This window comes from Dermochelys coriacea, chromosome 10 (assembly GCF_009764565.3).
Source record: "Dermochelys coriacea isolate rDerCor1 chromosome 10, rDerCor1.pri.v4, whole genome shotgun sequence".
Lineage (NCBI taxonomy): Eukaryota > Metazoa > Chordata > Testudines > Dermochelyidae > Dermochelys > Dermochelys coriacea.
Window position 1 is genome coordinate 46,166,082 of NC_050077.1, and position 218,767 is coordinate 46,384,848.

Genomic DNA, 218,767 nt, shown 5'->3' on the forward strand with positions numbered 1-218,767 from the left:
TCAAAGGCACACTGGTTTGGATTAAAACTTAAAATAAGTTTATTAACTACGAAAAGATAGATTTTAAATTATGGCCAACAGGTCAAAACAGATTACCTGATAAATAAACAAAACCACAAACTGAGCTTAACATACTAGATAGGTAGGATATGAATTAGCAAATTCTCACCCTGAGTGATAAACAGGCTGGCAGATTCTTAAGGCACAAGCTGCCTTTGCTTTGCAGCTTGGGTTTCACAGGTTTTCAGACACAGGCAAGCAATCCCTTTAGCCTGGATCCAGTACTTCCCCCAGTTCAGTCTTTGTTCCTCAAGTGTTTCCAAGTGTGTTGTTGAAAGGAGAGTGATGTACCATCATGATGTCACTGTCCCCCGGCCCTTTTATATCTTCTTCCCACTTGCTGGAAAGTTCGTTTGCTGTGACCTGGGTCAAACAGTTCCCATTATGTAGTGCTATTTCTGAGAGGTTTCTATTGTACACAGTCCTTGGGGTAATCCTTGTGCTTGTGTGCATGTCCTCAATAAGCCATTAACGTTGTTTGGCCTTTTTACTGTTGTACCTGAAAGGCTGCTTGTGGGTGTTTTCAATCTTACAACGTGTTTCAGTAACACACACACAGCCAAAATTCATAACTTCATGTACGACAGTAGTACATACAATCCAATGAGATATTAATGTGTAGCAGATCAAGACTTCTAGAATGATACCTCATAAGGCATGCTTTGTACAAAACATATCCTAATTACATGACAGTGGTGAATATTGGGGTTCCAGGGTGTCATAGAGGCATCAGCAAGCTGGTCTCCCAGAAAACAGACATTAGTCACAGTGTGCTGCAGGAACTGGAGACTGGCCTTGCTTTGCTTATTCCTGGCAGTGTTCTGGAAGTTGGGCTGTCAATACAAGTCACGGAGTCCAGTTCCTAGCTGCTATTCATTTAAATGGCAAGAACCTGAGCCAAGCAAAAAAATAAATCCAAAGCAAATTCCAGGGGAGGCAAAGGGGGTTGCCCTGGCAGGACCAGGCCTTGGAATGTTATTCTATGTGTGTTGTTCACAAAGACATCATCACTCATCAGCCCTCATAAAAATTTGTGTCAGACACAAAAATAACAGGAAAATTCCAATTCTTCTTCCCTTTTCTAGGTGAAGAAGCAGAGCAGATGGCAGTGGAGGAAGAATGGGCCAGTGGTGAAGGCACCAGCAGAGGAGTGAGGGTTCAGTGCCTGGCACTGCACAGATCCTGCCCTAGCTCTCCCCTGGGACCTTGGGCAAGTCTCTGTGGCTCAGGCTGTAAAGCTGGGATACAGCCCTCACTCACAGGGGTGTCGGGAGGAAAGAGGCATTCCAGACTGTGAGGTGCTCAGTGCGCCGGATACATATCTTACTCCAGTTTTCAAAGCAACCCAAGGGAGTTAAGTACCCCAAACCCTTTGAATTTGGACCCCTGACTCAGGCTCCATGAAAAGTCCACCCTGAAATAGGATTTCCCTGACATTGGGTCTGCACACACGCATGCTCTCTCTGAAGCATAATCCACGCACCCACAAGGCTGTGAAGTTATGAACCAGGAGTAATGGGTCAGGTCAGGGGGGTGGCCAGGGCTGGGGAAAGGGTCCCAGGGCCAGCCACACACAAACACCATCCCTCCCCCTTAGGGGACCAGAGTTAACCCCTGAAACAAGCCCTACACTTTACAACAGCACAAGACTTTTATCAAACCCAGGCACAGCCAGGAGCAGACCCACGCCGGGAACTCTAGCTGGGGTTACACAGACTCCCCTCCCATTCCACACCTGGCTAGACACACAGACTCTGTGCCCCATGCCAGTGCAATCCCCTCCCCGCTGTGGTCCGGACCCACCTCTCCCTGCACTCTGCTCTGGTGCTGGCATGTGGGGGGAGCTCAGGCTGGTGGGGCAAGTATGTGGCCTCACCTCCTGCCAGCTCCAGGCTGAGCATTTCTAACAGTCCCCTTTTGCCAGCAGCTGGCTCTCACTCCTGCTCCTTCCCTTGTTTCTTCTCTTCCCATCTCCCTGGGCTGGGCTTTTCCCACACCACTTATTCACTCAAACCCTCCCAAAGTTAATGAGGGGTGTGTGACTGGCACCCCTCCCCAGGCAATCAGGTTTGTGCACAATAGTCACAAGCTCCATAAATTGAGCTCTCTCCCCAGCTCCATAAATTGAGCTCTCTCCCCAGCTCCATAAACTGGATGCAATGGAACAAAGCAACCTCAGAGATCTCTGGGAGCCTGCAATCCTCTTGTATTAGTGCATCTTTACATACCCTATTGGACAAAGCACAGGACAATGTAGTTCAGGGAATCCGGTCTTGGCCGGTTATTGTGTGCGCACGGATGGGGGACACAGACTTGCCCTGTGTGATTGCACTGAGTCTATGACAAGGCTATGTTTTAAATAATCCTTTCATTGTAATTCTCCATATATATCTGTTGCTATCGAGGAGCAGAGGGGCAGATCCTCCCCTGGCATAAATTAGCATTGACTTTAGTGAAGTTACAACAGTCTACACAAGCTGGGGGACTGGCCTCGCGCCTGGTTGTGGCTCACGTACCATGTTTGCAGTCACAAAGCTCTTTAAGCAAAGAGCATGTCACCTATTCACGGTTCAGGTCCTGCAGAGCCTCTCTTTCATCACAGCAGCCTGCATTGTTTTGGTCAGTTATGGATTAATAGAACACTTATAGATCATTTCATGTACGTCTCTGGAAAGAAACAAATGAAAGAAATCGGCTCCAAACATTTCACAGGTAATAAAATCACCGAGTCAGTTCAGCTATCATGGAAAGAGGCAAGCAGTCAAGTTAGGGAAGGGTGGGACACTTGCATGATGATGCTGAACTGCCCAAGCAGAGTCCCATGCTCTGTCCGCTGGCCCTTTATCCACTCAATTATCTTGAGGCCTGTGCTTGACTTCAATGGAATGAAATGGAAGCATGTGTTTAAGTGCCGTCCTGAACAGGAATGGACTTAAACAAATACTTAATTGCTTTCCACAATGCCCTTGATTTTGCATTAATTCCAGTAGGGTACTATAACATGGTGCTCTTTAGCCTGAATAAAGATGGCAAAATCAGCTGCCATGCACGTGCCAGGAATCTCCATATGGCTGCCTGGCCCTCCTCCGATTTCACCCCTGGAGATCTAAGGCGGGTGATGCTTTGGGTCAGACAGAGCCTATCTTACGCAGGGCGAATTGAATCTGCGCCATAGTGAAGCTAGCTGAAAGGCCGAGTGCCTCTGGAGGGCCATGGGCGAGATGCCTGCCATATTTCGTATCGCAGCCTGCATCAGGCTTCAGCTGTGCCTGAACAGTGCCAGCTCAGAAGCCCAGCCCTTTTCCCAGAAGGGAGCTCTCTGAGAAATGGATGACGAGGCCGTCCTTCGGCTGCAGCCCAAGCTAATAGCAATGGCAGGTCAGGCACTAGCCCCAGGTGATTTCTGCCTCTGGCAACGAGTGAGCTGCATTGTCCAGGAGGAGACAGTGTGCAGGGTGTGCCATAGGGTGATGCAGGCGCTCCGTCTGCAGCACAGCTGGTCTGACAATTCCAATGAAATTAGCTTCTCCTGTTTGTGAATTGCACTGGCTGATTGTACCAGTTTATTCACTGGCCAACAGCTGTTCAATTTGAGCAAACGTGGGTGGTTCCCCCAATCCGTACTGCCAGCGTGGGCTGGGGATTGGCCACCGAACTGGGATTTAGGAGACCTGGGTTCTGGGCCTGCTGGGTGATCCTGGGTGGATCAAGCATTCTCTTTTACTCCCATTCTCTGCCTCTTCCATTTCTCTTATTAGCTCTTCAGGGCAGAGGCTGTCTGTCCGTGTGTCTGTACAGTGCACAGCACAGTGGGCTCTGGATCTCCGCTAGTGCAATATACATGATAATAATAATTAGCCATTTCTTAGCCAAGAAATAGGCCAGGTCACCTAAGTCACATGATATTGTTTCCGCTCCCTTACTGGATGACTTCGCCATCATAAAATACATCAGTGTCCATCCAGCATGGATTGCTAGCTGTGAGCTCCCTGCCCGCATGAGCCTTACAGATGTCCCAGCCTCCTCAGCAGTAATTAGCAGCTAGGAAAACCACTTGGTTTCCCCCGCACAATCACCAGTCTCTGCAAAGTAGTGTGGGGCACCCCTGGGAAGCCCATGAGCCAGCTCAGCACAGGAACAGGACTGTTGCCTGCCCTGCTGCTCTAGTCTGGGGACAGCTTGGCTTTTATCCCATACGGGGGCTGTGACACAGAGCTGCCCAGTACAGATGCCACTCTAGGGGGGAGTGCTACAGCTACACAGAGGCCAAATCATTGCAATATCACTGTAGAGAGAGGGGCAGCTAATCCTGAGTCTCCTAAAGGAAAAGTGGAGGCCACATTGCTTAAGTCACGTCCAGCTGAAGTGGACAAAGTGCTGACAGACTGTCTCGGGATGACCCCCAGGGTGCTGACCTTGGAGGGGATGGCCAAGGGGATCCACATAGATCTTTCCCAACCGCACAGTCTGGGCTCCTCTGAAGCATGCAGGGTTTCCAGTGGTCCAGAAAAAGTGTGTGTGTGTGTGTGGGGAGGGTCTCTCGGCACCTGGAAGCAGCTGCTTTGGTAAGACAGTGCTTTAGGCAGGCCCCGTAGTCTCCCAGCTCAGTTTCAACACAACATTTTTTGCCAGGTACGTGAGCCTTTGCAACCCCCTTCTGCTTGGAGCATTGGCTCTGGGTCAGGAGGGGGATTTATTCTCCCAGTGGTGCACACAGCCAGGAGAGGTGGGACCATGGTGAGCTGGCCTCGGTGTTTGCCAGTGGGGCGGGTGGAGGAGGTTTGGCATGCTGCGCTTGCTGCCTTGTAAAGCTTTAAGCCATGACTCACTGGGAACGGGTGCTTCTTTTGGTAGCGCCTGGGAAGTGGCAAAGGGAAAACAAAGGCATCAGTAAATCTAGAGTGAAACGAGAGACAAGAAGTTTAATCTTCACGGCTCGGAAAGCTCCTAGCTGGGCTTAACTATTACATGCCATTGCAGTGCGCAAGCGAGTAAGAGGTTAATAAAACTGATTAGGGCTGGAACATTGCAGACAGATGCTGGGCATGTTTCCCTCACACAGCACTGTCCTTCAGCTGCCCCAGCTATACCAGTCCTGTGCTCCCCCCACAATTCTGCCAGTGCCCATCCTTCCTGGCCTTCCGCACCCACACCAGGACCTGTCACCAACCGAGGCACTCCCAGCGGTGGAGGCTGTAACCGTTCAGTAGGAAACTGCACCTCTAACCCCCTAGTGGCCACCTGGAGGATGACCACTCCGGTCTCAGGCCTCTAGCCATCACCCTTCGCAGGGTGGTGTCCCGTGAGATTTAGGCTGCAGTTCGCTGCAATCCCCTTAGCAAGTCTGAGTTTCGCTCAGAACCTGCCTCCCTGTTCTCTCTGGGGCAATGGCAGGGTTAACCAGTGACCGGCCACCTTCACAGAGCAAAGTGGTATTTATTCAGAACAAAATCATTTCAGAGAAAACGGATCTTAAAACCAATAAACAGCTTCTATGCAGGTCTAGTTTACCATCTTCCATGAGAAGACCTGGCAAGGTTCAGAGCACATTGGAGCCTCGCAGGGCTGATCCCTCTGGTCCCAGCCTGATGATACTAAACTGCTCAAGATAGTTAAGACCAAAGCAGACTGTGGAGAACTTCAAAAAGATCTCACAAAACTAAGTGATTCGGCAACAAAATGGCAAATGAACTTTAATGTGGATAAATGTAAAGTAATGCACATTGGAAAAAATAACCCCAACTATACATACAATATGATGGGGGCTAATTTAGCTACAACTAATCAGGAGAAAGATCTTGGAGTCATCATGGATAGTTCTCTGAAGACGTCCACACAGTGTACAGTGGCAGTCAAAAAAGCAAACGGGATGTTAGGAATCATTAAAAAAGGGATAGAGAATAAGACAGAGAATATCTTATTGCCCTTATATAAATCCATGGTATGCCCACATCTTGAATATTGAGTACAGATATGGTCCCCTCATCTCAAAAATGATATACTGGCATTAGAAAAGGTTCAGAAAACAGCAACTAAAATGATTAGGGGTTTGGAACGGGTTTCATACGAGGAGAGATTAAAGAGGCTAGGACTTTTCAGTTTGGAAAAGAGGAGACTAAGGGGGGATATGATAGAGGTATCTAAAATCATGAGTGGTGTGGAGAAAGTGAATAAGGAAAAGTGATTTACTTGTTCCCATAATATAAGAACTAGGGGCCACCAAATGAAATTAATGGGTAGCAGGTTTAAAACAAATAAAAGGAAGTTCTTCTTCACTCAGCGCACTGTCGACCTGTGGAACTCCTTGCCTGAGGAGGTTGTGAAGGCTAGGACTATAACAGGGTTTAAAAGAGAACTGGATAAATTCATGGAGCTTAAGTCCATGAATGGCTATTAGCCAGAATGGGTAAGGAATGGTGTCCCTAGCCTCTGTTTGTCAGAGGGTGGAGATGGATGGCAGAAGAGAGATCACTAGATCATTACCTGTTAGGTTCACTCCTTCTGGGGCACCTGGCATTGGCCACTGTCGATAGACAGGATACTGGGCTGGATGGACCTTTGGTCTGACTCAGTATGGCCATTCTTATGTTCTTATGTCAGTTTTTGTTTGGATCCCTATGCTAGGTTGGTCACTTTTTCCAGTTCTCTGTCTGCCTGGCCTCTTTAACCAGGTCAAACCAGTCTATGCTATTTACCCAGGGAATGAGGCTTCTCTAGCTTACTTACTGGCCTAGGGGTTTGCTTTAATAATTTCTAGGTGACAGTCTCTACGTAAAAGAATAAATGGACACAAATTAGACATCAAGAATTATAACATTCAAAAACCAGTTGGAGAACACTTCAATCTCTTTGGTCATTCGATTACAGACATAAAAGTTGCAATTCTTCAACAAAAAAACTTCAAAAACAGACTCCAACAAGAGACTGCTGAATTGGAATTAATTTGCAAACTGGATACAATTAACTTAGGCTTGAATAGAGACTGGGAGTGGATGGGTTATTACACAAAGTAAAACTATTTCCCCATGTTTATTTCCCCCCCCCACACACACACACACTGTTCTCAGACGTTCTTGTCAACTGCTGGAAGTGGCCCACCTTGATTATCACTACAAAAGGTCCCCCCACACCCTGCTCTCCTGCTGGTAATAGCTCACCTTAAGTGATCACTCTCCTTACAGTGTGTATGGTAGCACCCATTGTTTCATGTTCTCTATGTATATAAATCTCCCCACTGTATTTTCCACTGAATGCATCCGATGAAGTGAGCTGTAGCTCACGAAAGCTTATGTTCAAATAAATTTGTTAGTCTTTAAGGTGCCACAAGTACTCTTTTTCTTTTTGCGAATACAGACTAACATGGCTGCTACTTTGAAACCAGGTGACTATAGTTTCTGCAGGAAACCCTATAACTCCCCCATGGAGCCAGAACAGTCCCCAGCCCATACAGACACACATGATGCTTATAGAGCGGATACAGTGATCTTTGAATATTATGTGTCTGTCATATTTATCACAAAGACAAATTAGTGTGAATGCCACTGTTGTTAGATGTTCAGGTCATATATATCTAATCTGACCTCCCGTATCACACAGTGCTGCCCCATTGCCTGGCTTTAACAGCTTCTGAAATTCCTCACAATCCCTTCTAGACTTGACTCACTTCAATAATTTTGGTGCCTCTGCAGATTTTCCTGTATTTCACCCCCTTTCCCAAACCATTAATAAATATATTAATCAAATATATTAATCCTTGTATGGTCTGTTGGGAAACCCAGCTATTCGCCTCCTTCCATGTTGACAATTGGCCATGTTTTCCTGCTCATTGTTTTCTACCGCTCAATGAGTTTGTAATGCATGATGGAATGGGTTCCTGAAAACCTGTGAGCAGACTGAAAGTTTGCCTATATTTTCAAAGCATTCAAAGGTCTAGGCTGTGTGTCTGTCACTAACGCAAGCAGATGCTGTGAAAATTCACCCAGCTGGACCACAGGTGCCACAGAGTCATAGATTCCCAGGCCAGATGGGACCATTTTGATCATCTAGTCTGATCTCCTGCATAACACAGGCCAGAGACCTGCCTCCAAATAATCCCAAGAGCAGAGCTTTTAGAAAAACAGCCAACCTTGATTAAAAATTTTCAGTGATGGCGAAACCATCATGATCCTTGGTAAATTGTTCCAACAGTTAATTGATTTCACTATTAAAAATGCACGCCTTATTTCCAGTCTGAATTGGCCAGTACGATGCGATGCAAATAAGAAAACTTGTCGTTTTTGGCCTTGTTGTGTTATGGACAGTTGTTTCTGCTGGGGATTAACGGAGAAACTCACAGAACTTGCTCCTGTTCCCATTGAAGTCAATGGGAATTTTGTGACTGACTTTACTAGGAACAGGGTTGGGCCCACAGTAGAGAAAGGCTGGATTATGACAGCTGCAGATAGCAGCATCCCTGTTATTATCTTGATGACATAAAGTACTCTTGCTTTCTCTGGTTGCAGGAGAGAAAGCTCTGAGTCATCCTCATAAACCAGCTGTCATTTGGCACAGATTCTGCCCCAGCCCTCCTGTATGGGAACTGGAATTCAAATGTATGTATACAACTCCAGGTGAGAAACGCTTGCCACAGGTGTTACAACAGAACAAACCCCACCTTTCGCTAACACTGAGCTTGAGTCCCCAGCCAGTGTCCTTGCCGCACCGGAGGGGTGGGGGGGAGGTGCCCAGGGCAGGTAGAGGGTCCAGGGCTCCCCACTCTAGCTGGGCTCCCTGGGCGGCAATTACTATTGCCCAGCTCCGGCTTCTGGCCCGGCCAGGAGCGGGGTCTTGGGTGTGGGACGGGGAGAGAGGAAGAGCAGGGGGCGGGGCCTTATGGCGAGTGGGAGAGCTAAGGTGCAGGCCAGCCCCTCTCACCAGGAAGAGGTTGGCACCTCCCCGAGCCTCAGGCAAGCACGGAGCAGTGCCGCAGGGAATCCAGGACAACTCTGCATTTTGGGACTGTCCCACCCAATTAGGGACGGGTGGTCACCCGAGTGCTGGGCCCCAGTGGGATCTAGCAAAGGACCTGATGATGCTGCGCAGCTGTGAGACTCCATCCCCGCCCTGCTGGGAGAGCAGGACATGAAATGCTTAATGGCCTCTCTGCTACCTCTCTGTATCTCTTACCTTCCTTTCTCCTCCCCCAGCCCTTCCCTTCCCCCTCCAGTGCTGCAGGCAGGGGGGGGGAATGCTGCCACATCCCATTGTGTCTAGTGGGGCTGGGAGAGGCAAACACACAAGGGAAGCCACAGTCCTGGTGAGCTGCTGCCGGTCCTTAGCCCCAGGGCTTGGTTGAGCCAGGAGGGGCAGAGCAGAGCAACAGCAGCTCTCATCCACACCACCACCCCCTGCCGCCCCAACAGCGGAGTGGAGCAGGGCTGGTGGCCAGAGCCTGCCCCCTCCCTCCGTCTCCCATGCTGCAGCTGTAGCACTGTACATAGGCAAGGAGGGCAGGACAGGCCTTGGCCAGTCCTTGTCTGAAACATTCCCACTCCCTTTGGTGGATGGGGGATGTGGGGGGAGGGGAGCTGCAGATGCTCCCTGGAGCTGGGCTGGGCTCTGCCTTTCTAAGCTTCAGAGGAAGCTCGTGGGGTTTCACAGCACCCCAGGCTCATAGCCCCCAGAGTGCCTGGTAACCTGCAAGGCCTCAAGTGCCACCCGCACAGCTGGATTTCATTGCCAAGGAGCAGCCGCCGAATGTGTCTTGCATCCAGCTGTTCTGCCTCTGTCCCTGCTCTTTACTGCTCGGTGCCTCCTGTGTCCTGGCACTGAACCCACAGAAAGGCCCCGTATGCCCCTGTCTCCTGCTTCTGACCTGTGGCATCTTTCGCCGTTCAGTACATCTGCAAGTGGCACTTCCAGAAGGTGCTGAACTTTGGGCAGCCCCCCTTAGCGCCCTGCTTCAGCTCGCTGTCTAGAGGTGCAACCCCAGGTCAGTGCCAGCCGGCCCTGTGCCAACCAGCAGGGGAGAGGCTGCTTTGAGACAAACACTCCGACCCAGCCACGCAGCAGCACGACAGCAAAGGTGACACACATGTACTACCGGCTGGCAGGCCATGCTCCCACACCTGCTGGAGGTCACATACACAGCTGGCTGGCGTGACACATGTATGGCTGACTACTAGATCTTGCACACACATGAATGAGAGTCATGTGGTTAATTATCCATATGAGCTGCAACTGCCGTCTTCTGCAAGCACTCAGACACTCTGCTAACAAATGCCATATGAACCCAGACAGCTAGTAACACTAAGGGTACGTCTACAGTATGAAATTATTCTATTCGAATTTTCAGAAGCTATTTTATATATTCGGTCTTCTGTGTCCCCACTAAAGCATGTGAATTCGACAGATTGCATCCACAGTACCAAGGCTAGCATTGAATGTTGGAGCGGTGCACTGTGGGTAGCTATCCCACAATTCCCGCAGTCCCTGCCACTCATTGGAATTCTGGGTTAAGCTCCCAGTGCATGATGGGGCAAAAACATTCTCGCAGGTGTTTCTGGGTGTGTGTCATCAGAAAGCTAAGGCAGACAATCGTTTTGTGCCTTTTTGGCATGCAGACACCATACTGCTTTCAGCAGATGGTGCACCGCTGCTCTCCTGCTACTATGAATCCACCTCTCCAACTCAACTCTGCTCGGCCATCGTGAACCGAGCAGCACAGCTTCCGCCGCCAACTCTGCTCTCCTGCTATTGCCATGCTCTGAGCTTCTCCATGTTGTCTGTCCTGGGCTCCCACCTCTGTGAAAGCCACAGAAGACAACCATTTTCAGCCGTTGTTCAGCTACCATGAACCAAACAGCACAGCTTCCACTGTCGCTCTGCTCTCCTACGTTTCACGCCCTTTTTCCAGGATTACCTGTGCAGGTGCCATAGCCATGGAGCCCGATCAGATCTCCGTTGCAATTTTGACCATTGTAAATACTTCACGCATTATCCAGCAGTAATGTGCAGTACCTGAAAAACCGGGCGAGGAAGCGACGACCGTGCGATTACTATACTGATGAGGACATGGACGCAGACAGCATGGCATGTGGCGACTGGGAGATCATGGTGCTGTTGGGCCAGCTTCATGCTGTGGAATGCCAATTCTGGACCCGGGAAACAAGCACAGACCGGTGGGACCGCATAGTGTTGCAGGTATGGGAAGATTCCCAGTGGCTGAGAAACTTTCGTATGCGAAACTTTCATGGAACTTTGTGACTTGCTGTCCTCTGCCCTGAAGCGCAAAGACACCAAAATGAGAGCAGACCTCACAGTTCAGAAGCGAGTTGCCATAGCCCTGTGGAAGCTTGCAATGGCTGACAGCTACCGGTCAGTCAGGAATCAATTTGGAGTGGGGAAATCTATTGTGGGGGCTGCTGTGCTGCAAGTAGCCAAAGCAATCATTGACGAGCTGCTATCAAGGGTAGTGACTTTGGGAAATGTGCAGACCATTGTGGATGGCTTTAATGCGCTGGGGTTCCCTAACTGCGGCGGGGTGATAGACGGAACGCATATCCCTCTCTTGGCCCCAGAACACTGGGGCGGCCAGTACATAATCCGCAAGGGGTACTTTTCCATGGTGCTGCAAGCACTGGTGGATCACAAGGGATGTTTCACCAACATCAGCGTGGGATGGCTGGGAAAAGTACATGATGCTTGCATCTTCAGGAACTCTGGACTATTTGAATAGCTGCAGGAAGCAACTTACTTCCCAGACCAGAAAATTATTGTTGGGGATGTTGAAATGCCTATAGTTATCCTCGGGGACCCAGGCTACACTTTAATGCCATGGCTTATAAAGCCAAACACAGGCACCCTGGACAGTAGTAAGGAGCAGTTCAACTACAGGCTGAGCAAGTGCAGAATGGTGGTAGAATGTACATTTGGACATTTGAAAGTGCGCTGGTGCAGTTTACTGACTTGGTTAGATCTCAGCACAACCAATATTCCAATTGTAATTGCTGCTTGTTGTGTGCTCCACAATATCTGTCAGAGTAAGGGGGAGACATTTATGGTGGGGTGGGAGGTTGAGGCAACTCACCTGGCAGCCAGTTTTGCACAGCCAGACCACAAGGTGATTAAAAGAGCGCAGCAGGGTGTGCTGCACATCAGAAAAGCTTTGAAAGCCAGTTTCATGACTAGCCAGGGTATGGTGTGAGAGTTGTGTTTGTTTCTCTTAAAGTTACCCGCCCCTATATATATATATATATATATATATATATATATTAAAGGAAATAAAGTCACAATTGTTTAAAACCCATTCTTTATTATTTGTTGCACAAAACTTTGAGAGAAATCAGTAGCTAGGGGAGGTTAGGGGGGTGGAGTTAGGGGGGTGGAGGAGGAGGAGGGAAGGACAAGTCCAGAAACCAAATCAAAATTTAGGATATGCCAGCTTTCTGCTGCTTGTGCAATCCTCTGGGGTTGACTGTGTGGGTCCCCGTAGCCTCCCCCCCGTGTTCTTGGGCATCTGGGTGAAGAGGCTATGGAAGTTGAGGAGGAGGGAGGTTATTCAGAGGCTGCAGTGGCAGTCTGTGGTCTTGCTGCCTTTCCCGCATTAGTTCAGGCATACAGTGGAGCATGTCAGTTTGCTCCCCCATGAGCTTGACCATACCATCCTGCCTGCTCTCATCACGCACGTCCCTCCTCTCTTCATATTTATGTAATGCTTTACGTGACTCAGCAATTGTTTTCCTGCATGCATTCAACTGGCCCTATCAGTGCGGGAGGACTGCATGAGCTTGGCAAACAATGTCGTCCCGAGTTCATTTTTTTCCGCCTTCAAATCTGGACCAGCCTCTGGGACGGAGTAGATAGGGGTCGCATTGAAACATTTGCACCTGCTGCAGGAGGAGAAAAGGGGAGGGTAGTATTTTAAAAGATACATTTTAGAGAACAAAGGGGACACTGCTTCTCAGTGAAGCAGGCAATTCATAGTACACAGCACATGTTCTTTCTGTACAAGGTCTCATTTTGCCTCTTATACTGAAATGCCTGCCACTTGGCTGTGAGTAAGCCATCACATGCGGCCAGGCAACAGAATTCAGCTTGCAGGCAGCCTGTGGGCTCTCTGGGATGATCGCTTCACACAACACCCTCCCTCACCCCCCACACACACACCGTGGGGCTCCGATGAGGCTCTGAGCAGGGATGAGCCCTTTAAACTAAATGCAAACAGCCCAGCGCAGCTGGGTTTCTCCCCACCACGTGGCTCTGATCAAGCTCTCACTCACCAGAAGTGCCTTCACCAGGGACATGGCCCGGGAGCATGCTTTGGGAGTAGGGGGAGGCTACTGGCTCCACCATTAAGAATAGTTCCTGGCTGGGGGGAAAACAGATCCCCACTTGCCATCTGTGCACTGTCCTCATCCTCCTCCTCTTCGTCCTCCAAAAACTCATCCTCCTCGCTCCATGCTACTCCCCCCTTGCAGGTGTCCACGGACAGTGGTGGGGTAGTGGTGTCGTCATCCCCCATAATTGCATGCAGCTCACAGTAGAAGCGGCATGTATGGGTTGTGACCCAGAGTGCCCGTTTGCCTCCCTGGCTTTTTGGTATGCCTGCCTGAACTCCTTGATTTTTGTGTGACACTGTTCTGTGTCCCTGGAGTAGCCTCTTTCTGTCATGGCCCTGGAAACTTTAGCATACATTTTTCCATTCCTTTTTTTGGAACGTAGTTCTGCCATAACAGATTCGTCTCCCCAACGTGCAATGAGATCCAGTACCTCCCATTCGGACCATGCTGGAGCTCATCTGTGAATCAGGGACTGTGTGGCCGCCTGGGATGGTGGACTCTGCATGGTCGCCTGGGATGGTGGACTGTGCTGATAGTGACCAAACAGGAAATTCAAAAGTTCCCGGGTCTTTTACTGCCTATCTGGCTAGTGCATCAGAGTTCAGAGTGTTGTCCAGAGCGGTCACAAGGGAGCATTCTTGGGTAGCTCCCGGAGGCCAATATTGTCAAATTGCATCTACAGTACCTGTAACCCGGAACTGCGATCTCGATCTTAGCGCTACTCCACTTGCCGAGGTGGAGTACAGAAATGGGAGTAAAGAGCCCTTTAAATTGAAAAAACTGGTTTGGTCGTGTGGATGGAACCAGTTTTATTTCAAGGTAACTCGGCTAATTCTGAAATAACTGCGTCCTGTAGACCAGGCCTTAGGGCTTATGGGAGGGAGGACCATGATGCAACACTGGGCAGGCCGGCACTCTTCCCACGTGTGAGCGCACACGCACAGGTGCTAAAGGAGAGCCTGCTCCTCAGCAGCCAGGGCTCATTTCACATCCCTTGACTTGCCATAAGAGCAGGACAGTCACGCCAGCTTGGAGATGCCCCTGAAGCTGGTCTGTCCTCTCTGGCATGTCAACTGATCCCTGGCCATCATCTCATCCCAGAAGCTTCTCCATCTCCATCTTCCTCTGTGGAAGATGCCAGAGTTGGTTCACTCTCTGCTGTGACCCAGTGACCCCAGCCGCTCCCCTCTAGCAAACAGAGCTACCAAAACCCTCTGGGTCTTAGGAAACAGCAGGAAACAATTCACATTGCAGGGACACGAGAGATCAGAGACTTGATTTTTCTTCCCTTTGGATTCCCCAATCCTCGAAAGTCTTGCAGAAGAGAGAAGAAGAGACGAGCAAGGACAAATCGCATCTGCCTTTCCCCTCTTCCCAAGGTGCGGGAGATTGGCGTATTCAGCTGCACTGCCCCCCCAGTGGGAATGATCAAGAGCATGGCACAAACCTGTCCGTGGATCAACAAACAGGACTAGGCCCATTTCTCCCACCACCTCGCAGGACATTAAGAGAGAAGGCAAAAGGACCCAGATATGAGGCCAGTCTGTCCATCTGCATCTCCCACATTGATGCGCAGGGTAGCACAGGCCCTGGGGTGCCCTACCTGTGCAGGGCTGATTAGCTGCAGGGCAGTGAAGCTACCTCCATCAGAGTGTGGGAGAAGTGCCCAGCTACCACCAGGATAAGTACCACAGCCAGCCAGTGGGTGAACATATAAGCTGCTTCCTGCAGCAAAGGGGGAGGATGGGGCCAAGCAGATGGGCCAGCGTTGTGCAGAGCCATTCTGTCTGCAGGGCACTTTGCCAGGAGCCAGAGGTTCTGTGCAGCAGCATCTCCGCAAATATTTGTGCTTAGTTTTATGAGAACAAAGAGTATTTTCCTGCTGCTTAAAACTGGGTGTTTTGCTGCCCAAGTCTGCTTCCTCTGCAGACACAGGCCACTTCCCACTGGGCGAGCTAACAGAACTCCCCTGTCCAGGTAGCAAAGGGCCAGGCCAGCCCAATGGGTGCTTGTTAGTGAGTGCTCCTGCCAGCCCCTCGTTTCCACCTGTAAAACTTACTGTCACCAGCGCCAGGTGTCCAGCAGTCCTGAGTCAGGCCCCAAACACAGGAGCTTGGCTTAACAAGCAGCTTTTAAAAGGTCAATAACCATTGGGCTCTTTGAATTCTGGGTGGTGAGCCTTTAAGCTACAGCTGAGACACGTGTTCCAGCTTTTCTCTGCACCCGCAAGGACTGGAAATGTACCACTTTGTAACACACGCTGAGCTGGCCATGAGGTCACTGGGTGGCAGGAGCTGCGGAATTTAGAAAAACCACCATCGCGAGACACGCTACAATTACTAGTGTTGAGACCCTGGACCATGCAGAGCCCCAGCTGTGAGCTGAAGGGCTGTGAGCCGTGGGACTCTTCCCAGACTTGCCTGGGCCCCAGCTCCTCCCAGGACAGTGGAAAAGGGAACAACGGAAACCCCAGTATAAGGCTGCAAGCTGAGGTCAGCACCTTTGGGTACATTGCATAGAGGTGAGTTTTGTTTATCTTGAATGTTCTGCACACCCCTTTCTTTTACCTAGTGCCCCCCCGGACATCTCAGCTGTCCGGACTCATTTCAGCAAGAGGCCTGGGAGCTGGGAGCTGTAAGGGAGTGTTTGTATTCCAGCAGCACATGGCTGTACTTACCTTTAAACTATGTGAGGCTGGGGTGCCCTGGGGATGGTATTCAGCCGGGGGCAGAATGGGGCTATGGAGGCAGATCTCGCCAACCTCATGCAAGGTGCTGCACGTGGGGAGGAACAGTCTGAACACACACGCTACTGGACTCCGAGTCCCTGACTGTGCTCACAATTACCGCGGGCAGGTCAGGGAGGCCTCCTGCCCAGCAAATAATTGCACTCCTAGGACCAGATCCAGGCTTCCAGGATCCTAGTCCCCTAGAGGGCAGAGGGATCTGTAGCTCCACTCAGTCCCTGAATGGCCAGACAAACCCAGAACTGCCCTCACACCGCACTGATCACTTGCCCGTTGTGTTTCCAGCTTGAACTCTGATGTGACCTTTGCCCCTTGCCCCAGGGCTGTTCTGTTGCAGGGTTCACCCCAATTGAAGTGGGAATTGATGCCCTGAGGCATTTCCTTTTCAGGGTCATCCGGGGGGCTGGGCACTCGCTTTGTATCACAGCCTTGTGGCTTCCCCAGGGTTTCAAATCCAGTTTCTGTAGCTGCTGCCACCTGCTGGTTGTTTGTTGCCTGCAAGGAGGTACAGCTCATTGAGTCAGCACCCGTGTGTCATGTATCACCCCAAGAACGCAATCCTGGAGTGGCTGTGTTATGCTGACACCAAGGGCAGGTTGGCAACAGTCATGTAAACTGGCCACCTCCATACCTGGGTCCCTGACCACCAGGCTGTGATGTGGCAGGTGTATAAAGGAGCACTGAAGGCAAGAACAATTTTTGACAACCTAATGGAAGGAAAACCCTGCACAGAGCAGAACCCTGCTGCAGGGGCAGGCAACCAGGGCAGCCAAATCTTTGCATTTGAGGCACCAAATCCTTGGGGGGGGTTGCATAAGAATTGTGCCTGTCTTTTTTTTTTGCGCTTGGACTTTTTGGGTGCGGGGGTAGAGACAGCAAAACTAGCAGCCCTGGGCCTACTCTGCTAACATCCCAGCATGAGGACATTTCCCCACCCCTTCCTAGCCCACCCACCGAGTTGCAGGACACCCCCAAGCTCCTCTGCTGGATGGAAGGTGACTCCAGAAACTATAGCACCTGGGCAGCTAGGGAAGGGTCTTCTGCTCAACTGCAGGTCTTCCTGCTCTTTTCTCTCAACCCAAAGTCATAGGTTGGGGAACGGACATTTGAGGCAGAAGAAGGTACTGGGGGAGGCAACAGATGGGGCAGCTCTTGGGATTGGTCTGGCCAGGGATCAAAGGGAGCTGGCAGGGCAGATGGGAACAGTTTATACAATAAGTGCCCAGAAAGAGGAGAACTGGCCATGGCAAAGTGGGGGGAGTTTGTATAACATTGTATAACATGGCTACCAAGATGAGTCGTGCACTCGTCACTGTTGTGTGCAGGTCATGTTGTGTGCAGGGAGTGCCCCCCTCCGGCCCATTAATGTTGGTGTTCATTGTCCTGGAGCAGTGGGAAAGTTTCAGAAGACTGGAAGAAAGCGAACATTGTGCCAGTTTTTAAAAAGAGTAAAGGGAATGACCCTGTTTATAGGCCTATCAGCCTGATGTCTACCCTGGGCAAGATAATGAAGGGACTCGATTAATAAAGAATTAAAGGAGGGTGATGTAATTAGTGCAAATGAAGATGGGTTTATGGAAAATAGATCTTGTCAAATTAACTTGATATCTTTTTATGAAGATATTGCAACTTTGGTTGATAAAGGGAATAATGTTGACATAAGATATTTAGACTTCTGTAAGTCATTTGACTTGGTACCAAACAACATTTTGACTGAAAAACTAGAACAAAATAAAATTAACAGGATACACATTAAATGGATTAAAAACTGGCTAACTGATAGGTCTCTAAATGTAACTGTAAACAGGGAATGGTCATCAAACAGGTGTGTTTCCAGTAAGGTCTCTGCAGGGATTGGGTTTTTGGCCCTTCACTACTTAACATTTTTATCAATGATCTGGAATAAAACAAACTCATCACTGATAACGTTTACAGGTGACATAAAAATTGGGGGAGCAGTAAATAAGGAAGAAGACAGGTCAGTAATTCAGAGCGATCTGGATTACTTGATAAACTGGGCAGAAATAAACAATATGCATTTTAATATGGCTAAATGTAAATGTTTACATCTAGAAACAAAGAATGTAGGCTATCCCTGCAGGATGGGGAGCTCTATCCAAGGAAGCAGGGATTCTGAAAAAAATGTCAGGGTTGTGGTGGATAATCCGCTGAACATGAGCTCCCAGTGTGATGCCGTGGTCAAAAGAGCCAATGTGCTCCTGAGATGCATAAACAGGGGAAGCTCGAGTAGCAGTAGAGAAATTATTTTACCTCTGTGTTTTGCACTGGTGCCACTGCTGCTGGGAATCCGGTGTCCAGTTCTAGTGCCCACGATTCTACATTGATAAATTGAAGAGGGTTCAGAGAACAGCCACGAGAATGATTAGAGGATTGGAAAACCTGCTTTCTAGTGATAGACTCAAGGAGCTCAATCTATTTATCTTAACAAAGAGAAGTTTAGGAGGTGACTCGATCACAATCTGTATGAACCTACGCAGGGCCGGCCCACAAAATTTTGGCACCTCAGGCGGGGAACTCAAATGACACCCCCATGCCCCCTCGCTTGGGCCAAAACTTTGAAAGATCTCAATTCTGCCTTCTTCCCGTTCTACTCCTTTCATGGTACTGCTCTGCTACCTACCCCAATAAAGGAGAACTAACAACATAAAATGCCTTGTTCAGAAACTTTAAGTAATACTTAACTTTCAAACTCCTGAGCAGCAAATGTAACTTTTCTTGTCTGCATAGTAAACACTGGCATTTTTATCTGTTTCAATAATCAAAGTGGTGCTTTCCATGCCTTCTTGGTTGCAAAGATTTGAACTGCTTCCTGAAGGTCCATAGTCTGGGCCAGCTCATGCTCTATTGAGATGGTTGCAAGGCTGACCAGCCTCTCCTGTGTCATTGTGGAGCGTAGATGTGTTTTTATTATCTTCAGCTTGGAGAAGCTGCGTTCTCCACTGGCAACTGTTGTTACAGGAAGCGTTAGAAGTATGCGCAGAGCAACAAAAGCATATGGAAAGAGGGTGGTCATCGTATTTGTGCACATATATTCCAGAACAGCCTTTGGAGTTGTTCCTGCTGAAATGCATCTTGAAAGGGCTTTCAGTTCATCACCTAAATCACTCGCATCAATGTCGCGCATGTCATCATGTGTCAACACTGTCTCTAGTGCCCTGCGTGTCTGGTGTAGGTCTTCTTCAGGTATAGTGAGGAGTTCTGGAATATCATACAACATCCCAAATATACTGCTGTGTTCTTTGAGCTGCATGAAACGTTCTTCAACTGACTGTATTGCACAATCTAGCACCTGGTTAAAGAATGCAACTTTGAATTGTTGTTTGGGGTCATTTATGGGATTATCCCGTGCCTCATAATCAAAATAAGTCTTCTTCTTTGGTGACTCTTATATTCTTGAATGGGTGGGAAAATAGCTTCAGCGTGAAGTTCCTCTGCCAACTTCTCTGAACTCTTCAGAACGTTATGAAATCCCTCATCTGACCGGTAAGACTGTACGTATGACTTTGCTTTGTCCAGTTGTTCCATTGCTCTAAATATATCAAGGTCAACACCTTGGAGTCTCTTGCTTACAACATTTATTTCAAACAGTATGTCATGCCACAACACTAAGCCACACAGAAATTTGAAGTTATGTACGTTTCTGGTGATTCCATTTCCCTCTGCCACTGTTCTTCCACAAACAGTTCCTGTCATAGCATTTTCCTCCATAATGGCAACTATGGCATCATCTTTCTTCCCAATTCGGTGTTTGATAGGTTTTATCACCTCCATTTGACTTTCCCATTGTGTGGCACTCAGTGGTTTCAGTGTCAGAGAGGATGTTCCCAGATGTTGCTTCAAAATCTGCCATTGATGAGTTGATGCAGAGAAAAATACACAGATACTTTTCATAGTAGAAGCCGTGTTAGTCTGTATTCGCAAAAAGAAAAGGAGTACTTGTGGCACCTTAGAGACTAACAAATTTATTAGAGCATAAGCTTTCGTGAGCTACAACTCACTTCATCGGATGCATCTGATGAAGTGAGCTGTAGCTCACGAAAGCTTATGCTCTAATAAATTTGTTAGTCTCTAAGGTGCCGCAAGTACTCCTTTTCTTTTTACAGATACTTTGAATTACATTAAAAAATTCAGCAGCCTCACTAGAAGCTGATGCTGCATCACTGACCACCAAGTTCAATGAATGAGAACTGCATGGGACAAAAAAAGCTTGAGAGTTTAACTCTCAGATCTGTGTCTGCACTCCTCTGTTCTTTTCTCTCATGTTGGCACCATTATCATAGCCCGGACTTCTCATGTCAGCTGTCGCAATTCCCGTATCTTCCAGCTTTTTAAGCAGCACAATTGTCATACCAGCTCCTGTATTATCATCAATGTCAATAAATTCTAGAAAATGCTCTCGGACAGTCACCATTGCAGGGACATTTTTACTAGGTTCTGTTGTTGTTACAAAATGCACTATTAAAGTCATTTGTTCTGTATGGCTGATGTCAGGGGTGCAGTCCAGAATAACAGAGTAATATCTTGCTGACTTCAGATCTGCCACAATCTTCTGTTTGACTTTTGTTGCCAGTAACTGTATGATCTCATTTTGAATTGTTTTTCCAAGGTAGTGGTATGTGTACATTTCTTGGGTGGTGACTCTTCTTAGATGCTCCTGGAATACAAACTCAGCCATCAGCTCCACAATTTTAAGGATGTTTCCATTGTTTGGCACATACAGCTGATCTAAAGTGCCACTCAGTGCTGGGTTTTGGGTAGCAAGCATTCTCACAACGGCAACGAGCGTTTTCAGAACATTTTGCCAGTAAAGAGACTCTGATGCAATCTTCTCTTGATGCTGATCATCTATTATGGCCTTTAACTTTAGTTTCATCTCAAGCTCTTTCCACCTATGGAATGCTCTCTGGTGATTTGCTGCCTTCTCATAGCATGCCAGATTTCTAGCCAGATTCTTCCAGTCCTTTGTTCCTGTAGAACCCAATGTGGCTGGAACATTAGACTGGAAGAGTTTGCAACAAAAACAGTATGCAGCATTCTGGGGTTTTGAGTACATAAGCCATGGCCTCTCCACTTTGTCACCATTGGGGATTTCACATCAGTAATGTGTTGGATGGAAACTTCTATTTTGGGGAACATGAAGTTTTTCTCTTGCTGTGGCCCATGCAGTACAAGGAAGTCCCTCAGGCTACTGCTCAAGTCCACAGTCCCGGATCATCTAGACTTAAGGAACTAAACTCAGCAGCTGCTGTTTCTTGCACCTCCACCGCACTCTTCTCTGATCTACACTTTTCTTCAGGAATGTGCATGGTTACATCCATTTGAGATGGAGATATGGATGCTGCAGTAGCTGCCAGGTCGCCTGCACTCTGACTAACTGGAAGATCAGGCATCTCCTCACTACTCACATCCTCACAGGGGCCGGAAGGCTCACCGTGAACATTTGTGTCTATGTCAAGAGAGCTCCTTCCTGCTTAGATAGAAAAGCTTCCTTTGCTTTCTTTCTTTTTCTGAATGCTGCCCCAGAGGGGTGTTTTCTTCTTTCACTCATGACTGCTGTTCTGTGCCAGCCATAGTGGCTCTCAACACTCAGCTGAAGGGGACAAATAAGCAGGCTGGTAGCAGGCCTGAGTAAGGGAAGATATCAGTGTCTTAAGGGCCCAGGGATCAGGGGCCTGGGGGTGGGATATCTTAGGAGCGGGATTCTTGGGGGTGGGTTGCTCAGAGAAGGGATCATGGGCTCCCTGAGGAATGATTTCTGGGAGGGGGATGCCTGGGGTGGCTGTGCCAGGGAGGTGGGATACATGCCACATGCCTCAGCCCCAAACACACAACTCCTGGGGAACCCCATCCCCATATATCCTCACAGCTCTTCGCTCCTCTGGGGCACAGCCTTCACCACAGCCTGCAGCAAACACACCCGTGCCTGCTCCATCCCCTCAGCCACATTCACTGAGCCCCTCACTCCCACCCTCTGCGGCAGCCTCCCTGCAACATTCAGTAAGACTCTCTCAGCCCTCACACATTCAGCTGCAACCCCCGCCCCCCTTCTGCATGCCGCCCTGCCCTTCAGTCGCACTGTGCATAGCAGACTCAGGCTCCCAAGAAACAAATCACCCTCCTCCTTAAACGCTGGCCTGTGTTGACTGCAAAGAAAGGGCTCGCACATGCTGTGCAAAGAGTTGGTTTTATTCACAAGGGCTCTTTGTCCTCAGCAGTAATGCAGAAAACACAAGGAAAATATACAGTCAGGGCTTTGGTGCTTTCTTCATACAGATGGTCAATATTCACAATATTACAGTAATACTAAATCATAAGGGTGATGTAGCTCCACAGAACCATAATTCAAACATTTCCCGGTGTTTACTACAAACCAGCCAGGCCTTCCTGATGCTGGACTCGGTAGTCTATGTACATGGCACCTTCGTCCCTTCTTCAGTTTGAAAGGTATTTCTCCAGCGCCTTCATTACCAATCCCGTCTCCTGAAATGAGAGCAACAGTATGGGTCCCCACGCTACAGCTGCCAGGTATAACTCACCCAGGGCTATGGGCAGCATGAGTCCCCGGCAGTCCCTTAAACCCTCTACAGGGGCAGCTGTACAGATGCCCCTGCGCCCCATGGAGGGTTCCTGTGCCAGCATATCCCAATCCCAGGCAGCAAAAGAGCGGTGAGGGGCTGGTTGGGATGTGCCAGGAAAGAAGAGTTTTCACAGATCCATTGGCCCCAACTCACAAATAGGGCAGTGTGACTGTGGCCAGCATTGCCACCCATAGGCTAGAGATGCAGGGGGGGCTGCTCTGCAGATCCAGGCTGGGGGATGGATTCCAGCTCCCCAGCCCACCCAGATGTCACTGTGACTTGGGCTCCCACGTTAGGAGTGACTTTCACACTGATAGAATATCCTGCCATGACGTGATGGCAGACACCTGGGTCAGATTTCAGGGACAGCTGGCATAGGAAAAACCTAGAGCTAGGATTGGCCAGGCACAGATTGCCCAGTAACTGACAGGGAGGCCAATCACATCACACGGGGACTGGGGACACAGTGAAAACAAACCCAGAGGGAGTTTTTACAATGGTACAGATGTACTTACAGCATTTTGCAAAGCTTGCTGCCTGCCTGCATCCCTGGCTCTCCACCACCGAGCCAGCAATGCCTCCCTGCTGGTCATGAATAGCCAGGACCTACCCAGACCTTTGCAGTGTCTCTATTACCATTGCTCAGAATACTTCACCTGCAAGGACAGTCTAACATGCCCGTCGGATACAAGCCCATTATTTCAACACAGCTTTATGGGAACACAGGAACTGCCAGCTCAGATCGGTCATGGGACCCTGCTAGCCCAGCATCCTGATGGACCAGCACCTTCTTAGGAAGGTGCCAGCCCATGGGGTAAGCAAATGTGGGACGATCTGCCCCAGAGACTGCTTCCCTTGAGTCCCCTGGAGTTGGAGGTACCTCAAGCCCTGAAGCAAGTGGATCCCTGCCAAGATGGTTGGGCCCAGGATCTCTCCTGCACTGAGATCCACCCAGCATAGGAGAGAAAAAAAGGCCAACAGGAAGCTGGTTACAGTTCATCGTACATCTGCACCAGTCCTGACAGACTGGAGCAGCCTAGGAGCTGCTCTAACTTACGTCACCTGGCCGTGGGTCCAAGGGGCTGTCTGCCAGCTACAGCATACTGGAGTGTGCCAGCACTCCCCTCCTCCTGACACACCCCCTATACAGGCAGGGAGCAGTTGTAGGAGCTGGATACAGCAGATTTGCTTCAGCTGAGAGCTCCCCCCATGCTGAGGCTGGTCAGATATGGTTGCCTCACAGGCTCTTTATGCCACCAAAGCAATATGAAGGGATTGGAATGCAGCACAGAACCAGGCCCTTGTTTTTTTATGTTCAATCCTTACTGTTGTAATTCAGGATATTTTCATTATCCACAGAAATGCTCAGGCCTTTTGTGAATCCTGCTACTCTCTTGGCCTCAGTGGCATCTTGTGGACTGTGTGAAAAAAGGATTAATTAGTTTTAAGTTTGCTGCCTTTCAATTTCACTGAATGAGCCCTGGTTCTTCTATAATGAGGCAGGGTGGATAGCAGTGTGTGATCTCCCTACCAGTCATTTGCTGTTAGCCCCTCTTCCTTGTCCCCTCTCAAGTAAACAGTCCCAATCCTTCCCCTCTCTTGTAGTATGCAAGTTTTTCCATGCCCCTACCATTTATCTATGCATCATTACCACTGTGTATAAGCAGTTCGAAGCCTTCCCTCGAGTGGGTGCCATTTGTGTGACATTGGCAAGGAAGTCCCAACACGGGCATTATAGCATGGAGACTCATTTTGCTGTGTGCCGCGGCTCCCTTACTAGTTGGAGGCAGAACGACATTGCCTGTGAGGTCTTTGCATTTCAGGGTGCATACAGGGCCACCACACTCACGCACCCTTATGCCCTGTTACACAAAGTTTTGTGTATGGCATTTCCATAGTTATACGGACAAGATTATGTTCACTACTGACATTCTCCTGCCCTTGGTCACTTACACCCCTACAGTGAGTGTGATTATCCTGTCTCCAGGAGAAATGTCATCAGGCTGATACTTGGGGGGGAGGAGAGTCAGTTTCATCCTTAAAGGCGACAAGACTCAGGCCGCTCCTTATCTCCCATGGCAGAGTTCCAGAGCCTAGGCACTTCCACCAAGGATGCCATATGCATGGCCCTGCAGAGGCTCCTCTTGGTGCTGTCAGCCAAAGAATCCCTGCAATGCATAGGAATTGGGGAGTATCCCTTTACATAGGGTGTGAGCCCGCCAGTGGTCCTCACTGTGGTGTACGGTTCAAAGGCCACCAGCACCCTGCCAGAGCAGCAGTGGGTGCACAGACCTAGGCCTGGCACATTACACACAGTGAGTAACACCATTATTTGGATCCCACTGGGCCCAGGTGGTTCCTGCACATGACAGTAGCTGTGTGAAGTACAAAAGACCAATCAACAGGCAACGAATTGTGCTCCTGTTGAGGGAACTTTTAGTGCCTGAGGTGGGCTGTCCATGGCCAGTCACGGTGTGGCAAGCTTTATGTAATGTGCCAGGCCTCGGTCTGCATACCCTCTGCTGCTCTAGTAACAGTGTGTGGACAAGCCCTTGGTTCCCATTGCATGGGGGGAGAGGCAATGAGAAATGGGATGCTCCCTACAACCACCTACAGAACAAACTCCCATCCCCCATTCAGAGGAGGAACGGGGGGGGGCGCATGCAAAGGGAGGCATTGAGACTGGGGGGAGGGGAAGCCAGCTGGGAAGTTTAAGTAGAATCCCTCGGTATCACATTGCAACAACAGGGGGCAGCAGGGACAGTTGGCCACATCCAAGGGAAGTGCCGGGATGATGCGGTAACTATTTGCCAGCAAGAGGCAAAGTGCCGAAAGGGGTAGATATTAGAGGCGCGTGAACCCCTCACATGAGCTCCATGAGCCCTGCCTCATGTCACTTGCCAGCGCTGGCAGGCTTGGGGAGGGCAGTAGGAAGGGGAGAACCAGCTCAGCCAGAGGGGGGCCAGGGAAGGAGAGGGCACAGGCCATTCCCAGGTTGTGCAAGAAGCCTGGGCAAGGCCAGGAGCTGACTGAGGGTAGGCTTGGCAGCAGTGTGCATGTGACTGGTTACCAGGCACCATGGGGTGGAGGTTAAGGCAGCCCTGGTAGCTGGGGTTCACCTGAAAGGAAGAGGCTGAAAGCTGCGCCCAGTGGAGCCAAAGAGTCTCTTGCTTTTTGACTTGGGGACTCTGCCACGGCCCTCCTCCCCCCCAGAAGGGGTTGAACGCTCGCAGGGCCTGGGCCAGAGGCTGAGCCCCAGTCATAACCCTTAGGAGCACTGAGGCAGATCTAATGCAGTGCTGTGCCATGCCATGAGGAAGCATACAGGGCTGGCACCTCCACCCCAGGGAGCTAAACAGAGACTAGGCAAGAGTTAAAGAGCTCACTGACCCTTGGGAGGAATTGTGCACTGAATAAGTGCCTGTGCAAACAAAGGCAAAAGAACTGGGAAGGCCAAAATAGGCTGCAGAGAACGCCCTCCAGAAAGCCTGTAAATCCAGAGCCAGCCCTGACATACTGAGCGGAGCAGGAGCTCAACAGTTACAGGAACTGGGAATTGATGGGCTACTCGCCCCAGCTGTTCACACTGTGCCAGCTGCACCTATTGGAACCCATTGGTCTGAACCAAGAGGGTGAGGCGGTGAGAGCCTGCCCTTGATCAGACGCACAGCCCTACTCCATGCTAAATATTCCCCCCTGTAAGCAGGGCGAGCAGCCCTGACTCTCCACTGAGCATTGGCAGTTTGTTCACCTCACTGGAGCACATGCTCAGACTTGCAGCAGGCAGATTGGATCATTGCTGCGATAGTCATGGAGCGGAGCAGTCAGCGTGGCTCAGCCAGCTCCCTCCTGCTGGCAGTCTCCTACATGCACCTGCTGAGTTTGCATCTGGACCCGTTTTATCCATTCAGACCAAGTGCAGCTGCTGGGATCATCTTCCTTCCCCATGGCCACGATCACCTCACACCCCTCATCAAGTCCCACCCCGGTTCCCCACCTGTTACTGCACCAGATCTTAACAGAGCTCCACATGACTCTCCCCTGCCTGCTGATCCTCTCCTGCCATGGTCAGATCTTCCCCACGCCCTCCAGCCACAGCCTCCACTGCCTGGTTGCAGTCCCCCACTCTCTTTCCCCCAGCGATAGCAGCCCCCAGTCTCGTGCTCCACGTGGCAATCACAGGGCATAAAGAAAGCCTCCTCCCTTACCCTGAAGTTTTGCTGCCGCTGCTCCCCCATCTCCAGAACTTGGTCTCATCAGTCCATGCTCAAGTTCTGGGCCCTGCAGCATGCAGCCATCCACCTGGACAGTGCTGGGCACAGAACCACTGCAGGATGAAATCTGGGAGCTGCTTACTTTGGGCTCTGGCTCTCAGCTGGCACATCCCCCACTCTCTCACCACAGATACCTCAGCCTGCCCTTGGAAGTCTCTAGCAGAAACCTCTTCTTCAAGCATTCATGCCGGCCTCCAAGTTCAGAAAAGGTCTAGGAAAAGTTACTTGTGCCAAAGGGCTACATGGGAGCTACACAGGGGAATCCCCCAGATTATGGGAGCTGGGCCTTTTCACCCACAATTCCCATAGGCAAATTCCAAAGTATCCTAGAAGGCACTGCTCCCAGGAGCTGTGCTGGGCTGCATGGGATAGGTGCCCAGTGGCCTGTGCACACAATAGCTGGTGTGTGCTGACACCAAGGCTCTCCACCAGCTCATTTGCCACTGGTTCAATTCTCTAGTCCCGACAAGGCCAGAGACCGTTCCTGTGCTCGACAGCTCCAGCAGAATGTGTGTCAGTGCGAGCAGGTCACCCAGGTTCAAAGAGTTCCTAGCACTGATCCACAGCTGCAAGCAGTACCCACGATTCTACACTGGCCACGTCTCCATCTTCCCCAGCCAGCCCTGGCCTCTTCCCAAGAGAACAGCCTCACCTCTCCAGGAGCCCTGAGGGAACTCTGCTGTACCCCAGGAAACGCAGCCATGTTCTAGCTCCAAGGCAAGGGGCCCACTGGAGACAACCCCCTACCACAGGCAGCTCTACAGATGGGCGGGGGTGAGGCTGAAGGGGTAAGTGCTGTGAAAGGGAGTTAGTCTGTTACACAAAAGGAAATGAGCGTGGGAGGAAGAGCAGGTGGTTGATTTAGGGCAGGCCTATCTTAGGAGAAAAGGGGTACTTTTAACACGCATTAGCTTGTCATGGTAAACCCTATGTTGAGCCCCTCCCCGTGGTTGACCCCACCTGGCTCATGAGTTAAAATAAGTGTCCCATTTACACTAAGGTTTTAACACATTACTGGATGCATGCTAAAAACATCTCTTTTCTCCCAGTGAAGGCAAGAAGTTTGCAGGCACAAGAAACCCCAACCCTTGTGCCCCTATGGAAGGGCCAGTTACAGCTGCAGTCCCTGTGCTCTTGGAAGTACAAGGATTGCACCCTAGTTTTGTCCCCTGGGGCATACAGCATCCAAAGGGTAGGCGATGGTGAAGCCCCTTTGTACTGACTCCCGATGGCCAGGGCAGCATGCACAAGGGCATTAAAGGAGGGCTTGAGCCTCTCTGCATTGCCATGTATTTGGGCCAGGGCCAATCAGGCAGTTTGACCATTAGCAGGATCCAGCACATTGTGAAGAGTGGCTAGCAATTGGTTCAGGTGAGACTATTTCTCAGAGGGACGGACTCAGAGCAACCCAGCAGACCTACCAGCACAAATCAGTAATTAGCAGCTGGTAGTTTGCATCCCTCTTCAGTAAAGAGACAGGACTTTGTTCAGTCTTTGAGCTCCTCATCAAAAGCAACAAGCAGGAGTAAGATGCTACTTAAATGGGGTTAATTAGTCTCTGAATGCATTTGGTTGTGCCACACAACGCAGAGCTTCAGTGCAGATAATTTGCCTTAGAATGACCATAGGATTCCCTTTGCTTCCTGCCATGAGAATGTAACCTAATTCTGAGAGAATAAAACTGGGTAAGTCTTTTTCCTGTTTTTAATTGGCCAGGCTGTGTGCCTGCACTGCATTCCTGAGTCCAGTAAATCATTTGCTGGCCTGACTAGTCTTACTTTGGCCTACCAGATTTTTTGTCCCTTTTAAATAATTGTTTGGGTTATTTTCACCCACTGTAGTGCAGTGATGGACCCAGAGAAGGAAAGGCAGGTTTCAGAAAGGACCTATTGCAGGTGACAGCTCAGGACTGGGAGCTGGGCAGGGGCAGCAGAACTAGGGGGCTAGTGCTCCCACACTGGAAATACTGAGGGGGGCTGACGCATGTTTCCACCCCCAATGTTTTCTGTCCCAAAATATCTCCTGGAGGCAAGAGGACCTGGAGGAGTGGCTAGAGCAGTGGCTGCAGTGCTTGGCATCGGCCCAGTCACAGGGGAGTAGCTGGAACCAGCTCACTTCTCCCCATCTTCCTTCACTTGGCTGGCTATAGTGGCCAAAGTGGCTGGGGCTGGCACGCAAAGGGGGAGACTCAGGACACGCCCCCAGCTAGCCGGGAGAGCCACTCATGTGACTTGCCATCAGCCAGCTTAGCCCCATCCCACCTTCCAGTCATTGCAGGTCCCAGCAGAGACACCCGGCCCAGGAGAGGGGCTGGAGCATGTGTGCCAGCTGCTGAGGAGCTGTGGGGGGAGCACTGGGCACTAGCCATCAAGGAACTACCAGGATACCTGTTCCGAGCCTGGAACCAACTTCCCCCTCCCAGGCTGGGTCTCAGTAGCTCCTCTCACTCTGTCCCAGCCATTCACAGTACATTCTGTCCCCTGGGGCTGGCCAGACAGTTGCCACAAACACAGGCCATTCGGTGTGGAACTGTATGGAGCCCGCAGAGAGACCAGATCTCTCTCCTACAGCTCTGCCCGCCTGGCATGTCAGTCACTGCTAATGGAACAGCCAGCCTCTGCGTGAACTCTCACTGCCAGCCACCAACCACCCCAAGAAGTTAAGGTTAAAAACCAGGCCAGCATTACAGCCCCCGGACAGCCGGCATTCAGGACAAACTTCCCAGATTTCCAAGAGGCTGCCATGGGAGATGCATAGGTAGGGCAGCAAACCATGGAAGCTCTGCCCCGGAGTGACGCCAGGCAGTAGCTGTGCCATCACGATTGAGATGCATCAGCGGCTGTGGGCCCAGATTAGATCAAACTGGTGTTTAAAACCAAATTCAGATGTTTTCATTCATTCGGCGTCACTGCAGGGCATTCATGGTGTCCAAAGAATGAGTTCTGGCCGGGGGGGACAACTTGCTTTGTCCTTTGTATGTGACTGAGTGCATGAATCCCTGCTTGAAGTGCGTAACTCAGCTTCGCCAGCTGTCAGGTGTGACCAGTGCCTCCGTAACATAGGCTGCATTCCCTGCTGTGCTCTGCTGATGCTCACCAACCAGCTAAGCTGGGTGTACGGGTATTTTATGTCACTGGAGCAGCACAATGCAATGGAGCAGGCAGCTGATTCTGAGCCATCTGTTATCATGCCTTCCTACTGCCCTGATTTTGTCGCTCCTTGCTGAATCCCCCCCCCCCCCCAATTTACTTACTTTACCCAGCCTGCATGCAGGATTCCCAGCACCAGAGATGTTGGAGGGACCTTGCCACTCGTGTGTGTGTGGGGGATGCCTCTGTGCTATCACTCCAGAGGATACTGAAAGGATCAGCCCTGCAGTGGCAAGGGCTAAGTGACTACAGCCTTTTCCCTTCTAAGAGCTTCTCCATGAGCAGCGGGGACAGAGATCCTGGGCATCTGCCCACGGGCTGTGGAGAGCGAAGAAGCTACAGCTCCAGTGTTTATCCTAGCCACGCTCTGTGCTGGGCTGAGTTCTTCCACTGGCGCTCCGCAGGGTCAGTGCCCCACAGGGGTTTGGTGGCAGAGTCACGAGGGATTGGAGCAGGAGCTCAGCTTCTGGTATTAGCATTGCCAAGCCAGAGTTAACACTGCTTCAGCTTTTACTCTAACTGAGCCCTCCCAAGCTGCAGGGGGTCTCTGCCCAAGGCAGCTTGGCTCCAATGGAGATGGCAGGGTCAATAGAGGCATAGCCTCCCTTGGGAAACAGGAGTTTCCTTCCCTCTGGATCTCTGGGGTTAGCCTCCTATGTGGGCTCCTTAGCCCAGATGTGAGGGAAACTGTTCCAGCCCAGCCTTGGGGGGGCTCCGTGGCCCCTCCTCTGGCTGCCCCAGGGGGAGAGGATGATTTGCCCCTGTGCTGCTCCTGGCTGTACTCTCCTGCAGCCTCTCACTCAGAGGTCTCTCTCTCCACCACATTGCTCAGCAGTCACCTGGTTGTGAAGATCAGATCTTCCGTGGTTCTCATCTATTAGTCTCTCTTGCAAGAGGATTTTCAGGAGCTCTCTGGTAAGCAGCTCTTTCATGTCCTTCAAGACAGCTCGGAGAGTTGGGCTGAAAGCCATTGGGATGGAGTTTGCTGCAGCATCTCCCGGAGACTCCAGAAGCGGGGAGGCCCCAATGCTCTTCTTCCCCATGAAGTGACCTGAAATGACATTGGGCATGTGTATTACAACAGGGAATGGGTAAGATGGTTGCGGGGGTGGGGAAGATTTCAAGCTCTGGCAGAGGGACTGGATGCAAAAGTTACATAGCTCCCTAATGCCAAGCAGCCTTTGAAATCGGCAATGTAGTAGTGGCTGCTGTGGCAAAGGAATTTTTCAGAAGCAAGATACTGTACCACAAACCAACCTCTAGCTGAAGGAGGCAGAACTGAGGGGGAGCTAGCAAAAGAACATGACAATGACCACATGCTTTGTTCCTCTTGAAATCCTAGAAACTCTGGTTGACTTGACTATCCAGAGTTATCAGAGTAAGTAGCAGAAATAACCACAAGTTTTGCTTTCAAGACCAATAACTATCAGGGGTTTGAAGGGAGCTTTTCCTAGGGGCCAGAGATCCATCACTGCCTGCTGTGTGGTTCTTATGCCTTCCATGGAACCAACTGTTGCTGGCCCCATCAAAGGCTGGAGACCAGGCTAGAGGGCCCCCTATCTGAGCCAGGGTGGTGATTCCCAGAGCCCTAAAAACATCTTGGCAGCTCACCTTTAATAACCGCCCAACTAACAACCTACGAGCTAGCTTAACTGTTCAGAGAAAAGCAGCCAAGACAACATTTCATGCAGGCTCTAACAAAAAGACAGCAGCATTAGGGGGCTGATAAATCAGCTGGGATGTAGCATAGGCATTTGTAGAAGTCTTCAGCACTGACACCAGTTTCACACTCTCAGCTCTGCAGATAATGCTGGGCACCTTTTATAGCAAGGATGAGCAAACTTTGTGGCCCAAGGGCTACATCTGTGTATAGAAATTGTATTGCGGGCCATGAATGCTCACAAAATTGGGTGTAGGGGTGTGGGGGGTTGAGGGCTCTGGCTGGGGGTGCAGGCTCTGGCATGGAGCCAGAAATGAGTTCAGGGTGCAGGAGGGGGCTACAGGCTGGGGTAGCAGGGGAGGGTGTGCGGGGGGGGTGCGGGCTCCACCTGGGGTTGCGGGCTCTAGGAGCGTGCTCTGGGCTGGGATCAAGGGGGTTGGAGAGCAGGAGGGGGATTGGGGCTGGGGCAGGGGGTTGGGGCACAGGGGGTGGCTCAGGGGTGCAGACTCTGGGCAGCGCTTACCTCAAGCATCTCCCAGAAGCAGCGACATGTCCCCACTCCAGCTCCTATGCGGAGGCGTAGCCAGATGGCTCTGCTGCGTGCCACCCCTGCAGCTCCCATTGGTCACGGTTCCTGGCAGCACATGCAACAGAGCCCCAGGTTGCCCCAGTGTGTAGAAGATGGAGTGGGGGGGAGGGCATGCTGTTGCTTCCAGGAGCTGTGCAGAGTAGCCCCCCCAACCCTGCTCCCTGGCTAGAGCGAGGCCAGACCCCAGTCCCCAACGGGAACTTGAGGGCCTGATTAAAATGACTGGTGGGCTGGATGCAGCCCATGGGCCACAATTTGCCCACCCTGTTTTATAGCCATCAGTGCTAACTACCTGATTTGCATGCACAATCAGTAGTTAGAAATTTAAGGGCTATAAGTTGCATGGACAGTGCACTTGCAAAATCATAGCCCATTTTCCCAGTCAGGTTCACCCTGAACTGTAACCGGACCCAGTGCACAGTGTGACTAGGAGAGCAATGGGTCACCAGTCCCCAGGTGTTCTGTAGCATATGCTTGGAGTCAGGCTCTCCAAGCAGCAGACCCTTCAGGATCTAGCCCTCAATGAGTTCCCATAAACACTCACAGACCTGGTCTACACCTAAAATTTCGGTTGGCCTTGCTCAGGGCTGTGAAAAATGTCACGCCCTCTGCAACGTGGCCAACAGAAGAATTCTTCCCTTCACCCAGGTTCTGAGGGGATGAATTAACGGTCGCTGTAGGAAGTGGCAGCACTCCAGTGGCATAGCTGCAGTAGCACTTGCAGTGGAGATGTACCCTCAGAGTCAGACGAGTGACAAAGGGGGCTGAACTTGGGCTGCCAGAAATAAATCCTGCAATGACCCTGGCACAATGGCTGTAAGTTGCAAACTACAGATGATAAACACAACCCACAACAAATCTCAGCCCAGCCCTGGGGCAGCTCAGTACAGGGATATGAAGGTCAGATTTTGTGCCAGGGTATCTGCTCCAGGCCTCTCCCAGAGGCAGCCATGCACTGGCCTACAGACTCCCTGGCCAGCACTTGTAGTCTCATTCAGACTCATCCACATGGACCCCCACTTGCAAGCTGCCCCTGGGATCCACCACCATGGCTACCACTAGCCCCCCCCGCCAGTGACAGGCTGCTTCCCAGCCTGGCTCTCAGCCCTTCGGACCCAGCTCTTAAGCTGCCCAGCCTTTTGATTCAAGACTGGGTGGTTTTCCGAGATCTGCTCTAGGGATTATTGTAGGGCAGGTCTCTGGCCTGTGCTGTGCAGGAGGTCAGGCAAAATAATCAGAACGGTCCCTTCTGGCCTTGGAATCTGATCACCAGAGGGCTAGTGCCTCTCAGCCCGGTGCCTCTCCAGCCCAGCTTCTGCTGGAAGGGAGGAGGAGTTTGCAGATTTCCAGGCCGGGATAAGTCAGTGGAGTGTCTCATTGGCACCGTCCACTCTGCTGCTTCCCCACAGGTTCTGCCCATATCAGACCCACATGTCCGCCCTGGGGGTTGGTCATAACTTGATAGGAAGGGCAGTTCCTGCCTAGCAGATTCATCACCCTAGTGGATAACAAGCATTTCATAAACCCCTCATACTTCAGGGCACAAACAGCACAGGGGTACGGGCAGATCATTAATGCTCAGCACTGGGGCCCTCTTCATTCTGAACGGCCCCACAAATGGGAGCTTGAATAGCCAGTGCATGCTGTGTCAGTGGTTAATGCCATGGGGGCTTCTGGCAGCAGATTCTGATTACACGACATATGGTTGTTTGCTGGGCTTCCCTGAACCACCGGAGGGATCAGGGCCTGGTCTTTAACAGGGAGACAAAGCTGCTGAGACATCTCCCAGGGGGCTTGAAAACCTGGGCATGGAGCACGAGTAGGGAAAAGCGCGACAGTTCTCATTTGGGGAGGGCTTCTGCAGGCTGCACAGAGCCTTTCCGGCTCCCTGGCTTCAGACAGGCAAGGAGGAAAAGGGGCAGCATAAAGGCCCTTCACACCTCCCTTGGCAAGAGACCGGCTGAGGGGAAGCAGCCCCGGGGCGCAGACTGAGGGATCAGACCACACTTGGGTCTGGGTTCATAAAGGAATTTGTTCCTTTTCTGGAAGCCTCTGCTCTGGGCATTGAGTGATCTGTCCCTCTCCCTCTGCCGGCTGGGAAAGGAGCCCTCTGGTGGCAGAGCAGCAGCAGCACAGAGGACACATTCTGGATCCATTGCTGCCTGGCTAGCGGATTATCTCCTGCTACCAACCCACCCCCAACTAGCGGGGTCCCTGGCACACAGTGCCCAGGGTTACAGCAGCTGCATCCTTAACTAGGATGAGCATTGCCCTGGGATGGAGCCGGCATTGCCATTCTGAGATAGGGACGTCGTCTGGGGGTTTGCTCCGCAGCAAGCCATACCGAGGGGGTTACTGGAGGGCAACTCCAGTAACTAGTAGAGCTGATTTTCCAGGGGCTCCCTTAGTTCTCTCCTAGCCAAACAGATTAAGTGACTCTCTCAGCACTGTCCTCCACCCCCATTCTCGGCTTCTCGTCTGCGGGAAGCTTCACAGCAGCTTTCTCCCACACACCCACCTTTTCGCTTGCTCACTCCCCTTCAGAGAGCACTATTCAGACAAGTTTCACAGTGGTACCAAAGGTGCCAGACTAGATTTTGAACATGCAGATGAGTAGCTGAGAAATAGATTTGGTCTCCTCTGTCTCAGAACAGTGCAAATCTGGAAGGTATTTCAGCTTTCTCTCTGCTTTGCCTTAAAATAATGGGCAGGCGCTCTGCTTTTCATTTTACTATACCAATATTTTATTACATGCAATTAGTTGTAGCCGTGTCAGTCCCAGGATATTAGAGAGACAAGGTGCAGGAGGTAATATCTTTTATTGGACCAACTTCAGTTGGTGAGAGAAACAAGCTTCCAAGCCATGCAGAGCTCTTCCTTGGGTCTGGGAAAGGTATGCTCAGATATCCTGGGATGAACACAGCTACAACACTGGTATCTTTCCCAGACCCAAAGAAGAGCTCTCTGTAGCACAATAGCTTGTCTCTCTCACCAACAGAAGTTGGTCCAATAAAAGATATTACACACACACACCTGGTCTCTCTAATACCTGATTGCATCTGACGTTCTGAAACCCTCTGTCTAATCTCCCAGTATTTGGCTCAGTGTAGACCTTGGTGCCTCCACAGTACAGTACTACTCACCATGAGGCAGAATCTGCCTGAGGAATTTGCTGCCTGTGTCTGGGATTGTGGGTACCATCTCCCTGCTATAGGGATTTGGAGCAATCCACCTTGCCACGCACCCACAAAAGGGACAATCAGCTAACAGTAGCTAGGTAATATTGTCCAGGCACCAGAATCATTGGTTAATCAAGGACAGTTCTGCTGATCATCCATCTATATTCCCACCTCCCCCCCCCCAGGATTATGTTTCGGACATTTCATTGGTTGAATGTGTTGTCATTCCACTGGGAGCAGGTTTGTGGATGGAGTTCTGTGGAGGTGGTCTCTCCCATTTAGGGGGTGTCTATACTGCAAAAATGGTACATTGGTAACTCTGGTTAAAACAGCAGGGAAAACGCAAACTTGGCTTTTAATTTGGGTTAGCAGCACAAGTGAAACTCTAAAAGAGTATTTACATTGCATCTGGGAGCGAGTCCCCCAGTTCAAGCAGACAGACTCCTGCTAGTGGGGCTCCAGCTAGTGTACTAAAAATAGCAGTGTGGATACGGTGGCTCTGACAGCTGCTCATGCTAGCCCCCAAGCTTGGACCAGGGGATCAGGTGGGCTTGAGAGCCCAAGCTGCCACCCAGAGACCCAAAGTCCACACCTCTTTTTGCAGGATAGACAAACCCTCAGGTCAGTCGAGCGCCATAACATGCTCATGTATCTGAATTAAGATTAATAGCACAGCCGTTATTTTTCCAGTTTGCCCCAGGACTTTCACAAGTTATTACTCCCGAGACCATGACTGGCCAGCATTTTCAGCACTACGTGTGTGATAACGCAGTGTGCACCAGTGCTCTGGAGCTGCCAGCACAGCGTGTTGGGGCAGCCCATGCTGGGCAATGGAAGGGCGTAGGCATTGTACGGTGACTGACAGACGGCAGCTGCCCACTTCTCCTCCTGACTTGTGCCCTCCTCTTGCTCTCCAGCCCAGCTCCAGAAATCTCAGGAGCCTTCTCTCAATCCTGCCTTTCACCTATCTCCACCCCCACATCACACAGAAGAGGATGTGAAGGAGAGGCTACTTCTGACCTGCACAAAATACACTCCTAATGGCTGGGTCTCTTATTTTTGGATCTATTTTTTTTTTGGGGGGGGGGGGGTTAATGGTGTAGATGATTTCAGGAGAGGGCTAACCCTATGCTTTTAAAATGTGCATCTGTTTTGAGGAGCTGAGAGTGTTTAAAATGTGTATCTATTGCAGTAGGTACAAGGGCCCCTGGCTAAGCCCTTTCTCATGTTCCTTCCCCCCCCCTCCTGCTCGCTTGCTTTAGGTTTCTTCTGGCTGTTAATTTCGGCAGGTAAATGCGCCAATTCCTGGCAGCCCTCCCTGGCACCAGGGTCCCCGACAGGCTGCCGGGAGTAGTTTGACAGAACCTCATTGGGTCTTGGCCCCTTTGCCCTTTGAGCTCTCCAGGCCGGAGAGCCCTTGGCCCAGAAGCAGGGGTTCCTTTGCCGGGGAGGCACTGCCGTGAATGAACCTCAGCTAGGACCCCGCCAGCCCATCCAAAGCAAAGCGCGCCCCCATCACCCAGCCGAAGGGCCGGCGTAGACACGGGGGGAACGGAGGTCTGCTCACCTGCTGCTCGAGTTTGCCTCCGAGGGGTGCCAGCTCTCAGCCCCCACAACCAAGTCCCTCGCACTGCTCCTGCCAGCGGCACTCCGGAGAGTCTGGGAAGCGGCGCTGGCGGCTGGGCGTGCGCCCCACCTTGGCGCGTTAGCCAGGCAGCCCAGCTGCCCCACGACAAGATGCTTTGCCCAGCCGCGCTCTCCGGAGACAGGAATTGAGCCCTGCCCCGCCGGCCGGCCCTCCTCGCGGCAGCTCTCAGCCGCTCTTCCCACCCAGCCCAGCCTTGTTCCCGGGCAGCTCCAGTCCCCTGGCCCGCCCAGCTCTGGGGCTGGAGCCATGGGGGTCCCCCGCTGCTCACCTGCCCCCGCCCCAGGCTCTCCCTCATTGCCTGTCCGGCCACACCGGCGGGGGGTTCCCCGCAGACAAACTCGCCCCGGCCCGCTGGCTCTGGGGGTCCGCCGACACCCTCCATCCCCCCGGCCCGGCTCCCCTCTCCCCCGGGCTCGGACTAGGGGCGGCTTCGCCCGCTGGCCGGCCTGCCGCCGGGAGGGAAGCGGGGCCGTCTGCCGCCGGGATGCTCCGCCAGACCCCGCCGGGATCCGGGAAAGCCCCTTCGATCGCCCAAGCCGCGGGCGGCTCCCCAGGGGCGCTCCGCCGGGCGGCGCCGGGGCTGGGCAGCGGACGGTACCTGTGGCCCAGAGGTTGCCGCGGGGGTTGACTTTGATCCTGGCCGCTCGGCCCCCCGGCTCGGCGGGGGCGGCCGAGAGGAAGGAGAGGAGCAGCAGGCAGCCCAGGAGCCGGCTGGCGGGCAGCGCGCCCATGGCTCCCCGCCGGGCTCCGGGGGACGCTTCGCCTGGGGCCGGGGGAAGCGGCGGCGACTCTTGGTCCGGGCTGGTCGCCTCTGGCTTCCCGGGCTGCTCCATTTAAAGCCTCCCACCGCGGGGCGGAGACTGGCCGGGAGCAGTCACAGCCCTCGCCTTGCGCACGGCGGCGGCGGCGGCGAGGGGCGCCCAACCCCACCCGGGCCCCGGCCACGCCTAGGGCCGGGAGCGGGGCTGGCGGGGGTGACTCAACGCCCAGCTGCGTGCCCCGGCCCGGAGGTTCCCGCCACGTGCTCCGGGCCAGGGAACCTGCGCCCAGGCAGTGGTGCTGGAACAACGTGTAGGGTCGGGTGCTGGGAGCTGTTGAACCAAACTGTAAACCCTGTAGCTGATGGAAATGGAAACCACTTCAAGCCAGGGGCTGCGGCTGCACCCCCAGTACCCATAGTTCCAGCACCTATGGGCCCAGGGCACCTTCTGTGCAGCGCCCCAAACAGGACACACAGGGAAGTCGGGGTGCAGATCCTGCCACCCATGGCAGCGGCATGGCCAGGCCCTCCAAGCAGTAGGCTTCACTCCCACACAAAGTGCAGGCCGGGTGTTATCAAGCACAAACAGGCTCACCAAAAAGAGCCCCCCAGGGTCTGCCCCAAAGCCCCCTGCAGTCAGTGGAAAGTGGCCCACCATGGGCAGAGGTGCTTCAGAGATCTGGGCTGGAATGGCATCCTGCTCCCCCAGTGCCCTGCAACCCCTCACTGACAAACTGGGCAACCAGCTGGAGGAACAGACAGCTCAGGGGGCAGCAGAGCCAGGGAGCTGTCCATAGATCCTCTGGAGGTGCAAAAGCACAACTGGAAAATGTTTATGAGTCCTTTACATGTCAACCCACTCCCTCCCCCCCCATTTCCGGCTCTCACCCTGCCAGCATAGCCAGGTTGCTTCCTTCTCTCTTCAGGGAGTCAGGGGATCATGGTCAGGGCCCACCCATTTCCCCGGGAACTTGAATAAGAGGGTCTCCAAAGCATGAGCCTTGGCACCCAGCAGGACAGGCTCTCAGCGAGTTTTCCCAGTGAATTGCCACCTATGTTGGGTGACTTTGATGAGGAAGGAGCAGCTCCTCCTGTGTTGTGAAATGCTCTGAGCTCAGATGCGTAGAGGCTGAGGAGCGCCCCCCCCATTACACAAGGTACTGTCCCCTATTCTTAACCATCACCCCCTCCAGTTCTGGGCAACCCTCTGGAACCATTCCCCCATCGTCAACCCTGGTAAGCAGGTGGGATTGGTGCAGCAGAGATTGGGGACAGGCAGTATTCTCCAACTAGTAAACCAGATGGTAGCTTTAGAAGACTGCACAGAGCTGGTGGTGGGACAGGCAGTAGATGTTGAGGAACCTTTCAAAGGCCTGAGATGGGGCTTGCTTTACTTTACCCAGATTACATTTAGACTTGTCCCTAGATTCTGTTCCCGTGCAGAGGGCCTCAGCTTTGGTATATGCAAATGACATTTCATCAGTACCATTTGCCTTAGGCCAGGAGACTTGGCAGGGCTCAGCTATGTCCCCTATTGAGTCAATGGATGGCTCTGGGCTGCTGGCGTCAGCAGTATCCTGATATCTCTGGGATCAGAGTGGGTGACTGCTACCCACAGGCTATCCCTGGGCCCTCCTGGTCAAGATGGGAAGCCTAGAAGGGCACTACCGTTCTCAGCTGCAGCAGGAGGACACAGGACTCTGGCCAGCAGGTAGGAGGTTGATGCAGAGAGGTCACACAGGGACCTTGTTACCATTTTTGCACCTGGACCAGGCTGGACAGCCCCTAGGTGCTGCACTGGATTTAATCTTCTAGCCATCGTGCCAAGGGAATGTGCAGCTTTCGGTTTCCAGCACCCCTTCTAGTGTGTGACTGACTAGAGGAACCCACTGCGGGCTACAGCCTGGGGAGCCTGGCGCTTGGAGCGCTACAGCGCTTGCCTCCAGGACCATGATGCACCCAGCATTATCCCAGGCACCCAGGGACAGAAGTCCCGCAGCACTTGCGGGGACACCCATGGAGGGGAGCTACAGTACTGGGCCCCCCTTATGATAAAGATGCACTGTGACCCTTCAAGGAGCTATTCAGGAAATAGATTCTAGAATGACACCACACCTGGCAGTGGCTTCAGTGCGGGCTTTGTGCCCTGACTCGGCCTGGCAGGAGTTACATCTCTGACATGTCTCAGCCTCAGCTGTACTCCCTTCTCCGGTCTGACACAGCAGCCAGACTAGAATTAGTGATGAAATACAGAAACGAGATCTACAATCCACATTGCCGGAGGGCAGTGGGTTGGCTCAGCCTAGCTCTCTGGTTTATCCCCCTCCTGTCATCTCCTGTCCCATCTAGTCTAACAGGACCACATCCATACTGCCCCAATTAGAGGGTCTGATGAATGGGGGGAGTCAGATACCAGCCTCCTGGGGCTCTCTCCTTCAATCACCATGCGAAGGACTGGTCCCCGATTGTGACATTATCTGATTAAAATACGACCATATAGATCATTGTTGCAACCACTGTTATATATTTGCAACAAATCTTGTTCAAAGGTTGTCAAGTGAGGAGTCTTTAAAAAGGTTATGATTTGCTGATTATGACATGCATACAGATAGCATAATATCAGTTTTGTATTTGAAATTATGAGTATTGACTCTCTACCTGTATTTCAAATGTTTGCTCCTGGGGGAACTAACAAGGTAGTTAGCCAGCACATCTCGGAGGGACTATTCAAATTGAGTGGCCCATCAAAAGGACACTTAACTCACAATGGACCCTGGGAGATGCCCATCTACGCTGAGTGGACTGTCATGTAAACATGCTCTCTGGAGCATAGGTAATGGCTTCCTGCAATGACTAGGCAAAATGCATGAACATATGACTTGCCCACGTGACTCCAAACTCCATCTTGTTGCTGTAATTTTCCTCAGTAAGAACAATGGGTTTCCCTCCACATGGCAGAGGATATAAAAGGCCCTAGAAACTCCTCCATTTTGCCTCTATACTGCTCCAGCCTTTGGAATGTGGACTTATACTAATGGGAGCATTTTAACCAATGGACTGAGGACCTTCCAATGATTTGGAAGCAGTCAGAGACTTGACTTAAGCCAGCAGTTTATTCCATCACTGCTACAAGCCTGAACCAAGAACTTTGCCATTACTGTATGTAATTGATTCCATTTAACCAATTTTAACTCACCTTTCTTTCTCTCTTTTTATGAATAAACCTTTAGATACTAAAGGATTGTCATGAGCATGATTTTTGGGTAAGATCTAAGTTATATGTTGACCTGGGTGTGTGGCTGGTCCTTTGAGCTCAAAAGAACCTTTTATTTGATGAGACTGGTTATAAAGAACCACTCACCTTTAAAGCCAGTGTTTTCGGTGGTAATACAAGAACTGGGGAAACTGCCTTTATGACTTCTTGTTAGCCACTGTGGTGAAACAGAAGTTTACTTTCGTTGCTGGTTTAGTGTATCCTATGGGGGATTAGCCATGTCTCGGGGTGTATCTGCCCTATTTCTCAGCAGTTTGTCCTTATTTTGGCATTCTCAGTTGTGACCCACGGAGGCACGGTTACACCGATGAAGCAATTGAACCTACAGTGATGGAAAGTTCCTACTGCATCAAAGGTGGAGGATAAGCGCGGTAACCTCAGTGACTGGAAGCTCTGCCAAGCAGGGCTGACAAAAGACAGTCGATTCTACCCCTGGGAAAATGACTGGACTTTATCCATGGATTTTATAACTGACACTAGCTTCTCCCTCTTGCTCTGCAACATGGGCATGCAGGGTAATTCCTCCCTGTTTGCACTGAAAAGGCATGTTTTCTGTTTCTTCTTGCTATATTTCTCTCTGTCTCTCTCTCCACCCCCTCATCACGGCATTGCTTTCTTCACCCTTCTGCTGTTCCCCAACCTCCCCTTCACCCTGTTCTGCTCTATTGTTGTATTGGTGAGATCCCTCCCAGTTAATCATTGCAGAGTTACAGCGCCAGTACTAAGCTCTCACCAGGTTCATCTAGACCGGATGGCTACTTTGCAGAGTGCCAGGAAGGGTAACAAAGAGAAGAGAAGGAGAAGAGGAGCCTTTTGCTAGTGATGTTCATTGCGACAGCCGAGCAGAGCTGTCTGTTTAAGAGGCAATTTCTCACAGTGTTCTAGAATGCACATGCATAGATAGATTGCTGTGTCACATCAGGGCAAGCATAAAGTTAGCGATGCAAAGTTGGAATCATCTGGTCATGGGGGTCCTGAGATTCAGCCCCCCTCATTCTAAAATTTGTTAGCTTGTATAATGGTTTATTACCTGCTGCTAAGGAAAAAAAAATATATATAGGCAGGGACTGCCTGAAATTGACATCACACTGGGCTTCCTCCAAGCTCCTGAATGCCAGCAAGAGCCAGCTGCACAATGCAAGATTTTACAAGTTGTTACAATTTCTTTCTGTTTCTGTAAAGTGGTGCCCCAGACCGATGCAACCCAGAAATCTAGTGCGCAATCAGGCTAGAAACAGAACTTGTCAGTTACAAGACCTTTTTTCAGTGAACTTAACTTCACAAGCACATTCAGATGGGCTTTAAAGTTGGCATGCCTGTTGCAGACCTGCATACAGTTTGGGGAGCACATTTGAGGCTTTGGGATGAGGGGCTTCCCCAACAGACAGCCCCCCAAAAATGGCCCAATTTTACTTTTCAAAGTGTTCCAAAATGCATGCATGTAAGGAGGTTGCCCTGAAATTGCTGTGTCGGATAAGGGTCAGAGGTAGACAATAAAAAGTCTAAGATAAAGTCCCCGCTCCCTCCAAATGACCCGCTTTGAATTGTCTAAGGGCTTGTCTACATGGCAGCTTAGCACAGGGCAAGGCAGAGTGCCAATCTACAGTGCACTAACCTGCCAAGTACTGTCCGGCCGTGCGGACCCTGCGAGTGCACACTAAAATTTCATAGTGTGCTCTGATATAGTGCTGTCAATTTTAGTGCATGGTAGCAGGGTCCACACAGTGAGTTAGTTCGTGGCAGGCTAGTGCGCAGCTGGAAATGCAGAAGAGAAGAGGGAAGCCCAATATGGGGAGGGAGACAGGATCTGGCAGGGGAAGGAAAGAGAGTGTGAACATTATTACATCGTATAGAGGGGAAAGCAGAAAGAGGGAGGAGTGAAAAAGGAAGGTGAAAAGAATGGACACTGGGGAGCAGAGTTGGTGGAAATAAGTGAACAGAACATACAATGAAGATGGCAATTAAATAATCACTACAACTGGGCAATTAATAACTAAGCAACATGATCAAAGATTAATTCCTATCACAGTAACCTATCAATATCAGTCAGCCTGACATACTGCAATCACTAGCTAGTACAGTTATTAAGCCATGTTGCTGCTGCTGGATAAACAGGATTAAAGTGTAGATGCCCCTTGGGGCAGGCGCTGTCAGCATGTTCAGGGCTGGCTGGGGAGATGGGGCACCCTGTGCCAAGTATGGCCCTGTGGTATCCAGAGGTGCTATGGAGTTGAGACTGGGTCCAGCTGTCATGCTGGGGGCAGGAGCACAACCAGGGAAGCAGCCACATTGTTGATCAGTGGTGGGATTGGTGCCCAACTCTGGCGTGTCCATGGGGATGGGGTCCTTGGTTCCCATCTGGAGGTATGGCCAGGAATGACTCGGGTTCCCTGGGGCAGAGGGGGATCTCAGGAGGGTTATGGAAGGAGGATTGTCACAGGAAGGCTGGAAATGAGAGTGGAGCAAGGATTAGGGCTGTCAAGGGGTTGTTTGTGGGGCAGGGTGGGACTGGTGGATGGGATGGGCCTTGATCTGGATGCTGCTAGCAGTAGAGGTAGGTGGATGGGCAGGATGGTGGCCAGATCCTTTCCCCTCTCTACACAGCCTGGCCATGGTTGCTGTGCCCCATCAGCAGCCCTACGGCCCCACACTGGGCCAGAATCCAGGCAGCTCCACTGAGTGGGGATTCCTTGCTGCTGGCTGAGGGAGCGTCAAGGGGTTCTCCTCACCATTGGGGCACTTCCTTGTGGCTGCATCTGCGGGAACAGCGCCACCCAATCTGGTGCCCCTGACCATCTCCTGTTCACTCTGCTGCCCCTCTCACACCCAGGAATTACAGTGCTCCCTCTTCGTGGCCTGGCCCTCCACCCAGGTCACCATGTAGTTTCCTCCTTCCAGGGTGCCAACATCACTCCATAGGAACTGGCTCAGGCACTCTTCCAATTCACTGCCCAGACTGTGCCACTTCTCCAGTAGCTGGTAGGTGAACCCGAGCCTGCCCACTACTCCAGGTTCCCCCTAAGGGACTCTCAAATCAGCAGCCAAGGTCTGTACTGTTCCAAACCTTACTGGCATTTCCCTGAGCCTTTTCCTACTCCACCCTATCAGGCTTCTGCTCCACCAGCCTTCTGAGTAAAGCCTTCCTGCAGGACGTGGATCCCAGGGCTTCTATTCCCCGACCTGGGTCACCTCCTTCCTTTCCCTCTATAAGCCCACAGAGTGACTGCAGTCCCCCGTCTGCATCTGCTCTTGCTCTCTCTCCCTACACCTATCCCAGCCCTGCCTGCTCAGCTGGGCCCCATCTGCAGTCAGAGGTTGTCTATCTGGTTCGTTAGCCCCAGCTGAGCCACATTAAGCCTTTCCGGGCTAGTCTGGGGTGAACACCCCGTCACAGGGAGGGACAATGTGCTGGGATGTCCCTGAGGGTTCAGGCGGCCAAGGTCAGGTTGTGGCGCCATGAGGAAAAGTGTTGTCTCCACTCCGCATTTCCTGTTTTGTCGGTGGTGGGGTTTTGGACTGAAGCTTTCCTGTGCCAACCAGGAAACCACGTTTTGTGTGTGTAAATCAAAACCAGTGGCCAGATACTGGGGAGGAAGTTGCGGAGGGTATATAAAGGGATAGATGTGCAAACTCTGGCTTCAGCCCCGGATTAAGTGATACCAATTACAGGCAGGGCAAAGAAAGCCAGAGTCCATCATTCACAGGGCCAATTACTGTAGGCACCAAAGTGTGACAAAGTTTTAAGTTTCAGAGTAGCAGCCGTGTTAGTCTGTATCTGCAAAAAGAATAGGAGTACCACAAGTACTCCTATTCTTTTTAAAGATTTAAGTGCTGCTCTCAGAGAAGCTGAATGCCTCTGAGAGATTACCTGGGCGGGAAAACAAGCACCCCCCCGGAAGATGCTGTCACATTGATGGGGGCAGGGAGCAGCCAGACCACCCATGGAATTTTAAACAGGGGGAATGGGTTTATCCTCACTCCAATTTAACTGCACACAAGGCGTGAAAAACACAGCAGACTCTGACAGGGATGGAAAAGGTGGTCTCCTCCCTCCTACCTAGGAGGCTTTTGTCAAGAAGGCACTTTTCTGTTTTCACACAGTGGCAGTGGGCAGCCCAGCTGTACGGGCTGCCACCTAGGGTGACCATATGTCCTCTTTTGGCCGGAACAGTCCCTTTTTTAAGCCCTGTCCTGGTCGTCCCGACTTTGTTAGCAAAAGAGACAAATGCCCATTTTTGCCCTCACCCACTGATCATCATGGAGGAACTTTTGGGGAGGGGGGAGCCAAGTGACTATGCAGGTGGCAGGGCTCAGGCTGTCTGGCGCAGTGGCATAGGACTTAGATGGTCAGCCCCAGCCCCAGCCCCAGCCCCAGCCCGCGCAGGGCTTGGGCAGTCAACCCCAGGTGGTGCGGAGCTCAGACGGTAGGAGAACACATTAACCTCTCTGGCCACTCAGTAACAAATTTAAAGGTGGCAATTTTGCAACAGAAAAGCTTCAAAAACAGACTCCAATGAGAAACTGCTGAGCTTGAATTAACATGCAAACTAGATACTATTAACTTGGGTTTGAATAGAGACTGGGTCATTACACATATTGAATCTATTTCCCCATGTTAAGTATCCTCACACCTTCTTGTCAACTGTCTAAATGGGCCATCTTTATTATCACTACAAAAGTTTTTTTCTCCTGCTGATAATAGAACATCTTAATTAATTAGCCTCTTACTCCACCTTTTCATATTCTCTGAATGTATATTGTGACAAAGCTCTGTCCTTGTCTCCATGGGTCCCGCGTTTCCTGGTGGATTTCACTAGCCTCAGAGGCTCATTGTGACCCTCCACGTAACCCTTTCTCTAGAAAGAAGGGTCACAGTCTACTGAGCCATTTTCATCATAAGCCAGCGAGGGAGGTGAGGAGAAATTATCCTTCCTTGCACAGTCTCTGTTGTCTCTCAGTCTCAGTGATTAAACAGGGGGCAAAGGTGGGAGGGTGAGCCCGGGCTCACCCTCTACTCCGGGCTCCAGCCCAGGGAGCCTAATAGTATCAGCTATGGTAGCTGACCTTTTAGAAACATGACGTGCAATTCCCTGGGCTACTTCCCGCACAGCAGCCCTCACTTCCTCAAGCTCCACTTCACCCTTACCTCAGGGCCTCCTTCCTTGTGACTGATATGGTGTGTACTACTCAGCCTCTCCAACAGCACAACTTCTTCCCACAGCTCCTGACATGCACTCCCACCTGACTGACTGGGAGGCTTTTAACTAGTTTCAGCCAGCCCCTGATTGGCTTCAGGTGTCCCAATCAACCTAGCCTTCTCCCTGCCTTCTGGAAAGTTAATTGGCCCCCAGGTGTCTTAGTTGACCTAGAGCAGTTTCCATTTCACTGATCCTGGTACCAGGGATTTGTTTAGCCTGGAGCGAATCCCTCTCTCTCTACCCCACTGCTCTCCCATAGCCTTCTAGCTTGGAGGGAGATGGGAAGCTGCTACTCCTGCTGCTACTAGGCCCTAAGCTCTCCCTGCTGCTCCAGCTGCTCCCCTGGCTGAGCCAGACACCCCCCGTTCTCTGCTACCTGGTTGCTGGACCCCCCACACTTGGGTGCTGCAACTGCAGCCCCGGGGGGGGGCTGCTAGCCCACTCCCCAGAGAGGAGGAGTGAGGGACCCCAGCCACTGCTGTTGTGGATACCACCACCACCACCACCTGAGAGGGGTCCATTCTGCCTGCCTAGACCACCACCTGGAGTTCCTGGAGCTGCTGCTGCTGCAGAGGCCGCTGCCTGGAGCTGCTGAAGCCCGGGGAGGAGAAGAAGAGGATCATCTGCCAGTGGGGCAGCACCTAGAGACTTTGCAGACCACCGTGGAGGGGGCCTAAGACTGAGTAATTTTCAAACTGTGCTCTTGTGGTGGGGGTCTTGACTGTGTTTCCAGGGACACAGGGGGTGTGGCGTGGAGCTGCCCCCCAATCCACCTGTGTGTCCCCCCCAACCCCCACTACTACTACCACCACCCTGCCCCCTCCACCACCCCCACTGGTTGTATACCATCTGCCTCAGCTCCTGCCTCTGGACTCAGCTGCTTGCTTGGCTTGCCACGCCCTATTTCCACCCTTTGGGCCAGAAGCAGCAGCCAGCTAAAAAAGACTTGTGCAAGTGCACATGGGCACATGTGCCCCCCCGGACTGCCTACCCCCCAGCTTTGCCCTTTACTACCTGCCCCATTTGCCACTTGCTTTGCCTCCTCTTTTGCTCCAGCCCCCCTTACTAGCTTCAGTTTGTTTGCCTGCCCCGCCCATTTCCTTCTGCAGCCTTTGTTTGTTTGCCCCGCCCCAGCCTCTGAAGCTAGCCCCTTGGTTTCCGTTCTACCCCCAGACCGCTTAGCCCCTCGCTCCGTGTGCCCATGCCCCCTCCCATGCGCTTGTGCAATTCACCATTTTAGTTGCAACCCTCTTCACTGCACTCTCAATGTTGTATCCCCCCCTCCCCTAGTGCACCAAGAGGAGCCGGAATTCCACCTTGTGTCGGTGACTGACCCCAACCCCTGACTGCCCCCCGTCCAGCCCACCCCTTTTGGCGCCTTCCTCCCCTGCCTGCAGCCTAGCGGGGAGGAGTGGTCGACCTGCTTCCCCTCTCCCCTCCTCCTTTTTGGTGTCCCCCCTTTCCTCCTTGCTCATGATGGCAGGAGATGAGACGGGTGAGACCTCTCCAGTAGCCCGAGCTCCCCCTCCCCCGCCTGCCCCTCTGTCACCCCCCCAAGCTTCTACCTCCGCTGCCAAACCATCTGCCACCGCCCCCGCTGGGGCACCAGCAGCGACGGGCATCAGGGTGACCTCCACTGCTGCCACGTCTATCACCCCCTCAGATTTGGGGGGATTCCCCCCAGCTGGCGGGAAGGGCCAGGGGAAGAAGAAGGGGAAGGGCCCCGCTAAAAAGACCAGGCCCTCCACGGCAGGGGCTGTCCCCGATGCCCCGGCCCCATCTCCAGCTGGGGCGCCCCTCCCCGCTGTTCCCTCCAGCCCACCGCCTCCGCTACCATCTATAGCGGCCGGGGCCCCTTTCCCACCATGACCAGGAAGCACGGCGTCCGTTGCCTCCTGGTGCCCGCCTCACCCCACGTGGAGACCTATGTGCGGGCGTTGGCGAGGGTGGTGGGGCCCACGGCCATTGTGGCAGCCTCCAAAATGTATGGCAAGGTAGTCTTCTTCCTAGCATCGGAGGCCGCCGCCCAGGAGGCGGTGGAGAAGGGCCTGGCCGTGGGGGGCGTGTTCGTCCCCTTAGAGCCGCTAGAGGACCTGGGCGTCCGCCTGGTTCTGACCTCCGTCCCTCCCTTTCTGCCCAATGCCGCCCTGTTACCCACCCTTTCTACCTTGGGAAAGCCCATCTCTGTCATCAGCCCTCTCCCGTTGGGCTGCAAAGACCCCACCCTCCGTCACGTCCTCTCGTTCCGCCGGCAAGTGCAGCTTCAACTGCTGCCGGCGGCGCGCGACGGAGAGGCACTCGAGGGGTCCTTCCTAGTCCCCTACCAGGGGGCCCGTTACAGGGTGCATTATTTCACCGGGGAGTCCCGGTGCTACCTCTGCCGGGCGATGGGGCACGTCCGGAGGGACTGCCCCCTGGCCCGGGAAGAAGGACCATCCAGGATCCCCGAGCCCCGGCAGGGCACCGGCCCCGTCATCGCCGACGCCCCTGGCTGCCCGGCACCTGAAACCGCCCCTCCTCCTTCACAATCCACCATTGCTCCCGCTCAGGCCCAAGGGGCAACTCCCCCACTATGCTCAGACGAGCGGGAGAACCCCGCCCCCGCTGTTTGCAATCTGGCGGGGCCTGTGGAGGAGGGTGCGGCAGGGACACCACCAAGCATGGGAGAGGGCCCGCCCCAAGGGGAATCTTCCCTCCCTTGTGCTGCCCCACCGTTACCCCCTCGAGTCCCTGAGCCATCGCCTCTGCCCCCTGACACAACCCCTAATAGCCAGCCCCTGGATGATGCCATGGAGGGCTGGGCCCTAGTCCAGGGGAAGCGGGGCAAGCGGAAGGCTCGAGCTCCGCTCCTCCCATCAGACGCGGAGGCTCCCCGGAAGACCAGGAAGGGGGGCACCGATGCCGAGCCTTCCGCTCTACCCACGGGTGTGTTCCATCCACCAGAGCCGGCTGGGGAAGACGTGGCAGCACTGGAAGGCAGTATCTCCCCTCCACGGGAGTCCCTCCCCTCCAAGACCCCCGAGGCACCATCTGAAACCCCAGTGTGCCCCGAAGTAACCGTCGCGTCAGGTGCCGGCGGGGAGAATCCCGGGGTAGCGGAAAACAATTTCCCCTCTATATAGGAGGAGATCGAGGCCCTGGGTCTGACCCCGGTCACCCAGGGGGAGGACGATCCTATGCCAGCGGGCCTCGATCTGGGCGACTTCTTTCCAGCCCCCCTTTCCCCATACTCCCTCCCCGTAACCGTTGCTTCTGCTCCCACCTCCGAGGAGCCCCTGGACTCCTCCATCAACCCGGCTGCAGAGGGCACCCCGCTGAGAGCCACCGAGCCAGTTGAGGCGACGGCCAGTGCCACGCGGCTGGAACCTGAGCCACCAGGGGCATCCCTCGCTGGTGAGGAGCATTCGACCTCCTTTCCGGGAGAGGACCCTACAGAAGAAAGTCCACCTCCTGATGCCGTGGCTGCCAAATCCACCAGACAGCTTGCGCCCGGCATCGGTGAGAGCCCTCTCCCGACCCAGAATCTCACCTCTACCCCTGCCCCTGCCCTTCTCCCGCCCACCTCCCGAGATATTATTGCCACCCCTGGGACAGTCTCCTTCCCCTTTCCAACAGATGACTCCCAGGGAATGGCCTTTGTGTTTGCCCGTCCCGACCCACCAGGGGCTGCTATCCTCCCTCCGCCGCCCCCTATCGCCCCAGCATTCAGGTCAACCCATCAAGAGCCCCGTCGGGGGTCCGCACCCTGTCTGCCCGTCTCGCTGGGCCAGGGGGCTGTACCAAGGGCCCCATCGGGAAGCAACCAGACCATAACCCCAGCCCCCCATGCGCTGCGAGAGGAGTTGCGGGAGTTCCTAGAAGACGTCCGTGGCTCCCGCAACGAAGTCCAGCTTGCCCTCCAGCGTTGGGGGGACTTTAATCAAATCCTCCGGGCCGCAAGGGCCCTCATGGGGGAGGGGAAAAGGACCGGGAGACAGGGCGCCGCGGCCTACCAGCGGGTCCGCCACTTCCGTGACTCCTTACTCACCTACGGGGTGGTTCACGGACTGCTACGCGGCCCGCCGGGAGCCACGAGCATCCCTGCCGGCGAGGATCCCCCCCAGCCCTCCTCATGGCACCCTTTACCATCGCAACATTGAACACCCGTGGCTGTAAGATGGGTCTCCGCAGGTCCCAGGTGCTCTCCTTCCTTCGAGAGGGAGGTACTCTGTGGTTTTCCTGCAGGAGACCCATACGGATCCGACCGCCGAAGACAGCTGGCGGCTGGATTGGGGGGACAGGGTCTTCTTTAGCCACCTCACAGTTCATACGGGTGGAGTGGCGACCCTGTTCTCCCCCGACCTACGGCCCGAGGTGCTGGGGGTCGCCGAGGCTGTGCCGGGTCGCCTGCTGCACCTCCGGGTCCAAATGGAGGGGCTCGTAGTCAACCTCGTCAACATCTACGCCCCAGCAGCGAGCCCGGAGCGGCTGCAATTCTATCAGCAGGCATCCGCCTTCCTCGGCACCTTGGATCCTCAGGAGTGCCTGGTCCTGGGAGGGGACTTTAACATCACCCTTGAGGAACGGGACCGCTCGGGAACCGAGCAGAGCCCGGCCGCCGTGGCCGTCCTCCAGGAGATAGTTGAACACCACTCCCTGGTGGACGTCTGGCGCGACCACCACCCGGATGACACTTCCACGTTCACCTTTGTCCGGGTGGAGGCCCATCGGTCGCGCCACTCCCGGTTGGACCGCATTTATTTATCACGCTTTCATCTTACACGAGCCCACTCCTCCAGCATCCGGCCGGCCCCATTTTCTGACCATCACATAGCCACCGTGACAGCCTCCCTTTGCGCGGAGAGGCCGGGGCCGGCCTATTGGCATTTTAACAACAGCTTGCTGGAGGATGCGGGCTTCGTGGCGTCCTTCCGGGAGTTCTGGCTGGCCTGGCGAGGGCAGCGGCGTGCCTTTCCCTCGGCACGGCGGTGGTGGGACGTAGGGAAGGTGCGCGCCCGGCTCTTCTGCCGTGACTACACCCAGGGCACCAGTCGACGGAGGGATGCAGCGATAGAGCAGTTGGAACGGGAGGTCTTAGAGCTGGAGAGGCGTCTGGCCGCCAGCCCCGAGGATCCACCCCTCTGCGGAGCGTGCCGGGAGAAGCGGGAGGAGCTCCGGAGCCTCGAGGACCATCGGGCCCGGGGTGCCTTTGTTCGATCCCGCATCCGTCTCCTTCGGGAGATGGATTGCGGCTCCCGCTTCTTCTACGCCCTGGAAAAAAAGAGAGGGGCTAAGAAACATTTCATCTGCCTACTGACAGAAGATGGCACCCCCCTCACGGATCCGGTGGAGATGTGCGAGAGGGCGAGAGCCTTCTACGCAAGCCTTTTCTCCCCGGAGCCGACCGATCCTAACGCTTGCAGAGTGCTGTGGGAGGAGCTCCCGACGGTCAGCGTGGGCGACCGAGACCGGCTAGAGCTGCCTCTCACTCTGGCCGAATTCTCGGAAGCCCTCCGTCGCATGCCCACCAATAAATCTCCGGGCATGGACGGGCTGACCGTGGAGTTCTACCGCGTGTTCTGGGACGTCCTGGGCCCAGACCTAGTCACCGTCTGGGCCGAGTCTTTGCAGAGCAGGGTCCTCCCTCTTTCGTGCAGGCGAGCCGTGCTCGCCTTATTGCTGAAGAAGGGGGACCTCCGCGATTTACGAAATTGGCGTCCCGTCTCGCTCCTCAGCACGGACTACAAAATCGTGGCAAAAGCCATCTCCCTGAGGCTAGGGTCCGTGCTGGCGGACGTGGTCCACCCAGACCAGACCTACACCGTCCCGGGCCGCAGCATCTTCGACAACCTCTATCTGGTCCGGGACCTATTGGAACTTGGGTGTAGGGATGGTCTGTCGTTCGCCCTCCTGTCCTTAGATCAGGAGAAGGCGTTCGACAGGATGGATCACGGGTATCTCCTGAGCACTCTGCAGGCGTTTGGCTTCGGACCCAGGTTTGTGAACTTTCTCCGGGTGCTGTACGCTTCCGCAGAGTGTCTGGTAAGGCTCAACTGGACCCTGACCGAACCGGTCAATTTCGGGCGAGGAGTACGGCAGGGGTGCCCCCTCTCAGGCCAGCTGTACGCTCTGGCGATCGAGCCCTTCCTCTGTCTCCTCCGAAGGAGGTTGACAGGGTTGGTGCTGAGGGAGCCGGAGCTGAGGCTGGTCTGTCGGCGTATGCTGATGACGTGCTCCTCATGGTCCAGGACCCGGGCGACTTGGTGCGAGTGGAGGCTTGCCAGGCCATCTATTCAGCAGCCTCCTCTGCGCGGTCAACTGGGTCAAGAGCTCTGGTTTGGTGGTAGGGGACTGGCGGCAGGCGAGTCCCCGCCCACCCGCGCTTCAAGCCATCCGGTGGAGCACGGGTCCGCTGCTCTATCTGGGCGTTTACCTTTCTGCCACGCATCCCTCTCCGCCGGAGAACTGGCAGAATTTAGAGGGCGGGGTGATAGAGCGGCTCCGGAAATGGACAGGACTACTCCGGTGCCTCTCCCTTCGAGGGAGAGCGTTAGTGCTTAATCAACTAGTCCTGTCCATGCTTTGGTACCGGCTCAACACCCTGGTCCCGGCCCCGGCTTTCCTGACCAACCTGCGGACATCGATTCTGGAGTTCTTTTGGTCAGGACTGCACTGGGTCCCTGCAGGGGTTCTCCATCTACCTGTGGAGGAGGGAGGGCAGGGCCTCAAATGTCTGCTTACTCAGGTCCATGTCTTCCGCCTCCAGACCCTGCAGAGGCTCCTTTATGGTGCAGGTAGTCCGGCGTGGAGCATACTGGCGCACGCCTTCCTGCGCCGCTTCCGAGGGCTCCGATACGACCGGCAGCTCCTTTATCTCCATCCGAGAGGTCTTCCGCGAGACCTCTCCGGGCTGCCGGTCTTCTACCAGGACCTCCTCCGGACCTGGAAACTCTTTACAACGAGCAGGTCCGTGGCGGCCACCGAGGGAACAGATCTCCTCGCGGAGCCCCTGCTACACAACCCCCAGCTCCGTTTGCAGGTGGCGGAGTCCCGCTCGGTGCGCCAGAGGTTGGTCCTGGCAGAGGTCACAAGAGTCGGAGACCTCCTGGACTATGACCGGGGAGATTGGCTGGATCCCCTAACCTTCGCTCAGCGCATGGGGCTTTCCAGACCTTGTACACCCCGAGGCATACTTCAGGAGGTGAAGGCCGCTTTGCCGCCCGCTGCTCGGGTTTATCTCGACCGGGTCCTGCACGAGGGCACGCCCCGCCCACCCACTACCCCAGGCCCGCCGGACCTTTTAATTGGACCCCTGCCCCGTGGACCCAACCGATCCCTTCACCCCTTCACAAACCGCGCCAAGAAAACATCTCTACACGCTCGTGCTCCACACCCTTCACGCCCGTACCCTCGTGTCCCGCCCCGATACAAAATGGCGGGACCTCCTGCCACCTTTGGAGGGTGAGGAGCCCCGGTGGGCCAGCCTATATTCCATCTTAGTCCCAAAGCCCGCCGGGGATATCAGTTGGCGTCTCCTCCACGGAGCCGTGAGCACGGGCGTGTACTTGGCGCGGTTCACCACAATCCCAGACACTTGCCCCTTTTGCGGCGTGAGGGATACCCTGGCACATGTCTACCTGGAGTGTGCCAGGCTGCAGCCCCTATTCCGGCTCCTCACCAATATCTTATTACGTTTTTGGTTGCACTTCTCCCCTCACCTTCTCATTTATGCACTCCCTATCCGTGGCCCCACAAAGTCACGGGATCTCCTGGTCAACCTCCTCCTGGCCCTAGCTAAAATGGCCATCTACAAAACCAGAGTGAGGATGTTGGCCGATGGAGTCTCCTGTGACTGTAGGGCCTATTTCCGATCCTCGGTCCGTTCACGTATCCGGGCAGAGTTCCTCTGGGCGGCATCCTCTGACTCCCTTGACGCCTTTGAGGAGCAGTGGGCGCTGTCCGGGGTTCTCTGCTCGGTGTCCCCGTCCGGTTCCCTTCTTTTGACCCTTTGACCGCACTCCTGTCCCTGTTATTTTATTAGTTGTCCCCCGAAATTTTTTTGGGCATCTAGGTCCTGTGGATCCCCCTTTTAGGCTGGGGGGGATCCTTTAGCTGTGGACGGGCCTCGCCCGCCCACTTCCCGGATCCCAATAAGACCTGGTTGCTGGACCCCCCACACTTGGGTGCTGCAACTGCAGCCCCGGGGGGGGGGCTGCTAGCCCACTCCCCAGAGAGGAGGAGTGAGGGACCCCAGCCACTGCTGTTGTGGATACCACCACCACCACCACCTGAGAGGGGTCCATTCTGCCTGCCTGGACCACCACCTGGAGTTTCTGGAGCTGCTGCTGCTGCAGAGGCCGCTGCCTGGAGCTGCTGAAGCCCAGGGAGGAGAAGAAGAGGATCATCTGCCAGTGGGGCAGCACCTAGAGACTTTGCAGACCACCGTGGAGGGGGCCTAAGACTGAGTAATTTTCAAACTGTGCTCTTGTGGTGTGGGTCTTGACTGTGTTTCCAGGGACACAGGGGGTGTGGCGTGGAGCTGCCCCCCAATCCATCTGTGTGTCCCCGCCAACCCCCACCACTACTACCACCAACACTGCCCCCTCCACCACCCCCACTGGCTGTATACCAGCTGCCTCAGCTCCTGCCTCTGGACTCAGCTGCTTGCTTGGCTTGCCACGCCCTATTTCCACCCTTTGGGCCAGAAGCAGCAGCCAGCTAAAAAAGACTTGTGCAAGTGCACATGGGCACATGTGCCCCCCCGGACTGCCTACCCCCCAGCTTTGCCCTTTACTACCTGCCCCATTTGCCACTTGCTTTGCCTCCTCTTTTGCTCCAGCCCCCCTTACTAGCTTCAGTTTGTTTGCCTGCCCCGCCCATTTCCTTCTGCAGCCTTTGTTTGTTTGCCCCGCCCCAGCCTCTGAAGCTAGCCCCTTGGTTTCCCTGTTCTACCCCCAGACCGCTTAGCCCCTCGCTCCGTGTTCCCATGCCCCCTCCCAGGCGCTTGTGCAATTCCCCATTTTAGTTGCAACCCTCTTCACTGCACCCTCAATGTTGTTGAATCCCCCCTCCCTTAGTGCACCAAGAGGAGCCGGAATTTCCACCTTGTGTCGGTGACTGACCCCTAACCCCTGATTGCCCCCCGTCCAGCCCACCCCTTTTGGCGCCCTCCTCCCCTGCCTGCACCCTAGCGGGGAGGAGTGGTCGACCTGCTTCCCCTCTCCCCTCCTCCTTTTGGTGTCCCCCTTTCCTCCTTGTTCATGATGGCAGGGGATGAGACGGGTGAGACCCCACCAGCAGCCTGAGCCCCCCTTCCCCCGCCTACCCCTCCATCACCCCCCCCAAGCTTCTACCTCCGCTGCCAAACCATCTGCCACCGCCCCCGCTGGGGCACCAGCAGCGACGGGCACCGGGGTGACCTCCACTGCTGCCACGTCTATCACCCCCTCAGATTTGGGGGGAGTCCCCCCAGCCGGCGGGAAGGGCCAGGGGAAGAAGAAGGGGAAGGGACCCGCTAAAAAGACCAGGCCCTCCATGGCAGGGGATGCACCCAATGCCCCGGCCCCATCTCCAGCTGGGGCACCCCTCCCCGCTGTTCCCTCCACCAGCTCTGCAGGTGTCCCTCCCCCGGCCCCCAGAGCATACGCCCAGGTGGCGGCAGCCCCCCCGCCTGCCGCTACATCATTTCTCCAGCCCACCGCCTCTGCTACCATCTATAGCGGCCGGGGCCCCTTTCCCACCATGACCAGGAAGCACGGCGTCCGTTGCCTCCTGGTGCCCGCCTCACCTCACGTGGAGACCTATGTGTGGGCATTGGCGAGGGTGGTGGGGCCCACGGCCATTGTGGCAGCCTCCAAAATGTATGGCAAGGTCGTCTTCCTAGCATCGGAGGCCGCCGCCCAGGAGGCGGTGGAGAAGGGCCTGGCCGTGGGGGGCGTGTTCGTCCCTTTAGAGCCGCTAGAGGACCTGGGCGTCCGCCTGGTTCTGACCTCCGTCCCTCCCTTTCTGCCCAATGCCGCCCTGTTACCCACCCTTTCTACCTTGGGAAAGCCCATCTCTGTCATCAGCCCTCTCCCGTTGGGCTGCAAAGACCCCACCCTCCGTCACGTCCTCTCGTTCCGCCGGCAAGCGCAGCTTCAACTGCCGCCGGTGGCGCGCGACGGAGAGGCGCTGGAGGGGTCCTTCCTAGTCCCCTACCAGGGGGCCGGTTACAGGGTGCATTATTCCACGGGGGAGGCCCGGTGCTACCTCTGCCGGGCGATGGGGCACGTCCGGAGGGACTGCCCCCTGGCCCAGGAAGGAGGGGCACCCAGGACCCCCGAGCCCCGGCAGGGCACCGGCCCCATCATCGCCGACGCCCCTGGCTGCCCGGCGCCCAAATCCACCCCTCCTCCTTCCCAGTCCACCATTGCTCCCGCTCGGGCCCAAGGGGCACCTCCCCCACTATGCCCAGACAAGCGGGAGAACCCCGCCCCCACTGTTTGCAATCTGGGGAGGCCTGTGGAGGAGGGTGCGGCAGGGACACCGCCAAGCATGGGAGAGGGCCCGCCCCAAGGGGAATCTTCCCTCCCTTGTGCTGCCCCACCGTTACCCCCTCGAGTCCCTGAGCCATCGCCTCTGCCCCCTGACACAACCCCTACTAGCCAGCCCCCGGATGATGCCATGGAGGGCTGGGCCCTAGTCCAGGGGAAGCGGGGCAAGCGGAAGGCTCGAGCTCCGCTCCTCCCATCTGACGCGGAGGCCCCCCGGAAGACCAGGAAGGGGGGCACCGATGCCGAGCCTTCCGCTCTACCCACGGGTGTGTTCCACCCACCAGAGCCGGCTGGGGAAGACGTGGCAGCACTGGAAGGCAGTATCTCCCCTCCACGGGAGTCCCTCCCCTCCAAGACCCCCGAGGCACCATCTGAAACCCCAGTGTGCCCCGAAGTAACCGTCGCGTCAGGTGCCGGCGGGGAGAATCCCGGGGTAGCGGAAAACAATTTCCCCTCTATATATGAGGAGATCGAGGCCCTGGGTCTGACCCCGGTCACCCAGGGGGAGGACGATCCTATGCCAGCGGGCCTCGATCTGGGCGACTTCATTCCAACCCCCCTTTCCCCATACTCCCTCCCCGTAACCGTTGCTTCTGCTCCCACCTCCGAGGAGCCCCTGGACTCCTCCATCAACCCGGCTGCAGAGGGCACCCCGCTGAGAGCCGCTGAGCCAGTTGAGGCAACGGCCAGTACCACGCGGCTGGAACCTGAGCTATCAGGGGCATCCCTCGCTGGTGAGGAGCATTCGACCTCCTTTCCGGGAGAGGACCCTACAGAAGAAAGTCCACCTCCTGATGCCGTGGCTGCCAAATCCACCAGCGAGCTTGCGCCCGGCATCAGTGAGAGCCCTCTCCCGACCCAGACTCTCACCTCTACCCCTGCCCCTGCCCTTATCCCGCCCACCTCCCGAGATATTATTGCCACCCCTGGGACTGTCTCCTTCCCCTTTCCAACAGATGAGTCCCAGGGAATGGCCTTTGTGTTTGCCCGTCCCGACCCACCAGGGGCTGCTATCCTCCCTCCGCCGCCCCCTATCGCCCCAGCATTCAGGTCAACCCATCAGGAGCCCCGTCGGGGGTCCGCACCCTGTCTGCCCATCTCGCTGGGCCCAGCTGGAGATGGGGCCGGGGCATTGGGGGCAGCCCCTGCCATGGAGGGCCTGGTCTTTTTAGCGGGGCCCTTCCCCTTCTTCTTCCCCTGGCCCTTCCCGCCGGCTGGGGGGACTCCCCCCAAATCTGAGGGGGTGATAGACGTGGCAGCAGTGGAGGTCATCCCGGTGCCCGTCGCTGCTGGTGCCCCAGCGGGGGTGATGGCAGTTGGTTTGGCAGCGGAGGTAGAAGCTTGGGGGGATGACAGAGGGGCAGACGGGTGAGGGGGAGCTCGGGCTACTGGAGGGGTCTCACCCGTCTCATCCCACATGTGCCCCCCCCAGACTGCCTACCCCCCAGCTTTGCCCTTTACTGCCTGCCCCATTTGCCACTTGCTTTGCCTCCTCTTTTGCTCCAGCCCCCCTTACTAGCTTCAGTTTATTTGCCTGCCCCGCCCATTTCCTTTTGCAGGCTTTGTTTGCCCCGCCCCAGCCTCTGAAGCTAGCCCCTTGGTTTCCCTGTTCTACCTCCAGACCGCTTAGCCCCTCGCTCCGTGTGCCCATGCCCCCTCCCATGCGCTTGTGCAATTCCCCATTTTAGTTGCAACCCTCTTCACTGCACCCTCAATGTTGTTGAATCACCCCCCCCTCCCCGTAGTGCACCAAGAGGAGCCGGAATTTCCACCTTGTGTCGGTGACTGACCCCTAACCCCTGATTGCCCCCCGTCCAACCCACCCCTTTTGGCGCCCTCCTCCCCTGCCTGCAGCCTAGCGGGGAGGAGTGGTCGACCTGCTTCCCCTCTTCCCTCCTCCTTTTGGTGTCCCTCCTTTCCTCCTTGCTCATGATGGCGGGGGATGAGACGGGTGGGACCCCTCCAGCAGCCCGAGCTCCCCCTCCCACTCCTCCGTCACCCCCCCAAGCTTCTACCTCCGCTGCCGAACCATCTGCCACCACCACCTGAGAGGGGTCCTTTCTGCCTGCCTGGACCACCACCTGGTTTGACCCTTTGACCGCACTCCTGTCCCTGTTATTTCATTAGTTGTCCCCCGGAATTTTTTGGGTATCTAGATCCTATGGATCCCCCTTTTAGGCTGGGGGGGATCCTTTAGCAGTGGACGGGCTTCGCCCGCCCACTTCCCGTTCCCAATAAGACTACTTTTCTATAGCCATCTGGCCTTGCCCCCTCACAATATATGTATCTTCTTACTATATGTTCCATTCTATGCATCCGATGAAGTGGACTGTAGCCCATGAAAGCTTATGCTCAAATAAATTTATTAGTCTCTAAGGTGCCACAAGTACTCCTGTTCTTATTGCAGATAAAGACTAACGGCTGCTAATCTGAAACCTGAAATGAGTCCCACAAGGTGTACCATTTTTGCTTTGGGAAATATAGTCACCCTACACCCATCACAGTTTGAGCTAGGGGGAAGGGAATGGGACACTTAGAGCAAAGCTTGGAAAAGGCTGGCCCTGCTGTGAAGCCATTGGAAAAGGGCAGGACTACTGCCGTGGGCCAGTACCTCACTGGGCAAGAAGTGAGCTGATATGGACTCTCAATTGTTTCCATAATAAATCTTGGAATTCCAGGGAGATTCCCGAAGGCTGCTAAGGTGGTGCCAATATTCAAACGGAGCAAGCAGGATGACGTGGGTAACTATTGGCTGGAAGCCTGATATCAGTCCTAGGCTAAATTGTGGAAAGGTGAGATTCAGTTAATACAGAATCAAAGGATAGGAATATAATTCATCCCAGTCAACCTGATTTCACAAGCCCCTCAGTCCACCTAGCGCAGAGGTGAAGTCACTGCACTGTCCTGGATGCCATCAACTACCTCTGAGATTAATCTGATTGGAGAGTGGGGTGGTGGTGGGTGTGCTTCCTGGAGAGCCACTGTTCTGGATCCCCTCTGTGACCAGATCAGGATGGTCCCAGAGCCCCATTACATGCCCTAGATGTGCTCAGCATTAGATCCTTTAATGCTCTGCCAGGCCTGCTGAGCAGTTTCAATAAGGTCTGTTACACACAGTGCCACCTAGTGGCTGAACAGTATAATACAGTTTAGCATTGGGTTATTTCCATAGGCTGGAGAGACATTGTTAAGTGACCTGTAGCTCACGAAAGCTTATGCTCTAATAAATTTGTTAGTCTCTAAGGTGCCACAAGTACTCCTTTTCTTATTGTTGGGACTGAGAGCCTTGACCTGCTGGTTTGTTTTGAGGTCGCTCAGTTCCCTGTACACAAATAGATACACTGGGAATTTGTGTTTCTTTTCACTGGTTTCCTTTTCCCCATATAAAAAGCTGTCTGGGGCTCCATGTTCCCAACGACTTGGAGGGCAGGTGAGTGCGAAAAACTACCTGCAAGAGAAACTTGGGATGTTTTATTTTAATTTACCGGAGCCAGAGCTAGGAGTCTGCCTCTGGGGTGGGCTGATTTATTTCAATAAGGACCTCTCCACACATTAAATCTGGCCTTTGTTGCTGGCTGTGGCACCTCGCAGAAGGATTACGGTGATAACGGCTTAGATCTCTCCCAGCCAGTCAGTTCTGTGCAATGTGTGTTCAGGGGAAGGTGTCTGTGGGATGCCCCAGCAGACATCAAAGGACCTAGAGAAATAACTTATATCAATTTTCTTTGATGTTTGCAACAGGACCAGGCTTTATTTCTCAAACTCAGCCAGCTTTTCCCCATGTAACCAGCCCATTTGCACTACAGCAAAGGGACCTCAGGGCTTCATTCTTGGGAGACTGCTCCTCTCAACTGAGCTGCAAGACAGGGTTTTTAGGATCATCTTCCTAAGAGTGTCTCCTGTCCACAGGAGAAAGTCGCACAAGACCCCAAGTAGAAACAAAACGATGTGGGTGGGTTGGGGAACAGATTGCCATAAATTACCCCACGTTTTGAGTTTATTGCCCTGGAAATGTCAGAGGTTTGGGAGATAAAAATACTCCCTTGTTTATGGCACTAAAGGTCTGAGCCATTTCACTTTCTCTGAGCTCAGTATTATCAATGTGCATGAAAGGAGAAAGGCCTTTCACCAGGCAGCCTGCTAGGTCCTCTCCAAATCTGCACTACTCTGCACAGCAAATGCAAAAGCCTTAACTACAGCCACCTTCCAGAGAAAGACACGACAGCTGACAATCTCCCTGAAGAAGTCTGTGGGTGCCTAGCACTTCTCTTTCCTGTTGCAGTCACATACCTCCGGGGTGGGTTAAAATCCCCCACCAGGACCCTGCACTCTTGAGAATCAGAGGGGCTCAGAAAGATAGATACCTGTTGATAGAACTGCTCCAGTGCAGATGTTGACAACATTGAGGATCAACCCCTCCACAAACCCAGAGGTGCAGCAGATGGCTGGACACATCTGGAGAGAACAGTCACCATCCCACCCAAAAACTGCACTGTGGCTGAAGTGCACCTGTTCTCCCACTCCAGCTGCCATCTGACTTACTTGGCCACATTGGAGTGAGTCTCCTGCAGCAAGATAACAGCATAAGCCCTCGCCCAAGGGTAGGAGAATACCTGGCACCTGCAGAGACTCACCCTACAGCCCCTGGTGGTTCAGCAATGCAATGGAAGTTGGCTTCACTGGGGGGATTAAGGATCCTTGTGGCCAGAGCAGCACTGTCTGCACACGTGGCACCACACAGCAACCCATGCTCGATCCCAGTGGTGCTTAGGGAATTGTGGAAGCTTCAGGCCTGCTAGTAGGCCTTGCTGGTGCCCTGGGCATAACTAACAGTGCAAACCAAAGGCAGTGAACCCAAGTAGACCTGGCCTTCACAGAACAGCAACTCACTAGGTATTAGCTAGCACCAAGTAAGCACACTCCTGACCGGAGAGGATAGTACAGAAACACCCAGAGTTCTCAAATAACGGCATGAACACATTCGTAGGAGATTGTACAGGGACACACCGAGCCCTCGTAAGGTAAGGAGGGAAGGACAGGATAATGGATGAAGATGTTTTGTTCCAACTAGCAGGCACAAGGTCCAGGGTAATAACGAAAAGCATATGGAGTGTAATACGAAGCGATTATATCAGTGTGTAAAGGAGAAGTTATAGGAAGGGTCAAAGCATATGGAGTGTAATATGAAGCGTGTTTGTATCATTGTGTAAAAAGAAAAATTACAGGAGGGGCACCTTTGTATCGGCTGAGGGGACAGGACCATGGTGTCCTGAGCCTTCACCTAGTCACGTGCATACATATGTTGGTGTCCATGTGACCTGTTGGACAAGGTGCGTGCTTTGCTGATGTTGCCACCGAACTGAGCCTGTGGTCTCTGTTTAGGAACAACCTCTAATCAGCTGAATCAGCAAGCTGTGCTCTCTGCTAGTGCAGCAAACACTTTAGCTCCAAAACCAGCAGCATGCAGCAGCCTTGAGAATGCTCTGCAGCACTCATAATGCTGGTGACCCTCATTGTGGATTTGGTAAGTGGTGAGCTGCCCACTCTTAGGGTCACAGCCTTAGATGGCAGAAAGCTCCAAGGTAGGTGTGACACCTGGCCAGAAAGGGTTAAGCATCCTGCAGGATAAATGACCCAAATTCAACCTCTAGGGACATATTGGTAGATGATGTTTGTGTTTTTGTGTGTTTACATATTAATTGTTAAAGGTTGACAGTGTAATCAAACAGTTCCTCTCTATGCTGCATTCTCTTAATTCAGAGATCAAAAGGAGATCTTAACATTTAAATGAACTGTAAATATGACATCTCTATATTGATTTCTCTTTGAAGTATACAGCAGATCAACTGCAAATGGTGGAAAACAGGCAATTGCCTTATGTTAATCCATGTAGCTAATTAACGGTGATGCTTAGGAAATAGGTCTACTTCAAAGTCTTGATGATGGCCTATTGTTCGCCTAAGGACTCCATGCTGTCAAGAGAAGGCCTGGAACTGTATAAAGGTCTCTTGGGTCCTGATCCTTTTAATCTCAAATCTGCTTAAGCTTTATCAGGGAATGCATTAAGTTGCAAGATGGAGATCTCCAGTTCCATCTGGCTCACCCTGCGTATGAAACTTTGGACTGAAAATATGGCCTAATTCTAAGAACTCTTTGCAACTTGAAAGCTCACCATCTCTACTATGAAACTGACCTCAGAACTGTCTGTCTGTATAATGATCTTTTAACCCAGGGGCGGCAAACTTTTTGGCCTGAGGGTCGCATCGGGTTTTGGAAATTGTATGGAGGGCCGGTTAGAGGAAGGGGTCAGGTCTGCTCGGCCCCCACCTCCTATCCAATACCCCCTGTTCCCTGATGGCCCCCCGGGACCCCTGCCCCATCCACACACACACCCACTCCCCTGATCGCCCCCAGACTCCTGCCCCAACTGCACCCCATCGCCCCATCCAGCCCCTCCTCTCATTCCTGACTGCCTCCCCGGGACCCCTGCCCTATCCAATCACCCCTGGATGGAGAGATACAAGCCCAGAGCTCTCTGGAGTAATGTTAGGCGATGTGTTTTGTTTATGGAACTGCAATAAATTTGTTAGTCTCTAAAGGTGCCACAAGTACTCCTTTTCTTTTTGCGAATACAGACTAACACGGCTGCTACTCTGAAACCTGTGCTGAATTGGGAAGTGTTTGCCTTGAACCACTCATGCAATTTGTCTTGTAATCAGGCCACGAAACAGCTAAGAAGAAACTGCTCTCTGACTTCTGGCTGCCTGTAACTGTGCATAGCCAGAAGCGTTCAGAAGAACAAGAACTCTGTCCTCAGACTACACTTGGGAAACAGGCTTTCAGCACTAGAGTAGTTTATAAACAAATCCCACTCCTGTTTCATCGACAATCTTCAGCTCTCCTAACCTGCACTGAGCCCCTGGATCTCTCGGATTCCCTGAAGCGAGCGCCGGCATTGCACAGAAAGGAGAGTTCAGCCAGTATTTCATCATTTGCAGATTTTATTTCAATACAAAAGCATGGACCCAGTAAGCACAGCAGCACAAACACCCTATGGAACATAGGAGCATTAGCACCCTAGCCAGGCCCAAGGCCCTGAATGCTGACTTCTGTGGCAGGCCATTGGATGCTGTGGCACTTAATCCAGCAAACTGGAAATTCGGTGGCACCTTCAATGATATTTTAAAAATTGAAACGTTTAGCAAATCAACTATTAAAATCAATAAATGCATTCAGTACTGTCCCTCTTGTTTTGGTATTAAATTTCATTTATGTTCCCCCCACATTTTCAATCTACACAGATCCTTGTCCTGAGCCCCCATAACTGTACTGCAAGAGTTCTCAGGGAAATGCTGGAGGTTTTGGTAACTGGGTGGGGGCATGTGATAAATGAACGGGGTGGAGGCGGGGAGCTCCCTTTTATGGACACCCAGGCAGCCAGTTAGCTATAAAATCCCTGTTAGTAGCTGTTCTCTACTTGCTTTACCTGTAAAGAGTTAAAAAGTCCATAGGTAAAAGGAAGGGAGTGGAAAACTGACCAAAAGAGCCAATGGGAAGGCCAGAACTTTTAAAAATTGGGAAAAACCCTTTCCCTTTGTCTGTCTGTTGTTGTCCGGAGCGAGATGCAGAGCAGTAACAGGGCTGAACTATGCTGTAGGAAGCTTTAAGCCAGGTATGAAAAACCATCAGATCATACCTAGAGACTGCTTATCTGAAACCCCAGATATGTAAGTAGATCAGGGAATGTTTAAGACGACGCAATTAGGTTTATCTTTCTTTTTTTTCCCTTATTGGCTTGTGGACTCCTCTGTGCTAACCCCTAAATGCTTTTGTTTTGCTTGTAACCATTAAGCAGGACTTCAAGAAAACCATTCTTGATGCTTAATTATTATATTTGCTCTTTTTAAATCTAGCAATAGCCTAAGTTCCAGACGTATTTTCTTTCTTTTTGTTTTTAACAACATTAACCTTTTTTAGAACAAGATAGGACACAAAAAACCCAAAGAGGTTTGTGTATATATTGTTTAATTAGCTGGTGGCAACAGCTGATTTCCTTGGTTGTTCTTTCTCAGCTTTTCCTTGGGGGGCAGTGAAAGGGCTTAAGGGTACCCCACAGGGAGAAATTCTCAAGTGCACTTTCCTGGGTCCAAAGGGGTTTTTTCTGCAGTTGAGTGGTGGCAGCATCTACCCATCCAAGGTCAGAGAGAAGCTGTAACCTTGGGAGCTTATTACAAGCCTGGAGTGGCCAGTATTAATTTTTAGAATTCTTGCAGGCCCCCACCTTCTGCACTCAAAGTGCCAGAGTGGGGAAATCAGCCTTGACAGGGCTGTTGGGGTTTTTTGGTACCTTGGAGATGTGGGATAAGTATATTTGCTGTGTTTTTCTGCTGCAATCAGCAGCAGTGAAATAACTAACCATTTATCTATCTTCGTGTTTCACAAATGACCTTTGCTCCTATGAATGAAGCAGGCCACACCTCTGAGGTACTGTTTCCTGAGGCTGCAGAGAGCCTGAAGACACCACCACATCTTTTCCACTCAGTTCATGTTTTCAAGGTTTTCTTTGCAGGCAGATGACTAGGAACCCAGGGCTAGATCCTCAGCACAGAAAAGGGGGGGCCATCAGGGTTCTGCCTATACCCCCCTCATTCTCAAACTGGTGCTGCTTCAGCCCTGGAGTAATTTACAGCAGCCTAGAGGAGTTTCTCATTTATGGCTCCTGGCTATATTCTTTTAGTGACCTTAAACCAGTAGAGAACTAGCGGAGCAAAGCTGTGCTTCGTTTCACCCCACTTCACCTTAGTTCCAACACACCCTTCTAATCAATTACACTCCTCCTCAGTTCAGGTTTCGCTCTCTCTTGCGGCTGGATGTGGTGCCCAGTATCCCATGTGGCCACACTACAGCAAGACAGAGGGTGCCACTTACTTCCCCACTGTGCCATGTTCTGTCTTTGTGTAAGCAGCTCGTAACAGCACAACCCTCATCTCCCTCAGCAATTGTGTCCCACTCTCTCCTTTCCAGGGAGGGTCTATGGTTGGGATTATTTTCCCACACATGCACTTGTTGAAATTTACCATCTTATTTTGTTATTCTCCTCTAGTGGGACCCCATTGGCTATTTGCACCATCTGCACTGGTGCTCATTGAGGCCTCCCCTGCCTCCACTTGTGCAACAATTGCAGCTGAACCAGTGCTAGTTTGTAGTTGGCTTCACTTGGAATGCAGCCGTGTTCAGCTGTCCCTGTTGCTGACACCTGCTGGCAGTAATCGGTAATGGCTGCAATGTAGACAAGCCAATAGCTGGCGCATAGGCCACCCTCTAAGTAACAGACAAAGAGGCAATTGCTCCTCTCTGCCAACCGGTTTCCTCAAAACTCTTCTTGACGTCCAGTATTACAGCCCACTGCTACCACAGGAGCCCTTGCCACAACCTTCACTTGAGTCTTGTCACTGAGCTAATGCTGGTCACAAGTGCCGCTGCATGCAGAGCTCTGACGCTGGTGCGAAGGTGCGAGGACTCAATAGAGCACCACGTCATTAGCACTTTCACAACATTTTAATGAAGGCACGAGGTGTTGATGAACAAAATTTAAAAGAACTCTCCTTAACCTGGGACCAGCTGAAGGATTAAGAGTTCATGCTTAGAACAGCTTGGCCTGCAGGCAGCCTGGCGCAAACTTCAAACCCATGGGGGAGGAGACTCGCTGGATAGGCCAAGGGAGAAGCATTCAGCCCTCAGGGGTCCTCCGGTCTGGCTCCAAGGCCTTTGGCCTGTATTTTCTGTACAACAGTGCTGATGATGCATCAGAAGTTGCTTTCTGTTGCCAGCATTCTTTCTGCTTGTGCTGAATCCTGCTTTCCCATTTCTGTCTCTCGCACTTGGAAGAAGCCACTTGTCAGGACTCCATTCCCAGGAGCTCCAACAGCTGGAGTTGAGGGCAAGAAGTTTTGTACAAAGGGACCTGGGCTACAAAGTTCCGCTATGGAGCCAGAAATCTCATATAAAGGCATCTCTCCCTGTCTGGAGAGTGCCAGAGATCTGGTATCTGCCCTGTTCTCCCTGGTGTCTCAAAGTTACTGTGTTTCATCCTATCTGGAGAACAGAACCTGCAAGATATCACATTGGCCCCCTTTGACTTGAGGTGTGGTGTCCAGGACCAGTGGCTGAACTCTGAGGTAAAACATCAGGAAGGTAGAGTGAGTTCTGGGGGACCCAACTGCTCCTTAGGGAGCTCACCAGAGAGCTGATGAGCTCTGTAAAGTTTGCCACAGTGCTGACCTCACCCACATCCTCCAACTCACCCACTGGAGGGTTTGGTCCCATACAGCTCCAGGTAATGGCTCCACATATGTTGCACCTGGAGGAGAGCCTGTCCAGGTAGAGCCCCAAAGAGTTCGGTTTTAGTACTCAAGGCATGTTCAGGAAGCCAGTTAAGTCCAAAGTTCATCACTTTTGCTCTTTTCATGTGCTAAAGTTGTGATTTTACTCTATGGGGTTTGTACTCATGACACCATAGTGCCGAGCTTAATGATACTTGTCTAACTGTTGGTGCCAGTAACCTTCATGAAGAATGGGGAACGAGGGCCTGGTACATGTGTCTAATCAGGAACTGGTGAAGTTGACTTTCTGTGGGCTTTTCCGGATCAAAGGGAGGGCTGCTAAGGAGATTTGAAAGGCATGGATTTCTAGGGACACAGAGAAAACTGCAGAGAGATGGGGAAACTGTTTATATCAGGCAGCTTGTGATTTGTGAGCAAGCTATGGGCAGACTTATTTGCAGCAGTATGAGGAACTCACACATCATAGCATGAGGGGGTGGTGCTGCTAAACTCTCAGTAACTGCCTAGAGACAGGTGTGAGCCCTGCCTCACTAACTAGCAGAAACAGAATTCTCACATGAGTTGGATCAAACATCCTGGTAGGGGTGAACTGCAAACCTGACTCACCCAGTGCAGATAGCAGGACACAACAGGTAAATGCACAACCTACACCACGCTCTCAGGCAGCCCCCTGGGCTAAACCTGTACAAGGAGAATCACTGCTCTGATGGGGACCAGCACAGAAAAACAAACAAACAAACAGTTACGGCAGGAAGGGATAGGTGGTGTCCCCTTCCCTCTGCCCCTAGGTTAGCACTACCCTCCACTACCTAGCACTCGTAAAGAGGTACTGGGCTGCTACCACCATCTTTGAGAGGAGCTATAAACCAGGGCTAGAGCACTTGTGATCCCTGCAGATCCCACAGCACATTTCACAACTGTAGGGAAATTTACTTCTGCAGCCTGGACAAACCCCAGCCTGAGAAACTGCATCCTACCCACCCCTCAGTTACAACTGGGTATTTCCTATCTATATCTATAAAATGATGGGGTCTAAATTAGCTGTTACCACTCAAGAAAGAGATCTTGGAGTCACTGTGGACAGTTCTCTGAAAACATCCACTCAGTGTGCAGCGACAGTCAAAAAAGTGAACAGAATGTTGGGAATCATAGGACAGGAATAGATAATAAAAAAGAAAAGATCATATTGCCTCTACATAAATCCATAGTATGTCCACATATTGAATATTGCATGCAGATTTGGTGACCCCATCTCAAGAAAGATATATTGGCATTGGAAAAGGTTCAGAAAAGGGCAACAAAAATGATGAGGGGTATGGAACGGTTGCCATATGAGGAGAGATTAAGAAGACTGGGACTTTTCAGCTTGGAAAAAAGATGACCAAGGGGGGATATGATAGAGGTCTTTTAAATCATGACTGGTGTGGAGAAAGTAAATAAGGAAGTGTTATTTACTCCTTCTCATAACACAAGAACTAGGGGGTCACCAAATGAAATTAATAGGCAGCAGGTTTAAAAAAACAAAAGGAAGTATTTTTTTACATAACTAACAGTCAGTCTGTGGAGCTCTTTGCCAAAGGATGTTGTGAAGGCCAATATTATAACAGGGTTCAAAAAAAGAACTAGATAAATTCATGGAGGATAGAGCTAGGATAGGCAGGGATGGTGTTCCTAGCCTCTGTTTGCCAGAAGCTGGGAGTGGACGACAGGGGATGGATCACTGGATGATTACCTGTTCTGTTCATTCCCTCAGGGGTACCTGGCATTTGCCACAGTCGGAAGACAGGATACTGGGCTAGATGGATCTTTGGTCTGACCCAGTGTGGCCGCTCTTATTTTCTTATCCAAGTTCCTCTGAGTAGCATTACTGTGCACTGCTGAGCAGCCACCGTGGTCCTCCACGGTGGTGGTTCCATTGCAGCGGGGGATGAAGCAGCCCCTACCCACAGTCCAAGACACACACATTATTTCAATAGGATTTTAAGATATCCAAAGATATGAACGGTTTATCCCATCAAAAGAAAGTTAAAGTGACAGCTAATATTTTACTGCAACATATAAACAAAGGACAGTTTAATTCCTAAGACATTCTTTAAGAACATGTACAACACCAAATTCCTGGGCCTTTCCAATGAGGCCTTGGAAGAATTTGCATCCAGCCGTTTTTAAAACAAGAACATGGCAGGGATCGTTTTAGATGATACGCAAAATCTTTTATTCGTGTTTTGAAAAAATGACCGTCACACCTCAATGGGTCACCATCCACACCGTCAAACTACAAACTGGAGGGGGTTACTCGCAGCCAGAAGCAGCACCGACCTAGAGAACATTTGTGTAGGCACTTCAGAAATGAAGCTCAGCTTCAAAATACAAAACACAACATTTGGCTTAGACTTTTAATATAAAAACTCACCGATGTACAAAAAGGCTAAAATGTGACAAGCCATTGGAAATATTGTGGTTAACTTTCTTCCTTACACAGTAAAAAAAACAAACCCAAACTGCTAAGAAGCATTGAAAGGTACATTTTCCTTTCTCACCACACATCAGGCCATTCTCTACTCAAAACTCTTGGTTACAAAAAGCATGGCATCTTCACTAGGAACTTCAGTGCAACCGGACTACTCTCGATGGACCAGCACAAATAAGCCCAGTAAAAAGAGGACGGCATACTGAAAAACAAAGCAGCAGGATCACGACTCAGAATGTGCGTTCAGCTCTACAGACTAACAGTAACAATAAACATGCTTAGAAGAGCAGTCACTAAGTACAGTTTAGCTTGTGTATGTAGAAGCTTCCTCAGCAAACAACAAGAAAATCATTTCCTAGTGTAACGTGACAAAAATATATATGCCATACCTTAAATTTGGGGTAATTGTTCATTAAAATAGTCACAATTCCAATGTAGGGGACAAATCTACAAGAGAGAAAAAAAAAAATCACTTATTTCAGATAGTTTCCACTGAAGATTTCACAGGCTAGGTTGTGCCCTGAAATACGCACAAAGAAATTGCCAGACTGGAAGACAGGAGCGCTCCATCCAGCACAGGATACTTTCTTATGAACAGTTGCTTCAGTGGAAGATGCAAAGCCTCCCTTAGGGAAAGCTTCCTCCTTAACCCTCTTTAGATAAGAGGCTGGGTTAAGCTCTGAAGCAGTCAGGTTTCCTCCCTTCCTAAGTTCTTGTTTTTTGTTTTAAATCCCTGGTATTATAACTTGGGGTATTTCTTGTTGTCCATAAATCTCCAACATTTTTTGAATCCTGTGAGCTCCTGGCCTCAGTGATATGTTGGGGCAATCAGTTTCTCCAGCTAATTATGCATTGCTAAAAAAGAATTTTTCTTCAGTTTCAAGTTTGCAGCCTCTCAGTTTCACTGCATGTCCCTGTGTTCTTGTATCATGAGACAGGAAGACAGAATTCCTGTTCTACTTTCTCTACAGCATTCATCATTTTGTATAACTATCATGCCCCTTCTTATTCTCTTATGCTAAGGTAAGCAACCACAATCTTTGCAGTCTCTTCATATGGGAGTTTTTCCAAGCTTCTAACCATTCTGATTGCTTTCTGAAGCCCCTCTATTTCCACTATCCCCATTGTGATAGAAATCAGTGGTCTACATTCTATGTCATTAGAACAGAGGTTCTCAAACTACATTGCACTGCGACCCCCTTCTGACAACAAAAATTACTACATGACCCCAGGAAGGGGGACTGAAGCCTGAGCTTGCTTGAGTCCCGCAGCCCCAGGAGGGACGGCCAGAATCTAAGCCTGAGCCCTACTGCCCTGGGCAGGGGGGCCAAAGCCGAAGCCCAGGGGCTTCAGCCCCAGTTGGGGGCCTGTAACCTGTGTCCTGCCACCCAGGGCTGAAGCCCTTGGGCTTTGGCTTCAGCATGGGGTTTGGGCCCCAGCAAGTGCTAGTGACCCCATTAAAAAGGAGTCCCGACCCACTTTGGAGTCCCAACCCACAGTTTGAGAACTGCTGCATTAGAAGATCTTCATTGTTATTCCCAATCCCCATATGTTTGCTTCTCTGACTGCTGCTGTCCATTGAGCAGAGATCTTCACTGAACTGCCCGCAATGATGCACAGGACTTTTCTCTTAGCAGCTGGCTATTTTAGAACCCAACAGGGTATAGGAGTAATTCAAATTATTCCTCGTTATGCACATTACTTGGCATTTGTCAACAATGAATTTCATCTGCTCCAGTGTAGCCCATTCACCTCATTTGGTTGGGTCCTTCTGAAGCCCGAGCTTTGACCAACCTAAATAATTGTATAATCCTGCAAATTCCCACTTCGCTGCATACATACAGGCAAATCTGTACCTAAAGCAACAAAAACGTATGTGCGGTGCACACCAAGTCAGTTATATCAGAAACAACCCAGGCCACTTGCACTGTAAGCTGAGTGATGTGGTTATCAGTACCCTGTTCACAATAAAAGTACTCCTCGAGATACAAAGGCAAGCACTACTTGTGGAAGGCATATGGAGTGCAACGTCACACCCTCCTCCTGAATTTACTGCCAGAGACTTGGACACTATCCATGGCGGAGGCAGTACATTTAAAATCCCTGTTTGTCTCTGGTCACGCCCCCTTTTATAGCTTTGCAACTTGATGTCATTCAGAAGTGTCCTAGCAAGATTTGGGGTTCCTGGTCCCCAGGAGCCTGAAAACATGTTGGGGCGTAGGATTGCTAACAGAATGCAGATAGCAGTATCTGTTAAAGTGTAGGTGTCTTGGCATTTAGCCACCAAAGCCATGAGGCAGTGTGCCTCAGTTTCCCCTTCTACACAGCAGCGTAGGCCTGTTAAGCTTTTGCTGCTGTGCCAAGCTTCCAGCCCGTTTACAGATATAAGCTGAAAAGCAACATGCTTGTGGGACTGCCTTGTCACCACCCCTAGCACGTACAGAAGTTTTTCCCAAAAATTAGGTATATCACACATCTTTGAAGGGTTTACCATTAGTATTAACTCCTTTGTCCTGACCCATAGGTGGAGTAACAAAAGATACAAGATAACCAGCCAGTTTATGGCAGACAGAGTCTGTTCACCCAGTCTGGTTTGTTCAGTGTCTACTGCATTTTTCAATTCCTTTGTGTACCATAGTAAGCGTTCAGATACAGATTTTCCTGTCTCTTTGGAGAAGGCTCTTAATTCAGGTATGTGTTTGGGGTTTTGGCAAGGAAAGAGTGCACTGCAACCATGCCTGCCCTCGGCCCCTCCCTTTGGAATCTCTTTGTGTCAGGTCCCATCTGCTTGTGAAGCTTCCCAAATGCAACTTCCTCCTGCCTTGAAGAGACAATGTTATGTCTTGCAAGCATAGCAGGAACAGCATCCTTCAATGGGGTGCTTTGGATTGGTAAGATCCCCTCAGTCACCCCACTCTCTGTTCCCAAAAGGTCAACTGGGTGGACTCTCCCGTCCAGGAGTTCTGACCGTCAGTCTTCCCTTAAAACCTGATCCACAGGTGAGGGGTTTGGCATTTTAGATGCAGATCCTTCACCCTCCTCCTGGGGAAATGCCTTCCTAGAAAAGATAGGGAGACCCACCTCACCCCATCTGGACTTCCCTTTCTGGGCTTCCCTCTGAGGCAGACACTCCTGTGTCCCCCAAAAGGGAAGGTGACCCTGATCCAGCTGTGGGCTCACAGCTACCAGCTATGACAGACCCTTCCACCGGCCAGCAAAATCCGCCCCCTTTCACTCAGGTTGAGCTTACTTCCAGCTACATTCCCCTCCCTGAGGGAGATGATCACAGGACAGGCGCTGGCTCTACCCACCCCCTCCCGCAGGGTCCTGCCTGGGGCTATAGGAACTGGCCTCAACCATCCCTGCCCCCAGTGGCCCATTTTCCACTGCTACTGGGGAATTAAAGAGAGACTCTCCTATTTTCCCAGCAGTACGTGACTTCACCCTCCCCTCTGGGGCTTTCAGCACAGGATTCCTTCTTGCTGCTAACAAACCCTGGGACTGATTCTGCCACATCAAAAAAATCATTCCCTAGTAGAAACAGTGCAAAATTGTGTGCCACCGCTGCAACAGTTAGTTCAGCCTGCAAATCACCAGTTTCCATGTGTACCTTAGCTAAAGGTGCAAGGACCTTATAACCTCCCACCAATTCTAATTCTGCCATTTTTCCTGGTAACAAATCCTTCTCCTGGATCAGGTCCCTCCTGACCACAGAAATCTCTGCACCAGTATCCCTCCAACCTTGCAGCACTGTGCCATTAAGCTTAACAGCATGCATATGCTCACTGCTTGGTTGTGTAGAAGCAACCTTTACAAATCCTGTGTGGTAAGAGGCAGTAGCCTGGGATACCCCTGTGCTCCGAGAAGCAGCAGCTTCATGTGTTATCTGGTGCCTGTTTCCACTCAGCCAAGGACACTTATTCCTCAGGTGCTCAGTGGACTTACAATGACAGCACCTTTTGGGCTCCTCTGCTTGTACAGGAGACTTGGGACGAGTAATAAAGGAATGGGGAGGTGAACGCCCAGCCTCCTTTTTCCCAGGGGTAAAATGGTGATTCTGCTTTCCACTAACCCTCTACCCTTCTGCCAGTGGTTTATGTTTAATTGCAGCTTGTGATTGCTCATAAGAGTCTGCAAATCCAGCTAATTTCCCCCACTGCATTCATCTTTTTGTCCCACAAATACTGTTTTACATCATCACTGCATATATTCAGGAACTGTTCTTGAGTAACCAAATCACACATTTCTTCAAAGCTTGTAATGCCTTTTCCCCTCATCCATTTGTCTAACAAATCTCTCATTTCACCTACATAGGCCACATTGCTTAATCCAGATCCCCTCTTAAAACTCCTGAATTTTACCTTGTAGGTTTCAGATGTAATCTGAAATTGTTTCAAAACCAATTGCTTAAATTTACCACAGTTTGAAGCATCAGCAATAGGCATCTTATTGAATATGTCCAGAACTCTCCCAATCAATTTTGCAATCAAAGTAGTCAGTTTTTGATCCTCAGGAATCGCATGGAGAGTGCACAGTCTCTCAAATGTGATGAAATATTCAGCAATATCACTGGATTCCTAATATTCCAGGCATAACCGTTCCCATTTGTGGATTTTTGGGGAAATGGAGCTAACAGCCGAAGGGTTTTGTCTCTTCCACGCCATAACAGCCAGTTCATGCTTCTGGGTTTCAATTTGGGCATGTCTCTGGGCCTTAATTTCTGTCTTTTAACTCCCCCAGGGCTAGCTGCCTCTCTCTTTCCTTCTCCTCCTGAGCTTGCTGCCTCTCTTTCTTTTAAAAAAGCCTTTTTAGTATTTAGCATCAACAAGTCGTTAAGCTATTTTGATCTTCAACTCCAGTCAAAAGATAGTTTTTCTACTCCTCTGAAAATTTTCATCCAAGTACTACTGACATTAACTTGAAAGTGATTTTTTTTTTTTAAACATTAAGCTTGTGCCTTTACTTGATTCTTTATAGTGGGTAAAAGAATCCTGAAAGCTTTCTATTGTAATTATCAAAAATATTCAGTTTATGGATCCCTAGTTTTTCTGGGAATGCCTTTGGGCTCTCAGGGATGTTTCTTGAACTCTTGTACCTTAACTGAAAGAAGCATTGAACCTTTAGCAGAGATGCCTTTCTCCCAACTGTTCATTAAGCAGTAGAGTTAAACAGACGTTAACTTTAAGCAGTCTGACTAAAAAATCCCCGTCATCTTCAGTTGCTGTTAGCATTTGTGCCAAAACTGCACTAGGTCCCAAGTCACCAGGCAGGCAAGACTTGAATTTTGAATGTAAAAAGCCTTTCCAGCCTTCTTTATCCATTATAAAGCAGTGAAAGCGTATACTCCCACTGCAGATCAGCTTTAATCGAGTTCCAGAAGGGGCTACATCACAGCTCATCCACCTCCAAAGACAGGAAATGAGCAGAAACCTGGAGGACAGTTCACACATGGCTACCTTTGGTCAAGGAAAGCCAAGAAGTGAACTTGCCTTTGTTACTCAATTCCACACATTACCTGCTGACACGCCACTTTAATCAGAAACTCCAACAGGGAAGAGCTCAACAAAAGAAAGCATTTTCCAGTTCACACTGGAGACGAGCACTGTTCAGAGCACACCCTCCTCTGCTGGATAGCTTTACTTACCCTCTCGCTCGCCCCACCACATCTTTCTTCTCCAGCCAGTGCTGCCCTTGTTTGTACAGCCCTCTGTCATCAACAGAATTATTGTCTCCCTTTGTCAAAAATTTGATGTCTCCATTTTGCCTTACAAAGAAAAGAGACCACAGGTCACAGATGAGCCACTAACGGATATTCTAAGTAAGCACAACAACTGCAGGGACTAAGATATACAAACATTTCAAACACACAGGTTTGTCAGAGGTCCCAGCCAAGTGGAGCCCTCCCCCTTCAAAGCCTTTTTGGAAGGGCAAATTAAATATTTAGAAATACTTAAAAAACACAAGAGAGCGCGCGCGCTCCTGGCCCCACTAATTCCAAAACATTGATGTTCTTTCCTAGGAGTTTCTGGATGGCACTGATGGGATGTGTGATTGCTTCTCTCTTGGTAATTCTCTCTCCTGCTTCTGATCCTTTTTGCCTCCCTTTCCACCTGCAATGTCTCCCGATACTTCCTTCCACCTTTCTAGAGCTCTCAAGTGATACATATTTCCAAGTGGCAGTCCACAAAATGGTGCTACCAACTGGGCTTCGGCACATTCCAGTCACTTGTGAACGGTCCCTTGAAAGCATGTGCCAACTGGAGCTGCTCTTATAGCTTGGTTCAGCATGTCATGAGCTTCCCAATCTGCAGGCCTACTGTCAAACCAATCACCTGCAGGAAAGGACGTGGAAGTTCTTCATTGTGTGCACTCCCTCTACTGCACTCGAACCTACGGGTGCTCTGACACTGTCTGGAGCCAATAAGAAGAAAATCCAAGAGGAATGCATAGCCAGCTGCATTAGAGTAGCAGCAGGAGTGTCCTTAAAGTGTCTCAGGTACGGACGGCCTTATCATAGGTACAGTACATGAAGCCTGCTCAGACAGCTTATTGTTGCAATTCAGCAACAAGTGAGAATGTCAAAATAGGAGGGTACAGTGCAGGTCTGCTACTCTCAAGAAGGATCATGCAACAGTGGCTTCTTCTTGTAGTGCAGATCTGAACCCTGAAGATACTAGCTATCAGAATAAGCAGGTGACCTGAGTGCCAAACATAAGTTGCCACTGCTTCTCATCCTTATTAGCCCTGCAGAGTCACCAAGCTCTGGGAGGGGGACAGAACTGTTAAGTAAATTCTGACAACAGAATCTTTACCTCTGGAGGTAGAGAATGAATCCAGTTTAGTTCTTAATCCAGAAGGACTTTGTAGCGCTGATGGGTAGAACACACTTTCCTTTATAAACAAAGGAGATTTGATCTGGAGTCAGAGAAAAATACGAATCTGCGCATTTTTGGTTTTCAATAGGTTATAGAGACTCATACTGACAGCCCATTACTACACAACTGAAATTGTAAATCAGGAAGCTACTGGGTAGAGAACAGCTGAGCGTTTTGGTATCTAGGGAGAAACAGGAGGCAGCTTAAGTCTAGGGTAAATACTCAAACTTGCTGCTGATGATGGCAGAAATGTCAAAAATAAATGGTTATCTTTACATTTCAGAGTTAACACCCACTGAAATGAATGTGGCAGGTCAGACCTCAGACCTGTGGCTTCAGGCTCTCTGCTTCACACTGCTCATGGCTTTAAAGGTTATCTTTACAAACATGAGGACTAGATTTTATTACTAAATGTAACCTGAAATTCTGGGAAAGACGGTGGATTCCACAGAATGCAAAGCACAAGGCCTTGCCTATAGTCCATTCATCCATGGCCATCTCAGCACTCAGCAACAGCTGAACAGATTCATATCATTCTTTAAAAAAAAGCTTAGCTCTGAGATAAAGCCAAGGATGGGAAGTTTGGGAAGAAAGAGGAAAGTTTAATAAAGAATCCACATCTCAGCCTCAACGTTCACTCTCTGTGACACCTGAACTGGTTGCACGCAGGAAGGAGACTGGATGACCTTACAGGTTTTTTCCTCTTCTAGCAACTATCCGTCAAGGCAGTGCAAAAATCTAGTAGTATGTATTAACAAAAGGAAAAAGAATGAGAAGGACCTCTTATGTGGGTAAATTTCACAGATTAATCTTAAAATACTGTACATGCAATGTGACATTGGAACCACCAAGACCTCCATATTTCCCATTTTATTTTTAAATTCAGGATGTCCAAGTGCAGTTCTAGTCTGAGAAGAGACTAAATATCACAATGGGTTTCCTTTATTGATCAAGATGTGTGTGTGTGTGTGTGTGTGTGTGTGTGTGTGTGTGTGTGTGTGTGTGTGTGTGTGTGTGTGTGTGTGTGTGTGTGTGTGTGTGTGTGTGTGTGTGTGTGTGTGTGTGTGTGTGTAGACAGACAGAAAAAAGAGACTGATTCTATTAACTAGCAGATCTGGAACTCACCCTGAGAGGAGAGTTAAGCGGGGCTGCCCAAGGAGAGCAGCTGGCTGAAACTGAAGTCTGGTAAGACAGATCATGCTGGTGGGGAGGGAAGCACTTTTTAGAACTCATCACGACTAACATCACCCCCACCATTGAAGCATCCTACCCTCCAGATGTTGAGGGTTTGGGGTTATTCTACAGCTCACTGTTTCTAGGTACCAACATAGCTGTAGTTACTAGAACTGCATCGAGGCTGAAGGTGGAAAGCCACGCTATCTATCAAAGCGATTTGGCTGTGGTAATCCTCGCACATGTGACCTCTACACTCCATTACTACAATTCATTGTGTCTAGGAATGACTCCATCAGTACTGATAAAACTCCAGGTTATTTGGAATGTAGCAACACCACCTACTGGGAGCCCATCACCTCTAGACATCACTCTCTGCCTTGGCTCTCCATGAAATATAGGATCCAATTAAGAGTCTCAAATTTAGTCTCAAATCCCTCCATGGGACTGGCCCAAATTACCTGAGGAACTGCCCCCATGTGTGATCACCACCACATGCCACTGGAAACATGGAAGAGGGAGTCTCATGAACACAGGATGGAGTTTTCTTGGAAGCTGGCCCAGAACTGCAGAACTTGCTCAAGGAACAAATCAGAATGACCATCTCACCCACTTCAGAACAAAATGCAAGACTCACTCTGGCTCAAGGTTTACAGAGAAGGAATGATACAGTCCAGATAACCAGGCCTTCCTAAGGTAGATATACCCTGTCCCAGAATGAGAACTGGCATATTAAAAACCAACATGTTTTAAATTAACACACTACATATATCTAAAGGATCGCAAAACTTTAAATATATAGAAGTCACTTCACTTCACTCACCATTGAAATGCAATCACCTCTGGGGCAGAACAGAGCAGCTATATAACAGAGAATATGAACAATACCCAGCAGTATGGGATAGGAAATGAACAGTACTGTATTCCAGTAACGTTGCAGAGGAAGTTAAGGGAGGCAGAATTGCCCATAGTTGGTCAGGACTCCAGGATTAGCCCCCAACTTGTGAAAAATGGTAAGAGATCTTGAGCACAAGTTATCAGGATCTGACAGTAATTCACCTGGTTGAAGACCCTTCCAGCAGCACACTATTTCCTGGCACTCTGGTAGGACACTGGGTCAGTGTTGAGGTAAGAGCCTCCACAGCTCTTCTTGCAGAACCCAGGCTTTCCTTGATGTCTCCCATCCACTTACCAATCAGACTATTTTTTGAGATAAGCACAGCCTAAGGTGACATGACTATAGACATTTGTTATACAATTACCCCAGACGCTATACATACTTTTCATGAATTTTCAAGACTCGATGAACTATTGGAATTTCCCTGCCTTCTATCCTAAAGACCACAATTTCTCCCACCCTGATGGGATCTTCAATTCGGTTGGTTAAGAACAGGAGATCTCCTCTGTAAAAAGCAGGTTCCATGCTGCCACTGGAAGACAAGGAAAATAGAAGTTATGAAACAAGGACATTTGAAAAACTAGAATCAGTGTTTGAAATCTATATGGTTTCAAGTAAACCCCAGAAAATCCTCCCTTAGGAAAAAGCCCCTGAGGAAAACAATCTAAATATTGAAATCACTGAGATGCTTTGATATAAACAAAGTAATCTCATAGTTGTAAGACAATCAAGACAAATATATACAGAGGATAACTAAATTACATTCCCTCTCCTCCACTTGGTCCTCCTTTCTTTCTATTCTCTTGAGACTTTCTCCCTTCCTTTCCCTACAAAACATACAGCTTCAACCCAAAAAGTTAATATGAATCATTACAAATGTACACACGCCATGTTAAGGTCATATTTAAATAATTTTGGAAAAAAGGGAATGTTAATGATAAAAGATATGATCAATATACAATATGTTACTTAACAGTTAATCTGATATGAAGATATGCACCTATATATCAAGACAATGTAACTGTAGTATCTTATTGCTCATCACCCAAAGTATCCATAAAGTCTACCCCCTCACTCCCCCGTCAAAACTAAGAGTCCCTGAGGAAAGCATTTGAAGCCAAGACACTTCAGTTTCACCCACACTCTGCTTTGATTTCCCACAACTGCACTGCCACTGGTGCAGCTCTACTAAAGATAAAGCACTGGTAGCCATCAGCGTTACCACCACCATGCCAACCAGGCAAGGCTCTCTGGTATTCAGACTTACTCTTAGTGGCAAAGAGACTAGCGGTCACCAGCAACTTGTTTCCCCCCACTGCTAGAACTGCACCAGGACTACTGCAATGGTGGGAAATTTTAGGCCATGTCTATGCTACAGACTTTGGTTAATGCAAGTTTTGTCTGCATACAGTAGCTGAAATCAGCATATTGCTTTGGTGTGAGCATACTTGGCTGCTTCCATTGGCGCTAGGCATATTCATGCAGAGTACTTATGCAAAGTGTAGTGCACCACAAGTATGCATCCAGTGTGCCATCTGCTGCAATGCCTTTTGGGGGATTTTTGCAATGTGTTGTAGGATAGTAATGACTCACCCAAGGATCTGCAGGAGCTAGGGGTCAAGTTTTCAGCATGCAACTTTCTCCATCCCATAATGTCATCCATATCCCACAATTTTCCCACCTTTTTAAAAAATCCCACTCTGACAGAAGCACAGAGCCCGCAGAGCTCTGCTCTGTTCTCCCAAAAGTTGCAAACACAAGACGTGTGATTCTCCTGTATCTGCAGACCCACAGAAAGTACAGCAATAAGGGTGGACATGAGGATTTCTTTGAGAACAGTTTGCTGAGCGACATTGCAAAGAATAGTTCAAGGTTGTTGGTGACATTCATGGAGCAGCTGCAGATGGTGGAGAGCAACTTTTGGGCCCCCAAAATGAGCACTGACTGGTGGGATCACATCTTAATGCAGCTTTAGGACAATGAGCATTGGCTGCAGAACTTTTAGGTATGCAAGGCCATATTCCTGGATCCGTGTGCCGAGCTCATCCCAGAGCTCCAGTGCACGGACAACAGAATGAGAGCTGCATTGACAATAGAGAAGCAAGTGGCAATCATGCCCTGAAAGTTTGCAATGTTGGATTGCTACTGGTCAGTGGAAAATCATTTTGGAATTGGGAAATCCAGTGGGGGCTGTTGTGATGCAAGTGTGCAGGGCTATTAATAGTCTCCTGCTATGCAGGACTGTGACTCTCAGCACTGTGAAGGACATAGTGGATGGATCTGCAGCAATGGGATTCCTGAACTGCACGGGGGTGGCAGACAGCATGCACATCCCTATTCTGGTACCAGCTCGCCTTGCCCCCGAGTACATCAACAGAAAGGGCTACTTTTCGATGATTATGCAAGCGCTGGTGGATCATCAGGGATGCTTCACAGATATCAATTTTGGCTGGTCAGAGAAGGTGAATGATTCCTCCCATCTTGACGAAAACAGGACTTTTGCAAAAACTGCAACCAAGGGCATTCTTGCTTGACCGTTGGATTACCATTTGGCACTACTGAAATGCCAACAGTGATTCTGAGGAACCCAGTCTCCACTGGCTCATGAAGCTGTACACTATGCATGTGGACAGTATCAAGGAAAGATTCAACTACCATCTCAGCAGATGCAGAATGGCAACTGAAGGGGCGCTGGTGTTGTTTACTCAACAGATTGGGATATTTTTCTCATAGAAAACCCATCATTATAGCTGCCCGTTGTGTACAGTATCTGTGGGGCAAAGGGAGAAAAAAAAAGCTTCCATCATAGTGGAGAGCAGGCTGTCTGCTGACTTTGAAGAGCCCAACAACATGGAGCTATGCGATTGAGGGAGGCTTTGAAAATTCACTTTAGTGGTCAGTTACAGCAGTGTTTTGTGTGGAAGCGTTCTCTGGGCCTGGATCTTTGGGTGCTGCAAAGAATTGCATAGTGCTTGCTGTACTTTTATAACTATGATTGTTCATTTTACTGAAGCTATGAGTTCTGTGGTGCTAGGTTTGCATTTACAAGTATTGTTTGCTTTGACTACCACTATGCATTCTGCATTTGTGAACTAAGATAATTTCGTTCTCCAAAAACAAAACTTTGAATGGGAATAAATAGTGCAGAAAATCAATGTGCAAAAACTCCCCACAGGCAATGTTATACAGATTTTTAACATAACTTAATGGGGTGAAAATTTAAAATTAAAAACTAAGTAAACACACGTCCACTTGAGGGCACAAATGTAGTTCATTATGGGCCCACATACACCAGCTGTTGTTCTTGCAGGTCAGTATGTGAGGCTGTGGTCTTCCCTGTTGTCTCCCAGGGTGGAGTGGTAGGCACAGGCAGTGGTAGGCATGTGTCCTCATGATACTATGGGTATGTTGGAGGGTGTAGGGAGCAGCAATCATGAAGTTCTCTAAGGACTGCAAAGGATGGAGTGTCCAGGAGTTATGGACCAGCAGTCTTTGCATTTGCTACCTGAGAAGACCCATAATGTCCTGGAGTATTTTCCCACTCCTTGTCTTGCTGGGACTCTTGGGCCTTCCTACTGTCCCCTGTCCTTTTCCATGCTGTCCTTCATATTGGCCCTCCAAGCCTTTTGTTCCTCGTCTAATGCAACACTGGCTTGTAGGACTTCATTGGACATGTCCTCCATAGTCCTCTTCTTTCACCTCGTCCCCGGGGTCAGGCATTCTGTGGGTGTAGAGGGCACATCCTTCAAGGCTACCATGACAGAAGCTACTGATAAAAACCACAGATGTGACATTGGATTTACAGGCACATCCATTATTCACATAAGCCCTTAAGAAATGCTTATTAACACTTCAGCTTTGGATCGCCTTGGTACAGCACAACTTTCTGGCCCCAGCCACAGTAGATATTATCACCAGGTATGGGGAGAAGAATCTTCTGTTGCATGAAGATACAAAAGTTCATTCCCTATTCCATCAGTATGAGTATAGGGCAAGGGTTCTCAAACTTCATTGCACTGCGACCCCCTTCTGACAACAAAAATTACTACACTGATCCCAGGACGGGGGACTGAAGCCTGAGCCTGACCAAGCCCCGCTGCCCTGGGTGGGGAAAAGTCAAAGCCACCGCCCCAGGCAGGGAGCCAAAGCCCAAGGTCTTCAGGCCCAGGTGTTTGTGTGTGTGTGTGTGGGGGGGGGGGGCTGGTAACCTGAGCCCCACCACCCATGGTGGAAGCCTTTGGGCTTTGGCCCCAGGCAGGGGGCTTCGGCTTCAGCCCCAGGCCCCAACAAGTCTGACACCAGCCCTGGCAACCCCATTAAAATGGGGTCCCAACCCACAGTTTGAGAACTGCTGGCATAGGGCAATGGTACTAAACACTGGCACTATTTTCCACAGGCAGTGGTAATTTTAGCTGATCTCACCCAAGGCTCACAAAGGCACAGAGAACACAGCTGCTAATGACATCCTAAAACTACACTGGCCTATATTCTGCTAGCCTGTTTACTACAAAGGTACCAGCCAACCTCATCGAAGAGCAACTTGGGAAAGTATCCTACCTTGGAGGAAGAAATAAAGCAGCCATTCCTAGAAATCTTTGGGAGAAGACTGCAGAGTATCTCCATGAAAGTTTCATTGAAATCTTTCCAGAGGACAAAAGGGACATCCCTATGCACATAAAGCATGCTGCATGGCCCACCCACCATCTAACTCACCGGGGAATAAGAAACAGATGACAACACTATCTCCTCTTGTATGAAAAGTTGTTCCTTTTGTCTGTCTTCTTAACTTGGGGATGGGCCAGGCACCGTCCTTACATTTAAACACTGCAAGGAAAGGTATGCACACTTATCCGAGTTCCCTTTCCCTTCATCAGGCTCATCCACACTTGCCAGGAGGGACTGTGGCGGAGTCTCAAGCAGTTCCTGGTTTGCAGCATGGCCAGAGTCCTGGCTGTGCGTCGTCCTCCTCCTCACTTTGCACAGTTGTGGTTGGTCTCAGACTTCTCCAATATATCCGCAATGGCATGCGGGGTGCTGGTGGGGTCTCTGCCAGGTATGGCATGCAGTTTTTGAAGAAGCAGCAGATCTACCGCACAACACCTGGTTCATTGGTATCCCTGGCAAAATTCCTTAACTTTCACACAGCACTGCTGCTGATTCCAGTCGTACCTTTTGTCTGCATTCCCCATGCAAGCTGCCTGTAGATGTCCATAGCTGTGCTTGCACAGCCTCTTCTTCCCACAAAGGCCCGTGAGATCCAATACTTCCCCTCCACTCCAGGCAGGAGCACATCTAGTACTTCTCTGTGTGCATGAAGCAGACATGGTTAGTTGGGCACCTGCACACAAGGGTGAGCTGCTAGGTGTGCTTGCCAAGGTAGGCAATCAGGAAAAGGGATTTCAAAAATACACAGGGGGTTTTACGGAGGAGATGATTCTGGTCTCTGTTAGCCCTGCCCAGTGGAGTTTAAAATTATGACCAGAGCAGTCACTGTCACAGGGAATGGGGCATTGTGGGACAGCTGCTGGAGGACTGTTAGGGTTAACACAGGTCATGCAGCATCTACACTTGCACAGTGTTGACCTCAGAGGTGGCTTTACTGCGTGAGTAAACAGTGTGCTTACGTCGACCAGAAAATTTGCATAGTAGATACATGCACAAATAGGTCAATGCAAGGTAACTTACGTCAACCTAACTTTGTAGCGCAGACCAGGCCTTAAGGTCAGTTTAGACACATCCTTTTTGAATACAGATTATGCTCAAAATAGAAGGGCTCTCAAGTTCCCAGACAGACTGTGCTAGAGATCGGTTCTTGTGATTCAGCATGTCTCCTCAAACAATCTCATTGCAAGCACTCCTACTCAAATTTTTTCTTGTAAATGGCAGAACATTACAGCATCCCTAACCTTTCTGATTGCAAATAAAATTACTATAAAAGGAAACGAACTTCAAGCACAGCATGTATTCCCATCGTGTTTGGAGATACTAGGCAAAGTTTGCTTGTCAGAAGATAACAATTTCACTGAAAAGGGAAAGTGAGTTTATGGCCTCCCATCTTACTTAACGGGAAGTGGGTGAAGTGCCTCTCATCAGCACTCTGAGGAATCAGCAGTAAGAGATAGAAGTTTCACTAGTTTGTTTTCAAAAGTGACGTGATGATATACGCTGACAAGCTGCATAGCCAATGTCCCCAGAGACCTGGACCTGTGAAATCAGTACATGTACATTCTGGGGAAGCCAGTACCTGCAATGGGTACAGTAGAACCTCAGTTACGAACCCCTCAGGAATGGAGGTTGTTCACAACTCTGAAATGTTCGTAACTCTGGTTACGTCATGGTTGTTCTTTCAGAAATTTACAACTGAATATTGACTTAATACAGCAGAAAAATGTTGCTTTTAACCATCTTCATTCAAATGAAACAAGTACAGAAACAATTTCTTTACCTTGTCAAATCTTTTTTAAACTCCCCCTCCTTTTTTTTTTTTTAAAGTAGTTTACGTTTAACACAGTACTGTGCTGTGTTTGTTTGTTTTGTCTCTGCTGCCATCTGATTGCGTACTTCCCATTTCAAATGAGGTGTGTGGTTGACTGGTCAGTTCACAACTCTGGTGTTTGTAACTCTGAGGTTCTATTTTATAGCCACTGCCCAGGCATTTCAGCAACAGGAAGCTATTTCAAGTTACAACTTGCCGACACCAGCCCCACTCATTTCCTATTGCATTTCTTAGCTCACACAGAGTCAAGATGCTATGTGAAAGAATTTCCCGTGGAGTCATATGCATAGTGTTCCGCAAGATCTACTGAAGTGGGAAGGACAACTTGCCTAGTAGTCTCACAGCTCATCAGATGGCCAGAAAATAGATCTCTGGGCATGGAACAGAGTGGTCAGCACACTCCTAGCCTTGTTACAAGAAAGCAGCACAACACATTTAATCGCAAGCCAAGACACTAAACAATTCTGTTCACATTTGTTATACTCAAAGCAATCATAAATTTCCCTGCTGAGTGTCTCCATCTGTTGCATTCACTTCCTCATGATATAAATTTAACTGCTATTAAAAGCTCATCATGTACTTTAAATATACATGTAGCAGCAAGATGGAAAACAATGAAGACAGGGGAAAATAATGCATTTATATTTTCTGTTGTATTCCACAATTTAGTTTCAGTTCAAGTTACTATCCTTTTGAGAAGATAATCTTTACAAGATAAATAGATGCACCGCTGTAATGGTAACCCAATCTTGCTGAGAATCAATAGACCCCCCCCCCTTCCCCTCTACTTTACCTATGACCTCCCTCCTTCATCACTTCTTCCAGACATCTTCATGATCACTTCTATGCTACCCCTTAGGCCTGGAATGTCTGCACTGAACCCATCCATAAGGCCACTACACTCTCTTCCTTCCGTGGCCCACAAAGTCACAAGACCTCCTTGTCATCCACCAGATCAGACTAAAGAAGCTCAACTGTGGTTGTGGGTGGGTGATCTGCAACTCTGGGGCCTGCATCCACTGGCTTCTTGGACTCCTCTGAGGAGTAGTGGGCTGGAAGAACAAGAACTAGACTAAAAGGAAGTCTGGCTAAAAAAAATGTACAGGAGATACTGAACATTCAAACAATATATGAATGAATACTTCTCAGCCAAGCCATCTTTAAGCCAGTGTTGCTGAAATTCTATAAAGACAATCATTTGTGTTCCTTCCCTGAACGGAAACATTCAGCCTCCCCTCCTCTCAAAGCCAGATCCACGTCATGCCCCATTAGCCGCACTTCATGAGAAGTCTGAAAGTCAAACGATTTTTACCTGAGTACCACTACAATGGGACTTTCACTTCCTGTAACCACCATTAGTCCCTTCCAGATCATTAAAGCTGAGGAGACAATCATCCCAAAGTTCAGCACCTGATAATACAGCTGCAATAAGAAAAAGACACTAGGTTAAGGGAGCACAGACATGGACATGTAATAACCTTATAGGGGGTGACATTGTGGAGAACGAGGAAAACAGATTTCCAACAAATGAGCGACTATGAGGCACTGCCTTTGTAAGTGGGCTAGGTCTGAAGCAGCGGCAGATTTACTGTGAAACAGTATGCGCCCTGGCTCGGGTCTCCTGGGCCGGGCACTTGGGCAGCCTGCTCTATGGGGGGAACTGGCAGGGGCAGAAGCTGTGAGGGGCAGTAGAACAGGGAGGGAGCGAGGGAGGGAGGAAGACTCACCTGCAGCCTCAGGGGAGCAGGCGGGAGGTGTAGGTGGAGATAAGAGCTGCAAACACAGGCCGGAGGATGCAGGAGGAGTAAAGGGCGGCCACATAACTGGCTGGAGAGAAGCAGCGCTTTGGAGGTGAAACTGCTGCTTCTCTCCAGCTGCGTGGCTGCCCCCTGCTACTCCTGCCCATGTTCGCGCTGCTCGCCGCTGCCTGGTGAGTGGCAGCTGGGCGCAGCCCACCGTGGGGGGGGAGCAGCCAGGGGATGGGCGATGTTTCGGCTCTCCTCCCGACCAGACAGCAGAGCTGACAAAGCACCAAAGTGGGGGAATTTGCACTCTTTCAAAGGCTGCAGTAAATGACTTCCCTCCAAATTTGTGGGCAAGAGAGCAGTGAGAATCTGAGTCCAACTCAGTGCCACTCAGGGCTTATCATGGGTCAGTACAGCTGCATGCTGCCAGTTACTCAGAGATAAATGCACAATCAATCACAGGATAGCCTCAGACGGTAAGCTCTTTTGGCACAAGGATGTAGGCTTAATCTATTTTTGTGTAGTGCCATGTCCTGTATGGCACTTTATAAATAATGAACATGAACTATATGATGCATATATACCACTTTTAAGCAATCATATAGAGATTTAGGTAATTGGAGTATTTAAATCCTGAGCTAAAAGGTTCTGATCTGGAATTTCTCAAAGCATGGCATGGAGTCAGTTAATATGATGTTTTCGTCTAAGCTTTGGCCCTTCAGTTGTGGTGTAGTCTTTTTGAGCTCTGCTAAATAGCTGCTGTGTTCTACCACAGAGGTAGCTACCTTTCAGCAGTGGCTGAAGTGATTTCTATATACTCCTTATCCACCCCACAAGAATATTCAGAGGATTGATTTAGTTAATCTTAATTTAAAGCATTTTCTGATCCTCAGAAAATAAATATTTTGAAAAACCTTCCCCTTAGGAGTCTGGCATGATTAGGAGAACAGTCAGTTTATAAAAAGAAAAGGAGTACTTGTGGCACCTTAGAGAAACAAATTTATTAGAGCATAAGCTTTTGTGAGCTACAGCTCACTTCATCGGATGCATTTGGTGGAAAAAACATTTGGTTTTTTCCACCAAATGCATCCGATGAAGTGAGCTGTAGCTCACAAAAGCTTATGCTCTAATAAATTTGTTAGCCTCTAAGGTGCCACAAGTACTCCTTTTCTTTTTGCAAATACAGACTAACACGGCTGCTACTCTGAAACCTGTCAGTTTTTAGTTAACCTTAAACTTCTGAAAAAAAGAATGAGGGGGGGGGGGATAATAGAGAATGTTCTTTTTCTTGGCTGCGTCCCGGGGGAGGGGGGCAAAAATGAAGCTGAGTACAGGGCCCCCACTAACTCTAAATCCGCCACTGGTCTGAAGCCCAAGAACAGGAGGCTCCTCCACTAACGGGCCACTTGATAGACCGGGAGGCAGTGCGCTGCAGCGACACTCAGAAAATCCGTGCGACCCCCAGGGCCACTGCCAACCTCCTCAGGCCTGGGGACGAGCGTTGGGGGCTCCAAGGCTAGTCACTGCGGTTCCTCACCGGCCACACGAGCCAAAGCCCGTCCCCACGCCCCTCTCCCGGCTCAGCTCCGTGGTCGGGCGGAGCGAGGCGCCGGCCGGAAGGAAGAGGAGGCGCCGGCTCTTACTCCCCCCCCCCAGACCGCCGGGCTGCCCATGGGCCATACTGGGCAGCTCCATGGCCTGCGGCAACAGGACGCCCCAGGCCAGGGCTCCCCACGGGCGCCTGGTCCGGGCCTGCAGGGCAGGCTGCGCGGGGGCCGGAGACCACCGGCCCCGGGCGCTCCGGGGAGGGGGGGGCAGAGCAGGAGCGGCCAGGCCACGCCAGCCCCAGCGCTGGGGGCCTCACCTGCCGCCTGTTCATGCGCCGCACATCGTTCAGAAAGTCCAAGGGGAGCATCGTGGGAGCCGCCGCCACCGCCGGCCGTCAGCGCGCCGCTTCCGCTTCCGGTCCAGGGCTCCGCTTCCGGCAGCTGCTGCCCCAGACCCTGCCCACAAAGCACTTCGCTGCCACTGGCCCCGCCTCCATCGTCACCGCGACCTCCCCCCCTCCAACATCCCTTCATCACCCACCCTGCCCCCGCCAGCCCCACACCTTCATCTCCCCTTCTCTCTCAGGAGCATCTGACTGAACTTTCGCTGCAGAAAAGTGCAAGTGCCCCAGATAGGGGGTAGCTAAACACATGAGAATTATTTTCTTCCCTCTTGCACACTTGAAGGTATTCGCTATAGCAGTTTTAAGGATTGTGGTGTAAACTAGTGCAGACTAGATAGAACATCTGCCTTTAACAATCACTTTTCTAAAAATCTTCAGTCATGCTGTAGGGAACCCATCATCAAAAGAAGAGACCATGAGAAGCCTCTAGGGTGAGAGAGCAAGCACTAGAGCAGATGATCTCAAATGTGGTTGGGATCCCAAAGTGGGTCACAAATCTGTTTTAATGGGGTGACCATGGCTGGCTTGGACTTGCAGGGACCCAGGGTCAAAGCCCAAGCCCAACTGCCCAGGGCCAAAGAGCAAGCCAAAGGGCTTCAGCCCTGGCCAGCATAGCTCAGTTACAGGCCCCCTGCAGTGGGCCTCAGGTGGGCTCAGGTTTATGTCCCCCTCACCTGGGGTCATGTAGTATTTTTTGTTGCCAGAACGGAGTCACAGTGCAATGAAGTTTGAGAACGCCTGCACTAGAGTATGTGTTAGGAAATGCCTGAGGGGCAAGCTGGCACATGTACCTTGCACTGGCTTACGCACCCTGCTTATAATAGAATGGAGCCTATCCACATGTTGTTGGATGCTTTTATTTGAAATAGTTTGAAGTAAACATAGCAAGGCACAAATGCCACTGCAGATTAAATAGATATGTGATGGTTTGGGAGTGACCCCTGCTATTGTTACTCTACATAGGCTACCTTGTAAAACATTCCCTAGGCTAACGTACACAGTATCAAAAAATACAAAGAGTTCCAAACTGTTTGTATCAAAACACATCAAGACAAGAAAGTAAGCAATTCAAATCCAATAAGATAAATAGTTTTTAAATTATTTAAATGTCATAGTGAACAATAATGAGCAGGATTTTGTCTCAACATAAAAACTGTACTGAAGTAATTATATTACACAAAGCATGTGAAGAGAACAAATAAGGAAACAGCACAGAAACAGTGAAGAGTCAATATGACTATATGGAAATAAAAAGTCTCCAAAGTAATTTATAAAATTGAGTAAAGATGGGAGATCTGCTATCAAAGGAGCAAGAGTATTGGAAGCATTACAGTATGGTGCTCTCTCAGTTCAAACATTTATGGATGCCACTCTCTTCCTTGCCTGATCATGCGTATGGAACATTCCGTGCTACTAGAACTGCTGCTAGTAGTGCTATGAGATTGATTTAGCTATATGCTGCACAGAAGGATATACATACTGATGTTAACAGACTGACTTTTCTTACTGTAATCACAGTATCTGCCTCAGTATCTTTTTCTTCCAAACAAGGAGCTAAAACTACAGCAGATTAAGTACATTTCTCTTGCAGAGTTTCTCATTCCTGTGATTGAAAGTATATAGTCTGTACCACTCCAGCTGATACAGCCACAGGCAGGTTATATTTGTCTATCCTGGGGATTTCAGCTGTCCCTGAAGTACTGGTGCATCCTCCCTAGTGCAGACAAGGAAAGCTCTTATGTGCTGCAATATGCACTGTGCAGATTATTCTTGTCTGAAACTGGGACAAACTGCACAGGTGCTAACTGAATCTTATATTGGCTCTGTCTTCAGCAGGGTTTGCAGCAATGCAGCTACATTGGTATCTTTAACTCCCCAGTGTAGATGGCCCTTGTTGCTGTGTGAGATCTTGTGCTTTGTAAATCACTTACAAATATAGATGATTTAGCAATACTTATATAAACAATTAAAAAGATAACTGAGGTTGCACAATACATCTCTTCTATGGTGATTTAAATTTATAACACAACTTGATTCAGTAACATTCAGGGAAAGACTAGAAGATGAACCTGGCATATTTCTAGGGCAAAGGTGGGCAAACTATGGCCTGGGGGCCACATCCGGCCCTCCAGACGTTTTAATCCAGCCCTTGAGCTCCCGCCAGCAAGTGGGGTCTGGGGCTTGCCCTGCCCTGGTGCTCCAGCTGGGGAGCAGAGCTCAGGGTCTTGCTCCACTCTGCATGGCTCCCGGAAGCAGCGGCATATCCCTACTCCGGCTCCTATGCATAGGGGCAGTCAGAGGGCTCCGTATGCTGCCCCCACCCAAAGTGTCACACCCCACAGCTCCCATTGGCCAGGAACGACAGCCAATGGGAGCTGCAGGGACAGCACCTGTGGATAGGGCAGCACACAGAACTGCCTGGCCGCACCTCCCCATAAGAGCTGGAGCGGGGACATGCTGCTGTTTCTGGGAGCTGCTTGAGGTAAGTACCACCCAGAGCCTGCCACTCTGACTCCCTCCCATGCCCCAAGCCCCTGCTTCAGCAATGATCCCCCTGCCGCCCTCTGAACCCCTAGGTCCCAGCCCAGAGCACCCTCCTTCACCCCCAACCCCTCATCCCTAGCCCCACTCCAAAGCCCACACCCGAGCTGGAGCCCTCCCGTACCCCAACCCCCAATTTTGTGAGCATTCATGGCCTGCCCTACAATTTCCATACCCAGATGTGACCCTCGGGCCAAAAAGTTTGTCCATCCCTGTTCTAGGGCAATGAAAAAGCTGTGGTTTGCATCTGCTGCATGATGGAAGAGTATTTAACGTAGGTTTGTACTGTCCTGACAAGTGTATTTGGTTGACACATAGTCTTATGGATTTGAATGATAAAGCAGAAGGTTGGAAGGGGAATTTAAATACTAGAAATAAAACTAAAAGAAAGGAGGCAAGGCTAGAGCTCCAGGCAAAGGCAGTGCATACTCAAGGAAGAGAGCTCATTTTCAGAAAGAAAACTGCAGCTTCGGAAAGTGCTCCTACATCCTTAGGAGTTAGACAAGTTCCAGCAGGGATTCTTGTCCTGCTTTCTCTTTTCACCTCTGATCTGGCAGAGATTCAGTGCTGTGGAGGTGGAAGCAGTTTTTATTTCCCTTACAAATTAGAAAAGTTAATGGAAAGCACAGTCCAGCTCAAGAAATAAACAGGATATTTCAAAGATCAGCTTGATTCCCACCCAATATTTTGAGTAAAAAATTTTCTTTTCTTAAATCTTAGTAGCATTTGAATGATTGTTGTGAGAATTGCTACTGGAATCCTCCACGCCACACCTCTGACTGTGTGCACAAAGCACTGAGTCACTCTTGCACTTTTTGCATTTCAAACTATTTTCTTCTCCTTCCACTGTAGTGTTCGTCTCTCTATTATACTCTTCATGTCCATTCTCATTTGTCTCTGTCTGTAACTTTTCCCTTTCCTCTTCCTCCTCCTCCTCCTCCTCTACTGGATCTTTTACTTTATGAACAATAAACAGGTGCCTGTTCAGAGAGATGTGAGATGTATAACACAAGCCACAGAGCAAGCATTGAGAAGTGGAGTTGTCCGCCTTGTGCTGAGGTATGTGTTCCTGAAATTCAGTACTGATATCTGTTGCAAATCCACATTTAGCACATTTCCAATGTGCCTTCAGTTTTTTGGCTGGTGGAACTTCAGTGGTTTCCATCTGTCCTGGAGCATCTGCAGACACTCTCTTTGGAGATTTTGCCTAAAAAAATGTTAACAAAGTCTTTATTATTATATCCACCTAAGAGCAAGAACTTTGGCTTGCTGAATTGACTGACATGGCTACAACAACACTGGTACCTTTCCCAGACCAAAGAAGAACTCTGTGTAGCACAAAAGCTCATCTCTCACCAATAGAAATTGGACCAATAAAAAATATTACCTCATCCATCTTTTCACAGTTAGAATTAAACAGACACCATTCAGTTTAAAGGAACGTGGACAGGTTAAAGGCTCTCTGGAATTATCTGAAGGAGGAGATGTAGGTGGTGTGGTGCACTGAGGCACTGAGTTCTATGCATATGGGTAGAGCAGAAGATGCAAAGATGAAAGTGGGAGAAGGACATAGGAAACAGCTAGAAGGAAGGCTTGGGAGGAGTTAGAAGGAGAGTAGAGAGAAATGAGAACAGGGATGGAAGACAGGTCTAGAGCTCTGAAGGGGGAAGAATTTGAACTTGATGTGGAAGACAAAGGGGTTTGAAAAGGAATGCAACATGATCAGAGGAGGGGGAAGGTATGTTATTTTATTGATAGCATGTGGGGTAGACTAACAGGGTGAGAGGTAGGGAGGACCATAGAGGAGGCTGAAACAGCTGAGGAAAGGGATGATCAAGGCATGGAGAAGGGGTTTGGTCATAGGGTTTCCTCTAGAGACATTGTTAAGAAAAAAACAGCCTGATCTGACCAGCTGGACTGGGAAAGGGAAAAAACTGAAGATGGCAAAGATGTATGGAAATAGGTAAGGCTGCAGAGGAGACTGGAATGAAGTCCCACTGAATGCCTGCTAGAATCATTCTCTCCTCAGCTGTGTGATCTTAGGGAAGAAAAACAGCTGGAAGCTCAGCCAGCAGGAGCAAAGACAAGCAGCTGAAGCAGAGAACTTGAGACATGATGACATCTGCTCCTGGCAGCTTTTTACAATTTTTACTCTGGACATTTCCTTCCCTCTGTTGATCGGCTGTTTGCTCCAGCTCCTTCTCAGCTTCTCCACTTCAGTCTCCCTCCCTACTCCTCTCATCTCTCTCAGCAGCTAATCCCCTCCCAACAAAACCCCACATGGCAAAATTATAAACAAAAGCAAAAGGAACCAACAAAATAACTAGCACTATCATGTCATTAGCATACTATCACAATGTTCATTCCGCTTGTATATTACATCCTTTCCACCCAACCTTTTGTCTGCCTTATCTATTTAGATCTTAACCTCTTCAGGACAGGGACTGCACTCTTATTCTGCACTGGTACTGTACCTAGTACACTGGAGGTCTGATCTGGATTGCAGTCCCTAGGCACTACCCCAACGCAAATAAAAGAAACAACTGCAACTACAGCTCAGCACAAATCTATCCCACTTTTTAAGACTGTAATGGGTTAAAAGTAAAATGAAGTTGGTTGAATAATGTATACAACAAATATAACTTACCCAGCTCTAACTAGGGGAAAGAAGCAGCCTTCTTTCTCCTATTGCAGGGATATTAAAAGTATTTTAATAGGAAAAAATAGTCCTTTTAAAAATGGAAGTGATGGGAGAAGAAAATAATGAAAAAATTCAAACTAAGTTATCTGTGGGGAAATAATTTAGAATACAAATATTTAATGGAAGGGAGAAATCTGTGTGACAACAAAGTAAATTGGACCTGAGACTACAGTGCAATATGGTTGTGCAAAATAAAATAAAAAATTCCTGGACTGTGTTTGTTATAGACTAGAAGGTGTAGACATTAAGGAGATGGTATTATTTAGAGTGTACATAGCTATAACTAAGAGTAATGAGATAAAATACAGAGAATCTTTAGGCAGAGATCTGCAGTTCAGGAGGGGGAGTGCACCACTATCAAACTCCTGGACTGTGTTTGTGAGTGTGTGCAAGAGAGGTATACAGGCATTGAGGGGGTTTTGGTGTCTTCTATTGGCTTCTTAATTGATCATTAAAACCAGAAAACACTGAGTTTGTACATTCTAAATACAGAAACCTCAGGAAGTGAAAAAGTTAAGGCTCATATATCATTCTTAATTCACCCATAGGGCACATACATTTGGTATTTTGGATTATTGATTAGACTGTTAAATGTTAATTTACTATACAGCAATGGTTCCCAAACTAGGGGTGTCGCTTGTTCAGGGAAAGCCCCTGGTGAGCTGGGCCGGTTTGTTTACCTGCCGCGTCCCCAGGTTCGGCCAATTGCAACTCCCAGTGGCTACGGTTCACTGCTCCAGGCCAATGGGGGAAGCGGTGGCAGCACGTTCCTCAGCCCGCGCCACTTCCTACGGCTCCCATTGGCTGAGAATGGTGAACTATGGCCACTGGGAGCTGCGATCGGCTGAACTTGCGGATGCGGCAGGTAAACAAATGGCCCAGCCCGCCACGGGCTTTCCCTGAACAAGCGGCGCCCCTAGTTTGGGAACCATGCTATACGGCGTATTCCATGTGGGAGAGTCATTACCACTATAAATCCATTAATATTTGCTTCCAAAATTTGAGGTTTTAAAGATCAGCCATTTTTAAGGTGTGACCCATCCCACCTACCAAAAAACAAAAAGGAAAACCAAATGTGAATAATTGTTTATAAAGGTGAGAAAAGGTATTTTACTTGATTGCTCCTTAACAATAATTTTAAAATGGCTGAATAGATTTTCACGAACTTTACAGAAAAATTCTACTTTTGGCAAAGCCCCAGTACGGAAAGTTACAGCAGTAAAGCAGAATTCTGCTTTTTTCCATTAAAATTATGTGAGAGTGAAAACGGGGATATAAATTTTGCCTCCCTAACTCTGAGTTTTGGTTCAAACACAATACTTCTGGTTGTTCTCTGACCTACACTTTTAACTAAGACAATACTCCTGTAAATAAACCTGGCTGCATATACTAGTTTCTAGGATATAGCTCAAAAAAACCCTGTAAGTATATATAGGGGTGGCCAAACTTAATAACCCTCCAAGCTGCATAAGATAATCTTCAAAAGTTTGAGAGCCACAAGACACGCCCAACCTGCCCCAGAGGGCAGTGCTTGCTGGGGTGCAGGTCTTGGGCCCTGGTGCTCCCTTCGAGACTAAAGCCCCTAGTACCACCATCCTACTGTAGGATATAAATCCCAACCTCCCCTCGCAGTCTGGTAGGTGCATAATGCGGGGGTGGAGTGGGGTAGAGGACTTTACAAGCCACTATTTATTTTTCAGTATAACCATGTAAATTACTTTTGTTGAGTCACACTCTGGAGCTTTTGCTTTGGACATCTGGGACAGGTCTGGGTTTTTGATGCCATGCATGAGGCTGATGTGATTCTCCAGCATGGAAGGCTGAGGAAATGTCCGATTTTCATCCGTGCAGAACCTTAAAACCATAAAGGAAGAAAGTTACTAGTGAAATGAAAAGCACATATCTGCTGATTTAATTGCAGGCATCCTGTTGGTAATGCAGAATTGTGAGCCAGTAAGAAATGTCACTGGTTACGGATAAAGGTGTTTTTAGTCTCCGAATTCTGACTAATTAGATCATCTCAGAAGATGCAGGAGTGCTCCCTACACTACATGACATTTTATTATTTATTAGCATCTCTGACAAAATACTTCATCTACTTAAAGTTACGTTTGCTACTGTAAGTAACCAGCAAGATTCCCAAGTATGAAAGGTACAGAAATGAGAAATAATGAGTATCAAAGGGGTAGCGGTGTTAGTCTGCATTCAAAAAGCAACAAGGAGTCTGGTGGCACGATAATCTATTCTTTTATATTCCAGTAGCAAACTAGAGGCCCCAACTGAGATCAGGGCCCTACTGTGCTAGGTTCTGTAGAAACAGTCCCTGCCTCAAAGCATTTACAATCGATAATGATTGGCTGCCATGATGAATTGGAGGAACCATCTATGGACAGGGTGTATTGTGATGTGAAAATATGTGGCTTGGAGGTCGAGGACTGAGAACCAGTCTCCCTGTTCCAGTGCTAGGATAATGGTGGAGAGGGTAACCATCTTGAAGAGTTGCAGTTTGACAAATTTGTTTAGGTTTCAAAGATCTAGGATCGGTCTTCACCCACCAGATTTCTTTTCAGAGTAGCAGCCGTGTTAGTCTGTATTCGCAAAAAGAAAAGGAGTACTTGTGGCACCTTAGAGACTAACAAATTTATTTGAGCATAAGATTTCGTAAGCTACAGCTCACTTCATCGGATTTCTTTTGGATCAGAAAATAATGGGGATAAAAACCCTTCCGCCTGTGCTGGGATGGGACTGGCTCTATGTCTCCCAGTTGCAAAAGGTGGTTTATTTCTTCTTGTAGAATGTGTATGTGAGAAGGGTCCCTGAAGAGGGACAGGAAGGGAGCATGGGTGGGTGGGATAGATAGGAATGGGATGGACTATCCTTCCTTGATGATCTTTAGAACCTACTTGTCTAAGGTAATTAGCTGCCATGAAGGAAAGAAAGGGTCTAGATGGTCACCAAACTGGTGGGATTTTGGAGATAGTTTTTCTGACTGGACTAGGGGGAGGGTTCTCAGGGCCTCAACCACACCTTCAAAATTGTTTGGCCAAAGATGCATGAGAGGTAGCCCCTTGAGGAGTTGTATGTCTACGCTTGGTAGGGGATTTCTGTCATACTATTGATAGGGGGTGTACTGTGGTGGTCAGGATTGCAGGGGAGGTTGATATTTCCCCGGTTGTCTCTTCAGCGCTACTGGGTAAATGTCGAGAGAATGGAGAGTTGCTAGAGCGTCCTTAAGGGAGTGTAGGGATTCATTCATATGCACTGCAAATAATTTTGGGCTCTCAAAGGGTAGGTTCTCGGTGATGATTTGTACCTTCTTAGGGAGGCTGGAGAGGTGCAAGCAGGATGCCTGCCTCAGGACTACGGCAGTTGCGATGGAATGGGCAGCAGTATCTGTGAAGTCCAAGAAAGTTTGTAAAGCTCTATGGCCCAAATGGTATCCTTTGGATATGAGTGCCTGGAGTTGCTTCTTTTTGTCATCAGGAAAGTCTTGGCAGAGTTTCTGTATTTTGGAATAATTGAGATAATTGTATTTGGCCATGAGCGCCTCTTAGTTGTATATTCAGAATTGGAGCATAGCGGATGAATAAGCTTTGCAGCCAAATAGAACCAATTGCTTCCAATCCCTGTCATAAGGGGTGGATCGAGGTTGGCATTGACAAGCAAGGAATTTGGAGTGGGGCGAGAAAAAAAATTCCATGTCCTTTGCAGGAACATAATATTTTTTTGTCTGCCTGCTTGCAGGTTGGTGGGATGGACGCTGGGGTCTGCCATAGCACCTTGGCAGGATCAAGAAGGGCCTCATTAACTGGGAGGGCTATTTTGGAGGATGAGGATGTCAAGCAGTTTATACTGTTGTTCTTTCACTTCCTCCAAAAGAATCTGGAGGGAGTCTGCTATCCTGCGAAACAGCTCCTGAATGTGTTTAAAGTTGTTGGCTGACATAGGGGGTGGAGCCATGATAGCCTCATCAGGGGAAGAGGAGGAGAAATGGAGTGGCAGTGGAACTTCTTCCTCTGTTTTTTCTTCCTCGTCCACTATAGGGAAAGGCTCAGTCTTTGGTGGTCGAGAGACCAATGGAGATGCCGAATGTGTAGGCCTATGGCTTTGCTCTATGGGAGGCTTCTCAAACTGTGCTCTGTACGTGGCCCATGGATCCCAGTATGGCCAATGTGAAGGGAGTGGCACATGGAGTTACATCCATGGCAGGCCATACCAGGGCCCTTGTCCGGTTGTGGGAATGTGTAGAGGACTCCTTTTCTGTCTGTCCCGAGTATTAGGGTGGGACAGAGTACTTATTAATTAACCCAGAGTATGTATTAATACTTGGGGGAGGGGGGAGAATAGCTGTGCATATCTCTCTATCAGTGTTATAGAGGGCGAACAATTTATGAGTTTACCCTGTATAAGCTTTATAAACTCCCACTGGGAGTTGGGCATCTGAGTGTTAAAGGCAGGAATACTTCTTAAGTTTCAGTTAAGTCTGCAGCTTCGGGGTACGTGGCTCAGACCCTGGGTCTGTGTTGCAGCAGACTGGCGTGTCTGGCTCAGCAAGACAGGGTGCTGGAGTCCCAAGCTGGCAGGGAAAGCAGGGGCAGAAGTAGTCTAGGCACAGCTGGCAGTCCCAAGGGAGTTTCTGTGATCTAACCCATCACAGTGGCGTAGAACATAAATTGTTTGCCCTCTATAACACTGATAGAGAGGTATGCACAGCTGTTTACCCCCCCTCCCCCAGGGATTAATATATACTCTGGGTTAATTAATAAGTAAAAAGTGAGTATATTAAATACAGAAAGTAGGATTAAAGTGGTTCCAAGTAGTAACACAGAACAAAGTGAATTACCAAGCAAAACAAAATAGAACACGCAAGCCTATGTCTAAGAAAACTGAATACAGATAAACCTCACCCAGTAAGATTTCTTTTACAGACTAGACTCCTTCTAGTCTGGGTCCAGCAGTCACTCACACCCCCTGTAGTTACTGTCCTTTGTTCCAGTTTCTTTCAGGTATCGTTAGGGGTGGAGAGGCTATCTCCTTAGCCAGCAGAAGACAAATGGAGGGGTCTCCCAGGGGTTTAAATATACTTTCTCCTGTAGGTGGACACCCTCCCCTCCCCCTGTGTAGAATCCAGCTACAAAATGAAGTTTTGGAGTCACATGGACAAGTCACATGTCCATGTATGACTGAGTTTCTTACCAGCCAAGCCACATTCCTGGGAAAGTTCACATGTGGATTGGCGTCTTCAAGATCCATTGTCCATTAAGTGCTTCTTGACTGGCCATTTAACTTGCACATTCCTTTCTCAAGAGGCTGACCAAATGCCTACTAAGGCTACTTAGAAATCAAGCCAGTACACAGCCAATATTCATAACTTTGAATACAAAAATGATACATGCATACAAATAGATTCAGTAGATCATAACTTTCACAGAGACATGTTACATGGCATATGTAGCATAAAACATATTCCAGTTATATCATTCTCACACACACACACACACACACACACACACACACACACACACTCATAAGCATATTTCCATAAAGCCTTATGGGGGACACCATCACAATAGCATTTTACACAGACCTCACACTGATTTTCCATAAGTGTACCAGAGTACACAAGGTGCAAGGCCATGAAGTGTTAGCCAACATTCACGTTCGATTAGTCTATACCATATTATATGAATCCCTGGTTAGCTGTAAGAGCTAAATTGACTTTTATTTTTCCTGAATTCAGTTCACTCATGCTAAGCTGCATCCCACAATACCCTGCAATAGTACAACTGACCATAAGCACATAATACATTTGTCAAACTCAAGGTATCTTCATTCTATGTCTTAGTACAAGCTAGGGAGGTACCTTCACAGACCAGTACCTGGAACAGTAGTGTCCAAAACAAAAATAAAGAAAGGTACAGAACAAGTTAAGGAAATGGGATAAAATGATGGGCAAAGAGTTTTGTAACTTGTAAAATCATCCTATAAATACTCCTAGCTGAAATGTGTAACTTTGGGACCACTCCGTCTGTGTAAGATGAAGGTAACACTACTGCACAAGACAGCTTCCCAGAGACTGGTATCACATTGAAACTTTTCCCTGTACTATAGTATTATTGAGTTTTAGTCATAAACCTGACTGATACTGGTTATTTCGTCTCTTGAATATTAGGGTGTATACAAATCAATGATTTAAAAAAAATTGCATTTTTTAATTTAAATTGGATTTTTTTGATAAAATGCTTTTTGAGGGAAAAACCTATCTAAAGATAGTTTTAATTAAGATACATTATAGCTCAAAGATATCTCATCATGAAATAGGGATTATAAATTCTAATTCTACAGTATGAGACAATATATTCATGTAATGTTTAAGAAAAGTTTTGTAAACGAGTTCCAATAGTTCATGGATTAGGGACCCAATTTTATGGGGGTTCCCGGGGCTTCTGTATAGATTATTTAAGTTAATCTTTCTATCTATCCAAAGGGACTCAGTGCTCAATCTAGAAAATACCATCAGAGATTATTAGTTTTGCAGTTCTCAAACTGTGGATGTGTGTCTCCAGAGATAGCACGCTTGTTAACAGCAAAAATGTTTTTAAATAAATACATAATATATACAGGTGAGACATAACAGATCTCAACCCTATTGTCCCTCTGCAAATTTGTGTATACAGAGTTAATCCCTTACCTCTCTCTAAAAGTGAAAAGTTTCAAAAAGTTCAATGAATAGAAGATTGTTGGGGGCGGAATAGATCTGGACAAGGAAAAGTCTGGAGATAAATGTGAGAAGGGAAGGACAGGCAGGAGAAACAAAAGTGAAACTGTTTGAGCAGCATATTCCAGAAGTCTTGAGGTCTTTCTGAGAGTAGCCTTCATTGATTTGAGATCTACCAAACCATTCTCTCACTAGAAGGGAAAACCCTTCTGAGAAGAAATTATTTAGGAGAGAGTGAAGAGAGTCCCAAGTTAACAACATACGGTTGCAGTGCTCATTTGACGCACCTCCTAGCCAAAGACTTCAGTGTTCCAGAAATAAAGGCTAATAATGTTGAAACTGCAAAATACTTCCGTAACAACCACTTTGCAGCAGCTGCTCTGAAAAAAGTGGGAGGAACCAAGCTAACTCTCCCACAAGGCGTGCGATGAAACTCAGTAGTGGACTGTTTTAAGCACTATATCAAGAACTGGCTTAAACCAATGACAGCTTGTGAACAGGTTTCAGAGTAGCAGCTGTGTTAATCTGTATTTGCAAAAAGAAAAGGAGTACTTGTGGCACCTTAGAGACTAACAAATTTATTTGAGCATAAGGTTTCGTGAGCTACAGCTCACTTCATCGGATGCATTTGGTGGAAAATACAGAGGAGAGATTTATATACACACACACAGAACATGAAACAATGGGTTTTATCGTACACACTGTAAGGAGAGTGATCACTTAAGATGAGCCATCACCAGCAGCCGGGGGGGGGGGGAGGAGGAAAACCTTTCATGGTGACAAGCAAGGTAGGCTATTTCCAGCAGTGAACAAGAACATCTGAGGAACAGTGAGGGATGGGGTGGGGGGGAGAAATAACATGGGGAAATAGTTTTACTTTGTGTAATGACTCATCCATTCCCAGTCTCTATTCAAGCTTAAGTTAGTTGTATCCAGTTTGCAAATTAATTCTAATTCAGCAGTCTCTCGTTGGAGTCTGTTTTTGAAGTTTTTTTGTTGAAGGATAGCCACCCTCAGGTTTGTAATCGAGTGACCGGAGAGATTGAAGTGTTCTCCAACTGGTTTTTGAATGTTATAATTCTTGACGTCTGATTTGTGTCCATTTATTCTTTTACGTAGAGACTGTCCAGTTTGACCAATGTACATGGCAGAGGGGCATTGCTGGCACATGATGGCATATATCACATTGGTAGATGCGCAGGTGAACAAGCCTCTGATAGTGTGGCTGATGTGATTAGGCCCTATGATGGTGTCCCCTGAATAGATATGCTTGTAAACAAAATCATGAAAAAACTGATGGCACTGTCACAGTCAGAGTGCTCAACATTGGGCTTAAGAGAAATGTTGAACACATGCCGAGTACCCCGAAGCCTATTTCTATAGCCTTGAACAAAACGCAGGGAAACAGCTGTTTTATTGTCAACGCTGCTGAAATTTGGAAGGAACTGAGAGAGATCTTAAAAAGATGACAGAGTTAAATTACAAGCATTAAAAAAAAACAAATGGGACAAGCACTGTCTCCAGCTCATTCTCTTGCAAATATTCTCAATACTCAGAACCAGGGTCTAACCTTAACTGCTGAAGAACAGGAGTTGGCTATGACAATGATATCTGGCAATCATCCCTCCGTAATGCCAACTATAATAAACTTCAGAGCTAAAGGGTGAACCATTCAAGAAATACATGTTTGCTGATGATGTTTTAAAGAAAGTCACACCAGTGAACTGGTGAAAGTCACTTAAGCACTTGGATCCAGGGACTGTTGAAGTGATAATCTCACTTTTAACAGCAGTAGCTTCTTCTGCCAGTGTGGAAAGAATATTTTCTTCGTTTGGACTAATTCATTCCAAGTTGAGAAATCATTTGGGACCCGAAAAAGCAGGAAAGCTTCTTTTCTTTTCCAGATTGTGAACAAACAGGAAAATGAAGGTGAAGATGACTGAATTAGCTGCAGAAGCCTATATAGTTGATTTAATTTTTGTTTTTTAAATATTTCAAGTATTTTAGTTAAACAATTTTTAAAAAAACAAACCTGATTTTAAAAATCTTGAATGTTTAATTAAATTCAAAAAATCACATGCTTGTTTTGTTAAAATATTATGTGTTTGCTGTTGAAGAAAAAAATACAGAATGTTGTTGTTTTCATTTAATAAAACAATTTAAATGTATGTCTAGTGATGTTCTCCTCCTAATACAGTATGGCAAGAAAATCCTCCAAATATTAATGAGTAACCTGTTGAAGTGGAGATAGCTCACCTCCCAATGACTTCATAAATATCTGCTTCGATTACTTTTGGTAAATGAAATAACCAATCATTCATTTTCTGTTATAGCTGTAAAACTAATCTGAAAAGTTTTCAAAATAAATCACTTTAAAAATGTATAGTGTGTACCTTCTAAAAATGAAACCTACATCTCTCTCCGAGTTGTGAAGAAAATGTATTAAGGTTACAACAATCAACAAGAGTGCACTTTTATGTAGAAATCCATGATTAAAGCTAGTCTTCCTGACTAGTGATTTAAATCAATTTGATTTAAATCAAATCCACCCTGTTGAATACATTTCAGAATGAACCAAAGGGTGGCCAAGCAACTGACCATACAATTTATCAACAGGAGAATCAGGCCCAGTGTTTCACTAGCCATTCGGCAGTGTGCAAGACTATACTCTCAGATACACCTATAGAACTCAGTTTTAAATCTCACCCCAAGTCTCCAGGAACACTGCAATCAAAACGAAGGACCTATCTTAGCCAAAAAGTCACTCATGTCTAACCTATTCCTCTTCTTACTCTTCCACAGTGTAATTGGAGAAAGTACAAGGAAGTGTTATTTACTGCTTCTCATAACACAAGAACTAGGGGTCACCAAATGAAATTAATAGGCAGCAGGTTTAAAATGAACAAAAGGAAGCATTTCTTCACACAATGCACAGTCAACCTGTGGAACCCTTTGCCAGAGGATGTTGTGAAGGCCAGGACTATAACAGGGTTCAAAAAAGAACTAGATAAAGTAATGAAGGATAAGTCCATCAATGGCTATTAGCCAGGATAGGTGGGATGGTGTCCCTAGCTTCTGTTTGGCCAAAGCTGGGAATGGGCGACAGAGGATGGATCAGTTAAGGACTACCTGTTTTGTTCATTTCCTCTGGGGCACCTGGCATTGGCCACTGTCGGAAGACAGGATACTGGGGTGGATGGACCTTTGGTCTGATCCAACAGGGCCGTTCTTATATTATGGTCTTATGTAATTTACATTCTAGAGTAGACAGGAGCAGACATGATTTATTACAAAGGGCTTTTAAACATGAAAGATGAACTAATCTGTGGGAAAGCTTGGAAAGTAGTGTTGGGTACTCACCAGCAAGTGTAAACTTTCTTTGCTGTATCATGGTTATTGCGAATGTGTCTGCCCAGACTGCTGAAGTCATTGAACGAATGCTCACACTGCCGACAGGGATATCTCTTCACAGACTAACAGAAGAACAGAAACATCTTTTAACAACTGAAGCCAGCTAGCTCCTTTTGTCTACTTGACTCAAATGAAGGGATGAATAGCAAGGGAGAAACCACTTTAACTGAGGTACCTCAAAAGAACAATTTCAAGATTTTTGGGATCCCCAAGTTAGCCAGTCTGAAAGTGGGCTGTCCTCATAGATCTCACCTTTAAACAGGTACAGATCAGAAGCAGCTCAAGAACAATCTGACTTTAAAAAAAAAAAAAGTATTATTAATTACTTCTGCTACTGGGTACTGATTTAACTCTCTTCACTTCTTGGTGACAATAAGAAACATCATCATGCTCCTGAAGAGAGGGGGGAATTGATTAGGGTTTCCTCCTTAACCAACAGAAGACCACACTTACTGCTGAAGGAAGAAGATCTGGTTTAACTAGAAGACCTGTAGGGATAGAAGACCATTATCTGCAAGCCCAGACAGCCACCTTGGAGTCAAGAGAAAAGGTCCTTGACAGAAAAAGAGGCTGACTTCACTATAGGATCCTACGTGAAATTAATCCACTGACCACCAAAGCACTCCTGTGCCCGTCCTACACTCAGTCCTCTCAGAACTATGTGCTTCTCTGGTCCGCACCAGCTCTTTGTGCTAATGCTGGGAGGGGAGAGGAAAAAGTATCACCTTCTCCCATCTCCTCTCTTCTCAGAGCAGGGGATGAAAGCAGGCACTGGCAAGACTCAAAACCACCTACCCATTCTCTTCTCCCAACAACAGCACCAGGAAAAACAGCAGGCCCAAGGTAGCATTAGCATCACACTATGAGCCAGATCCATTAATGGCTCCAAATCCCCCTATACATTTGTTTTCTATCTGGCATCCTTCACGGTGTAAATCTGTTTGGGATTACACCCTTGTTATCATCTGTATTTGCCAGAGTTAAATCTCATCACATACATTAGCTCATTTCTAAAAAAAATACTTCAATACTTAATGAGTATTTCCATTCCCCACGCTGTGTTTATCAAATGGGAGAATCTACCACTCCCATCTTTCCCCTTCTTGTATTTATGAAATGGGACAATCCAGACCTTCTTGGTCGCTGTTCACAGGGTTCCAGTTATGTGTGACTCAGCACATTAAATGACTCAGTACATTTACCTTCAAGTATTAAGAGTTTGGCTGTACACGAAAACCTGGCCTATGTTTTGTCAATGAGCTGGTGTTAGCTCTGAAATGCCCATTCTAACACCAATCTGTGTAAAAACCCATGTCAATGGAACACAAGATTTTAGGCACACAAGTGAGAAAATTCAGATTTATGGTTCCTACAGCAACCTCACCTCTGCACCTTGCACAAATTCATTACAACAGAGTCTCTCAGGGTTAGATACCTAACAGCAGACAATTCCCCATACTGTTTAGCAAATTATAAAATATATCGAGGAAGTGCCTTTTCTCCTTCATCTTTAAATGCATATATAGATGGAGGGCAGTCTCCATCTGAACTACAATGTTGCTTCCAATTACTTTTACTCAAATTGCTATCTATGTTGTGCTGAGTTGATTAGCAGAGTGGAACTGCTATTGTCATGGCCAGATCACAGTGCTAAGCGAAGAGTATTGGCAGCGGCTGAGGGAAACCGCAAACACAATCCAACAGCAAAACCTGGAAATCCCAGCCAGTGTAGCTGTCACACCAGTGACTGGAACAGATACAGCTCTCCATTCATTTACCAAAGTATGTGGAAAAGGAAACTGGATGTGACATGCAGTGAGGGAAGGAGCAGAGGAAAGGGTGACATGCCAAAGTATAGATCCTACTATTCAAGAAGACCCAATATGCTTGCAGCAGGTCAGGTCAATGTTTTGTTTCTGGCTATGCTTTCACTCCAACAGTACTGGTGAACAGCTACTGGGTTTCCATTTGATTGAATTATTAATGACTAGTAGTTCTATTGCCAAAAGCTTATAAACAGAAAGAAACATGCCTGAAATACTTAGTCCTGCCTAATACTTAGTCCTGCCTTGAATGCAGGGGACTGGACTAGATGACCTCTTGAGGTCCCTTCCAGTTCTATGAAAGGTATCATTTGGCTCCTTACCTTTCCGTGGCTTTTCTTCATATGGGACACATAGTTCTCCCGATCAGGGTTCCATTGTGAACACTCCCTACAAGTCCAACCAACACTTTTCAAGATGGGTTTTGATTCTGAGTTGTTTTCCACTCTTGTGTCCTTCCTTGGCAAAGTAGTATGGGAAGTACCATTGGGTACTGACAACTCCTTTGGTGGTGCAAGAACTTGGCTGCTGGATGTTGTCTGAGGCTTCTGTCGAAGGTTAGAGACATCCTCAGGATATGGGGGGACCCCATGAACAGCCTGATTAGTAATAAGGGAACTGAGCATCAGAATCAAAAACAGTTTAAACAACATAGCACTGAGGTACTCCTAAATCCCCACCAAGCTTCTGCCCCTGAAATAGGCTAGAAAGTTCTGCCTGACAGAAGAGTTGTTCGAGTAGCATTGCTAATAATTTATAATAAAACAACACTTCTATATTTGGCTCGCCATCTTGAGATCTTAACATGCCTTATAAACATGAATAAATTAATTCCACTACCCTGCTAGGTAGGTCAGTGTTGTTAAATCATTTTTAATATGAGGATATTCAGGCACATGGAAGCGTAGTGACTAGAGCGTAGAGCCAGTAAAAGAACCTGGATCTCATAATTCCCAGTCTTGTGCCTTAATCATTCATTGAAAGGCACAAAAGGTCTTCAAATAACTGATTCCATTGTCTAATCAGCAAGCAAAAGCACTTTACAATAGTTAGCTAACGGTACAAACAACATTTGGAAGATCATTAAGTAGTCCACTGAGACCCTCAGCAATTTTCAAGTGGTGCGTGGAAAAAAAAGTTTGAGAACCATGGCAATACAATATGAGCAGCTTGCCAGGTGCATTATGGGGCTGGGGATTTGCCGCTCCCCATGTAATGTGATGAACCAATACAAACAAAATAGGATGAACCAAACCCCTTCTTTTTACGTAAACGTAATGTACAAGGAAAGTAATCACAGAAAATATGAAATACCAGTAGAAACAGAAATGTTTCTAAATGGAATAGGTGTCCCACTTTTCAATCTGTCCTCATCAGCTCTTTAAAATCTTCCCTCTTAGTTACACGTGAAGTATTTAAAACATTTACGCTTTTTTTTTGCTTCAATATAAAACAACTGCCAACCAATCTGTGACATTACTGACATAACCTGTGACCGTATAGATCATTGTTGCAACCACTGTTATATATCTGCAGCAAATATTGTACAAAGATTGTCGTTTAAGGTGTTTATGGAAAGGTTATAATTTGCTGGGCATGATTATGCTGTCTATATGTGTGTATCATTTTTGTAGCTGAAGTTATGAATATTGACTATGTACTCGTATCTCAATGTGTTTTCATTCTAAGTAACCTCAGTGAAATATTTGGTCAGCTTCTTGAGAAGGGACTATTCTCAGTAAGTGCCCAACAAAAAAACACTTAACTAACAATGGACTTTGGGAGACGTCAATCCACATCTGAGCTTTCCTGGGAACATTCAAACTAACATGTAAACAATGGAGTTGGCTTGTAAAGAACCGAGTCATGCATAGACATGCAACTTGCCCATGTGACTCCAAACTCCATCTTGCTTCTGTGATCTTCCATAGGCAGAGAATATAAAAGGCCCTGAAAACTGCCCGGTTTTGTCTTCAATCCTGCTTCTGACCTCTAGAGCCTTGCTACAATCTGAAGCTCTGAACAAAGGACTGAATGATCCATCCCAGCTGTGGATGTACTCCAGAGACTTGATTTGAACCTGCAGTTTACTCTATCACTGCTACAAGCCTGAACCAAGAACTTTGCCATTACGGTTTGTAATTGATTCCATTTAACCAATTCTAGCGCTCATTTATCTCTTTTTCATTTTATGAATAAACCTTTAGATTCTAAAAGATTGGCAACAGTGTGATTTGTGGGTAAGATCTGACTTGTATATTGACCTGGGTCTGGGGCTTGGTCCTTTGGGATTGAGAGAACCTTTTTTCTTTTACTGGGGTATTGGTTTTCATAACCAGTCATCCCCATAACAAGTGGCACTGGTGGTGATACTGGAAAACTGGAGCGTCTAAGGGAATTGCTTGTGTGACTTATGGTTAGCCAGTAGGGTAAAACCAAAGTCCTCTCTGTTTGGCTGGTTTGGTTTGCCTTGCCTTAACAGTAAAGGAACTCCAGCTTTAGGCTGTAACTGCCCTGCTCTAAGCAATTTGTCCTGAATTGACACTCTCAAGAAGTGTCCCCCAAAGGCAGCATTGTGTTGTTTGTGGTTTTAAAAAAAAACAAAAAACAAAAAAACAAAAACCCTGTCTCAATAGATAGAACAAACAACAGATGAGGTACCTGGCTGTATCATTACCTGATCTACCTAAAAATGTCAGTGCTGTAAAAAGAGAGGTTACTGATCTTGTCTAGTAACTGGAGTTCTTTGAGATGCGTGATCCCTGGGTAGTGTTCCACTGTGAGGGTATCCATGTCTTCCATGCACCTGAGACAGGAAGATTTTTGTGTGAAGCGTCTGTTAGGCTTTGTCTACACTGGCAAGTAAAAGGCAAAACTTTTGTTTTTCAGGAGATGTTAAATAAACACAAAAACAAAAGTTCTGTCGACGACAAGCGCTGGTGCGAATAGCACTTTGTCAGCAGGAGCGCTCTCTTACTAACAATGCTAATGCTGCTCGGTGGGGGTGGAAGTTTTTGTCGTTAAGAGAGCTCTTTCCTGCCGACAGACAGTGGCTACCCTATGCTCCTTTTAGCAGCCTGGCTGTAGCGGCACAGCCATGTTGCTAAAAGTTGCGTAGTGTAGACATAGTCTTAGTCTGTACCCGCGCTCCTCCTCTCCTCATGCTCTGGACTGAGGGCAGAAGGGGCGACGTGGACCAACAGTCAAGAGGTTCTTTCTCTACCACAAGTAATAAGTACAGAATCTGAAGCAAAGAGAAAGAAGGGCAGGTAGTGGAATACAGATAGTGACCACAGAACTCAAAAACTCCACTTGCTATAAAAGGTAAATAATGCTGCTTCTGTGAGTGCTGGTTCCTATGTGTATTCTACTGTGGGTGACTGAGAAGCTGAGCCCATTTAGGAGAAGGGTGAGAGAACCTATGTGGTACTGATGACTCAAATACCATCAATCTAAAGGATGCATTAGCTGCAGAGGCTTGGATAGTGCAAAATGTCTTGTGAAGTCAAGTATAGAGCTCTATACTGTTGCCTTACAGATATCAGTAAGAGGCACTTCATGAAGTGAGGCTAGGGAAGCTGCCTTGACTCTGGTAGAGTGGACCCTCAAAACTTGAGGGGGAGAGGTACCAGCTGACTGACAGAGCAGAATACAGCTTGAAATCCACTTGGAAAATCTCTGAGAAGAGATCGCTTGTCCCTTCATCCATTCTGCCAATCCAGGCAATTTCCTACATGAATTTGTTCTTTGTAAGTAAATGCCAATGCCCAGCACTCACCCAGGGAAAAGAGGCTCTTCTCCTCCCTTCATTAGTCACACGTGGCTTCGGCAAAGAGGTGTACTGTCTGGTTTAGATGAAAGGCTGAAGAATTTTGGGTGTAGTCTCAACGAACCTTTTCCTTATGGAAAATTGTGCAAGATGGAGCAGCCATTAGGTCTCCTAGTTCTCGAACCCTTCTAGGTGACCTGATGGCCACTAGAAGGGAGACTTTCATAGATAGATAGGACAGCAAATATATCAGCAATGGTTCAAACAGTTACTCGAGTAATGCTGAGAGTACTAAGTTAAGATCCCATGTGGGAGCGTGTTTAGTTTCAGGAGGGAAGGGTCTAATGTGATGCTTTAGAAAATGTGCAGTTGCTGGTTGGGTGAAAATGAATGGTTATAAAGGGAAGTGGCAGGCACTAACTTCAGTTAAGTGCAATCATAGGGAGCTAAGGGAAAGACCTGAAGTCTTCAGGATCAGCAGATAGTCCAGTTTTTCTGGAGACATCTGTTGATGCTGAACCCAAATAGAAAATCTCTGCTTAGCAAAGCAGAATTTTTTGGTGAATTCCCTCCTGCTATTATTAAAGATGGCTTGAATTGCTACTGAACATGTCTGCTGTAGGTTCAATGCCCATCCAAGTACCAAGTCTTGAGGTAGAGAGACTCCAGATTAGGATGTCGGATCTTGCCCCTGTCCTGTCTGTGTCAAGAGATCTGGGAAAGATTGGATATTGATGGGTGGATGTGCTGATGGCTGGAGAAAGTTGGGGAACTAATACTGTCTAGGCCATTTGGGAACAATAAGGATGACCACTGCCCTATTCTGCAGAATCTTCCTGAGGGCTCAAGATAAGAGGAATGGTGGGAAAGGCATACCTTAAGGGTCCCATCGACAAGATTAGAAAGGCATCCTCTTTGGAGTCCTGACCTTGTGCCCCTTTGGCGCACTATATCTTGGATTTCCTGTTTTCTCATGACTGTGATCCTAACAGCATCCCAGTGCAAGAGACTCATGTATCTGGCAGTGAGTTTCAGCTGGCCTGACCAGTTCAGTGTACCCCAACTCATTAATATCATAACTTATATTTAAAAGGAGTCATGTAATATGTCAATAGGAAGCTAATAACATACTTATTAATATTATTGTGTGGTGTATTGGGAATTATGTTCTTAAAGTGTCTCTGCTAGGCAGGGCTGAAGTTACCCCACCCTAGACAAACAAATGTGGTTCTGCCACCTTGAAGGTACTTCCAAGATACATTGAGACACAATGGGAATGTATTTACATAAAAGGTAAACAAAACCATGAAGTCAACAAGGGGAGGAGATAACCACTCAGCTTCATGGCAGGGGGAGGAGATTGCAGGAACAGATCAATTTGCATTTTAGAAAACACCAGTGGGGGAAGAAACCAGCATGGAATTTCCTTCACCATGAGACTCCAAATCTCCTTCCTCACAGCTTAAATTAACTTTACTTTGGGGGGTAACTTTCAGAAGAATCCATTTCAAAGGTGCACTGGAGTATAAAAGAGAAGGGCAAAGAACCCCAAGGTATATTTTACCTAAGACGACAAAAAGAACCAAGCACTCTGGACTTTGTGGGAGAAGTAACTGTAAACAGGGATCAGTCATAAAGCATTTCCAGGAGGGTCATACAGGGTTCAGTTCTTGGCCATATATTATTTAATATTTTTATCAGCGACCTGGAAGAAAATTAAATCATCACTGAAAGTTTGCAGATGACACAAAAATCGGGAGAGTGATAAATAATGAAGAGGACAGGTCACTGATTCAGAATGATCTGGATTCCCTTGTAAACTGGGTGCAAGCAAACAATATGCCCTGTAATACGGCTAGATATAAATGTATACATCTAGGAGCAATGAATGTAGGCCATATTTACAGAATGGGAAGCAGTGACTCTGAAAAAGATTTGGGTTTGTGAGGATAATCAGCTGAACATGAGCTCCCAGTGTGATGCTGTGGCCCAATAGCTAATGCAAACCTGGGCTGGATAGACAGGGGAATCTGGAGTAGGAATAGAAAGGTTATCTTACTTCTCTGTTTGGCACTGATGCAAAAGCAGCCGGAATACTGTGTCCAGTTCTGGTGCCCACAATTTAAGAAGGATGTTAATAAGTTGGAGAGGGTTCAGAGAAGAGCCATGAGAATGATTAAAGCAGTAGAAAGCCTGCTGTGTAGTGACTGAATTCCTAGAGTCAATCTATCTAGACAAAGAGAAGAAGAAGAGGTGTCTTGATTACAGTCTCTGGGCACCTATGTGGGGAACAATTATTTAACAACAAGCACTTCAATCTTGCAGAAAAAGCTCTAACATGATCCAATGGCTGGAAATTTAAGCTAGACAAATTCAAGCTGGAAATAAATGTAAATTTTTAACAATGAGAGTAACTAACCATTGGAACAACACATCAAGGGTCATGGTGGATTCTCTATCACTGACCATTTTAAAATCAAGATTGGATGTTTTTCTAAAAGATTGATCTAAGAATTATTTTGGAGAAATTCTATGGTCTGTGTTATACAGGAGGTCAGACAAGGTGGGCACAATGGTCCCTTCTGGCCTTGGACCCTTAGAATCTATGGAGATGATGATACTCCTTTCGGGACTGGCAATACTGCTAGATCTGGCTCTTCCTCCTCCTCTTCCATGGGCTGCTGAGGGGCCTCTGGCTGATCTCTGGGGGGAAGAAAGGGAGGGAGGGATGGTGAGATTCCCAATGAAAGTGTACTGATTCAGGATATTGTAATATGGATCCCATAGTCCCTTGAAAAACCAGTAAGAGGGAGCCAATATAGGTTGAGGAGATCTTCAAGGCACAGTTTAAAAACAGTCCTGGGGGGAAGGGTACCCCATCTTAGGAGGTCATGGCAGTGCCTACAGGATCCAGAACCTTCTATCTGGGATGACATCTCCTAGTGGAAGTGATGTCAGTCCTTCCCCCATGTCAAATTCCCTGGAAGAGGAAAATGTGGGCTCCAGTTCCAGTGGCTGTGCTGCCAGTACCATCATTAAAGAAATGCCCCAACTGGTAGGAAGAACTTCTCTCATAGCATTCATGAAATAATGGTGTCAGAATGTACCTTGTAAGGACCAGGTCCAATAGGAGGCAATGTTCTGGATCTAGAAGGATGATGATATCCTCTGAAGGGAAGTATCTATTGCCAGTCATCAGTGTGAAGAGTCTTCTTCCTATGTTTCTTTGGAGCTGGCATGGAAAGGCTCTTGGAAGCCAGTGTTTCATTATGCAAGCATGTGGATAAAAATGGAGTATGAGGTTCTCAGGTGTCCCTTGCCAGTACTGGTGGTTGTCCAAGCATTGACTCGTGTCTCTCCTTGCTCGGTACCAGTGGTTCTGCTCCGGTCAACAGTGCCAATGCAGAGGCACCCTTATTTTTCAGAACCTCTGGGTTGTTACCAGGATCCCTATGGGCTCTTGAGCCTCCTGGAATCCAGAACATTGTCATTGTGACGTGTCACCTGATTTAGAAGGTATTGGGTAAGCAGCCCTCCTCTTAGAGTGGGATTTCTCTTTAGGCTTCTGAAAGTGCTTCCTACCTTCATGGTAAGCCCGGGAAGAGTCTTGGCACTACCTTTCCTTGCCCCTGTATTAGATGTGAGAGAGCTAGGCCTTGCCCAGTATACAAGATGGTGTTTGCCTGGTCTGAATCGAACTGAAGCCTCATAGTATTGTCCATTAGACGTCTCCTACATCTGAACTTCTGTTGATTGGGAAAGGAGCGGAAGATATAGCATTCAGGTATGAACTTTTCCAAGACAGAAGAGGCTCCCCTCAAGGTCATCATTTACCAAGGAGGACTGGGGCAGGAGATGCCATTCTTGAAGGTCAGATTCCTGGGCATAATCTGCATTCCATACCTGGGGTGGGAGGAGGTAAAAGGGGGCAGAAGGGACTTGTTCCAAATTCCAACTAACCAAAATAACTCAAACTAATACTTAACTAACAAAAGGTTTTATTTTACAATATTTACAGATTCAAAGTTGGAGGGACAGTTCTGGGGACACTGGAGGGTTCCATCTCAGATCACGTGGTAGCAGAAAGGAACTGGCAGTCAGGCCCCACTTAGACCAGAGCACAAGGAGAGAAAAAGCACAGCTGTGGACCAAAGACAAATCCCACCAACAGCGAGCAAAGAGCTTCAGTTTCAGGTGCATGGAGCAGGCATACCCCACAGAGGAATATACAAAGGGATCAGCATGTGAAGGAGTACTGTGTCCAATTCTGGGTGCCACACTTTAGGAAAGGTGTGAACAAACTGGAGAGTCCAGAGGAGAGCAACAAAAATGATAAAAGCTTTAGAAAACCTGACCTACTAGGAAAGGTTGAAAAACTGGGCATGTTTAGTCTTGAGAAAAGAAGTCTGAGCGGGGACCTGATGAGTCTTCAAATATGTTAAAGGCGGTTATAAAGAGGATGGTGATCAATTGTTCTGCACGTCATCGGAAGGTAGAGTAGGATGTAATGGGCTTAATCTGCAGCAAGGGAGATTTAGGTTAGATATTAGTAAAAACTTTCTAACTCTAAGGAGAGTTAAGCACTGGAACAGGAAGGAAGGTTGTAGAATCCCCATCCTGGAGGTTTTAAAGAACAAGTTGGACAAATACCTGCCAGAGATGGTCTAGGTTTACTTGTTCCTGTCTCAGCACAAGGGGCTGGACTTGATGACCCCTCAAGTTCCCTGCTAACCATACATTTCTATGATTATAACACATAACTACTACATATTTTTGTAATAAAGTGAAATTTACTAGTGTTACCCAAACTTGTATAGTGAAATTTTACTTTACACCACAATGCCCCTGGCAAAAATTAATTACATACATATAATAAAACCCCACCACTTCCTTCCATCTCCTGCCCTCAGAATCACTTCTGCCTGTATACAGACACACACAAAAAGGGCTCTGTGTTATCAGTAAGTCAGATTCAGCTACCTACCTTGACATGCTGCATTAATTGCTGTTTCTGCATATACACTAATTGACACTGCGGACACTTAAATACTCCCACCAACAGCTTGTTGGCATTCTGTTGGAAGTGCTCCTGGAGCAGCTTCTTCTTGTTAAAGACAGTCTCACAAGAGCATTTGTAGATAACCCTGGAACAATTTAAAAAAATAAAATTTATGCTCAGTTTGACTATTTTGAAAAGAAACTAGATAGAAGAAAACTCTATGACTTAGTCTTAGAAAGGGAAGTTACTTATTAGTGAATGGAGTTCTTTCAATGCACATACCCATGTTTTTTGGTTATACCCAAAACAAGCTGCAGAGGCCCCAGAACCATTTGAAGCAATTAGTTGGAGGGGCTGAATGCATCAGGCACATACTGAGTGTTCTAAAAAGAGGATCCATTAAGCCCTGCATAGATTGGGAGGATAACCATGGATATACAGAGGCAATTCATTCAGAGAACACCAGCTACCTGTTACTTTCAACCCAATCCAATTCCCCCCACCCATGCACCCACAAGCTCTTTCAGCCATGGTTAGAGGGGAAAAAGAAGAGGCTGCAGAGTAGAGAACACAAGACAATTTCTCCAGCTTCTTTAGGCAGTGGCACCCTGAACATCCAGAAGACAGAGGAGGCAGTTGTAGTGCAAACTCCTTGTCAGTAGATGCCAAGGAGATGCCATGGGCAGGCAGGGGGTTGCAGCTGAGACTCCTCGCTGCAGCTGCTCAGCTCCCTCCCTATCTCTCCATCCCCAATCTTATGAGGCTCTGAGTTCAGGGCAGGGAACTTTGGCTTGGCAGAGACAAAGCCCCTGGCAAACAGCAAAAGCAGCAGCTTTTCCTCCTCCTCCTCCTCTGACAGTGATAGGCAAAGGAAGGAGATGTGGGGGTGTGGAGGTGGGAGGGAATGTCAGTTCCAGAGCCATCCAGTGGCTAACACAGTTTACACAAAACATTGGGCAAACAGTGTAAATGCTTCCAAATGCTAAGGGCACTTACTGAGTAGTCTTGTGAGGCTCTTCTGGATGCTGGCTAGTAATATGGGCAGTGGTACTGTCTGCAGATTTGAAAGCCATTGGACAAAAAGAACATTTGTGGAAGACTTCGCAGTGTTTCTCGTGAATGTGCACTTTCAGCATAGCTAGTGACATAAAGACAACTCCACAGTGGATACACCTGGGAGGCAGAGGGGAAAAAAATCTGCATTAACAAACACCAAGCACTGCCTCTCTTCAACTTCCAAAGGGAAACACAAAAGTGAAGAGTGGAGGACACCAGAGCATGGTGTTAGCTCTCATTTGACCCCCTCAGTAGTGATCTGGAAGAGGCAAAAAGCAGAATGCTAATGGAATAAATGAATCTTCCACGTATTGAGGCATGGAAAGTAAGGGGTTAACTGATGCAGCTCCAAAACCATCGCAGGCATTGGCTAGCACCAGTTTATTAGTCTCCCCCTTCAATCTAATCCCCAGCTCCCCGTTTCATGTTAACTCAGCGTTTGCCTGTGTGCACCAGGCCTGATGCAACAGCAGCTTTGTGAGTCCCTTGTGGAACTCCAATTTCCGGCTCGGAGGCTTTGCCTCTGGTCCGGTCTGGAGGTGGCGGTAGAGCGGGATAAAGACACTGTGCATGTCCTGGCTGAGCGAACTGGGGGCTCCAGGGCCGTCCAGCTGGTACCTCGCACTAACACTAAATTCAAATTGAAAGGCTAAGGTAACAAAGCAATCCCACCCTATTGTTTGCTTTCCTATCTCCCAAAAGATTGGAGGGAGGGAGGTGGTTGATGGTCCTATCACACAAACACCCTGTTTAAAATAACCCTATAACCTCCCCCTTTCCCCACCCCAAACCTTCATTGCGGCATCCAGCCATATTACAGCTCCAAGGCTCAGCCCCCCAGCCTTGTAACTTTATTTCCCAGCAGGATATTTATGGGAATGGTGGGAAATGTCCATCATCGGCGAGAAAAAAGAAATAATACAAAAAGAGCTTAGAGAAACTAAGAACACAGGCAAGAAAGAGCAAAATGAGATTCAGCTCAAAAAATGCAACTAATAGATCTGGAGAAAATAATCCAAATCACAGCCATTCAATGGGTGAAATACATTTGGAAAGCAGCAATGTCATTAGAAACCTAGGAGTGGGAAATGGTAAACACAATATAATACAGCTCAATATGGCAGCAATAAAGGCTGTTATGATTTTCAGATGGGATGTCATATGTCCCCCTGTATACAACTCTGATGAGATGGTCTCTCTAGTATTGCACCCAGCACCAAGCATTTCAATACCAGAGACATGGAAACAAACTAGGGGTAGAGAGAGGTGAGAGAAAAGAAACAAAAATAATGAAGGGCTTGGAAGGAACCATTTATGGAGAACACTGTTGGGCTGGGTAGGCAAGAGCCTGCTGGAAAAAGAGCAAAGAGTAGCCTCCAGGGATAGTACACCCAGCTCACCTCTCTGCATCTGGCTTTCTTCACAACTAAGGCTATGGCTACACTACAGATCTTAGTGGCGCAGCTGCATCACTGCAGCTTTGCCACTCTAGTGATGCTAGTTCAAACATTCTAAGCAGATGGGAGAGAGCTCTCCCATCGACTTACTTCAGTCCCCACGAGTGGTGGTAGCTATGTCGGCAGGAGAAGCTCTCCTGCTGACATAGTGCCATCCACACAGGTGCTTAGGTTGGTGAAACTTACATCACTCAGGGTGGTAGCTTATTCACATCCCTGAGCAACATAACTTATACCAACCTAGACTGTAGTGCATACATAGCCTAAAACAAAAGGAAGGGACAGTAGGGGCAGCCAAGGTCTTATAGACAAGGTTCTCCCAAACTTTTATCATTTCATCCATTCATTCAGTCTCTGCTTGCAATTACAGAGACCTAGAAATATTGCCCCCATTGAGCTGGCAACAACTGCTTGCAACTTAACCATTCCTTCTTTCCATCCATCCCACCTTTTTTCTTATTCAAAAACACACAGAAACGCTATTCTGTGCATCAGTTAAGGGTGCTCTACATATAACATGCCTATGACAAAACCTCAAAAGCAAGGAAAGGAAAAGGTAAGCCCTTTAACAGCACATTCCCTCTCCTCCTCCACCCAGATATATGCACCTGGCACAAACAACTATACACCACAACCTTAGGGCTTGCCTACACTGACAGCACTGTTCCGGTGCAGCAGCTCTGCTGTAGCGCTTAGTGAAGAGGCTACTTACACCAATGGGAGAGCTTCTCCCATTGGTGTAGGTATTCCACCTCCTCGAGAGGTGGCAGCTATGTAAATGGGAGAAGCCCTACCATTGACATAGCACTGTTTACACCGGGAGTTAGGTTGGTACAACTGCTTCGCTCAGGGGTGCTGATTTTCCATGCCTCTGAGCGACATAGTTAAATTGACATAAGTTGGTAGTGTGGATCAAGTCTAATTCTGAGGCTAGAATGCCAGCCCTCCAGCAATCCTTCTCCAAACTCCTACCACCACAAATAAACCAGACTATCCCATTCTCAACTGTCCCTTCTGCACTGTTCTGGGAAACGACATTCACTCAGATTTGGGATCTGAGGTTGTGCATCAGATATGTTATGTGTAGACCCTGAATCTAACAGTGTTTGTGTGTAGATTTCCCAGTTTTCTTAGTTTTAGAAAGGATCTCTGACATACCAGCGGCTGTCTTGAAACAGGATCTTCATGACAGTAACTAGCCTCTCAGGAGCTTTTGAAAATAGCTTTCCTCAAAGCTCCTCCTTTCCAGTGCACAAGAATGCTGCTGCAGTAGATCTCTTAAGCAGCTGGTGTGCTGTGACCACTGCTTTCCATGCTGGACAGTTTTGGCTCATTGCTTCTCTGTGCTCCTCTTTCGTTGTATCCATCTGTTATCTCTTGTCTTGTATTTAGATTTTTAGCTCCCTGGGGCAGGGACTGTCTTTTTGTTCTTGTGTGGTGTGTACAATGCCCAGCACATTGCAACACTGGTTAATGATTGAGGTTCTTAGCTGCTACCACAATACAAATAAATAATAAAAAATAATCCCTTGTGGTAGACCCCAACACCAAAGAAGAGGAAGGGATATTGACAGAACTAACTGACTACTGTGGCCACACCGCTCCCCTTCTCCTACAGTCAACTAAGCACTTCACAAAAATCCTGTCCTTTGTAAAAGGAGCTGCCACTTTGTCAAAGATCCTCCCCATGACACAACACAAGTGATGCTGAAGTACAAAACTCCCTTCCCCTTGACTATGGTAAGCCCTGACATGGGACAAAGGGGATATTACCATGGAGCATCTAACAAAAGGTAGGTGCTCTCCTAAAGCATTCAGGATATATTCCAAATGTCACACTGGAGAATGGAGGCAGTGGATGAAACATGTTATTTGACAGCTCTCTGTTCCAAGTTTTCAGTTATGAGAAAAATGCCAATTATTTTTTCCTTTTTGTTAATGAATTTGAAAATTTTTACTAGTTCCCTGTGAATTCTGCAGCCATGAAAACTGCAGCAGATTTCACCCCCGCCTCAGAATTGTGATCCAGAATCTCAGATTTCATGTAAAGTTTCTAACCTTCATGGTTAGAAGAAAAAGCTTGAAAGAGTAATCTGAGTGAAACGAATGCAGTGATGTCCGCCTGAGTTTGCAGGCAGCCTGAAACGTTATCTCTGAGAAAAAGAACTGAGTCATTCGTCTTAATGGGCTGTTAACTCTGAAACTTAAAGATGGTGGCATATTGCTGAAAACTAGAGTGTAGGGAGAGCGAAAAAATAAAATGAATTTAATATGAAAACAAACAATAGAGGAATGCAATGAATGTACTATTTATTTTTATATTTAATTCAATAAAAATCTGCATTTTATAAATGTATTGGAAACAGCTACAGAATTTCCAGAGTGCTGCAGAATCTATGGACGCTGTCACAGAATTTAGGTCTATCTTGCCATTGAGTACATGGGGCCTTGTATTATTGAAAGACACTACATCTCACAGAGCAAGACTTTCTACTGTATTCCAGCAACCTAAAGTGACTAAAAAGCCGTCAGATTTGTCCAGCTGAGAATTCTTCTAGTGTGGGGGAGCTTCCAGCTGGCATGAAGATGTGTAGCTGGTTCCTATGTGAACCACTCACCCCACATGCAAGAAAGGAGGTAGAGAGGAGCATAGCTGGAATACTGTTGCACTCTGGCATTCTGTGGTCTGTTGGGGACCACAGTTAGCTGTCTTAAACTTGACCAACCCTTAGATTACTCTAACCTATGCCAGGGCCAGTACAAATATGAAAGGAGAATCTGAGTATGTCTGCACAGCAAAGAAAAACCTGCAGCTGGCTTGTGCCAGCAGACTTGGGCTGTAGACTTCTGGGCTTGGACTGGGTGGGACGGTTCCAGACTTTAGGCTCCAGAATAAGCCTGGAAGTCTACACAGCAATGAATCAGCTCTGCAGCCAGAGACGGCTGTCATGGGCCAACCATGGGATTTTGTTTGCCGTGTAAACATACCCTCAGGGAGCTATAACCAGCTCCTGGATATACACTTCATTGCACCAAATAGCTCTTATAATCTTGTGAAGATCTATATACTACCTATCTTAAAAGCAGAATTTTCCTGCAGATTTGTGGGATCTCTCCATTTTGGAGAGCGTGGATGTGGTGTTAACTTTCCTAGAGATCAACAATAGGATCTGGGTAAGGCACATATCTTTCTAAATAGAAAGCTGACAGTAAAAATAAATCTAAGCTAGAGTGGGTATAAAACTGGAAGGATTTCAGGGCCAATATTTTCAAAAGTCACTAATAATTTTGGGTGCCCAACTTGAAGCTTATACAAATTGGCCAATTTTTTTTTCTTTTCTTTTCTTTTTAAGTGAGCTCAAACTAATTTCCGCACTCAGAAATACTTTCCAATAGTTTTTATTTACTGTAATCTTCTTCTTGTTACATTAAATATTTTTAAATCTGCTTTGCTGTTCCAGAATGCTTTCCTTCATTGCGATGTGTGAGCAATTATCAACCCAAATAAATAGACTTTATCCGTTTCTCAAATTGGGAGGTGGAAGTGATTTTTATGCTATCAATATATTTAAAACAATCTTTCAGGGGGACTTTGGATTCAGCCTTTGCACCTCAATCTGCCTAATTTTCTGTAACAGGTAATAAAAAAATCTGTCTTTTTCCCCAAGAGCTGAAATAGTCCCCCATTCTTCCTCACATCTCCAGACAGACCCTTATAAACAGCACAAACCTGTATCCAACTTTGCGAGAGTAATGTAGGCAATTCTCCTTGACATGGGTTTGGAAATGGGCTGATCGGCACAGTGTCCCGCACTCTGGGCAGCAGTAAGGGGACTTGTGAGTATGGATTCTTTGATGAGCACAGTAGCAGCACTGGTTAGGCAGCATCATCTGGCACACTTGACAAGTCTAGAGAAAGAAAAAGAGAAATCACATTAACCATTTATTCTACACATTTTTTTCTTAAGTGATCTAATTTCATCCTACAATCATTCAGACTGGAAGAGACCTAAACAATGCCTAGTTTTGCCTACTATCTCTCTACTGATGGAGATTCCCCAGCACCTTGGCAGCTTCTTTCACTGATGAACTCTTAAAAATTCTGAAGTTAGAAACTATTACAGTGGGACCATGTCTTGTGTCACTCATTATTATTTTAAAAACTTTCACCTATTCAGCTGAAATTTTCTATATTTGGTCTCTTCCTCAAAGTAAATTGTTCTGGAAAACATCAGCAAAAACCCTTCAGTCATTTTTTTGCGTAGGAGGCAAGAGGGAGTAAAATAATTAATGTTTCCCATTATAAAAAACCCTTGCTTTTAAAAACATCTTTAGTGCTGAAAGAAAAGGAGTACTTGAGGCACCTTAGAGACTAACAAATTTATTTGAGCATAAGCTTTCGTGAGCTACAGCTCACTTCATCGGATGCTGTAGCTCACGAAAGCTTATGCTCAAATAAATTTGTTAGTCTCTAAGGTGCCAAAAGTACTCCTTTTCTTTTTGCGAATACAGACTAACACGGCTGCTATTCTGAAACCTGTCTTTAGTGCTAAAGTAACTCCGGTAAAATGTTGGACTTTGGTAGGGAAGTGCACAAAGGGCATTTGAGTGTCCCTTGGAAAACTGCTTTTGACTTTGACCAAGTTATAAGCCTTCAAAACTTACATGCAACCCATGCTGTACATTTTGCAAGGTTTTTCTTGCTAATCTTGTTTAGTATGAAACTAAGGAAGGTAAGAATACACCCACATAATTTGGCTACACTTTGAAGGAGCCCCTTTCTCAGTTTCTGCTGATCTTATGGAGCCCAGCACTCCTGCCCGTGAAACTGGAAGGAAGGGCCACTACTGTGTGTTGTAGAAGTATAGGTTTATAGGGAAAGTGTCATGAACATGGTATGTAAATTTTCTACATGAACATGGTTTCAACTCCGATGGCTCCAAAACCCCGGCCCCCAGGCTCCAGCAACCCCAACTCCTCTCACTTCCCCCAACAGATGGCTGACAATCCAAGGAGAACAGTAGGGAAATGCCTGAGCAGGTGAACAGCTGTGGTAGACATCTGCTGTGCAGAGCCCTGCTCTGCTATGTTTAGTGACTCTGTATGCATATACTCCCCAGCTCCTAAGTTTCACGGGTGAAAGACCCCCTCATAACGTGCTTGGGAGTGTTCTGATTGAGTCCAGCTAAACTCCTCCAGATCATGGAATTCTTATTTACTAACCTTTTTCTTTCAAAAGCCTTGGTAACCTCATTCAAGAAAAAAGTGACACTAAATAACATTAAGAGGGCACAATGAAACTCTCATAAGTAGGCCTGTCAGAATTCAATATTTATTTTTTTTTATAATTTCAACAGATAATTTTGATGCATTGTTTCTATTTTTACCAATTTAAATTTTCAAAGTTGAGCAAAATTATGTGTTTTAACCTTTTTTAAAATTTGTATCTATTTAAATTTTCACAGTTGTGGGAAATGTGGAGGGGTGAGAGAAAAATTTATTTAACAGTAGACACAGAGGTTCAAAAAATTAAAGCTTTATGACCATTAACACAAATTATCAACAGTACATGTCAAAATACATAAGTAAATATCGTTAAATCAAAGTCTCAAGCAGCATTTTTCTTACTTTGCCAGTCTGTAAATTACAAAGATCATCAATGGAAATATCTTTGTTGATTTGTGTGATTAAGTGAGATTTACTTTTACCAACATTTACCAATAAAAATTGAATCCTTCTAAGCCTAGTTATAAGTCAGTGTCCAATGCAAGTTAAGGCTGCACACACTACCTTTACCATGCCTCCTCGTGGATGGGTATGGATCTGTACTTATACCACATGCTATTTCTACAGTACAACATACAATAGTTATTTCCTACATCCTTAGCCCTGATCTACACTATGAGTTTAGGTCGAATTTAGCAGCATTAGATCAATTTAACCCTGCACCCGTCCACATGACAAAGCCATTTTATTCAACTTAAAGGGCTCTTAAAATGAATTTCTGTACTCCTCCCCTGACGAGGGGATTAGCACTGAAATTGACCTTGCTGGTTCGAATTTGGGGTAGTGTGGTCGCAATTCGATGGTATTGGCCTCCGGGAGCTATCCCAGAGTGCTCCATTATGACCGCTCTGGACAGCGCTCTCAACTCAGATGCACTGGCCAGGTAGACAGGAAAAGACCCACGAACTTTTGAATTTCAATTTCCTGTTTGGCTAGCGTGGCAAGCTGCAGATGAGTGCAGATCTCATCAGCAGAGCTGACCATGATGGAGTCCCATAATTGCAAAAGATATCCAGCATGGACTGAAGGGAGGTACAGGATCTGATCGCTGTATGGGGAGACGAATCCGTGCTATCAGAACTCCGTTCCAAAAGACAAAATGCCCGAACATTTGAAAGAATCTCCAAGGGCACAAAGGACAGAGGATATAACAGGGACCCGCAGCAGTGCCGCGTGAAACTTAAGGAGCTCAGGCAAACCTACTAAAAAACCAGAGAGGCAAATGGCTGCTCGGGGTCAGAGCCCCAGACATGCCGCTTCTATGATGAGCTGCATGCCATTCTAGGGGGTGCAGCCACCACTACCCCACCCCTGTGCTTTGACTCCGTCAGTGGATTATCACGCAACAGAGATGTACATTTTGGGGAAGAGGAAGATGAGGAGGAGGAGGTTGAAGATCGCTTGCTTGCTGTGCGCTGAGAAACCATTTTCCCCAAGAGCCAGGAACTGTTTCTCACTCTAGGCCTGGAGCCAGTACCCCCCGAACCGACCCAAGGTGGTCTCCTGGACCCGCCAGATGGAGAAGGAACCTCTGGTGAGTGTACCTTTGTAAATATAATACATGGTTTAAAAGCAAGCGTGTTTAACAATTAATTTGCCCTGAAGACTTGGGATGTAGTCGCGGCCAGTACAGCTACTGGAAAAGTCTGTTAATGTGTCTGGGGATGGAACGGAAATCCTCCAGGGACATCTCCATAAAGCTCTTCTGGATGGTCACTCCTCATGGTCACCTGGTTGAAATAGGGTAATTTTATTAAGGGGACATTTAGAAGTGGCCATTCCTGCTGGGCTGCGTGCCTGTGGCTGAAAAAAAATATTCCCCGCTGTTATCCATGCAGTGGGGGTAGGGGTAAAGCGATCATCCCAGAGAATTGGGTGTGTGGGGGGGGGCGGGTTTAGTTGGGTTGTGCTACACGGTAACCCAAAAACCGCAGCCCCTCCTTTTAAATTGCCAACTCATTTTAAATGATCAACCCAACAGCTGCTTGGTATGGGAAATAAGGGGGCTGCTGTATGAGACCATTCCCACGTTATGAAGGTTAAAGAAGCCAAAAGACTGTGGCTTACCATGGCTGCCTGCAAGCCGAATTCTGTTGCCCAGACCTGTGTGTGTGATCTCTAACACGAAACCGGCAGACCCTCAATATAAGAGGCAAAACGCGACCTTGTACTTAAAGCACATGTGCTATGTAATGTTAACAGCAAGGCTCACCGTGAAAGAGTCTATCCATTGTTCTCTAAAATGTGTCTTTTTAACTACTACTCTCCCTTTTTTCCCCTCCTGCAGCTGCAAATGTTTCAACGCTCACACTAATCATCTCCGTCCCAGAGGCTAGCAAAGATTAGAAGGTGAAAAAAACCCGCACTAGCGATGAAATGTTCTCTGAGCTCATGCAGTCCTCCCACAGTAAAAGATCCCAGCAGAATGCATGAAGGCAAGCAATGTCAGAGTCCAGGAAAGCACAATATGAATGCAGGATAGGTGGCGGGTTGAAGATGATAGGTGGTGTCAGCTTGCTGACAGAAGGCAGGAGGCAATGCTGAGGCTAATGGAGGATCAAACTGATATGCTCCGGCGTATGGTTGAGCTGCAGGAAAGGCAGGAGAACAGACCACCGCTACAGCCCCTGTGTAACCAACCGCCCTCGTCCCCAAGTTCTATAGCCTCCTCACCCAGACACCCAAGAATGCGGTGGGGGGGACACCTCCAGGCACCCAAGCACTCCACCGCAGAGGACTGCCCAAGCAACAGAAAGCTGGCATTCAATAAGTTTTAAAGTGCAGTGTGGCTTTGTCCTTCCCACCCCAACCGGTGCTTCCCTCCTCCCCCACCCCTCCTAGGCTACCTTGGCAGTTATCCCCCTATTTGTGAGATGACTTAATAACGAATGCATGAATTTGAAACAACAATGATTTTATTGCCTCTGCAAGAGGTGATCGAAGGGGGGAGGGGAGGGGAGGGCAACTGGCTTACAGGGAAGTAGAGTAAACCAAGGGGGCAGGTTGTCATAAAGGAGAAACAAAACTGTCACACCGTAGCCTGGCCAGTCATGAAACTGGTTTTCAAAGCTTCTCTGATGAGCACCGCACCCTCCTGTATTCTTCTAACCACATTGGTGCCTGGCTGCGCATAATCAGCAGCCAGGCGATTGCCTCAACCTCCCACCCCACCATAAACGTCTCCCCCTTGCTCTCACAAGATTGTGGAGCACACAGCAAGCAGTAATAACAGTGGGAATCTTGTTTTCATTGAGGTCTAACCGAGTCAGTAAACTGCGCCAGCACGCTTTTAAACCTTCAAATGCACATTCTACCACCATTCTGCACTTGCGCAGCCTACAGTTGAACAGCTCCTGACTACTGTTCAGGCTGCCTGTTTATGACTTCATGAGCCATGAGAGCAAGGGGTAGGCTGGATCCCCAAGGATAACTATAGGCATTTCAACATCCCCAACAGTTATTTTCTGGTCTGGGAAGGAAGTCCCTTGCTGCAGACCAGAGTTCCTGAAGATGCAAGCATCATGTACCTTTCCCAGCCATCCCATGTTGATAATGGTGAAACGTCCCTTGTGATCCACCAGTGCTTGTAGCACCATTGAAAAGTACCCCTTGCGGTTTATGTACTCACTGTCTTGGCGATCCGGTGCCAAGATAGGGATATGGGTTCGGTCCATTGCCCACCACAATTAAGGAATCCCATTACAGCAAAGCCATCCACTATGACCTGCACATTTCCCAAAGTCACTACCCTTGATAGCAGCAGCTTAGTGATTGCGTTGGCTACTTACATCACAGCAGCCCCACAGTAGATTTGCCCACTCCAAATTGATTCCCGACTGACTGGTAGCTGTCTGGTGTTGCAAGCTTCCACAGGGCTATTGCCACTCGCTTGTGAACTGTGAGGGCTGCTCTCATCTTGGTATTCTTGCGCTTCAGGGCAGGGGAAAGCAAGTCACAAAGTTCCATGAAAGTGCCCTAACGCATGCAAAAGTTTCGCAGCCACTGGGAATCGTCCCAGAGCTGCAACACTAAGTGGTCCCACCAGTCTGTGCTTGTTTACCGGGCCCAGAACTGCTGTTCCATGGCATGAACCTGCCCCATTACCACCATGATGTCCAATTGCCAGGGTCTGTACTTTGAGAGAAATCTGTGTCCATGTCCTCATCACTCTTGTCACTGCGCTGCCGTCGTCTCCTTGCCTGCTTTTGCAGGTTCTGGTTCTGCATATACTGCTGGATAACGCATGTGGTGTTTACAATGCTCATAACTGCCGCGGTGATCGGAGCGGGCTCCGTGCTTGCTGTGGTATGGCGTCTGTAGGAGAGCAGAGTGGCAGCGGAAGTAGTGGGTGGATGATGATGCCAACAGCAATATGGCGCCCACAAGGAAAAAGGTGCAAAACTATTGTTGGTCGTTGCTTTCATAGAAGGAGGGAGGAAGGGGTAGGCTGGCAGCAGACGGTGCAGTATGACTGCTAGCCATCGTCGTCTCCTGGGTGCTCGCCAGCAGATGGTGCAGAACAACTATAGCTGTCATCGTTTCCAGGCAGACTGAATCTCCATGAGATGAAACTTAAGAGAATGACCTGGATTCACTCCCATTTATGTTCAGGCGCCGCTGACAGACCTGACCGAAGTCTGCCAGGAGCACCCATGTCTGCCCAAGCGCCCCTGACTGACCTCACCGAGGACGGCCAAGAGCATCCAGGAGACGACGATGGCGGCTACCAGTCGTACTGCACCATCTGCTGCCACAAAGCAATGAGCTGCTGCTGTATAGCAATGCAGTACCGCATCTGCCAGCACCCAGGACACGTACAGTGATAGTGAGCTGAGCAGGCTCCATGCTTGCCGTGGTATGGCGTCTGCATGGGTAACCCAGGAAAAAAGGCACAAAACAATTGTCTGCCATTGCTTTCACGGGGGCGGGGGGGGGGGGGGAAGGAAACAGGACACTGACAACATGTACCCAGACCCACCCACGACAATGTTTTTACCCCATCAGGCATTGGGATCTCAACCCAGAATTCCAATGGGCGGCAGAGACTGCGGGAATTGTGGGATAGCTAGCCACAGTGCAATGCTCCAGAAGACAACACTAGCCTCGGTATTGTGGATGCACTCTGCCGCCTTAATGGTCTTAAGTGGGGACACACACAATTAACTGTATAAAATCTATTTCTAAAAAATCAACTTCTAAAATTTGACCTAATTTCGTAGTGTAGACATACTCTTAAATACATATGGGTACATTAGCAGTGTGCACTATGCTGTGCGTATGCCAGAGTCCTTGAAAGTGATTTATGTGAAAAGTATACAGTAAGCCACATTTACCTACCATATTTCAGACTAAGTATAAACTATAGCAATAGTGAAAATGAACTGGTATATACAGTCCACCTAAATTGATAGCTATGTTAGTGTCATAATTAGCTGCCTCACCTCTTGAACTGCACCGAAGGAAGGCTGTACTATATGCCAAGCTCTCTGGAGTAGCTCACAAGCATGAGTGCCAACCTCAGGGTAGACTGTCAAGGAACAGGGCAAAAACCCCAAACTGGTTGTATGTTCTATAATTAGATTTCACCAACCACGTATAAAGCATGAATGCCTCAAGCACTATAACAGCTTTAACATGGAGACAGTCCCCTTGGGCGCTGTGGTCTATCTTGTCACCCAGGCAAGCCTGCCTTTGCGATAGCTGGTCCCTTACACCAAAAGTCTCAACAATATTCAGGTTACACTATGCCTAGTCTCAAAGGTAAATTGTACCTTGAGATCTTTCTCCAAGGATAACACTTGCAGTCAAACCTGTAATAAACTAAAGATTTATTAACTAGGAAAAAGAGTTAATTGCAGGGTTAAAGCAGGTAAATACACACACACACGAGTTACAATCTTAGGTTTCAAAAGGAAATGGATGCTGCTGTAATATGCAAGCTTTGTGTGTCCTTTAGGGCTAACTCAAACTAAGCAGCTTGGGGATCCCTTGCTTATGCTTAGAAATATTGCTCTCTCTGAATTTCAAGCAGCATAGAAAACCATTTTTCTTGACAGGGATTTTTATCCCTCTCACCCAGAGCTCAAGCTGATGGGATGAGGGTTTGTGCATGACTCCACTTCCTGGGTGCGGGGGGAAGTAAACAAAGTCTTTCATCCACAGAAATTCCACCACGGCTTGTCTGATATCAATAGGCCTTCTTTTGTTGGGTAGGAGATGAACCCTCTCATGGTAAACTCGTATTTCACACTTGATAGTGCTTTTCTCCTGACAGTGAGGGTTTACAGTTTTAGAGCAAATACTTTTATAGTTACAAAGCAAACACTTAAATATTACCTTATGACTTAGGATACAGATTTATAAGTGAGATTAATGCATGCAGCAATTTAGAAGCATTTCATAAAAGTTTAAACACAGTCTTATTTTAAGAATGCTAACACACAGGTGAGTCAGACTGGTTTCCAGCTCTGCATTCATTTGTCAGTGTTCAGTGAGGCCTAAGGGCCTTGGCATAAGCTGGCACCTGGCGTGCCAGCATCACACATATATATAGTATGGGGTTAGTGACAAAATAATTAAATACATACAGTAGACAACAGACAATGTATCATATAAAAGTTTAACTCAGAAAGAGATATTAGATCATTACAATAATGAAATTAATGTAAACTTAACAGAATGAAAGAACATTACAAGATGCTGCACATGCATATGTAAAGTTGTAAACAACTTTAATATTATCATAGTTGAAAAATAGCATGAACTTATGTAATTAAATACGGTCTCACATGGCACAAGGAGGTAGAGATAAAATTGTTCTATCATATTCTGATTTTTGAGGCCTTAACCATGCACCCTTAAAATACTCTTATGTAGTTTTAGCTAATGGAATTAATAGCGCTGATAGTTAAGGCCTAACATTTGCCATTAAATGACCCTTGTTTTCAGTTGCTCATAACTGTGAGAAACTAACGGTTAGGGCTGAAATTTACTACGTTTAGTCTTGGACTCAGATTAGATTGGTTAGGAAAGTTTGAGGAAAAAATGGTGCAGCTGTTTTCAAAAATGTTAAAAGAAACTGACCGCCTTCCCCATCACCACCCCCAACTGCAGAACCTCCATAATGTGATAATGGAATTTGCAGTGGGCAAGTGGATAGTCCCTAGGATTTCAGCAACATGCAGAGTACTTTGGCTCTGATCCAATAAAACAATTTTAAGCACAAGATTGGACCCACTGAATGGACTATTCATGTGCTTAAAGTTAAGCATGTGCTATGTGCTTTGTTGGATCAGTGCCAGAGCACTCTGCACGTTGCAGGATTAAGACGAAACTCACTATTTGCATATGTACAGCAGAACTTGCTCAGCACTGCTCCCTTAATATTTTGAATGTTCCAGCTGAACTGGCCTGGCCGTCCCTTTTACATTTACATATCAACATGTAAACTGTTCCTGCTCATCAACGAAAATAGCCTTTGGCCTATCGGAGAGTGCACTGGGCTGGGAGTCAATGAGACCAAAATGGCCTGAGAGGTTCCACCAGATGATTTTTGTCAGAGGTTTGGAACAAAATGCATGTCTGTAATAAACCTGCACTAAATCTCATCCACATGGTCACAATACTTCTCAGAATAAATATGCCAAATCTATGTGCTTAGTTATGGAGAGATGGTATCCTGTCTCTGACAGCGTCTGGTACCAGATGCTTCAGAGGAAGGTGGAAAAAACCCCTTAAGTTGTCAATGATGCAGTAACTTCCCCCAACGATTCCTCAAAGCTTCGGTCAGAAGTTGGCTTATGCCCTAATTTTGTTTTTGTTCATTTGTTTTATTATTATTGTAACTTTGAGTGCTCTCATTATCTATATAAATGTCTAGTCCATTTTTTAAGCTCAACGTATGGCAGTGAGTTTCACAGGCTAATTGCGTGTTCTGTTAAAACTTGTAAAAATACTTTTTTAAACCTGCCGCTCTTCAGTTGCGTTACATATCCCTTTATAGAGTTACACTTATAGATCCTAACACCAAAAGGGCCAATCATAATCATCTAATCTGATCTCCTGCACAACACAGGTCATAGAATTTTACCTAATTCCAGCATCAAGCCCAACAAGAATTTATGCTTGAGCTCTAGTATATCTTTTAGAAAGACAACCAATCTTGATTTAAAGACTTCAAGTGAAAAAGAATTTATCAAAAATTTAAGTTCTTCCAATGAGTTACTATACACCACATTGTCCACACTAGACTTTTTACTGAGTTAATGGATTGCCAGCTGCTTGTAAAAGACAGTTTTGACACTCCTCAGACATTAGTTTGTTACCTTAGAAAATGCATGCAGCTTATTATAACTATTTTGGTTGGGGGGGGGGGTGACTTTTTGATTGAAATACTTGTACACCATTTAGTCTGAACACAGTTTTATCAGGATAAAGGTGTCTCATGCTTGTATAAATTAATCCCCTTCCCATATGGGAATAAGCACTTTTATACTGGTATAACTGCATCTACACTAGGGGGATCATATCAATTTGAAGTGCTACAATTTATGTGGAGACAAGGCATGGGGCAAAGAACAAATGTTTATATCCTAGAACAAATATTTGGTGAATGTTCACACTAGCCTTTAAAGATTCATAGATACTAAGGTCAGAAGAGACCATTATGATCATCTAGTCCGACTTCCTGCACAAAGCAGGCCACAGAATCTCACCCATCCACTCCTGTGAAAAATCTCTCACCTATGTCTGAGCTATTATCTACCTTTAGTTAACTGGCAATCAATCAATTTGAATTAAAAAGCCTAGTGTAGATAAACCCACGGTTAAAAAGGTGTGTCTTATTTCCAGTCTGAATTTGTCTAACTTCAAACTCCAGCCATCTGATCTTGTTTTGCCAGTTCTCATTCAGCCAGTTCTGCTCTCAGCCAGCTCTCTTCCCCTTCTGGAATGCCAGCCCCAGGGCTTCTTCCCTTGTTCCAGGCACCCACCATGGGAGTTAGTGCCACTCCTCTGTAGTTCCAATCCCCAGGCACAGCCTGCCCAATCACTCCTCTTTTTTTCCCCCCCATGGCAAAGCAGACTTGACTGCATCATCTATAGCTGCCACCAACTATAATCCCTAAATATTTAGCATTTTATATTCTCTCGTTCTGCCCTGTGTCTTTCAGGCAATCCAACAACACCTTTCTAATACTACACTTTCCCCCAATATTTTTACTAAATAACATTGTAACATTTGTTACCTTACACCATTTAAATTCCTCAAACAGCTTTTCCCTTTCTTTCTCAAAGCCCTTACATACCCATAACAGGTAATCAATTGTTTCTTCTACCAGACAGCATGCACATAGTCTATCTTTGTGTTTACTGATTTGATTAAAATTTTCATTAAAATCACAATGGCCAATGAGTATTCTAAAAAAAAAAAAATCACTTAATTTTTCCTATCCGGGCCCCAAAGCATATCATCTTCAACTCTAGTAGAGCACAATTCAAAAAACAGTCTTCCTAATTTTTCGTTGATCTAATTTTTTGCCATTTCTCTTTTAAGTTTTGTGTACTAGGCTTTTGAATTCCTCTTTACTCAACAGCATTTCTTTTTCAATCTCGCTACTTTTTACAGCACTTTTAGCTGCTTTTTTAGCCAATTTTTTCCATTATCCTGATATATGCTGGGATCCAAGCTAATGCTACATGTATCCATCTGTACTAACTTATTAGAAATATAATTTCATTGATTAAATCACTTCTACTTATAGATGCACCCTTTTCATTGCCACATGATCTGATTGAGTCTGAAAAAATGACCTTCGCTGCAGTTTAACACTAGCATTATTGCTACTAGTTTGGCTGTCATGACAGCTACAAAATTGGATATTCTTTTACATGCACTAATTCCAAATTTTGGTATACAATATGCTGTCCCTACTCTTCCTATTTTTTTTTTCTTTTTTGGACTTACCTATATATATTTTCAAAAACAACTCCACTTTTTCTCTATATATCGGAACACTTCATTTTTTATATCTATAGTCTACTTTTTCTCTACTCTTAAGTTTATAAAATAACTCAATCTATATTTGGACCTGTGCTTTCATCCATAATTAATTTTCCCATGACTAAAAGTTTTGAGTTCATTTAGCTTTTCCTTGTCTTTCAACTCATGCATCCACGTTTTAACTCGAATGGCATGTGGAGTTCTAACACTGTGTGCTTATTGAATTTTCAACAGTCCTCAAATTTGGGTGGTACTTTCATCACTGCAATTACTTTGGCCCAGGAAGTTAGGTCCACTAGTTTCAATCGTAGTGTTACTGGCATTTCACTAGCAGCTCTGTGTAGCGCGCCTATGGGTGGTGTAATAAAGGCACCTCACATGACTTTTAGTGCCTGTGCAGATACTAAATCTAATTTTGTAAGTTTGACTTTGGTGCTGACCCAAAAGCTTGCCAGCCATAGTTGATAACTGGTCTGATTAAGGCTCTCTCTGTATACCACCAGCAGTGCTTTCCTATTAGCCCCCAATTAGTCCCAGAAATACTTTTAAAGCAGGTTGATCCTTCCTTTGCATTTATCTTTAACATAGTCTGTATGACAGTGTGGATAAAAATCAATGATTAAAAAACAATCATTTTTTGGATAAAATGTTTTTTTGAGGAAAAAACCTATCTAAAGATAAAGATACATTATAGCTCAAAGATATCTCATCATGGAATAGGGATTATAAATTCTAATTCTATAGCATGAAACAATATATTCATGTAATGTTCAAGAAAAGTTTTGTAAATGAGTTCCAATAGTTCATGAATTAGGGACCCAATTTTATTGGGTTCCAGGGATTTCTGTATAGATTATTTAGGTTAATCTTTCTATATACCCAAAAGGGCTCAGTCTAGAAGATACCATCAGAGATGCTTAGCTTTGCAGTTCTCAAACTGTGGATTTGTGTCTCCAGCGATAACAGCAAAAATGTTTTAAATAAATAAAACAAAAACTAATACAGAGGTGAGAAATAAGATCTCAACCCTATTGTCCCTCTGCAAATTTGTGTACACAGAGTCAATCCCTTACCTCTCTCTAAAAGTGCAAAGTTTCAGAAAGTTCAATGGCTAGAAGATTGTTGGGGGCGGAATAGATCTGGACAAGGAGAAGAAATCTGGAGATAAATGCGAGAAGGGAGGGACAGGCAGGAGAAACAAAAGTGAAACTGTTTGAGCAGCATATTCCAGAAGTCTTGAGGTCTTTCTGAGAGTAGCCTTCATTGATTTCAGATCTACCATACCATTCTCTCACTAGAAGGGAAAATCTATAATGGCAGCAGGCTGTAAAAGACCCAGTTTGGGAATAAGAACCATTCAAGAAATACATGTTTGCTGATGTTTTAAAGAAAGTCACACCAGTGAACTGGTGGAAGTCACTTAAGCACTTGGATTCAGAGACTGTTGAAGTGATAATTTCACTTTTAACAGCAGTAGCTTCTTCTGCCGGCGTAGAAAGAATATTTTCTTCCTTAGGAAGAATTCATTCCAAATTGAGAAATCGTTTGGGACCTGAAAAAGCAGGAAAGTTTGTTTTTCTTTTCCAGATTATGAACAAACAGGAAAACAAAGGCAAAGTCGACTGAGTTAGCTGCAGAAGCCAATATTTTAAGTTTCTTATGTTGACCTGGCTGACGTAGTCTATTCAATTTTTGTTTTTTTAAAAAATAATTCATTTAAGTATTTTAGTTAAAGAATTTTAAGAAAAACAAACCTGATTTTAAAAAACTTGAATGTTTAACTAAAAAAATCATGTGCTTGTTTTGTTAAAATATTATGTTTGCTGTTGAAGAAAAAAATCCAGAATACAGAACGTTGTTGTTTTAGTTAAATAAAACAATTTAAAATGTCTGTCTGGTGATGTTCTCCTCCTAATACAGCATGGCAAGAAAATCCTCCAAATATTAATGAGTAACCTGTTGAATTGGAGATATTTATGAAATCATTGGGAGGTAAACTATCTGCTTCAGTTATCTTTGGTAAATGAAATAAACAAAACAATCATTCATTTTCTGACAGCTGTAAAACTAATCTGAAAAGTTTTCAAAATTAGTCACTTTAAAAATGTATAGTGTGTACCTTCTAAAAATGAAAACTACATCTATCTATGAGTTGTGAAGAATATGCATTAAGGTTATAACAACCAACAAGAAGGCACTTTTATGTAGAAATCCGTGATTAAATTGAGTCTTCCTTATGGATTTCTACATAGAAGTGCCTTCTTGTTGGTTATAACCTTAATACATAATCTTTACAACTCAGAGATAGATGTAGTTTTCATTTTTAGAAGGTACACACTATACATTTTTAAAGTGATTTATTTTGAAAAAACTTTTCAGATTAATTTTACAGCTACAATTCCACCCTGCTGTATGATCTCTCCAAAGTAATTAAATATCAAATATTACCCCTATGGATTTAAGTCTTAACTATATATAATTGTTTTCCATACAGACACAGTTTACTCTCCTTTGTAGCTTTCCTTTTTGTAACGATTAATCCTATGATTTAGCAATGGACAACTTGAAACCCCATGCATTTCCCCAGCCTGAAGTCTCTTGTAATGCTTTGTTGATTCTCCTTTCAGATACCTGCTCTTAACCCACAGAGCACAATCATATGCAAACAGTGACACCTACACCAGCACATATTCATTTCACATGCATAATAATAGAATATTAAATAATGTAGGGCTGATGACACTTCCCTGAAGTGTACCATTTTTATTATATTATATTTATTGGGCATAACATTCCCAACTCTGACCTACACAATCCATTTACTCAAAAATTCTCTAATCCACCCATTGTTCTTCTGCTTATCAGTATTGTATCTTCTTTGTACAATATGCTTTCCTTCCACAATACATTATACGCTTCTCCAATATCTAGGACAGCGATCATGAAACCTTTGTTTCTCATACTTTTTTGAATTTCATTTCCAATTTAACTATATGGTTGATGGTTCCTCTTTCTCTCCTAAAACCATACTGCACCATATGCCATTGTTTTCCAAATAGGCAAACAATCTTTCATTCACAATTCTCTCTATAATTTTACTGAGACAGGGCATAACGGCAATTGGTCTATAGGTATTCACTTTTGCAGATGGTTTGTCTGATTTTCTTACGGGAATTAATGGAATTTCATGTTTCCACCCTACCAGTATCATTCCTTGTTTCCATGCATTATAATATAATTCCAAAAGAACCATCAAACTGCTGTCAGGAAGATATCTAAACATTATATTACATATATTATCTTTACTTGGGGAAGTATTTTTGGTTATATCAATACCTTTCTCAAGTTCTCACATATAAAACCTTTAATTCAATACAGTATCTTCATGTTGTCACAAACTACATAATAGTTCATGCCCCTCTTCAACGAATTGTCTTTTAATCTGGTGAAAAACTGCACTTTGATTTTCAACATTACTCACCTCTCAGAAAGTTTCTGCTTTCTCGTTATCAGAACTTAACTATTTTGTCAATCCCAATAAGACCTGACATGTAACTACTCTTATTCTGAATTCCATGCATTCTTCTAATTTGTCTGTATATTTCTGATGTTTGGGTATCTTTATTTAACCTCCCACAAGACTTCTTCCAACTCTTTCCTTGTTTTTTCATAACTCTTTGTGCTATTGCCTTACTACTTTTATATTTCATTAAATCTTCACTATTCATTGTATTTTTCATTTTCTTATAGGCTTTGTTCCTTTCTTTAACTACCATTTTGCATTCCTCATTCCACCACGGAAGTGAGTTTTTAATTTTGGGGTACTTCAATAGCTTAGTATAGCTACAAAAATTGCAGCTATTATCCTCGAGTATGTTGTTGCTGAAATTCTCTATGTCATCACTTACACAGTGTTCATTCACAAATTCAGCACAATTACTTGTAAACCGGTCCCAGTTAGCTTTCTTAAAATTCCAGGTGGATAATCTTCCATTAACTTCAACCTTACCTTGCCCTTGAAATGTAGTAAGTACAGTATAAGGAAATGATTTCTCCCCAGTCCTTCTTCCTTATATATTTCCCAGATGCATTTTCTCGCAATATCTGCCATTATAATTCCCACATCTCAACAAGAAAACCTACCATCCACTACAGTTGGGGTGCCATCATTTAAACCACTAGATTACCACCACCTATGAACCTTTCTAGGCATGTTGTTCTTCTTTCCCACAACTTCTTATGGCTGTTAAAGTCACCACATATAAAAATGGTCTTTCAGTGTTCTTCACTATTTTTTGTAATTCTGAGCTTTCTAATTTCCCACAAGTTATAGAGATTATAAATTCTTAAAGAAATATTTCTCTTTTGCATTGGAATTTCAACAGCATTATACTCAAGACATACTTCTTCATTCTCTACTTCTATGTAGTTTAATGTTTCCCTTAGGAAAATACAAACACCTCTTCATCCACCCAGTTTTTGGTCTTCCCTACAGGCAATATACCCTGGAATTTCAAAACCAAGATTTTCAACCAACCATGTTTCATGGATATATATACATCTGGTTTAGTTCTCATTTCCAGTATATTTTCTTTTAGTTCTTGACCATGTGCTCTCAAACTGTGTGCATTCCAATAAAAGATTTTAGTTCCCATGTGTATCATATTTCTCCATTACCCTCATTCAAGATTGCTAGCATACAAGTATTTTTCCACTGCCCTTGCTATCATTTTTTCAGATTTTTTTCTGTTTGATGTGCAATTTATAACTTCTGTCATAAATGCAATAACACTCTTCTTTTTACTACTAATTATCACCTATTCCTTGTGCAGTGTTTCTCATATTTTTTTTTAATAGAAGAAAGCTGTATTTGCAATTCCCCTTTTCCTGTGTTGCTTTTCTCTTCCATTTCCGCCTGAGGTTTTGAGAGTCTCCTTATAGTTTCCGCATAAGACAGGTTATTAATGATTTTTGTCTTCTGTATGTCTTTAGTTTGTCTTGCCACAATAAATTCTCTGTATACTGGACTGTGACTCCCACTGCAGTTACAACACTTGACCTGGGTCCCTTCTATACAATTTTCATACGAGTGTTCACCCCCACATTTGCTGCATCTCATTTTCCCTTTACAAACATGCTATATGCCCATACCACTGGCACTTAGAACACCTTAGAGGAGAGGGATATATCACTTGGTTCTAAATATCTGATACCCTAATATTACTTTTTTAGATAAAGTCCTTACTTACATGTAATCCGTACAGTTGCTATATGGCTTATTTCCTCCTCCTTTTACTAATCAGCCACTTACTAATACTGTATCTTCACGTATGCTTTGTGTTCTCTCAGCATTAATCAGCTCCAATGGTACCTCTGATATTGCCCTCTTTTTTTCAGTCAAATACTTTGGAAGCTGGCAACTGTCTTAACTTTTATTGAAGTTTTACTTTTTAGCAGTTTATCAATCTGCTCCTTGTTTTACACTCAATTATAAAGAGCCCCATCTTGCAATTTCCTGGCTCTTACTATATCCCCTCTGATTTTTTTTAAATCCAGTCAGCTACTTTCACAGGATTAATGCCACCTAATTTTTAAAGGGGGAAGTGGGTGTGGACGGGTTTAGAATCTCACAATTGTAACATTCTAATATATTTCCTTCCTCAGCTTTGCTTTTTTTACTGATATCATCTGATTACACCTCTACTTTTTTATTCTCACCTCTCCCTTGCATCCATTCCCTATCTCTAATAGACTTTTCTTTAGTTTCCAGGGTGACTTCATTTGGGGGTCAGAAAATCCTCCATTTCTCCCCCCCAAAAAAACAATGCTTTTTTCTCTACTGCTGCTCCTGCGTGCCTCTGCCCTCTGACAGATCTCTATAGCTCCAGGTGTAGCTCTTCCCCCTTTAATTGGCTCAGGTGGACACACCTGCTCTGGACTTAGTCTACTCAAAAGGACTAGCTACCTGTGATAATAGGGAAGAAAAACAGTCTAGTGCATAGGCACTGTCCTGAGACTCCTGGAACAGGCTTCCTGTGTGATCTTGGGCAAGTCATTTAATCTCTCTCCATCTCAGATCCTCACCTGTAAACTGGAAATAATGTTTCCCTACTTCAGAGGGGTGTTGTGAGGATAAAATCCATTAAAGATTGGGAGGCACTCTCATACTATAGTAACAGGGGACATACAAGTACCTAAGACAGACAGATCAACTAGATTTCACATCATGATATTACTCTGGCATATTTTCCATGAAAACATAATGGTTGGTATTGATGATATCTCTGTTTTCGGTTCTTCCAATAGGGTCCTGTATTAGACATTTAATTATTTTGCCTGAGATCAGTGTCAAGCTGAGTTACAATTACTCTTTTTAAATACTGGCACAATACTGACTTTTTCCAATCTTCTGAAACTTCCCCAGTTTTCCCAGCTTTATTAAAGATTAACATTACCAGTCAAGAGAGCTTCTTAGCCAAATCTTTTAAACCTCTCAAAAGAACATAAGAATGGCCACACTGGGTCAGACCAAAGGTCCCTCTAGCCCAGTATCCTGTCATCCGACAGTGGCCAATACCAGGTGTCTCAGAGAGAATGAACTGAACAGGTAATCATCAAGTGATCCATCCCCTGTTGCCATTCCCAGCTCTCTGGTCAGATTTTCAAACCTTTTCCACTTCTCTTTAGGCACTGGCAACAAGGGTTAACGAGAATCTGTGGGCCCAATCAGCCACACTTCACTACACCTGCAGCAAATATTAGGCATCAAGAGGGGAATTAAAAGGAGATCTAGCCCAGCCCAGGAAGGAAAGCAGAGCTTTGCTGCTCCTGATGTGACTGAAGATTAGCTGCAGCACACAAACTGAGCTGAATTACCAGCTGGATGGGACCAGAGACTGAGCTGGCTCACCAGCTGGCTACGACCCTGCTAGAAGGGATGACCAGATTCTGGGGGCTTTAGCTAAAATATGGGACAGGGAGAAGGCAAGCTCTGAACAGAAGGGTGGGTTCCACCAAGAATTCATTGGATGACCCCGCTGTCAGTTAATTTGTATGTGGGGTGTGGGAGGTTGTTCCTGATTTCCTTTCAGACAGTAGCACCCCACAAGGGATAGGACTGAAGTGTTCCTTGGCCAGAGGGCCAAAGCACCACTACCTTGGACCTCAGAGAGGTTGGGAGAGTTGTGCCCTAATGGGCCACAAGAAGATGCCACAGATGCAATTTGGTCGTGAATGTGGGCATACATCTAGCCCCCCGCTGAAGGGAACAGGTCAGAACTTTACACACACGCATACACACCCTCAGGAAGGAGCACCATGGCAGCATAGACATGGAGCAACTGCTGAAATATATGGTGGAGCAGAACACGCAACAGCAGCTCCTACAGCTGATGGCCACCAGCAACTGATCTGAAATTTAGCTGCTCAACGGCAACACTTAGTGCAACAGGTCATGACCCTACTGTAACCTCCCACAACAGCTGTGTCCTTCACTATGGCACAAGTCCAGCAATGCCTACAGTGCCAGTCAGACTCTCAGAGATGGAGCCTAAAGATGATCCAGACCCCTTTCTTGAAACTTTTGAACAGATGGCAGCTGCGTAACATCCAGGAATAGACTCCCTGGAGCCCAGGGGTCACCTCTAGGGGACTGAAAACTTGCCTAGAGCCCCTTGCCTGGAAAATCATGGTGGTCAAACCTACCTCAGAGCAGGAGCTGCCGCAGCCCAGGCTGGTTCTAGGATTCTCAAGCTATGACCTAATAAGGGCAACCCCTGGCAGCTGGAATGGAAATGGCATACACAGAACGGTCTATCTAGGGACAGGTCCCAATACCAGCCACCAGGGTCATAATGCCTGTGTTCCTGTGGCCAATCTGGGCACAGGTATGAGGACCATCCATTCACAGAATCTGATTATGGGAAAATCTGGACTGCAAAGGCCTGAACACACTAACCAAGGCCACTTAAGTTGACTATCCCTATTCAAGTAAACAGCATGGAAGTGATGGCCCACTGACTTAGGGTGTGGCCAAACCCCTGTAAGGGATTCTTTGGTACTGACTCCAGGAGCTCCCTGGGACATTACCTACCTACAATGCCTGCTAGGGAACCAGCTTTATGTCACACATACTAGAGGAGATGTTCATATTATAAAAGTCTCTCTGAATTGCCATCTACCATTCCCAAGAGCTGGGTTAGTAGAGTGCTTCAAAACACATTAAAGAAGCTTGTTTCCACAGACCCCCATGACTGTGACCAGTTACTGCTCCCCCCTCCTGTTTATGGTGTGTGAGGTGCTGCAGTCGTCTATGGACTTTTCCCCACTTGAATTGCTGTATGGGAGGCAGCCTTGGGGGATGCTGGATTTAGTATAGAAAATGTGGGAGGAGCAAGCTCCCTGGGCTGAACCCATTTAATAATTTTATTAAGATGATGTTAAAATAAAAAAAATGGTACAGAGTTTAAGCGTATAAGTTTCTGGTTATCAGAGAATAAGGTACAGATCATCAAGCGGTGCAAAGTTCGATTTAGGATTGGATGTACGGTCGTTCTCACCCACTGCGAGAAGCTAAAAACCTTAGGCACCTTTGCAAGGGAAAATCATCTGAATGCCCAGAGTGTTCAAGAGACTGCTTACAACAAAGGGGCCTGCCTGGGAGTGTTCAAACCCGGGGATCAGATACTTGTTACTCCCTAGTTTGGAATCAAAACTCTTGGCCCATTGGCTGGGCCCTTCCAAAATAATTCACTAAGTAGGGCCGGTAAATTATGAAATTAGCCTGACAAAAGAAAAAACCAATTTATCATGTCAATCTTTTAAGGCCACAGAAAGCCCAGGAGGGCCTATCTATAGCTCCCTACCCTCTGGACCCAGTTAGGACATACAGATATCCAGCATCTTAGGCTCCAGAGCAGTCTGTATTGGAGACAATCTCACATTGCACAACAGAAACTCAACAACTGATAGCCACATTCTCTATTTTCTCTACCTGGCCAGGATGAACCCACCTCACCTCCCACCACATACAAATTGAGCCTGGACACTGTGCCAGAGAGACCCTATGGCATCTTCCACAGAAGATGGGAGAAATTATGAAGCAAGAACACCAATCTATGCTGGACCCTGAGGTATTTGAAGAATCCCACAGCAACTAGAAGAGTCCAATCGTGTTGGTCCCTAAGCCGGATGGGACCACCTGATTTCTGCACTCGCTTTGTAAAAGTCAACCAATGCTGTCAAAATTTGACCCAAACCTCATGCCTTGTGGCTCAATTGGGTGAGGCAAATCCCACTCAGTCTGGAGCAGCAGTTCTCAAACTATGGGGCGGGCCTCCCAAGGGAGGCACAGAAATTTGTCATGGGAGATGCGAGCTGGGTGCTTTTGGGGGTGGGGAGAGGAGGAAAAGGTGCGGCTGTCAGCCCTGGGTGGTGGGGCTCAGGCCGAAGGGCCATCCACACCCGGGAGGCGAGGACAAAGGGGACAGCTAGAGCCCTGCCATTCAGGCTCAGGCTCTCCCCCTGCACCCTCCCCATCCTCACTGGAAGGGAGTCCAGGCTCAGGCTCTCCTTCCCCACGCCCCTCCCCCCCAACCTGGAGATGGTGGGGCTCTGGCTGTCGGCAGCAGTGCAGAAGTAAGGGTGGTAATAGGGCACTAAGTCCGCTGTGAAAAGTGATATTGAGGAATATTACTTTTCACATTGCCACCCTTCCTTCTGAGCTACTGCTGATGGAGCTGTGCCTTTAGAGCTGGGTGCCTGGCAAGCACCCGCTGCTCTGCTTTCTGCCGTCAGAGCTGGGTGGTGGTATACGTATTGGGGGGGCGAGAGGGGCTAAACAACCACAGACACAAAGGAGGGAGGCCGGATCAAATATATGAGAACCACTGCTCTGGAGTCCCCCCCACAAACCAAAAATAAAAATAAAAAAAATCAGCCTTTGACACCCTTATGGCCTACATAAGTTTAGAGCATACTGTTTGGCCTATATGGGGCTCCAGAAACATTGCAACAGCGAATGGACCAGGTCCTCTAGCCCCTCAGCAGTTATGTGAGCCTCTCTCACCAATCTGCTCAAGAACAGCAGCCCAAGAAAGATCCATTGGATGGAAGCCACTGAGGCCATTCAGACACTAAAGGCTCACCTCCATAGGGGACCCATTTTATAAAGCCTGGACTCCACCAAGGAATTCCTCATACAAGCTGATGCCTCTGAAGCTGTGTTGGGAGCTGTCTTCACCCAGGTGGTCAATGGCAAGGAACATCCTGTCCTCTACTAAGTTGCAAACTGTTCCCAAGAGAGAAGGCCTATTCCATTATAGAAAAAGAGGGCTTAGCAGTGAAAGGGGCCACGAAGGCACTCTGGTATTACCTTCTCAACAATAAATCCACTCTCGTCACAGATCACACCCTTCTATGATGGCTCCATGCCATGACAGACACCCCCAAGTCATGAGGTGGTACCTGTCCGTCCCTCCAGCCCTTCTTGTTCCGTGTCCAACATAGAGCTGGGAGCATTCCCGGAAATGCAGCCTTTTCTCTCAAAATTGAGGTGAGCTGGTGGGGGAAGAGTAGTGTCCCAACTAAGCAACTGACAAAGAGAACATGCGATGGGTCAGATAAGCCCCACCACTAGCAACAAGCGGGGTAATGAGAGCCTGTGGAACCAATTGGCCCTGCCCTGCTACACCTGTTGCAAATATCAGGCATAGAGAGGGGAGTTTAAAAGGAGATCTAGCCCAGTTCAGGGATGCCCAGGAAGAAGTGCAGAGGTCTCCCTCTCCTGTTCTGAGACACACCTGCTTGCAGCTCAAAGACTGGGAAGGCTTACAGACTGGAGGAGTCCCTGCTATAAGGGGATGACCAGATTCTGGCGGCTTCAGCTGAAGCATATACTGTGTGAAGACAAGCCCTGAATAGGTGGTGGCAGATGACAGAACAAGGAGCAATGGTCTCAAGTTGCAGTCTAGGTTGGATATTAGGAAACACTATTTCAGTAGGAGAGTGGTGAAGCAGGGAAGGGTTACCCAGGGAAGTAGTAAGTTTTGCTCTGATGGGCCATATGGGTGCATTACAGAGACAACCCAGTCACCTAAATGAAGTGGCCAGATTTTCAGAAGTACTCAGCATTCATCAACTTCCATTCTTCTCATTAAATTTAGCAGGAGTTTAGGAGGATTTAGTGAGAATAATGGGACCTTCTGGGTGCTGAACAATTTCAAAAATCTGGCCCAATTGGGAGCTGGCTCTCTGGCTGCAAGTCACTGTTTAATTTTAACAGATGCTGTTTAACATCCTCCTTAATTACTGTTGGAATAGAAAGTATTTCATTGTTATATAATATCAATCATCCAGCTTTGCTCCACATACAGAGTAGAAATATATAAAACTCTTCTGCGTTATTGACAACTGTAACACCAAATGTAGATACGGATCTAGACCGGGGTAATCAATTATTTTTTGTCAAGGTCCAGATGCCAGAGAAAAATACAAAAATAATGATAAGTCAATAAGATTTTGCGGTCCATTCTAAAGCATCTGGCGATCTGGATTTGGCCCACAGTCCATCTATTGACTACCCCAATCTAGACCAATGTTCGGATTCTTTTTGTTCCCGATATATATTTTAAATACCTTTTTTCTTTAATCCTATTAGTCACAGATATTTAATCAATACCTTTAAGTTCCCTTATCAATTACCTGCATTTAAAAAAAATCTTCTAATTCATATTATTTACTATCAACTTTCTTTTTCTATTTGTTTATATATTTACTGCTGTTGCTACACACCCTCTTAATCATTTATTTTTTTTTTAACCAAAGTAACATTTTTCTGTAACTGAAGAATTGTGGCTATTTAGGAATATAATATGGTGTTCTTAAACTTCTTTTTTGTTCAAACTTCTGTTTTTAAATTTTTGCTCCCAATCAGTTTTGATCATAATCTATTTTTAGTTTTGAGAGATGGACCTTTTAAAGCATCCAGTATATATTTCACTGACTGGGAGTGTATTCTGCTTACAAAAACAAATGTAACCAGGTCATGGTCAGCTGTACCTACGCAACCACTAAATTCAGTGATTAATTTCTCTCTATCCATCAGAATGAGGTCTAATAGTGAATTACTCCATGTTGGTTGTAATAATTTTCTAATATAAAAAGTGTCTAATTTGTAGAAAATTCTTTGTTCTTGTATTAAAAAGGAAAAAAAGATATACCTCCTCTAACCATGCTTTATTCTGTTTAGTTTACATAGGAGACAAGTAAAAGTGTACACGTTAAAAGTAAACACTCAGTCTTTCAAACTGTTCATATGGAAATCTGTTCACGTCTCTGATGCTTGTTTGTAAACCCCCTCTACTGGGGATATTTTATTTACATAAAAATAAAATTTATATAAAAATAGGCAATAGAATTACCTAATAAGATTGCCAGACACTTCTCATTAAGACACTGTTTTTAGATGCTTTTAACTTTGCCAAATTGTAACTATTTGGACTGAAATTTTCCATGCTGTGTGTCTGCCTCATGATGAATATTTTTTGAAAACTTAGGACAAAACTGTTCAGTCACTTCTGAGAATGACACTAGGGAAAAACAGCCAATGTTGTTAAATTCTACTGGCCTTTTCTTTGAAAAGCTCTAGTGCCACCATGCTTTGGAGGAATAGAGAACCACTTTGTCTTTGACACTTCAGTTTTTCACAATCAGCAATCAGGGCTTGCAGCAGGTCACTTACTCTTCTGGCGGATGTTATGGTTATAAATTAAGGCTATAAGAAAAATCACAGGCTGCAATTTTGTTGCAGAAACCATAACTTTTAAAAACACATTGCAACTTTTCATTGTTGCCACAACTTTCAGAGGTGTTGCGCCCCTGGCATATTGGCCCACACCAAAACTGCAACTTTAGTAAACTGTAGCCATAACTTTTGAACCAAACAATCACTACTTTCTCACAGCCTTAGCTTATTGTTTTTGACAGGTGAAACAGCAAACATTTGTTCAGAGGCTCAAAAGGAGAAACTGAGTAAAAACTAGGTTAAGATCCCATTATAGAGCTGTACCTTTAACTGGTGGATAGATGTCCACTAGATCCTTAAATCTCTTTACTGTGTCATAAGCAAATAAAGTTCCATCATCAATTAGTATGTGATAAGCAGATGTAGCTAATAAATAAACTTTCACAGACAAAGGCAAGACCATAAAGTTTCAGGTGAAGCATGCATTCAAGTATACACTGGATTAGAGCTGAGGTTGAGACTAGGATACCCAGACTTGAAATTTTTTCCCTAAGGTCACAGTATTTGTGAATGGATTGCTTCCTGAAATTTATCAAGACATGTTGCACTTCCAGTGAACAGGACCTCTCTAGATCTGTCAGAAGCCTATGAAGATCCAGGTGATAATTCTGGTTGTTCTGAGACAACAGGTCTAAGCTCACAGAGTGAGGTCAATGCTCCTCTCTAGAGACATGCAGGTCTGGAAATCAGAAACAACCAAAATTATTTTGGCTTTGCCTTGTTTTATGTCTATTTTATTACTCTTTGAATGAGAGTAAATGGAAGAAAAGCACAGAGGAAACCTACTCCCCATTAAGTAGGACCTGGGAATGTGCTGATTGTCTGCTACTGCTCTTGAGCAGAAACTCAGGCATTTGAAATTTTGATCTAATACAATTTTTTTTGATAACTCCTGAGAGAAAAGATCTTGTCTATCACTGATACCTTTAGAGGCCATTCAGGCTCTTCCCTTCCATCCATGCTCAGTTGATTTGGCAGGTTGTTGCTTTGACCATCAGATGCAGGGCAATGAGGTAAATGGGATTAATACATCAGTCCCTTAGCACCACAGCTTCCTTGCCTTGCTAAGTGAAATGAGCTCCTCTTGCTTGTCCATAATACGTGGCTTTTGTGTTGTCCATAACAACTTGGACTGCCTCATGTTGCAAATAAGGACGGAAAGGCTTGAGAACCCAGCAAACTGCCCTCAGTTCTTCAGAGTATCAGCAGGGATAGTTGCTGATAGAGCTGGGATGGGAGGGGGTTGGAATGTTACTCATTTCAGGACATTGTGACTCTGTATCCACCATAAGAGGGATAGGAGTAACTTCTCTTGGATGAGTCAATTTCAAGCCCATGTCCGAACTTGGCTAGCAAAAGTATCTGCCAATGCTGCAGAGCTCTCATTTTAAGCCAAGCATACAGTGTCACATAGGCAGCTGAGGCCAGGAGGCTCAGACTGAAGAAGACGACGACTGTCTGGTTGGAGTTCTCCCGAAGTCTTGGAGTACAGCTGACTGAATGTCCAAGTCTCTTTCCTCTGGAAGACAGACTTCCCTTGAGAGTCCACAACTGTCCCAATGAAAGAGATTCTTGGTGTAGCAAGTAATGGTGGGATTCACAAGAGGGACTTAAGTTATTCAACGTGCAGCATAGCACCACTTAACAGTCAGGAACCTTGCAACTTAGTGGAATTCATAACTCTGAGTTAGGCAACTAGGCTCTCTATACACTGCAAGAGGGAAGGAGTTAGGTACATAAGAATGGGATTCACAAAAGCCAACAACCTACCTGGGGAGCTGCCTAAACTAGACAATAGGAAATGACAAAGAGAATCGTGAGGCCTAAGCCCCGCACCTCAAAGGGACTTAGGCATCTACGGCCACGTCTACACTACGAAAGTACTCCAATGTTACAGAAGTCAATTTTTGGGAACAGATTGTATAAAGTCAAGTGCATGAGTCCATACTAAGCACATTAATTCGGTGGTGCATGTCCACAGTATCGTGGCAAGCACCGACATTCCGAGCAGTGCACTGTGGGTAGCTATCCCACAGTTCCTGCAGTCCCCGCTGCCCATTAGAATTCTGGGCTGAGCTCCCAATGCCTGATGAGGCCAAAAAATTTGTCGCGGGTCGTTATGGGTAAATGTCATCAGTCAACTCTCCCTCCCTCTCTGAGGGCAACAGCAGACAATCATTTTGCACCCTTTTCCCTGGATTGCCCGAACAGACGCCATAGCATAGCAAACATGGAGCCCATTCAGCTCATAGCAGCAGTTATGACCATTGTAAACACCTCGCGCATTATCATGCAGAACCAGCACCTGAAAAACCAGGCGAGGAGGGGACGGCAGTGCAGTGATGAGGACATGAACACAGATTTCTCTAAAACCGCGGTCCCCAGCAATTTGGAGATCATGGTGTTACTGGGGCAGGCTGATGCCATGGAATGCCGATTGTGGGCCTGGGAAACAAGCACGGACTGGTGGGACCATATAGTGTTGCGGGTTTGGGATGATTCCCAGTGGCTTCGAAACTTTTGCATGCATAAGGGCACTTTTATGGAACTTTGTGACTTGCTTTCCCCTACCCTGAAGCGCAAGAATACCAAGATGAGAGCAGCCCTCACAGTTCACAAGCGAGTGGCAATAGCCCTGTGGAAGCTTGCAACACCAGACAGCTATCAGTCAGTCGGGAATCAATTTGGAGTGGGCAAATCTACTGTGAGGGTTGCTGTGATGCAAGTAGCCAACGCAATCATTGAGCTGCTGCTATCAAAGGTAGCGACAATGGGAAATGTGCAGGTCATAGTGGATGGCTTTGCTGTAATGGGATTCCCCAACTGTGGTGGGGCTATAGACAGAATGTCTAGTCCCCTACCTTGGGACCGGACCACCAGGGCAGCCAGTACATAAACCGCAAGGGGTACTTTTCAATGGTGCTGCAAGCACTGGTGGATCACAAGGGACATTTCACCAACATCAACGTGGGATGCCAGGAAAAGTTCATAACGCTCGCGTCTTTAGGAATTCTGGTCTGTATGAATGGCTGCAGGAAGGGATTTACTTCCCAGACCAGAAAATAACTGTTGGGGATGTTGAAATGCCTACAGTTATCCTTGGGTATCCAGCCTACCCCTTCATGCCCTGGTTCATGAAGCCATACACAGGCACCCTGGACAGTAGTCAGAAGCTGTTCAACTATAGGCTGAGCAAGTGCAGAATAGTGGTAGTGCGCGCATTTGGACTTTTAAAGGGTCGCTGGCGCAGTTTATGGACTCGCTCAGACCTCAGCAAAACCAATATTCCCCTTGTTATTGCTGCTTGCTGTGTGCTCCACAACCTCTGAGAGAGTAAGGTGGAGACATTTATGGCTGTGTGGGAAGTTGAGGCAAATCGCCTGGCTGCTGAATATGTGCAGCCAGACATCAGGGCAGTTAGAAGAGCACAGCAGAAAGCGCTGCGCATCAGAGAAGTTTTGAAAACCAGTTTCATGACTGGCCAGGGTACTGTGTGACACTTCTGTTTGTTTCTCCTTGATGAAAACCTGCCCCCTTGGTTGACTCTAAATTCCCTGTAAGTCATCTGCCCTCCCCACTTCGGTCACAGCTTGCTTGCAAAGGAAATAAAGTCACTATCATTTAAAAAAAACCACATGTATTTTTTATTAATTGATTATAAAAATAGGGAGATAACTCACAAGGTAGCCCAAGTGGGGTGTGGAAGGAGGGTAGAAGGGAAGGAAAAGGCCACTTTAAAACTTTTTGAATGACAGCCTTCTGTTGCTTGGGCTGTCCACTGGGGTGGAGTGGTTTGATGCCTGGAGCCTCCCCCACCCCCGCGTTCTTGGGAGGCTATGGAACTTGGGGAGGAGGGAGGGCAGTTAAATAGGAGCTGCAGCGGCAGTCTGTGATCCTGCTGCTGTTCATGAACCTCCACCAGATGCCGGAGCATGTCTGTTTGATCCCACAGTAGCCCCAGCATTGCCTCATGCCTCCTCTGATCTTCCTGCCACCACCTCTCCTCGTCTTCAGCCACTTTCCTGTACTCTGCTATTGTATCCCTCCACGTATTCTGCTGAGCTCTGTCAGTGCCAGACGACTGCATAAGCTCAGAGAACATTTCATTGTGCATGTTTTTTTTTCCGCTGCCTTATCTGAGATAGCCTTTGGGACAGAGGAGGGAGTCCTGAAACATTTGCAGCTGCTGGAGGAAAAAAGGAGTGAAGTATTTAAAAAGATACATTTTACAGAACAATGGCTATACTCTTTCACGGTGAACAACACTATTCATATTACATAGCACATGTGATTTTGTTACAAGGTCGCATTTTGCATCTTGTATTGAGTGCCTGCGGCTTTGGTGTTAGAGATGACACACAGTGCCAGGCAACAGATTTCAGCTTGCAGGCAGCCATGGTAAGCCATAGTCTTTCGGCTTCTGCAACCTTCATAACAGCAGCGACCTCCTCTCCCATACCAAGCAAAGCCCACTGAGTTGGCCATTTAGTGCTGCGGTTTTCCTGTTAACGTGCAGCAGCAGAAACCAAACTAACCAACCCACCCCTCTCTTCCCCCCACGACCATCCAATTCTTTGGGATGATTGCTTTACCCCTCACCCCACAGCGTGGTTGGTATCAGGAAAGATCCCTGCTAGCCAAACGCAAACAGCTCAGCACCAATGCTGCCCCCCCCCATGTGGCTAACTGCGGGGAGGATTTCTTTTCAGCCACAGGCAAACAGCCCAGTAGGAATGGCCACCTCTGAACGTCCCCTTTATTAAATTCCCCTATTTCAACCAGGTTACCATGAATGATTTCACTCTCCTGAGGATAACACAGAGATAAAGAACGGATGTTGCTTGAATGCCAGCAAACACCGGGACCATACGCTGCCAGGCTTTGTCATGCAATGATACCAGATTACTTGCTACTAGCATGGCATGGTAAAGCGTCCTACCGTGGAAGACTGAATAAGGCTGCTCTCCCCAGAAACCTTCTGCAAAGGCTTTTAGAGTACCTCCAGGAGAGCTTCATGGAGATGTCCCTGGAGGATTTCTGCTCCATCCCCAGACACGTTAACAGACTTTTCCAGTAGCTGTACTGGCCACGAATGCATCCCAAGTCCTCAGGGCTACTTGATTATTAAAAAACGCTTGCTTTTATAACAGGTATTATATTTTAAAAAGGTACACTCACCAGAGGTCCTCTTTCTGGCTTCATTGGGTTGGGAGGGTATTTCAGTCAGGGTGATAAAAAGATCCTGGCTGTCAGGGAGGACAGTGTGCTGTGTGCTCTCCTCAAGCTTGTCCTCCTCCTCCTCCTCATCTTCCCCGTCCATAAAATCCTCAGGCATGGCAGAGAGTACCCCATCATCGGAGTCAACGGACAGGGGTGGGGTAGTGGTGGCGGCCCCCCCTAAAATTGCATGCAGCTCAGCGTAGAAGCGGCATGTCTGGGGCTCTGTCCCGGAGTGTCCGTTTGATTCTTTTGTTTTCTGGCACGCCTGTCTGAGCTCCTTAAGTTTCAAGTGGCACTGTGTTGCGTCCCTGCTGTAGCCTCTGTCCCTCATGGCCTCGGAGATTTTTTTTTAAATGTTTTGGCATTTTGTCTTTTGGAATGTAGTTCTGATAGCACGAATTCCTCTCCCCATACAGCGATCCAATCCAGTACCTGCCGTTCGGTCCATGCTGGAGCTCTTTTTCGATTCTGGAACTGCATGGCCACCTGTGCCGATGAGCTCGCCTAGCCAAACAGGAAATGAGATTCAAAAGTTCCCGGGCCTTTTCCTGCACACCTGGCCAGTGCATCTGAGTTCAGAGTGCTGTCCAGAGTGGTCACAGTGGCACACTGTGGGATAGCTCTGGAGGCCAATACCTTCTAATTGCATCCACACTAACCCTAATTTGAAATGGCGATGTCAATTTCAGCACTAATCCCCTCGTTGGGTGAACTACAGAAATCGGTTTTAAGAGCCCTTTATGTCGGAAAAAAATGGCTTAGTTGTATGGATGGGTGCAGGGTTAATTCGATTTAATGCTGCTAAATCCAACAAACTCATAACGTAGACCAGGCCTTAGTCTTGGCCAGAGGGAGGCACCTATCTCCACTTGGGATTCACAGCTGAGTCTCATCTTCCTGAGTTAGATGCCTGAACCAGGTCAGTTCTTTTCCAAGGGGAAGAGAGAGGAGAAAAAAAAGAGGTAATAGTGTCAGTGCCACCCCCAGCCCCATAACCTTTAGCCCAGTGGCATTCACCAAGGTCGATCTCTTTTTTTTGGACAGTTTATTTTTAAAAATAAATGTTTCATTTAAATTAAACATATTTAAAATTAAATTATGACAATGTTAAGGCCTATGATGAACCATTTCAATGTATTATTAAAATTAGGGCTGTCAAGCAATTAAAAAAATTAATCGCTCTGTTAAACAATAGAATACAAATTATTTAAGTATTTTTGGACATTTTCTACATTTTCAAATATATTGATTTCAATTACAACACAGAATACAAAGTGTATAATGCTCACTATTTTTTATTACAAATATTTGCACTGTAAAAAACAATAGTATTTTTCAATTCACCCAATACAAGCACTGTAATGCAATCTATCATCAAAGCTGAACTTACAAATGTAGAATTATGTACAAAAAAACCCTGCATTCAAAAAACAATGTAAACTTTGGATTGTAGGTTCTAATCAGTCCTACTTCTTGTTCAGCCAATTGCTAAACAAGTTTGTTTACATTTGCAGAAAATAATGCTGCTTGTTTCTTGTTTACAATGTCACCTGAAAAAGTGAGAACAGGCGTTTGCATGGCACTGTTGTAGCTAGTGTCGCAAAATATTTACATGCCGGATGCACTAAAAATTCATATGTCACTTCATACTTCAACCACCATTCCAGGGGACATGTGTCCATGCTGATGACAGGTTCTGCTTGATAAGCATCCAAAGCAGTGTAGACCAAAGCATGTTCATTTTCATCGTCACGACTCAGATGTCACCAGCAGAAGGTTGATTTTCTTTTTTGGTGGTTTGGGGTTCTGTAGTTTCTGCAACAGAGTGTTGCTCTTTTAAGACTTCTGAAAGCATGCTGCACACCTCATACCTCTCAGATTTTGGAAGGCACTTCAGAGTCTTAAACCTTGGGTCGAGTGCTGCATCTATCTTTAGAAATTTCACATTGGTATCTTCTTTGCATTTTGTCAAATTTGCAGTGAAAGTGTTCTTAAAATGAACAACATGTACTAGGTCACCATCTGAGACTGCTATACCATGAAATATATGGCATAATGCGTATAAAACAGAACAGGAGACGTACAATTCTCCTCCAAGCAGTTCAGTCACAAATTTAATTAACACTTTTTTTTTTTTTAAACAAGTGTCATCAGCATGGAAGCATGTCCATTGGAACGATGGCCAAAACATGGAGACATATGAATCTTTAGCACATTAAGTAGCTGGCATCGCAAGAGAAAATAGTGCCATGCTTTTTCACTTTCAGGTGTCATTGTAATTAAGAAGTGGGTAGCATTATCTCCTGTAATGCAAACAAACTGATTTCTCTTAGAAATTGGCTGAACAAGAAGTAGGACTGAATGGACTTGTAGACTCTAAAGTTTTAGACTGTTCTGTTTTTGAGTGCAGTTATGGAACAAAAAAACCCCTTTTGTAAAGTGCATTTTCATTATAAAGAGATTGCACTACAGGACTTGTATGAGAAGAATTGAAATTTTTTTTTAATCTTTTATCATTTTTACAGTGCAAATATTTGTAATAAAAAATAAAGTGAGCACTGTATACTTTGTATTCTATGTTGTAATTGAAATAGATACATCTGAAAATGTAGAAAAACATCCAAAATATTTAATAAATTTCGGTTGGTATTCTATTGTTTAACAGTGCGATTAATCACGATTAATTTTTTTAATCGCAATTAATTTTTGTTAATCACGTGAGTTAACTGTGATTAAATCGACAGTCCTAATTAAAATAATTTATTTTAAAATAATTAAGCAGTACTTGTTTGCTGCCAAAGTTTTAAAAAAAAAGTAAATCCACTGAACTGGAAATCACTGTCTAAGTACCTGGAACCAAAGTTTGTTGAGGTGTTAAACCAGCTTTTGACAGCAGTAGCCTCTTCTGCAGGTGCAACTTTCAATGTTCCTCATGGTTGTAAACACCACCTTGAGAATGTGAACCTATTGTAACCAATACAGTCATAGCTGCCTGATAGTAAATGTGATAAACTATTCTAGAGTGGAGGTTTGAATGTTTGATAGTTGTGGTGTGATCTGTGTAGTCAGTTGTTAGGATAGTGGTAAAGTGCCTGTGGGTGGGGGAAGGGATATGTATTAGGTAGATTTTGACTTCCTGGCCTTTGTGACCGTGTCTCACATATGTTGTGTTCAGCAACCTTGTTTCATTTGTTTTATGTGTAAAATTTTCTAGCTTTTTTTTTTTTGTAATACACAAGTACCTGATGTCACACCTACATGCTGGGGGATATGCGTGGGCCCAGACACATGTCGCTGAAATCTACGTACTTAGATCTACTCACCACAGCATCTTCACTGTGGTGAGTCGACAGCTGATGCTCTCCCGTCGACTCCGCCTGCGCCTCTTGCTCCGGTGGAGTACCAGAGTTGACGGGAGAGTGATCGGCAGTCGATTTATCATGACTGGACGCGATAAGTTGACCCCACTGGATCGATCACCGCCTGTTGATCCTGCGGGTAATGTAGACAAGCCCGTAGTAGAAAAACACTGGGTATCAATAAAACTCTCCCCCCAGGAAAAAAGTTTTAAACACAGCACATCTTGTTTCAGCAACTCCTCAGTTTCCTCCACTCCCAAGACCCCTCAACAAATCTCCATTTGCTGTTTTAAGCTGCAGACAGGTGTGTTCCTGAGCCACTGCCCCTTCCTCGTTGCTTGTCCAGTTTTCTTCTTTGCAGTGTTGTTGTAGCCGTGTTGGTCTCAGGACATGAAAAAGACACAAGCTTCTCCCTTCCACCAACAGACATTGGTCCAATAAAAGATGTTACCTCATCTACCTTCCACCCTCTTTGAGTGGCCAGTCCATCTGGTGATATTTCAGATATATTTGTTTTTTTCCTCCACCTGCGATTTTGCATGAGAGTCAGTGTTGGAAGCGAGTCACTCAGGGATCAGCAAACTACGTGTCCACAAAAAGATGTCCCTGTACATAGGATCTCAAGTCACTGTGCTCCCTTTAAATTAATCTCTCTCATCACCTTTTTGTTCATAGGTTTCATTATCCAACTAACTAAACATTCTTCTAGAAAACCAGAATTCAAGTGTTCTGAGTTTCATCCGTGTCCTTTTAAAATGTCCAGCTCTCACATCCATACAGGAGAGCTGACCATATGTAGCCCTTCAGCAATCAAGTGCAAATATTCAGTTTTGACTTTCAACAATGCAGAAGCCTTTGAAAATTACTGAATACATTTTTGGAAGCTTGATTACTTTATCACATCTTTCATCTGATGTTGTTAGACTCCCTAAACAGGGATATCTATTCGCTTGTTCCACCATTCAACGGGCAAGGTATAGGTGTTACCTAATTTGTGCATCCCTATGTTTACTTATTATCATTATCATACTTCCTCATTCCATATTTCCTGCCGATACTGTTCCTGGCAATAAGCATGTTCTGAAGTTCTTCCCTAGTTGAAGCAATGCAAAGCAGATTATTCATGTATCTTATGTTGTTGATATGTAGACCAGTATGCCCAGATAGGTGTCTTCTAAACCTCATTATACCTTCTTGCCTATATGTTAAACAGTTGGACATAGAATGCAACCTTGATGCTGCAGTATTCAGATTTCATTCATTCACATTGCTTCTTTCTGTCCCCAAATACAGGCTTTTTATCTTGAGATCAATTACATTCTCAAGAATGGGTGATATCCTGTTTTGGATTTTATCAATTGCTGTCTTGCAATCTACAAACCATATATAAAATTTCCCTTTGCACTTCTATCACATGCCTGCATAAGATCCTCAGGGCAAAGATTGCCACTCTGGTTTCTACTCCAGTGAGGAAACCAAACTGACAAACACTTTTCAACAAAACTTTACATGGGTGTCTTATCAGATCTACAGTTCAATGTTGTTCAGTGTCTCTGGCATTACTAACGTTCAATAAAGGAATAGAGACTGACCTTTTAAAATACTCCAGAAGTTCTCCTTGTGTGCATATCTGATTACAATTTTTAGCACACACTACTTTTTCAGATTAACAACACTTTGACAACATTCATTACCATGTAGATAATTTTTTTTCATTGTTTAATACATTTAACAAGTGGATGGAGTGTAACGAATGCAGTGTTGAGGCACTGGACTTCCCCTCCAGTCCCATTTCCCCACATCCAACCTTTTGCACACATTCCTCTTCTACTCACTACTACCCCTTCACTCACCTCCTCTGCCTCAACAGCTATTCATCTCACAGAGCAAGGAATGAGTGGGGAATCAGGGAAGTGATGAGTCACAGTAGGAGCAGGGTGGTTACCAGTGCCCTGTTCACATTGTCAAGGTTTTCTTCACAATCGTTGAGAACCAGCCACTAGAAGGCATGCAACACTCTCTCCAAACAGTTTGTACAACTGTTTCCTATGACAGCAGGAGAACAGTGGTAACAGGATTCCTTGATTCTGCTCCTAGCTCTTAGAGGAGATATAGTCTAGAGGTTAGAGCAAGGCCTGAAAGGATTTCGAAGTTGCTATTTGCTTGATATCGTCATTTAAAGTATACATTAATGTTTTCAAAAGGCTTTGTGAAGGTGGGTAACCCCATTTTAAAGACGCACAGGCAAGCTCACATTTGTCATTCATTCTGTGAGGCAGTATAGGTAAGTGTCATTCAGTTAGGTCTGCTACATTACAGACCTGGGTTCTATTTTTTACTCTGCCAGAAATGATTAAAAAAAACGAACAACAACAACAACAGTGTCTCAGATCCTCAGTTACCTCATCCGTAACATGTTTAGGGAAAAATACTTGACTGCCTCCTGAGGTCAGGCTATGGAACCTTCCTCTCTACAGAGAAGGGCACAGATTTTCCCCCCCCCCTCACACTTATCACTTTATTTTATACAAAAACATTTAAGTAGTTGCCACAGCAGCTGCCTGGGTTCTCTGCACTGAGACTCTGGTGTGGATCTTAGCCAGATGATCAGTGAATTCCTGATAAGGAGACTTGGTGAAAACAGTCTCCTTCCAGAGGTCAGGGGTCAGATAACTGTAGGTTATCATCAGTGACACAGGTAAGATGAGAACTCAGCTTCCTAGCCTAGGCCAAGAGGGCCTGTTTAGTCAGTGTTCCAACTACTGCTCCAGCTCTGTGTCGGTCACATGCATACAATGCAGGAAGGATAAAGTGGAACATAAGCATTATGCTGCCCCTCTGCACAGAAGTGAATTTCACCCCAGAGCCTCAGTGTTTTTTTTTTCTTTCCAAGATCTTTTAAAAAAAATAAAAAAGACCAAGATATAAATTAATTCCCAAATGCCCTTTTCATTTCTCCAATATTCACCCAGTTTGAAAAGTCATGACAAATATCTGGCAGCAGTTTAAGATATTCATTTGTCAGTAATTTCTGATGCACATGACTGAGAGCTGCTAACATATATGGTCAAGTTTCCTACATACTTCCCTACCTGCTCTTTATCAATAAGATTTTTTTTAAACAAATCAGTACTTCCTAATTGTCCCATAATGCTTTATTTTTCTTTCTTTCTAAAGACAGATTTCAAAAAGCAGATGAGTAGCGCAGTCCTTTTAGAATCATGTATTTTATCCTCCTTTACTTATCAATTTCCCAGAGAAACAGAAACCTCACTGAGCTAGAGTTAAGGTAAAAAATAAATATTACCTGTAAAACCTTATCAGATGTGGCCCTGTGGTTGTAACGGTGTTTGCAAGTCAGGAAATCGAAGGCTAAAGTACAGTTCCACTCTGAAAAGTGGCTGTGTAAAAATGGCATCATTGGGCTTCCTGTTTCAATCAAACAATTGTCAAAATGACTCAGTATCAGAAGTAAGAAGATAGTTTTACTAACTGTCAGCTCTGCAAAGAGCTTTGGAACAGTCAGACCAGGTTCTTTCCTACTCTCCCATCACCATCAGCTTCCTGCAGGCCACACAAAGCCCTCAGTGTCTATAAGCATGTGGGGCATGGTCTTCGTTGATACACAACTGAAGTTTCAAAATTATTTAATGATGATGATGATGATGTGATTAAGTAATCACGTTTTTTTTTGTTTTTGTTTTTTTTAAACAGAACCTCTTTTTAGTACTGCAGGACCTTTAGAAGTACTGTTAAAATTAACATTGACCCTGGCACTTATCCACTGATAACCAGTAGCTGTATGTATAGAAAACTTGTACAAACTGTACCAAAGTGACAGCAGAAGATGAAGGTATATGCTAACTATAAAGGGCAGTGTGACGTTGCACTCTATATGTTTATGGAAATATGCTTATGAGTATAAATATGACAACTGGAATATGCTTTGTGCTAGATACGTCATGTAACAACTTTGAAAAGGTTATGATCTACTGAATATATTCATCCTATTTGTATGCATGTATCATTTTATATCTGAAGTTATGAGTCTGGCTCTATGCTTGTATTTGAAGCATTTGCTGTAGGAAACACATAAGGGAGGTTTGGCCAATATATTGTGAAGAGTCTGTTCAAGTAACTAACAATGCACTTTTGGAGACGCCAATCCACATCTGAGCTTTCCTGGGAACATTCAAACTAACATGTAAACAATGGCATCGGCCTGCCAACAGCTGAAATCATTCATGGATATGTAACCTGCCCAGGTGTCTACAAATTCCATCTTGTTGCTGTGATTTTGCACAGAAGAACAAAGGGGTTTCTGCCCACAAGAAGAATATAAAAGGCCCGGGAAGCCTCTCCATTTTGTCTTCAGCTGGCGCAAGAGATGGCCTCTCCACCCCAAAGAGATGCCTAAAAAACTGGAACAAAGGACTGTAACTACGGGTGTGTGAGTGATTGCTAGATCCAGGCCATAAACTACAACGTTGGTCTGAAAAGGATTGTACATGAGAGAACATCTAGGGTGAGAAGTTAGTATTTGTAACTAGAACCTTAGTAAAAAGAAAAGGAGTACTTGAGGCACCTTAGAGACTAACAAATTTATTAGAGCATAAGCTTTCGTGAGCTACAGCTCACTTCATCGTCCGAGCTGTAGCTCACGAAAGCTTATGCTCTAATAAATTTGTTAGTCTCTAAGGTGCCTCAAGTACTCCTTTTCTTTTTGCGAATACAGACTAACACGGCTGCTACTATAGATCCTTAGTGTATTAAGTTAGCCTTACATATTTTGTTTTATTTTGCTTGGTAACTTACTTTGTTCTGTCTGTTATTACTTGAAACCTCTTAAATCCTACTTTTTACATTTAATAAAATCACTTTTGTTTATGAATTAACCCTGAGTTAACAGCTGTGCATCTCTAATAGTGTTATAGAGGGCAGACAATTTATGAGTTTACCCTGTATAAATTTTATACAGAGTAAAACGGATTTATTTGGGGTTTGGATCCCATTGGGAGCTGAGTGTCTGAGCACTGGAGCACTTCTTAAGCTGTTTTCAGTTAAATCTGCAGCTTTGGGGGTGTGGTTCAGACTCTGGGTCTATGTTGCAGCAGGTTTGCATATCTGGCTCAACAAGGCAGGGTTCTGGAGGCCCAAACTGGCATAGAAAACAGGCTCAGAGATAGTCTCAGCACATCAGGTGACAGTCCCAAGGGGTTCTCTGTGACTAAACCCGTCACAGAAAGAACCTGAAGTATATAAAACATTGAAAAAAAGGGAGCTACCTTCCCAGCCTTCCCAGCCCTTATATAAAGTAGAAAAGAACAGGATATGCCAGACTCAGAGTGGGTCAGCAGCGAGGGAATAAAGAGCCAGATGTTTCTGGACTGCAAGTGTAATGTGAAAGCATACGTCACTGACAAAACAACAAACTACATACACAACAATTACATTAAAAAGAAACTAACGTTGCAAAACAAAACCCCACTACCTTGCATGTGGGTTGTCAGTGAGTCTAGGCAGGTCCTAAAGGACACCTGGGACTTTCAGTCCCCAAGAAGGCATCAGAGGCTGTTTGGAACTGTGGAATGGAGATCAGCAGTGAATTACTATTTAGTTGACATTTTAAATGGACATCATAAGGTTTCAGTTACCACCCCACTGGTAGGAAAAGAGGCAATCCACACCCCTCAGAGTAATTATTTCAGCCTCACTTAGACAAGGAGATATCACTGGATTAGTTGCATTAAGTTCATACTCGGAATTTAAACACACACACTTACTTCTTTGCAGCATGAGCTAGGCACTTAAAGAAAAGGAAGCTTAGATTCTGACAACTCTGAGGGGAGAAGTAGTTTCTGTATCAAACATTGCTGCTGCAGAATATATGGAAATCTGGTCATAATCGCCATTATTTTATCCCACTTAATTCTTACTTAGCATCCTTATTCCATACAATTACACACTCGGATGTATGAAGATGCTTTAAAAAACCCCACAAAAACTCCTCTGATCTGAAACATCCCCACCAGTATGAGTAGGTGAGGCTTCCTGTATAAGGCAACCACCACAGAACATTTACAGGGACTCCCTAGCACATAGAAACTCAGCCCTTAGAGGGAAGTTTTCTAGCTGTGGACTTCCCCCTACCCCCCACTGGAACTTCTTTCCAACTGCTTCCATTTGCCCTTTGCAATCTGTTGCCTCACCCAATCCCTTATCCTAACACCCCCCAACACCTACTCCAGTTTCCCCTCCACCAAGTATATGCGCATTATACTCCAAATCCAGCCACCACTCTCTCACTATTCCCTGTCTTTTTCCTTACCACTTCACTCTTCTGCCCTCCTACGAGCACAACCCTCCATACTCTTTCATCTCCTCATGGCCCTTTCTTCCCATAACCCTACCACTCAACTTGCCTTACCCATGTCCCTTTTCCCAATGCCCTCCATGCCCCGTGCCTCCCTTATTCTTCCTCACCTGCCCAACATTAACCCCTGCAGTCTCCCACTTCTAAAAAAACAAGGATATTTACCTCCCCGCTACAAAAGCCATTCATTCATGAACTGAGAATTAAGATTGCACAAGGGTATCTTTGGCTTGGTCTGAATGTAGAAGTTATATCAGCATAATTACATGGGTCAGGAGCGTAGGAAAAAAAACCACCCGACCAACAAACTATGCCAACAAACCCCACCCCACAAGATGTGCCAATGTAGCTAATGTCCTTTGGGGAGCAGGTGTTCCTAAACTGACAGAAAACTTCCAGGGAGTGATACCAGTTAAGTTTCAGCACAAAAGGCTGAAGTTTGACAGAGAAAGAAATTCAAAGCAAAGAGGTATAATGGAAAGCAACAGGCACTCCTAATTACAGGCATTTCTACTGCTCCAACAACCTTAACTCTGAATTTCCTGCTAAACCCTCCTCTTCTTCCTCTTCTCACAAACCTCCACCCTTACTGGCTTCCATGATGTCCCTTCTGACCCTTTAGCTTCCCACCACCCTGAAACCTGGGTCAACAATTCTGTTTGCTAAAAGAGCCATTCATTTGACCATATTCACTAAACTCTGCTTCTCTAACCTCTCGATTTCCACATTCCCTCTGCTCACCACCTCCATCCTCTTTAGCTATGCCTCAAATCTGCCCCTTTGTGACCACCAATCCATATACTCTATGCCACTCAGTATGTTCCTACCCACACTTTCTTCTGCTGACTGTTCTGAATCCTTCCACTCCACACTTTCCTTCACCCTCCTGTTTTTTTAATTCTTCTGTCCAACTGCAAAGTTCATCCTAAGACCTCCCAAACCTAGCTCATTCTAACTTCCACTTCCTCTGCTCCTGATCCCCGAGTGCCTCTGAGGAAACTCCCAAGACTATACAAGCTCTCTCTTTCAGTTAAGACATATTCCTCACTAAACAGCACTATTTCTGCACCTTTATAAGCTCCCACACCCAATACCCCAAACCCAGCCAGAGGCCCAGTTGTGGTATGGGTTGATTCCTGGTTCCCAATAGGTAGTGGCAATCGTGCTGTGAAGCTTGTTCCCTTTCCTGCAAATAGGATCCTTCTTCAAAACTATTCAATCCACAAGCTTATGCAAATAGCCAAGTGACTCCCAGAAATATCCAAAAAAGGGTTGCAACCTCACCCCATTAAGATGATGCAATCAAAAGACAAATTGAGTTATGTCCACTTCTTTCTATTTCTGGAATCTCTCAGCTCATTGTTATTCCAACCTGTGTCCACAGCAGAAACTTGAAGACCTCTAGTCAGTTTTCTTAGCTTAATACACATTCATTTGGTAGCAGTCTGCCTTTTGTTTATTTTATATAACAGGCCAAACTGGATTTGTTACCTTTGACATAATTTGGACAACTTCGGACACAGGCTTTTGCATATTTTTCTGTCAACCTCAACATGGCATAAAAACGCTTGATCATTTCTCCACAAACCTCTCCGCTCCCCACTTTTAGTCAGCCTATAAAATGGGAGTTCTCAGACTCCTCTCTCTCATCCAAGCTGTATCCAAATCCTGCTGCTGCTGCTTCCAGAACTTTTAAGGTCCTGCTTTTTATTTTTGGTCCACACAGATGAAACTCATTTAGGCCCTCATGATTTATCGGGATGGGTTTTTCCAAGTTTACCCATCACTGTAGTATTAGAGCAGAGGTGGGAAAACTACGGCCAGCGGTCCACATCCGGCCTGTGGGACCGTCCTGCCCAGCCTGAGCTCCCGGCCGCGGAAGCTAGTCCCCAGCCTCTCCGCAGCCATTCCCTCTCCCCTGCAGCCATGCTGCCGCGCGGGAAGCATGGCTTGCACCTGCCCACCTCCCAGGCTTTCCAATAAGCCTGTCCTGCTGCTCTCAGTGGTATGGTAAGGGGGAGGGGGGACTGGATAAGGGGCAGGAGCTCCTGGGGGTGCAGACAGGGGGCAGTTGGATGGGGTGGAGGTGGCGGTCAGGCGACAGGGAGGATTGATAGGGGGTGGGGTCCTGGGGGGGCAGTTAAGGACAGGGGTCCCGGGAGGGGGCGGTCAGGGGACATGGGGGGGAAGGAGGTTTGGATGGGTCGAGTGGGCCTGTCAGGGGTGTGGATAGGGGTCGGGGGAGTCAGGAGACGAGGAGCGGTGGAGGTGGGGGGGGTTGGATGGCTTGAGGGTTCTGAAGGGGGCAGTCAGGGGGTGGGAAGTGGATAGGCCTTCCATACCATTTCGCAACCACAATGTGGCCCTTGGGCCAAAAAGTTTGCCCACTCCTGTATTAGAGCATCTTCCACAAAGAAGATAACACAAGTCTCTTCCACACCTACCAGTTATTGCCTTTTTTAGAAAAAATAGGCTATATGAGATGCAAGAATGCTGCTGCATTATGATTGTTATCACAAGAAAGCCAAATTGAAGTGAGGGGTATTGCATTTAGTTCTGAACTTGGAGAGGGCAGAGTTAATTCTTTTTTAGTCTGTAAACAAGCTCTACAGCCTTCATCTGGCTCCTGTAAGAGTTCTCTCTCTTGAAGATAGGAGTCTTTCCCAATTTGGTAACAGTTCCATTTTTCCAATTATGTGAAGCCATCATGAGAGGTTCATCACTACAGAAAAGGCAGCTCTAACTACCTGAGAGATCACCAACACCAAGCAGCGCTTTAAAAGTCAGTACAGTGAAAATGAACTGAACTGTGTCCAATGGGGAACCAGAGTGGGAAGATATGAATTAGGATGATGTGTTCTTGGTAATCTGCATTACTGAAGAGACAAATCATTACATTCTAAACCAATTTAGCCTCCTCAGGGTATTGGATTTTACTGCTAAGTATAGAAAATTGCAATAATCACGCCATCTTGATTACTGTAATCCTTTCTGGCGTCTCTGACATCCACACCACTCTCCTCCAACAGCTACTAAGGCCAGGTCTACATCAGAAGAGGTTTGGCAGTATAACTATATCAGGAAAACTTCTGAGTGTAGACAGAGCTTATACCAGCTAAAGAGTGCTTATATGGTTCGGCAACATGATAAGCTATACTGGCAAAGGCATTTTTACACCAGAATCACTGCATTTGTAGTCTGGCTCTTGCTGGTATACAACTGCCACCACTCTCATGCTTCACAAAAAAACCCACCCCAACCAACACTGCAATACCAGCAAAGTTTCTAGTGTAGAACGGGCCTACAACCATCTTCTTTGTCCATCTCTCTAGCCACACCTGCCTTGCTCTGTTTGAATCCATTCATCAACTCCTTTTATTATCTCATGTTCATGCAGAGATGTGGGAAAGTATCCAACTGCAAAGGGAGAAATAAGGCTGCCATCCCTAGAAACCTGCAGAAGAGGATTGCAGAGGACCTCCATGAAAATTTCATTGGGATCTATCAGGAGGATTCTAGGGATGTCGCTGTGTACAGAAACAAACTGCTCTGTACAACTCTTCAGAGGAATGAAAAGCAGATACCTATCTGTGTCTCAGACCCTGCCGAGGTATCCACCATGGTCTAGGTGGTGGTGGGGTTTCTGCCAAGTATTGCATGTAGCTCTTGGTAAAAGCAGCAGGTCCATGGCTCAACACTGGATTGACTGTTGGCCTCCATGGCCTTCTGGTGTGCCTACCACAGTTCCTTGGCTTTCAGGTGGCACTACTGCTGACCCCTGTTGTACCCCTTCTCCTGAATCCCCCATGCAATCTGCTAATAGATGTCCAATTTCTATAGCTGGTCCATAGCTATGCCTGCACAGCCTCTTCTCCCCACAGTCCCAGGAGATTCAGTATTTCCTATCTACTCCAGGTCAGAGAGTATCTGGAATGCGTAGCCAGAATGGTTGGCTGGGCAGTTGCACACAATAGAGAGATGCTAGGTGTGCATACCAAGCTGGACAATCAGGAAAAGGTACTGCAAAAAAATTGCTGGATTTTTAAGTGGCGAGGGGCAGCTTCTGGTATCTGTGACCCCTGAGCAGTGGAGTTAACAACTGTGACCAGAATGAGCCATTTCCTTCACCCCGGTGAGCCATACTCACCATGGCTGGTGCTATGAGTGCTGCTGTGCACAATCACTCCCAAGCAGAAGTGTCAATAAGCACGTTTTATTTCAAACTTTAGGGGAGCAATGGAAGGGAGTTTTGAACCTTAATTTTTGCTTTCCATTGCAACCATGCCAGATGAGAAGAAAGAAGAGGACTGAAGATAACATGTTCAGCAAGATCATGCAAGCAAGTGCTGCATCAGACCATGAGCAGAAGGCCTGGAGGGTGAATACTGCAGACTGTGTGGGAAAGAAAGAGCAGAGAGGACCAGGAGAAAGGCCCAAAAGCAAAGCAGGAAAAGGAAAGGGAGTTGCACCTGGACATAATGGGTCTTCTCTAGAAGCAAAACAGATGCTGCAGACTCTTGCGGAACCTACAGGTTCAACAATCAAAGGCTTCCCTCCCTTTGCTATCCATGGAGAACTCCAGTTTAGCATCTCCTTACATATACACTCTCAATGTTCCACATGGCATCAAGCGACACATCCCTACCCCTCAGGGTGGATAAAAATTAATGATTTTTTTTTAAATTGGATTTTTTTGATAAAATGCTTTTTAAAGGAAAAAGCAAATTCAAGCAAATAGCATGAGACAATATATTCATGTAAAGTTTAAGAAAAATTTTGTCAATGAGTTCCAATAGTTCATGGATTAGGGACCCCAATCTTATGGGATTCCAGGGGCTTCTGTACAGATTTAGATTAATCTTTCTATCTACGCAATGTGGCTCAGTGCTCAGTCTAGATGATACCATCAGAGATTATTAGTTTTGCAGTTATCAAACTGTGGATGTGTGTCTCCAGAGATAACATGCTTGTTAACAGCAAAAATGTTTTAAAACATATAGGGATGAGAAATAACAGATCTCAACCCTATTGTCTCTCTGCAAATCTGTACACAGAGTCAATCCCTTACCTCTCTCTAAAAGTGAAAAGTTTCAAAAAGTTCAATGAATACAAGATTGTTGGGAGCAGAATAGATCTGGACAAGGAGAAGAAGTCTGGAGATAAATCTGAGAAGGGAGGGACAGGCAGGAGAAACAAAAGTGAAACTGTTTGAGCAGCATATTCCAGAAGTCTTGAGGTCTGAGAGTAGCCTTCATTGATTTGAGATCTACCATACCATTCTCTCACCAGAAGGGAAAACCTATCATGGCAGCAGGCCATAAAAGAGACCCAGTCTGGGAATATTTTAATGAAGTTCCTCGACCTGTGGGTAAGAGAGGAATGCGTGAAAAATGCAACCAGTGCAACAAAGAAATGCAAGGCCTCATTGCCAGAATGAAACATCATCATGAGAAGCTTTCCTTCTCAGGAGGAAGCTGCATTGAAAATGATGAAAGGAACGTGTCTGAACCTACAGGATCTTCAGGTTGGTTTTTATTTCATACTTCTTTCTTAAGGACTGCCTGTCTTCCTTCTGGACTATTCTTGAATTCTAATGTTTGAGCAAAAACATATAGGTGTTACTCTATGGTACTATCATTTTAGATGCAGTTGTACAATTTCACCTTTAAAGTAGTACAGGTACTGAGTGTCAGTGAATGCAATGAGGAATACTAAATGAGCAGTATGATAATAATAATTAAAAAGAAAAGGAGTACTTGTGGCACCTTAGAGACTAACAAATTTATTAGAGCATAAGCTTTCATGAGCTACAGCTCACTTCATCGGATGCATCCGATGAAGTGAGCTGTAGCTCACGAAAGCTTATGCTCCAATAAATTTGTTAGTCTCTAAGGTGCCACAAGTACTCCTTTTCTTTTTGCGAATACAGACTAACACGGCTGCTACTCTGAAACCAATAATAATTAAATAACTTCATTGACTTATTTTGTTTAGGAGAAACCACCCTCAACTTACAGGATTCTGAAGACTATCCACCTTCAAGATCACCATTATTTTCTATAGTTTCAGAGTTATCTGCCAATGATAGTGTTTCAGTCACATCATGTATGTCACATAGCCACAATATATCACCAGTAGCAAAAAGGAAAAAAAAAATCACCATTATCCAGAAACAACCATAGGTAAGTTTGTGATAAAAACAGCACACTACAAAAAGAGCTAATTGATGAAAAAATTGCCCAGTTTGTTTATGCAACAAAAACTCTCCTTTCCGTATGATTGAGAACCCACACTTCATTAACATGGTTCAGCCATTAAGACCAGGATACAGTCCAACAGAGCAGATGTTGCAGGCCAATTACTGGATAAAGTGTATGAAAGAGAAATTGAGTAGTGTGCAAAAGGTCTAGAGGGTAAAATTGTTAACCTGAGTCTTGATGGGTGGAGCAATGTCCACAATGATCCTGTTGTATGTGCTTGTGTGACACAGAAGAAGGGAATGTCTTCCTTACAGATGCAATTGATACATCAGGAAATGCACACACAGCAGAATACTTACAAGAAGTAGCAGTAAAAGCTATAACAAACTCTGAAAAAAAATTCAAATTTCTAGTATGCAGCTTGGTCACAGACAATGCTGCAAATGTTCCAAGATGAGAAGAAATTATTTAGAAGAGAGTCCCAAGCTAACAAGATATGGTTGCAGTGCTCATTTGATGCACCACCTAGCCAAAGACTTCAGTGTTCCAGAAATAAAGGCTAATGTTGTTGAAATTGCAAAATACTTCCGTAACAACACTTTGCAGCAGCTGCTCTGAAAAAAGTGAGAAGAACCAAGCTAACTCTCCCACAAGACATGCGATGGAACTCAGTAGTGGACTGTTTTGAGCACTATATCAAGAACTGGCTTAATCTGATGACAGTTTGAGAACAAAATTGTTAAAAAACCGATGGCACTGTCACAGCCAAAGTGCTCAACATTGGGCTTAAGAGAAATGTTGAACACATGCTGAGTATCCTGAAGCCTATTTCTGTAGCCTTGAACAAAATGCAGGGAAATAGCTGTTTTATTGCTGATGCTGTTGAAATTTGGAAGGAACGGAGTGAGATCTTAGAAAGAGAAATATGCAATGACAGAGTTAAATTACAAGCATTAAAAAAACGAATGGGACAAGCACCGTCTCCAGCTCATTTTCTTGCAAATATTCTCAATACTTGGTACCAGGGTCAAACCTTAACTGCTGAAGAAGAGAAGCTGGCTATGACATGAACATCCAGCAATCATCCCTCCATAATGCCAACTTCTTTTTAAAGAAAGTCACACCAGTGAACTGGTGGATGTCTCTTCAACAGTCTCTGAATCCAAGTGCTTAAGTGATAATCTCACTGTTAACAGCAGTAGCTTCTTTTGCCGGTGTAGAAGGAATGAATTCTTCCAAAGGAAGAAAATATTCTAAATTGAGAAATCATTTGGGACCTGAAAAAGCAGGAAAGCTTGTTTTTCTTTTCCAGATTATGAACAAACAGGAAAACGAAGGTGAAGACGATAGACTTAGCTGCAGAAGCCAATATTTTAAGTTTCTCGTATTGACCTCGCTGACAATATACTTTTTTTTAAATATTTCATTTAACTATTTTAGTTAACAATTTTAAGAAAAACAAACCTGATTTTAAAAAACTTGAATGTTTAACAAAATTAAAAAAAACATATGCTTGTTTTGTTAAAATATTATGTGTTTGCTGTTGAAGAAAAAAAAATCCAGAATATATAACGTTGTTTTAGTTAAATAAAACTATTTAAATGTCTGGTGATGTTCTCCTCCTAATACAGCATAGCAAGAAAATCCTCCAAATATTAATGAGTAACCTGTTGAATTGGAGATAGTTCACCTCCCAATGACTTCATTTACCAAAGGTAATTGAAGGAGATATTTATGAAGTAACCAAGCAACCATCCATTTTCTGATATAGCTGTAAAACTATTCTGAAAAGTTTTCAAAATAAATCACTAAAAATGTATAGTGTGTACCTTCTAAAAATGAAGCCTACATCTATCTCCGAGTTGTGAGGAATATTTATTAAGGTTATAACAACCAACAAAAATGCACTTTTATGTAGAAATCCATGATTAAATTGAGTCTTCCTGAATAGTGATTTGAATCAAATCCACCCTGCTACTCCTACCATTCCACACCAGGATAAAATAAGGACAACCACAGCTTCATATACACTGACCTGTGAGAGCCACAGTTGTTGTAAGAGTAGCCAAAATGGACATGAATGTTCTTTCCTCTTGTTAAGTTCTGTTCCATTAAGTTTTTAAATGTATTAGCTTTTAACTCGTACAGATTTTTTTTGGCACACTGGTTATGTTACTCAATAAAATTATATTTTTTGGAAAATAAATTCATCTTTAATTCCCAAAATACACTGCAGAATGCCAAGTGGAACTGAAAGCACTCACTTACTTGTTATTGTACAGTGTGACAACTCATAGGATTAGTGACAGATAGTGTAAAAATTATAAATGTACAGCAAGCACCACAAAATTAATAGGTGCACTGACAGTGTATATTCATAGACATACACCAAAACACCCCTCTATTGGGATACAGATATTCAAGCCTGTCTGTAAAGACCTATAGTTTAAGAATTTAGGTATATGTTTATCATTTAGCTAGTTATAGAAGTATAAAAGAAAGAATCTGTGTAAGGGCCTTCTCTCACTGTGACAGTCTGAGGCCCTGTTCTTAGGCTAAGGCCTTTGGCTAAGCAGCAGAAGCAGCCATAAGCTGGGAAGCGACCGGTCACATCCTCACATTCCAAACTAGTCATATTGAAATAAGGCAATCTGGGGCTGTTGAAAAGGTGATCCCTTGCTATGGAGGTGATAGATCTGAAGAGCCTAGAAGATGTAAAAGGAAATTTAGTTTGATAGTTTTCTGTCTGGTAAGAATGCAACTTATCAATAGACACAGGTGGGAAACCCTTTTCTCTTTATAAATGTAGTTGTGAAATCCTCACTTCTGTTTTTTTTGTCATTATAGTTCCCCCTTTACTATTGTTTATTTGCATGGTCTCTGTCTGGTTCTGTGATTGTTTCTGTCTGCTGTATAATTAATTTTGCTGGGTGTAAACTAATTAAGGTGGTGGGATATAATTGGTTAGCTAATCATGTTACAATATGTTAGGATTGGTTAGGTAAATTTCAGTATAATGATTGGTTAAGGTATAGCTAAGAACATTACTATATAAATTAGGGGCAACCAGGAAGTAAATTGGGATTTGAAAATAAGGAAAAAGGAACTTGGATTTAAGCTTGCTGAAAGTTCACCCCAATAAACATTGAATTGTTTGTACCTTCAGACTTCGGGTACTGTTTCTCTCTATTCATACAAGAAGGACCAGGAGGGTGAAGGAATAAGCTCTCTAACACCCTCTATTCCTAATAGGCCTCAGAATCGCAGGGCAAGGAGGAACAGTCCACCAAAACACTTTACCGGGGCTCACTATTAAAGGCTCTTTCAAGGCCTTCCTCAGCCATATATCTCCACATTGAGCTCATTTAATACCCCTTGTGCCTGATTGTTCAAACCCAGCAGATAGCCAGTCCACCTCCACGTTCCATCCCGCCAGCAACTTTTCTCCCTTTGCCTCACAGATCCTATGCACGATACAGCAGGCAGCTATAATTATGGAGATATTTTTCTCCCAAAGATCCAATCTTGTGAGTAAACAATGCCATACTCCTTTTAGTCTACCAAAAAAAGCACATTTAACTGTCATTCAACTACAGGATCAGTAGGTGAAGAATCTATCCTTGATGCTGTCGAGATGGCCGCTATACAGTTTCATAAGCCACGGGTAGGCTGAGCTCCACAGGATCATTACTGGCATTTCAATATTGTCAATGGTAATCTACATGTCAGAAAAGAAAGTTCCTGCTTGCAGCTTTCTGAACAGTCCTATGTTCTTAAAGATGTGAGCATCATGCACCTTCCCTGGCCAGCCCACATTGATGTCGGTGAAGCGTCCCTGGTGATCCACCAACACTTGTGTAACCACAGAAAAAGTAGTCTTTTCTGTTGTACTGTGGGGCAAGATGAGCTGGATGCCAAAATAGGGATATGCATGCTATCTTTCACAATGCCGCAGTTTGGGAACCCCATTACCGCAAATCCATCCACTATGTCTGGCACATTGCCAAGAGTCAGTACTGCATAGCACGAGATGAATAACAACCCTGCACATTTGCATGACAACAGCCCCCACAGTGGCTTTTCCAACTCCAAAAATGATTTCCCACTAATGGGAAACAATCCAGTGTTGCAATCACCACTCACTTCTCCACCGCCAGTGCACCTCTCATTCTAGTGTCCTTGCGCTGGAGACCGGGGGTGAGCTCAGCACACAGATCCAGGAATGTGGCCTTTCACGTCTGGAAGTTCTGCAGCCAATGCTTGCCATCCCAAAACATGTACAGCAGAACCTCAGTTATTAACACCAGAGTTACAAACTGACCAGTCAAACACACCCCTTATTTGGAACTGGAAGTATGCAATCATGCAGTGGCAGAGAGAGAAAAAAGCAAAGACAATACAGTACCGTGTTAAACGTAAACTACTAAAAAAAATATAAAGGGAAAGCAGCATTTTTCTTCTACATAATAAAGTTTCAAAGCTGTATTAAGTCAATGTTCAGTTGTAAACTTTTGAAAGAACCACCATAATGTTTTGTTCAGAGTTACAAACATCTCACAGTATGAATCATAGAATCATAGAATATCAGGGTTGGAAGGGACCCCAGAAGGTCATCTAGTCCAACCCCCTGCTCAAAGCAGGACCAAGTCCCAGTTAAATCATCCTAGCCAGGGCTTTGTCAAGCCTGACCTTAAAAACCTCTAAGGAAGGAGATTCTACCACCTCCCTAGGTAACGCATTCCAGTGTTTCACCACCCTCTTAGTGAAAAAGTTTTTCCTAATATCCAATCTAAACCTCCCCCATTGCAACTTGAGACCATTACTCCTCATTCTGTCATCTGCTACCATTGAGAACAGTCTAGAGCCATCCTCTTTGAAACCCCCTTTCAGGTAGTTGAAAGCAGCTATCAAATCCCCCCTCATTCTTCTCTTCTGCAGACTAAACAATCCCAGCTCCCTCAGCCTCTCCTCATAAGTCATGTGCTCTAGACCCCTAATCATTTTTGTTGCCCTTCGCTGTACTCTTTCCAATTTATCCACATCCTTCTTGTAATGTGGGGCCCAAAACTGGACACAGTACTCCAGATGAGGCCTCACCAGTGTCGAATAGAGGGGAACGATCACGTCCCTCGATCTGCTCGCTATGCCCCTACTTATACATCCCAAAATGCCATTGGCCTTCTTGGCAACAAGGGCACACTGCTGACTCATATCCAGCTTCTCGTCCACTGTCACCCCTAGGTCCTTTTCCGCAGAACTGCTGCCGAGCCATTCGGTCCCTAGTCTGTAGCGGTGCATTGGATTCTTCCATCCTAAGTGCAGGACCCTGCACTTATCCTTATTGAACCTCATTAGATTTCTTTTGGCCCAATCTTCCAATTTGTCTAGGTCCTTCTGTATCCTATCCCTCCCCTCCAGCGTATCTACCACTCCTCCCAGTTTAGTATCATCCGCAAATTTGCTGAGAGTGCAATCCACACCATCCTCCAGATCATTTATGAAGATATTGAACAAAACGGGCCCCAGGACCGACCCCTGGGGCACTCCACTTGACACCGGCTGCCAACTAGACATGGAGCCATTGATCACTACCCGTTGAGCCCGACAATCTAGCCAGCTTTCTACCCACCTTATAGTGCATTCATCCAGCCCATACTTCCTTAACTTGCTGACAAGAACATGAACAATCTCCATTCCCAAGATGTTCGTAACTTTGAGGTTCTACTGTATTATGATGCAATCCCACCAGTCAGTAATCATTTCTTGGGCACAGAAGCCCACCAGCTCCAGCACTACCACCAGCCACCTTGAATTAGTTTTCACTATGCCCCCACAGCAATCTGTCCTCCATGAAACCATCATGCTCTCCACTGATGCGGTTCTTGCAACTCTGCAAATACCAGAGGATCATGCATCCCGTGCTTGCAATGCTCAGAACAATAGCACAGACCTGTGCAGGTTCCATGCTTCTGTCTGAGAAGATGGATAGCAGGGAGGGCAGAGCATATTCACAGATTTTTTTTTAAAAAGGTACTAAAATTACAGACCTTGAATGACATTATGGGAAGGAGAAAGTTGCATGCTGGGATGCTGACCCCTTGCAACATTTGTTTCTGCCCCACAATATATTACCAAAATTTCCCAAAACACAGCGCGCTGGACAGTGGCAATCTGCATACCGGGATATCTACTCATGGTGCACCGCACTATGCATTGACAAAAACATCTTAGGGAGTATATGCAACGCTAACGCAAGGATCCCAGTGTGCACACGTACAAGCAATATGCTAAATGCAGCAACTTTATGCCAACGTAACTTGCGTTAGCAAAATTTGTAGTGCAGACAGCCTATGTTCACAGAAGAATGCTTCCATCAATGTAACTAACTTTGTTTGGAGAGGTGATGTTCTTATACTAACGGAAAAACCCCTTCCATCAATAAAGGCTATATCTACAATGCAGGGTTATGCTGGCATACCTACACCAGTATAGCTATTTCGGTATAGTCTAGGCAAAGTAGACATACCCTTAGTACTAACTGCGAAAAGAGCTGTTAACCAGCTTCAGCAACTCTCCAAAAAAAGGAAAGTCATCCCTCAGAAATATGAACAATTGAATTATTTAAACATGCTTTATTAGAATCAACTCTCCAATCACGAAAAAAGGTTTCGTGAGGAGGTGAAACAATCAATAAGAGATAAAATGGGGAAGCTGAGAGCAAAGGATACAAATTTGCATTTCCTGACTGGTGACAATTGATAGGGACGCTAAAGGCAGCAACAACAAAAAGGCAAAGACCAGCAGGGTTAAGGACAATAAGAAGGAATTCTTGAAATATATTAGGAACAAACAAAATCATAATGATATAGGTCCAACACTAGATAAGAATAACTGCCAAATCATGATGAATAGGCAGAAATTAATATTTCTGTTCTGTATTTGGATACAAGCAGGATGATATTTACATCAGACACTGATCATGAAATATTTTCCATTCCATCAATAACTAAGGACCATGACAAATAACTATTAAAATTAAGCATTTTAAAATCTGGAGAACCCAATAATTTGCATCCAAGAGTATTAGAGGAATTGGATGAAGAGCTCTCTGAATCATTAATGTTAATTAATGGTCCTAGAATACTGGAGAAGCGCCAAAGGACTGGGAAAAAAGCTAATATTGTCCCAGTATTTAAAAAGAGTAAAATGGCATGATCTACAAAGTATACGCTAGTTAGTCTGATGTCATTCCTGGACAAAATAATGGAAAGGTTGATCTGGAATGCAATCAGTAAAGAATTAAATAATGGTGGTATAATTATTGCCAAGCAACATGGTTTTACAGTAAATAGGTCTTATCAAACAAACTTTTCAGAATTTGATGAGTACACAGAGTTTGGTTGATAAAGGTAACTAAGTTAATATACTTGGACTTCTGTACGACATTTGACCGACATTTTGATATAAAACTAGCATTATATAAAATCAATGTAGCCCTATTAAATGGCTAAGAACTAGTTAACTGAAAGATCTCAAAAAGTAAGTGTACACAGGAAATCACCACTCAATAAGAGAGTGTTTCTAATGTGGTTCCACGGGGATCTGTTCTTGCCACCAATACTATTAAATATCAATGATCTGGAAGAAAATATAAGATCATTGCTGGTAAACTTGCAGATGACAAATTGGTGGAGTGATAAATAAAGATGGGGCCTGGTCAGTTACATACCCCGAAGCTGATTACTTGGTAAAGTGAGCTCATTCAAACTAACAACATTCATTTTAACACAGCCAAAAGTAAGATCATACATCTAGGAACAAGGACCGTAGGTCATACAAGATGGAGGACCATATCCTGGAATGCAGTGACATTGAATAGGACTTGGGGATAACAGCGGATAACCATTTGAACATGAGCTCTCACCTGTGCTGTGCTATAGCTAAAAGGGAAAACACAACCCTTGGATGTATAAGCAAGGAAATATCAAGGAGTAGGGAGGTGGTGTTTCCTCCTTATACTGCATTAGTGAGACTATTACTGGAATACTTCGTCCAGTTCCTGTGTCCACACATCAAAAGGATATGGAAAAAATTACAAAGGATTCAGAAAAATGCTACAAGAATGATTTGAAGCCCAGAGAACGTAATTTATACCAAAAAGCTTAAGCAGCTCAGTCTGTGTAAGCTTACCCAAGAAAAGGTTAAAAGGTGACCTGATCATCGTCCACAAGTACTTACATGTGTAAGAGATTTCTGATAGTAGATGGGTTTCAGAGTAGCAGCCGTGTTAGTCTGTATTCGCAAAAAGAAAAGGAGTACTTGTGGCACCTTAGAGACTAACAAATTTATTAAAGCATAAGCTTTCGTGAGCTACAGCTCACTTCATCGGATGCATCCGATGAAGTGAACTGTAGCTCATGAAAGCTTATGCTCTAATAAATTTGTTAGTCTCTAAGGTGCCACAAGTACTCCTTTTCTTTTTGCTGATAGTAGATGGCTCTTTAATCCAATGGTTGGAAGTTGAAGTTAGAGAAATTCAGAATAGAAATAATGCAAAAAATTCTAGTCAGAGTAACTTATCAGTGGAACAATTTACCTAGGGATGGAGTGGATTCTTCATCACCTCAAGCTTTTAAATCAAGAGTTTCCATCTTTCTAGAATATATGTTCTCGCTCAAATCCAAGTTACGGGTTTTAGGCAGATTTTAACAGCTGAAGTTCTTTGGCCTGTGTTATGCAGGTCAGATTAGACAATCTTAAAGGTCCTTTCTGGCCTTAAAAATCAATGAATCTTTGTCTAAGATTAGAATACAGGATCAAGTAATCCATTCCCTGCATGCAATAGAGGTATGAAAAGAGAAGGAGAAGAGAAATTAAGGCACCTATACTGGGCCAGAGCAAGTCAAACTCAAGCTTAGTGCTCCCAATAGTTGTTTAAATTAAACAATTTGTTTAATTTTTGTTAATATTTGTTTGAAAATTAGTTCTAGGTGGAACATTCTAGTGAGAGATTTGTAGCTGTATACTCCAGATCATTCAATGTGTCCATGCGAAGAATGGTCAGCCACGCTTCCAGAGCTTCCTGTCAGCTTGTAGTCTTTGTTTATGGATCTAATTAAGGGAATTATATCTGGGGCCTGCCAGCACATACAACTTAATAAATAATTCTGGCAGCCGAAAATACATGGAAGGCTTTGCCTTTTTCTAAAAAGAGTAAGCGAGGAAGGATCCCTCCTTCTATTCAACTATGGTTATTTGTGAGTATTTAATAAGGATGTTGTATGATCGATCAGACCCTCAAAGAATCAGATGGTATGGTCTTGGTGTGCAAGAATGGAATGTCTCCCTCTCCTTCATACCTATGGGGAGGGCAGGCAAAGGAGAGGTAGAACTGCACAGCTTCTCAGGCTCTGAAGGGTGGCATTCCTTAGAATTGGAGATCAGTGATCACTCAGAAGCAAGAACCCCAGGAGAAAAGCAGCAGGGCAGTAGCTTCTTCAATTACATAGGAAACCGAGTTCCTTGCTGAGGAACAGACTGCACTGAAGTGCTAAGCCACTTCTTTATTATGAGGCAGGCATGGGCCTCATCACAAGACAGCCAAGAAGAGGCTGTCACAACTGTCAGACTGATGCTATTGCAGATATACCCTGAGAGGCAGGTGCAGTGTCTACACTGCAATTCGACACCAGCAAATGGCCCATGCCAGTGGACTCAGACTCACAGGATTCAGGCTAAGGGTTGTTTAATTCTGGTGTAAATGTTCGGGCTCAAGCTGCAGCCCAAACTCTGGATCCAGCTCACAGCAGGGTCCTCGAGCCCAGGCTCCAGCCTGAATGCCTATACCACAATTAAACAGCCCCTTAGCCGGAGCCCCATGGGCCAGCTGCAGGTTTTGAATTGAGGCATGGACATATCCCCAGTCTCTCCTTTTCTATTTATGCCTTGCTGGGCTGCATGTGTTACCAGGATCCCAGAGTTCAAAGTGCTGCACAAACAAAACCCACCTCAAAACGTTATAAAAACCAGAAATTAAATACGATCACATGACTCCCCAACCTGGTTCTGAATTCAAAACCCTGTTAGAATTCAAAATGATCTTGACAAATTAGAAAAGAGCTCTGAAATCACGATGATGAAATTCAATACAGACAAGTGCAAAGTACTTCACTTAGGACAAATCAAATGCACAACTACAAAATGGAGAATAACTGGCTATGCTCTAGTACAGCTGCAAAGGCTCTGGAAAGCTATAATAGGTCACAAATTGAATGAGTCAACAATATGATGCAGTTGTGAAAAAGGCTAACATTCTGGGATGTATTAACAGCGTTGTTGTATTTCAGACACAGAAGGCAATTGTACCACTTGGCACTAGTAAGAACTTGGCAGGAATACAGCATCCAGTTCTGGGTGCCACACTTGAAGGAATATGTGGATGAACTGGAGAGAGTCCAGAGGAGAGCAAAACAATGATAAAAGGTTTAAAAACCTGACCTATGAAGAAAGGCTAAAAAAAACCAGCCATGTTTAGTCTTGAGAATAGAAGACTGAGGGGGCACCTGACAACAGTCTTCAAACATGTTAAGGGATGTTATAAAGAGGAAGGTGATCAATTGTTCTCCATGTCCACAGAAGGCAGGACAAGTAGTAATGGCTTAATTTGCAGCAACAGAGATTTAGTTTAGATATGAGGAAAAATTGTCTAACTCTAAGGATAGTTAAGCACTGGACCAGGTTACCAAGGGAGGTTGTGGAATCCCCATCTTTGGAGGTTTTTATAAACAGGTTGGACAAACATCAGTAAGGGATGGTCTAGGTTTACTTGGTCCTGCCACAGTGAGGGGACTGGACTAGATGACCTCTCGATGTCCTTACCAGCCCTACATTTCCAGGATTCTAATTAATTAATCTGTGTAATAAATCCTATAGTTTACACTCTCATCCTTCAAAGCACAGACAGTGAGTAACTAGTCAATAGGTCTGGTATTCATGTGCTCAGAACTGAAGACCAAACTTGTGTGCAATCTCCCCAGAGCCACAGAAAAAAACCACCACCTTTGCAGTCCATGACACAGTGCTGTTGCATACACAGCCCAAAACTTCACTGGCAGCTGCTTTCTATTTTACTTTCCACCATCATCCCTAAATTTATGACACAAGATACACTGACATACAGACCCCAATACAAAATTGCAAGTTTAAATAATTCACTTTTAACTATGATGTTGATTTTCTTTTTCAAATGGTAGTTACATTTCTATTGGGTTTAAAGGAGTTAAGATTTTAAAGAATTACTTACCAGTCCCTCATTATCTTCCGAGGTTCTCTGGAAGTGTGCAGCTAGAGCAACATAATCCTGTGCCTGCTTGTTACATTCGAGACACTTTAGTCCATGACGGATTAGTCTCAATGGGTCTGCATACAGAGGCATGGCTGGGTGAGTGTTGATAGAGGTTCCTGTCCCACTTCCTGATGTAGCACTGGGTTTACATGAAGGAGCTGGGAAATGCAAAGTCTGAGAGGCCAAAGACACTGAAGAGTTTGTAGAAGCTGAAAACATTTCATCTAAGGAAATTGGTTTCATTAACAGCTGAGAACATTGCATAATCAATCCTTTGCTCTTGTGCTCTCTCGCATGTTTAAGCAAACTACACTTGTTAAAGAACAGCAGCAGAGTTGAACACTGAGTACACATGACTTCAATGTGGACACTTCGCCTACTATAGTGTTGAGTTAAGCTTTTTTCTAAGGCAAATGAATCTCCACATTCCAGGCAACAATACCCAGATGCAGGTAACTGAATATTACTGTCAGGTGGTGGGCTGAGGTTTGGAGAATACACTGACACAAGATTGTTACTGTTTAGTACTTTATTAAATTCCTCCACAATTACAGGAGCAGCTTTCTTTACTTGATGCACCAGTGGCACTGACATTTGGGTTAGCTGAGGCTTACTTCGCCTTTGCACAGATGATTTTGCTGTGACAGAAGCAGCAACACTATGTGGAACTAAATTGAGATTTGCTAGATGTACGGCTTTGGGAAGGAGGCTGGAAGTGGTGGGGTTAGATGGTTGCGTCACAGCATCCTGATGCTGCCTCTTGTTGGGCTGCTGTCCTACATTACCTATTTTTATGGCATCACTGCCACAGTTTGGCAGTGGAGATGAAGACACTTTGGGTGTGCTGTTGTCAGTAATCTCTGTTTTCATATCATCTATACAGGGACTCGCAACATTTGACACTTGAATAGCTGTGGCAGCTGCGTTTTTGGTGGAACTCTTGCTTGCCTCATTTTCCATGACTGCACTAGTATCAGGTGAAGGGAAGGACTTAGTAAACTCTTCTGTGGCCGAACCTTCTGCAGATGACTCCTCAGGAGATTTGCCCAACTCTTCAGCTTCTGGCAAGATTCTAGTTACAGTTCTTTTAATTTCACCAGAAGACATCTTAATAGTTTTTATTCTAACTTTGGGAATAGCCGGCGGAGAGCCAGCTGCCACGGAGGGAGAGCCTTTTCCACTACTATCACTGCACACACTCCGAGGACTCTCAGGCTGCTTGTTGGTCTTTTTTACTACCTCTAGGGGGCTTCTTGGGCTCTTTGGTGACTTGGGCATTTTGGGGCTTCCTTTCATGCCATCCTTAAAGTGGCCAGAAGGTTCTTTTGTAAGACTTGTTTGATCTTCTTTTGGAATACATGCAACTTTTTTGGCCTGAAGAGCCACTAATGCAGCAACACAAGATGACAATTTTGAGTGAGCTGGCTTTAGACGTTGGCGAGGTGGGATTGATGAAGAAAAGTTCACCTCAGGCATAGACTCTCTGCTTTCCTTCAAGTTATTGTTGTGGAAGCTTCCAAATGCCAAGCCTTCTCCAAGGAAGTTGTTGGTATCCACTAGATCTTTGCTGGATTCTACTAACTTCTCTGCTACTCTGTCTTGTTCTTTTCTGCTCAATTCCAGCCTATTTTCTTGCTGGCTATGAATCTCCATCTTTTGTTCTTTTTTACAATATTGATCAAACATACTCAATTCTGGCTCTGGTACCTTCCTAAGTGAATCTAGAACTGAAGCCGCAGATGGAATATACATTGGAGTTGGTGGGAAATATGGAGTTTGGGCATGTTTTGGTTTATTATCATCAATACTGTTTTCTTTGAAAGCATCCTCCGGTTCAGGGCTGGAGATAGGGCTGAACTGACTGAATGTGGGTAAAGGTTCTGACTTTGATTGGTCCAGTTTTTCAGAATAGTTTTTCAAACTATCACCATTAATAAAAGCAGAATCAAATTTCCCAAAATTGTGCACTAAGTTGTGAGCCTCTGATGGCAGATCAGACCCACGGAACCCATTGTGTAACAGACCAGCTCCAAGGGGATTGCCCTCCTTCTCTGCTTCAAAGGACTCCTGACGACTTGTGTTCTTCACAATAACACTCACTACAGGGATATCAGGAGCCGGCACTGAGTGGGACAAGGACACATTTTCATCTATACAAATTCCTGATGGCTTTAAGTGATTTTCGTTCTCTTCACCAGTTGACTGTATGGTCTCCTTGGCATCAAGGCTAGTTGGGTCTGGGATGTCAAAAGCAGCCAAAAGGTCATCGAAGTCTGGGGTTTTCATGTCCCCCATGATGAAAGCTGCAATTAAAAGCAAAACACACTATCAAAGTTTGTCTCTTGGAAAAAAAAAAATCTATTAAACTTTAACTTGGATTTACTCTAACTAATGAAGAAAAAAATAGGACTCTAGCCACTTCAGGGAAGCTAGGATAGGAAGTTTCAATATGCTATCACTTAAACTCCCAGTTTAAACACTGTGGGATTTTATTGTTCATTTGTAAATGGACTAACTCAGTGCCATTCAGCCTTTCTGGCCCCAGGGCCTAATGTGTTACTTTAAAAGGCCAAGGAGCTGCAATCAAGACTTTGGGGCAGATCCTCTATTGTTCTGCTCCCTATAGACTGCTCAGGCAGCACAAGCCACCTGCAAATACCCTGTTGTGGATTCCTAAAATACAGGAGCCCGCAGTGAGCATCCAGCTGTCTCCTACACTCCCCTAGCACAGCTGTGCCAGGCTGGGAGGGGATTAGCTGCAACGTGCTGTGCTCTGGCTACCCCACTTGGTGCATGGTTCCTTGGGACTACCAGCAGCTGGTGCAAGTTAGAACAGCTGGAAGTCTGCCTTAACCTGGGCTGGGGCAGAGAATCAGGGAGCTGTAAGTTAGTAGTTGTTCTCAGTTTCTCTTCGTGCCCCATTCCTATATTACCCTGGATGGCTATGTAGAAGAAAGTCACATCCTTTCCTAGGTGCCCTCTACGTTTAGCCAAAGTCGGTCAAACTCCAACCTTGCTCTCCCTAGAGCTCCCATAGCCTGAAGAGGAAGCAGGTAATGAAGCAATTGATGCTACTCTCCTCTCCCTCCTGTGCAACCCAACAGGGAGCCAGTGGGTTAGCTGCAGCAGCTGCTGCTCCTGGAGCTACAGGGAAAGCTGTGGAGGGCAGTGCCCCCTACCTCCTCCTTCCATAGATACAGGGCTGATCCAAACACTTCAGTGTAAAAAATAAAAATCACAGGGCATGGCTCAGGGAGCACTCTTCAATTGACCAAACAGTCACGCTGAAGGACCACCAACATAAGGCCTCTAGGATTACAGAATGGATACCTCTGGACAAACTCAAAAGTGAAACTAGTGTGATCTGCAAATAACACAAGCTGTTACTTCGTGGAAAGGTTTCAGAGTAGCAGCCATGTTAGTCTGTATCTGCAAAAAGAAAAGGAGTACTTGTGGCACCTTAGAGACTAACAAATTTATTTGAGCATAAGCTTTCGTGAGCTACTGCTCACTTCATCAGATGCATGCAGTAGAAAATACAGTGGGGAGATTTTATATACACGGAGAAAATGAAACAGTGGGTGTTACCATACACACTAACGAGAGTGATCAGGTACGGGGAGCTATTACCAGCGGCGGGGGGCGGGAACCTTTGTAGTGATAATCAAGGTGGGCCATTTCCATCAGTTGACAAGAACACGTGAGGAACGGGGGGGTGGGGGAGGGAGAGAAACATGGGGAAATAGTTTTACTTTGTGTAATGACACATCCACTTCCCTGGAAAGGGTACAGTGTAGCCAGACCTCAAGTATTTAGTACTGCCAATCACCTGGAGAAAGCCAGAAGCAACTGGCCAGCCCAAGAGAAACATCATTGAAAAACGAGATTCCTGGTTTCTGCCAAAGCAACCTAAATAATAAAAAAGTCTTTACTAAATATTTTAGTATGTTGTGTACAGCACCTTGAGCACTCAGTTGGAGATTACTGTAAAAGAGGGCCGATCCTAAAGTCCATAATTAGCTAATAAAAATCACTGAAGAGTTTTGCCAGAGTACAGAATAAAGAATCATGCCTAAAAATCATAATCCACACCAAAAGTTTCTGAGCATTTCTTTGGTTATAACTGTCTACAAAGGAAGGTAAAGATCACACAGACATTGACTGCAGCTTCACAATTAATGTTATAATTGAGTTTTCATTATACATCTTCTCTAACACACAAGAGATTTGTTATTACTGTAAAGAAGGACTAAATATCCTCCCCCAGTAGTTGTACATAAATTAATGAAATATTTAAATTATACCTTAAAATGAGACCTTTGAAATTTTTAAGACAACTCATGTTTTTTCAGCCACACCTAACTTGAAAATGGCAAGTTTATGAATCCAGAACTGGTACATACTGTATGCACAACACCACTTGTGCAGAGGATTCTTTGCCCGAGGGGAGATGGGTAAATTAAACAAAGAGGTTGTTTCCATTTTTCATTGCTAATGACTAACACCTTCTCATAGAAGCCACCACTTAACATTTTAATAGTTGAAAGTCACATTTAAAATATATTCCCTTCCAGAAAGCTGCTACAAGGAATAACTTCTATGTGAACTGACAACTAAACACTACACTTTGTTACAAAACAATGGAACAAGGAACATACCGAATGGTCTTTGCTCTCTCTTCGCCCCACTCTACCACTTCTGTACTAAGACAAAACTAAGTTAATCATTAATCACATTAATTATTGTGGGGCCTCAGGACCAATCAAGAATTGGTCCTCATTGTGCTAGACTCTGTACAAACACTGAGTAGCAGATGGTCCCTGCCCCGAAGATCTTAAAAACTAAATATACAAGAGACACAGACTGGACAGAGGTGGGAGTGAGGAAGGGGGTATCACACAGAAGCAGAGTGAACAATATGATAATGGAAAATGTCATTTTAGTGTCAGGATTTTTTGACTACAGTCCTCCGTCCACACTACCTAACTGGTTGATCCTCAAGCACAGTTACAAAATTTAGGGCTTGTCTACAAACAAAGAGCATTGGTTTAATTAAAGGTTTTAAAATGTAGTTTAAACCAGTGAAAAGGCTTTATGGATGATACTTTTGCTTTAAGAATGGCTAACTTTGGGTTAGATTAAACCTGTTCTAACTGACCTAAACTAAAACCAAAATAAGAGCATCTACACAGAGGTTTGTACCAGTTTAAGACCATACCTTTAGTTAAACCAGTACAATTCTGTATTTAGACAAGCCCTTGGAAGTTCAGAAGATGATCCATAAAGTGCTTAAGAACAGTGCCAGTCCATGGCAAGTTATCATGCACTATGAGGACTACAGTTGCTGGCAAGAAGCATGGACATAGGACCTTCCCCTTACTTTTGGGGAGAAAAGTCTGTACCACCTGGACGAGATGACTAGACATCCTTCAGTTTCTGGCACACAAGTAATTACATAATGAAGACTGTTCATTCCTTACAGCAGGGACCGGCAACTTTTGGCACGCAGCCCGCCAGGCTAAGCCCCGTGGCAGGCCGGGCCAGTTTGTTTACCTGCCACATCCACAGATTCGGCCTATCACAGCTCCCACTGGCCACGGTTTGCCAGTCCAGGCCAATGGGGGCTGTGGGAAGCAGTGGCCAGCATATCCCTCGGCACACATCGCTTCCCGCAGCCCCCATTGGCCTGGAGCGGCGAACCGCGGCCAGCCGAACCTGCAGACACAGCAGGTAAACAAACTGGCCCAGCCCGCCAGGGGGCTTACACTGGCGGGCCGCATGCCAAAGGTTGCCAATCCCTGCCTTACAGCATAATGCCCATGTCTTTATGCACAGAAAGTAAATCACCACATCATTTCAGGCACATAAATCTTTCTATGATTAAAAGATTTCAGTGTACCAAGACTTATATACAGAATGCTTTAAACAAAAAATTTCATGAACAGCATGGTACGCAGTCCAGCCTGTTACATCTCCTTTTCCTAGCTTTAGCTAAATCTGCAGATTCCAGTCCACCAATTTATACTGAGAACTGGAATGTTTCAGAGCACTGAATTTGGCTCCTTACGAGTCAGAAGCATCACACAGACTGGGCTCACTAATAAGCAATGCAGACAAAGATTGCAGACTTATTTTCAGCTAGAGAGGGGACCAAGGGCCAGACTTTTTAAAAGGATTTAGGTGTCTAGTAGGATTTCCAAAAGCACTTTAAAAGCTTTAGGAAATGTCCCTAGGCAGCTAAAGAGGCATATAGGTGCTGGCATTTTTAATAATTTGGTCCTAGATAACTACAGTAGGACAAGAACTGGGACTCCTCACCACATAAAGCTTTATGGGAAATAGTCCAGTGTTTGCAGGACAGTCGGTGTACACATTTAAGTCCCACAGCAGCTTAATTTATATACTATCTCTGTTGTACAGAGTATAAGTCTCTCCTTTGCTCATATTGCAATATTTCTTCATAAAAGTTTATTTTAAGATGATATAAAGTTATATTTTCTCAGAGTAAAGCAGAATCAGACTCAGAATCTGGAGAAAACTGAACAAACATTTCCAGTTAAAAAGATTTTAAAGTAACCAACATTTTAAAGAGAAGTAAAGTGTCGAATATTTCTGTGTATTCCTAAATATTGAAAAGAGAATCAAGTTATAATTCAATGTATTAAAGTTTCTATCGTACTTTCTGCATTATAGAAAAATAAACATTTGTCATTCTTGTATAAATGTGAATGTTTGTCACTGGAGTGGGTGAAAGAAGTACGGGTACAGACAAATTTTTAAATTACAACTTAAAACAAAAAAAATTGAAGAAGCTGAAATTTGCAAAGTGTAACAGGTCATCAAACAGGCTGATAAATTACAATTGCTTGCACAATAACCAAGTCTGTATATGTTTTGTTGGCCAAAAACCAACCAAGCAAGAATATACATTTCAACAAGAAGGCACAGGGAAATGAAAGGAGACAAAGATCTTAGCTGTTAACTTGCTAGGGCACTGAAGGAACTGTGGGCCAGGTAGAACTGTAAACTCACAAGGCCCTTTCCTACATCTACGCTCCAAGACACACTGAATTCCAAAGGAGTTACTGTAATATCAATGCCCCACATGCACACTACATTCACTTTTCATTGGGAGCATTATTTCTGTGGACTTTTTGAGATCTGCAATAGGTCCTGTAGACTTTACAGCAACATGAAACATTCTTTTCAGAGTAGCAGCCGTGTTAGTCTGTATTCGCAAAAAGAAAAGGAGTACTTGTGGCACCTTAGAGACTAACAAATTTATTAGAGCATAAGCTTTCGTGCATCCGATGAAGTGAGCTGTAGCTCACGAAAGCTTATGCTCTAATAAATTTGTTAGTCTCTAAGGTGCCACAAGTACTCCTTTTCTTTTTATGAAACATTCTGTTCAAAGAAGAAGTTCAAGATTGCCATCTAATATTACAGTATGAAAACACAGTTATACAAAGGTACGTTACAGTCCTAAAAAGCTAAGTATTTAGAAGTATGCAAGTTAAGGGACAACAGAAAAATACCCCCAAAAGCCAGGCTTAATTTTTAGACAGGCAGCGTGGTAAAGCAAAATCTCTTTGCCAGCAGAGTACTTTCAGAGAACTTGAAGATCAGGCTCATGGACTTAGTAAACACAGAAAGCGTACAACAACTGGCAGTAAAAGATGAAGCTGAGTTTGTCAAAGGAGACTTTTGTCTAGGGAATGTCAGGAGGAAGTGGGTTTTGGGATGCTAAAGGGACAGAAAGATTAGCCAGCTAGGAGAATAAATTGGAGGCTTCCACAACACGTAGGGGTGGATTCAGGCTTCAAAGTTTTAACACACAGTAAAGTACAGGAATCACAGAGTAGAAAGGTCCCAAAACATACTCCTTGAACAACTTAATTTACATGGCTTGGCGTGAATGTGGCCTGTTGATTCACCGTATAGGCTGGGTAGACAGTTGTGCTCTAGGTCAGCAGTTCTCAAACTAGGGTCCGGGACCCCAGGGGTCCTTAGAAACTGCACATGGGGTCTGCAAAATGTCAACCAAGGCAAGGATAGACAGATTCTCCAATAAGAAGCAGGTACGCCCACCTCACTGATATCTGTAAGTGTTCTTATACTTTTTTTTCTTAAAGCATTACTAACAGTACATGTTTATATGAAGTACACATATACCTTTGTCAATCAGTTTCTCAGTTGGAGGTCTGTGATTAACATTGCATTTGAAAAGGGGTCCATCCACAAAAAATAGTTTGCAAAAAGAAAAGGAGTACTTGTGGCACCTTAGAAACTAACAAATTTATTTGAGCATAAGCTTTCGTGAGCTACAGCTCACTTGAGAACCTCTGCTCTAGGTGACCAAACTTTGGGCTGGAAGTGGCAATTTCTGGGCTCTATCCCTTACCCTGCCAGTAACTTGCTGTGTGCTTTTGGGCAAGTCACTAAAACTGCTCTGTGCCTCTGTTTCCCCACTATGAAGCAGGAACCTCCCACTTACCAACCTTCACCAAGAGCTTCAAGATCAAAAGAAAAAAAAAAGAGAGACTAACCCCCAGAGCAATACTGTTAGGCTAAAGCCAACCCCCAGGGTCCAGACCGGGCCATCCCGGTGGGAAGGCCACACACACTGCTCAGTGGCCTTCGTCCCAGGCGGTGAGGGAGAAGGGAGAAGTCTTCTGCCCCCAGCTGGCAGCAGTGCCTGAACCGGTAAGGGAAGATCTCTGTGGGGCCAGGCAGGCCAGGGTACAGTCACAGCCATTCCCTGGGGCGGGAGGTGCAGTCAGTCCGTCCGCCCGCCCCATGGCGTGGGCAGGGCAGGCTGTCTCCTGTCCATGGGGCTGGCAGCGTTTTGTGGGGCTGGCGGGAGCCGGCCTGTCTGTATGGCCCCATGGGGCAAGCAGGAGAGTCACGTCAGTCTGTCTGTCTGTCTGTCTGCTCACCCAAGGGGTCGGCGGGGGGGGGGTGTCCACCTGCACCGCGGACTGGGGGAGGGGAGCGGGCAGTAGTGAGTCCCACGGGGGGTGCTGGAGTCCGTCTGTCAGGGCAGGGAGCTGTGCGTCTGAGCGGGACTCGGTCCGTCCGCGGGGGTCAATGGCCGGCCCGGCCGAGCCGCACTTACCAGCGCAGGCAGCTCCTCCGGGGCCCGCACAGGCCTCACCCAGCGCCGGGCATCAACGGCCGCAACATGGCGGCGGCGGGGCGGGGCGGGGCCGGGCCTGGGAAGACCGCCCCGCTCCGCCCCTTTGGTCCCGCCTCCGCTCCCTGCCGCGCCCCCGGGGACCGCTCGGCCCGCGGCTCTCCTCCCCCCGCCCCGCCCCGCCCCGCCCCGCCTCCGCTCACGGCCGAGCCCCCAGGGCCAGCCCCGCTCGGCCCCCCGCGACTCTGCGCCCTGTCCCGCCCCGTCCGTCTCTGCGCGCGCCGCCCAGGCCCCGCGCTCGCTGCGCTCCTGCTCCGCAGCCCCGTCCTCCGCGCGCGCGCGCGCGCGCTCCGGGCCCCATCGCCCGCGCTCGAGCCGCTCCGGGGCGTTACACGGGCCGTGGGAGACCCGGCCTGAGGCCCGGGTGCGGCGAGTCACGCCGTCGTTCCGGGGGTGCGCTTGCTGCCACGGGCGGTCCCGCGCCACAGGGGCGCCCGGCGAGCTGGGCTTGGGCCCGGGGGCGAGTCCCAGAGCACGGACCCTTCCCCGGGAGCGCTTCCTGCGCGGTCCCGGGGGCTCCCTCGTGTTGGGGTAGCGGCTCCGGTGTTAGGAGCAGGGCGCTGGCGGTTCGCGGGGCTGGGCTGGGAAACCTGCGTGCCCTGCCCCGGCCCGCGCTGCTGTGGCGCGGAGCCTGGTGCTGCGTGTGCGCCGGCCGAGCGGCGTGCGGGCCGAGCGCCGTTCCCGGGGCTAGCTGCCTGGCTGAGAAAGCCGAGAGGAGGTAAGGCGCAGGTGGGTTGTGTACCTCATAGCCCCAGCTGGCGGTCACCTTGGGGAAAACCACAGGGCCTTGTCTCCAGCCGCCTGTCACAAGAGAACTCCTCAGCTGTGCGGCGCCCCTGGGAATACACCCCTTTGTGGCGCTGAAGACAGAGCCTCGGTCTGCAGCGGGGAACAATAGGCACGATCCCCCAGTCAGTCAACGCCATTGCTGGGTATCTGTGTACCCGGAAGATGGGTTGAATGTAGGACCCTGAGACTGCAGTTCAGGCGAGGGGTTGGTGCTTTTGCTGGCGCTCTTGAAGGCACGGTGGTGACACAATGAGGTGCCAGCCTCAGCGGGTGCAGACCTTCATATGATGATCAGCCTTCTTTTTTTCTGGTGTGCTTTAAAAATGACCTACCACACTGTTGAATGTTTCTCGCAGCCTTCACTTGGTATTAGCAGGTAGGTTTTTAAGGCCTCCTAGTAATTAAAACAGCAACAAAACAACCTTCTGTCTTTTATTTCTCTTTGTAATTTGCCTTTTGGATGTACCCTGTCCCGTCAGCAACTCGTGTAATTCCTGTGAAATAGCGACATCACAAATCTGAGCTCCTACTAGTGTGAATTTTGTGCCGTCCCAGGCTTCCTGGACCAGGACACAACAATGTAGCAATGTATAGGTGTGATAGGTTTCCCCGGGGTAACACTTTGAAGTGGGGTACCACTGAGCCCACCTGACCCACGAGCCTGGGCTCCCTTTAACTGTACTGCTGTGACAAGCTGCACACCTGCTCCTGGTCTCTCACTTTCACCAGCTTACATACGGGTAGGGACACACCCAACTGTGGTAACAGGCTTTCTGACTAGCTCCTGCATGGGAAGGCTTCAGCTAAGGAAGTGCTCAGATGCAAACCCAATATAGTATTGTCTTGCACTACACAGAGAACTATACAGCATATGTGATGTTGCACTCAATATGTTTATGGAAATATGCTTATGAGGGTAAATATAATATTACTGGAATATGCTTTATGCAAAAGATCTCTTGTAAGGTATCATTACAACGCTTATAATCTACTGAGTGTGTTCATCCTATTTATATGAATGTATTATTCTTGTATCTGAAGCTAGAAATATGAAATATTACTCTGAAGTCCTATTGTAACTATGCAAAGTGTGGGCTATTAATGGTGGCTTGGAATCTTGATGGCTCCCATTAACTAGGACAGTTGGTTGTAAATGTCTCCTTTTCTTTTGCAAATACAGACTAACACGGCTGCTACTCTGAAATCGGTTTACTTGTAAGCCTTCCTGTATACCTGGGTTCTACCCAGTGAGTAAAGAAGTCTCACAGGACATGTGAACATGTCACATGATAGTGGAATCCATCTTAAACCTGGTGCTTTTCCATTTAGAAGGAAGGGTGGGAACCCAGAGAGAGAGAGACAAAGGATTCCCGCCTCATGCCAAAGATATAAAAGGGGGTGGAACAGAACAAAGGGGTCTGCCAGTCATGGAAATCCCCAAATTACCACCTGAGCTGGGACTAACAAGAACTGTACCGGGGAAAGGATTGGGCCCAGACTAAAAAGGAGTCTTGTCTGTGAAAGAAGCTTATTGGAACATCTGAGGGTGAGATTTATCTGTATTCAGTTTCTTAAATGTATTAGGCTTAGACTTGTGTGTTTTGTTTTATTTTGCTTGGTAACTTACTTTGTTCTGTTTGTTATTACTTAAAACCCCTTAAATCCTACTTTTTATATTTAATACAATCACTTTTGTTTATGAATTAACCCAGAGTAAGTGATTAATACCTGATGGAGCAAACAGCTGTGCATATCTCTGTGACGGGTTGGATCACAGAAACCCCCTGGGGGCTGCCACCTGATGTGCCAAGACTACTTCTGCCGCTGCTTTCCCTGCCAGCTTAGGACTCCAGCACCCTGTCTTGCTGACCCAGACACACCAGTCTGCTCCAACACAGACCCGGGGTCTGAACCACATACCCCAAAGCTGCAGACTTAACTGACAGCAATTTAAAAAGTATTCCTGCCTTTAATACTCAGATGCGCAACTCCCAATGGGGTCCAAACCCTAAATAAATACGTTTTACCCTGTATAAAGCTTATACAGGGTAAACTCATAAATTGTTTGCCCTCTCTAACGCTGATAGAGAGATATGCACAGCTGTTTGCCCTCCCTGTCCCCAAGTATTAATACATACTCTGGGTTAATTAATAAATAAGTGATTTTATTAAATACAGAAAGTAGGATTTCATAGAATATCAAGGTTGGAAGGGAATTCGGGAGGTCATCTAGTCCAACCCCCTGCTCAAAGTAGGACCAATCCCCAACTAAATCATCCCAGCCAGGGCTTTGACAAGCCTGACCTTAAAAACCTTGAAGGAAGGAGATTCCACCACATCCCTAGGTAGCCCATTCCAGTGCTTCACCACCCTCCTAGTGAAAAAGTTTTTCCTACTATCCAACCTAAACCTCCCCCACTGCAACTTGAGACTATTACTCCTTATTCTGTCATCTACTACCACTGAGAACAGCCTAGATCCATCCTGGAATCCCCTTTCAGGTACCTGAAAGCAGCTATCAAATCCCCCCTCATTCTTCTCTTCTGCAGACTAAACAATCCCAGTTCCCTCAGCCTCTCCTCATAAGTCATGGGTTCCAGTCCCCTAATCGTTTTTGTTGCCCTCCACTGGACGCTTTCCAATTTTTCCACATCCTCCTTGTAGTGTGGGGCCCAACACTGGACACAGTACTCCCGATGAGGCCTCACCAATGTCAAATAGAGGGGAACGATCACGTCCCTCGATCTGCTGGCAGTGCCCCTACTTATACAGCCCAAAATGCCGTTAGTCTTCTTGGCAACTGTTGACTCATATCCAAAGCAGATTTAATTGATTCCAAGTAGTAGCAGACAGAACAAACTGAATTACCAAGCAAAATAAAATAAAACATGCAAGTCTATGTCTAGTACAGTAATAAAACTGAATACAGATAAAAACCTCACCAGTTCCAGCAAGCTTTCTTTTACAGACTAGTCTCCTTCTAGTCTGGGTCCAGCAATCACTCACACCCCCTGTAGTTACTGTCCTTTGTTCCAGTTTCTTTCAGGTGTCTTTTGGGGTGGAGAGGCTCTCTCTTTAGCCAGCTGAAGACAAAATGGAGGGGTCTCCCAAGGGTTTAAATAGACTTTCTCTGGTGGGTGGAGACCCCCTCCTCTCTCCTATGCAAAGTCCAGCTACAAAATGGAGTGTTGGAGTCACCTGGGCAAGTCACATGTCCATGAATGACTGAGTTCCTTACCAGCCAAGCCACATTCCTGGGAATGCCCAGATGTGGATTGGCATCTCCAAGTTCATTGTTGGCTTAAAGGCTTCTTGATTGGGCACTTACTGAGAATAGTGTTTTCTCAGGAAGCTGATCAACTGCTTCACTAAAACCTACTCAGAATCAAACAAGTTTGTAACTTCAAATACAAAAATGATACTTACATACAAATAGGATTAACAGATTCAGTAGATCATAACCTTTACAGTTGCATGGCATATGTAGCATAAAACACATTCCAGTTATGTCATATATACATTCATAAGTATATTTCCATAAAGCCTTATGGAGGGCACTGTCACAATATCTCTATGAGTGTTATAGAGGGCAGATAATTTACGAGTTTACCCTGTATAAGCTTTATGCAGAGTAAAACGGATTTATTTGGATCCCACTGAGAGCTGAGTGACTGGGTGCTGGAGATAGGTGACTTGCTGAGCAGTTTTTGGTTAAAATCTTCAATTTTCAGGGCATGAACCAGACCTGGGTCTGTGTTGCAGGAGACTAGCATGTCTGGCTCAACAAGGCAGGGTTCTGGATTCCTAAGCTGGCAGTGGAAAACGTACTCAGAGGTAATTCCAGTACATTAGGTGACGGCCTCAACGGGGATCTCAGTGACTGAACCCGTCACAGCGTAAGCTCATTGAAATTCACCCCCTCCCTCAGTGTTGAGGAAGATATGCACAGCTTTTTGCCCCCCTACCTCCATTATGAATTCCACAAACTGGTTTTAGAGAAAACAAATGCAAGTTTGCTACAAAAGATAATTTTAAGTGATTATAAGGGTTAGCAAACAGATCAAAGCAGATTACCTTAGGAAATAAACAAAGCCACAAACTAAGCTTAAGATACTAACAAAACTGGTTACAAGTAACAAATTCTCACCCTAAATGTTGTTTTAGGCAGATTGTAGAGATTCTTGAAGGCAAGCTGCTCTTGCTTACAGCTTAAAACTCCATGCATTTCTTTCACAGGCCCCACCCCCTCTAGCCTGGGTTCAGTCCTTCCCCCCCCCCACTCTTTGTCTTTGTTTCTTATGTTTTCAGCAGTCATCCTGGGTGGGGATTCAGTGAAGAAGGAACCCTGATTATGGCATTCCTCTGCCTTAAATAGGTTTTTCATATCGACAGAATCCTTTGTTTTCCAGTGTATGGTTCCCCCTCCCCCCCCCCCCCCGGCCAGTGGAAAAATACTGGTATTCTATCATGGAATCCAGGACCAGATGACTTGATCACATGACCCTGCAGTGTCAAAGGAGCCATGAGGCAAAGGCTGTTTGTAGCATCCCAGGAAAGCTTCTCAGGAAAGTGGGAGATTAGTATCTTCAAAGACCTATTGTTCTCCCTAATGGTCCATTGACTTGTTTCCAGCTAGCCAACCAGACTGATTGCATTCTGTCTGGTGGGCATTCCCCAGGTGCAAACACTTTTGTAGTATAGATATATAGTCAATATTCCCAACTTTAGATACAAAAAAGATACATGCATAAAAATAGGATAATCATAGTCAGTAAATCATACCCTTTCCAATGATACCTCACATGATCTATCTTGCATAAAATACATGATGATTATGACACAATCATATCATAATACTATGAAAATATGGGAAGCAGGGTCACAAAAGGTAAAGTGATAGAGGGGATTCAGAGTAGCAGCCGTGTTAGTCTGTATTCGCAAAAAGAATGCATCCGATGAAGTGAGCTGTAGCTCACGAAAACTTATGCTCTAATAAATGTTAGTCTCTAAGGTGCCACAAGTACTCCTTTTCTTGATAGAAGGGAGAATGCTATTTGTTTCTGCTTGGCATGCAGATAGCAGTGATATTGGCAGGGTAGAATAATTTTTTAGAGAAAGGCAGAGCTAATATTTTTCATAAAAATAAAACAGGGATTTTGACAAAAAAGCAGAAATTGACCTTCACGAACCATGGGCACCTGGAACGGAATGTTTGTCCAATGGTGAGACCACTACACACGGTGAGATCCACACGCTGTTCCTTCTCTCCCACAAACAGCCTGTGTCACCTTTGGCAAGTCATTCAGGGCTAAATCAACAGAGATACTTCAGTGTTCATTGGTGCAGGGACTTAAGTTTCTTATATCCCAGCTGAGTGCCCTAATCACTGGGCAGTAGTCACTCTCTCTCTGGCCCACTGAATATTTTTTTATACAAAGTATAAAGCTTCAACAGGAGAGATTGAGAGAGCCTAACCCAGAATACCCCAAAAGCATACTGGTGGGGGCACTCCCCTGGGATATAGGAAACCTGGGTTCAGACCCATTCTTCCAATCAGGCAGAGCAGAGATTTGAACTTGGGTCTGCTAAAGCCTAAGTAAGTGCATGAGGCGCACACACGTACCCACCCTGAAAATTCTTGACCTGCTTCCCCATGGCTGCCTTTTGTTTTAAGCATTGTCTGAGAATGCCTACAGGATCAGATTCCACTGGCAAGATAGGCAGAGGGAATGCCTAGTTTGAGAGGGCCACCAGCACTTTATTGAGGGCTTCAAGAGCTTGTTAGTTATCTGGCAATGTTAGCATTTAGGTGGCTTTGCACACATGTCCTGGTGGAAACATAGGCACCTACAGCTGCTGAGTGGTGGCTTTGAGAATGTCAGCGGCACCTAAATGTTGGACTTAAGCACTTAAGTAACTTCGTGGATCTAGCATTTCATCTCTCTGTGCCTCAGTTCCCCCTCAGTAAATGGGTATAACAGTATTTCCCTACCTCACAAACATGTTCTTGGGATAAATACATTAAAGATTGTGAGATGCTGCTCAAATACTGTGGCGATGGGGGCCAAATAAGTACCGAAATTAGATAGAGTCCCAAGCTGAAAAAGTGAACAAACGCAAAAGCTTTCCAGATCACCTTGAGAGTATGTCTTCACTGAAGTTAACTTGTGTCATTGACACTTGGGTTAGCCTAGCCCAGATGTAAGCAGATAGGCTGCAGATCCCTTCCCGGCTGACTGTGCTCTGACAAGTGTTGCATTCTCCAGGTATGTGTCGCTAGGACTTATGGGGGCATATCCTATCTTTTTTGTGGTGCAGTAAACTGAGCTGCTCTATGATTCTTTTGCAGTGAATTGTGGGAGAACTTGTCTGTCCTTGTGAGCACATGGGAGAGAGGGAATCATGAGGAGACACTGGAACACTATCAGTACCTAAGTGATGTGGCCTCCTCCAAAATGGGTGGGTTAGTCAGCTAACTGAAAGTAGCATCCAGATTTTAGCCTACAGCCCACACAAGACAGATAGCTGGGGCTGATAACATCACTAAATTGGGGTCATAGTTTTCATAGACTGTAAGGCCAGAAGGGACCATTAGATCATTTAGTTTGAACTACTGTATAACACACGTCATTAAATTCCACCCAGTTACCCTTGTGTTGAGCCTAATAACTATAAAAAGAAAAGGAGTACTTGTGGCACCTTAGAGACTAACAAGTTTGAGCATAAGCTTTTTTAAGGATTAAAAAAAAAAAAAGTGGCTATCCAACAAAAAAAACTTCAAAAACAGACTCCAACAAGAGACTGCTGAATTGGAATTAATTTGCAAACTCGATACAATTAACTTAGGCTTGAATAGAGACTGGGAATGGATGGGTCATTACACAAAGTAAAACTATTTCCCCATGCTATTTCTGCCCACCCACCCCCCACTGTTCCTCAGATGTTATTACCTGCTGGAAATGGCCCACCTTGATTATCACCACAAAAGGTTTTTCTCCCCCGCCCTTCCTGCTAGTAATAGCTCATCTTAAGTGATCACTCTCCTTACAGTGTGTATGATAAAACCCATTGTTTCATGCTCTCTCTCTGTGTGTATATAAATCTCCCCACTGTATTTTCCACTGAATGCATCCGATGAAGTGAGCTGTAGCTCATGAAAGCTTATGCTTAAATAAATTTGTTAGTCTCTAAGGTGCCACAAGTCCTCCTTTTCTTTTTGTGAATACAGACTAACATGGCTGCTACTCTGAAACCTGATAACTATAGTTAGGCCAAAACATTTTAGTCCTTAAGAACATTGGTCAGACCAATGATCCATCTAGCCCAATATCCTGTCTTCCAACAGTGGCCAATGCCAGGTGCTTCAGAGGGAACAAACAGAACAGATAATCATAGGGTGGTTCATCCCCCGCCATCCACTCCCAGCTTCTGGCAGTCAGAGGCTAGGAACACCTAGAGCATGGTTTTACATCCCTGACCATCTTGGCTAATCGCTAGGACCCTACCAAATTCATGGTCCATTTCACAGTCATAACATTTATAACTTTCAAAATCCTATGATTTAAGCTATTTAAATATGAAATTTCACAGTGTTGTAATCTTAGGGGTCCTGACCCAAAAAAGTTGTGGGGGTGGTTTCATGGTTATTGTGGGGGGGGGGGTTGCGGTACTGCTACCCTTACCTCTGTGCTGTTGCTCGCGGTGGCGCTGCTTTCAGAGCTGGGCAGCTGGAGAGCAGTGGTTGCTGGCCGGGAGCCCAACTCTGAAGGCAGAGCTGCCGCCAGCAGTAGCACAGAAGTAAAGATGGCATGGTATAGTATTGCCACCCTTACTTCTGTGCTGCTGCCTGCAGAGTTGGGCCCTCAGTCAGCAGCCGCCACTCTCCAGCCCCCAGCTCTGAAGGCAGCAGGGCAGAAGTAAGGGTTGCATGGTAGGGTATTGCCACCCTTACTTCTGCTGGTGAGGTGCTGCCTTCAGAGCTGGGCGCCAGGCCACCAGTTGCCGCTCTCCGGCCACTAGCTGGTGCTCTCCGGCCACCCATCTCTGAAGGCAACACAGAAATAAGGGTGGCAATACTGCAGCCTCACTAAAAACCTTGCGAGCCTCCTGCAACTCCCTTTTGGACCAGGACCCCCAATTTGAGAAATGCTGGTCTCCCATGAAATCTCTATAAGGGTAAGAGTACTCAAAAGACCAGATTTCTCGGTAGGAGACCAGATTTCACAGTCCATGATGTGTTTTTCATGGCTGTGAATTTGATAGGGCCCTACTAATATCCATTGATGGACCTATCCTCCATAAGCTTATCTAGTTCTTTTTTGAACCCTGTTATGCTTTCAGCCTTCATGACATCCCCTAGCAATGAAGGCTAAACTGTTGATTAGGCACAGGTAGAGAATAGGAGATCCCAAAGTACCACCAATGTCTGAGTCCCCTGTAATGGCAAGGAATTAGGTAGGGTACACCCAGATGTTTCTAGCAGACAATCTATGCCCCATGCTGCAGAGGAGGGCAAAAACCCTCCAAGGTGCCTGCCAATCTAGCCTGGGGGAAAATTCCTTCCTGACCCCTAATCTGGTGATCAGTTTGACCCTGACCATGTGACCAAGATCCACTACCTCCGCATCTAAGAAAAAGGATTCTCTCTACCACCTCAGCACTGGTCCACCCCATCTAGTGTCCCATTGCCAGCCACAAACAATCAAACAAACACCTGAATACATCTAGCCGATTTGCGGGGATAGGGGGAAGAAATCAGTGATGGGTTGAAGCGCTGAAGCATGAGATTGGATTATAGTCATTGTATTAATACAGAACTGCAAATGTCATGACCATGAGGAGAGCAATGCAAGCGCTCCTGTTCTCTGCATGATCCATGAAGGAAGGGGTTGAACAGGGATGCATAGATTCCAAGGCCAGAAGGGACCACTATGACTGCCAGCCTGAAGTTCCATGCGTCATCCCATTTTACATATTGGACCTACTATTTTCCATGGGATCTCTGTATAGAATGGACAGTGAACAAGACAGGGTTTTGTATTGAGTCAGATGGGATCTGGAGGAGGGGAAAAAATGCCAAAAACTTAATCTAGTCTAGTCCTCAAGGCTAAGATAGTCTGATTGTTGTGTTAATTTACATAGTAGGTAAACCTCAGACAATTAATTCAAATTGCCAGGAGTCAAATGTAATATAGCCACAATATCAGGAGTAGTTGGTGGTTTTTGAAAGCAGACCAGAAAAGGAAAAGGCCAAAAAACTCGAGACTCTAGGATGGCTGGGCAACCTTTATTTGGCCCTCTTGTGCCTATGCATAATGATACACTATTACACAATATTTTTTCTACAGGACCCCACCTCATTCAGTGCACAGGATGGACAGTGAATGAGGTCGGGGCTGCAAAAAGGAAAGATACTCTTGCGCCTCAGGCACTGTAGCAGAACGAAGAAGAGTTTGGTTATCCCTGGCTCTACCACCGATTCCTTATGTGACATGACAAGGCATCAAACAAATTTTCTGAGGAGATGCTAATTATGAGTGCCTAGCTGGACACACCTAGGGCCAAGTTTTCAGAAGGGTCAACTCCTGCTGAAAGTCATTGGGCACTATGGGTGCTCAGCACAATTTAAAAAAGACTTCAGATGTCAGGTTTGACACCTGCTTATTGAGGCTTTCAAAATTAGTAGACATTTTTGAAAAGATTGTCTGTAATCTCCCTGCGCCTCATTTGACATTAACAAAATGGGAGTGCTGTGAAGATAAGTCCATTCATGTTTGAGAGGTGCTCAGACACTGATGAGGGGCACCAGGCGTAATCAATCATTCTGTATTCAGGACAAAGTTTGAATCTTGTGCAGTAAATAAGACTGGGACCAAATAGTGAATGTTGGGGAGAAAAAGAAGCAGTAGAAGCAGAAGAGCCTCATTCTTTGAGCACCATCCATCTTGAGGAAGGATTCTTGTGGAACAAAAATGTGTCTCAGTCTCACACTAATGAATATTTTCAGCTCCTCAGCAAGGATTTATTTTTGCCCCTGTGGTGCGCCCATCACTGTGGTATCCAAGTACATGTTTTACTAGGGCTTTATCCCAAGGAAAGACGACACCAATTCAGAAGAAAATGAAAAGAAAATTCTTCTCTACCGTAGCTTCAACTAATAATGAATAAAAAGGGAATTACCTTGATCTCATCTTCCTGTCTCCCATGACTTCATCTAAAAGTTAATTAATGCCCCATGTTTGCTTTCACAGCCTGCTCCATTTCTTCCAAAGTTGTTCTTTTCTCAGTTCAGCAAGTGACTTGCTGCTGTATGACTGATGCTGCTGCATAGACAAGCTATTGCAGCCTCTGTATCTATCACCACATCTGATCCCTCCTGCTGACAAGCTGCAGAGTTTGGTTTCCACATAGTCACGCCATTCTCATCAGACAGGCATACTAGGTATTGGGAGAAGAGCTTTATCATAGACCCTCAGCAACCCTTCATGGGAACAGATCAGCTCCACAACAATTCACAGATGGTGCATGCTGTCAGGAGAAGGTGAGTATTTAACAACATTTATTACTTCCCTAAAGAGGCAATAGCTTTCAGTAGCACCTGGAATTCCTCTAACTTCTAGGACAAAACACATTATTGGTCCATGGACTCAGCAGCTTGTGATTCGAAAAGCTGCTTTCTCTTACATCTTCTCCTGACCCCCTGAGAGAACCCAAGAGTTTATATTCTCCCTCTCTTCCCCATCTGTGCTTGGGTCCTATCCTACGCACATCAGGGCTTCAATGGAAAAATATGCTGGCATGCTCTCCTACCCTTACTGCAAGGATAGGAAGCTTGGACATCCTAGTGTATCCCCTCCTTTGATGACAATCTTCCCCCCACTTTCCATCTCTCCAGGGACTAATGCTAGACACATAATCCATGGTCAGTACATAAACAAAAGTTTTTATTCCCAACTCTGGAATTCAGCAACTACCTTTAGGTATTTACATTTGAAAATATTTCCTATAGTTTTAAGTTTAAAAGTGGCCAAATACATTTGTGTGATTTCTGACTCCCTTCGAGTCTTGTGAATTTGAGATGGAGCTGTGGACCAGAACATTTTCAGCCTTACATTCCCCAGATCTGGACAAAGTTTGCCTTTACTTCCTGGTAAAACATATGAATATCCTGGTGTCAAAAGATATTTCCTTCTCTTATGGCAGAATATGTCTCATTAGATTTCTAGCCCACACAAATGGCTGGTGGTGTTAATGCGGGAGAGAAAGTGGAATAGAGAATCAAGGCACACAATCTCAGTAAAAGAAACTGCAAGGGGAGAAATTCCTTTTTTTCCCCCAATACCAAACTCCAGGATAAAAGAAAAAAAGACATTACAAGGGCTGTGGAAAAAAGGTCTTTAAGATAAAACAAAATACAGGGCTTATTATGAAGAATTTTTTCCCAGTAAAAATGTTAGGGGTTGTGATGATGAGAACAGGAAAGGGCTGTACAAGTGGAATCAAAAGCCTTTTGAAAAGATAGTGGTGACAGATGGGCAAACTGTGGAATACTAACTGTGGATGTAAGAGTGTTTTCCTCCCTTTTTTAAATACTGCTAGGCACTCACTTGCCATCAGTTATCCTGTCCTACCAGTCATAATACTACTGTGTTGTGCTGTGGCTGCTCTGAAGTGCCAACATAAGATATTAAGCTATAGGACAAACATATCAGCTTTTAAATGCTGCATGCTTTCTGACTCATGCAGACACATGTTATATATGCATAAGGTTTTAATTAGTAGATTTTTAGGACATCTGGCAAGCTATTTCCCTCAGACTGCTTGCAAAAACCTGGGCTTTCCAAGCTGTGTCTGAGAAAATAAGCATGTACCACTTATTTTCAGAGAAGTACAGCTGTTGAAGAGTGAGGTCATACTGACAGAGAAAGTAGCTGGAAATTGTTTGCCACTCATTTCACTGTCAGGTGAGAACCTCCATACAAAGAATGCCAGTGACAACAAACAGAAAGGCTGATTACCATATTGTGCCAAGGGCTTAGTATAGGTCAGGGTGAGCAAACTTTTTGGCCCAAGGGCCACATGGGGATGCAAAACTATATGGAGAGCCAGGTAGGGAAGGTGGTGTCCCCTAAACAGCCTGGCCCCTGCCCCCTATTTGCCCCCTCCCACTTCCTGCCCCCTGACTGTCCCCCTCAGAACCCCTGACCCATCCAACCCCCCCTGCTCCTTGTTCCCTGATTGCCCCCTCCTGGGACCCCTCCACCCTGAACTGCCCCCAGGATCCAACCCCCCCTGTTCCCTGACCACCCCAGAACCTCCGTCCTATTCAACAGACCCCTGCCCTGACTGCCCCCCGCCCCTAGCCATCCGCTGCTCCCTAAAACCCCCTACCTACCCAATCCTCCCCCCCCCCCCCCCACACACACACACGCGCTGCTCAGAGCGGCAGGAGCTAGCAGTCCATGGCTGCAAGGGAGGGGGAATGGCAGGGGAGGGGCTGGGGGCTAGCCTCTCGGGCCAGGAGCTCAGAGGCCAGGCAGGATGGTCCCACAGGCCATAGTTCCACCTCTGGTATAGGTGGATGCCAAAAGGGACTAGTGAATTAGATCTGTAACAACCACAGTTACATTAGATAGGATACAATAATAAGCCTTCTCCTTCAGCATATGAGCCAGACTCTAAATTTTCCCTTGGGAAGGTTTTTCCATAACTGTCCATTATGGGGCTTCTTGCACCTTTCTCTGAAGCATCTGGTACTGGTCATTGTCCAAGGTAGGATACTGAGCTAGGTGGCCCTCTGCTTTTATCCTCCGTGGCATTTTCTATGTTCTTGTATTCCCTCTCCTGATGGTGATGCTTCGCAGAGTAGTTTGTAAGTGTCATAATGCAATGTTGGTCAGTCTCTAATATGGTAGCGGTTGTTCCCATTTCTTTAATGAAGTATCACACTTTCTGGCCATCTTGAGAGCTTTTCTAGCTGTAATAATATTTTAAGCTGTCTACACAAGTTAAGATCTTTTTTTTCCTTAGAGTGTCCACCGTAATGTAACAGAAATAAAACAATGGGAATTCAGAGGCACTTTCTGGCAATGGTGCTGGGACTATGGCTGCAGTGTATTCAGTGTAGAGCTCCAAACCTAGAGTTTCTCTGCTATCCCAGATACTGCACACCTGGTTATAAAAACTCACGCTGAGCCCGCTTCACTCAGACTCCATGCTGCTCTTGGTGTCTAAGCACTTCCTCTCTAGTGATGTTTCTCTAAGGAAAACAAAACTACCTGATTCAAACTCTCGTTCATCACAAATTGAAGATTAGCAGGTGAATCTAATGCATAATATGACATCTTGTCAGTGGGTATTTACCACAACATTCTATGCAATGCCTTATGAAGTGTTCCTCACAGAGCATATCATCATCATTGCCCCTAGAACCCCAGTCATAGAGTTTAAGGCCAGAAGGGACCAGTAGATCACATAGTCTGACCTCCTGTATCTCACAGGCCACCAGCACCACCTCATGATAAACCCAACAACCAAAATGAGACCAAAGTAAATAAGACCCACAGGAGACTAGACTATTATGTGCCACAGGCAGAGAATAGGAGGAACCAAGATCAACCAGTGCTCAAGGTCCCTCCAGTGACAGACAAATGATTAAAATGAGATATACGCAGATAATCCTGGCAAGTGACCCACATGCTGCAAAAGAAAGTTAAAAAACACCCAGGTCAGTGCCAATCTGACATGGGGGAAATTCTTTCCCAACCCCATATGGCAATCAGTTAGACCCTGAGAATGTGAGCAAGAACCAGCCAGCCAAGCACCTGAGAGAGAATGCTCAGTGCCACCTCAGAGACCTGGCCTACCTTGCCTAGTATCCCATCTCCAGCCATGGTGTCAATGCTAAGTCACCATTCTGACACTGAGTGCAGAAGGTGGGGGCCCGCAAGGATTCTAAAAATTAATACTGGCCACTCCAGGCTTGTATTAAACTCCCAAGGTTACAGCTTCTCTCTGACCTTGGATGGGTAGATGCTGCCACCACCCAAGTGGAAAAAAAAAAAAAAAAAAAAAACACTACACACACCACCAAACCCCTTTCAACCCAGGAAGGTACAACTTGTGAATTCTTCCCTGTGTGGTACCTCAAGCACTTTCACCCCCACTCTGGGGAAGAGCTGAGAAGAAAACAAAGGAAATCAGCTGTTGTCACCAGCTAATTCAACAACATGTGCACAAACCTCTTAAAACCCAATCCTATTCTTTAAAAAGGTAAATTTTATTAAAAACAAATTAAAAAAGAAAATACATCTGGAACTTCAGCTATTGCTAGATTTTAAAAGGGAAACTATGATTAAGCATCAAGAATGGTTTTCTTGAGGTCCAGCTTAAAGGTTACAAGCAAAACAAAAGCACCTGGGGTTAGCACAGAGAAGTCCACAAGCCATAAAGAAATAAAAAAAGATAAACCTAATTGCATCTTCCCAGACATTTCCTGATCTACTTACATATCTGGGGTTTCAAATAAGTAGTTTCTATGTATAATCTGATTGTTTTTCATACCTGGCTCAAAGCTTCTTACAGGATAGTCCAGCCTTGTCCCTGCTCTCTGGGAGAACAGCCACAGACAGACAAAAGTGGAGTCTTGTTCTGTTTTTAAAAGTTCTAGCTCTTTTGGCCAGGTTCCCACTCACTTCTTTTTACCTATTCATTCAGTCAGACTTAACCCTTTATAGGTAAAGCAAATAGAGAACAGCTACCAAGAGGGATTTTATAGCTAACTGGCTTGCTGTCCATAAAAGGGAGCTACCCCTCCCCACTTTATCACACATGGCCATCCCTGATGCTTCAGAGGAAGGAGATTTAAAACAAAACAAAAAACAAACAAAAAAAACCACCACACACACCCTCCCAGAATACATAGGAAGTGGCCAGCTTAATCCCTTAAGCATGACCTTTAGGAACACCGGACATAAACCAGGGTGAGCCCCAGGGCTGTTGAGTCTACTCCTGACTATCACAAGCAACTCTGTCATACAATCACACTCAAATCTGTCCAGCTCTCAAACTAAATTAAGTTGCTTGCCTCCACAACTCCTATTGGGAGGCTGTCCCAGAACCTTACTCCGATGATTACAAACCTTCTAATATCCAGACTGACTTTGTTCATGGCCAATTTATACACATTTGTTCTTGTGCCAAGAAGGAGATTAGGATGACCATGAACCTCAGCATCTTCAGAACAAATTGCAAAACCCACTTCCTTGTCCTGCCTTCCCACATAACAAAACCCCACATAGTGAAACAGCAACAAATTCTGACTACAGAGTGGGGAAAACGAGAGGGAGACACACATAGGGAACTTCTTTTTATCACCTGAATTTGTCAGGCATCTATCACCAAGCACCATGTAATTTAGATAGATCTAAAACTGATCCTTGCCGAACCCACAAGATACCCATCATTGTCACTGATCTGAAGATGCTGAGGTTCATGGTCATCCTAATCTCCTCCAGCACTGAGCTCTAGATTCCCAGGCTGAGTGCCAAGACAATTGTCTCCTGCACACCCGAATCTCAGTCTTGAGGGTGACATTTTCATTGTTCCCATGGACTGTAGCTGCCGTGGAAGGTCACAATCAAACATGGAGAAGCCATCCTGTGGTGAACTTGGGAATAGAAGGCTTTAAAGACAGGACCAAACTCTTCAATTTCACCAAATACTCAACGAGGAGCTAGTGTAGAGAGCAGAGCACAAATCACAAATTTATGGTCCAGTCTGGCTAAGTCTGAATCTGACCCAAGGGTTGCAGTCTCCTGCCCAGTAGTAGGTGGCAAGGACATTTTGCCGCCTGTTTGGTTATCAAACCTTTTTATTAATGATCTGGAATAGGGAGAAAAACAGAACATTAAAAATTCTACAACGCTAAATTGTGAGGAGTTGGGAACACCAATGAGGACAAAGAAATAATACATTAGAAATGAGATGGAGATGTTTAATACCTAGTTTGCTTCAGTCTTCACTAAAGAGGTGAATGGTGAGTAGACACTCAACACAACAACAAGGGGGAAGGAATGCAAGCCGAACTAGGGAAAGAACAGGTTAAAGAATATTTAGATACATTTGCTGTCCAACTGGAAGTGGGTATCTAGTGTGGTCCCACAGGAGTCAGTCCTGGGGCTGGTACAAGTCATTTTCATTAATGACTTGATAATGGAGTGGAGAGTAGTGTTATAATATTTGCAGTTGACACCAACCCAGGAGGGGTTGCAAGCACTTTAGAGGACAGGATCAGAATTCAAAACAACCTAGACAAATTGGAGAATTGGTCTGAAATCAACAAGCTGAAATTCAATAAAAACCAAGTTCAAAGTACTTCACATAGGAAGGAAAAAAAAGTCAGATGCACAACTACAAAATAGGAAATAATTGGCTAGGTGGTAGTACTGCTGAGAAGGGTCTAGAGGTTATAGTGAATCACAAGTTGAATACAAATCAACAATGAGATGCAGTTGTGAAAAAGGCAATACCATTCTGGGGTGTATTAACAGGAGCGTTGGATGCAAGACATGGGAGGGAATTGTCCCACTCTACTCGGCACTGGTGAGTTGGAGTCCTGTGTCCAATTCTTGGTGCCATACTTGAAGGAAAAACGTGGACAAACAGGAAGGAGAGAGTCCAGAGGACAGCAACAAAAACAGATTTGGAAAACCTGACCTATGAGGAAAGGTTAAAAAACCTGGGCATGTTAGATCTTGAAGAATAGGGTACGCTAATAACAATCTTCAAATATGTTAAGGGCTCTTATAGAGTGGACAAGTAATGGTCTTAATTTGTATTAGATATTAGGAAATGCTTTCAAAACTATAAGGGTAGTTAATCTCTGGAATAGGCTTTAAAGGGAGGTTGTGGAATCATCACTAAAGGTTAAGATCAGGTCGGACAAATACTTGTCAGGGATGGTCTAGGTGTACTTCTTATGTCCTGCCACTGTGCAGAGGGCTGGACTAAATTACTTCTCAAGGTCCCTTCCAGCTCTATGATTAAAGAGCCCTTCCTGAGATGATGGCAATGACTCTTTTTGAGAGCCAATAGTGTGCTTAGCGAGGTACTGCAAAGAGATGAGGACAGTGTTCCTGGCCGGACTATTTCATTCTAAGAGGTTTGCCATCCATCAGCTAGTTTACAATCTAAGTAGTAGGATGTTGGGATGACATTAGAAAATGGAAGAGTAGGTGTTTGATAGTGAGATGTATTATGTTTTGTTTGGCATTGCCTCCAAAGGAAAGTGATGAAAGCCTCCTCACTTAAGACATTTCATATGATATTGGACAAAGCACTAAAACCAGAAGGTAGGAATCAATCCTGCAGTGGCCCCCAGGGGTGGCCTAACTGCCCCTTTACAGCTCTGACTTCTACAGGTTACCATGATGGGAAGTCTCTTCAGCTGTCCTCATTCCTGACTCAGATTTCTCTTGCCTGTGCACCAGCCTAGAATTCTCTCCCATTTATTTCTCCAAACTCTTTAAATCAGAAATGCTACTCAGGAATCCGAGGCAATAAGTGTTCCAAGCCACATAGGCCCCCTGGCCTTACTCTATCTGCACCACTGTGTCTTGCACCTTTTATTTTGGGTCTTTGTCCTACCTTCCTTTGTCTACCTTCAGGAAGCAAAGGATCAAGAGAGGGAAAGACAGTAGATGGGGAATAAGGAAGAGAGGAGGTGGGGCGCGCGCATCAGGCAGGGAATGGCGTCGGAGGAGGAGACCCTGGCATGTGCAGTTCTCCTTGGTTATTAAGGAAGATCTGTGACAGCACATGCTCTTTAATTTGATTTTTGAAGGGATAAATTTGCTAACCGGTCTTCTTTTCTAGGAATGGTTAGAAAAGAATTACATAGATATGGGGGGAGGTTCCTGCCCCCTAAATGATTCCAAGATTCCTGCACTGGACACAGTACTATCGGATTATGCTGGGCTACTGTCTACTTTGTTTCCATTTAAAGTAAACATGGATCTGTGTTAGGCACCATTTATTCACTGCTGCCTTGTGGTGCAAAGGGCAAATCTAGGCCAGCCACTTCACAAAGTTCTGACATTTCCGCTAAGGCTAAGATTTTTCAAAGGAGTCCAGGGGAGTCAGGCATCCAGGTCCTATTGATATTCTCTGGGAGTTGGGTACCTAGCACCTAAGACTTCTTTGAAGATGCCAACATACGGGGTAAACATTTATTGAGTGCCTAAGTCCCTTAGGAGCCAATGGCTTATTGACTTTCTGAACATCTTCAACTTCCAAGGAGTTTAATCGACAAAAAGGACATACACTCTGCAGTACCTAATTTTAGGCACTGCCACCCAGGGGGATTTCACAGCCTTGGGTTAGGTACCCAGGCTCCCTAGAAAATTAATGGGGAGAGTTAGGCACCTAAGAATGGGATCCTCAAAAGCCAGCAAGCTGAGCAGTGAATTGCCTAAGCTAGCCAATAGGAAATGCTAAGGAGAGGGGTGGGGACTAAGTACTCGTCTATGAGTCTTCTCCTGCAATTAGGTGCCTAAGCCATGCAAGGATGTGCTATGTATTCCAATGGGCAGGGCACTTACCTGGGCTGTAGAATACTTGGGTTGAGATCCCCGTGCTGCCTAGTTCAGATCAGGGGCTGGAACCCAGGTTTCCCACTTCCCAGCAGAATGCCCTAACAAAGAATATAATGGATGGGGCTTTCTTAATTTCTCCTGTTGACCCTGTTTCTCTCTCTCTGGGTCAATGACTATTTAAATATATACAAAGTGAAACAGAGTCAATGAATCAGGGAACTCTATGATTCTGGCACTCACCTAGCATGTGAGACTCACGTTTCTCCTGCAGAGTAGGCTGAGCAGGAAGCTGAAGGTCAGGCCCACCCAGGCCAACACCCAAGTCACTGGGCTGTTCTACAGCAAGCCTTTCTCAGTCTCTCCTGATCACACAGTTCCCTTTTGTATGAAATATTCATTTGTAAGAGAGAGAGAGAGAGAGAGAGAGAGAGAGAGAGAGACTGAGACTGACTCTGTAGCCCAGTGGTTAGTGCAGACTCTTGGGAGACCTAGATTCCAATCCCTGCTCCAATATAACAATCTGTGTTTAGGCAAGACAATATTCTCCATGTCCACAGTCTGAGCAGGCCATAGGACTCTCTTCCTAGCATTGAGGCATATGAATGTAGCAGGAGTGTTCCATGTCAGGGTGAAGCCCTGCGTGCCCAGAGAGGAGTGTCTGAGATTTTCATACTTCTGTTTGAGCTCTCCTTTTCTGTAAGGGTGCACAAAAGGCCCTTCCCAGATAGTGTAAAGACTGCAGCTAGATAGGGATTTGGGGTCATTGTTTTTCATCAATGTTTCTGTTAAGTCTAATAATCTTTGTGTCTGTGTAAATATTCATCAGGCTCTGCAGAGGGACTGATGGGCATGGCAGTAGTGAGGGGCCCTTTTCTCCATATCTGGAATAAAATAGGCTGTATTTGGTCTGTGATTTTTTCCTGAAGGTAAAGAAGGATGTGTGTCTCTCACCCCCTTGCAGCACTCACATTAGATCTACCAAAGAGACAATGGCATGTTATTAGGTGTCAGCAGCTGTTCCACTCTAACATACTAGGATAGGTGTGTTAGGACCAACAAGTGCATCAGGCAAAAAGTCTGCCAAGCAGAAGGATTATATGACTGTGGGACTAGCTGACCAGAGAGACCAGCCCTATGAGTCTATGGAACAGAGTATGAGTTTACAAAACCCAGGGATCATTGCAGGCCTGATCCACAGGCAGCTGAAAGCAATGAAAGGACTTCCATCGTCAACAAGATACTTGGAGACAGACACTTAAGGATTGGAGGGTTCTCTTTTGTTTGTAAGGCCTTCTGAACATAGTGTGTCTGTTACTGGTCTCAGACAACAGGGATGTCATTGCGGAATATTTGTTGTGGGGTAAGTTAATGAGCATGAAGGAGCCTGTCTGCAAATCCTGGAGCAGCTGATACGATGGGACCTGAAGTAAAGTCCAGTTATGCACAGGCCTTGAGGAGGGCTGTGACATATAGGCCTGTGTTATTGTTGAGACCCTCATCCTGTATGTTAGGGGTTGGATATAGAGTACACTTCCAAGTCACTAGGAGGTTGTAGCCAACTTCAGACTTGCTGCCTGTTTTTCTGTGTTGCTTAATATCAATTATAAAATATTAAATCAGATAAATACCTTTGGCCTTTCTGAATGATAAGAAAATACACTTTTTTTTACCTCCTCAAATGCTGTTGTTTTCCCTGGAAATGCTAATGGCATTATGTAAAAGGTTATTTCATTCTTCTTAATCTGAAGACAGTGGCACAGTTGTGATGCCCTTTGTTTATGCCTTTTTAATGATGGCTTTTATCTCTGAGAATCTGAGGCCTCACTTACAGACACTGGGGCATTGCATCGTCAAAGCCTCTCACTTCAGGTTTCTCATTCAGTCTTATCAAGTAGCCTTTGGTGATGCTATAATCAATGTTAATGAGCTTCTGGAAGCAGCTGGCAGCTTCTTTATGAGTTGGGAAGATTCTTCTCTCTGAAGTGTTGCTTTGTGTTTTATCAGGTCAGTTTGCATAGCACAAGAAGAGGCTGAGAGATTGGGGTCCTTTCCTTCAAGAAGAGATATACGCATCCTTACCTTCACATTTAAAAGTTGAACTCCGGTGAATCAGAGATATTTGGGAGGTGTTGATAGCACTGAGCTCCTGGGACAGAGGAAGAATTTAGTGTGTTTGTGCGTGTGTCAGTATATGTGCAGTGTATGCCCATCTTTGTATAAATGTAGGCACATGATGGTATGTTTATACTAGATGTATGTGCATATAGTGTGCATCTGTATCCATGCGGGGGGTGGCAGTACCTATTTATCTGTGGCCATTTGTGTCTACGTGCATGCACAGAATTCTTTTTATTTAAAGAGTGTGTGAAATTGTCCACACGCATCCTCTCAGTGATGCAGAGCCAGAAACAGTAGTGATAGTGCCCATAGCCAGCATGCCATGTATAGCTGCGGTGGAATCCACCCCTTGCTGAGGAATTGTGCCCCAGAGCCCAAGATGTCATTTACAACATGTTTCTGGCCTTTATGGTAGTGAAGCAGACCTTGAAAATGTGAGCTGAGTGTAAGAGATGCAGACTTGTCTTCCCAACTTTGCAAAAAGCCTGGAACAATGGGTTAACTCTGAAAAGTTAAGATTAAATGTCACCATGGTTAGCTATTTCATGACTGCTCATTTTATCAGAGAGACAAGGTGGGTGGGATAATATCTTTTATTGAACCAGCTTCTGTTGGTGAGAGAGAAGCTTTCATACCTCACCCACCTTGTCTCTCTAGTATTCTGGGACCGATATGGCTACAACCACACTGTATACTGCATTTTATCAGAAACACCCAACTCGTGGGTTCATCCTACAATCCCATGCTGCCAGAGATGCCATACACTAACTGCCCTCTAACCCACTGCCACAATCTCCAGTGGCCTTTCAATGGGCCGCTCGCGAGCTTGCAGTTAAGAATGTAATAAAGTGCTTTGAATTGGTTGCCATCTTAACTGTGGAAAGGGATTGCTGCCTCTCCATAATAAAGCACTGTCATGGGAGCCAAGAGACAGTGGTGGGTGTTGAGGCCAGTCCCATAGCAGTACAGCAGCTATGTCAGTGCCTCAGCTGTTGTGTACATGCCTCATTTTTTCCAATCTCCAGCTGGAATAGAAAATTATCAGAAACAAATTTTCCTTCTGCTAGCTGCATCTCCCACAGTTCTTGACCTCTAGGCTGCCCTCCTCTTTCTGCAGCTCAAGGAGGCAGATCACAGTTTTGCAGCCTCATGGTCTGGTCTTGTCCCGTCCCCCCAGCTGCTGTTTACTTCCACGATTCTCCTCTGGCTGGTCACTTTGGTCGATTCAAGATCCAGGCTCTGGTGTTGAGGAGTTACTGGTGGCTGGCTCTCCATGCTTCAGTTGCGACCTCTGTGCCCAGACCAAAACCCTCCCTGTGAATCTGCTGGGCCTCCTTCAGCTCTTGCCCACACCACCTCAGCCTTGGGCCATTGTGCTGATGGACATCACATGGAGCTACCACCTCTCAAGGGTACACCATGATACTAGTAGTAGTTGATCTCCCGATGACAATGGTGCATCTGATATCATGCCACTGCCTCCCCACTGCTCAGAAAACAACCTATTTTCTGTTCAAAGACAATGTCCATCACTTTCATGAGTTGCCCACAAGCATAGTATCCAACTGGAGGACCTAGCATTTCCCACTTTGGAGGGAATTTCTGCATCTCCTAGGTACCTCAACTGCTTACCACCCTAGCACCAATGGTCAGGCAAAGAGGGTCAGGTCCTGGAGCAAAATCAACAGTGCTTCCTAAATTACCACCAGGACAATTGGCTGGCACTTCCCCCCCATGCCGAATTTACCTACAACAACTCCACACATGCCACAACCCAGTGGATCCCTTTTTTGCTTGCTTTGATGATTTTTTTTTTTTTAGTGTGTTTTGGGGTAGGGGTTGAGAGTTTTTTGCTCACTTAGGCAGTGTATGAGCTCTGTCACGGCTCTGGTGAGACCTTGTGTGGCTAGCCTTGCTGAGGGCCTGAAATCTCTCATGGGATCTCTTTCTGAGTCCTTGCCTGCAGTTTCAGATTCCCCATGGGAGTCAGGAGAGGAAACACGTTCAAGGCCCCACTGTTCAAATTGGGAAGGAGTGTGGGCTGGCTTATGAGACCTGCTTCTTTCCCTAGGGTGTTCAGGACCCATTTTAGGATGGGGGGGGGATTTGTGACTCCACAAGGCTGCCTTTCTGTTCTTCAGGGTCTCCTTGAGACCTACTCCGAGTCAGCTGATTGGAGGGGGTCTTCCTTGTCCTGCCCTGAGACTTCCGGTTCATTTTTCCCCACATTGGAGTCACAGCTGCTCTGGTGGGTAGGGGATGCTACTTTCCTGTCCAACTCATAGCCCCGGGACCTAACAGAGTCAGGGATGGGCAGCTGGGTGCAGGCTGGGCACAAGTTACCCACTGTCTGTTGAGCCTAAGAGTACAATTTCACAGATGGAGTAACATTTGAATTTCATTCAGTGCTTTTTAGGTTGCTCTGCCATGCCTGGCTGGAAGGTGCAGAGGAGCCAGCAGAGAGACTGCAGCTGAGGCTCCAGGGAGTTCCAAAACTGGCACAATGCAGGGCTTTGGGGGAGATCACTGCCCCAAAGTTTGACCAAAAAAAACAAAAAAAACCCCCCCCCACACAAAAACCCATCTTAGGCAGATATAAAGGTGGGAGTTGTAAAAACTGCTACCCGCAGCCTGGAAGCAAGCAGGAGCTATGGGACATGGTCAGATCATATGGCTCCAAAACTCTGATCTGCCTCCATAAGCTGTAGAGAGAGGAGACACGCCCGAATGTCAAGAATTGTGGGAGATGCTGGACTGCAGAAATGCAGTAATTAGTCCATTCTTTGATTCAAGGTTCTGGAAAGTCATAGCCAAAATCTCTACCTTGCCTCTTCAATCACTGTTTATTTGTAAGTTTTAATAACACATCTGTTTCATCAGCTTGACACTGTGGCAAGAAACTCAAACTCAAAGGCAGAATTATCAAAGAGATTTTAGTTCTTAATCATGGTGTGAGATGTCATGCTAGTGCTTTTTGTGCGTGTGGAGTTTGGTTGATAACTTCAAAGGGCATCTTCATCCTTTGTCAAGATGTAAGATGATTATATTTGAAATTGTCATTGATAAGGAATAAAATTGTCTACATCTCAGAAGATGAGAGAAAAATCTCAAGCGTTTCATGACATCTTATCTTTTTGCAAAATACTTCTCTTCTGAGACACAATATCACTGAGGTAATTTCAAGTGATTAATAACAGCAGAATGGGATGTGAAATAACTGTTGAAAGAAGTTAAGAATAGTGGAACCGTATTAAGAGATAGCAGTATCAATAAGTTTCATTTCTGTTCATTAATAAAATATAAGTTATGTGATTCAACATGGCACAAACACTGTTTCTGTCTGTGTATTTAGACTGGCATATGCCCCTCAATATTGTAGGAGCTGCTTGCTGGAGCATACTTTGGTAGGATTGCATTTCAGTTCCCTCTAATTTCTAACCATGCTGACTTTCATGTCCCCCCCCCCCTTTTCTAAGCTCACAGTCGGCTTTAGTTTGGTATAACTTCAAAGAGATCCCTTTGGTTGTTTTCATTTTGTGATGAGAACAGAAATATTTGGCATTTCCAAAGCTCCTTGCAGTGCCAGGGCTAAACAGAATGCACATACATTAGCAAACTAGGCAAGAATGCATAAACATGTCCTTTTGCTGGGTCTTCATGTGCAAATGTGATGGATGAAGGTCCACATTTTATAGTTCCATACTTTATAGATCTTGGGCCCTGAGTGTCCACAGGGAATAATTTACCATTACCTGGTATTTCAATGTGTTCAAATCCATTCTCAAGCGTCAAGAAAAATTTTAGGAACATAAGAACTGCCATGTCAGATCAACCCAATGGTCCATCTTTTCCAATACCTTGTCTCTGAGGAAGGCATGAGAACTCCAAGTAATTTTATAACCTGCTCAGAGAAGAAATTTCTCCCAGCCCTACAAATTAGTGGTTGACTTATGCCTTGAATCATAATCGTCCTAAATAATTTTATCCTATTGGTATATGTAAGAAATTACATTTAAAAACCTGTTAAAATGCTATATCAAGATGTAAGGGGGTCAGCACCTGCCTCTCACAAGTGCCCCCTTCCCTGGGGGATAGTGCCTGCACTCACAGTTCTTTTGACCAGGTCTTCAGCGACTCAGCCCTCTGGCTGAGCCTCATTCACCATCCCCCCCTTCAGGGTATACAGTCTCAGGTTCTTTTCCCAGTCCTGGTGTGGGGCTCTAAGGCTTCTTTCCATTGGCCCTGCCTTTGTAAACAACCCAACCAGGGCCCATCTCAGTACCTGCTGCTGTGGTCCTTTCAGCAGTCCTCCCTGGGCTCAGTCTGCAACCAGACCAGCTGGGCCCATCCTGGTGCCCTTGGCTGGTCAGGCCAGGTTCTGGGCTCAGCCTGCCCACCTTGATCTGTCCATGGTCCTGCTACTCAGCCAGGCATCTGATCCTCCCTCTTCAAGCTCCAGGCAGGAACTGAACTCTCTGCTCTGCTGCTTGTCTTTTATGTAGCCCTTCTGGCCCCTGATTGGTTGCTTCTCTGCAGCCACTCTAAGCTGCCTGGAGGACTTCTTTGCTACTCTGTTTTGGGGTGGCCTTCATTGTCCTTATCCTGAGAAATGTTCTGACCAGCGCAGGGCATAGAGTGGGACCCAGATGACATTGCCAAGTCCACCAGCTCCAGCTAACTCCCAAACACCACCTGAGATGTGAGACTTTGGTTCACGTTATCATCACCTGCCTCTCCGCCACTCCCATGTGTGTCCTCCGGCAACTTATTTCTTCTCTTCCCTATCCCTCTCCTTTTGCCTACTGCAGTGGTTCCCAAACTTGTCCGCTGCTTCTGCAGGGAAAGCCCCTGGTGGGCTGGGTCAGTTTGTTTACCTGCCACGTCCGTAGGTTCGGCCGATCGTGGCTCTCAGTGGCCCCGGTTCGCTGCTCCAGTCCAATGGGAGCTGCTGTTTAATGAGAGTCTGGATTAACTGGCCAAGGCTACATATTTTGCTACACTGCTGTGAGCCTGTCACCAGAAAGACAGCTAAAAGCAATGTCCTAAACAGCTAGACATTGGTACAAGTTTGGTATATCTTGGGAGTGGCTAATCAGACCATGTGCTGTGCTGGAGTTCCTCCAGCAGTGTCGTTACAAGTGAGAGTCAACACCAGAGACAGAAGCTGCATTTTCTCTCTTTGCTGTTCTTTTCTCTTCCCTTTTGTGTATGTTCATCTTGTAGGAAATACCATTGACTTTAACAACAGCAGCAACATCTCCAGCTCCTGCCCTCTACAGGAGGTCAGACTAGATGATCATAATAGTCCCTCTGGCCTTGGATTCTATTAATTTATGAATAATCTCAACTACTTTTCCTCTTTTCCCCAAAAAGGATTGTTATTACCGTCTTTAATATCATCTAAAAAATGGTCAGACAGTGGTGTTTTCCTTCTAAAAATTATCTGTGGCTAAAGGGAAAGGGAATAAAGGATATTGTTAAAATGATAGTCTTGCTACTTTGCATTTCAAATGCTTTAACTGTTTTGAGATCTTTTTCTGTACCTTTAATAAAAGGTTAGGAAGATTTTTAATGGTGTGTTTGCCAGGGGACTAAGCAGGTCAAGCTCTCTGTATTCTTGAACCTTAACTCTTCAGTGTTTTAAAGTGACAGGGTCCTGTTTGAGTTTCTGGGTCCATTTGTTATTCCATCAAAACTAAAACAATATCCTATCTGGGAAGATAGGCCCACATCGGACTTAAGTGAAATATGGTTTTAAATTAAATTTGGATATTAGCATGATTGATAGGCCAAGACATGTGACCACAAAGAATGCGATCAGGAGAAAGAAGAGTTGTTTGTGTTAAACTTGTGGTGACCTTTGAAATACCCGTGTTACTTTATTTAAGGTTTGGGCTGACATAATAGAAATAAAGAAAACAAGGTGCCAGGTGCAGGTTATATACGTTTATTTAACTTACTATAAAGAAATGCTTAGTACTTAGTGTCAGGGCCGAGACATTGATGGCTGGGTCTAGAGATTGGAGTAGGAGTCAGAGTTGGGAATCAAGCCAAGGGAGCTGGAATAAGAGTTAGAGAGTTCCGCCAAGGATCAGAGACAGATTCAGAGACCAGGGGCAAGGACCAGGAACAGCTCAGGAAAGCAGGAACCAGGAGCAAGGCAGGAAAGCAGGGCTCAGGAGTGAGGCAAGATGACAGGGCCCAAAGTAGCAGCCATAGAGAGCCCCGTTTTGTGGACAAATGCCTGTGCCTCTCTTTGGGTTTAAATAGGAAGCCCTGACCAATCAGAGTTCATGGTGCTCCTCCAATCAGACCCAGGGAAACCCTCCCTGGTGTAACTTCAGATTTCATGGTTTCTCTTACTCAGTTAGTTACCTGCAAGCTGCTGGGTGAGAGTGGGGTGGCACTTGTTGATGGGAAGCCGGAAACCCTGTGCACCTGGGTTTGAGAACTGTGGAATCATGATAGTTAGGGAGAACTGTAGCAAAGTGAGCTAAGAAGAAAACCTTGAAGATACCAGTATTCAACTCCAAACTGCTTCATCTGGCTTTAACTAAGCTCCAGATGACTTGTTTATTATAGTGTATAAAAATACAAGGTTTTTAGGGGTTTCTTTGTCAAAGGTTTCTTTACCCCTCTGGAGTCAGGCCATGATGGGAAGGTGTCACCTGGATCGGATCCTGTTATACATATTTTGGGCAATACATATAACTGTATTGTTGCTATGATATGGTGTAGCAGTGCATACATGCTTGTATTTTTATTCTGGATGTAATCAACACCAGGTGGCCTTTAGACTAATAAAGGAATTCTTGTGTGGAAACTAAGTTGCGATAAACCTTAGGAAAACTATTTCCAACATCTCACATCCCAGATGAGTGCCCCGACCACCGGGCTATCAGCTATTCTGGGTTTTGACCATAAAATCCATGCTGGACCTGAGCAACCTTTCTCAGCAAAAGTTTCATCAAACCCAGGACATTTCTGCAAACAATTTTGAATTCAATGAATCAGCATTTTTTGACAAAAAACTGTTTTGTCAAAATATTCCTGACCAGCTTTAATTATGATAGTTTTTCATGACATGCTCACATGCTGTTTTTTTCAGCCAGATCCCTTCCTCATTCAGTTAATGAGCAATTATTTAATATTTATGTTTATCCTCCTCATTCAGCCTCACACAAGAATTCTATGGCAGGCATAGAATCCAGTTCTCCAAGATGGCATTCAACTGCCTTGCCTACGACACCATCCTTTCTATTTCTGCAATTCCCAGGCTCATTCGCTACACATCTTCCAATTTCTGCAACGAATGACACAAGGATCTACAGACAACAGCCACCTTCACTGCACATCACTGTTTCACCCTCAGAGAACCTTTCATCCTGTGCACTGAATGAGGCAGAGTCCCGTGGAAAGTGTAGTCTGTGATCATGTCATTACAGACTGTATCACAGTGCATACTCACAGGGGGGCTGAACTGAGACTACATGGGCATAGTTAATTCTGGCATGTCTTAATTTTTGAAGCTTGACTTTGCAACATTTGTGTTCTTTTAATATAGGGTGGTTTTGTTTGTTTGTTTGTGATGTAATTTCCCAGTTAAAAAACACTGAAAACCCAGAAATTCTATCACATGCAACCCTATTGTCCCCCAGACTGGGTCAGCAGCAGGATGTAGACCTTAAGGTATACAGCACTCTGTTAGCCCCACTGGCAGTGGCCTGTAATTGGCAACAGTGGTGGGTTGTTATCCTCTGTGTGGATTAGCCATTAGAAGGTTATGAGTGTGACACTCTGTATCTCAGGGGAACACCCTGAATGCCCATGTTCATCCTTATAATATGATTGTGTGGTATCCAATGCAAAGTTTGTCATGTCGGGTGTCTTCGGAAGGCTCATGATGCACTGAGCATTGTTTTTATAGTAAGATTATAGTAATGTTATAGGTTGTAATTTCATGTATACAGTTATGAGGCTGAAAATGTGTCTTCATGGCTTAAAACAAACCCAGGAAAAACTCTCCAGGAAGAGGGGGGCAGTTCACACCTCGTCAGGGCATATATGGGACAAACCCCGCCCAGCCTCACAGGAATAAAGAACACTGGCCTAGGCAGCAACAAAGGATCTGTTGGACTCTCCAGTGAGTCACCCCACTTCCCTTGGTCAGTCAGGGACTACAATGAAGTAATGCTCACCTGACTCTGAAGGTGAGGGGCAAAGCCAAAAGGGAAGAAAGAACATGTTAAAAGGGAAAGACGTTTGCCATGCTCTTTCTCTCTTTTCCACCTCCATCTACAGACATCACCACCAAGCGACTGAATTGCTGATCAAAGGAGAGAGCCTAGCTGAAGGGCAACCAGCCAGCCTGCGGTGAGAAGCATCTAAGTTTGTACAGGTTTCAGAGTAGCAGCCGTGTTAGTCTGTATTCGCAAAAAGAAAAGGAGTACTTGTGGCACCTTAGAGACTAACAAATTTATTAGAGCATAAGCTTTCGTGAGCTACAGCTCACTTCATCGGATGCATTTGGTGGAAAAAACAGAGGAGAGATTTATATACACACACACAGAGAACATGAAACAATGGGTTTATCATACACACTGTAAGGAGAGTGATCACTTAAGATAAGCCATCACCAACAGCAGGGGGGGGAAGGAGGAAAACCTTTCATGGTGACAAGCAGGTAGGCTAATTCCAGCAGTTAACAAGAATATCAGAGGAACAGTGGGGGGTGGGGTGGGAGGGAGAAATACCATGGGGAAATAGTTTTACTTTGTGTAATGACTCATCCATTCCCAGTCTCTATTCAAGCCTAAGTTAATTGTATCCAGTTTGCAAATTAATTCCAATTCAGCAGTCTCTCGTTGGAGTCTGTTTTTGAAGCTTTTTTGTTGAAGTATAGCCACTCTTAGGTCTGTGATCGAGTGACCAGAGAGATTGAAGTGTTCTCCAACTGGTTTTTGAATGTTATAATTCTTGACGTCTGATTTGTGTCCATTCATTCTTTTACGTAGAGACTGTCCAATTTGGCCAATGTACATGGCAGAGGGGCATTGCTGGCACATGATGGCATATATCACATTGGTAGATGCGCAGGTGAACGAGCCTCTGATAGTGTGGCTGATGTGATTAGGCCCTATGATGGTATCCCCTGAATAGATATGTGGACAGAGTTGGCAACGGGCTTTGTTGCAAGGATAGGTTCCTGGGTTAGTGGTTCTGTTGTGTGGTGTGTGGTTGCTGGTGAGTATTTGCTTCAGATTGGGGGGCTGTCTGTAAGCAAGGACTGGTCTGTCTCCCAAGATCTCAGATCTCTCAGATCTTGGGAGACAGACCAGTCCTTGCTTACAGACAGCCCCCCAATCTGAAGCAAATACTCACCAGCAACCACACACCACACAACAGAACCACTAACCCAGGAACCTATCCTTGCAACAAAGCCCGTTGCCAACTCTGTCCACATATCTATTCAGGGGATACCATCATAGGGCCTAATCACATCAGCCACACTATCAGAGGCTCGTTCACCTGCGCATCTACCAATGTGATATATGCCATCATGTGCCAGCAATGCCCCTCTGCCATGTACATTGGCCAAACTGGACAGTCTCTACGTAAAAGAATGAATGGACACAAATCAGACGTCACGAATTATAACATTCAAAAACCAGTTGGAGAACACTTCAATCTCTCTGGTCACTCGATCACAGACCTAAGAGTGGCTATACTTCAACAAAAAAGCTTCAAAAACAGACTCCAACGAGAGACTGCTGAATTGGAATTAATTTGCAAACTGGATACAATTAACTTAGGCTTGAATAGAGACTGGGAATGGATGAGTCATTACACAAAGTAAAACTATTTCCCCATGGTATTTCTCCCTCCCACCCCACCCCCCACTGTTCCTCTGATATTCTTGTTAACTGCTGGAATTAGCCTACCTGCTTGTCACCATGAAAGGTTTTCCTCCTTCCCCCCCCTGCTGTTGGTGATGGCTTATCTTAAGTGATCACTCTCCTTACAGTGTGTATGATAAACCCATTGTTTCATGTTCTCTGTGTGTGTGTATATAAATCTCTCCTCTGTTTTTTCCACCAA

General features: G+C 46.3%; 3 protein-coding genes and 1 long non-coding RNA gene across 11 annotated transcripts; 1 reads left to right on the forward strand and 3 right to left on the reverse strand.

Moving 5' to 3' along the window:
- Positions 1-22,316: 22,316 nt before the first annotated feature.
- NMB (neuromedin B) lies at positions 22,317-53,823 on the reverse strand. Of its 2 annotated transcripts, XM_043494255.1 has the most exons (4): positions 53,811-53,823; positions 37,822-38,013; positions 30,987-31,198; positions 22,317-22,626 (listed from the first exon to the last, which is right to left on the reverse strand). In XM_043494255.1, the coding sequence occupies exons 2-4, from the start codon at positions 37,952-37,954 to the stop codon at positions 22,579-22,581; spliced, it is 393 nt and encodes a 130-aa protein (XP_043350190.1). In that variant the 5' UTR covers positions 37,955-38,013; positions 53,811-53,823; the 3' UTR covers positions 22,317-22,578. The 2 variants fall into 2 exon arrangements, with proteins under 2 accessions (XP_043350190.1, XP_038273772.2); XM_038417844.2 differs by lacking the exon at positions 53,811-53,823 and having other exon boundaries at positions 37,822-38,080.
- A 15,868-nt stretch (positions 53,824-69,691) lies between these two features.
- Positions 69,692-88,987, reverse strand: SEC11A (SEC11 homolog A, signal peptidase complex subunit). 3 transcript variants are annotated; one of them, XM_038420281.2, is made up of 6 exons: positions 88,831-88,987; positions 86,534-86,643; positions 79,108-79,257; positions 75,424-75,543; positions 70,169-70,226; positions 69,692-69,981 (listed from the first exon to the last, which is right to left on the reverse strand). In XM_038420281.2, the coding sequence occupies exons 1-6, from the start codon at positions 88,879-88,881 to the stop codon at positions 69,931-69,933; spliced, it is 540 nt and encodes a 179-aa protein (XP_038276209.1). In that variant the 5' UTR covers positions 88,882-88,987; the 3' UTR covers positions 69,692-69,930. The 3 variants fall into 3 exon arrangements, with proteins under 3 accessions (XP_038276209.1, XP_043350194.1, XP_043350195.1); XM_043494259.1 differs by having other exon boundaries at positions 79,108-79,251; positions 88,831-88,981; XM_043494260.1 differs by lacking the exons at positions 86,534-86,643; positions 88,831-88,987 and adding an exon at positions 86,325-86,434 and having other exon boundaries at positions 79,108-79,251.
- A 769-nt stretch (positions 88,988-89,756) lies between these two features.
- Positions 89,757-187,244, reverse strand: ZNF592 (zinc finger protein 592). Of its 5 annotated transcripts, none has more exons than XM_043494257.1 (10): positions 187,092-187,219; positions 177,935-180,279; positions 128,754-128,945; positions 121,123-121,301; positions 115,876-116,052; positions 114,865-115,024; positions 106,435-106,710; positions 104,238-104,350; positions 95,878-96,013; positions 89,757-92,665 (listed from the first exon to the last, which is right to left on the reverse strand). In XM_043494257.1, the coding sequence occupies exons 2-10, from the start codon at positions 180,269-180,271 to the stop codon at positions 92,168-92,170; spliced, it is 4,068 nt and encodes a 1,355-aa protein (XP_043350192.1). In that variant the 5' UTR covers positions 180,272-180,279; positions 187,092-187,219; the 3' UTR covers positions 89,757-92,167. The 5 variants fall into 5 exon arrangements, 4 of the variants coding, with proteins under 4 accessions (XP_043350192.1, XP_043350191.1, XP_038275707.1 ...); XM_043494256.1 differs by lacking the exon at positions 187,092-187,219 and adding an exon at positions 186,913-187,055; XR_006274872.1 differs by lacking the exons at positions 89,757-92,665; positions 187,092-187,219 and adding exons at positions 97,473-97,661; positions 186,913-187,058 and having other exon boundaries at positions 95,880-96,013.
- On the forward strand, positions 103,976-120,336 carry LOC122456173. The gene is made up of 3 exons (XR_006274874.1): positions 103,976-104,116; positions 119,354-119,359; positions 120,326-120,336. It is a non-coding gene; the product is annotated as an uncharacterized LOC122456173 (long non-coding RNA).
- Positions 187,245-218,767: the final 31,523 nt, after the last annotated feature.

What these genes read in the sequence shown, in the direction of transcription:
- ZNF592 (XM_043494257.1), bottom strand. Translation starts at nt 180,271, where the DNA reads ATGGGGGACATGAAAACCCCAGACTTCGATGACCTTTTGGCTGCTTTT. An exon ending in TGAAGAAAAGCCACGGAAAG is followed by an intron (nt 104,351 to 106,434) that starts GTAAGGAGCCAA and finishes TTCTTCTGTTAG; the next exon opens with TCTGTGAAGAGATATCCCTG. An exon ending in AAGAAAGTTTACACTTGCTG is followed by an intron (nt 96,014 to 104,237) that starts GTGAGTACCCAA and finishes TATGGTTTTAAG; the next exon opens with GTTCTGCACGGATGAAAATC.
- NMB (XM_038417844.2), bottom strand. Translation starts at nt 38,056, where the DNA reads ATGGAGCAGCCCGGGAAGCCAGAGGCGACCAGCCCGGACCAAGAGTCG. An exon ending in CGGCAACCTCTGGGCCACAG is followed by an intron (nt 31,199 to 37,821) that starts GTACCGTCCGCT and finishes ATGTCATTTCAG; the next exon opens with GTCACTTCATGGGGAAGAAG. An exon ending in GATCTGATCTTCACAACCAG is followed by an intron (nt 22,627 to 30,986) that starts GTGACTGCTGAG and finishes CTCTCATTTCAG; the next exon opens with GAGACGGGATTGGTAATGAA.
- SEC11A (XM_038420281.2), bottom strand. Translation starts at nt 88,881, where the DNA reads ATGCTCCCCTTGGACTTTCTGAACGATGTGCGGCGCATGAACAGGCGG. An exon ending in GGCGCATGAACAGGCGGCAG is followed by an intron (nt 86,644 to 88,830) that starts GTGAGGCCCCCA and finishes TTCTTATTGCAG; the next exon opens with CTGTATTATCAGGTGCTGAA. An exon ending in ACAATTACCCCAAATTTAAG is followed by an intron (nt 69,982 to 70,168) that starts GTATGGCATATA and finishes TTTGTTTTTCAG; the next exon opens with TATGCCGTCCTCTTTTTACT.